This window comes from Durio zibethinus, chromosome 14 (genome assembly GCF_047325235.1).
Source record: "Durio zibethinus cultivar Kanyao isolate XHJ-2024 chromosome 14, ASM4732523v1, whole genome shotgun sequence".
NCBI lineage: Eukaryota > Viridiplantae > Streptophyta > Magnoliopsida > Malvales > Malvaceae > Durio > Durio zibethinus.
Window position 1 is genome coordinate 22,600,526 of NC_143175.1, and position 271,905 is coordinate 22,872,430.

The 271,905-nt window shown below is 32.2% G+C and overlaps 31 protein-coding genes and 5 pseudogenes across 103 annotated transcripts; 20 read left to right on the forward strand and 16 right to left on the reverse strand.

The window, feature by feature from the left end:
• Positions 1 to 12,925: 12,925 nt before the first annotated feature.
• LOC111295223 (fatty acyl-CoA reductase 2, chloroplastic-like) lies at positions 12,926 to 17,175 on the reverse strand. The gene is made up of 9 exons (XM_022888626.2): positions 16,066 to 17,175; positions 15,824 to 15,927; positions 15,515 to 15,714; positions 15,315 to 15,415; positions 14,876 to 15,086; positions 14,499 to 14,660; positions 14,341 to 14,422; positions 13,803 to 14,200; positions 12,926 to 13,525 (listed from the first exon to the last, which is right to left on the reverse strand). Exons 1-9 carry the CDS (start codon positions 16,454 to 16,456, stop codon positions 13,348 to 13,350), a joined length of 1,827 nt encoding a protein of 608 aa, XP_022744361.1. The 5' UTR covers positions 16,457 to 17,175; the 3' UTR covers positions 12,926 to 13,347.
• A 170-nt stretch (positions 17,176 to 17,345) lies between these two features.
• On the reverse strand, positions 17,346 to 21,184 carry SDG38 (SET domain protein 38). 2 transcript variants are annotated; one of them, XM_022888624.2, is made up of 7 exons: positions 20,676 to 21,173; positions 20,322 to 20,377; positions 19,242 to 19,368; positions 18,780 to 18,849; positions 18,489 to 18,668; positions 17,902 to 17,973; positions 17,346 to 17,756 (listed from the first exon to the last, which is right to left on the reverse strand). In XM_022888624.2, the coding sequence occupies exons 1-7, from the start codon at positions 21,057 to 21,059 to the stop codon at positions 17,638 to 17,640; spliced, it is 1,008 nt and encodes a 335-aa protein (XP_022744359.1). In that variant the 5' UTR covers positions 21,060 to 21,173; the 3' UTR covers positions 17,346 to 17,637. The 2 variants fall into 2 exon arrangements, with proteins under 2 accessions (XP_022744359.1, XP_022744360.1); XM_022888625.2 differs by lacking the exons at positions 19,242 to 19,368; positions 20,322 to 20,377 and having other exon boundaries at positions 20,676 to 21,184.
• Positions 21,185 to 22,175: 991 nt separating this feature from the next.
• LOC111294363 (lipase (DUF620)) lies at positions 22,176 to 25,560 on the reverse strand. Its single transcript, XM_022887643.2, has 3 exons — positions 25,130 to 25,560; positions 23,848 to 24,183; positions 22,176 to 23,041 (listed from the first exon to the last, which is right to left on the reverse strand). Exons 1-3 carry the CDS (start codon positions 25,334 to 25,336, stop codon positions 22,508 to 22,510), a joined length of 1,077 nt encoding a protein of 358 aa, XP_022743378.2. The 5' UTR covers positions 25,337 to 25,560; the 3' UTR covers positions 22,176 to 22,507.
• A 14,443-nt stretch (positions 25,561 to 40,003) lies between these two features.
• LOC111294562 (uncharacterized) lies at positions 40,004 to 45,475 on the reverse strand. Of its 17 annotated transcripts, none has more exons than XR_016327737.1 (10): positions 45,363 to 45,475; positions 44,466 to 44,623; positions 43,929 to 44,036; positions 43,492 to 43,565; positions 42,788 to 42,952; positions 42,441 to 42,553; positions 42,216 to 42,358; positions 41,574 to 41,590; positions 41,470 to 41,543; positions 40,004 to 41,376 (listed from the first exon to the last, which is right to left on the reverse strand). XR_016327737.1 is itself a non-coding variant. In XM_089743884.1 (9 exons), exons 3-7 carry the CDS (start codon positions 43,938 to 43,940, stop codon positions 42,231 to 42,233), a joined length of 492 nt encoding a protein of 163 aa, XP_089600010.1. In that variant the 5' UTR covers positions 43,941 to 44,036; positions 44,466 to 44,623; positions 45,363 to 45,475; the 3' UTR covers positions 41,378 to 41,543; positions 41,574 to 41,590; positions 42,216 to 42,230. The 17 variants fall into 17 exon arrangements, 5 of the variants coding, with proteins under 5 accessions (XP_022743675.1, XP_089600010.1, XP_089600008.1 ...); XR_016327734.1 differs by having other exon boundaries at positions 41,574 to 41,594; XR_016327735.1 differs by having other exon boundaries at positions 41,574 to 41,606.
• Positions 40,128 to 41,485, forward strand: LOC111294561 (F-box/kelch-repeat protein At2g44130-like). The gene has a single exon (XM_022887937.2). The coding sequence runs from the start codon at positions 40,161 to 40,163 to the stop codon at positions 41,190 to 41,192; it is 1,032 nt and encodes a 343-aa protein (XP_022743672.1). The 5' UTR covers positions 40,128 to 40,160; the 3' UTR covers positions 41,193 to 41,485.
• LOC111294559 (RIBOSOMAL RNA PROCESSING 5) lies at positions 42,837 to 68,355 on the forward strand. Of its 7 annotated transcripts, none has more exons than XR_016327725.1 (41): positions 42,840 to 42,968; positions 46,576 to 46,784; positions 47,400 to 47,540; positions 47,685 to 47,858; positions 49,200 to 49,299; positions 50,280 to 50,398; positions 50,495 to 50,617; positions 50,738 to 50,809; positions 51,438 to 51,530; positions 51,980 to 52,093; positions 52,179 to 52,301; positions 52,447 to 52,632; positions 52,729 to 52,803; positions 53,634 to 53,770; positions 54,583 to 54,717; positions 55,054 to 55,199; positions 55,284 to 55,349; positions 56,388 to 56,494; positions 56,662 to 56,742; positions 56,844 to 56,918; positions 57,024 to 57,125; positions 57,895 to 58,063; positions 58,152 to 58,300; positions 58,483 to 58,566; positions 58,650 to 58,750; positions 59,004 to 59,157; positions 59,337 to 59,411; positions 59,536 to 59,671; positions 61,231 to 61,882; positions 62,718 to 62,778; positions 63,309 to 63,454; positions 63,548 to 63,731; positions 63,943 to 64,041; positions 64,993 to 65,366; positions 65,471 to 65,647; positions 66,423 to 66,519; positions 66,617 to 66,772; positions 66,862 to 67,092; positions 67,187 to 67,270; positions 67,383 to 67,645; positions 67,756 to 68,001. XR_016327725.1 is itself a non-coding variant. In XM_089743879.1 (40 exons), the coding sequence occupies exons 2-40, from the start codon at positions 46,704 to 46,706 to the stop codon at positions 67,488 to 67,490; spliced, it is 5,487 nt and encodes a 1,828-aa protein (XP_089600005.1). In that variant the 5' UTR covers positions 42,837 to 42,968; positions 46,576 to 46,703; the 3' UTR covers positions 67,491 to 67,916. The 7 variants fall into 7 exon arrangements, 3 of the variants coding, with proteins under 3 accessions (XP_089600005.1, XP_022743665.2, XP_089600004.1); XR_016327724.1 differs by lacking the exons at positions 42,840 to 42,968; positions 67,756 to 68,001 and adding exons at positions 46,021 to 46,392; positions 68,153 to 68,355; XR_002690741.2 differs by lacking the exon at positions 42,840 to 42,968 and adding an exon at positions 46,021 to 46,392.
• LOC111294884 (mediator of RNA polymerase II transcription subunit 7b-like) lies at positions 68,282 to 69,546 on the reverse strand (annotated as a pseudogene). The gene is made up of 4 exons (XR_016327299.1): positions 69,520 to 69,546; positions 69,280 to 69,436; positions 68,691 to 68,857; positions 68,282 to 68,589 (listed from the first exon to the last, which is right to left on the reverse strand). The product of XR_016327299.1 is annotated as a mediator of RNA polymerase II transcription subunit 7b-like (transcript).
• Positions 69,547 to 70,476: 930 nt separating this feature from the next.
• LOC111294560 (uncharacterized) lies at positions 70,477 to 75,376 on the forward strand. The gene is made up of 4 exons (XM_022887936.2): positions 70,477 to 71,548; positions 71,636 to 71,688; positions 72,521 to 73,459; positions 74,421 to 75,376. The coding sequence occupies exons 2-4, from the start codon at positions 71,680 to 71,682 to the stop codon at positions 75,030 to 75,032; spliced, it is 1,560 nt and encodes a 519-aa protein (XP_022743671.1). The 5' UTR covers positions 70,477 to 71,548; positions 71,636 to 71,679; the 3' UTR covers positions 75,033 to 75,376.
• Positions 75,377 to 76,852: 1,476 nt separating this feature from the next.
• Positions 76,853 to 80,992, reverse strand: LOC111295561 (eukaryotic translation initiation factor 3 subunit C-like). The gene is made up of 4 exons (XM_089743880.1): positions 80,848 to 80,992; positions 80,501 to 80,559; positions 78,581 to 80,374; positions 76,853 to 78,034 (listed from the first exon to the last, which is right to left on the reverse strand). Exons 2-4 carry the CDS (start codon positions 80,522 to 80,524, stop codon positions 77,069 to 77,071), a joined length of 2,784 nt encoding a protein of 927 aa, XP_089600006.1. The 5' UTR covers positions 80,525 to 80,559; positions 80,848 to 80,992; the 3' UTR covers positions 76,853 to 77,068.
• Positions 80,993 to 85,375: 4,383 nt separating this feature from the next.
• On the forward strand, positions 85,376 to 89,820 carry LOC111295209 (IQ domain-containing protein IQM6-like). Its single transcript, XM_022888602.2, is given in 10 exon segments — positions 85,376 to 85,512; positions 86,444 to 86,983; positions 87,165 to 87,279; positions 87,368 to 87,433; positions 87,522 to 87,610; positions 87,703 to 87,790; positions 88,029 to 88,268; positions 88,369 to 88,470; positions 88,892 to 89,581; positions 89,583 to 89,820. Coding segments are annotated over 9 exon segments (1,962 nt in total). The 5' UTR covers positions 85,376 to 85,512; positions 86,444 to 86,504; the 3' UTR covers positions 89,676 to 89,820.
• A 5,924-nt stretch (positions 89,821 to 95,744) lies between these two features.
• LOC111293961 (small ribosomal subunit protein eS28z/eS28y) lies at positions 95,745 to 96,582 on the forward strand. 2 transcript variants are annotated; one of them, XM_022887045.2, is made up of 2 exons: positions 95,745 to 95,827; positions 96,193 to 96,582. In XM_022887045.2, exon 2 carries the CDS (start codon positions 96,194 to 96,196, stop codon positions 96,389 to 96,391), a length of 198 nt encoding a protein of 65 aa, XP_022742780.1. In that variant the 5' UTR covers positions 95,745 to 95,827; position 96,193; the 3' UTR covers positions 96,392 to 96,582. The 2 variants fall into 2 exon arrangements, with proteins under 2 accessions (XP_022742780.1, XP_022742781.1); XM_022887046.2 differs by having other exon boundaries at positions 95,745 to 95,817.
• Positions 96,583 to 99,220: 2,638 nt separating this feature from the next.
• Positions 99,221 to 101,043, forward strand: LOC111295726 (small ribosomal subunit protein uS7-like). 2 transcript variants are annotated; one of them, XM_022889371.2, is made up of 5 exons: positions 99,221 to 99,296; positions 99,386 to 99,483; positions 99,946 to 100,217; positions 100,382 to 100,585; positions 100,744 to 101,043. In XM_022889371.2, the coding sequence occupies exons 2-5, from the start codon at positions 99,388 to 99,390 to the stop codon at positions 100,796 to 100,798; spliced, it is 627 nt and encodes a 208-aa protein (XP_022745106.1). In that variant the 5' UTR covers positions 99,221 to 99,296; positions 99,386 to 99,387; the 3' UTR covers positions 100,799 to 101,043. The 2 variants fall into 2 exon arrangements, with proteins under 2 accessions (XP_022745106.1, XP_089600017.1); XM_089743891.1 differs by having other exon boundaries at positions 99,221 to 99,250.
• Positions 101,044 to 101,087: 44 nt separating this feature from the next.
• On the forward strand, positions 101,088 to 103,624 carry LOC111295723 (pentatricopeptide repeat-containing protein At2g20710, mitochondrial-like). 2 transcript variants are annotated; one of them, XM_089743893.1, is made up of 3 exons: positions 101,088 to 101,389; positions 101,716 to 101,796; positions 101,999 to 103,624. In XM_089743893.1, the coding sequence occupies exons 1-3, from the start codon at positions 101,231 to 101,233 to the stop codon at positions 102,023 to 102,025; spliced, it is 267 nt and encodes an 88-aa protein (XP_089600019.1). In that variant the 5' UTR covers positions 101,088 to 101,230; the 3' UTR covers positions 102,026 to 103,624. The 2 variants fall into 2 exon arrangements, with proteins under 2 accessions (XP_089600019.1, XP_089600018.1); XM_089743892.1 differs by lacking the exon at positions 101,999 to 103,624 and having other exon boundaries at positions 101,716 to 101,990.
• Positions 103,625 to 104,296: 672 nt separating this feature from the next.
• Positions 104,297 to 107,500, forward strand: LOC111295724 (nucleic acid binding / methyltransferase). 2 transcript variants are annotated; one of them, XM_022889369.2, is made up of 5 exons: positions 104,297 to 104,797; positions 105,508 to 105,666; positions 106,461 to 106,542; positions 106,721 to 106,872; positions 107,243 to 107,500. In XM_022889369.2, the coding sequence occupies exons 1-4, from the start codon at positions 104,456 to 104,458 to the stop codon at positions 106,870 to 106,872; spliced, it is 735 nt and encodes a 244-aa protein (XP_022745104.2). In that variant the 5' UTR covers positions 104,297 to 104,455; the 3' UTR covers positions 107,243 to 107,500. The 2 variants fall into 2 exon arrangements, with proteins under 2 accessions (XP_022745104.2, XP_022745103.2); XM_022889368.2 differs by lacking the exon at positions 107,243 to 107,500 and having other exon boundaries at positions 106,721 to 107,048.
• A 260-nt stretch (positions 107,501 to 107,760) lies between these two features.
• On the forward strand, positions 107,761 to 114,871 carry LOC111295720 (uncharacterized). Of its 3 annotated transcripts, none has more exons than XM_089743885.1 (3): positions 107,761 to 108,109; positions 108,685 to 108,849; positions 109,664 to 114,871. In XM_089743885.1, the coding sequence occupies exon 3, from the start codon at positions 109,799 to 109,801 to the stop codon at positions 111,380 to 111,382; it is 1,584 nt and encodes a 527-aa protein (XP_089600011.1). In that variant the 5' UTR covers positions 107,761 to 108,109; positions 108,685 to 108,849; positions 109,664 to 109,798; the 3' UTR covers positions 111,383 to 114,871. The 3 variants fall into 3 exon arrangements, with proteins under 3 accessions (XP_089600011.1, XP_089600012.1, XP_089600014.1); XM_089743886.1 differs by having other exon boundaries at positions 107,794 to 108,109; positions 108,689 to 108,849; XM_089743888.1 differs by lacking the exon at positions 107,761 to 108,109 and adding an exon at positions 108,118 to 108,296 and having other exon boundaries at positions 108,689 to 108,849.
• Positions 114,089 to 119,354, forward strand: LOC111295722 (uncharacterized). Its single transcript, XM_089742992.1, has 17 exons — positions 114,089 to 114,107; positions 114,310 to 114,380; positions 114,449 to 114,578; positions 114,764 to 114,891; positions 115,000 to 115,077; positions 115,353 to 115,416; positions 115,497 to 115,659; positions 116,032 to 116,064; positions 116,156 to 116,247; positions 116,364 to 116,437; positions 116,531 to 116,583; positions 116,669 to 116,716; positions 116,870 to 116,924; positions 117,230 to 117,294; positions 117,628 to 117,697; positions 118,100 to 118,245; positions 118,993 to 119,354. The coding sequence occupies exons 1-17, from the start codon at positions 114,089 to 114,091 to the stop codon at positions 119,000 to 119,002; spliced, it is 1,299 nt and encodes a 432-aa protein (XP_089599118.1). The 3' UTR covers positions 119,003 to 119,354.
• Positions 118,886 to 124,576, reverse strand: LOC111295721 (uncharacterized). 5 transcript variants are annotated; one of them, XR_016327739.1, is made up of 11 exons: positions 124,132 to 124,543; positions 123,743 to 123,844; positions 123,340 to 123,597; positions 122,942 to 123,046; positions 122,665 to 122,823; positions 121,390 to 121,545; positions 121,011 to 121,139; positions 120,806 to 120,922; positions 120,613 to 120,720; positions 120,091 to 120,457; positions 118,886 to 119,281 (listed from the first exon to the last, which is right to left on the reverse strand). XR_016327739.1 is itself a non-coding variant. In XM_022889364.2 (9 exons), exons 1-9 carry the CDS (start codon positions 124,381 to 124,383, stop codon positions 120,353 to 120,355), a joined length of 1,362 nt encoding a protein of 453 aa, XP_022745099.2. In that variant the 5' UTR covers positions 124,384 to 124,543; the 3' UTR covers positions 119,808 to 120,352. The 5 variants fall into 5 exon arrangements, 4 of the variants coding, with proteins under 4 accessions (XP_022745099.2, XP_089600015.1, XP_022745102.2 ...); XM_022889364.2 differs by lacking the exons at positions 118,886 to 119,281; positions 121,011 to 121,139 and having other exon boundaries at positions 119,808 to 120,457; XM_089743889.1 differs by lacking the exons at positions 118,886 to 119,281; positions 121,011 to 121,139 and having other exon boundaries at positions 119,808 to 120,457; positions 123,743 to 123,823; positions 124,132 to 124,522.
• A 1,679-nt stretch (positions 124,577 to 126,255) lies between these two features.
• Positions 126,256 to 128,676, reverse strand: LOC111295330 (uncharacterized). Of its 5 annotated transcripts, none has more exons than XM_089743908.1 (5): positions 127,720 to 128,676; positions 127,430 to 127,622; positions 127,014 to 127,117; positions 126,778 to 126,896; positions 126,256 to 126,631 (listed from the first exon to the last, which is right to left on the reverse strand). In XM_089743908.1, the coding sequence occupies exons 2-5, from the start codon at positions 127,617 to 127,619 to the stop codon at positions 126,619 to 126,621; spliced, it is 426 nt and encodes a 141-aa protein (XP_089600034.1). In that variant the 5' UTR covers positions 127,620 to 127,622; positions 127,720 to 128,676; the 3' UTR covers positions 126,256 to 126,618. The 5 variants fall into 5 exon arrangements, with proteins under 5 accessions (XP_089600034.1, XP_089600032.1, XP_089600030.1 ...); XM_089743906.1 differs by having other exon boundaries at positions 126,256 to 126,684; XM_089743904.1 differs by having other exon boundaries at positions 126,256 to 126,696.
• A 109-nt stretch (positions 128,677 to 128,785) lies between these two features.
• Positions 128,786 to 146,796, forward strand: LOC111295438 (ubiquitin C-terminal hydrolase 12). Of its 17 annotated transcripts, none has more exons than XR_016327744.1 (32): positions 128,786 to 128,923; positions 129,571 to 129,634; positions 129,817 to 129,964; positions 130,072 to 130,229; positions 132,931 to 133,196; positions 133,295 to 133,513; positions 133,598 to 133,706; positions 133,802 to 133,917; positions 134,228 to 134,326; positions 135,009 to 135,118; positions 135,282 to 135,356; positions 135,916 to 135,994; positions 136,091 to 136,237; positions 136,350 to 136,430; positions 136,516 to 136,635; positions 137,264 to 137,386; positions 137,811 to 137,888; positions 137,986 to 138,074; positions 138,153 to 138,261; positions 138,352 to 138,420; positions 138,490 to 138,600; positions 139,166 to 139,221; positions 139,318 to 139,495; positions 139,587 to 139,688; positions 139,781 to 139,852; positions 140,244 to 140,309; positions 140,460 to 140,525; positions 145,273 to 145,359; positions 145,486 to 145,599; positions 145,752 to 145,872; positions 145,983 to 146,066; positions 146,197 to 146,796. XR_016327744.1 is itself a non-coding variant. In XM_089743895.1 (32 exons), exons 2-32 carry the CDS (start codon positions 129,586 to 129,588, stop codon positions 146,236 to 146,238), a joined length of 3,300 nt encoding a protein of 1,099 aa, XP_089600021.1. In that variant the 5' UTR covers positions 128,827 to 128,923; positions 129,571 to 129,585; the 3' UTR covers positions 146,239 to 146,796. The 17 variants fall into 17 exon arrangements, 13 of the variants coding, with proteins under 13 accessions (XP_089600021.1, XP_089600022.1, XP_089600020.1 ...); XM_089743895.1 differs by having other exon boundaries at positions 128,827 to 128,923; positions 145,483 to 145,599; positions 145,798 to 145,872; XM_089743896.1 differs by having other exon boundaries at positions 128,831 to 128,923; positions 145,798 to 145,872.
• Positions 146,797 to 148,842: 2,046 nt separating this feature from the next.
• On the forward strand, positions 148,843 to 150,755 carry LOC149515139 (cytosolic sulfotransferase 17 pseudogene; annotated as a pseudogene).
• Positions 150,756 to 151,186: 431 nt separating this feature from the next.
• On the reverse strand, positions 151,187 to 156,675 carry LOC111294570 (strigolactones hydrolase CXE15-like). Its single transcript, XM_022887951.2, has 2 exons — positions 155,956 to 156,675; positions 151,187 to 151,686 (listed from the first exon to the last, which is right to left on the reverse strand). The coding sequence occupies exons 1-2, from the start codon at positions 156,627 to 156,629 to the stop codon at positions 151,380 to 151,382; spliced, it is 981 nt and encodes a 326-aa protein (XP_022743686.2). The 5' UTR covers positions 156,630 to 156,675; the 3' UTR covers positions 151,187 to 151,379.
• A 2,812-nt stretch (positions 156,676 to 159,487) lies between these two features.
• Positions 159,488 to 171,054, reverse strand: LOC111293710 (D-lactate dehydrogenase [cytochrome], mitochondrial-like; annotated as a pseudogene). Its single transcript, XR_016327746.1, has 18 exons — positions 170,660 to 171,054; positions 170,372 to 170,474; positions 170,166 to 170,266; positions 169,225 to 169,273; positions 168,796 to 168,888; positions 168,306 to 168,420; positions 168,085 to 168,145; positions 166,057 to 166,093; positions 165,878 to 165,939; positions 165,237 to 165,333; positions 163,242 to 163,316; positions 163,066 to 163,174; positions 162,521 to 162,630; positions 161,125 to 161,187; positions 160,915 to 160,994; positions 160,662 to 160,792; positions 160,385 to 160,428; positions 159,488 to 159,922 (listed from the first exon to the last, which is right to left on the reverse strand). The product of XR_016327746.1 is annotated as a D-lactate dehydrogenase [cytochrome], mitochondrial-like (transcript).
• Positions 171,055 to 171,382: 328 nt separating this feature from the next.
• LOC111294564 (putative E3 ubiquitin-protein ligase BAH1-like) lies at positions 171,383 to 175,021 on the reverse strand. 3 transcript variants are annotated; one of them, XM_089742913.1, is made up of 7 exons: positions 174,696 to 175,005; positions 174,365 to 174,578; positions 173,539 to 173,783; positions 173,190 to 173,438; positions 172,961 to 173,098; positions 171,931 to 171,989; positions 171,390 to 171,741 (listed from the first exon to the last, which is right to left on the reverse strand). In XM_089742913.1, the coding sequence occupies exons 2-7, from the start codon at positions 174,576 to 174,578 to the stop codon at positions 171,636 to 171,638; spliced, it is 1,011 nt and encodes a 336-aa protein (XP_089599039.1). In that variant the 5' UTR covers positions 174,696 to 175,005; the 3' UTR covers positions 171,390 to 171,635. The 3 variants fall into 3 exon arrangements, with proteins under 3 accessions (XP_089599040.1, XP_089599039.1, XP_022743682.2); XM_022887947.2 differs by having other exon boundaries at positions 174,365 to 175,005; XM_089742914.1 differs by lacking the exon at positions 172,961 to 173,098 and having other exon boundaries at positions 171,383 to 171,741; positions 174,365 to 175,021.
• Positions 175,022 to 176,094: 1,073 nt separating this feature from the next.
• On the forward strand, positions 176,095 to 180,192 carry LOC111293975 (myosin-binding protein 7-like). The gene is made up of 4 exons (XM_022887061.2): positions 176,095 to 176,460; positions 176,765 to 178,364; positions 179,266 to 179,312; positions 179,740 to 180,192. The coding sequence occupies exons 2-4, from the start codon at positions 176,955 to 176,957 to the stop codon at positions 179,840 to 179,842; spliced, it is 1,560 nt and encodes a 519-aa protein (XP_022742796.2). The 5' UTR covers positions 176,095 to 176,460; positions 176,765 to 176,954; the 3' UTR covers positions 179,843 to 180,192.
• Positions 180,193 to 182,751: 2,559 nt separating this feature from the next.
• Positions 182,752 to 186,748, forward strand: LOC111294885 (arginine-specific demethylase JMJ22 pseudogene; annotated as a pseudogene). Its single transcript, XR_016327301.1, has 3 exons — positions 182,752 to 182,791; positions 182,901 to 184,192; positions 186,223 to 186,748. The product of XR_016327301.1 is annotated as an arginine-specific demethylase JMJ22 pseudogene (transcript).
• A 260-nt stretch (positions 186,749 to 187,008) lies between these two features.
• LOC111294538 (Pentatricopeptide repeat (PPR) superfamily protein) lies at positions 187,009 to 189,149 on the forward strand. The gene has a single exon (XM_022887901.2). The coding sequence runs from the start codon at positions 187,247 to 187,249 to the stop codon at positions 189,116 to 189,118; it is 1,872 nt and encodes a 623-aa protein (XP_022743636.1). The 5' UTR covers positions 187,009 to 187,246; the 3' UTR covers positions 189,119 to 189,149.
• A 96-nt stretch (positions 189,150 to 189,245) lies between these two features.
• On the reverse strand, positions 189,246 to 195,789 carry LOC111295518 (uncharacterized). 3 transcript variants are annotated; one of them, XM_022889042.2, is made up of 15 exons: positions 195,628 to 195,789; positions 195,278 to 195,428; positions 194,699 to 194,757; positions 194,467 to 194,602; positions 194,260 to 194,348; positions 194,016 to 194,169; positions 193,742 to 193,929; positions 193,326 to 193,540; positions 193,082 to 193,180; positions 192,460 to 192,578; positions 191,476 to 191,577; positions 190,780 to 190,889; positions 190,521 to 190,608; positions 190,034 to 190,233; positions 189,246 to 189,729 (listed from the first exon to the last, which is right to left on the reverse strand). In XM_022889042.2, exons 2-15 carry the CDS (start codon positions 195,386 to 195,388, stop codon positions 189,513 to 189,515), a joined length of 1,887 nt encoding a protein of 628 aa, XP_022744777.2. In that variant the 5' UTR covers positions 195,389 to 195,428; positions 195,628 to 195,789; the 3' UTR covers positions 189,246 to 189,512. The 3 variants fall into 3 exon arrangements, with proteins under 3 accessions (XP_022744777.2, XP_089600035.1, XP_022744775.2); XM_089743909.1 differs by having other exon boundaries at positions 193,329 to 193,540; positions 194,260 to 194,351; XM_022889040.2 differs by having other exon boundaries at positions 194,260 to 194,351.
• A 1,193-nt stretch (positions 195,790 to 196,982) lies between these two features.
• On the reverse strand, positions 196,983 to 197,683 carry LOC111295534 (VQ motif-containing protein 8, chloroplastic-like). The gene has a single exon (XM_022889062.2). It carries the CDS (start codon positions 197,564 to 197,566, stop codon positions 197,105 to 197,107), a length of 462 nt encoding a protein of 153 aa, XP_022744797.1. The 5' UTR covers positions 197,567 to 197,683; the 3' UTR covers positions 196,983 to 197,104.
• Positions 197,684 to 217,032: 19,349 nt separating this feature from the next.
• Positions 217,033 to 224,437, forward strand: LOC111293649 (ABC transporter G family member 22-like). Of its 3 annotated transcripts, none has more exons than XM_022886486.2 (11): positions 217,033 to 217,119; positions 217,617 to 217,988; positions 220,424 to 220,494; positions 221,082 to 221,317; positions 221,726 to 221,881; positions 221,969 to 222,152; positions 222,344 to 222,652; positions 222,791 to 223,078; positions 223,143 to 223,427; positions 223,516 to 223,623; positions 223,877 to 224,437. In XM_022886486.2, exons 2-11 carry the CDS (start codon positions 217,628 to 217,630, stop codon positions 224,096 to 224,098), a joined length of 2,220 nt encoding a protein of 739 aa, XP_022742221.1. In that variant the 5' UTR covers positions 217,033 to 217,119; positions 217,617 to 217,627; the 3' UTR covers positions 224,099 to 224,437. The 3 variants fall into 3 exon arrangements, with proteins under 3 accessions (XP_022742221.1, XP_089600036.1, XP_089600037.1); XM_089743910.1 differs by lacking the exon at positions 217,033 to 217,119 and adding an exon at positions 217,168 to 217,498; XM_089743911.1 differs by lacking the exon at positions 217,033 to 217,119 and adding an exon at positions 217,168 to 217,402.
• A 718-nt stretch (positions 224,438 to 225,155) lies between these two features.
• LOC111293650 (sucrose-phosphatase 2-like) lies at positions 225,156 to 229,192 on the forward strand. Its single transcript, XM_022886487.2, has 10 exons — positions 225,156 to 225,290; positions 225,443 to 225,465; positions 225,883 to 225,964; positions 226,055 to 226,354; positions 226,495 to 226,596; positions 226,788 to 226,982; positions 227,091 to 227,381; positions 228,109 to 228,295; positions 228,580 to 228,626; positions 228,820 to 229,192. Exons 3-10 carry the CDS (start codon positions 225,905 to 225,907, stop codon positions 228,913 to 228,915), a joined length of 1,278 nt encoding a protein of 425 aa, XP_022742222.2. The 5' UTR covers positions 225,156 to 225,290; positions 225,443 to 225,465; positions 225,883 to 225,904; the 3' UTR covers positions 228,916 to 229,192.
• A 2,059-nt stretch (positions 229,193 to 231,251) lies between these two features.
• LOC111294048 (zinc finger protein ZAT11 pseudogene) lies at positions 231,252 to 232,005 on the reverse strand (annotated as a pseudogene).
• An 8,166-nt stretch (positions 232,006 to 240,171) lies between these two features.
• Positions 240,172 to 241,825, forward strand: LOC111295657 (uncharacterized). The gene has a single exon (XM_022889252.2). The coding sequence runs from the start codon at positions 241,107 to 241,109 to the stop codon at positions 241,647 to 241,649; it is 543 nt and encodes a 180-aa protein (XP_022744987.2). The 5' UTR covers positions 240,172 to 241,106; the 3' UTR covers positions 241,650 to 241,825.
• Positions 241,826 to 243,646: 1,821 nt separating this feature from the next.
• Positions 243,647 to 249,224, forward strand: LOC111295655 (E3 ubiquitin-protein ligase RHF2A-like). 10 transcript variants are annotated; one of them, XR_016327749.1, is made up of 11 exons: positions 244,109 to 244,345; positions 244,433 to 244,597; positions 245,254 to 245,327; positions 245,556 to 245,696; positions 245,826 to 245,872; positions 247,037 to 247,099; positions 247,196 to 247,304; positions 247,420 to 247,799; positions 247,950 to 248,060; positions 248,169 to 248,536; positions 248,958 to 249,224. XR_016327749.1 is itself a non-coding variant. In XM_089743913.1 (9 exons), the coding sequence occupies exons 3-9, from the start codon at positions 245,565 to 245,567 to the stop codon at positions 248,479 to 248,481; spliced, it is 1,155 nt and encodes a 384-aa protein (XP_089600039.1). In that variant the 5' UTR covers positions 244,222 to 244,345; positions 244,433 to 244,597; positions 245,556 to 245,564; the 3' UTR covers positions 248,482 to 249,224. The 10 variants fall into 10 exon arrangements, 4 of the variants coding, with proteins under 4 accessions (XP_089600039.1, XP_089600040.1, XP_089600042.1 ...); XR_016327752.1 differs by lacking the exon at positions 245,254 to 245,327 and having other exon boundaries at positions 243,647 to 244,345; positions 245,491 to 245,740; XR_016327751.1 differs by lacking the exon at positions 245,254 to 245,327 and having other exon boundaries at positions 245,556 to 245,740.
• Positions 249,225 to 251,664: 2,440 nt separating this feature from the next.
• LOC111295494 (fasciclin-like arabinogalactan protein 17) lies at positions 251,665 to 255,003 on the forward strand. Its single transcript, XM_022888996.2, has 2 exons — positions 251,665 to 253,314; positions 254,561 to 255,003. Exons 1-2 carry the CDS (start codon positions 252,000 to 252,002, stop codon positions 254,632 to 254,634), a joined length of 1,389 nt encoding a protein of 462 aa, XP_022744731.1. The 5' UTR covers positions 251,665 to 251,999; the 3' UTR covers positions 254,635 to 255,003.
• Positions 255,004 to 257,435: 2,432 nt separating this feature from the next.
• LOC111294253 (protein WVD2-like 4) lies at positions 257,436 to 261,746 on the reverse strand. Of its 2 annotated transcripts, none has more exons than XM_022887500.2 (9): positions 261,434 to 261,746; positions 260,625 to 260,876; positions 260,118 to 260,507; positions 259,983 to 260,035; positions 259,613 to 259,681; positions 259,429 to 259,510; positions 259,268 to 259,339; positions 259,013 to 259,120; positions 257,436 to 258,055 (listed from the first exon to the last, which is right to left on the reverse strand). In XM_022887500.2, exons 2-9 carry the CDS (start codon positions 260,850 to 260,852, stop codon positions 257,597 to 257,599), a joined length of 1,461 nt encoding a protein of 486 aa, XP_022743235.2. In that variant the 5' UTR covers positions 260,853 to 260,876; positions 261,434 to 261,746; the 3' UTR covers positions 257,436 to 257,596. The 2 variants fall into 2 exon arrangements, with proteins under 2 accessions (XP_022743235.2, XP_022743234.2); XM_022887499.2 differs by having other exon boundaries at positions 261,283 to 261,693.
• Positions 261,747 to 264,980: 3,234 nt separating this feature from the next.
• On the reverse strand, positions 264,981 to 269,911 carry LOC111293810 (calcium-dependent protein kinase 26-like). The gene is made up of 7 exons (XM_089743922.1): positions 268,317 to 269,911; positions 266,909 to 267,052; positions 266,629 to 266,781; positions 266,134 to 266,249; positions 265,796 to 265,963; positions 265,406 to 265,630; positions 264,981 to 265,292 (listed from the first exon to the last, which is right to left on the reverse strand). Exons 1-7 carry the CDS (start codon positions 269,167 to 269,169, stop codon positions 265,176 to 265,178), a joined length of 1,776 nt encoding a protein of 591 aa, XP_089600048.1. The 5' UTR covers positions 269,170 to 269,911; the 3' UTR covers positions 264,981 to 265,175.
• Positions 269,912 to 271,905: the final 1,994 nt, after the last annotated feature.

Here is a 271,905-nt window from a genome sequence, read left to right on the forward strand (position 1 = left end):
AGCACCAATGATCATCTTTTTCTCTAAGAGTAGTATCTCATACTATTGAAAAATCATCTGAAACTTATCCAATGCTGTGTATAAGATGTGACATCTGAAGATAAGAGTAAAATATCATCAATATAGATAAGTGCATGTTTGAGAATAAAGCAAAATCTTTGTCATCATTTTTTGAAATAATGAAAGAGAAAATTTTAAACCAAAGAGCATGACTGTCCACTGAAAATAGTGTTAAGGGATACAAAATGTCATTTTGTATTTGTCCTGTTGATGTATACCTAATTATCAAAATTTTGTCTTTAAATCAAACTTTGAGAAAACTTTTGCTTATAATATGTTTGCAAACAATGACTTTTTGTTGGAAAGAAAAAACTTATCATCTGTAAGAAAATATTAAAAGGCTTGTAATTAATCATCAATCTTAATTTTTTTATGAACTTGTTTCAATCTTTTGTTGACATAGAATGCTTCACACGCCTATTAAAAAAGGTTGGTTCAATTAAGCCTTGAGCTTGAAGTTGTGAACATTCTTGAATTGCTAGCTTTAAATGATTAGGATTCATTCTTGAATGACTAGCTTTTATGGGGTTTGACATTTTTATCTTTCTTGAAATAAAGAGAAATAAAGAATTTAGAGTTTTGCCAAAGTGGATATTTACATTTTTTGAAGAACTCTGAATGACTATATGCATATAAAATCTAAATGAACTTTTGCTTGAATTTTTCAAATAAATTTGTCTAGATTGTGAGAAGGATTGAAAGGTTTTTTCAAGGTCAAAAATAACTTTCAAACTTGATATCTTTTCCATTGAGTATTAAACCTAGTATATTGGTAATCACATCAAAACTAACAACTAGGTTTTTTTGTGAAAGTGATGATCTTAAAATTCTTTAGATTATTTGACAACCTAAAAATATTTAAAGGGTAATAAGGTTATTGATAAAGTCTATAGAGAATACATTCTCATAAGCGATTCTAAAGAAGGTTTTTTATTTTTTCAAAGGAATTTAGGTAACATAACAGGATTAGCTATGGTTTGAGTAGTACCTATGTCAAAAAAGACTGTAACTATAATAGGATGGGAGTGTTTATAGATAAAGATCTATACTAAGGCTTAAAGTATTTTTGGAGGTTGAAAGATTTGAATCTTTTAGAGTTATTGGACTAACATATACTCGAAACATTGATCATATGAATAGTAATATGTGTCTGAGTCTGAGTTATCATCATTATACTATTTGATCATAAACAATGATATCTCAATCTATTCATCATCAACAGAGAAGACTGATTATATGTTATCATATGAAAGATTAACACTAGAGATATTAGCAATATCCTATATCATAATTACTGACTTTCTATTTGACTTTGGGCAACTTTTTGCAAAATATCTTAGTTTACCACAAAAAAATATTTGTTTCCTTTTTACTTTAGGTCTCTTTTCTTTCTTTCAAATTTAAACTTTTCGAATCTTTTGGGCTTTTTCGTAGGTCTAAAAATTTTTTTAGGTTTCAAAAAGTAAAGGTTTTTGGGACATCTGATTTTTTTGAAATGTTTTTTTTTTTTAGTGATTGCAAAGACATTAATAATCTTTGGAAGAACATTTGATTTGTAGTTCTAAGGAGGAGTAAGAACATGATTTTTCTAACTTTTTATAGTTATTCACCACATTTGCAATGTATCTATGCTTTTTATAAATCTTATCAAGGGCTTTTATCATCATTTTGTAAATATCACCAAGATTCATGATTTTAATATCAAGAGATCTTAGGTTGAGCTGAGTCCTTGTTTGTTGGGCAAGTTTTTCTAAAACAAAATTGAGAAAAACTTACTTTAAGTTGACATAATCAAATCCACCAAGTATGTAAAAATACTAGAAAAACTATTGGTAATGTTTGTCAAGATCTTTTGGATAAAGTGAATAGCATTTTAACTTAAAAATTTGTTTTATGATTTTTTTCTAATCTGTGAGTCTCTTGGCCATAAAATATTATCAAAAACTGGGATACAGCTTCAGTGATTATTGGGCATTAGAGAAATTATATTTGTCTGTATTAACCAATATTATCCCAAAAATTTTTAAGGGTTTTAACCAATCTTAAGACAAATTTGATTAAAATTGTATTCATTGTAACATTGAGATTATAGTTTAATTCAGCAACTCCTAATGCGAGAAACTCTTGAAATCTTGAGGGCCATTTGGAAGGAGAAATATCATCAATTGTGGAAACTAAAAACTTTGATGTGGAAGGAGAAACATGTGTCTATGTTAGAGGAGGTTGTTGTTCAACATCCATGACTTCAAGATTATGTACTATTGGGTTATCTTTAGGTACTTCAACTATTGGTTTTGTCAAGAAGATCTGCGAAAATATTTCATCTGAATCATCTAAGTTATCTAACTCAATATTTTCCATTTGGGATTTTGTTTCATATTTGGTAAGAAAAATATCTTCAATGAAAAATTAAGGGATGTTCTCTTATGCTATTTGTTATAGCATTTCTGGAAAGATTTTTGGTGTAGGAGAAATCATGAGTTGTGTTAGAGATTTTGGTTCTGGTGTCGATTGAAGTATAAGGTTAGAAGGGGTAGCAACAAAGCTTAAGGTTGGTTTTGGTTTTGGAAGTTGTAAAAATGGTTATTTTGTAATTTGTTTAGGCTTCTAGTCATCTGACTATTTTTCTATGAATCTGTGAATCTATTTTTTAGTTGTTCCGAAGAGAAATTGTTCTAGTTGATCTAATATTAGGGTGAAGTATTGTCTTGGTTGTGATAGTGTTGATGTAAGAAGATGTTTGTACTAAAATGGTATGAAAAAAAGTTTTGGATGTGAGGTTAGAGGTGGGTTGTATGGTTGATAAGGAGGATAAGTATAAGTTTAATAAAGAGTGTCATGCATTCTAATGTTGATGGGAGTAAAAATACTATAATTGAAAGTTGTTTGTTGCTATTGTTTCAACGAAGCTGATTATGGAAATATGCAAGTTGAATCTTGAGACTTTTCATTTTTTTTCTCTTTCTGTGAAAGCATAAGTGAAGCCAGTGTTAGTTTTCATTCTATATATGAGTTCTCGATCTAGAATTATTATCCTTGATTGAATTTCAAGAATAATATTATAAAGATTGACTAGACTTTCGTCAAAATGAAAATTGACCTGGTCTAACTTGTTCTTTATTCTGGTCAAGTATACATTCTGTTGAAAAGAATTTTTAATTTTTCAATTTAAAAGTGCTTCTGTACGAGAAATACTTTTTTAGTTTTCATATTCATCTCTATTAGTGGAGTTTGAGATTTTTGGAATGTGTTTGTATTAGTCTCTAAGGAATTCTTGAAAAAGAGAAAAATCTGAATCATAAGATTAACTTAGTTACATCATACACATATAGGGTAAGAGTTTATTTGTTTTCGATTTTTGAGGAGCTTGGATTTTGAAAAGTTTGGAAAGTGTTTTTGTTTTTTAGGATAAATGATATAATAGTCAAACTTTCTTGAAGGTTCACCAAGGAGATCAACTTCAGGGTTTTCTTTTTCATATCTTTCTTTCAACTTTTGTTGTGAAGTCTTTCTTTTTTGTTTCTTTGAAGGGTTATCATCATCATCATCAAGTAAGCTTCTATAGCTGTCTTTTTGGCATCATTTGCATTTGCAATCAATATCCTAATAACAATGTCATTCTAGAGATCTGTATGCATATACAAGCTTTTCATCAGGCTTGAAGTGTGTAACTGGTATATTTAGTTCAACTTTACATCTTTGCATCATAAACTATGTAAGAAAGATAGTCGAAGTAGGAATCTCTTTTTCCTTTATTGTGATTAAACTTAATTGTCATAGTGTCATCTAGATTTGTCTTGTAGGTAGGATCAAAATATTTAATTGGCTCATCCTGTTTCCAAATCTTTTAGTAACTTGTTATCCATGACTTATGAAGTAAAGTAACAAGTTCTTCATTTTAGATCTATTTTAGAATATAAACACAACTGGATTTTCATCTACAGCTTTTAGCTTTACAAGTACAACATCACCAGAGTTAAGTAAAGGCAAGTTTATGGCTTGATCTTGAATTTTATATGCCATCTGGTAATGAAGGGTTACTTCGAATCCTTTCATCTTAGTTCTTACAATCTATATTTGAACTTTTAGAGCATTTAGCAGTGTTGGATCATAGAGAAACATATTGTAGTTTAGGAAGACTAAATAAAATAGTTTCAGCATTGAACGTCATCTCAACTATGCCTAATACTGCGTGTTGATAATCCTTGAATTTTGTATCCAACAAAACCATCATAATACAAGTAGGAATACCATTTTTACCATGAAAATTTAGTGCAATTTTAATAGCACCAAAATGAATGTAAGTATATCATTAGTCCAACCATTGTTGTGAAAATTTTTTAGGAATCTAAATAGTAAAAAAGTACTCTTAAAATCCAACTGGAAGAATACACTAATCAAACTTTGTAGATTGAACATATTCTTTTGAAGCTTAATATTTTGGTTTTAAAAGGGTTTTATGGATCTAGAAAAAAAAGTAAAAGCTTTTTAGAAAATAATACAAGGGTTTATAATGTGAAGATTTGTATCTTGGACTTTTTTGTTTTTTTAGCATATAATTAACCTTATAAAGAAAATCTAGCTTAGAAGAAGAAGCTTTTCTAATTACAGGAGAAGGAAGAAAAGGTAAACTAAATGAAGATTTAGAAGTAAAATGTTACAAAATACGATATTTTGAAATATCCATGAGAAAAAAAAATCTTTTGGCTTTTCTTATCCAACTCAGTATTAGAAATAAAATAAAATAAAAATTCTATATGGAGTGCGCTTTGATACCAAGAAATGAGGGACATAGCTTCTGTAATTGTTGGACATTAGAGAAACTATAGTTATCTATATTCACTAATATTATCCTAAAAATTATTAAAGATTCCAACCAATCTTGAGATAAATCTGATTAAAATTGTATTAATCATAACATTTGGATTGGAGTTTAATACCAAGAAAGGGGAGATCGATTGTATGTATCAAGGTAATACCAAACATAAGCAGTCACTAGTTCAAACATATAACTAAGGTATTCTACCTTATGTTTAAACTTGACACCCTCTTGGAATAACATCGAACTGATAACCTGACTTTTATGAAGACATGACTTTCACTATAGTAGCCTATTTCAAATTTCTTTGGTATAGTAACTTTTCTTTTCTTAGGTGGATCAATAGTCTTTTTGAAAATTCTACAAGGCATTCTGATGTAAAGGATTCATACTACTATGACAATTGCAGAGCATATTTAGCTTGTATTACTGTAAACCATGATATAAAAAACTTATTCTAATTTTGAACTTAACAACTAAAGAAGGAGGAAAGAATTACCAAAAGATATGGGAGTTTTTAGCCAAACATATTTATAAAAGAAGATTTCTTACAAAAGAGAACTTCTTTTAGAAGTTAGAGATACAAATTTATATAAGAGAAAAGTAAGTAAATAGTAATCAAATATGACTTATAATAATGATAATAGATCCATAACTAAACATAAAGCAATTGATTAAATTTAAAATAATAATAAAGTAGCTTTAATAAAGTAAAGGTAAGATTCTTTTTGCTTTATCAAATTAACTTTGGTAAAGTAGACTTGACTTAAATACGACATAAAGCATGACTTGACAAATAACAAAGTAGACATAAAGTTGACGCTAAAGTTGATGTTGACAAAAAGCTTGATGTGCCATCATCTTATCTTAGAGTCCTTGGAGGGATTTGAAAAGTATTTTTAACAGCATCACACATAATTATACATAATTAAACTGGAACAGAGGATTTTTTTTGTTTTATCACCATGACTGAATTTCTAACTGGAATAGCATCATCACTTAAACGAACTGTGGGCATGGTCTGGATAGAGATTCAAATGTGAATTATCTACACCTAAAATAAAATTATAACCCATATTTTCTAACTATTGGTCTGTGTCAAAATCTTTATATAAGTCTTGGGAATTTTACCATCCCATTTTTTTGATAACATCAAATAGAGTCCAATAAGGGTTTCATTCTATTGGTCCAGCACGATCAAGTTTTTTTTTTTTTTGGGAAAGATTCTATCCATACACCATCAAATCTTATTTCATAAATCGTTTTATCAATCTTATGCTGATAATTATATTCTAGAAGGTAATTTCCCTATGAAACATTATATTAGAGCTTTGGCCAATTTTGATTGAGAATTTTATGGTTCATCTTACATTTCTGTCGTTGAAACTCTGTGTATTTAGCAGGGTAGTCAAACAAAAAATATGACAATGAATAACCTTGTTAGCTATAAATTATCATGTAAGAAAAATACTATAGTTCATTTGCCAAATAACTACAAGATCTGTGAAAAATCATAATAATGTGAGGATTAGGAAAAACTTTAGTGTATCTTTCATAAGTTTCTATCCATTAAATCCATATGGGAATGGGTTGGATCCTTTGAAAGGAAAACTTAAGGTATTGATAACTGGTGTCTATCTTTTTTTTTTTTTTGTTGATGGTTGACTGGTGAAAAGTGTGAAGGAATCTTTTAAACTTTTAGAGTGAGAATTTTACAGCAATGTAGTAAAAGAGACAAAGGTATCATATGAAGCAAATAGTTTTTTTTTTTTAACCAAAATGGGTCAGAGAATTTGAAGAGGTGAATGAAATGATAGTTTGGGTGTATTTCAAAGGATTGAATGAAAGTGTCTCCAAATTTTTAAGTATCTTAGATTGGTATTTAAATAAGAAGTGTGGGGCTTTTTTATCAAAAGATTTGGTTGCAATCAATCTTAGTTATTCTAGAGGGAATTTTTCAACTAAGATGTTGAAGAATTCATCAGAAAGGTTAAATTCATCACGACGGTGAGGTTTTGTTGAAGGAAAAACAAAGGGGTGATTTAAAGATGAAGGTGAATGTGAGGTATTCATCATTGATATCAAGGGAATAATCTTCAAATAACTCAAAGGAGTTCTAGATAACATATTTGGGAGAATATTATCTTTTTTTTTATGTGCTGTGGTGAATGAGTACTTTAAAAACCTTATAAGCAATTGTGCATTTGGCATTTATTTTTTCTTGAAATTGAGCATTTGCTCAAAGGCTGACATATCTAGTTCTATGAGAAAGTGGTATCTAATAAAGTGAAATCTAAGTCTTTGGATTCTATATTTCACTGCTAAAATCTCTTTTAGTATAGAGTGAAAATGGATTTTTGAATTTTTGAATTTGCCACTTTTGTATCCACATATCTATCTAATTCTATCTTTTTCTTCGATAAGGATTGCCCACCAAAATTTGTCGTTTGCATCTGTCTACAATATCATTTTGCTATCCGAGGGAATCTTTAAAATTGAAAGTAACTGTGATTTTATCTTCAGCATTTGTACTGATTATGTCTACTTATGGGACCACTTAGGTGTTTCTTTCTTTAGTATCTATATAAGAGGATGAGTTATCTATACAAGATTTGAGAAAAATTCATTCATGTAGTTAATTATGCCTAAGAATTATTGCACTTGTTTTTTGGAGAAATTTTCATCAGAAAAATTTTCAAGTGTCTTAGCAATGTGAGGTTAAGCAATGTACTGACCATTTTTCAAATGCATACCTAGAAAATTAATTTTTAAGGCACCAATAATAATCTTTTTCTCTAAAAGCATTATCTTATACTATTGAATAATCATTTAAAACTTATCCAATAGCTATGCATGAGATGTAACATATGAAAAAAAGAGTAAGATATCATCAATGTAGATAAATGCATCATTAATGTAGATAAGTGCATATTCAAGAATTGGGGCAAAAAATTTTGTCATCGCTTTTTGAAATAGTGAAGGAATGACTTTTAAACCAAAGGGTATGACTGTCTACTGAAAATGATGTTAAGGGATGCAAAACACTATTTTGTATTTGTCTTGTGGATATAAACCTAATTGCCAAAATCCTGCCTCTAAATCAAATTTTGAGAAAACTTTTGCTTGTGACAGGTTTGCAAACAATAACTTTCTATTAGGGAGAGGAAACTTATCATCTGTAAGGAAAACATTAAGAGGCTTGTAATATGAATTTTTCACATACTTGTTTCGATCTTTTGTTGATATAGAACGCTTCACACGCCCATGGAAAAGAGGTTGATTCAATTAATCCTTGAGCTTGGAGTTATGAACATTCTTGAATTGCTGGCTTCAAATGATCTGGATTCATTCATGAGTGACTAGTTTTTGTAGGTTTGGCATTCTCATCTTTTTTTAAGGGAAGGGAAATGAAGAATTCAAGGTTTTACCAAAGTGGGTATTTGCATTTTTGGAGGAACTCTAAATGATTGTTTGCACACGAAATCTAAATGAAATTTTGCTTGAATTCCTAAAACAAATCTATTTGATTGTGAAGAGGTTTGGAAGGTTTTTCCAAGATTGAAAATAAAAAAAGAATTGTGATGATGTGGTTTAATTTTCTTACCGTTTCACTAACAGTGTCGATGTAAACGGTCAAAGGGCAAAAGAAAATATTTTGAAATAGGAGGGTTGAAAGTGTCTTTAAAATCAACAATTTTTTTTTTAGATTTAAAAAAAAAAATTAAAACCATACTTTGGTCATTGGAGCTTTGGATCACTTATAATTATTGTAATTATTGTAATGTAATTAATTATAATTTAATACTATATAAAATATTTTAAAAAATTATATAAATATAATTATAAAATTATAATAAAGAAAATTATAGATAAATTATTTTTATAATTGTGGGTTCCAATGAATGAACCAATCTTAAAGAGAATGAGCTGTTGCCGGCTTAGCCAACTCCCATGGCCATGTGTTTTGTTTCCCAAGTTATTGATTTGTTTTCTTGTGTTAGTTAGTGGCAATTCAATTTTTTTCCCAACTATTTCTTAATGGCTCAATTGATTAAAATGTTTTTAATTTGGATTTTTTATAAAATTTTAGAGTGCTTAATGTGATGCTAGAAAATTGAAACTTATGCATGTCTTATATATGTTTTTTCTTATCACTCATGTAAATATATATATATATATATATATGAACCCACCAAAAAAATCAAGATATCATTAAGCTTATGTTATTGTCTCATTTTTTTAAAATAAAAAACATAATAACTTAAAAATAACTTAAAAATAGTAAAAAAATTACTAGTATTATAATTTGACCCTCAAATTTAGTAATTTTAAGTAAAATTTATGTTACAATAATGTTTTCCAATTCATTTATGATTGGATATGGTATGTTGAAAATACTAATTATGATTATTAATAGCATTCATCATGGTAGATAGCAAGGTTAAAGAGTTTCAACAATATTTCATTAGATTTATAGGTTACTTTATTAAAGGCCACCCTAATTTGATTAAAAAAAAAAAAAACTAGCCTAAATTTAGGCTAAGTTAGTTAGATACATGGGTAATAAAAAGTGAAACCTAAATTGCATATTGTGACAAAGCCTTGTTTTTTTGGTGACAGACAAAGCCTCTTTATAAAAGAATGGTGCATATTAGTGAACTATGAGTATTGTAAAGCACAATTTTCAGTCGTTGGTTATTTATCTGACTCATTAGTTTATTCTTTTAACACAAAATTTTTCTCTAAAATTAGGTCGAGTTGGTTCATAACGCTTTTATTTATTAAAAAAATAAAATTTTGTGATTGTTGATAGAGTTCAATTCTTCATAATTTTAATTTTTAATTAAAAAAAGTTAGCAATTTTGCTTATTTATTGTATATATTTGTCACAAATTTTCAGATATAAAGGAGAAATGAAAGATAAAATTTGAATCATAAATTCAACCTTTTGAAAAAAGGAAAGTGATTGTTAGGTTAAAAAAAATGGCTAAAATAATAAAAGTCCTTGAATTTTATTATTTTATTTAAATAAATTATTATATTTTTATTACATTTAAATAAATTTTTAATTTTTATTGTACATCCAAATAAAATTTTTGATTTGTATCCTAATAATCCTTATCTTTTAATTTATATTTAAATAAACTTTTAACATAAATTAATTTTTTATTTGAAATAAGAATATACTTGAATATAAATTAAAAAATAAAAATTTATTTGAATATAATAAAAATATAAAAATTTATCTAAATAAAATAATAAAATTTAAAATTTATTTTAATATTTTAACCTAAAATAATTTAAAAGTTTTTTTTGTTTTTTAGACGCCATTCAATATTGATTAATCGGCTCGCATCTTAATCAAAGGGAAATTAAGGAAAGAAAATGTTGAGCATCCATCCAGAGGATTTATATTTTTTCATGTCAAGCAATAACAATATGGGAGATTTTTTTCCATCCAGAACTTAGTAATCTTTGATTTTGACATTTGTATTTAAAAAATTAGTTTTTTTTTTTGTTATAAGTTCAAGTCTGTTATTAGGTACGATGCTGTTGCATGAAGCCAGACTTGTCAATTTCAGTTTGAATATGATTAAAATCTGGCAGTTTCTTCGCCATCTTCACTGGTCCTGGAGGCCAATGACCATGGATTTAACCAATTTTTTTTTTTTTTTTAGGAAAATCGGATCACTAATCAATGAATATTTTACGATAATAAATTTTAAAAAATAACTAAAAAATTAAGCATTAAAAAGAGTATAAAAATAGTTTGATATTTTACTGAAATTAAATATAAATTAGATTTTTTATTTTTATTAAATATTTTGCATTAATCTAATTTGAAAAATAAAGAAATTTAAGAGTAATGCAATTAAATGACAAAATTTTCCTTAAATAAAAATGATTGAATTCATTAAGTAATTTTTTAAGAGCATTAGGTAACTTTATTAACTGTTTAAGATTCTCATTAATATTTTTTTTCATTGAAAACATTCTATTTAAATGATTTTTAAATAAGTTATTAAATAATCAATTAAATCTTGATTTAATAGTAAAGATAATGTCTTATAATCATGCGATTTTAGGTTTAAATCTCATTGTATACGGGGTTTGTCTCAACTTTATATTTAATTTATATATCTAATTATATTTTAATTTATTAATTTATTTATTTGTTTGATTATTCAGATATATAATACTTGATTATAATTGTAACTTATATTTATAATTTCATTAAAAATAAGTTATCGAATACATTAAATATTACAAAATTTCAATAATTTATCAAACTCATTAATATTCTAATTTCATTAATATTTCCTTTTCTAATTTTGGAGCTATACAAATGCTCTAAGTACACTTCTTGGAGGGCAATTTATCATGCTTTAAAAACTTGAATTAAAACTCACTAATATATTTAAGTGGTATTACTATTTTATTTTATAATTTTGTAATTAAAGCAAACGAATGAATGAATTTATATTGCTATCACATTTTTTGTGCTAAACTTTTAAAATACATATAGATGGGACATATGGTTCATCAAATTATACGGTAGGATCTTACACTGTATTTTGAAATAGAATTATGTAAGAATTAGGAAGTATTAATCCACAACTTGATTGTTCATTGAATGGAATTAATAAAATTAGAATAGAGTTAATCATGAGCCTAATATATGAAATATGTCAAATAGATCGTGCATCATGGGATGAATTATATATTTTCAAATGGTACAAAATTCTTTGGGGTCGGTGGGTTTTTAATTATAATAATTTTTAAAAAATAAATTTTTATTTTTATTTAATTAATTCATATAATTATTTTTAAAATTTTAATTTGAAATTCAAATATCAATACTTGTATACAGTTCTTTCTCTTATCTTCAAATTGTAATTTATTTTGTATAAAAAAATTATAATCTTTAGAAAATCTTTCAAAATAAATAAATAATAAAAGAAACACTGCAACTGTTGCAGCAAAGTAAGAAGAATTTAACGTATATACTCTTTTGTTTACAATAGAGATGGCAACAATTCGCATTATTTCAAAGGAAATGGTTAGGCCATCTTCCCAGGAAGTTATTCTTCGGAAGCCATTCCCAATTTCATTACTAGATCAAGTGATTCCAGCACATTATACCCCAATCATCTTCTTTTACACCAAACCTAGTGATTCCCATTTCGACAGTGCCCAAGTCTTGGAGCAATTAAAGAAATCCTCTCAAAAGCCTTGGATCAGTTTTATCCTTTGGGTGGTCGGACAATTGACAACCTCTACATTGGTTCCTACGATAAGGGAGTGCCATATGTTGAAGCCAGGGTGAACGGCTGCTTATCTGATTATATTGAGCGAACAGATCAAGTAGAGACACTAAACCATCTCTGTTAGCCCAAGCAGTAAATATACGACCAAGAATGAAGCCAAAATTACCAGGTCATTCCATTGGGAATCTGGTTCCCGTCTCAATTGCCACATATAACTCAGTTGAGAACGACATAGAGTTACATCACTTGGCTTATTTGGTCAGTGAAGCAGTGGAAAGTTTCATCAATCAACTGGGCCTTTTTCAAGGTGAAGAAGGGTTAAAATTTATGAGTGAGCAACTGAATCAGGTAGCAGAATTTGCATCACAAGGAGACATAGATTTTTATGGTTTCTCTAGTTTTTTGAATACTCTGGATGGAAGTGAAATGGATTTTGAATGGGGAGAGCCGAAATTGTTGAGTCTTGCGGGGATCGATCGTCGTTATCATGCGTATAGCAATCCCATTGTTCTGAAAGAGATTGGACAGCACTAGGCCATAGAAGCATGGATTACTTTAGACGAAAAAGTAATGGATATATTGGAACAGAATCCTGACTTCCTCGCATTTACTTCTCCAAATCCTTACTACAACAGAAGTAATTTCCACACTTAAAATCATCGTTGTGTACTTGTCAAGACTGCATTTCTTTCTATTCAAATGGTCGGTTTGTGTTGCTACAGTGAGTGCATGCCTCAAATTCGATGGATGGTGGTAAGTTTTCATCTAAAGCGTTTAATATCTATTTTAGTTGTCTGTCGCAGAATGAAATGGGTTCCACCTGTACAACAAGAACGTGTACCATGGGATGAGTTATGTGTTTCCTAATGTTACACAAGTTCTTTCTGTTCAATTCATATGATTAATTAAGGTTTTGTTTAGTTGATGCTTTACCTTTTTTATTTTTTACCTTTTCAAGTTGTAAGACTGATATAAAATTTTATGTTCCGTTTGGTTAATGTTTTTGTTACTTGTTTTATATTTAAACAGAAAAAAATTAATACGTGCATCGCGATAAATGATATGAACTTTACTAATGACTCTCATATAAGAGTTAAATTACATAAGAAATAAGAAGGCAAGACTTCTCTGCCTTCTTTGGTTTTTATAACATGAAGAAAATGTATAATTCATTTATTGCATACATAATTATTGTAAGATCTAGCTATTAGGTGAAGAACACATCCCTCTGCCCTTCATAACATGCCTCCTTAAACCAGGAATGTGGACATTTTTTATATAATCTTTCCAATCTATGCTTTCCACATCAAATCCAAAGTTTCTCTTCTCCTCTTCAGACATCATCTCCATTAGTCTCTCAGTGTTGCTGTTGTCAAACCTGTGATATTCATCTATGTCAGTTTTTGTTTTTCACATCAATGAAACAAATCCAAACAAAAAGTAAATAAAAGTTGTTGGCTCAACAAGATATAAGTCAACAATGATTGGTTACGCATTTTCTGTTTCTCATGTATTTGTCTAGAGTTAGGCAGAATTAGAATTCTCCTGTCTTTCAATTGTAAATTTGTTGTTTCCCTGACTGACCAAGATTTGAACTTGCAGGACGCAATGTAAGATCCATGACCGAACAGAGATTAATGCAACAATTGACTTACCTTCCACCATAGAATGTGTATGGCTCATATATATTAGCCAAGTACTTTGCTTGCTCCACTGACTTCCTGCATATTGTTTCAAGCTTCTGAGACAGCTTTCCGTTCCAAGATGCCACTTCTGTCAATCCAGTTCTCTGAATGGCATCTCTCCAGAGGTGAGCAGAGAAATCCTCCATGGAGTTGAACAGCTTCATTGACGGAACATGGATTGGGCTACCCCTTGAGTCCAGAAAAGGTGAGGAATTGTAGTGCTCATGGAGCATTCTGGCTAAATCCCGGAAAACAAGTGGATTTACAACTGATGATGCAATGTGGTAGATGTTAATATCTGGTTTTGGGGTCATTCCATGTCTTGCGATGGCTGCCAACGTTGCATTGACAACCATGTCCGCTGGAACCTGTAATCCGTCATGGTAAGAAAGCAATAAGCCTTCAAGAGTTTTAAATAAAATGTGAGGGATGGAGGTTTTTCCACTATTAATTCATCAAACACTAGAGTACGAAAAATTGATGTGTGAATTAGATAACGATTACTTACAACATCAAGTACTCCATTCGGATCAACCAGGAAACCTGTTAGCTGCCCTTTCCCATAGCATAACACTATTGGATCCATCATCCTAAGAGAAAAAGAAAAGGGTATCTCAAATTTTGTCAGAAATAATTGCATCATATTAAAAGTTAAATAAGAGATACCTATTTCCCTCCATCCATCCAGGGAATGGTTCTTTGCAGGTGCTCTCAATAACACTAGGTCGAATTATTACTACTGGTATTTCTCCCCTCATGTTATTGATGATCATTTCTCCCATAGCCTTCGTATATACATACGTGTCTTGCCATCCGTATTTTCTAGCCCTGAACAGGTGTTAGTCATCATTCTTTTGTCTTATAGAAACAGAAAACTTACATTATTACAGAGGAAATGTAGAAAAAAAAATTACTTGTATATTACTTACTCCTTATGAAAAGTATGTATAAAATTTAATAGTATGATTCTAAATGTTTATTGATTTATTCTCCTGCTTCTCAAGCTCAAACCACTAGGAAAAAAAGAGAATGAGAAATCTCACCTTTCCAAACCCAATTCTTTCATTTTCTGAGCCACTTCACTTTCATGACAACCTTCCTTGGAATTTCGAGCCAATGCTAACTCATCTTCAATATCTAACTCAGGTATGGATCTTGGTGTGGTTTCAGAAATTAAATTTTCCCTTGCAATGCAATTTCCTATGTCAAATGGCTTTTCCATAATTCTTCCTTGTCTCTGGCCATTAACATATGCTGCACATTAAATAGAAAATTTCTGCTTATCGGCAAAGATGTCCATAAATATCCAAGTTGCTTCTGGAATCAAAGAGTGCAAAAGTAAACATAAAAACTGTACAAGATTTATGTAGATGTTAGATGAGCCACAAATCATCATCTCCAAATTGACACTAGAAATCAGTTGTTCTTGAAGAAAATTTTCTCAAAGCACAAGAGTTGTCACACTTTAAATTTGATACTTGCCTGTTGATACTTGCAAAAAGAGTTTAAGTTTCTTGCACTTATTGGCAAAACCAATGAGGTGGCATGCTCCTCTTGTATTTATATCTATGGCAACATCATATCTGCAATTCAATAATGACAACTATTGATTAAATTTGCTGTAGTAATGATCTTATTCTTATAAGTTCCACAATCTTAGATATAAGATAAAAAACTATAACCTTTCATCAAAAGTTGTATTAGCTGCAGAATTCACAATTATGTCGACTTCTTTTGCAATCACATCAGCTAAATCACCATCCAATCCAAGATCAGATTCACATACATTTCCTACCACAGGGACCAGTTTGCTCAACATGAAATTTTGGTAATTATTGCCATATGTTTGTTGTAGACGCTTGAAAAGCTCTGCATTTATGATCTAAAATAAAACAAAAAACTAAAATTTGATTCAATACCAGGAAAAATCACTCAAACATGTGAGCATCAATCAGCATAAGCAACAAAAGACACAATTATACGTAACCTACTTCACTTTTCAATCTTTCCATTGCAGCTTCCTTATTTTTGGCCTTGATCAAGAGAAATATCTTCCCAACATCAGGCACAGTTCTTAAAATCTTCTCAATAAGAACTGCATATTATTAACAAAAAAATAAGAATGAATGAATAAAAATGCTTCTTGAAAAGATTATAAATTTTTGGTAAAAACTGTCTACTAGTAATGTTAAGTTATGGAAGTAAAATGCAAATAATGAGTAGAAAAATATACCTTTGGCAAGAAATCCAGTTGAACCAGTAATGAAAAACTGCTTTCCTCTAAGAAACTTAACAATGCCAATGCCCTCTTGCAGCCCCACTAAAGAAATAGTTGAACCACCATAAGGCACCAAATCTTTGACTGCAATATCTGCCTGTTTATTCCCATTTGGATTTGGTGACACAATTAAGCTTCCTGCATCCATAATAGCTGCACTACTATCAGCATTAACTATTTTCAATCTTTCTTTCAAAACTGAAGAAACCCCATTAGTCTTCCAAGCATTGCCACCTCCTTGGCAATGCACAAAAATGTTTTTCTTCCTCCACGAGTTACATTTATTTGAAACACTTGCAACTTTGTTTGGTGCAACAGAGAAAGAATTGAGGAACAAGGCCCCCATCAGGATACAAGAAGAGGAGAAGTTTAGAAGAAAGAAAGTATGATCAACAAATTAAAGCATTCTTGGTAGTTAAAAGAAAACGGCTGGCTTAACAACTTAGCACTAGTAAACTAACTGTTGCCTATGTAAGAAAAAAAGGAGAAATAGTTTGGTTTTGAATCATAAAAAGAGATTGAAAGGAGTATTAAAAAGAGCAAGAAGAATGGGGTGAATTTAAGGGGAAAAGGAGATGAGAGTTAGGTATACTTTAATATTTATTTCATCTTATTTAAAGAGAGTTTTCATGCAAAGGCTCTCTTTATGCCATTTCTTTCAACAATCACACTTCTCATCAAGGACTAAGATGGCGGGAGTTTTTTTTTTTTTCTTTCTTGATCTTCTTTTATTATATATCTTGGGTGAATTATATTTAACTATTTGGAATATTTTGGATTTAAAAATGTTAGCAAACAAAGGGTGTGGGGATGAGGATGAGGTGAGTAGGCAAGCAAAGATTGGGGCTTATCTCATAGTATGTTGGAATGGGGATGGGATTTTCGCTCCTCCCCCAATTAACTCTTTCATAGTAATAAAATCCTGGACAGTAGCTATTGGTAATTTAATTATAGCCCATATCGATATTCATTCATCTACTAGGAAACTTTACTGTGAAAAACATCATTTCATTTCCAGTACATCTTTTACGAGAATTGAGGTTAGAGGTTCGAATCCCGCTACACGTCTAACATATTTAATTTGGCTACTCTTACTAGCTTCAGAATTTAATTTGGCTAACATATTTAGCTCAAATTTACTCTGCCTGAATAATTAAGGATCAGGACCGCAGCAGTTTCCCACATGGAAAATGATTGCAATTCCGATTCCCTTTCATGTAATGAAGAAAATATCATGAAAAGGAAAAAGGGCTTGTCCGAACCAACCTGAAGTTGAATTCAGATTCCACCATTTTCTGTTGTTTGAAAAATGTAATTATACATTTAAACCGTTTCCATTTAGGTGCTCTTAAGAAACTCTCAAATTACAAGCAGCCCTGTACAAAAACACACGAAAAACAGAGTACATCCCTTTACCTAATCTCTTTACTACAGTCAGAAACAACAGACATATGAGTACATTCTTCTAAACCTTATTGAGCAAACACAAAAACACTCATTAGATCAGAGGTAAAGATCATACGCCCCTTAATCACCAGACAAACATCTCAGACAATTGCACTCGAAACCAAAGCCTTGAGACAAGAGACTTTGTCTAGCATGACAACTCACGCTGGCATCAATATAGCATATCCGAAGCTCTTCACCTACAAGATTCCCGAGAAGAAATGTCATTAAATGAATCAGGATAATTTTGGTGCCAATAGTAAAGTCAGCCTAATGGCTTCCAAATGGAATCAGACCAGGATAAAAGTATAAATAAATATGTAAAGCCAGCAGTAGAAAACAAACCTTCATCAATGTCACGGAGTGCCTTCAATTTTGCATCAGCATTCTCTATCCATATGATGTGTGTGTTGGGATCTGTAACTCAATACTAGTAAATCACTTTGTTTTTTAAATACAACTATCTATCGCAAAACAACAATATGGCTTCATTCCATTCGCATAGCACATATAAGATACTTTATTTGTTTTTAATCAACCTTTTAAAGTGGCTTCATTTCAATTTATATGACCTCATATACATATTCATTCATCATCCTAAGCTCTTTTTCCCTTTTTGATAATCAAGTTTAGGACGCAGGTTTTTGAAATTAGGACCTCCTTCAAGAAGAAACATGACTACTGATTAGTTTGAACTGTTGAAGTGGTAAAAATTAAGATATCCACATTTCATTAAAATTCAACTTGCTGCTTGCACAATCAAGGTTATGGTTGACAAATTATCCGTCCCTATCAGTAGACATTTTTTTTTTTTGAAACAGAGAAAAGAATGAAAAAAGCTCTTCGCTAATTCTAGAATTAATCATGGTAAATGATGTATACTGAACAACATACAAAACTGTAATCACTGGTAGAGAAACAAGAAAACCTACCACAATCATGATTGTAAAAGGATGGAAGCATGTAAATAGCATTTCCTACTGCAGCTTCAGCTTCTATGGAGGCTGCAGCTAATGAAAGAAGATCTTCATATGCTCCTCCAGCCAAATCAATGCGAAATGCATTGATACGAATTCTTGCAAGCACAGCAGTGTACCATTGTTTTGTTAAGACTTTCTGATGTCAAAGACAACTGCTTTCTCAGAAAGCAATCAGCATAGGACCATGAAAATAAAAAACATACAGGAAACGATATCCATGTATTTCTTATAAGTGGAGGATACAATATGTACGTTCATCTCCCATATTTGCCTTTGTGAAAGCATTTCTTAGCAAACAGAATCCCTCTTCCATCTGAAATTATCGCCATACACACAAAAAGAATTAGTGCATACCTAGTAACTGTTATCTTGTATATAATGATCATGAAAAGGGTAAGAAGACAAATAAAGTCTTTTGCAGAATCAAAGTCGGAAACATCTGAGATAGTAGGAAAGATGTAAATATCAGAAGCTTCTTGAAGGATGAAGGCAAAGGAAGCACATACAAACAAAAAAAACAACATGGAGAATTTGATAGTTCATGAAGGAAACAACATTACTTATTCAAAGCCATTTTACTCATTTTGAAGTAGACTATAACCAGATTACCAAATATACTACTCTACTTGATCTGCCAGTAAGATGCTTGTCATTTGGGGAATTTATAAAATTACTATTAGTCCAAAATGGAAATATGGTTTTCACCTTTAAAATCATCCTTTGAGTTAAGCTAGCTGGTTGAAGTATGTCAACAATGTCAGCAGGTGCAGCTCCTGATATGACCATACAAGCTAACCGCTTTACCAAGAGGGGAAATTTCAGACCTTGGGTCCTTAACAAAGAGAAAATTGGAAGTAAGAAAGCAAATGCTCCAAATTATCATGTAATGCTTTAGGGTTCTATCTCCAGCATGAATAGCAGGGTTCTAAGGCACAATAGAAAAGAAAATACTTGCAAAGAAATAGATTGCACATGACAATGTACTGCCTTTTGGCTAGCAAGAGAACATAATATTAGGCACATTTAATGGTCTAATCACTTTCTAAATGGATTTTTTTTGTTTCAGAGAAAAAAATTAATACACCTTTTAAAAGAAGAAAATGCTGAAAAAGACAACCTAAATAAATTGCGTACTCTAAAATATGTATCATCATAGGTATAATTCCGTGCCATCAAAAACAATAGACACTGTCGTGCAATGTTGCATTCTCTTGCATTTTAAGCAACGGAACTGTTATTAGGAGGGGGGAAGAGCTTGATGCTCAAAAGACGCCAAGTAGGAAATTCTTTTCCTTAATGGTAGATGGTACCACACATACACAGTAGATATCTATAATCAGCCTGTAAACTCTTTGTGGTGACCTGGTGGGCTTTTGGATGAACAATTAGGGATTTTAGGGCATTGAATTTAAGAGGGAGGCATGAATGTCTTGCACTCTCACCCTCCCCTGCCCTTATTCTATCCAATCCAGAGACCACAGACATCTCTACATTTTTCCTTAGTAATCCCATTTGTTACAAGAAACATGCTGTAATCGACTTCCAAAAGATGTTACTAGCTTGCCAATTTATTAAAATCATAAAAAACCAAATCCCCATCTTCTATAAACCTAATATTCTCAACTTTTCATGGCCTAAGCCCCTGCAAAGTGATTATTGGCAAACTATTCAATCTATCCTGCAGCACAGAAGAAGAGAACAGAGAAATGAGGCATATGATTCATAGACAAATGAAGGAAATCACAGCAACGCCCTAGTAGAAGACTTCTAAGCGAACTTTCTTACCTGCAATAATCATCAAAATCTACCCAATCTGCTTTCTTCTCAACATCATAAAACACCTAAAATCAATGCCAACTACAAATTAATAGTACAAGACCAAAAAAAACAAAAACAAAAACAAAAAGCTCATCATTCAACTTCCTAATTCAAAATTAAAACGAAACAATTTTTTTATTGCCTCTTTATTTTACAATTTGCTTTAATTTATAATGGCTTGCAGTTAAATGATCAAACAACTGGTGGGTGTCCTACTCAAAAGACTTTGCCTAACTCATTTTTCAACTAATTTATTAGTGGTTACCAAATAAAAACCCCACATAGAAACAATAATAATAGAAAAAAGTAAACCCATTTAACCTTGGAGCTTTCTTTGCACTTTTCACAGCAAAAGGAAACGCCTTGAGATTGAGACTCGGTAAAAGGTTTCATCTTTTTGAGGCAAAAGTAACAGATAGTGTCAATGGCAGAGAGGGAAGGATGAGAGACGATAGGTTTAGCAGAGTGGATAGTGTCTCCGGCACGGATTTTCCGAGTGGCGAACACGCCTCGACCTGCTGACTCTGTGAGTGCAACTCTGATCGGAGGCGGAGCGGGCCCACTCGACTGCGTCTGATTTTCGTTAGGTGGGGTAGTGGTGGTGGCGGTGGAAGAGAACGCAACAAGTGCGTTTTGGGAATGAAGGATTTTGAAGCGGCATAGCCAACGGCTATAAGAGCTCAAAGTCAAAGTCAGTGGTGACATTATTTTCTGGTATTAGTTGAAAGCTATTCCTTCTTTCATATCATCATAATACTTTATGAGACGAACCTAATGCTACCGCATTTGTTTTTATGAAAAATTTTTCATTGTTTTTAATATATTATTTTAATAAAAATAATTCACACACAAAATATTATAAAAATATTAAAATTAAAAAAAATAGATCCAGTATTCCATGTATTCTGATTATGCTTTGTTGTTGATTTTGTGTTATGTTAAGAGTGTTGTAATTTTTTTAATTAATTATTTGATTAAATATATGATTTTTTTCAATGTTTATCCTAAATTATAAAATTTTCCTGTAAAAACATTTTTAAAAAGTAAATAAAACTAAAAAAATTATAAATTTAATGAAATGATTTTTATTTCATTTTTTTTGTTTTTTTTGTTTTTATGTATTTTTACATTTCTATTTATTATTACATTTTTAAAATTTTTAATTTTGAGTTTTGCTAATGATCTTCTAAAGGCACTATTTCAGATTTGTTAAATTATTATGAGAAATGTTAATTAGTATTTAATGACACTTGTCCTTAAAATGATATTTAAAGAAAGAAATATGTAATTAATGTATTTTTTTAATTTAATAAAAATAATACATTAAATGAAAAACCTTTTTCTTGAATAATAATTTAATTACCCTTAATCAGTACTTATAGACACACATTAATCTAATCTAATTATTATTTATAACAATATTCTTACATTAAATGCAGTATTTCATAATTTGAATGTATGTGAAGGATATATTACTTAATATAATAATCTTAAATAATATCTTTTAAGTCATTAGTAAGCAAAATCTTTTTTTTTTTTTTTGTATAAATCAAAATGTTTATGTGAGAATTAAGTTTCTTTTGCTCCAAAATGTAAGTCTACTCTTTGACTGTACTTTACTTGAAGTTAGATCCTATATGCTTAACCACACTGGTAGAAATTACAGGTTTTCTTTTGCTTCAAATGCTATGGGGCATGCATCAAGATTCATAGATTCACCAAATACATGATAAAATTTTTAATACAGATCAACCTTTACCTTACCTACTCCAAGTAAAATATTAGAAAACAATGAAAAATTGATTATAGAGGGAAACATAATAACAGTGAAATGGCCAATAACATGCAAGGTATATACAACATATGTTCCTTGATTTTTTAACAACGCAGAACAAGAGACTGGTATTTTTCTCAAAATTTCCAAAGAACACAAAAGCTACTATGAATAGCACAAATATATTTTCAAGTGATACAAAATGATTCCATAATCATTAAATGAATATCAAATCCTTCTATAGGTTCTAAACTCCGGGACCCAAAAATAATATATGGTAGAAGATGTGTTTTATATACAAATGCCAAATAGATGACTAGATGAGTGACTATCAAATGCCTTCGTTGAAGCAATTAGCACCAATGATTATCAGCCATTATCATCGATGCAAGGGTGAGGGTGATCGCCAATCCAAATTCTCCTCTGGATAATCTTTCTGAACTTCTTTGGGAGGAATGAAGCAATCCAGGGAGAGGCCAGGGACATTGAATGCAACATCATCAATTGTCCATATCTCCTCCATGCGAGTAACCAAGAGACCTGCCTTTAAGTCGTCCCCAAATCTTGTGATGATAACACTTGATTGACCAGAATGTGCAATCATGACATCCTCCACTATCCTGTAGTCCTCAATTTTCGTAGCCATTGTGGTTTCCCAATATGTAGGGTTGGTTCCGGGTGACTGAATCCTAGTCAAGTAAGAGTCTTCTAGAAACACCAGCAGCCCACTTCTTTGGCTGAAGTAGCCGAATATAACATGCTTGATCATCTCGGCAGTGTTATCACTCCTATCAGTCAGGTCTACTTGATCAGCAGATAGCTTCAACACAAAGCAATCAGTGCCAGAGATTCGTTTCTCTCCCATGTACTGAGCAGAGGAAAACACAGCTGATATTGCCATAGGATCTAGTCCCTACATGAATTATTTGATAATTGATCATAAATGGGACCATCTCCAAATGAAAGAAACATTTAGGCATTGCTCATTGGTAGTCAAAAGTACATTTTCGACTTTTGAAAGCAAATTGTCTTTTGATTTTTCACAATTGAAAGCTGGAAAAATATTGTTCAAATGTTCAGAAGTAATGTTAGTAATACAATGGGGGTAATAACCAATTCTAGTATCAGACATTCGACTTTCACAGTTTCACTCCAGGAAATAGATCACTGTCCTTTCAGTTTCCTCTTCACAATCCTGTAAGGATCCCTAATTAGCCAACTGAAAAGGAAATTTTGGCAACCACGCATATAAGAATAGATTAGACAGTAAAATAGATATACCAAGAATTTAACACTTATATTTACAGGAGGATCTATAGTACTAGGCTATTGGTTTAGTGGAAATATGTCAAGGCATCAAAATATCATCAATAAGCTGATCTCATGCACATTAATCCACCTCCACCCTCAAATGAAATAAATAATCAACTCAAAATGATTTTCATTTTGATAGTTCATCTAATAATTACATGTAAAGCAGATGTCCCACTACTCCTAAACAGTCACGAGTCAAGATAGCATAGATCTAAGTCAGCTCAGAAATTATTAAAAAGTAAGGAAACGTGTCCCAATAATTGTTTATACCAACAAATGGGACCAATAATAGTTTAAGCTAAGAAATGGGACCACTAATTGTTATAGCAAAGGGAAGCCATTAGAAAAGAACGTGCAATTATAACAAAGATTCGCAGATAACTAAATCTAAGAAAGATTACTTGCCTGAAGAGCCCGCCGTAGAGGACGAACACCACCTTTGGCAGCGTGTGATGCTAGCCACGGTGTGTGGCGCCAAGCCACATTGCCATCACTACCTGCTACAACCTTGTGACCACCCACAACTAGTTCAATTAGCCATTTATTAGGTACCATTTGCCACATAACAAAGCAGCCTTTTTGTGCAACTCCAGCCACTGAGCCTGCTGTGGCACCTTCCTCATCTACCATTGTCATTGTTACTTTTCCTGTCACAAAAATGTTCTTTACTCTACCTTCTGATTTCCGGCATCCTGTTGCTGCTGTAAAATGTTGTATAATGTATTGTGCTGAGGAAGATACCTGCTATGCACAACAGTTTTGGTTCGTAATTAAAGATGGTTCTTTAAGGTGAATCTGAAAATTCCTTCGAAAATTTCACTTTCAAGTTATTGAGAAAGATGAACAATCAGCTCTGTGCAGTAGTAGATTCAATTAATACCAACCTAAAAAACCAAAAGACCAAATTTAGACTCAGTTATCAATACTGCATTGTTTTTCATTTCTTTGGCCCTACAATTTTGGAAACTAAATGTTCATTATAACCTCCAACGATATAAATTTGAAAGCCTATACTCCATCAAACCACTAACACAACAACTCAATTGGTCCATCCATAACAAGAAGGCAATTAATTAGAGGAAGCCAAAGGCCTTTGGATGCCATTCAGCAATGATTCCTTAGTGAATATCCTTAATATGTGATTGAAAGGATCAAGATCCAACCAACTGATATATAAAATGGACCTTGAGTGTGTTCATTTTCTTAGGAAAAGAAAGGAAAAAAAGAACAATAAGGACCTTCTAATTAATTAAATCACCTAGCTACTTACACAAACTCAACCTGACATATAAAAATGGACCAACAAAAAACTTGTTACTTCTTTTGGATGCTTTCATGGTGGAAAGCCAGTAGGCAGTGAGGACTTCAGGCCATATTAGCGGAGAGGCACTAAGGAAACCAACCCAACCTTGTTCTCTTTGCCAGTAACAATTGATCACAAAGCCATTGGTTACTTTTAATAGATTCCCAATTAAAAAAAAATAAACACTTCTATTTAACTTTTCATCAAAAACAATCACATGGAGGAAAGGACCCAGAAAAACAAGCTCCAATGAGTCTGGACCTTTATACATGAATCTAATATCAAGTGATCCAAAGACCAATAAACTTCATGCATTCAGCTTTCAAGCAAAAACAAAATGTTAAAAACCAAAAAAAAAAAAAAAAGAGCATTACATTTGGTTACCTCATTGATGGGTGGTTTGGAAAGGATTGAAACAGGGAAAAGAGGACAACCCAAAACGCTTAAGAGAATCTTAAGGTCAGACTTCTTGTTAAAGACAAGAGAGAAATGGGTTTTGAGCCAGTTTTTCCATGACAAGCCTTTCTTTGAACAGTTTGCTGAGTCTTCTTCGTTTACGGGTTCTTCTGATAATGGTGCAAGACGACTCATCTGCCCCTTCTGTCTCCGTTTTCAGACAAATAGAAAGAGAGCAAGAGAGAAAGTGAAGTCAAAATATTAAGAAGGCAGAAGAGAAAGGAAAATGAGAATGAGAGCAGGTACTTAAAAAGAACTTCTCTTGGGTTATTAAACGTTGTGCACACGCAGTTGCAGTGCGTGCAGTTCAGCTTTCTTTTTCCTCTTAGGATTTGATTCCTCGATCGTGGAAGGAAGAAAAAGAAAATGATAGGATAGATTGATTTATCAATATTTGTTAGGATGTTAACAGTAATTAAGGTTTAGAGTGTAAATCTAAAGTATTTAAGTTTAAATTTTTAAGGGTTTTTTGTTAATAGATAATTTCTAAATCTAAAAATTTTATATAAAAAAAATCCTAAAATCTCTTAAACTAACAACTTGTCTTAATTTTGAAAAAATAATATTTATTAGGATTAATTAAATTACTATTTTAAAAAATAATTGTTGTCCTTCAATAAAACTTTGATTTTTTTTTAATATTTTTAACCAAATGAGAAATGCACCCACTCAAAAAAAAATTTTAAAAGAAGCAAATTAGGAAATAAAGAAAAAAAATTCTTCTTTTTACTTAAAAGTCTCTAATTGAAATTTGAAGTTAAATTCTATATTTTATTAAACCAATTTTGTATTATCTATTCCTTTAAAAAAAAACATAATTATCAAATTAGTAAATTTTATTTTACCTATAAAATCATTTTTAAGAATACATTCATTCATATTAATTTAATACATTTATAATTTTATCATTGAACTATATTTTTACAAAAATTGAACACAAAAAAAATATTTTCCTTATCAAATTGATTAGCATTGTGAATACTCTTAAATTTATGTAACATAAAAAATAATGGAATCTAATTTTTAATAATTAAAAATTAATTTTTTGGGCCAATAATTAAAAATTGATTAGATTGACCACATTTTTTTACAAATTGTTTGAAATCTAAAAGGCTAATAATGAAATGGTTGAGTTAAATTATTTTTTATTTAAATTTATTTAAAAATAAATTACCAATTTAAATCTTTTTAAATTTATAATTTTCAAAAATCTAACCAATATACATGTTAATAGTCAATTTATTCATTTAAATACTTAATATGTCTTTCCAAATAGCATAACTTTTGGAAGATTGTGACAGTCGGCATTTCGCTTATAAATGTATTGCTAAAACCTCAAGTTAATGACGTGGTGTTGAGTAGTATTATTTTATTTTTACACTTTTCTTAATTATTTTCAAACTTTCTTGATATTCTTATTAATAATCAGTCATTAAGAGTCAAGTTTAAATATTGTATATTTCTATAATTCACAAAATATAAATATAAATTTAAAAAAAACAAACAAAACAATACAATGAATAAATGATATTTTATTTATTTTAAATTTTTTTATTTACTATTTCTTTAATTTTTTTTTATCGTTCATATAAGATTTATGACTATAGATGCATTAAAAAAATTTTGATATTTAGCATAGTAATATATATTAGTGTTTGAGTAATAAGAGAGCAATATTTTAAGTCCATAACATATGTTTTAAATATTATTTTATTAAAAAGTATTTGATAAAAAATAAAAAAATAGTATAATTTTAAACCAATTTATTTTGATAAAAAAAAAAAAAAAAGAAAGAGTAAAGAAGGGCATGGGCGCGTGGGGGAGGTTGTAGTTTGTAGCACGAGTGCGTATCATTGGGTTGGGTTACAAAATGGGGAGCTTTTAAGGGAGGCAATGCAGGTGACGTGTCCACATCAGTTCTCGGTTTCTCATTAGCAATTATGGTTTTTCTGGTAGTTTGGTTGAATCGCAATCGGAAAAGTCTGCTGCTTTTATGGCCTTTCATTTGGTTAGGAATTTCTGGCAAAAGCTATAACCTCAGTCCCCATTTCTTGTTTGTTTCGGCACCATTTTTCAAATTTCTTTTGTTGATTCCATTAAATACTAATATTAGCAGGAGTGCATTCGATTAATTCAGTTTTAAAATTTTAAAAATCAAATTAATCAATCAAATTAAATTAAATTAAATTAATTAATTGAAGTATACTTAAACCAATCAGTTGGACTAACTTATTCAATTCTAATTATTCTTAAATATATATATTTATATTATTACATAAAAATTATTTTAATTATGTTATATTTATACAACAAATAATAAATTAAATATTATATCATAATTTTAAAAAAATATGTTTTATTGATATTATATAAAAATATATATAAATTAATTAATTAGATTGATTACTTTGATCTATTTCATTGTTAGTATTTTTTAAAATTTGATAACCAATCAAATTAATAAAAAATCATTTTTTCTGAAATTAATACTAAAATCGGAAAAATCATATCAAATTAACATATTTTAATCGGTTAAATTGATTATAACCGATCGATGCTCAATCCTAAATATTAGTAGAGCCTCCTAACTCAAAGCTAGTAAAATCATAATATGAGATAAGGTTTGTTGAGAATTGGTTTGGGAAAATTAATTTGTTCTAACCATTGAGTATCAATTCATCATGCTTAAAAAAAAAAAACAAAATAATTAAATTGTCTTAGCAATAAATATGTAGATAAACACACAAATAAATAAAACAAACAGATGTGTCTTTTAATTTTTTAAGAGAAACATTACTATACGGTTGTTACAAATGATGTTGAAGAGTTTGATTCGATGTAATAAAAAATTTTCTTGAATTTTCGTATTAGGAATCGTTGTTAGCAGTATTAAAAGAATTTTTGCAAAGCAAATAAAAAATTTATATGTGAATTTGATAGTTTAATTATAATTAAATTTGTTAACCAATTATTTAATGATATATTATTTTTATTAAACTAAAAAAAATTAAATCTTACTAAACTAATTACCTATTAGAGTTTATTATTTCTATCAATCATGGATTTGAACTTAAAATGTTATTATTTTGAACTTTAGCTAGGATATCAGTTTCGGATGAGGTCCGGAATTCTAACTTATATTAAAATAATTAAACTTATCGATGTAATTTTTACTGTTATACTTTTTTAACTTGGTTAAAAAGTGCTAAAAATCATATATGTTCACAAAATTCGACTTCTTGTTCCGCTCGCAAGCTTGTTTTGACTTTGATTAAGATGTTGAACATGATGTTTTAGGTTTAAATTTCACAAAAAAAAAAAATTAATAATAATAATATATTTTAATTAAAATTTAATTCAAAATATTTAAAATGTAAAACAATTCAAAATTTAAAAATAATCATAACTTGAAATAGTAAGTCGAACTCGGCCTTGAGTTTTAGAAGTGCCAGACGGTTTGGTTCAATATGATCTTGTAGACACTTCAAGTTAAAAGTAAATGGCAAAAAAATATAATAAATAAATAAATGAAATATTTTATAAAATATACTAACTTTTTATTTGTTTTAATTAAATTAAAAAATACATAATAAAATTATACTTGTTCATATACGAGTGATAAATTTGATTCACCATCCTAAGTAGAGTGCTAAATTTAGATATTATTTTGAATTTTTATTTCAAACTTTAAAGTTTAAACGTAATTATTAATGGAATATTGGTTATGAAAACAATTCAAGTAGACTTTAATTTAATTAGTTTATATAATTATTTTTAAAAAACAATATTAAGTAAATCTAAAATTTAAATTTTATCGTTTGTAATTTTTTTAATCTTAAACTATGATTTTTTTTATATAAAAAAATTATTCAAAATCTTATTCTATTATTTATAACATTTAATAATATTATAGTATCCAAAAGACAGATTCTATTTTAGATTATATTGTATTATTGTTGGATTTCAACGATTAATTGGTGCAACTACAATGGTAGAAATATTAATAATACATGAAATTTTATTTTAATAAAAGGTTCCGTTTGTTTTATAGGAAAATAACTTTTAAATAATTATTTTCATATTTTTTTTATATTTGTTTGATGAAAAACTAGTTGGTTAACAAAAAATGAGTTATTGGTTAATGAAAAATAAAATCATTTTTAAAAAAATTATCTTATAAATTTAAAAAGAGGAAGAAATTAAAAAAAAAAAAAAGCTGTTTATAAGTAGAATTATTTATTAATACATTTGAGCATAATTTTACTTATAAATAATATTATATAAATAAATAAATAATATTATATAATCATAAATATTATTAATTTAATTAATAAATAATATACTACTAATATAATATATTAATAAATATTATTAATAAATAATATAAAGAAGAATAAAAAGTTTTATTTTAAATGTTTTTATATTAACATAATACTTTAATATTAAATATTATTATTAAAATATAATTATTTTTTAATTTTAATAATTTTAATAATAAATAATTTCAATATATTTTAATAATAAATAAATTTTAATATTTTAATAGTTATATTAATATTATTTGAAAAAATATTTCAAAAAATAACTAAACAACAAAAAATATTTTTTATCAACTCAACCAAACAACAAAAAATCTTTTTCAATTTAAAAAATATAAATATTTTTTAAAAATTATTTTTTTGAATTCATTTTCTGCGAAAAAAGGAGTCTAAGTTTAATGAGTTTAATCTAATTTTATATTAATATTATTTTTAATTTAATTATTTGGTTGATTTACTTTTTTATTTTATTTTATTAAAGATATTATGTTTTACATATTAAAAATATTTTACCATGATTTTTTTTATGATTTATATTTGATATATCGTTTGTGTATAATATTATACGCTATTAATGAACTGCATAATAACATATCTTTAAAATTTTAATTTTAAATATATTTATTTTTTAAAATTTAAAATTAATTTTTTAATAAAATATCTTTAAGTAAGTCACTTTAAAAGTTAAAACTCTTATTTTTTTTAATTGTATTTATTATTCCCACAAAAATTTTACCCATGAAAATATTATTATATTGATAAACTAGTTTTTTTTTCCTCGTGTCATGCACGAAATTTTTATGATATTTTTCATAATTTAAATTTTTAATTCATACTAATTTTTATATTATGTATAGATAAATAAAAAGATTTCTAATCATTTATAATTTGATGTTTAAAATTATAAAAATCATTTATATATAAAATTATTATGAAAGAATTTAAACAAGCATTATGAAAGCTTTGAATTATAAAAATAAAATTAAATACAAATCTCAATGAGAAAGTCAATCTCTTGTTTACAATTACATACATTATTTTAATATGAAAACTAATATTTACACATGTGATATATTATGAAATACTTTTTCATATATGATTTTGAAACTTTTGTAACAAAAATCTATTGCTCTATCTTTTATAAAAAATAAAAACATTGATTGTGAAAAGAAATAATAAATATATATTTGATATTATTTAATTTTAAAAAATTCTAATTTTTAAAAGTGTAGTTTATCCAAATTTAATTTTAAATTAAGATAAAATAGGTTAGTATAATTTTAAATTTACATATGTGTATAATTTTAAATTGAGTTAAAATATCTTTTTTTTATTTTAAATCATATAAAAATAAAGATAAAAAATGATAAATAATAGTGGTTCAATCAAAATTTATTTATTTAAATTTATATGAATATTGATTTAAATAGTATGTGATTTTATATAATTCATAAGATTTAGGGATTTAATTTTTAAAAATTAATTGAAGTTTATATTTCATATACATGAATAAGCATAAAGTATGAGACATATTTTTTTATATTTAAATTAAAATAAACCTTATATACTTTGAAAGATTTAAATAAATATAAATTTAAAAACTTTAAAATTTTTAAAAATTAAATAAATAATTAAATAAAATTATTTTATGTGTCAATAATATAAATTATTTATTTAATCATTCACAAAAATAAATTTTATCAAATTTTTATGTATATTATTATATAATATTATAGATGATATATGATATGCGTTAAGTTAAGAGTCGGTTTCGCCGAATAGATGATTTATTGAAAAAGGTCTTGAAACGTAGTAACTGATTCTGGAAGCATGGCATCAAATCCCAATAGTCAATATACTTCATAATTCAACGCCAACCCAATCACAACCCAATGTGGCTTGATTTTGACGTCCAACCCAATCTTCTCTTATTCCCTCCCTTTTTTTTATTTTGGTCCCTTTAAACACTTTTTTTGTGGGCATTTGGCCTAAAGCCGTAAAACACTTTTATTTGACTCTCCATGTGACATGGGAATATAAAATCTGAGAAAAAAAAGATAAATAATATAATTTATTTTTACCATTATTGATATATTAATTTTTATTTTTTTACAAATTTTAAATATTTACTATATTTTCTATAAACTTTTTTACTATTTTTCATCAACTAAATCTATAAAATTTTATTGAACCACTCCAGTTTAATTCAAGTGCTTATTTAGAATTATACCAAAATCGATGATGACGAGAGAGTCAAACCTAACAGTGAGAAAACCATGCTCAAATCGAAACCCCTTTTTGAACTAAGTTCAAGGAAATTGATTAATTATTTGGGTTATTTTAAGCCCACTTTGATAGCAACCCATTAAAATTTACATTTTCTAGTAACTACTACTATTTTGTCCCCAATGGAATGAAGAAGTGAAGATTGACTAACACGACAAAATGGTGAGTGGCCTAAAATAAAAGAAAGGCCAAGAGACCCCACAACATGGCAAGCTTAAACTCTAAACATTCTAGAAGCATATGCATACATGTCATTATAAATAGGATGTAAATTTTTTCTATATTTAATATAAATTTTGATTTTTTATTCAAATGGAGATGCATATTAAACTTTAAAAAAAGATAATGAAAATGAATATGATTTTAATTTTTTTATCAAATTCAGAGATAGTAATATAACATCTATCTTATATTCATATACGTGTTCTATATATTTATATATATATATTTAGTTAATAAAATTTTATTTTAATTAATTAAAATTAATATATTTTTACTTAAAAATATATATTAATATATATTTATAAAAAAATTTACATAAATATGTAAGATGAAAATAAAAAAAGTTTTAAAAAATAAATTTTCATTTTCATTTAAATACCTATAGAGATAAATATAAAATATATTTGAAAATACCAGTAGGTATGGATATGAAAATGAATATAATATACAATTTTAAAATTTAAGATAAAAAATATTCTATTCATCCCATACTTTATTTATTAACATCTATATTTATGAAAATGTTTCAATAGATTAATCCCAATTCTATTAGAATAAACTTTCTTATGACATTCATGTGGAGACTTGCACATAATTTACAAAATATTATCCATTTTGACTTAAATATCTCATGATTTTATCTCACAAAAAGAACTTCGTAAGTTTATATTTAAGCCTTTACATATATATCATAACAAATTTTCAAAGCATCCCAATATGAGATTAGGACGTTACAAACTCCTTCCATTAAAACTTGACGTCATCGTCAAGCCTAACACAAAGTATATAGATCCATTGAATCACACCATTAAAGCTTGATGTCCTCATCAAGCCTAACACAAAGTGTAGACACTCAATTTGATCAAAGCCAGAATCAATTGGGCCTGGTCCAAATGGGTAGGCCTATTTTTTTTGGTTGTATTTTGTATTTTATATTTATATTTATTTTGTTTGTATCTTATGTATTTATTATTTATTTATTATTACTATTTATTAATATATATGTATTTATTATTTATCTATTTATATATTATTATATATATGTATTTATTATTATTTATCTATTTATATATTATTATTTATCTATTAATCTTTTTATTTATCTAATTATTTTCTTTTAATTATCTATTAACATTTTTTTATTTAATTTGATTTGATTTTTTTTTTCGACTGAGATTGAGATGAAAATTTGAAATCCTACCATGAATTTGCAATTCAATCAGAGTCCATAGTGAATTCAATAAATAAATTTCAATCAAAGGAGGAGTTGAGATTGATCAGAAACTTTTCTGATCAATCCCTATAAATAGAGATAATCACAAAGACTAGAACACACAGAAACGGAGACACTGACTAAGAGAGAGTGAAAAAAGAAAGAAAAGGTGTCCATAAGGGTTAGAGTCAATTTTAGGATTTTTTAAAAATTTGACGAATTTTTTTTTCTGAAAATTTTTTAAAAAATTTCAGATTTCGGTTGAATTTACTGACGAAGTTTGAATTTTTTGGTGACTTTTTCGGCCAAGTTTGAATTTTTTGGCTAGCTACCCAGTTTTCGTCGACAATTTTCAGAAATCGACCAACTTTCTGACGAACTTTCGACGAAAACTCAGATTTCGATAAAAATTTTTAGAATTTGACGAGATTCAACCGAAGTTTTTTGTCTGTTTAGAGAAAGGGGAGAGGAAAAAAAAGAAGAGGATAAGGGAATTCTGAAAAAAAAAATCGACCTTCAGCCTTATATACCCTCTTAAAACGACGTCGTTTTTGCGTTAGTAAACCCATAGGATCTGCGCGTTTTGTCAAGATCCGACCTGACCCGAGCGTCAACCCGTGTGCGACCCGTGTGTGACCCGAGTGCGAAGCCAAGCCGAACCGAGCTGTCTACACCCGAACCGCGTCTTCGAGCCGTCCTTTCTTCCTCGAGCTGAGTCGCTAAGCCGAGCCGTTCTCAGGTTTTTTTTTCATTTATTTATTACTATTTATTGATTATATTAGAATTATTTAATATTTTTTATTTTATTTTATTCTTATTTTTATTTTTATTTTTTTTTCTTTAAATAAAATTTCAAAAAAAATATTTTTGAGGAAAAGTTGAAAGTATCAATTTTTCTTAAAAATAAGTTTTCTAAAAAAATATTTTTGAGGAAAAGTTGAAAGTATCAATTTTTCTTAAAAATAAGCTTTTAAAAAAAATATTTTTGAAAAAAAGTTGAAAGTATCAATTTTTCTTGAAAATAAGCTTTAAAAAAATATTTTTGAAAAAAAATCGAAAGTATCAATTTTCCTTGAAAATAAGCTTTCTAAAAATATTTTTTGAGAAAAGTTGAAAGTATCAATTTTTCTTAAAAATAAGTTTCATAAAAAGGATTTTTTTTTATGAAAAGTTGAAAGTATCAATTTTTCTTGTACAAAATAATGAATTTTTGAAGAGAAAAATATTTATATTTAAAGCTGAATTATTTTTATTTTTTTTAATGTTAAATAATCCGACAATAGAACCTCTGCAAGTGAAACAATAGTTTTCTTGCATACTTCTGAGGTGAGAGAATTTTTTTAATTTTTTGCTAAAAGTGTTAGAGTCAATTGAGAATAATTTTCAATAATTAATTACTTAATAAATTTTTAAGGCTTATTGGATAACATAAAATCAAGCTAGTACCATCTTTCGATGGGTATTGTGAGGGTGCTATAACCTTCCTCACACGTAATCGAACTCTCGAACCCTATTTTGGTTAATAGACCCGAACCTATTCTTTTAGAGACTTTTAAGTTTAGGTGTTCATTGAAATTATAGATTCCTTAGGTGATCAATTTTATCTAGATAAAAAAGATTGGTGGTGACTCCTTTAAGTCAATGTCTAGCGATGAATCTCCGGATCTAGACGTTATGACACAAAGTATATAGATCCATTAAATCACACTAAATGTTGAGCAAGCTCAATACAAAAGCATATACAAATCATAATATCACACCATATGTTAGAGCCTAATACAAAGCATACACAAATCATAAGATCACACTAGACGTTGAGATTCTAGAGGTAACTTTTACCGTATAGCATTTAACTATCGTACGATTCTAGAGTGACTCTCATGATGTAGCACTTAACTTTTATATGGTTATCGCTTTGATATAATTTATAAACACTTGGACCAACCTGTAAGGTATTTTCTTTTTTAACTTGAAGATTTTACGGTTTTATCTCATAAAAAGTGTATCACAAGTTTGAGTTTTAATTTTTACATATATATCATAGTAGATCCTCAAAACATTTCGATATGAGATTAGGATATAACAATTCACTATCTTACATGTTTATACAAATATTGAAGCATATTGAGTTGAAAATCAACAATTTATTTTGTTAATGTGGCCATAATTATAATTAAAAAAAATTAAAAGTGTATGTGAAAAAGATTAAAATAAGACATAAAACTTTTTGTTATGTGCACGTGAAAATTCATTATGTTTTAGATTGTTTGAATTAGGGATGCCGCGTAACGAATTGAAATAAAATATCTTAAAATTAGTTTTGATTATTTTTATATAAAAATTTGGTTAGATTCTATTCAAATCCACTTTAAAAAAATCTTTTTATTCGATAGAAATAAATCAAAATTTGTGAATATGTATTGTTTTATCATTTATAATTTAAACCTCAATAAATTATAGTATTAAGGATTTTACAATGGTGATTATGGTTAATTTAGTTGAATCTTAATAATAAATAAGTAATTTATTAAAAATAATGTAGTATATATGCTTAGATATTAGATTGCCAAATAATTATTTTTTTATATATTTAATTGTTAGGTCATGAAATAAATGATACATACCTATTCCAAAAGCTATATTTTATATTTTGTGAAAGTGAAATTCCATAATAGACTTTAAACAAGCAACAAATGAATATCATAATTTTGAATATTTTTGGCATTATTGCAATTTAATGACAAGTATCATATGAAGGCAAATAACTATATAAATCCTTACTTAAAAAATTAAGTTTGATATGTATTTTTTACAATAAAAAACATGTATAGGCTAAAACATTGCTTAAATTTTTAAATGATAATTTTTTAAAAATGTTTTAAATTTCCACTAATTTCACCAAATAGAGAAAGTATGTTAGAGTAAACAATAAAAATATAGAATTATTGCTTCTGGTAAATTTGAAATTTTGAAGAAATGTTTCATGGTGTGTAACGGTGTCGTTTTCTTTAAGGTTTTATTTGTCTCAACCATATTATTTACTTAATAGATGTATAAAAAGGTTATAGGCAATAAATCTTGAAGATACAATGAAATTCAGTGATTGACTTTGTTTTGCACTGAAAAAATCAATCCACAAAGCAATCATCGGCATATCATGAGGTCATAGAATTTCTATAAAGTTATTATGCAGCAAAACTTTTATAAAATAAAGAGGGAGAATTCCAAGAATTGTTTATGTGTGTTTTTAGAAAACAAAAATACCATTTTATAAAGAGATATGTGTCATTTATTATAAATATGATTATCTATTTTGAATAGATAAAAAATTTTTTATTTTTGAACAGTTAAAATTATTTATTTTGAATAAATCTATCTTATTATTTTGAACAGACTTAACTATTTATCTTTTTTTTTTTTTTCAATATAAGATTATTTATCATATTTTATTTTAAAATTCTATAATAAAGTGTGTGTAAGGGTGTTCATAATTCGATTTTTATAAAATTAATCGATTAAATTGATTTAATTTGATTAATTTGTTGGTTACCAAATTAATTTTAGTTGATTAATAACAATGATTTAAAAAAAATTTTAATCTTCGATTAATTTGATTCGAAAATTGAATTAGCAAAAATTTTAACTGAAATATAATAAATCTAAATATAAAATGAACAAAAATGAAATGTATTATTTTATTTCATAAATTGTTAGAATTGTTTATAATATATTGATATTTAAATATTTTGTTAGATAATTTTATTTAATTTATTTAAAAATATAAAAAATTAAATGTTTAAAATATAATATAATTTTAATATATTTATTATTCGATTAATAACAAAAAAACAAAATAATCAAATTAAATTTTAATAGTTAATTTTTAAAATTAATAAATTTAATTTAATTAAAAAATTAAAATAATGTGATTTTATTAATTTAATTTTAAATAATTTAATTCAAAATTAATTCAACTAATCGAATGAACACCCCTGCGGGTTTGTGCAATAGTATCTGTGTTCATCAATTTTCACAGGTCCTTGGAAAATAAAAAGGAAAAAAGGCAAAATCTTATCTATCTGACTCATCAACTTGCGTACTGTCCTCATCATTGAGCAAGCACCAAGCCGACCTTTGCTTCTGGAATCAGGATTTGGCCATCCCTTGGGGACCCACCATCGTCCCACTTCCACGCGTTTTCCCAACTCTTATCTATATTCCAATCAAGGCGGCTCTCCTTGCTTCTTTTGTTCACTCATTTCTTTTCTTTACTTTGGATAATGTTTTCCACCTTCAATTAAAAAAAAAAAAAATCCCAATAATGAAACCATCTATGATCTTTAACACCCATAGGTTTAGAAATTGGGTTTTTAATTTGAAATTTTCAAGTTTAAATATTAAAATAAAATAATAAAATTTACAAGCTTAAAAGAATTTCTTTTAGAAAATCAGAGATCTAAAATTTTTAATTATTTTTTAAAGCATTTATGGCTATTGATTGCACATGAATAAAATTCAGTTATATATTTTCATTTAAGATAAATTATTTTTACGGTTCTTAAATTTTGAAATTAATATTATTTTGATTTGATCTCCTAATTTTAAAAAATAACATATTAGTCTCTATATTTTATGATCATAACAAAAAATCTTTGGTAGAAAAACCATTAATTGTAACTGTTAAAATAATTTTAAAGATAAAATTACAAAGTAATCATAAAACTTTTTTACTTGTTACAGTTGCAATAATAAATATTTACTACAAAGAAAAAACTAATAATTTTGATAATTATATAAAATAAAATTTTTTTCAACCCTTAATTTTGTTAAGGATTCAATTTTAGGATAGAAAAAAAGTTTATATCTTGAAAATGAAAACTACTTTTTTTTTTTTCAAATTTATTTGTTGTTTGTTTAAAAAGTACAATTACTTATACATTATCATAAAATATTTAGTCATGTATTTGTCATTTATTTTACAATATTTCATCGTCGTAAAATATTTCTTTAAAAGTCAAATTCTTTTAGTTATAAAATATTAATATAAAATTTTCAATGAAATATTATGAAATTTACATTATCCCTTATTAGTAGAAAATAACAAATTTAATTATTTGGATTATAAGTAAAGATTTTCATGAACCGAGTTAAATTTGGATAAGATTTTCGAAGTTTTGTTTGAGATTCAACATGATTCGTCCATTATAAACCTAAATAAACCATTTTACTATTAAAAATTAAACTATTTAAAAATAAATTATATTAATATTATTATATTTTTAAATATATTTTAAAATATAAATTAAATAAAAATATTTTATTAATAAATTAATAATTTAATTAAGTAGAGCGTAAGCCTTAAAAATCATATCTAAACTCGATTCAAGTCATTTTGTTTGTGAATTTGATATTCTGGTTGACAACTCAATTTATAAGCAAGTCTAATTGCAACTTAACAAGTTTTTTATTGAAAAAATAAAAAAATTAATTGATTTAAAAATTATTATTAAAAATAACAATAAAAATACATAAGAATTAATATTCCTATAAATAAATTTTATCAAACTTTTATTTCTTTCATAATCATTATTTTATTTTTTAACTTTAAATTTATAATCTTATCAATAAATTTTTTAATTTTTTTTATAACACTAAACCAATAGTTTTGCCGACATAAGACCATTTCGTTACAATCATCAACATATAGAAACTAATATATTACTATTTAAAGATTCTAATTAAAACAACATTCATCTTAAATTTTAATGACCATGAAAGTAATTTCCCTTTTATCTATATCAATAATTAAGAAAAAAAAAGAATTGAATTCTATCTCGTTTCATGTTGTTCAAAATCAAATATAAAAAAAGAATAATTAGTTGTATAACTCAAAATAAAAATGAAAAGAAACGTTGAACATGTCAAGTTAAAATTAGATTTTAATAAGATTAGAATTATTTAATTGCAATTTGCACCGATTTTCCAAATAATTGATGTAGATTACGTATTTGAAGATCAAGGATCATACGTATGCATACCAATATGTATGAAGCACTTATCTCTATTGATTATATCACTGGGTGTTATTTATTTGTAAATGTTTAAAACGCATACATTAGTAATACTAATTTAATTAATTTATATAGTTATTTTTTGAAAGATAATATTTAATAAAATTAAAATTTAAAATTTAATACTTATTATCTATTATTTTATCATAATTTTTTTATGAAAAGACTAATATCTTTGTATTTTTTCCGATTATTCTCATAATAAAAATTTATTAGATAAAATACATATGTATTTTTTAAATTTAAATTATTTAGGTACAAACATAAAACGTGCTATGGATTTCTGATGCACGTGATTTGAAAACTTCAAGGTTTGGAAAAGAGAACAGGATTTTAGATCTGCCTTTCCCCACCCCATCTCCATAATTTTCTCTACAAAAGAATATTTTAATTAAAGAAAAAATAAAATTATATCTTGTCTAACAAGAATCTTATTTAGAAGAGATAATCTCAATAAATAAAATTCAATAATTAATATGATCAAACAAACAGGTCATTCAGATCAACAAACGTTTTTTCTTGCAATAAAATCAGTTAAAAAGATTTTTGAAATTATTTTGTAAACCAATCAAAAATAATAAAGATGTTTTTCTTTTTTGCAAAATTACCCCCACTTGAATAAAAATGTATAAAGTTTTCAAAACAAAAAAAAAAGTTAAAAGTTAAAAGCATACATAGAACAAGGAAAAAAAAAACCAAAAAAGCTACGCCTTCTTCGTAAACGTGGCAGAAACTGATTTGCTGTCTGCAATGCACATCGTTACAAAGTTCCTTTTTCTCTAATTATAAATACCCGTCATTTCACGTCACATTTTAAGGCACTGGAAACTCGAAACAAGAAAAAAAAAATGGTTTCTATTGAGTCATTACCGGAGCTGATTCCGGGGTTACCCGAGGAAATCGGACTCGAATGCTTGACTCGGTTTCATTATTCAACTCACCCAATTGCAGCTGGTGCTTGCCGACGATGGCAAGAGCTTCTCCAAAGCAGAGAGTTTTACTATCACAGAAAGCAAACCGGATATACCCAGAAAGCGGCTTGCTTGGTTCAACTACTGAATAGTGGCACCGATGCTGATGGGTACAAACTGGTTGGTCCACCCAGGTATGGGATCACCGTGTTTGACCCGGCGAGTGGAATCTGGGATCGGATTGACCGGGTTCCTAAATACCGTGATGGGCTTCCTTTGTTTTGTCAGATAACAAGTTCTGAAGGAAAGCTTGTGCTGATGGGCGGATGGGACCCGACAAGTTATGACCCAGTGAGGGACGTGTTCGTATACGAGTTCACAACTCAGAGGTGGAGAGAAGGGAAGCAGATGCCAGAAACTCGATCGTTCTTCGCGACTGGTGCGTTGGATGGACGCGTCATCGTAGCCGGTGGTCATGATGAGAACAAGAACGCTTTAAGTACAGCGTGGGAATATGATGTACGTCGGGATGAGTGGACTGAGTTATCTAGGATGAGTCAGGAGCGAGATGAGTGTCAAGGGATGGTTATCGGGTCGGAATTCTGGGTGGTGAGTGGATATAAAACGGATAATCAAGGAGGATTTGAGGGGAGCGCTGAGTTGTTGGATTTGGAAACAGGTGAATGGAGTCGAGTTGAGGAGGCTTGGAGGGCGAGTCAATGTCCCAGGTCTTGTGTGGGGGTAGGGAAAGACAAGAAACTCTTCTGCTGGGCCGACCGTGATTCGGCGATACGAGTCGGAGCATGTGCGGTCCCCTTGGGAGGATGGACATTTGTGTCTGGATCAGCTTACCAGGGTGGTCCACAAGGGTTCTTCTTGGTGGATGAACAGAGTGGAAAATTTACTAGTATAGATGTTCCAGTCGAGTTTTCTGGGTTTGTTCAATCTGGTTGTTGGGTGGATATCTAAATCTAAAGGGTAAGTTAATACCATCCCTGTTTCCCTAGTTTAGTCAAATTGGGAATTTAGGACAGACAGGAATTCCATTGAGAATGCGGAGCTTCCATGTTTGGTACCTCGTAAGACAGGTGAGCCAAAGCTTACAGTCCCATGGTGATGTAGGATTAACATTAGTTTTCATCACTGCACCGACCTATGTTTTGACAATGTATCCATTAAATCTAGCAGCATGAAGATGATTATATGAATATCTGTATAGTAGATTTTGTAATATAATGTACATTACCCATACTTTGTCTGCAGATGTTTTCTCCTTTCACTCTTTGGTTTTTAGTTTTCATTAACCACGAGATCAATGGGCCTCAAGCAGTCAAATAGCTGGGATGCACTATTGATGGATCCAATCGCTAACTACATGCAAAACTGAAACAGCAGTTAACAACATTGGCATGAAGCTATCAACTCTTTAATCAATTAACAACATCAACATATTAGCGCAGACTCTTTAATCAATTAACAACATCAACATATTAGCGCAGACTGACTTTGGAACAACAACAACGAAAGAAAGAGTAGTCACATATATATATATATATATATATATATATATATATGGAAATAGGCATATTCTATCCTAACCCTTTAACAACCAGTCTCTTTAACCCTTATGTGACAATAATTATCAAGTTCTTGAATGTGGCAACAAAATCTATGACAAAGAACAATAAAAAAGATCAACTGTGTATCACATATTAGACCAAATCAGGGGAGGAGTTCCATCACAATTCACAAACAAGCATCTACTAATTCATGCAAAAAAATGGAATAAAAAATGTTCATAAAGATCATTTAAGGATGGCAATCTTGTCAACATAGAGGATTCAAAATAGCGTGTCTATGTGTTAACATTATTACTACCCATAATCAGCAGTAGAAACTAAATAAACTTTGTAGTCAGTCATACATTGCTGAAGCATATCTAAACTAATTATCCAGAGAACTAGCATAGAAATATGTCCCACGCATACTAACCCAGACACCTTCAAATCAGTCACCTAGATTAGTCCAGACTTCAGCTCCTCCTCCTACTAAAGCTCTGGCTTGGTCTCCTTGAGCCATAGGGTGACCTTGAGTACGAACGCCCTCTGTATCTTCTATCACTGGGTGAAATTGACCTATACAAAAAAAGAAGCCAACATTAACAAGATCATTCACAAAATATAATTATTATTAAAATAACAATTTCAAACATCTTACCTTTAGTAATGTCTTTGCCTAGGAGGAGAATAATACTGTGGACTGCAGCAGTAACTTCAAGCATATTATGGTGATCGAGATAATGAAGTGGGGAGCGCCTATATGCCCAACTCCTGTCATTAATATCATGAACATAATGTAATACATGTAATCTCAAAATTACCATTGTTCAATTAACACCTTTAATTTCTCGAACCAGAAATCCTTAACAAAGATCAGTCTCCTATCTTCCTAAATACCTTTATGCATAAGAAAACTAGAACATCAACTAAGAACAGGAACTAATTTTTTTTTCTTTTAAAGTAGTGGGATAAAGTATAAGCATAGTAAAAGAACCCATGCTTTACCTTCTGTGTTGTCTTGCCCTCATTTCTGATGGCTTCTTCCTGTTTTCCTCAGCAAATACAACAGTAAGTTCTCGGCAAAGAAGAACATAACCATCCACATGATATTTTGCATCAGCAGTACCAGCAGGATCTAGATGCTGGACAAATCCAAAACCACGTGGTTCCCTGCATCACAAACAAGGTAGCTCTCATAAACCAATTTCCATGAACATAAAAGGTACCAGATCATACTTCATAAGCCACACATGCTCACTGATTTTCAAAAAATCACAAACATGATCTTTACTCCAAAGTAACATGGAAGATGATGATAGCAAGCCGATTCTTCATTCAATTCAAATAAAGATGATTATATGGCTGTTAACCTTGTGGGGGTCAAATTTTAATTGAGTTGATATTCTTCAAGACTTGCACTTCTTCACATGAAATCAAAACCAACTTCCTTCCAACCTTGATGTAAATTAAGGTCATCTTGAACAGAACTCATTACTTCAAAGTGTCTTCAACAGTGTACTCTTATACTTCATTGGTGTCTTCAACACTTTCAATAAAAACAACCAAATTCCCATGAACCGATGTACATGATAAAGAAACAACTCATCACCCAAACGTTCATGTGAGACAGATGAAGACAAATAAGTTGACATTATCAGACACACACACACAAACACCATTTTTCAGGAATCTACAAGGATTATACTTAACCGTTATAATAATCTTGAGGCAGGTAGATATCCTTGAACCAAACTGCCCAAAAGGTCCATGGAGATCTTCTGGTCTGCAAACGAAGCACAATTAGAAATTTATTGGCTCTAAGAAAACACTTTAATGAGACTAAAATTTGATATGTATTATCAAAATCATGTTTTTTTTAAACAAAAGACAAAACAGCAAAGCTGCTTGTTATGTTTGGACGGATAAGCAACAAAAACAAAAAATAACAAAACGTAAAATGTTTAGGTGTCTCAAAAAAATTTTGCCTATACTTATACCATGAATTAAAACACAGGGGGAAAACTAAAAGCAAATATATCAAGAGGATATCTGGTTCAAAATAACTGACACCAATGAAATGAAGACATAACAAACCAGCAGTCATGGTGAAGGTTGCGAATGAGAAGACTGGTTGGAAGATCTCTACCATGACCTCCATAGTGACCCCTAGGGCTAGGGCTGCGACGCCTCCTAATGTAATCCCTTGGTGGTGAGGGACTGTAACTGTAACTTCTACCCCTCATTTGCAATAAACCTAAGACATTCAATGGACAAAAAATGGCTTTTAACCAAACTGTAAAAACTGTGTGAACAGAATGCCAAAAAAGAAAAAAAAAACAGCTCTACTGCAAAGAAGAAATAAAATATTTAAAACTTTCACCAACATGCACGATTTCACTTTTCTATGAACAACCAAGTTTGAGTTAACATTGCATTATAACAATTTCCTCATGTTTAATCAAATAAAAGCTTTACTTGTTACTATTTGCTATTGTTTTACAGACATTTTTGGAAAAGAAAAAACTAAAGTTGCTATTGTTTAGGTGTCTCAAAAAAATTTTGCCTATACTTATACCATGAATTAAATGAGATACATAATCACAGGGGGAAACTAAAAGCAAGTATATCAACAGGACATCTGGTTCAAAATAACTGATGCCAACGAAATGGAGACATAACAAACCTGCAGTCATGGCGAAGGCTGCGAACCAGAAGACTGGTGGGAAGATCTCTACCATGACCTCCATAGTGACCCCTAGGGCTAGGGCTGCGACGCCTCTACTGTAATCCCTTGGTGGTGAGGGACTGTAACTGTAACTTCTAACCCTCATTTGTAACAACCTAAGACATTCAATGGACAAAAAATTGATTTTAACCAAACTGTAAAAACTGTGTGAACAGAATGCAAAAAAAAAAAAAAGAAAACCGCTCTACTGCAATGAAGAACTAAAATATTTAAAACTTTCATCAACATGCATGATTTCGCTTTTCTATGAACAACCAAGTTTGAGTTAACATTGCATTATAACAATTTCCTCATGTTTAATCAAATAAAAGCTTTACTTGTTACCATTTGCTATTGTTTTACAGACATTTTCGGAAAAGAAAAAGCTAAAGTAACGATTACAATGACCCTGAAATTACGAAAATAATTCAGCAACTTCATGTTTCCGTTTCCCCTTAAATTAACATGCTAAGTCAAATTTCTGTTTTTCTATACAAACCTAACTTTTCCGCCACGAAAACTTTTCTTCAAAAGAAAAATACGAACTTACAAAAGCATTTACTGAGCTAAGAAAAATAATCTCGGAACAAAACAAGCAACATAAATTCCAGAAAACATACCAAAAAAGTAAAATTTTCGTCTTTCGGCGTCCATTTATAACAATTTCAAGAGAAAAAAAAAACGTATGGAAATATAATTTCAAAATTTGAAGAAAAGAAAATCTAATTACAACGCTAGAAAACTAAAAGCTAAAATCTTAATAAAACAATAAAAGAGATCTACTAATCAGAAATTTTTAAGGAGAAACCCAAAGGAGAGAGAGAGAGAGAGAGAGAGAAGAAAGTGAGAACTTACAGTTACGAAATCGCTTTAAGAAGACAAAGAAAACCCCAGGCTCTTCTCATTCTTCAAAGAATTTTGGCGTTTGGTTGTTAAACACGCGTTTTTCAGATTTTCACCTACCCTCTAAACTGAACCTCGTGAAGCTTTCTTTCAATAACCTATATCCGCATCCTAATCGTCCACGTGTGTTCCAACAAGAAAATCAGCGGTGGGGCGTCGTTTAAGTTGGTATAATTGGATCCAACATGGACCTTGATCCGACAGTTTGAATGGCATCCACGGATTAAATGACCCAAAATTACAAAGCCCTTTTTCAACAAACTGAATCTATGGTGACCTAGCCCGACATTAAGAACCGAGCCCTACCCTCCCCTAATCATGCGTTCTTTGGATTCTTACCCACCCTCTAAATTGGAATTCGAGAAGCGTCCTTTTAATAGCCTATCTCCGCATCCTAACCGTCCACGTGTGTTCCAACAAGAGAATCAACGGTACGACGTCATTTAATTTGTATAATTGGATCCAACATGGACCTTGATCCGAGCGGGCTGAGATGGAACCCAGGGATTAAATGACCCAAAATTACAAAGCTTTTTTCAAGTAATTGAACCCATCAGGAACCTTGATCCTAATTGGCCCATATATAAAAACCGTAACCGACTTTGCGGACGGAGCCCTAGCCTTCCCTCTTCCGTCCTCTGCTGAATGCTGCTCTTAAACCTCCCTAAGCCCTTTGTCTCCCCCATATTTGCAACTCCCAAAAAATACTCAAAATTTCCAAAATTTTCGTCGCTTTCCTTTTCTCAATAGAAGCCCATTCTTTTTAATTAGGTTTTCGGGTTTTCCTTTTTTTTTTTTTTAGTTTGGGAGAAAATGGCAGCGTCTTCGAAGAAATTTCACAAGAAAAAACCCAAGGAAGAGAAACAAAAGTTCAATAAAGCGTCCAAGAAACAGTTCAAAACAAAGAAGGATTCGAATGATGCTGTTAAGTCTGAGGCTGTGGCTTTGCAGCTCGAGGACGATGTCCCTGACTTCCCTAGAGGTTTTTCTTCTCCTTCAACGTTCTGTTTGTTTCTCGAGAATATTTAAGTTCTTAACAAAACAGAATGAATGGAGATGAGTAATTGTCTATAAAAAAGCAATCGATTGTAATTGAATTAAAAAAAGAATTGAGATTGAAAAATGATAGTTATTTCAGTTTAACAAAACTGTTACTAAATGACAGGCGGGAGGAGTTCCTTGAGCAAACAGGAACGCGATGAAATCCGAGCTAAAGTAGATGCGGAATTCGAGGCGGAGGAGTTGGCATTAAAGAAAAATAAGTGGAAGAAACTGCAGAAAAGGAGCCAGGTCATGCCGGATGACTTGGGTTCACTTTTTGGTGATGGCATTACCGGCAAGCTACCTCGATATGCGAATAAAATAACTTTGAAGGTATAGAGTAGAAACGAAATCTTATGCCAAGCAAGTTCTTTTTTTTTTTTTTTGTATTAAGTTGAATCATCAAAACATAAGGTACTGTTTTTTTTTTTTTTTTTAACGAAATTGTTCTATTAGTTCTATTTATGGACATGGAATTTCTGAATTTGTAAATTTATACAATTTTGCCAGCTCGAAATGATTCATCTCAAATTGTTGTGCTTATGATGGTTATACATGTTTTTTAAGGTGGATGTACTGGCTTATTTAATGAACCAAATTTGAATAAATTAAAATATAATTAGATTTAAATATAGTTTAGTTTAATTTAGAACTCTTAATTGTTTCATTCCTTTGTCTACCTGAGTTGAATGTAAAAAAGTTGAGTGTTCCTTTTTTTTTTTTTTTTTTCAAACCTTCTATTACTTTTTCTCCATACGTCAACATTTTCTGTTTATCTTTGAGTGTAACCAGTTTTCTTTCCTTGCTTTTCTTTAAAATTTTCCCAGCTCTGCTTTGATTAGTTTATATTATGTTATGATCTTTTCTTAACTTAATAAATGAAATACTGGCCAAAAAAAAAAAAAAAACTCAGTAAATGAACTTAGTTTTTCTTTTGTGTGCATATAGAATATTTCTCCTGGAATGAAGCTCTGGGGAGTTGTTGCTGAAGTAAATGAGAAGGACCTTGTAATTAGTCTTCCAGGGGGCTTACGTGGTTTAGTTCGTGCTGCTGATGCACTTGATTCTGTTCTCAGTAATGAAGTTGAGGTACTTCTGCATATAAACCTGTTTCTTGGGGGATATACTTATTGTTGGTGTTACTTTTCTTTTCATTATAGTTTTCTCTTAGCAAGTCATGCATGTAATTGTGGATTTTTTAGTTTATTAGATAATTAACTTTTTCTTGATCAGAGTAATGAAGGGAATTTCCTCAAAAATATATTCTACACCGGGCAGCTGGTCTCCTGCATTGTGCTGCAGTTGGATGATGATAAGAGGGAGACTGGCAAAAGAAAGATATGGCTTTCCTTGCGTCTCTCTTTGTTGCACAAAGGCTTCACCTTGGATGCTGTTCAAGAAGGGATGGTATGTCAAGTAATCATTAGAGAATTGAATATCTTGGTAATTTGTGTATTTCTTCCTCACTTATGCAGGATGCTTAAATCCATATGGTAGGCCATCAAATAATTCTTGTAATTGAAAAGTGGCTTTACTTTAAGGAATTAGATAAAATTTATTTGATTCTCTTTTTCATATTGCATGTTTCCTTGCAAAAATTTTTCTCCCTAAGTTTACTATAACAAAAGAAAGGGTTTTTTTTTTTTTTTTGTAAAAAATTGTCCTCTGATATGCTGGATGCTTAAATTCTATGCTAAGCTGTTAAATAGTTCTTCTATTTGGAAAGCAACTTTTACTTTAGTGAATCAAACAAAAATTAGTTCATTCTCATTATTGATATTGTACTTTTCTTTATGAAAATTATCTTTGTATAAAGTGAATATGGTAGAATCAACAAATAAGAAATGTCAATGAGCAAGTTTGCTTTATCCTATTATCCATTTGAATAGTGAAAAAAAAGGTTAACCAAAAAAATTTATTTTCTTAGAACTTCTATGAAAGTGCATAGATGTTAATATTTATGAAGTTCCTAAAAAATTTGTGAATTAAAAAATATTGAATGGATTTAGATGCTAATTATTATGAATTATCGAAATTTGTAGTATTAATTATAATGGGACTGATTCTTGTTGGATTTTGCGGGGCCTTTGATTGTAACATGGATTATAGGAATTAAGGTATTTGGTGGCCTTACTTAGGAATTGATGATTGGGTGCTTTTCTGGTGCATTTTTCTTGTTTTCAGATTAAGGCTTTTCATCGTTTTTTGCTCGAAACAGTGTATGCAGTTTGTATTTGTATTGGAATGATCATCAGAGTCTTCTATAAACTTGTGCTGAAATTTGTGGGGTTTGTGCCTTGTTTTAAGGTTTTTTTTACAATAGGAAATTGATTAGGACTGATGTATTATGTATGATGTTTTGTTTTGATAAAAATATGGATGGTTTACCATCATTATTAGAAGTTTTAGGTTGTTCTTGTAACAGGCCTACACCTGTTTTTACAAGAAAATAATTTAATCTTGTTTGATTGAGGTTGTATGTTCTGTGAGGTTTTTTCCTGATTATTGTTTTTATCTGATGTACAGTGATGTATCTGCCATCTCCTGTCCCAGCTTCCTTCTTATTCTCCCTTTCTTCAGTTCCTCTACCATGCATTGTGCTACCCTTTAAGTTGCTGATTTTGACATAGGTTCTCCAACTAGATGTTTGTTTCCATGTGTCATTGTATTGTTATTTACTTCATGATGACGATGATTTGGTATATGTTGTAGATCTAGTGGCTTTTCCCTAACTATGTATGATCACAGGTTCTCTCTGGATACATAAAAAGCATTGAAGATCATGGTTACATTCTTCACTTTGGATTGTCTACATTCGTGGGGTTTTTAGCAAAAGATGGCCAAGCTGGTACATATTGGGCAACTTCTTCTATTCTTGTTACTTCTCATTCATCAATTGGCTTTTATCCCCACATTATTATTGAACAAAGTAACATTTTTGGTTTTTTTTATGCTTTTTTTTTTAAAAGTTCTTATGTATGCTCATTTTCTCAAACTAATGAATTTAGGAATTTGAAACCTTGTTTTAAATCTTGGGAGAGGTTGTAAGAATGTGGGGGAATGCATGATGATAAACTGTGGGAGTTTGGGAGAGCATTATGATTGAGATATATTTATTCCAGATTATAACTGCTTTAGATCTTTGCCAATAACAAGAATGTAAGAAAAACTATGCACTACTAGTAATTGTTGTTTGATCAGCAAAGATATTGTTCATTTTGGTATTGATTTTCAGAATCATATTTTTCTTCTGTGAGAAGGAGTTTATGTTCTATTCGAGATGGGTCTGCAATTGTGAAAATTCTGAAGCTTTTTTATATGAAATAAGAAACTATAGCTATAGGGAAAAATCCATATACTAGTTCATGAAATTTTCCAGGGTTTCAAAAACTTATATTCACGCTTGTTGTTATGTGAGCAGTTTAATACTTAAAATATACAAAAGCAAGAGGCTTAGAGTTATTTTTGGGAGTTTCCTGGGATATAAGTTGTATTTACTTATTTTTTCCATGTTTCTGAAACTTTTTGGCATGGTTAGGAAGGATGCTGTATGTTTATTATTGAATTATTTTCATGCCAACTTCTATTCTTTAGTGGATTAACATATATTATAACCCTTTTCTTTGTGTCTCACATAAGCACATATAATCCATACATTTGTTTTACTTTAACTCTTTCAATTTTTAGTAAATTCTTTCCATGTTTTTAAACCCCTTTACTTTATGCTTCTCATTTACACATAAATATGATATCCATATATTTGTTTTGGTTAACTCTTTCACGTTTTTAGTAAATTCTTTCCTGTTTTCTTTTTTGTCTTCTGTTTAGAAAACAGGGACATTGAAGTGAGGACTGGACAATTTGTACAAGGGGTTATTAGGCGCATTGATAAAACTCGCAAAGTTGTTTATCTGAGTTCTGACCCAGATACCGTGTCTAAATCTGTAGTATGATTCCATCCTGCCGTTGTTATATGGTCTAGTTGGCTTTTCTTTTGTTTACCTCTGACTCAGCATTCTTTTTTTGGTTCTGTTCTTTTGCAGACCAAGGATCTTAAGGGCATTTCACTTGATCTTCTTGTTCCTGGCATGTTGGTTAATGCTTCTGTGCGGTCAATCCTTGAGAATGGGATCATGTTATCATTCCTCACATACTTTACTGGAACAGTAAGTTTACTGATTCTGATTAGAAAGCTACCTGTAGGAGGTTGATTGAATTGAGAATTATGTTTGTTTTTTACAGGGCTACAGGCTATAATTTTTTTTCCTACTTGCTTAATTATACAGGTTGATATGTTTCATTTACAAAATATATTCCCAAATAAGAAATGGAAAGATGATTACAATCAAAATAAGAAGGTATTTCTATTTAGCTTACTAACTTTTTTTTTATATTAATGCCATTCTCTTTTCTGATTATCATGGTTAATTTTCACTTTATGTACCTGAATCAATTCCAAATATCTCTCTAAAATTAATAAATGATCTTTTACATTGTTGTTTGATCATGTATTTTAACTTTGTCATCTCAAATGAAACAATGTAACCTAATTTAGTATTAGGGTATGATAAGGTAATAATAGATCAATTTTCATGATTCATGGTACTTCTATTGTTAAACTTAATTTTTTAGGAGGGTGTAGAATGAAAAGGAGGTTTGATGACAACTGAAAATTTGAGATGAACATTGCCATCTGTTGACAGTAACTGTTTCACCACTATTTAGTGCATAATATAGCTTTATTTTGAATATGTTATTTTGTAATTCTTCCTCTTGGGTTGCATATTAGGTATTAGTCTTCAAACATTCTAGATTACTTCCTGAGTGGTTTTTGCCAAACTGCATTCTTAGTTACCCTTGGCATTTTTTTTCCTGGTCACATTTGTCTTTAGCCACTTTCTTTTTTGTTTGACAATATGTTTATTTCATGAAAATTTCAAATCATCATTCTGAAACTTAATTGCACATTTTTTTATTTTGGTTCAGGTTAATGCTCGGATATTGTTTATTGATCCCTCAACTAGAGCAGTGGGCTTGACCTTGAATCCTCATCTTGTTCATAACAAAGCTCCTTCTTCAGTATGTCAACTCAGGATTTATGATTTCTTGATGCTTATCCTATTATTGAGAATGAGAATGGGAAGTTTACTGTCATAACTCATAGGTTGTCTTATATTATGTACTCAGTTTTGGCTGTCACACCTCTGATGAAAAGCTGTTTTCTGAACCGAATGCAATTTTCATTTATTTGGTATAAGCTTCCTATTAATTGTTTGGTTTTGAAGTGCACAAATTATCTAATATTGCTGACTTTGAGGCTGGGCCAGAAGTGTCTTTTGTCATTTGTCATGGTACAGCATGTGCTTGCTATTGATAACATATGTACAATTGTTATATTTGTTGTGTAATTATGGTCACTGAATTTTCTCCAGAGAATAATTCTCATTTCTTTTTGGTTGTGTCATTTTAATTGTACTAATAACCTTTGGTATCTTTTCTGTACTAATGTAATTTGGCGGTATATGCAGCATGTTAACATTGGAGATATTTATGACCAGTCAAAAGTGGTCAGGGTTGATAGAGGGTTCGGTCTTCTGCTTGATATCCCTTCTAAACCAGTTTCAACTCCAGCCTATGTGAATGTATGTTTAGTTTCTGCTTCAGTTTTGTTTTTTCATTGATATATTTACGTATGCATCCTAGTTGGTAATTCAGCATTGATTTCAGGCATCTGATGTGGCAGAAGAGGAAGTGCGGAAGCTAGAAAAGAAGTATAAGGAGGGAAGCCAAGTTCGTGTTCGAATTCTTGGATTCAGGCACTTGGAAGGGCTTGCCACTGGTATTATAAAGGTTGCTTTTTGCATGATACTAACTTTTGTGTATAAATATGGTGGTAATAGACAAATTTCTGTTCCAGTTGAGATGCTGTCTCTTGTTGATTGTCGTTAGATATAGCAGCATACTTATTTTTTTGCCCTGCTGTTTCTGCAAGCAGGCCAGTGCATTTGAAGGACCTGTGTTCACTCACTCAGATGTGAAGCCTGGGATGGTGATAAGAGCTAAAGTCATTGCCCTTGACAGCTTTGGTGCCATTGTGCAATTTCCTGGTGGTGTGAAGGCACTATGTCCCGTACGGCATATGTCTGAATTCGAAATTGCAAAACCTGGAAAGAAGTTTAAGGTCATTTCTGAAATCTTCTATTCTGTTTTGGTTCTTTTGAGTTAGTACTGCTAAATCACAAAGTGCTGTTTTTCATTGGCATGTGTGGCTTTGCAGATTGGAGCTGAATTAGTCTTCCGGGTGCTCGGTTGCAAGTCTAAGAGAATAACTGTTACCTACAAGAAAACTCTAGTATGTTCCTATTTTGCTTATATTGATGCCATTTGAACTTCTCATCTATTCTGGTCCTGTTGCTGTGTTAGATAAGATAGCTAAATGGTTAATTTTGAGCTACTCAGCTTTCTGTAACTTAGTGGATATGACTGGGGCCAAATGTTCTCATTGAATGGCTCCATCTCCTGTGCCATTCCTCTTAATGGGGAATTTGTATACTCGTAATTGACACGTGGGTAGAATTCTAATAGAACCATCTATTTCTCTTTTGCTTCTTCTGCTACTGCCAGTTTTTATGATGGGTCCATTTTGAATACTTGTTTGTTCTTAAGAACAATAATTAATGCAACTGTGTTGTCCACAAAGATGGACTTAGCATTGAGAGTGCCGGCATTGGGAATGTTTGTTGGTGCTAATCTTCAAGAGCCTAGTGATGCATCTTTCTAGACTTCTTTTAAGTTTTTCCAGGTTGTCAGGCCATATTAGATTGTCCATGTAGGATAGGTCTTCCTCTTCCCTTATGTTTTTAGCATTTTGGATTTTTTTTACATTCTCACTGTTACTAACTAATTTTTATCTGTGGTTGTCTGTAACTTCAACTCGGACTTTGGCAAATATGTATTTTCTATTTTCAAATTTAATAGCACAATATTAGTATTAGCTCTTTCTCTTTTTCTTCTTTTTTTTTAATCAACAGTGATTGTAGCTCTTAAAATTTTTTTTCTTTTGTAAAAAACAAAATTGTGAGTTCTTGAATCATATTTCATGAACTTTCTAGCTTTAGCAATCCATGTTCATTAATATTCTATTAATTCTGAATAATACTTTGCTAATGGATGCTTTTGCAGGTGAAATCAAAACTTGGTATTATTAGTTCTTATGCTGATGCAGCTGAGGGACTAATAACTCATGGATGGATAACTAAAATTGAAAAGCACGGATGCTTCATCCGGTTTTACAATGGAGTCCAAGGATTTGCGCCCAGGTTAGTTCTTCAATCATCAACATTACAGTTCCTATAATCTGCTTTTTTAGTTTTTCTTTTATTGCTTGTATCATCAATATCTTGTGGGCTTGATCACAATGCAGTTTGTTGACATTAAATGTTTACTTTTGCATTCCTTCTTGATGATATTTCTTGGTTTATGTGATTTGCTAATTATTTGTCTTTTATCAATGAATGTTTGGAAATTAAGCAACATGTTACAGTAATGAGTCTTAAAATAAGTATTATGAATGATGCAAGGTAATTGTGGAAGTGATAACTTCAGATAATGAAGGAAAGTGATGGTATTGATGAGTAGAACACCCCCCTTTTGAAATTAAATATATTAAGAGTAATGAACATATCTCTATTTGCTGGGCGCATCTGTCTCTCATTTGTTACAACTCTACCTGAGGAAGGGATTTTAGCTACAGTAATTGATGGGGACAGATAATGATTTCTGGTTTGTTGAAAGTATGTGCAAGGTGCAGGAATGTTAGGAATATTATAAATCTGCTTCTTGATTTTACTATCTTTTCCTTTTTCCTCTGTGTTTTATTTACTGTGCTGAAAATTAAATTTGTAAGAGACCTAATATGAAAGAATGCAAATTGCGCAAAATTAGGTGCTGACTTTTTCAATTGGGGAAAGCGCTGTGGAATGCCTTTTATTTCGTTGCTTAATATATCTTCCATCCCCTCCCTGACATTTCCTTGCTATTTATCATTGATTTGCTTTATACGTTGGACAAGTTTTGTCCTTTTTCTTGGTAATATTTTTTGATAATTGGTTGTTCATTGGTATAAAATCAGATCTGAACTTGGCTTAGGACCAGGATATGATCCAAGTACAATGTATCATGTGGGACAAGTTGTTAAATGCAGAGTAACCAGTTCTACCCCTGCTTCTAGGCGTATCAATCTTAGTTTCCAGATGAAGCCTGTGAGGTTTGTTTCAAAGAGTATCTGGTATATTGGGTTTATATGAATATATATATATATTTCAAGTTAGTAAACTTACTGGTTAATGCATACCCTCCTCCCCGTCTCTCTTGTTTGTTTCTTACTTCAATCTTTTGATTGGGTAAAAGGCTGAGACATCTTGAAGGCTGGAGTAACCTCATTGGCTATTTCTTCATATCCAGTGAGGTTCAGCCCAAAAGAATTTTGCTGATATATAACTACGAGAAAGGGTTTTTTTCCCCATGCTAGGTCATGCAAGGTTTTGTGGTGATACCACAAGCGTTTTCTTATTTTAATTTTTCTTGAAATTTTAAATGACAGGATTTCTGAAGATGATATGGTCAAATTGGGTAGTGTTGTTTCGGGAGTTGTTGAGCGGTTAACCCCCTCTGCAGTAGTTATACATGTTAACTCAAAAGCTCACTTGATGGGTACAATTTCTAATGAACATTTGGCAGATCATCATGGTATGCTTTTCTTTGCCTTCACAAAAGTTTCCTTTTGTGTTGTCTTGTATTGGCTTTTTTTTAAGGTTCAATCTGGTTTTGCAGAGCGTGCTGCCTTGTTGAAGTCAGTCTTGAAGCCTGGATATAAATTTGACCAACTGCTGGTTTTAGGTATTCTTGTTTGTAGCTGCAACTTCTTGATATTTGATTTGATTTCCCCCCTCTTCCAATTTTCATCATCTTATCTTTTCTACATCAAATGATAAAGAATTTTATATTTAAGGTAGTTCCTGTTGACTGATAAAAAAGGTTACTTTAATAGTAGATAAGTCTAGAGAAAATGGATGAAACATAGGAAACACGTATATATTTAAGATAGGGAAATCATGTATTGCACATAGGAGAAGAATGGATTTTTCAAGGAGGGTGACTGCAACCATATGTGGTTCCTTGGGTTGGATATGTATTCTACTGAGATGCTGTTATGGCTTGAACCTCTTGGAGAACATTCCAATAAAAAAGAAAAAAAGAAAAGTGTTTATATTGAATTTATCTGCACAGAATTGTATATGGAGTCATCCTTGTTGGTCTCTTTCACTATTTGCTGATACATTATATTATTCTATTAGTTAGATGCAGAGGATTCAATTGAATTAAGCTTTTATCAAAGTAATTCACAACAAGACAAGAAATTTGACCTTTTAGAATGCTTCCTGCTTTGTTACCCAGTGGATTATTGACTTATTTTCAATAATAATCTCTTAAAAATGCACTTGAGTAGGGATTTCTTATTTTTGATTAGTTCCATATTTATTATTTATTAAGGGAATCAAATCAATTTAAAGGTAATTGAACCCCTATGCTTCACACGCTGCCAGATTAGACGCTAGTCATGTTATAAAACATTTTTTTGCAAAGGAAATGCCATTTATTTCTTAAACTTGCCGTGCTCTTTTCATTCTAGCATACTTCCAGGTTTGTCTGAATTGCATTTATGTGTTTTTTCGGTGTTTGGTGCTTCATGGATCTTGTTAACTTGTCTACTTTCTTTCTGTTTCAACCCCCATCTTCAAGAAAGGAAGATTCTAAGTTCTTTAATACCTTGCTCCTTTCTTCTTGTGCTGCTGTTTCGTTCATTACTGGTGCTTCTTTTACTTCTATATTTCTTTTCCAATTTTCTGTTTCTTGAACTTTCTCATATTAATGTAGATATTGAGGGCAACAACATTTTGCTCTCTGCAAAATACTCTCTCATAAATTCAGCTGAACAACTGCCTTCTGACATCAGTCAGATCCGACCTAACACAGTGGTCCATGTAAGTAACTGTTGCAGCCTACTTTTTTAATTTTTTACTAGGAATCATGTTTTCTATTTGAAGATGCCCTGCTTTTTTGAAGTATTTTCTTAATGCTATCATCGGTTAAACTATACTGCAGTTTGATTTACCCCTTGGAAATATGTTTATTCATTTTTGTGAACCAGGGCTATGTTTGTAATTTAATTGAAACTGGCTGCTTTGTCCGCTTTCTTGGGCGTTTGACTGGTTTCACACCTCGAAGCAAGGTAAATATGGTCTCTATTAGTTTCTATTAAATCGGTTTCAGTGAGTATATACGCATTCACACATCAACTGACCTCCTTTATTCCTTGTACATATTTTGAAGGCAACGGATGACCATAAAGCTAATCTCTCAGGAGCCTTTTATGTTGGTCAATCTGTTCGCAGTAATGTACTCGATGTCAGTGAACTATTTGAAACTGAATTCTTTAATTTACTTCAGATATTCGAAGTATTTAATAGCCTTATTTTTGTTGTTCCACACTCCCATCCATTTTTCTTTCAGGTAAATGGTGAAACAACAAGAATAACACTTTCTTTGAAGCAGTCATGTTGTTCTTCAACAGATGCAGCCTTTATTCAAGAATACTTCCTTTTAGAGGAGAAGGTATATTCATGGGCATGATAAGAACTTTGTTTTTGTGCTTCATATTCAAGAATGCTTATTTCTGTTTATTACTGCCTAATAATCGCTAATGAAATACCCTTTTGGTGATCTTCTGTGGCTCAGAAGTTTGGCTTTATTGTGTCTGGTTTATGTACTCTAGACAGTTTTCTTATGATAATCAAATTGAAATCTCGGGAGAGTATACTCAAAATTACTTATGGCGGTTTTCATATTTCTATTTGTACTTTATGTTCTAATAATGCACATTTATATATACGGATGTTTTACTGATACATCATGCACAAATGCCTGATTATTTACTTTTTTAAGCAATTCTAACAAATCTAGTTTGATGATCAACCTAGCTTTGTGGGTGATGCTGATTAAAGACAGAAAGGAGCATTATTCCTTCGAGAATTACTGTACAATGGAATGTTCTTTAGGTGGCTAAATTACTGTACAATGGACTTTGACCAAACTATGTTGTCAACATTTGAACTAAATAAACTTGCTGCCTTTTCACCACAATTTATTTGTGTACATCAGTTAGTATGGTATGGGTATTGTTTGTTCAAGGTTCATTTACGTGCCTCTTGATTAATTGATTATTGGCTGGAAATTGGGCAGTAGTTTTTTAACTTTCTGGTAGTTTTTTAACTTTCTGGTATTAGCTTTGATCTTTTCATCTTAAGTTATTAAGAGGTAGATGTTGGCTACTGGATTCTGCTATGTTTTGATAATAAACTTTGCATGTCTTTTTTGAATTTAGATTGCTATGCTGCAATCATCGGGCTCTGATGGATCTGAGTTGAAGTGGGTTGATGGATTTAATATTGGCAGTGCCATTGAGGGACAAATTGGAGAGGCAAAGGATATTGGAGTGGTTGTCAGCTTTGACAAATATAATGATGTTTTAGGCTTTATCACACACTATCAATGTATGTATTTTCTGATGAATTTGTGTTATCTTTATGATTTGTTATTTCCTTTCATCTAGTGACATGCAGTGTATTGTAATATTTTCAGTAGGTGGACTTACTTTAGAAGCAGGATCCATTGTTCAAGCTGCAGTTCTTGATGTTTCCAAGGCAGAACGCCTTGTTGATTTATCTTTAAAACCTGAGTTCGTCAAGAAATTTCAAGAGGAAAGTTATAAAGGCCAAACACACAAGAAGGTTAAGCCCCATTTCCTACTCTCTGTTTCTATGCAGTTTGATGAGTATCTATCAGATGAAAAATCTTTGGAATGAATCTTTTTCTCTATCTTATATATTTGACACATTAACCTTAACCCTTTACAGAAGTTTGTCTGTTAACATTTTTCTTTTGAGCCTAACTGGAACTTTCTTGATCCCAGAAGCGCAAAAGAGAAGCTTCCAAGGACTTGGAGCTGCACCAGACAGTAAATGCAGTTGTGGAGATTGTGAAAGAGCATTACTTGGTAAGTGGTCAAAGCTGTTCAATCTGTTGTTAGCTTACTGTAATTTTCTCTATACATCTGAAACCTTTTTAATACTATATCAGGTTCTTGCAATTCCAGAGTATAACTATGCCATAGGGTATGCATCAGTAGCAGATTACAATACACAGAAGTTTCCTCAGAAACAATTTGTGAATGGGCAGAGGTGAGATTGATTTTACCCCATTGGTATGTAAATTGGTCAAGGTGATCTTTACAAACTGTTATGAAGTTTAACATCCTTGATTGTTTAATTGCATCCTATTGCTTCAATAGCAGCTTGAAATCTTGTCTTTCAACTTAGGTGTTATTTTTATTTTTGATTGGTTTCTTTCAAGTACAGTAGTTTTCTTAATGCTAATTATCGAAGCTTTACAAGTGCCTAGCAACCTTAAATAGAGTCAAAATGGTTGGGACAGGGTTATTGCCACCGTTATGGCTCTTCCAAGCCCTGCAACCTCAGGAAGGTTGCTTTTGCTCCTTAATTCTATTAGTGAGGTCACTGAGACATCCAGTTCGAAAAGGGCGAAAAAGAAGTCTGGTTATAATGTGGGATCATTGGTTTCGGCGGAGGTAAACAATTGTAGTTATTTCATATCCTGTTTATTTTGTTGTTAAAATTTAGAAAATTGTTTATTGGATCTTTTAGATCTTTGTTTTTCTCTGTTTTGTCTTGGTTTTTTGTTTCAAAAATACTTCTATAGGATTTGGTCTTGACAAGGAATACTTACATGTGTATAAATGCTTCACAGATTACTGAAGTAATGCCACTGGAATTGAGATTGAAATTTGGAATTGGTTTCCGTGGACGGGTTCATATAACAGAGGTGAATTATAAGTTTCAATATTATTAGTTATTACATGTTTATGTATTAACTTTCAATGCGTGTTTTTATATTGTTTTTCATATTATAAAAAAGTATGTATAATTTTAACTTGTCTCATCAACAGGCAAATGATGATAATGTTCTCGAAAATCCATTTGGGAACTTCAAAGTTGGGCAGACAATCACTGCAAGGATTGTGGGAAAGGCTAATCAGAAGGGACGCCTATGGGATTTGTCAATTAAACCCAAAATGCTTGCTGGTAAGACAATTTCTTGGAAACTTAAGTTGGTCTAGTTTGCTCTCTTACCTTCTTAGTAACATCGTTAATTTGTTACTTTAGAAGCTGTTTGATATTTTCCAAATTTTATTGTGAATGGTTGGGCTAGCTGCAGAATCTCTCCTTGTCCTTAGTTATTTTTTCCTGTCAACATTTCAATATCTGTCAAACCTTTTTTCTGTCAATTCTTTCCTTTTCTAAGCTTAGCAAGTCTTTGCATTTTGTTCTTTTTAATTTTTCTTTTGGTTTTATATACACCCGAAATATTTTATCTTTACTTGTGCAGTCTTTCTAATTGTTTTGCATGAATATACATCTTGATTCATCTCCTTTTCAGAGGCATCATCCTGAGTTTTTCACAAAATTCTGTAGTTTGAGTTGCCAGTTTTTCTTTGTCTTGCTCACATAAGTTCCTGTTATGTTTGAGAATGCAGAGAAGAATTAAGCTGGCCATCACTGTTGTCCTTTTGAATTCAGTAGACAGCTTTTTTCTGCTTCCATCACCTGCTCTACACATGAACTGAAAAGAGTTCTATTGAATTTATTTTTTCACTGGGCACCGTGAATATGCCTCCTCTATTTGTTCAAATTGTGATCTACTTAAGATCTTGGTTACATGGTTTAGTCGTTGCTGTCAGTTACTTTTTGGATGCTTCCAAACATATGGTGGTCACTGCAGATTTTTCTTCATCACTTCTTTCTCTTGGCTTCTGCCACATAACTATGAAATCCTTAAACTAGACAATTTTACTGGTCTTTCAAATGAGAGATTATTTCAGTCAAGGTGCAGTCAAGCCAAGCCAAGCTGAACTTTAGCAAGCTCAAGCTTGTCTTAACGTGGAATTCCAAGCTTATCTTTGTCTCTACTCAATTTATTTTTTCAGTATCAACCTATTTAAGTGTGAGGTGAACTCAAATTCAAGCCACAATAATCATACTAAAATAATAATAAAAATTTATACTATTATAACATTTTAATATATTTAAAATAATAACTATAAGGACAGGTTACTTCCAGTTATACTTTTGCTATTAATTATGCAATAACATATTTATTAATATTTAATTGTGAATTGAGCTTGGGTTTTCCAACTTACGAGCTGAATGGTATAAGACTCGAGCTTGGCTTATTTAAATAAGCATGCTCAAAGTCAAAATCAAGGTTGGTTCATTGTCTATTCCTTCTTTCTGCCATATTTCACGATTAAGCAGATTCAGCCCAAACTATTAGCAAGCATCCCTGCTCATCATGTCCTCAGAATAACAATAATCTTATTTGAGTGGACTAATCTATCAAAATATTAACTGCTTCTTTTACTTGTTTATAAGAAATTTCCATATATTTTTATTGAAACTGTCAAGATTGCTATCATTGCTTCGGTAATTTCTAGTCACTGGTGCTCTTATGACATGTTTATCTTCAAATGGCATTGCTTCAGTAATTTCTAGTTACTGGTGCTCTTATGACATATGTTTATCAGTATGCTTGATGGTGGTTGTTGTGTCTTACTGCAGCGGTCTAATTTGTGATTTTTATCCAGGTACTGGTGAAATAGGTATCAAGTCTACATTGGAAGAATTTAATTTTTCAACTGGGCAACTTGTTACCGGTTATGTCTACAAAGTGGACAGTGAATGGGCATGGTTAACCATATCTAGTCATGTGAAGGCTCAGCTGTTTATTCTTGATAGTGCATCTGAACCTAATGAACTTCAGCAATTCCAGGAACGCTTCAAAGTTGGGAAGAGTGTTTCTGGTCATGTTTTAAATGTTAACAAGGACAAAAAGTTGTTACGATTGGTGCGACGTCCTCTAGGTGCTCTTTCTATTAGAAATATTGATGGTCAAGATAAAAGACGAGGTCAATCAGATAATAACATTTCAGATGAGAGTGTGACAGCTCATGTACATGAAGGAGACATTCTAGGTGGTAGAATTTCCAAACTACTTCCTGATGTAGGTGGATTGCTTGTGCAAATAGGTCCTAACACTTATGGTAGAGTTCATTTTACTGAACTGAAGGACACATGGGAATCAGACCCACTATCTGGATTTTATAAGGGGCAATTTGTTAAGTGCAAAGTACTAGAAGTCAGCCACACAGTCAAGGGAACTATTCACATTGATTTATCATTAAGTTTATCTTTGGATGGCATGCTTCCCAAGAATTCTTCAGAATTTTGCAGTGATGTGTAAGTTATTTTCTTGTGGGTATGATACAAGGTGACATGTTATAATCTAGATTTGTTCTGGTCTCCTGCTCTGTGTTGTGTGTTTCTTAATTTCTTTCGATTGTTTGGACATTTATTCTGTGATAAAATGTATTGTTTTGCATATCAACATTCATATGACCCAGTAAAGAAAGTCACAACTTCTAATCATTCATATGAACATATGTATTATAAATGTTATATGTGGATATATTGTTCCTAGAGAAGAGACAATTTCAGACTAGCTTAATGATCCATGCAGTTTACTGCTTTTCTAAAAAGAAAAATTGTAAGGAAATTATTGTTCAAGTACACAGTTCTATTATAACTTTATTTTTTCTCATTTTGATATTATAGAATCTTTAATGGCCAATTGATAATTTTGTTGTTTCTTCCTGCAGCAAGTTGGGATATCATTTACTGTGCTTTTTTTATAGGCAGTCTCTAGTAGTTCTTTCAGCTAATAAGTGTTTCTGATTGAATTAGTTCAGTTTTCATTCTAGGATTAACCTGATAATAAGCATAAGTGTAGTACAATGTACAGAAAAAGATTCTTTTTCCTCCCAATTATTCTTGTAGAGCTCGGTCTCTTTTAAGCATCAATAAAACTAATCATTCACTCAGTCTCACTTTTAATTGATAGTATTGAACGGTCAGAATATCTGCGAAATTTGTAATTGCATTGTTAAGGACTGAATAGCCATATATTGTATTAATGGACCATACAGAGCTATGTTCAAAATTTCCTGCGACATTGTAGTGGCTGTCATGACTTTTATCTTTTGGTTACTTACAAAACTAAAATGTTTCTATACAGGGATTCTACGAGCAAGCGTGCAGAAAAAATTGAGGATCTTTATCCTAATATGGCTGTACAGGCATGACTTTGTACTTTTGCCCAAAAAAATGCTAATGGTTTTCTATTTCCATTTTTTTCTTTTTAGAAATGCCTCATTACTAACCTATAAGAAAAATATTCATGTAATTCTTGTTTTCACATTGACTATAGAGCATTGATTTCAATGAGGTCTCACATTGCAAATATGCAATATTTCTCAACATCCTTTATTCTGGCAATCATTTTCCTATTAATGGATGGGTATCTATAATAGAGATGGTTGCATTTTAAATCTTGCAATTTCATTAACTCCAATGTGCTTTAAGACTCGTATAGCTGGTTGATGAATCTGTATCGCCTTCCAAAGGGCTTTAATTTACTTGCTTTTTTTGCATAGGCATTATGGCAGCCATTTCTGGCACCAATAATTTAAATGTTCTAAAGTCGGTCTTCTTTTGTTTTAGCGGATAAGCGGTGTAGCATTTTGTTTGTTGTTTTAAATCCTTGAATAATTAGACTCTGAGTTTGAATTTATTCCCTTAAGCTCATGTTAGTTTCTTGGATTGACAGGGTTATGTTAAAAATGTTACCCCAAAAGGATGCTTTATTCTGCTTTCAAGGAAGCTAGATGCGAAAATTCTCTTGTCAAATTTATCTGATGGCTATATTGATGACCCGAAAAAGGAATTCCCCATTGGAAAGCTTGTGGCTGGATGGTAAATTTTTTTTAATCTTATTTTACTTTTGGTTTTCCTTACCGACCAAAAGATGTTTGGAAGTGGTGCTTATAAATCATGACAACACTGCAGGGTGTTAGCAGTTGAGCCTTTGTCCAGGCGAGTGGAAGTTACCTTGAAAAAATCAAATACTAATGGCACATCAAAATCTGAAATTAATGATTTTAGTAGCCTGCATGTTGGAGATATAGTTTGTGGCAAGATCAGGCGCGTGGAGTCATATGGTTTATTTATTGCTCTTGACCACACAAACATGGTAAGTAATGAGTTGTGCACTGTTGTTTCCAAATTTGTAAATATCAACAGAGTTCTTTTATAACCACTTTTTGGACAAGCATCATATATTTAGCAGGCTATGACTTGTCAACTTCCTAACACCTGTCTCATCTTTGCCCTCCTTTTATCTCTCTCCATTTTAGTTGGATGGTTTGTTTCCTTGTTTATTTTTATACTTGTTTTCTGGCCAGGTTGGACTTTGCCACGTTTCAGAGCTTTCGGATGATCACCTTGAGAACATCCAAGCTAAATATGGAGCAGGGGAGAAGGTTACCGCAAAGATATTGAAGGTTAACATCAATTCTGAGAAACTTTAGAAAAGAATATTAGGTCTGTCGTTACAGTGATGTTGAGATCTATTAATGTTAGGTTCTGATGTGGTGGGTTTGATTGCTAGTTTTAGGTTGAACAAGATTTACGTTCCCATTTGATGTTGTGGTTTAAGACAAAAATGGTTTTGTATTGAAAAACAAAAATGTTAATTCAATTATATATAAATAAATATAAATATTTTTTTAACATTGAAAATTTTACTAAATAAATCAATATTTAATCTTTACATGAGTTAAATTTATAAATTAACTAATAAATATATTTATTTTACTATTAACTCAATCACATAAAACCTAAATCAAATATAATTTTTTAAGAAGTAATTTAAGTATTTATATATGTGCATAAACAAATATAATTGAAGAACTCGAAAAATACTCATTTGCTTAAATCATCAATTGAACTAATTAATACTTATTATTTTTTGTTTATTTGATTTCTTAATAGTTCAGCTGAATTTATAAATCTATCAGTACATTTGATTATTTTCACTAATAATTTAACTTATTAAAAAGAGTTTACATTAATAAAGTGGTAAATTTTAATAATGTAGAAAAAAGAAAAAGAATAAAGAAACTAGAATAAAAAAATAAGAATAGAAAGGACCTAAAAACAAAGAATGAAAAGGGAGAATGAAAAAGACAAAAATGAAATTAAAAAAATGGTACACTGTTAAAACAACAGTTTCCTTTATAACAGCGTCCCGTGAAAGGGACCATTAATGGCAACAGTGACTCCAGACTCCTTTAGATAAAATGTATAATGCTATGGTTTGTTAAATTATAGATTGTGTTGGCAAAGTTTAAATATTTAGCATGTAATTTGATCTAGATCATCTAATAGTGTCATTTATAGTCAGCGCAAACTTGGGTGCTTATTTTCCTCTTTTCTTCATACCTTTTTATCAGTTGGATGAGGAAAGACACCGGATTTCTCTTGGTATGAAAAAATCATATTTTGCTGATGATATTGACAACCAAATTCACTCAAAAGAAGAGTCTGATGAAGAGATCGAAGGGAGTGGTGTCATGGATGATGGAAGATCAATAATATTGACAGACAACCCTCATGGGATGGATATTGAGTTTGAAGCTGGAGCAAGCTCTGTTCTTGCTCAAGCAGAATCAAGAGCTTCAATTCCTCCACTTGAGGTCACTCTTGATGACATTGAGCACTCTGATATGGATATTTTAGTTAGTCAAAATCAAACAAATAGTAATGAGGCAGTCACCATTGATGAGAAGAACAAGAGACTGGCAAAGAAGAAAGCAAAGGAAGAGAGGTCATTTATATGCTTGCTCTTATTTATTTTTAGTTCTGCCAGTCTAGGGATAGTTTTCCAGACTTTTAACTTTTTGCTTTACTCTTGAAAACTATCCTTTTTAGGGAGCGAGTAATTAGAGCTGCTGAGGAAAGACAATTGGAGAAGGATGTACCAAGAACTGCTGATGAATTTGAGAAAATTGTTAGGAGCTCTCCTAATAGCAGTTTTGTCTGGATAAAATACATGGCTTTCATGCTCAATTCAGCTGATATTGAGAAAGCCCGTGCTATTGCTGAAAGGTATAATTTTTACTAATGTGGTTGTTCAGTATATGTAGGGAGGGAAGTGAGATGCGGACATATGCAAACTTGATTGATATGAAAATTTCTGTCATGCTGAGCTTCTTCTTAGTAAATCTTATGTAGGATTTCTAGATTATTGAGACAGAACCAAACAAAGTCATCAAACTACTTGGTTTAAATTAGATTATCCATATTAACTTGTTCAATTGAAAAATAGAAAATAGGGGACAAAAAGCAATATTGACCTGTTGACTGTTGTCTCTGCTGGTTTATTTGGCTGGGTGATAGCTCATCAGCCAAAATTCCTCAAGACTCAAATAGACATAGGTTTGCTTTCCTGGATGATTTAGCATCTTTCTTGATCAAAGTCTTTAGTTTAGCATATTGGTTGTGGTTCATTATGGTCTGATTGAAATTCATATCTCCGATTAATTTCTTTGTATCCTGAAATTTCATTTTCCTACATGTAAACATGTCATAATTTCAGGTTTTAAAATTTTTTTTCTGCTTATTTTTCTTTGCATATGACCATTATTTTATCATTTTCTGAGACTCATTTTAGAGGTTTTAATGCTTATCAATTTCTTAACTTATATTAAGCATTTTTTTTTGGTTTGCCTCGTTGCTATATAAACTAGTTTAACAACAGAAAATATTGAAGTTATTAGAGTGGCTGTCCCAAATTAGAGATGCATATCCACTGCAGGACACTCTTATTTTGTAATTGTGTGTTATCTAAACTTTTTCTTCAATATTATTCTTTTCTTTGAAGGTCTTTGAGAACAATAAACATTCGAGAAGAAAATGAGAAGCTAAATATCTGGGTGGCTTACTTTAATCTGGAGAATCAATATGGGAATCCTGCAGAGGTAACCTAGAATCTGCAATGCATCTTTCAATTGAGTATGGGTGTTTGTTCCAAAATTATTTCATATCAACGTAACTTCAATTGAGATGTTATTTCAGGAAGCAGTACAAAAAATATTTCAAAGGGCATTGCAGTATTGTGATCCAAAAAAGGTACATTTTGCACTTTTGGGCATGTATGAGAGGACTGAGCAACATATATTGGCTGGTGAGCTACTTGACAAAATGACAAAGAAGTTTAAGCACTCATGCAAGGTTTTTGTGAATTCCTGTATCATATCTTCTTTTCAGAACTTTGAGAAAATCTTGATAAAATCTTGTTATTTACATATTAAGAATTTCAGGTTTGGTTGAGGCGGGTGCAGATGCTGTTGATGCAACAGCAGGATGGGGTTCAATCTGTTGTAAACCGTGCTTTACTATGCCTTCCACGACATAAGCACATTAAGTTTATTTCACAGACAGCTATACTTGAGTTCAAATCTGGGGTTCCCGATAGAGGGAGATCTATGTTTGAGGGAATTTTACGGGAGTACCCGAAGAGAACAGATTTGTGGAGCATTTACCTCGATCAAGTGAGCTTTTTTACTAGTTGATTTTTGGTTATATATATAATTTATATACATATGTATGTGTGCATATGTTACATTTTTCAATCAAACTTGACAGGAGATTCGACTTGGAGATGAAGATGTGATTCGTTCTCTGTTTGAGAGGGCAATTAGCTTGAGCTTACCACCCAAAAAAATGAAAGTGCGTATACTTTTTCTTGCATTTACAGCATGTTTGGGATGTTTGGGATGTTGCAGGATAAGCAGTTGTTTTTCCTTTCCTGTTTGGCCTTATATATCTGTTCCTTTTGCAGTTTTTATTCAAGAAGTATCTGGATTTTGAGAAGTCTCTTGGTGATGAGGAAAGAATTGAATCTGTTAAACAGAAGGCTATGAATTATGTTGAAAGTACACTAACTTGAAGTTATCCGGAACAATGAAAGTCGATAATCTTTACCCTCTATAGTGCAGCCAACAATAATTCAGAACTTAATGGGAGAAAAGATGAGTAGTGTGTTCGCCACCTACATTACATTGCCTTGGAAGCACCGAGGATATGAGTGACAGTTGCATCGAGGTGTGTTTTATGAGATGAAAATGTCTTTTTCCATAATGGCTCCTGTAGCCGTTCTGCTTTTGGTTTGTGTTTTCAAGTTTTTTTTTTTTTTTTTTTTCAATCAACATTAGGTGTTTAAGAGGAAATGGGAGGAATTTTCCCTGAAACATGGGTCGCTTCAACCCAACTCCCCACTTGTTCCGGGGCTCCCCCTTTACTCTCCCTGAACTTTTGGATACTGCAAATTTTGATCATTTGAGCTAATAATATCCAAATACATGTGCAAAGTAAACATGTATCAAAATAGCATAAATATCGTTAGAGAATCCTTGGTAATAGTCAATATCAACAGAGAACATGAATGCTATCTTCATCTTCATATAGAGGAAGAACCCGATCTATGGTTTCTTCTATTACTTGTATTTTGACAAAATACAGAAGGCCATTTCCCTCACCTGAAGTTCCAAAGTGTAACTGTTGTTGTAAGGTTTTTGAATCGAAAGAATGAAATATCCCTTGTATTTACAGATATCTATTGGCTACATAGAATCAGTAAACGATTAAAACCGCATCTCGGGGAATGTCTGTCTGCGGCAAAGAGGACACTGAAGATAGGAACTCTACAGAGGAAAATTGCCCTTTGTGAATCAGTGAAGAGGGAAAAAACCAGACATGCGAGAAGATTCAATTTCATCCCTTGGCTGTTAACCGGTTTCTACAGTACATATAACAAGGCATTACCACAATCTTCATTTTGATAGCAAAACTCAAATTGCTATAAAATGATCCTATTCCATATAAATCTTCTAAGCAACTATTTATAAAAAAAGGATGCACTCTTTTGGCAGAAAATCTTGTTTGGAGCAGTTTCAAACATTTTTACAAACATACAACTTAATATCATCCAGAGCCTGTTTACGGCACTGTATCTGAAGTTCTTGAATGTGACTCAGTGTTGCTCTAGCCTGCATAAAACAAAAATACAAACATAGAACCAGATGAATTCAAAAGCATTTACCAAGCAAAAAAAAAAGAAACATTTCCAGATAACCCAACAATGTTTCACCTGATGAGGACGCAATGAGTTGAGCAAATGGTGCAATTTCTCAAACATAAGACATATCTCCTCTGCACGTCTTGCATACTGTGATGGTCTCTCAACCAGAACATCAGCAAGCTCCAAAATATTTAGTTGCAATTCTCTGTTAAGCGACCTCAATTCCTTCTTGAAATCTAAAAATGGTGACAAGTTTCATCAATAAGTATCTCATATAATCCACTTTACACAGCAAAGAGAAAAATACTGATAATAGAATCGGATTATCCAACTGTCCTATAGCCACAAAATCCCGCTGAAAGAACATATGTAAGTACAAATTACACAAAAAATTCATTCAAAAAATGTCTCCTAATTTTCCACCTCATGAAATTAGATTACACTCAATAAACTTATTCTCTTCAGTCATAACTAATTTATAAAATGTTTGAATACCATACAATCCTTTTTACTTATCAACTATCCTCCAATGAAGCCTAAAAATCATCTAAATGTGGAAACATAATACCAGTAGCAACCATGAAACAGGAATGAACTCAATTTAATGATTTCACAAAATCAAAGAAACTAAAATGAAACAGCAGGAAATATAAATTACCAATATTAGGTCCTTTGGGAAAGAGTTGCCGTAACCGACGTTAGCGCAGTGAATGAGTAAAGATTTCGTTCACGCAGACGTCTCGGGGGAATCCAGAGAAAGGGCTCTTTTTAATAAAAAAATCTTTTAAAAAAGGTCGTCGTCTGCTACTAAGAACCTAACAGGACTTTTCAAATTTTGGGTTCGAAAACCTTTGGTCGATCGGGAGAAGAAAGAACGATCGAAGTTTAGACCGCTCACAGTAGTTATACCTATAGAAAAGTCCATCAGAGAGAAGTAAGAAATGCCGATGAACAAGAATGTCATACATTTCAGGAGCTAGATTAGTTGCCGATGAACGAGTAAGAATTGCCTCAACAAAAATGGATGCAATTGGACCTAAAAATGAAATTCAGGTTCGTTATCGATTAGGTATCAGTGGAAACATAAAGATAAAAGAGTTAACTAAGTATCAGATCGACCAAATTGAACAAATGATAGGCCAAGATCATGTTGTTCTTTGGGAATTGAAGAGGGGAGAACAAGCAAACATCGAACGATTCATTTCTGTTTCTTGTTATTGTGGAATTCGTCATCAAGATGGATTGCCTTACGCGGTCAACAAACTCATACTAAATGCTAGGACTTGTCGCAAGCAAATTCGGAGACGAAAGAAGTCTACCGAAAGCCCTTGGTACTTGTCTGATCAATCACACTGATAGATTCAATAGTTCACTGACTTTCTTTTTTTTTTTTTTTTGGTATTTCACGGTTACGAAAATTTAAAATGTGATGTATCAGTAAAAAAATTATTTATAAATGATTTTAAAAAATTTATTTATATTATTTAAATAATTGAATTAAATATTAAAATAAATCAAGTCATTTGAACATGTTAAAAGTTTTCTTAGTACGAGCACTTGAACACTTAAATTTATTTAATAAATAGATTTAATTTTTAAATATTTATTATTATTTTTATTTATTTATTTTAAAATATTAATGATTTCGAATAAATATGCTTAAACAATAAAAAATATAATTATTTAAATAAAATTTATTTAAATAATAAAATATAATTATATAAAATATCATAATTTTTTAAATTAATTTAATTAATGATCATTCATTTATTATAAATAAACTTTTTTATCTATCAATTTTACTATTTTTAATTTAAAAAATTTTAAAATTTTATTGTATCTCCTAAACATAATTATTTTTAAAATAATATTATTCACCCTCCAATCCCACATCTCTTTCTTTCTTTCTATTTCTATTTTCTTAAATCTACTGACAACTAATCCAGTATACGAATGGTAGGCCTCCTTCGCCACTCTACTAGTGGCTCGGCTTCGTTTTAGAAGCTACTGCTCCTGCCTCTCTAGGCTTCGCTATCGCTCATGACTTGTATTGTAGTCATAGTCTTCTAGTCAGCCCGGAATGCCTCTGTAGTCTTTCTAATGCTAATGCCTTCTTCCTTGCCGCCAATGTACGCTACTAGGAGGGTAAGCAAGCTACCTACAGCTCTTCAAATCCTATTGAATCTGATTAGATATGTCACTGAAACAATCCGTTCTGCCTCTGTTTTCTTTTCGGATTCCGAGGATGAGCCGGCCGATCCTAAAAAGGAGCCGGACGACGAAGCTTCCTCCTCAGATAAAGATGTCTCCGACGCTACTCTCCCGGCAAGAATAACTTTTCCTATTGTGATTTTTTTGGCGGTTTCGGTCAGGAGAGACAAAAGAGAGATGGTTTCTATCAGTGAAAAAAAAGCGGATACCGCCGTCCTCCCATGCTCCCACGGTCCGCTTACCAAGGAATAGAAAGGGAGGAGCCGGGGCCAGAGCAAGTTGGGTTGAGGTATAAAGCCGTAAGCGCAGTGGTAGACGCAGTTGCCTTCGATTGAAGGCCGAGGCTCCGGTGCCGATTTAGGGTTTTGCAAGTAATCTTTGTAGAGCCTGCGTGGCGGGTACGCGGCTGTTGCCATCACTAGTCGGCCAAGCGACGACAGATTTGAAATAGAACAAACGGGCTCGAAAGGGATGGTTATATTCCGGGCCTGATTGAAAGCCTGTGGGCCCAAATTTGAACTGGACCCGAACGGGGTAATTCTGCAAACCAAACAGGGACAAAGATGTCCGGTTAAAAAAGGAGAGGCAGAGTTTTCAGTCAACGTAAAAGCCAAAAGGATCGTTAAAACGGTTAAATATAAAAGGAAAAAGAAGGGGCCCACTCTAATTTTAGCTTTTAGCTTTTTCAGATTTTCTTTTTGAAGCCAATTTTGAAGGTTAAATCCTTGAAACTATTTTACTTCCAATAAACAATTTTTTTCTGAATTAAACTTTCTTTTTAATTTATATGTTATCGTCAGCAGGTGATTTTCTTTGATCAGATTTCTGAACTCTTCAGCATTTGAAAATGATGGAGGTATTTCTCTTTCTTTTTCTTTTTATTTTTATTTTTTATTCTTTTACTTTTCGTGCTGTAATTAGAATTTGGTTCTTCAATTATGATCCTTTTAGAATTAGGAATTTAATGCATTTTTATTGTTTTTTTTTATCTTATTTCGTTGCCCGGAAATTGGGATTGTGTATATTGAAAGTTTTTGTGATTGGATCTCTAGAAAATTAATTGAGATTTGGTCAATATCAAATTAAGCACAAAGAATGAGCTAAGCGATTAAAGAAATTGAAAATTTTGTTCTTAATTAGGGTTGGATTATTCCTTTTCAGTTTTCATATTTATTTTAGGTTAGGATAGGACCTGAAAATCATTGTGTTTATGACATATTATTGCCGCGTGTTATAGAAATTAAAAGAATTTGTTGCAGTCCATCTTGCCACCATATGAAATTCAAGGTTTGTTGAAATAATTTATGAAGAATTTTTTTAATTTTCATTATTCTAACGATTTAACTTTAAAGACCAAACCATAATCCTTTGCTGTAAGTTTCTTTTCCTTTTTTTTTTTTTTTGGTGGATCTTAGTATAGGTAATTCGGGTAAAGATCCCAGGTAAGAAAGCCGGTGGCAGTGATAATTTTACATAGATTTTGCAGGGGATATTTAATTGACTGTTAGAAATAATTCTTAATCTGGTTAGGATATATGATGTTGATCCATCTTTGTTTTTGTATTAGAAGCTCGATCAATATGTTTCTTTGTTGCCAATAGGCTATCGGGGTTAGAAGATTTTGTCTGCAACTCCTTTTGGTTGCCAAGTAGTTTTTCTTATATGCTTTAGCTGACATCATTTTGTAGGCATCAGCACCTAGCACAGAGCCTCCTGCAGGTGATGTAGAACTTGTACCAGAGAAGATCAAAGATGTGAAAGAGGGGGGTCCTGCATTTCACTGTGACCTTTGTGATGTAGAACTAGTTTTCAAGATAGCTCAAGCGCTCCTCCCAGGATTAGCTACAGCTTGTGTGGACAATACAACAGGTGGTATTTTCAGGTCCCCTGGTTCAGTAGCTGCTGATATTAGAAAAGAGATGGTGGAGTATCTAACGCAAAGAAGTGAAACTTATGTGGCTGAATCTGTTGTCTTGGATGGTGGTCCAGAGGCTGAAGCATCTAACCATCCTTATGATATCATTGCTTCTCTTGTTGATGACTTTGCAAGTTCAAAGAGGAATTTTTTTAGTCGAGTTTCAGGATGGCTACTAAGTGAGAGGAGAGAAGACAAGATAGATGATTTTGCACAAGAAATGGAAATTAATGGGTTTTGGTTGATGGACAAGAGAGAAGTAATTGTACAAACTTTGGTGAAGAATATCGACTTCAAGAATGAATTTCACTGTGACATGAAATTTAACTCAGCAGATGAACTTGCTCTGCATGTGCCAACTTGCAGCTATAGATCAATGAACTGTGAAAATGAGGGGTGTGATGCTATATTTTCAGTTAATCAAATAGAGAAGCATGATTCAGTTTGCCCTTTCAAGATAATTCCTTGTGAACAAAAGTGCTCAGATAGCATCATGAGACGTGAGATGGACAGACACTGCATTACTGTCTGTCCGATGAAGCTTGTGAACTGTCCTTTCTATTCAGTGGGTTGCAAATCGGCCATACCTCAATGTAGTATTGAAGAACATCGTTCTGAAAACCTCCATTCTCACATGCTATATATTCTTCAAGGCATACACAAGGAAGCATCTGTGGAGATTCTAAGAGAACGGGTGGAGCAACTTGAAAAGGTAAGTCAACATGTGATTGTGAATTTCTTGCTCCCGTACGTTTTTTTTTTTTTTTTTTTTGCTTCTAGAGGCAACCAGTATCTAATATCAAATGATAGATAAATTACTATTTAAGCTCTGGATATCTTTCTTTGCCATTTGTAAAGCCATTCCATGAAACATCATGATGAAGGACTTTATAGAATTATCTAACATAACTTTTATGGCTAACTTGAATTTCTCACTCAAAACAATCATACTTGGAGAAAGTTTTACTAACCTGGTAGAACCAAATCGGCTAGCATGTACTTATATTACTGCTTAAACTTTGGAAGCAGATAACAGACGTTAACGGATGTCACATAAAAGATGCCTGCAAGATTAGGATTTCAAGATCTATACGACATTAGAATGAGTTGCTAATGCACATGCATTTAGCAGCCTTTCTTTCTCATATGGCTGATTGCTTTTCAACATATGCTTTATAGGCAGTAGGTGCACAGAGCTTAAATTCAAATGAAAGCTGCATATTACATCCACTTGTGACCTTGATTCTTTTTTCATTTTTATGTTACAGAATTGGTTGTTACATATCACTGATTGTTTCAAAAACCCAAACTTTGGGCACTTTCCCTTTATGATCACACATTGAACCTCGATGCCTTCACAATGGTTAATTTCAAGTGGCTTCTACTGATGCCACCACATTTTTGCGATACCACATGCAATTGGACAATTTTCTTATGTCTGGCTTTTTGTGATTAATTTTATTTTCACCAAACATTTTATATGATTTAAACACTTGAGGAAAGAAAGAGAGTAAAGCTCAACTTCAAAATCTGCAGCATAAACCATAGAGGAATGAAATGAAAGACATTTCTAACAAATTGCCATGTTGCTGTTCTGAGCCTCTGTTGTTAACATGTAGATGATAAACTTTTTGTCTCTTTTAGTCAAAGCTACATTTTTCTTTTCACTACAGGCATCCTCTCGTAATCTAGCAGACATCCGAGATGTGAGATCTCTGACATTCAGAGTCAAGGATCTTGATGCACAGCTTGGGCCCTTGGAAGTTTGTGCAACAAACAAAGTTGATGAAGAAGCCACAAAGACCACACCAGATCTTGAATCTCGGGAAGTTAGTGATACAAACAATGATACTGAAAAAGCTGCAGAAACTGAAGTCATAAATTCTGAAGCAGAGACTCCATTGGAAGTTACTCCAACAAGCACAGACAGTGAAGAAGCTTCAAAAACTGAAATCAAAGATTCTGAAGCAAAGCTGCAGTCATTAGAAGTTGCACCATTAAACAAAGATAGTGAAGAATCTTCAAAAACTGAAGTTAAGGAAGCTGAAGCAAAGCTGCAGCCATTAGAAGATGCTACAACAAGCAAAGAAATTGAAGAAGCTCCAGAAAGGACAGTCAATCATTCTGAAGCAATGCCTTCATCATTAGAAGTTACTCCAACTGACAAAGTTAATGAAGCATCAACAGAGAATTCAATCAAGGATTCGGAAGTTAGCACAACGAACAAAACTAGTGAAGGTGGTAAAGGGACTTCAAACCATTTTCCTAACAAAGTTGAAAGCTAATGTCCGACTCGTTGGCTAAGATGACATGAAGAAATCTTCTGCCTCTCCAATATATTACTGCATGTGGATTTTTCCTTATATTCTTTCCCTTTGTTGAATTTTGGGGGTTATATTCTATACCCCTCAACCTTTTTGTTGGCTTACATTTCTTTTTTAGCATACTTTTCATTACAATTTTGAGAGATTAAAGAGGAAACTTGGTTCTTCTCAAGGGTGTAAATGATACATTATTATTCCTAAGTTATTTGGGTTCGATTCGAATAAAACTTGAATTCGGTTTGATTATTATCGAGTCGAGCTAGAGTAGCTCGACTCATCGATCGAATCGAGTTTGAATATTTTTATATCCGACTCAAATAACTCGCGAGCCTAATTGAGCTTTTATATTTAAATATTTTTTATTATTTTAATTAATAAAATATTTCGAATTTGAGTTCAAATATAAATAATAGAATTTTTGTCGAGTTTAAGAATTGAGCTTATTTTTACATATTAATCGAGCTTAATCGAGTAAGCTTGAATAATTCAATTTCGATCATGAATCGAACTCGAGTTAAAAAAATAAAACTTAATCGATTTTAAACAGAATATCGAATCGTAAGTTGAGGGTTGAGCTTAAACTTCTTATCGTATTAACTCGACTTGATTTAATTACACTCTTAGTTCTTCTCTTCCATTAAAAGAATTTCACGGGGGAGAACCAGCTTGGACACATCTATCTGTTGAAAGTAATCTATTATTTTCCGCTTGGACACTTTGAAGAATATCTACTCATTGATTTTTATTCTTTTTGGATAGATGATATTAAGTTAATTGTTTTTTTGTCTTTCATAAATTTTATCTGTTTATCTCAAAATTCGAATTCATTATTTTATTTTTAAAATTAAATCTTAAAACTTAATGGAGGAAATGTATTTTTAGGTGATGTGATAATTTTAAACAGAAGAAAAGAATATACAAAAATAATATAATTTAAAATTTTAATAAAAATTATACATAAATTTAATAAAAACAACAAAAAAATATGTGTCTTGCAGTTGTCTGTCAACGAAAATATATATGACATTGTAATTTTCATGTTTTAATGTTTAAATTACACTGAAATTGATGCATCGAATGAGGATTTGATTTTCCTGTGATCCACCAATCAATCAAAATATGATTTATATCATCAGTTCCAAGCATAAATCCAGCGTGCTCCAAATCACCATCAATTACGATTTCTTTAAGCGATTCTAACTTTGATTTCGCTATAAACACCTTCTAATTCAAGTTTGGTTTAGATTTAAATTTTTACATTTGATCAGAAAATTTTACTTTATTTTTAAATAATTAAAATTTTTATCTTGTGTCTTTTTGGCCAAAGAAAAATTTTATCTTTATAATATATACTTTAAAGTTTCTTTTAATTCTAGTACTCAATTATCATATAAATACATAGATGGAACATAATCAAATTCGAAGATTAGTTCAAATAAAAAATAAAATCAAACCACAAGTGCCTCATAATCGTGGGAGTGGTGATCATTGAAGGATCAACGCAGTGAAAGACTTTGTGACAGACGAAAGAAGAATGTAGATGAGAGCTTTCCAGCTACCATGATTCACCCGATAACTTGTGAAGCAAATGTTTGCCACAAGAGGTTATGATCCAACTGCTACACGACAGCCATTGCAGGTTATTTGGTTTTTCAACTTACAATCCAACAAAAAGCTCAGATGCAAATTGCAATACAAAGGTGGAGGCGTCTTGGCCATTATTTTATCCTTCCACATTACGGATAGGTTAATACTTGAAAATTTTTAAAACATTGCAATTTAAAACAATGTTTGCAGTAAAGAAACATTGAATATATTGTATGAAATCAGGCCAGCATAGAAAAATGCCATAGCAAGTCCCATGGCTCTAGGATGGTCGCATCCATGGATGAAAAATACAAAATTCAATAATCGAAGTTTAACAATCGGCTGAAAATTTCGGAGTGTAAATAACTTTTGAAAAAAACAAAAATTAGCTTCAAGATTACTGCCATGAATTAACCACGAATTCCCCGGTTCAGACTGACCATGCGATTTGAAGCGTCCATCTGGGAACCTCTCATTCCATAACCCGTCCTCCCAGAATATCCACCTGTTACTCGTGACTGACCTGACCGATCCTTTGAATAACCACCTCCAGCAGCCTGTCCTAATGCCAATGGTCTACCACCAGCACCATATCCAGAACGTTGGGAACTACCTTGCCTTCCCTGAGTGAAGGAAAACTCTTGCCACCTACCACCAACAGCAGCTGCCCCAGCAGCTGCCCCAGCAGCATATTCCTGGTTATCTCGATGCCTTAGTGGCAGATCCAATCCAGCACCACCAATTCTGGCCTCTACTGCCCTTTCATTGCTTTCAGCAAGTACAGAAAGCTTCTCTGTTAACCGGAATGCCAAAGCCTGCAACCTTGAGTGCTCAACATCATGGAAGACAATGCACCCGGTTGGCTGGTCCCACTTTGCATGCAGTTCTTCATTTATCATCACTTTGCAAACTATACTATGAGTCTGGGCTTCTGAGAGGTCAAACATTTTGGTGAGCTGGTCCAAGCTTAGTGTATCATAGGATGAACAGTAAGTAAAAAGGTAAGTTCTCAAAGCCTCTTCCTTGATCTTGGCTTTCAGCATTTCAAGCACATTCTCTCGATTTCTAAGGAGCTTCCAAGCATCAAGAGAATTAATGATATCAAAGGCCTTCTGGAAATCTCCCCTGCAAAGAGCCCTGGTGGCAGCCATTACATGGTCCCGCACATTTTCAGGGGGACCTGTAAATGTCTGCCTCTCACTCACCTCAAGCAACCGCCTAAAAGTCTTACTTATCACCTTGCGTTTGGCATCAAGGATGTGGGCTGCCATGTTAGGCACCTCAAGCAGCATGGCACATATCAAATGCACAGCCTCCAGAAGCTCAAGGTTTATGTGCATATGGTAAGGCATATGTCGCCTCCTTTCCAACCTTTCCTGATAGAATCCACAGTTTCACATGTGTAAGTCCTTAAACAATTATATAATAGCATGGAAGAGCTCATAATATCGTAATGTTTCAAAAAATGGTATAATTTACATGCATTTAAGGCTGTCAGTAGCCACATATGGGTTTCTGGAAGCCAACTTTAACTTATCATCACAATTGTGCCAATGATTCGATATCTTTATCCCAAATTTTTAAAAAAAAATGGCAAGTAGCAAACATACTTCAACAACTAGATTTCCATAAGAGTTTGCCATCTAGTTGATGCTACTAGCCTACTATGTTTGTTTCCATAACTTAAACATCTAAATGCCTAATCTAAACATCATATAATGAGGATATCTGTTCAACTCCCATTGGAAAGAATACCATCTAACCAACTAATCAAAATATACTTATTAAAACTAATATCAATCAGAAATTTAACGTGCAAAACATCAAATGAAAAAAGTAGAAAAAAATTAAATAACAATGTGGAACCCAGTTAAAACAATTGGGGATTATAATCTGTCAAGGAATTATATGATGATCAGTACCTGTTCTGGAGTTTTCTCATGGTATCGACTTTGTGAGACACCTTGTGCAAGCAATTCCTTCACTCTCCCACCAGAGTACAGTTCAGAAAGGCAGCCATGTCCTTCAGCAATTAGTCCAACACGGAAGGCACAAAGTCCAACCTGTGCCATTGCCCGGTTAAAAAGTATTTGTGTTGAAACATCCATATGCTGAATAATATCCTGCAAATGACTCATCAGCAGCAAATCACGAGCGCTTGAAAACTCATCGAAAAGGGCATGGTGATAAATATCACAAAGCATGGCACGAGCTTTGGTCCGCTCATCTCCATTTCTGTATATGAGAAATACTAGGATATCCATTAATGCTCTGCTATTCTCAGGGAAGGTGGGCTTCCAAGACACAAGCTCTGGAGTAACAACAAATGCAGATGGACCCCGATTTTCCTCCACTTTAGGCTCATCACCAACTTTTTCTCCATCAGCAGCTTCCGATAGCTCAGCCAATTTCCTCATAGCATCATAAACCTCTTGAGGCTTATAATAGATGAGTTCAACACGCTTAAGAGCAACTTTGGCAGCAGATTTCAAATCACCAGTATGCTCTAAATACTCCTGGACGTTTTGAGCAAGGACCAAAAGCATAGGTTCATCTCTCAGTCTTTCAACATACTCACGCGTGTGTGGATCAATGCACTGCAAGCTCTTGAAGAACTCATTATCTATTCTCTCAAGGAAAGCCACCAAATTTCCCCAAACACGGATTCTGCCTTTATAATCAGCTCCCTTCTGGGTTTCATACTCATCAGGCTCAACCATATCATCAACCACAATGTTAGGGCACAGAACAAGAATGTCCAATATGACAAGCATATTTTGTACACACTTCTTCCATACATTTATAGGCATGTGTCCACTAAGACCTGGATTAACATCAAACTGTGCAGATATAACACTGATAAGAATCTCAAGCTTCTGTGCAGGAGTCTTCGCAACCCTTGTCAAGAAGGTGAGCTGCTCAACCTGTTCAAACTTTCCAGTTCCCTTCCTTCCCCTAGCAGCCACAACCTCTTTAAACTTCTTGTTAACTGTATCCCAGGTGATCTCACTAGGGTCCTTCTTAAACTCCCGATCCATCAACTTATCTTTCTTGCTCAGTTTCTTCTCCCAAGCCCCATCAGTAGCATCATCCTCTGGTTCTTCCACCTCATCTTCCTCATCGCTAGACTCGGCAATCTGTGATGGATCCTCAAACTCAGAGCCAGTTCCATCAGATTCCTCATCTTCATCCTCATCTTGAAACTTCTCCTCCTCACTCTCAGGACTCTCCCTATACTTATTAATCAATTCCTCATACAGCTTATTACTCTTCTTCAGCTTTTGTTTCATCGAATTCAAAGCCTTGTGATTACTACTACTCATTTTCTTTTTTGCTTCCTTATTAGACAAAGCTTCTGCTAAGAAATCCTCCAACATAACAAGACACTTAATATAAAGATTTGGAACTCTGTCCGACTTGGTAACACGCATAACCTTCTCCAGCTGTTTATTGATCTTATCAAAACTCTCTTGCAAGCTAACCCAGTCATTGATTTTCATTGCATTTTTCATCTGGTCAACCGTAACTGTCATCTCTTCAAACCGCTTATCTTTAGCGGATCTAACCACTCTCTTTTGCCCATCTGAACCATCACTATCAGTAGCATTCCCTTGTAGATATCGGCTTCCAGCAGCAGTGGCCGTGGTTTCCCCAGCTCCCCCTTTCTCAGTTTCGTCCTCAATATCAGTATCATCTTCCTCAGTGTCACTACCACCCTTTTGTAAATTGGCAATAAGTAGATAGTTATCAGAATTCAGCAAAAATATCTAACCTTCCACTAGAATATTAGGTAAAGGCTATATATTTCAAATTCAAACGTCCAGAGATAAACAAAAACAAACCTGAGTCCAGAATCGGGATGCCATTGTCTTTTTCTTCTTTAAGTTAAATTAGTTGAAAGCTGCAAAAAGAAAAAAAATCAAACTTTTTCAAAACTATATATATGATAGGCTGGATCGAACGAAGAATAAGCTTAAAATTAGCAATAATCAAATTTCGAACCTATCAATTCCGTTGAACAATTCAGGAAAAATATTCAAAATTTTCAATATTCACATGAAAAAAGATTTTTTTTCTTTATTTTCAGTTAATTTAACAACTAGAAAATTTTAAACGCCTACGAAACAAGGAAACCGTATCGACAGCAGAAAATTCAAAAACAAAGAAAAAAAGTTGACGGCTGAAGCACCTGTTTTAACAGGAGAAATAAGAGTTAGCTGGATGCCGAAGGAGCGATGCGTTTCACCGGAAAGTTAATTGATCTGAGCTTTTAATGTAAATCGCTGGAGACTAGCGACAGGTTCTGAAAGATAATTGAGTGAACTGAACTTAATAAGTAAAAAGAAAACAAGTAACTATAATAAATAAGGCAATAAGTTGGGCTGGGTCTAACAAATTTAAATCTTATTGGGCTGATTAGTAGAAATTTATTTAAATTGCAATAAAGCCCAAAATTGAAGGGCTAAATACATTAATTATGGGACAAGTAGCCCAATTTTAAACCATAAGGTCTTGGGTTTTGGAATTTTGGTTGAATATTTAAAAATTAGACAAAAAAGAGTTCAGAAGATAATTTTTTAATTTAATTAAAATTCACACATTTTGTTAATTTTCACAATTATATATGCATATTTATATAATACATACCATAATCTTATTGATTCGATCTATAATTTCAACAATGATATTTAAATTTCTTTAAAAAATAAAAGCAATAATATACTTATTCTAAACCCTATAAAATCAAACAACTTTGGATTTTTTTTAGACAATGAAATGATAATATTTTCTTACCAAGTATGCAATAATGCAAAAGAAATGACCGAATTAAAACATGGATTAATCCCTAATTATTTAAAACAATAGAAAGTAGTAAAATTTTTAACAATTAGTTATATTCTAATTCAACATTCAAAACTTGAATTTTACGCTTGGATATTGTTTGGATTCTAAGAAAGAGACAAAAAAGAAAGAAAATAAAGAAAGTTATTTGTGGAAAATCGGATTTTCCAAGTACAAATAGAAGGGAAAGTTACTAAGTGGAAGGATTTGCAGTTTTGGGTGTTTTAATTGGATCTTAACAGAGTTTTTCTAGTCAAAACTGTGGTTTCTCCTTTGACCAAGTAGTTGGGATTGGAGTGGGAAATTTCAATATTATTCAAAGGAATGGAAAAGGAAAGTGCTAAGAAAGTCACTAAGTCAGAGACGACTCGAGCTTGTTACTACATTTGATTTTGAACAAGTCTATGTATTTATTCTCCTCATTTTCAGTTTGTAAAGAGTAAATTTTGGGTTAAAAAGTCGGGTCTCTCTCTGTTTGGTTATTCCAATTTCCAGCCCCTCGTAAACGTTGGAATTTTTTAGAACTTTTAAGGGATGGAATTGGTAACAGTTTGAATATTTGATATTTTGCATACATTTTGAGAGCATTATTTATAGCATAACAAATGGTTTTTTATTTTTTTTAACTAATCTCATAAACCTCATTATTAATTTCAAAACTTTTAAATAAAAGGTTTATCAAATTGATTATTTGTTTAAACAAAAATAAATAAATTAGTCATTATTGTTGTTGCTATCAAAGCACGGTATATGATAGATGATTATTCTTAATTCAATCAAACAAAATCGATATAATATTAAATTTAAAATTTAATTCAATTGATTATATAATTATTTTTTTAAAAAATGATATCTAAAAAATTTAAATTCGAATTTAACATATGTAAATTTTTTTCTTATTCTCAAACTATAATCTCATTTATATACAAAAGAAATTAATATGATTTTTTTATTAGTTAATTCTTTTACTAAATTCAATAATTATATAGGTTTGAAAACCGATTTATTATAATTCTTCATGTATAATTAATTTAATTAAAAATATACATATATTATAACAAATTGATATTACAATCAAAATACACATTTATCCTCCATTATAAAAAAAAAACGCAAAGTGTAACTTACTCAAAGTCTAAACAAGTCCAAATAAATGAATGAAAGAGAGAGCAAATGAGAGGTTCTAGAAGTAGAATTGGCGCAAAACAAATGGAGAACCAAGATCTGGTAAACGACCTTAGGCAAAGTAGAATGACACGAGGAAACCGACGGAGCATCGGATTCGGAGGCAGTGGGCAACGGGGGGACAACGATGTGTCCGTTGGTGTTGCTTTCAGACAAGCGCGTTAGACCATAAAAGAAATCTAATCCAGTTTTCGGCAGATACCGTAGATTCTGTTGGACTAAATTAAATCTAAGTTACAGCTATTTCTACTCTACTTCAAATTCAACAAATCCATCAAAACAAAAAGTAGCTAAAATTCTCGATTCAAACTCCATGTTTTTTTGGTATACATGCATTGGTCCTGTGCTTTCCTGCTACACTTTCTAGTCATTGCAAAAACAAATTCACCTTTCCACCTCCAAATTTTTTTTTGTTAGGATGACAATAACTCAAGGTGGGACAAATTTTATAAATTTTTATTTTATTCTATTTGAATTTGATTTGATTTTATATTTATAATATTTGAATTTAATATAATTTGATAAATTTTTTATTCTTTATATTCAAGTTTTATTCAATTCAATATTATATAAAACGATATTTGATTGGATACAAAATTAACAAAATATTATTTTTAATATAAATATAAAATTAAATAAATAATTAAAAATAATTTATAAATATCAAGTGAGGACAAGAAACTCTACCTGACTTTTTTTATTATTATTCAACCTAATTCGAAACTTGATTTAAAAAAAAAAAATCAATCTTATGAGATTGGGATAAAATTTATCATAAACGGATTAGATCATCATCTTCATTTCTTATCTTTTGGAACCTTTATTTGAAAAATCATATATATTTTACGAATAATAATATTTTATTTTATTTTATTGATGAGTTTTTCATATTGAAGTCAAGATAAAAATAAATAAATCTATATTACATGAAAATGAACCCAAAATAAAAAATTTATATAAGAGTTAGGGAATAGAGTAGAGAAACAATATCACATTGCTTTTAAACTATACTATAACAAGTTAAACCCATGTTTTGTTGTCTATTTAAAAGTAGAAAGCACATTTTAAAACAATAAATAAATAAAAAGATTACTCTATTATTTTCAAAGAATTAAAAGTATTAAATTTGGACATTTATGGATGATCAGAGAACATAAAGATTTTAACTTCCAAACACATATTAGGAATTTTTTCAATTTTGATACTTTTATTTAAGCTATTTTCTCACTATTAACGCAAAAAATATATAACAATTTAACAGACTAAATCACAAAAAAAAAAAAAAAAAAAAAAAAAAACAGTGAAATATCAAAAGAAAAAAAATCAATAAAAACTTTGTTCCAATTAAAAAGAGACACGTGGATGTTGGGTTAGAAGCGTGACGTACGGTTCGGAAGTACCACAAAAAAGAGGTTAAGTTGGCATGGAAATTCGAAAGGACAGTTGTCATCATTACATCACGCCAGCTCTCAACCTTGGTTCTTTTGACTCGATAGCAGAGCTAAAATCAACCGATTTCAATGCGCGTGAAATTTACTATCATATAGTAAATGATAAACTTCAATCTCGTTCTGCCGTGAACGTTAAACACGTGGAACTATTATTTTCTCGGTCAAAGATAAAATAAAAAACAATTTTCAGACAGATTGTACTGTGGAGTACAACAAATAGAGAGCAGGTACGGCGGTTAAAAAAAGAAAAATCCCTCAATCATAATTTCGTTAAAAGAACATTAATTAAGAGTACAAAAATAATAGTTAGAATAATGTAAATATAAGATGATAATTTTATATTGTTTTCGAATTTAAATTTAATATTTTTTAACTATTAATTCAATTTCAAAACTTCATAATATCTAAAGAATAAGTAATAATTTAAAGTCATTAGTCTTAGCCATCCATGATACAATACCCCTTCCTTCTTTTGTTCACCTAAAACCACAATTAGTTAAATAGATTAAAATCTAGTTAATGATTGTTAGCTGTAACATTATTAATTTATAATTTTTCTTTCATAAATAATATTAATAATTATATTTGATAAATTTAAATATTAGATAATAATACAATATAAAAAATATAAAAATAACATAATTTAATATTAAAAAATTTATATATAAATTTAATAAAAATTTAACATATCGATATTTATTATGATATACTAATTTTAATGTTTTATATATGTTTTGACTTAGAAAAAATATAACACGAATGATCATTCTTAATATCAAAAAAATATTCCTTTATTTTGAAAAAGAAAAGTAAATTATTATGATTAATAAAAAAGGAATCTCAATATAATTAAAAATATTATCATTTTTAAGTAAATGAATCTTTTTATAATAACCAAAGAATGATAATAAAAGGTTTCATTGGATATATTTTTGTAGAAATAAAATTAAGGGGAAAAACAATTAGTAAAAATAAAGAGAAATTTCCTTGTGTTGCAGTCAAAAGAAGAAATCAACAAGTGGTTGGATGTTGTCTCATTATTATCACACCGATCTTTTGTTCCAACAGTTCCCTACCATTTTCCTATAAATAACTCTTGCAAGAATAGCACAAGAGAATCAGACACCAGCGCTGGCTTTTTCCTTTTCCTTTTGGAGATTTTAAGAAAACAAAAATCTCCCCAAGACATAGGCAAAGACCACCCTGTTTCAATCACCATCGTTCCCACATTCTTCGCTCTTTCTCACGTTTGGTACCAAACCCAAAGTTCCCTTTTTTGCCGCTCTTTTCGGTTTCCTTTCTTTCCTTCTTCTTCTTCTTCTTCTTCTAGTCTTTCCTTCAATTCATTTCTTGTCTCTTCTTCCTCTGATTTTGAGGTAAAGTTTTCTCTGCTTATCCATTTTGGTTGTTTTTTTTTTTTTTTCCTTTCTTTAATGTTATTCTAAGCAGTACTGATTTAATATGTACGTATAGGCATGAAATGAGACATTTTTTTTTCCATCTGGGTTTTTGTTTTTTTTGTTGTTTCATTGATTTATCAATGTTACAACCAACCTTTATTGTGTGTGTGTTTTTTTTCTCTTTTGGATTAAATACTAACCTGAGGAGGGATTTTTGTCTTCTAGGTTTCTGTCATTTTTCGTGTTTCATTACAACCCACATTTTTCCTGTTTTCAGGGGAGGTTTTTTTTTTAATAAACAATGTTAATGTTCCTTTTTTTGGTTTCATTTCTATGCTTTTATTCTTCGTTTGTGTTGTTATCCCATTTCATTAAAATCTAGTGAATTCATTGTTGCAAACTTAAACTTTTTCATGATTTAAATGGTTTTCTCCATCTATTTTCCTACTTTCTGGCCTTTTGTACTTATGTCCATTTCACTCAAAAAGCAATGAAACATTAAAATGTAGGAATGTGATACATGGTTTCCTACAGCCTAGGATTTGCTCCTTTTAAGAAAAATCTGTTCTGATTAATATACTTGGATGAGTTAAACCTATTCTCCTTTCTTCTTCTTTTTTTTTTTCATAATCTACAACATCTAACAAGGCATTCTCTGCATGCAGACTATTGACCTGGTTTTCTTTGAAGAACTTTAACTGGATAAATGAAAGGAAAATTTAAGAGTGGATGAATGATTTGTAATGCTAAGAGTATTAAGAGTTTCAAGGATTCCATGGAATCAACAAAATCCCTTCACTAATAGTTGCTTTTTTTGTGATTACCATTAAAGCAAATACTGATGTTAATGTATAGTTTCACAATATGGTATCTGATCATTTTTTTTCTTTTTTATTTATACTATTAGGTACGAAGACCCCATATATCTTTTTGGTTGAGATCTTTATTTGTGAAAATACTTCGATAATATGGGAGTATCTTTTTCGTGTCCTCTTAGTGATCTTGATGATCTGGACAGCCATTTTAAAGCTGTTATTGTAAAATCAATCAGTTTCAAGGATGAGGATGTAAACAAAGTATTGCGATCTGTCAGTTTTAATGGCCGTGTTTCAGAACCGAGAGCAATGGAATCATATGGTTCGAGGGAGATGATACTTGAAGGATCTTTAAGCTTTAACAAGAGGGAAACAGGGACCACGCTCTCATACAAGACTCCTAGCACTGATGGGGAGTATAAGGTGTCTGATAGACCAGAGAGCTGTAAGAATACAGATAACGATGAAATATTGCAGAGATCAGACAGCTTGTCTGAGAAAAAGTCCCATTCAGAATTTTCAGAACCGGGGTTGCAACAACATCATGCTGCATTAAAGTTGCAAAAGGTGTACAAGAGTTTCAGGACCAGGAGGCAGCTAGCAGACTGTGCAGTTGTTGTTGAGCAGAGATGGTTTGTATCATTTTCTGTGTATTCTATCAAGGGGATACTGGATACGAGATGGACATAAAATCAATCCTTCTTTTTCAACCATGAAAAAAGAAGCAAATGAAATGGTTTCATGTCTCTTGGTGTCCAAAAATCCTTTTCTTCATATTTAATCATATTTTAATTTTCATAATCCATTTTGTAGGTGGAAGCTGTTAGATTTTGCTGAACTCAAGCGAAGCTCTATTTCATTCTTTGAGGTAGAAAAACCAGAAACTGCTATTTCACGATGGTCTAGAGCAAGGACAAGAGCTGCCAAGGTAAGTTGTGAAGAAGGTGATGCAATCATGCAAACTCTTAAATGTGTTTGATTGCAATGCTGGTTGTGAGTGTTGTCTTCTTTTGCAGGTGGGAAAAGGCTTATCTAAGGATGAAAAAGCTCGGAAACTTGCTTTGCAGCACTGGCTTGAAGCGGTAATTACCATTCTAAGAATGAAAATTCATACTAAACTGCTAGTGTTCATATATGACTCTTCCTGATCATGTTTCTTGTTGTTCATAGATTGATCCTAGGCATCGTTATGGCCATAATCTCCAATTTTATTATGCCAAATGGCTTCACTGTGACAGTAAACAGCCCTTCTTCTACTGGTGAGATTTCATTGGACCAACAATAAAGTCAAGAAAATGATTTTTTCTTTTTAACAACTTAGGAAACCAATCTATCAACTTTGAACATGCAGGCTTGATATAGGAGAAGGGAAAGAAGTGAATCTTGAAAAGTGTGCTCGGTCAAAGCTTCAACAGCAATGTATCAAGTATCTTGGTCCTGTGAGTCTCCCCTTGCAATATCTTCCGTATTGTTTTGCAGAGCATGTAGCAATAGGTTTTGCCCTTAGTTTGGATCTAATATCATAAAAACTTCAATCAGAGTCAGAAAAATGATAGGATAAAACGTAAGCTATTGAAATATTCAATTTCATTTGCAACTTGGTTAAAAATTGAGTCATAAAAGTTTTTCTAATTTAGTTGAACCCTTATTTACCAATATATATTTTTCTATTTGCAGACCGAAAGGGAGGCTTTTGAAGTAGTAATAATGAATGGGAAGTTTGTCTGCAAGCGGAGTGGGGAACTTCTTGATACGACAGGAGAACCAAAAGATGCGAAGTGGATTTTTGTTCTTAGTGCATTTAAGATTTTGTATGTTGGACAGAAAAAAAAGGGCACTTTTCAGCACTCAAGTTTTCTGGCTGGTGGAGCAACATTGTCTGCCGGAAGATTGGTTGTGGAAGATGGTGTTTTGAAGGTAGGGATGCATTTTATTTATTTATTTTTGTGTTTAAAGATAGCTGGATCAAGTTTGTGTGGGACTTCTGATGTATTAAATAATTCTTTCAACTTGATAGGCGGTTTGGCCCCACAGTGGACACTACCTACCAACAGAAGAGAATTTTCAAGAGTTCGTGTCATTTCTTCAGGAGCACAATGTTGACCTCACAAATGTGAAGGTAAAGAACACTTTCTTCATTCTTATTTTAGCTTAAATGTGTAGTAAAACTAGAGAACAAAGTTTTATTATGGGACGGGGAAAATGATGAACACAACAAAAAAATTTTCATTCTCCTCTAGCTCTTGACATACACTAGGCAAAAGATGCATCTTTTATTCCAAGGCAAAACTTCTGGCAAACTACATGATTGTTTGGGGATAGGGGGAGAGAAAAATCGCTAAGGCACCCACTATCTGTATCTATCCTTCATTGTGATTCTCGACTTGGTCTCTAAAATCATGAAATTCTTGTTCCAGTCCTGTTTCTGTGGTAACTTTGTTTTTCAGGGTTATATTAGATAATTGTTTGGCCAAAATCTCCCACTCCCCTACTATTAGCGTACGAGCAGGGCACTGATGTAGTTCTTATGCTTTTTACAGAAAAGCCCTTCCGAAGAGGAAGAAACTATCACCAGAAAGAATAGTACCCTCCAAAGCAATGAACTAGAAGCAGAAGGCTCGCAGCAGACTGAGGCGACAAATAGTGAAAACTCATCTCAGGAGAACACTGATTCAAGAAAGCAAGATTTTGATGCTACAGAAAATGGCAACAAGCCTATGTCAAGATTATCTCGAGGATTATTCTCAAAAATAAGTAGACTTCAAATACCAACAAGAAATGATGTGTTTGACATCTTTAAGACAGAAACCTTACCACCAAGTTGCCGCCGTGAGCATCCAGAATCCCCTACAGAAGATGGTTATGAAACAGCGGAAGAATTTTTGTCTGAGGAAGATTTCATGTTCACTAAGATCAATTTGTTTGGTGAAGATGATGACGAGGAAGATAAGAAGCCCATTCCCAAGGAAAAAATTATGAAAAGGATAGACTCCCATAAAGGAATGAAGTCATATCAACTAGCTCAACAATTATCCTCCAAGTGGTCGACAGGGGCTGGGCCACGGATTAGCTGCATGAGGGATTATCCTTCTGAGCTTCAGTTCCGGGTTTTAGAGCAAGCAAACTTGTCTCCAAGAGCAAGAAGTGCAAGTGCATCTCCTCAGACATCACGTTTTTACCCAATTGTCTTGACTCCAAGTTCTGTACGCTCATCTAGAAGTCCGCTTGGATCCAGAGCAAGTGATAGCAATGAAAAAGCAAAAGCCTAGGCAATTTTTAGATGAAACTGTCTATGGCATGTTGTGTTTAGAGAAGAAGATATAGGATTCTTTTCTGCATTTTTAAGCCTTTCTTTTGCATTTCCCATGCATGTAGATCTTATGCTGAAAATGAAAAGATAAAGTGAAAGGGTTATTAGGTCTGTCTACTCTGCTCTTCAGTTTAGAAAACAAAAGTTCTTTTTCTGTTATATCAACAGATTTGTAAATCCTGCATTAACCTCAAAAGGAGATTTGTAAATCATCTAAGAGATAAAACTCTTGGAAATTTTAGAAGCACTGAAAATTTGGATTTAGAATGTATCCGGACTTGTTAGCTTTCTAAAGTTGAGCTTAACGACATTGTATGCATATAAGCTCACTTTCTAGTTAAAAAAAAAATCTATGACATCCAAAATAGTGAAAAAAAATATTAAGAATTATAAGATGTTGCAGTCAGGATTGTGATACTCCTGGTGATAGATCACATAGTGTTCCATCTCATATCTTGAGCATGCTTTAAAGTTGATAACAATCATTGACAAAGTCTACATGCTTATGCAATCTCTTAATCCTTCAGACCGGACATGGATAAATAATTGAGATTTAGCCAGGTTTTTAACATGAAAATCACATTCAAGTGCTGGAAGACACTAGAATTAATTGTCTGTTCCCATGGCTCTGCATAGAGTATTGCCAACAAATATATAAAACTGAAAACAATAACCCCCAAAACCCTCTTGAGTACAGAATTTTCATATCAATCTAGCAATCAAACTTCCCATTCTTCCTTTTTTTTTTTGGTACAAGACAAGGCTTGTGGTTGCTTTCTTAGCCTAAAGAGGAAAGTAACTTGCATCAGATGAGGTTAAATGGTTAATGCCAGACATAAAATGAAGAGAGTGGAAACTTTTGCTTTATGAAAGAAAACCATTGCTTAATGGACATTCAGGAGCTTGCAAATGTATAGAAAAAAATAATGCAAAAGAAGATTGATGTAATTATTGTGGCCAACTAAAATTGATAAAGGAAACCTAAACTATATATTTCACCCATGCAGAAAGTCTTAATTATTGTGGTCTACCAAAATATTGGCAAAGGGCTTCCAGAAATTTGAAGGAAAATGGCCAGTCAATTTACACCCTTGGTCAAGGTACAAGGTCTATACTAATGCCTTCTCAACGACTTACCTAGTCAATGATAAGAAGTCATTTAAGAAAAAAATGGTATGTTTCACTTTCAAATTGTTTACATTTTAATCTATACAGGTTTTACCCCAAAAAAACATGTTTTTAGAGCATGTTCCTTAACAACAACTTGTCAAACACTGATATATAGTCATGCAGCTGCAACCGTTACATCTACATCATCACTGCTTAACAGTTGCCTTACTATCATGGGCAGGCATGCAGCATGTAGAACACTTAAGCCCGGGAGAGCTAAGAGTTTCATGCTGTTGAGGTACAGCATTTTTTATGTTCAAATAAGATCAAGCTTTTTTTTTTTAATTTCTTTGCATAATTTTGGGAAAGAACTGATACAAGATGCATACAATGAATATTAAACTGGAAAATCATGTAGATATTTAAATAACTACTCTCCTCTGTGGCAAACAAAAAGTGGGAAACAAAATTATGAAGAGCAAAGATTAGTCCTCTCGATGAAGGGGAAAATGGCATACTAGGCGTAGAAAAGTTTCCGTATGAAGCGATAGAACCCTGAGATTGCTACCTGCAATTGCAGTCAAACATAAAATCAGGCGTTGACCAAATTCTCATGCACCCTGTTGGCATCCTGAAAAATCCTCACATATGAATGTTTTGTTGAAGTTTGAAGTAATAATCAAATTATAAAGAAAATGTTTGCCGAGCCAACAAGTTTGTAGAATCTTATAACCATAGGCCATTTGGCTTTAGAGATGTTCAAACATCAGGCAGTTGTTAAAAATGAATATATCAGAGAGATGAGTGGCTGACATAGATCAATAAAATGTTTTCTGCTATAGGTTGCCAAATATCTCTTGCCATCATGCAGACATGGCCTTTCATTTCAGACAGTTAAAAAATCCCTACAGACTAGTAATTATCGTTTTAAGTGAAATTACTTAATTACCTTTTTCATCTCAGTTCTAAAAGTTTCTTGATATGCATGTTTTGTAAATTTTATAACTTATTGGATATCATAAGTTGTATAACTTATCAAATTAAAAAATTACTTTTAGGTTATTTTGCAACTGATTCAGCTATGTGGTATCAGTCGGAGTTGGGGTTTGAGATTGATATGCCCCTAAACAAGTCGCTAGGATTTTAGCACGTCTGCATAAAGTTCTTGTGATGTGGTTTATGTTTTAACATAAAAGTTGGGAGAAATTGGGAGTTCTGACACTTGGAATGCTGTTTTTTGTTTTTTTTTGTTTTACCCTGAAACAGGTTAGGAAGATGATACTGCATGCAATGTGTCAACTTGTGAAGTATTTGGATTTATTCTCACATTCACAAGTGCTCACACCAGTCGATGTTGAAACTTTTGGCTTCTACGCTCTGTTTTCTTTATTTTTAAATTCTCTGCACAATATATAAAGGCTGTAAATGTCTATGCAAAATCAAGTAATTATGTCTCATGGACTTGGCTTCACACTTTCTTTATACCTTCTGCAAAATTTCAATGGACTTGTCTGTAGATGTGAAAGCTGACTTATCTTAGGTAGGTTTGGGATGTGAATGTGAAACACTTACCATGGCTAATGTTTAACAGCCAGAAGACTTTGAAGCTGGTTCTTCAGCTTGAATTTGTTCTCCACTTTTGCATTGACTGCATCATTGGGGGGACTCTGATCTGTAGACAAATATTTTCATCAATGAGTACAAAAAATTTACATTAATTCGGTACAATTATATGCTTATAGTTTTTGTATGTGCTGTGTGCACTTCAAATTTGCTGCCCTGATCGTATGCTGAAATAATTTACTCATTGAAAGCATGCTCTGCTCATTAAGTTGAAGCTTTGTTTTATTTATTTTTTGTAATATAATACAACAATGTTACCAACACCCCATTTAATTCTTTGGGGATATATGTTAAAGAAATTCATTACTTCTACAAAATGGAAGGAAATAAACGCTTTTTTTGAGTAATTTTGTCATGTTTATGATTTAAGTTCTTGGAATGTTCACTAATTACAAATAACAAAGTGAAATTAATATAGTTATATAACACGACATGATTTTTATATTTTTATTTTGAAAAAAAAAAAAAACGACGTAAAATATGAAGAGAAGTGGAAAACTATGAGTGAAAGTTATATAAATCAGCATGAACAACAATCAAAATTAAATGTTAAAAATATAATAAGATTACAATTTAGTTTTAAAAATTATCGTGAATTAGTGATGCACGAATTGGATTAAAATTTAGGTTATATAAAATCAATAAAATAACTTATAAGTAGGATCGCATAATTAATTGGAATTGTTGGTTAAAAATATAATTAATAGAAAATTTTAAAAATTACTTTTTTTCTTAAACTTTGTGATGAAAAATTAATTTCGTGAAAAAGTAGATGTAAAAAAGGGTTATTAAGAAGAAATAAATTTTTTATTAAAAATTTACTAAGTCGAATCTCTATGACAACTAGCAATAATATTAAATTTAATAAATAAGTGCATAATTTCGCTTATAATTTTTTAACAAAAATAATGATTAGTGAATATTTATCAATTAATTAATAGATAATATATGCATTTGATTCTCATAATTTGTATAACAAATCAAAATACAAATCTATTCTTTTAAATTTATTTTTGTAAACTTAATTAAAAAAAATATTAAAATAGATAATTTTTTTAAAAAAAAACTAAAACAAAATAAAAAAAATTATAAGAAAAAGAAAAAAAAATCAAATAAAAATGTCGCAGTAACACCTTTACTCAGGGATAGGAATGGATTGAATAGGAATAGGTTTATGTTCATCTCGATTTCAACCCAATATCGAATTATTATTGTTTATATTCAATCCTGTCTTGAAATATATATGTATAATTAGCATCTAACATTACTTTGACCAAAAATCAATTTAATAGTATAATATTCATGAAATATAATTTTTTTAATATAAATAATATCTATAACATATAAATAATATAATTAAAATATTAAATCATAATAAAAATAAGATTTTATTTTTAAATTTTGTTGAAATTTAATAATATAATATTTAAGAAATATAATTTTTTAATATAAATAATATATGTAACATGTAAATAATATAATTAAAATATTAAATCATAATAAAAATAAGGTTTTAGTTTTAAATTTTGTTGAAAGTTATAAGAAATTATCTATTCCATAATTATAGAGTTATTATAAGATTCATAATCTTTATGAAATCTTTTATGGTTCTAAGGTTATTTTAAGCTAATAAATAAATGAACTTAAAATTAATGCTTTTGATGAGACTATCATTGAATTATTTTTTTTAATTTTATTTTTTTATGAAAAATAATCTTTTGATTTAAAATTATGTTACATATTTCACAATAAAAATATGGTTGAGAAATTATTTACTTTTTGAATGTATAACTAGCATATAAATTTCTGTTTATGACACATAATTCAATTATATCAATTAATTAGAGCATTATTTTTATTTTATATGAATGAAGAATATTGAATAAATAATCAATTAAAAGATAAAATATATTATCTAATTGAGTGAATAATCTATGAAAAATAAAAAATCTACAGATAACACCGATAAAAATATAAGAATATATGTGTTTTTATAGTTTTTGTAATTTATAAAAAAAAATATTATAGTTGAAAAAATATTACAGTTGATTTAAAAAAAAAAATCCTACCTAACGGAATGAATAGTATTTTTAATGAAATAGTAACTTTTACCTAATGAAATGAATAGTAAGTTTAATGAAATAATACCTATCAATAAAAAAAACATGTTAGTTCCTATAACAATAATAGAATAATAAAAAGAAACTAAATTAATAGGAGGAAAAAATATGTTTAGTTTAGTGAGATATTTGAAAAGCTATATAACTGAAAGAGGGCTTTTCTAGAGTTGTTATGGTATTTATATATATTTTTTTCACATTTTCTTTGTAAAATATATTTAAAAGCTAAAGATAATACAATGATTATTTATAAAAAAAATTAAAGATATTAAATAATATTTTTAAAAGTTGTGATAATTTTAAATACTCATATTAACTATAAATAAATTGAAAAAGATAAATTACTTTAAAATTAATTTTAAATTGAGATAAAATGATATACAAAAAAATTTTGATGTACAGGAGAAATTTTTCTGAAGTTGTTTTAGTATTTATATATATATTTCACATTTATTTTGTAAAATATATTTAAAAGTTGAAGATAATATAAAAATTATTTATAAAAAATTTAAAAAATTAAATAATATTTTTAAAAAGTTTAATAAATTTAAATACTTATGTTAATTGCATATATATTAGAAAATATAAATTACTTTAAAATTGATTTTAAATTAAGATGAGGTAATGTATAAAAAAAATTGTCATAAAATTGTTATGGTATTTGTATATTTTTTTTACATTTACTTTGTGAAATATATTTAAAAGCTGAAGATAATATAAGAATTATTTATAAAAAATATTAAAGATACTAAATAATATTTTTAAAAGTTGTAATAAATTTAAATACTAATATTAACTTCATATAAATTTTAAAAAATAAATTTCTTTAAAATTTAAATTGGGTTTTGATTAAAATTTAAAATTTTAGATAATTTAATCATTTTTAAAATATATTTTTTATAAATAATTTTAAATTAATAAATATCTTATATGTCATCATAATAAAAAATTTTGATAATTATTTTATGTGTCAAAAAAGAATTATTCATGTAACTGTTTAAGTTAATAATTATATATGTTGTAATATAATATATATATATATATATATTAAAAAAATATTAGTGAAGCAAAAAATAGAGGTGTCTTTAGAACCAGTCAATTCTCCAATGCCCTCAACAAAATCACAAAATGACCATAATACCCAACTTAAACAGCCAAATACCGCAGATATAACCGTAATTCCATTATTCTTGTCTATATAAACCCTAATCTAGGGCTTTTTCCATCCCCACCCCGGAAACTCGCAAGAGAAGCAGCCGTTCTCCTTTTGGTCTCCTCGTAACTTTATCTTCTCTTAGCCAAGGTTCAGTCAGGTAGCTCTTCTTATGTTATAGTTTTTCGTCGTTTTTAGGTCAGATCAACGTTAGATCTTCTGTAGTTAAACTTTCTGTTTTCAAGTCTGCTCTTTTTTTTCTCTTTTAGTTACATTTAATGAAGGTGGTTTGGATTTTTATGAACAATTGTAGGGGTGTTTTGGTAGAATTATTTTCAATTTTGGTGAAATGGGTTTTCAAATTTATGATCAATAATCTTGTCTAAGGTGCCATTTTTGAGTTAATAGATGGTTTAGCTTAGGGCTAAAGATCTTAGATTAAGTGCTTTCCTTTTTTTAATCTTTAAAATCGATACAGTTTTCGAACTATGGGGGGTTAAAGCGATGTGGTTTGATTGTTTGCAGAATGGATTCCCAAATTAAGCATGCTGTGGTGGTGAAAGTTATGGGGAGGACAGGATCAAGAGGTCAGGTGACTCAAGTGAGAGTCAAATTTGTGGATGATCAGAACCGATACATTATGAGGAACGTGAAGGGACCGGTTAGGGAGGGAGATATTCTCACCTTGCTTGAGTCTGAGAGAGAAGCTAGGAGGCTTCGTTGATCGGTTTTATCTTTGCTTTGTTACATTGTTGATGTTATGTTGCATTAGCTAGTTATTATCTGCTGAGTTTTGTTACTTTTAAAAAGGTGTCCAGTTTGTCATACCAAGACTTGGATTTGGGAGAATGGTTTCCATGGATGAGTTGTTTTAAAGCTTCATTATGATGTTGAAATGAACTAAGTTGGTTTTGAGATTTGTGTCCCGTTAATATTTGTTTTTGACTATTTCTTAAGAAATGTTAGGGATATTTTCTTGATGCTTGGGATGTGCTTGGTTCTGTTTTTATTTTCAAACTGAGAAGCAAAGCCTTGCTAGTTGGACAATGGCTTTCTGCTTGATTCTATGATGTTAGGGGGTGGGTTCTGCAGGTGCCTGAATGGAATGCGAACTCTGGCCCTTGCTGATTATCAAAAACTAAAGGAACTAGCCAAGTTACTTTGTTGAAAAACCAATGGAAAAATTTTCTCAATTGTCAATAAATTTTTTTGTCAGCATTTCTAGTAGTTGATGCATGTTTCAAGTCTTGGGAAAGTTAAAACCTGAATATTTTGGACGAAGTTGGAAACTTTTGCTTCAAGATATTCTAATTTTGATAAAGATTTCCTTTCCCTCTTGAATCCTCCCAAATAATGTAAACTGTTTACCATTTTCAATCTGGATTAATATTTCTATGGTGTTTTTTCAGTAACATAGGAATTAATGGGAATATAGTTTTGGATTAACTGAGTTTTTTTTTTATTTTTTATTTTCAGAATAAAAAGGAAGAATTTATTTATTTACCGTCACCTCTGGTCCCTTGCCCTTCTTCATGGGGCACATCATTTTTGGTAAATTGGTTTTAAAGTGTTTTCTGTTCTTCATTTTCTGTTATCATTTTTATTCTCATTGAGAATATAAGAATATATATGGTGATTGCCTAATTTTTAAGGTTAAGTAAACAGTCCGGTTGATTAATTCGGTCGTAAAAATTAAATAATTAATTTAAACTTAATCTATTATAAAAATTGAATAGATTAATATATATAAGAAAAATTGAAAAACCTGAATTAAATTAAGGTGATTAGTTTTGGTTGATTTTTTTGGGTTAGTTGATTTTAGCTTTTGTTTCCTACTTTAAGTGTATTTATATCATATTATTGGGTATAATTATATCATATATATATATTTAATTATTTATTTTATAATAAGTTAGATATTTTGGTTTATTCAGTTTAAATATTTTAAAATTAAAAATTGATCGTTTTAATCATTTAAATCGAAATACTCATATAACTTGAATTATCTCGCCCGATTTCTCTTGAAAATTTGATTTTTTTTTTTATTGTTTCGATTTTTACCAAATTTTGTTCAGCTCCACCAATTTTTGTGTTTTAAGAGCAAATTTAGCCATAACCAGGTTGAAGAGGTCTATGACAGGCCTTGGCGGCAAAATAAGGGGATGACTTGTGGTTAGGGGCAAAAGGCCAACCAAGATCCGATATAGCTGGTTTTGGGCTAAATCTATTTCGGTAAAGCGTTTGATGTCCGTGGCCCGATGTAGAGCATACAATGGGCTCGGATGGTCCCATTTAGTAGGTCGGAAAATGGTTATGTGCAACTTATTTATTAAAAATGAGGTCCACGTTTAGCATTATGGTTAATCAAAAGTAGGATAATAAGGGATCCGTCGGATTTTTTTAGATAAATTATAAAATTATAAATTATTAAAATTTAATTTAAATTCAAATTCAAATTTTATATAAATTGTTGTGATTTGAATTTAATTTTATTGATTTGATTTGGTTTATTAGTTTTTAAATTTTAAATTTTTATTATTTATATATTATTTTAATATATTAAATAGATTTACATAAATAATAATTATTTTTATTTAATAAAAATTTAAAATACATATAAAAATTAATAAAAATATATAATTCAGTTCAATTTAATATTTTTTATTTCTCACTTCTCTATATAAAATTTGATTTAAATTTAATATATATATATATTTAATCTCTGATTTTAATACGAAACAAGTAAAAATATCTATTCAAATCAAACATTATAATTTAAAATTTTTTTTAATTTTTTAATTTTTTTCTCACCTCTAATAAAAAAATATTGTTTTAGTTTAAAACTTCAAAGTCCAAAACTCCTAATGACATGCCCCTATTTGATATTCAAAAATATTATTAGTTGCACTTTCTTCAAAAAAAAAGTTGCACTATTTGAGATTAAAAAATATTAGTTGTTTTTGCAACGGGATTGATTTTTATTGAATAGATTTTAAAAAATTAATGATGCATGTCTTATAATATGTTCAATTTTTTTAAAATTTAAAAATATAAGTTGATAAAATTTTATATTTTATTATTTTTTACAAATTATTTTAAACTATGAATATTCCAAAGACAATATTGAAGTAAACAATAATAAATAAAGACGAACAGCAACAAAATAAGAAAAAAAATAATGCAAAAAAGATTTTATAATTTATTATTATGGGTCCCTTGAACATTGGGTTCACTATAATTACATAATAGATTAAAATTTACGGCAAAATAAACAAATTTAAGAATGAAAAAAAAAAAATTATGTCTAAAAAATTTCTCTTTTTTTTTAGGTTGAAATTGGTCTTTGGGTCTTTAAAGGCTTCTAAAGCCAAGCCTGTCAAAGAATTATTGAGCCGTAAAAGATGATTTTGGCTTGGATCATAGCAACAATCCATTTTTTTGCCTAAAACCCAAGCAACGAAAAGCCCAAAAACAAACCGAAGCCACTTAAAGTCAGGATTTTTTTTTTTTTTTGTTTCCTATATATATTTGTTAAACTAGGGTTTTTCCGTTTACTGATCCCCCTGCCTGTGAAAGACACTCGGTACGCTAGCAGCTCCCTCTAGCTCTTTCATTCTGTCTAATCACAGGTTTTTTTCTTTTTTTCTCTTTTACTTTCACTTCGACTCTCTTTTCTTCAAAATTTTTTAGTATTTTAACTCTGTTTTTGATTTCGTAGTTATGGCGACAGCCACCGGGATCACCGCACAGCAAGACCCAGCTCAACCTCAGTACGATGTCAAGCTCTTCAACCGCTGGACCTTCGACGATGTTCAGGTATTTCCTTTTTCCTTTGGCCTCACTGTTTATTTCTTCGTGAAGATCTGTTTTTATCAATGGGTTAAATTTATCTTTTGAACTTGTCAATCCTTGCCTATCTTCATACTCATTGATCGAAGATCAATGCCTGTTTTCTTTCGATATTGTTTGTCTCTGATTTGAGCTCACTTGTTTGTTGTCTTTGCTGTTAATGGTAATTAAGAGTGACAATTTATGTTCTCCTAGAAGTTTGCCTTTTGTTCTCTTGTCCTGTTGTAATTTTTTTCTTTTTTGTAATTGTTTCTTTTGTATGTTAGATTAATCAGATTAATCAGATAAGATGCATTGTGTTAGATTGTCTTTCCAAGTGTCTTAAGACTTTTGATTGGAAAGAATTTGGTTCCTCAACTTCCTGTTCACTTTGATAGTTACAATTCTTGTTTGCCATGATTCTTTACCTGAATGATTTATCTATTTTAGGTTGCTGATATCTCTTTGAGTGACTACATTGGTGTACAAGCTTCCAAGCATGCAACCTATGTGCCACACACTGCTGGGAGGTACTCAGTTAAACGTTTCAGAAAGGCTCAGTGCCCAATCGTTGAGAGGCTTACAAACTCACTGATGATGCATGGCCGGAACAATGGGAAGAAACTTATGGCAGTCAGGATTGTGAAGCATGCCATGGAAATTATTTTTCTCCTGACTGATCAGAACCCAATTCAAGTCATTGTTGATGCTATTATCAACAGGTAGCCTATATGACCTTAATTTCAGTATTCTCTTTCAAATGTATCACCAGCTAATGTTAACGTGTCAAGTAGCGAGATGTTAATTAATACATCTGTTGATTTTGGGGGTACCCTTATTCTATTGATCTTTAATAAGCTCTGTTGCTTTTTGATTGATGTAACAGTGGACCTCGTGAAGATGCTACTCGTATTGGTTCTGCTGGTGTTGTCAGGCGTCAGGCTGTTGATATTTCTCCTCTTCGTCGTGTGAATCAGGCCATCTATCTCCTGACCACTGGTGCCCGTGAGTCTGCATTCAGAAACATTAAAACCATAGCCGAATGTTTAGCTGATGAGCTTATTAATGCTGCAAAGGGATCATCTAACAGGTAAATCAGGGACTTATGTGTTTTTTCCTTGTTTGGCTTTGAAATTAGTAAATGCTCTCTTGTGTTTCTTTTATGCTATTCAATTAGTCATTACTGATCCCCTTTGGATCATTGCCGGTGCATTTCTGTTGATGTTGATGGTATTCTTGTTTGTGCAGCTATGCCATTAAGAAGAAGGACGAAATTGAGAGAGTTGCCAAGGCCAACCGTTGAGGAATTGAACGAGATTACACAATGGCAGTGGAGAATGTTGTTGTTTTAATCAGAGTACTTTATAAGTTTTCTTTTGTCTCCTGGACATGCTACGAATGTTTTGTTTTGTTTTACAAGTTGACAAGTTAGTTTCTGGTTAAAATGGAGTTTTTCAGTAGATACTATTAAAGAAAGCATTTTGCTTGTTGATTAATTGAGAAGCATTTTTCATTGAATTAAAAATTTGATTGACTTGGTTGATTAAATTGGAGTTGGGTCTTTAACGATGTTAAAACCCATTTTCATTTTGATTTAAAACATGTTTTGGTTGTTTTCCCATACTCAACATCATCAGCAACAAGAACTAGTTGAAGAAAAAAAGGCGATGATGACGGGTGAACTGGTCGAAGAAAAATAGGTGATGATGATGGGTGGTTCAAAACTTCAAATTCAATGAAGGAGTGGTTTTGTAGGTTTTCTCCCTTGGGAGATCAATCCATCGTCCCGGTTTTAGACCGGTGGGTTGAGGAAGGAAACCCCGTAGAGAAACACCATTTCCAATTGTACATGAAGCAACCCGGATCCTATAGACGTTATGCCCGGGCTCTTGAGGTATTTGGAGAGTAATTATCTCGCCCACTTAAAATATTTAGTGGCATTTGTTTAAAGGATATTCTTTTGAGATTAGGAAATTTTTTTATCTGATAGACATTATGCCCAGGCTCTTTTTTACAGTTTTTCAAAGGCATGTGATGTTTTTTGGTTCTAACTTGCTTCTTTTTGCACTGCTTTTATGTTCTTCATAAACAGCATCTAGCGTAAAGTTTGAACTTTCTTATATATTTATGAACTGTGAAATTGACATGCTTTCAGCCTATGCACTTCTATTACTATTAATCGTCATTTATGCATTCAAGCTACTTATTGTTTGTTCCCAGATGTCTGTGTGGATGACTGATAAAAGGTACTTTCCAATGACGTCTCATGATCTTGCCGTCCGGTTGGATTTGATTGTGAAGGTTAGTGGGATAGAACACGCAGAAAATTATTTTAACAGTGTTAACAATTAAGAGTGCTTGAGGTTTACTGTGTACTTAACTGCTATGCGCATACAAGATCTGTTGAAAAGGCAAAGGCTGTAATTCTGAAAATGAGGGAAATTGGGATTTGATAGGTCAGCATTATCCTTTAATGTTTGACTTGGTCTTTATTATAAAACAGGCAACTACAGGAAAGTGGACACTTTGATGCACGAAAAGGGAGAAAGGGGTATTGCTTGCGAAACATATACCCACTGCATCTTTCTTAGTGCTTATGCAGCTCAATGCAATGTTGATGGAATCAACAAAGTTCTTCATATGGCGGAATCTGAATCGAATCTTGCTTTGTGATGGTCTTTTTATAAGTTGGGCATTTGGACAAGGCTTTAGCAACGTGAAGAAATCTGAGGAAGTGATTGTACGAAAAGGTATAGTGTATGATTACCTACTGACACAATACACAACACTAGGGAAGAAGGAAGACGTCCTAGGGCTTTGGGAACTTTACAAGACAAACATGAAGGTTTTCAATAAGGGTTACATAGCTATGATAACCTCTCTATTGAAGTTTGATGATATTGAAAGTGCCGAGAAAATTTTTAATGAATGGTAATCCCTGATTCCTCAGAACTTATGATATTCGTATTCCAAATTTCTTGCTTGGTGCTTATTCCAGGAAATGTCTTCTTGAGAAATTCGAAACCTTAATAAACTGGATTATATTAAAAGGCGGGAAGCCTAATTTTATGTCCTGGTATTATTTTGCAATGGCATTGCTTCGGGAGAATGAAATAAAAAAGGCAGTTGAAGCAATGAAGGAAGCCATATTGGTGGAAGCCTAGTGAGAAAAGTTTAGCTGCCTGTCTAAAGTACTTGAAAGGGGAAGGAGATATGGATGAAGCAAAGAAATTCATAAAATTGCTTGGAGATAGCGATATTATCTCGTCAAAGGTGGATGGACTTATTATGGTTGCAGGTGGTGCTTCACATGAAAGTGGATGAACACATCAGTTTTTCAGAGGTGGACGAGGATAATATTGATTGCAAACCAAGTAGAGGAAGCATGTTTGAAGTCAAGTTGGAAAGCTTTTGAACTTACCAAAGCAAATGTGATCTCCTAAAAACCCAGAATTAATAAGTTCGTTTGGTGAATTCTCCGGTTTATGGTTATTAGAGTACTTGTGTTTTTCCTGTTAGGAGTTAGGACCATGAAAAGAAAAACAACCACTTATATCACCAGTGGCAGTCAAGATGGGCAAAGGGAACGTGATAAAATTGGCTAAGTTAACCAGCCATGTCAGATGTGCATTCTTGTGGTATAATGTAAGGGCCTTGAAGGACAAATGTCTCTTTGCTGCAACAGCTGGGAAGGATCTACGCATAGTGATACTCAGATTCAGGAGACTACAGAATCCTAGCTGATTTAAACAGTTAAGAAGTAAGAAAATATGAAGCAAGCCGATAGAGTCTATAAATGCTTTCAGAATTTAGGTCCCATGTTATATGGAAACGGAAGTGTTTAGGCTGAAGTCTTTAACTTCCAAGTAAAAAATTCTATCAATCACGTGAGGGGTTAGTTTCTCTCATTGTTTTAGCTTGTCTGATCTCATCTAGCATTCTCTCATTGTATTTGTTTGTCTGATCTTGTCTAGCATTTTGTACCATCTTTATTACTCCTCATATTATTTCTTGACAGTTGTGAGCATCACAAGCCAAAGAGGCAAAGCTGCGTTGGCCATTTCATCCGCAGTCAACCCTCCTCGCTCGTTCATAAAAAGTTTTATTTAGGTTAAAATATTAAAAAGTATTTGTGAATTTTTAAATATTTTAAATAAATTTTTATCTTTTTATTATATTTAATTAAACGTTTAAAATTATCTTTTGTTTTGTGACTTAGTGATCATAAATATCTTTAGGAATATATAAAAGATTGGTTTCGATCAAACTTTTTTCCTCTCTCTTATAATAGGATTTTACCCTCTTAAAACAAAAACAAAAAAATTTAATATTATTTTATTTAATTGAATCTTTAAACTATTTTTTCGTTTGTATAGCCCGTAAAATTTATTTTAATTAATTAAATCTTTATTTGTTCAACTAATTTTAGTAATTTTCTTATAAAATAAATTTTTGATTAATTAAAAATAATACTATAAAGATTTAATTGAGTATAATAAAAAGAAATGGATTTATTTAAAAATTTTAAGAAAGTATATAGTAGGTTTTTTTTTTTTTTAATATTTAAGCCTTTTAATTACCGCTTTCATTGGTGTTTATGTTGATTGTTGAACTAATAGGGCATCAACTTCGTTCTATCAATATTCAGTTAACAATTTGGAACGTTAATACTACAAAATTAAAATAGAAGTACTACTAGTATTCAATTAATTTATTGACATTTTAGTTTATTTTTTTCTTGTTTAAATTAACCTCAAATAAATTAATCATTAACTTAAACAGGAAACCCTAACACTTGCAGGATAAGAAAACAAAGAAAGAACCGGTATATCCTATTCCAAGATAGACTTTCTAAACAGATCCTCACTAAAAGAAACCCGCTCCGCGTCCGCTCGGAATAGCTCCATTTTTTTTTTCACTGCCCCAACGCAACCAAAGGTCCAAAGCCGCCGCTGAAAAAATGGAAGAAGAGCTCCGAACTGGTAAAAACGACACCGTTAACGACACTGACGACGATGACCCACCAGTCCTGAGCTCTCGTGCACTAGCAGCTCTCAAAGAGTTCCTCGAAGAACAAAGCCAATCTCTTGCTAACCATGAAAGTCTAGAAACCGGAGGAGGTGGAGGCGGAACTGGAGCGGAGAGTGATGTGGCGTTAGTAACAGAAGATTGGAGGCTGAGCCAATTCTGGTACGATCCAGAAACAGCCAGGACCGTTGCCCAAGAAGTTCTTTCTCTTTGCAGCGACTCCAATTATAAAGTAGCTTGTATTGCGTGCCCAACCCTCTATGCCTATCTTAAGGTAATTTTATCAAATACTTTGTCTATCTTTTAAAAAGTTTTTCACTTGGAGTTTTGGTAAGAATGATTAGCAAAGAATAAAATAGTTGTCTTTTGAGGAGTCAAAGAAAGGATAAGGAATCATGGACATTGTTGTTTTGAATAATTTAATTAGTAAACTAGATTCCTTATTTAGATATAGTGCCTCATTAAGGATGAATGAAAAGATTTAGCGGCCAGGGTTTGTGTTGATGCCATAATTCGCTATGGAGATCCCACCGGTTAGCTCCACTCTAGAGCCACAAGATAATAGCCAGTTAGGGTGGTTGGACTTGGTTCCTGGGAGAACCTTTAGATGATTAAGTCGTTTTGTGTGCCAGAGAAAGTGTAACAAATAACCTAAGACGTAGAAGTGTTGGGAATATACCTTATAATGTGATGGTAGAGTGGACAACTGAAATACCCTTACACACAATGGAGAATATGTGCTCTAAGGGTCTAGGACATTTGTTTAAATCCAAATGACTCGTTTTATTTTACATATAACAATTTGGATGAGAGGACTTAGCTTGGCCTGTGAATGTTATTATCTGATTTTCTATAAAGGGTTGACTAAGGCAAATAGACTCTGATTGATGCAAGGAAGAAATTTGGTTGATAAATCTTGTTTCATTTGCATGACGCTAATGGTGCTTTGTGGTTCATTACTTTTTGCTTTTGTATGATTTTCAGAAAATTGATCCTAATATCTCTGTGCAACTTTTGGAGTATGATGAGCGTTTTGAGCAATATGGAAGTGATTTTACATTTTATGACTACAACCAACCTGAAGACGTGCCATTGGAACTAAAGCATACTTACCAAGTTGTACTTGCTGATCCTCCTTACCTGGTAAGATAATACATAATTTTTGTCAATCTCTCTTAATTTACTTACTGTTAGTATAAGCATCCACTTCAACTACTATAAAGGGTTCATTCCTTTTGCTGGTGTCAGTTGAGGAGACAAGTTTATTTTCATTACCCTTAATTGTGCGAGTCTTGTCCTATGAGCAAAACCTTTCTGATTACAACCAATCTTGTGGTAACTGTTAAGGATAGAATCTATTCCACTTGTCTATTTAACTCTAAAGTATTCTTATGTTTTTTAACTAGTATTTACATACCAATATCTTGAATATGTTATTTCTTTTAATTGATTACAGGTTGTTGAATATGAGAATGCGCTTGCTTCAGTGCTTGTTTATTTTGTGGTTACTAATATGTTCTTTTCTTTGTGAGGAAAACCAAATCAAAAACTTTGAATCAGTTTATGCCAGTGTCTTTTCTACCACTTTACCTTGATGTAAAATTACTCTAATGCTTCGGAGTCAGGGAAATCTGTAATCATACCAATCTGCTTTACAGAGCTATGCTACATATGGTATTGTAGAATGTAAAGGTTTAGACACATTTCTTTCACAAGATGGTAAACCACTATATTGGTTTAAGTATAATATTGAACATTTAGGCAGGGTTAGAGCAGCGATTTCTACTTTTCTCATTATCTCTTCTGAGCAGATATTTATATGGAGGCATCTGTTTCTTTTAGGTTTTTAACCATGCCATAAGTATACTGCTTTTCACTTGAGTTCATATTTGGAGAAAATTTTGACAGTATAACACATATGATGTCTATGGTTGCAGAGTAAGGAGTGTTTGGAGAAAGTTGCTCAAACAATATCTTTTCTTGCACGGCCACAACAGTCTTACTTGCTTTTGCTTACAGGTTAAAACTTTTTTTGCTTCCTCTCCAGCTCAGCGTAGCTTGTGATAGAGGCTATCAGTTAATCTTTACTACATTACATCTGAGACTTTAATGTAGGACAGAAAACATGGTGGATGTCAATTATTGTTTCATTGGCTTTTTATAGCAAGTCTAAGAGAATGTGCTTGATGGCTTGCAGGAGAGGTGCAGAGGGGTAGAGCTGCTGAGCTCTTGGGTCTGCATCCCTGCAATTTCCAGCCACGACACTCCACCAAACTTGGAAATGAGTTTCGGCTGTTCACAAACTATGACCCTGGAGAGCGATTAGGAGGGTGGGAGCTAGAAAAATAGGTGCCCTTTTCTCGCCACCATTTACATGGACCTTAGATTGGATTTTCTTCTGAAAAAGCTAGTGTTAAACCCAATATTAATGTAGTTCATACAACTTAATTTGTATTAATTATCAAGGCATTTGCCATGCTGTTTGCACTATGTAACGCATGAAAAGTTACCCGCTTTTCTCTTCATTTTTCCCTCTCAGAAAAAATGCAGATAAGCAATTTTTTTGCTCAAGTTCTGCTGTCAAAACCCTACACTGCCTTTCCTCCTCCCAAAATATTTTCCAAATCCTGGATTATGTATTCTGTCTGCTTTTTCATTTTGTCTCATGATTTAAACACCTGTTTTCCATCATCTCATATGCTGTCCTTGTTCTCCACAGATTAATGTTGAGCTCCTTGTTGCTGCAAGGAAATAGAGTGCTTATCCTGGTTGTCTTTGATACATGTAGCACATTTTTCAGCTTTCCCCTTTGGTTCTTTTAGGTTGCCCTTTTCTATCTTTTTCCTTTATTTTTCCCCTCCCAATAGCTAAATTCAGTCCTGTGGTTTGAACTTGTAAATTATTCTTGATGGAAAATTTTGTACCGAGATCTTATGTGTTTCATTTAACATTAAATTATGTCCTTTGTCTTTTTATAGTATGGTGTTTTTAGAAAAAAAATTTAATTAAAATTAAAAAAATTTTCCAATTACAGATCAGATGTAATTACTTTGAGATATTTTGATTTAATCATAATTGTTTCTTAAAATTTTAAGCTTATAGGAAATGGTCCAACTATTATTTAAGTTTTAAAATATACTGCGTTTTATTTATATTTTTAATTTTTTTAATTACTGATAATGCGAAAGGGAAATTTTTCAGAAATAAAGATAGTAATACTTAAATAAAGAAAAAATTGGAAATAAAAGGCAAAGACGTTTGTATTTTTGTAGAAGGACAAATAACAACGAGGGGAAAACCGATGGATCCGTAATCATGAACAAACATCCAAACGCGTCCTAAAATCGGTTCGTTGGGACTTGGGAATTACTATTCCGGATTCTGATCAACCCAAGATCCGAACCCGCATACAAAAAAGACGACTCGATCTCGAAATTTGACAGCGTCCGCCGCCAGTTGGTAGTTTCCAGAAGCAGTTTTTTGTTTGTTTTATTTTTTTTCGAACGAAGTCATCAGCCTCACAAAGAGATAATTTTCAACTTGTTTTTTACTGAAAAAAACAATGAGACGACACGTTGTTTGAGAGGTAAGCTCGGATCCACATTTCTTCCATTTTCTTTGTTTCTTAGGGTTTTGTTTTCAAATTTTTTATAAACCTGCCTTTGATTTTCCCTCTTTTCCTCTGTTTGGTTGCTAAGAAAATGCCAGAAATAGAAAAGAATATGGAAAAGTTTAATGAATCTGAGAAAATTCTTGAAGCTCCATTGAATTCAGTTGAGTGCCGTTAGTTCTACAGTTCAGTTGAGCTCGCTGCTAATTTTTTCTGGCTATTTGTTTCGTTCCAAAAAAAAGATTTAATTTTAATGATAGTATATATAAGGCAAATGAAGTGGTTTTGAATAGGTGAATAATTAAGTTAAGCTGATATTTACAATTGTCTTCTTATTCTTTTTCTTATCCCTCGTTCTTTTAAAAGAACTAATGACCAAATAAGGATCTTCTGTGAATTAATTAGGTTTAAATTTACGCGGTTTCTCCAGAATGCTGGATTTGTGGACTGTATTTTTATTCTCTGTAATTACTAAGAAAGCGTGTAGTTTTAATTCGTTGTATGAGTTTTATGTAATTGAACTTTATTTTGGTTATGGTTTTGGTGTAAAGGCAGGACTGCAAACTAAAGCAGGGCAGTGGTGGGACGGTATTCCATTCCTAACATCAGCCGTGATTATTGTTTGTGTTGTTATTTACGTGATTTGCCTTTTGGTTGGATACAACTCTTTTGGCGAAATATTTTCTTGCCAGAGGCTATTGTATCACATTTTCAAGGTATGTTCTTTTAATGTGATTCATTTTTGTGGTAGATAAATATATAGGATGTGTATTACATTTATGAGCTTCCTTGTTTATTGTGCCAAGAATATCTTTTGGTGTAATATTTACTTTCATTCTCCTGCTGTTGCATTTGCAACATCTTTGAGATTTAGTGTCATGCTAATTTAAAATTCAAGAATCAAGAATAAACACCTTGGAGCAATGTATTAGTTGGTCTTGATGAATTTTATGAGTCAACTAGAAAGTTGTGCTGGAGTACTGGCAGACTCCCTGAACCTACCCATTGCCCCATTTCATTACAGGCCATGATTTACAAGAATCTTGTCCTAGTCTTGCTAAAATCGGTGTTTGACACCTACATGATGGGTGTCATGAGCCAACCTTGTATAAGGCCATGACCGGGGCTTAGGTTGTCATGAGCCACCCATGTATAGGTTCATGATCGGGTAGAGGTGCCAAGGAGGGAGGGTAGATCTCTTGTGCTAGGAAAAATGTCCCCATTTCAAACAATGTAACGGTTAGTGATAGCATAGCTCTAAAATCTCTTAGGCTCTTTAGGGGGTGAGCAATCAGCATATTGTTGGGTTGTCTCACTGGTTAGGTTATGGACGTAGGCCACCCGTCAAGGGTTACCCCCCTGGCCCCAACAATGGTGTGAAGTCTCGATGTACTATTCCCAATAATAATGAAATACGTCTTTTATTCGAAAGTCTCAAATGTTGCGTTGATGTGTTTTTCATTCTCTCGATATGCATGTGTCTTCTTGTGTATACTTGAGGTTAACCGTGGCTTATGGTTGCTTGTTCAGATATCGAGCTATCGTTGGTTGACTTGGGTGGGAGCGTCCATTCAAGTGCCGCACGGTCTATCGCTTGTTGAGAGAAAGCTTAGCTCGTGACACGTGGTATTAGAGCATAGTGTGAAGTGCTAGAGAATTGAAGAAATGGCCACGAATGGTGGTGTCAACCATCAACAGAGAATTGAGGAGCTTGAGGCTGCGGTGGCCGCTTTGAAAACTCATGTGGTTACGAACGATCGTCTGAGGGAGATCGAGGCAACCCAGCGGGAGTTGTTCGATACTCTACATAGCTTGAGTGAAGAGGTTAGAGATGCCTTGAATGTCCTCCAGAAAGAGTTTGAGGAGCTCAGGGCCCAAGTGGGCGTCTTACAGGTGGCGGTGGCTAGATCGAGTTCTAGCTCGGTGAAAAGGGGAAAAAGGGCCAAGGTGCCAAAGCCCCGATGCTATGAGGGGGCAAAAGATGCCAAAGAGCTTGAGAATTTCCTGTTTGACATGGAGCAATACTTTCGAGCTGTGTGTATTGAATCAGAGGAAGACAAGGTGGTAATGGCATCAATGTACCTTGCGGGGGATGCCAAGCTTTGGTGGCGTTCAAAATTTGTAAATGACGAATGCCCTATCAAAACTTGGGTGGACTTAAAGCAGGAATTGAAAAACCAGTTCTTCCCTGAGAACGTAGAGTATATGGCCCGAATGAAGCTTCGAGAGTTGGTGCAAACGGGAACAGTGCGGGAGTTTGTAAGGAGCTTTTCTACCATAATGTTGGACATTAGAGACATGTCTGAAAAAGACAAAATGTTCTATTTTCTTGAGGGCCTCAAACCGTGGGTCAGAACAGAACTACTTAGGCAAAAGGTGCAAGATGTGGTCACGGCCATGGCTGTAGCTGAACGCCTTCATGACTACAATGATGGCTCTTCAAAACGGAAAAATCCTCCATTAGGTGGCAGTAACTCCATCTTTGGGAGTGGTGGAAAGATGGCCAGAGTGGACCGACCCTTCAGTGGGGGATCAGATAAGAGGCTCTTTGGTCAAGACAACACCCAACCTAGAGCAAACAACGCAACAAGTTTTAGGCCTAGGCAACCGTTAGCTTGTTTCCTATGTAAGGGGCCACATCGAGTGGCTGAGTGCCCGCATAGAGGGGCCCTTAATGCCTTGAGAGCCTCGTCCCAAGATTCTGCAAAAACACCCGAGACAGTCAAAGAAATTGAAGAGGAATCGGTCGGGATGGGCTCCATGCAGTTCCTAAATGCCCTCCGTACCCAGCTTAACACGATAAAGAGAGAACCGAATAGAGGCTTGATGTATGTGGACTTGGTACTCAATGAGAAGACCACAAGGGCTATGGTTGATACGGGTGCAACTGATACTTTCATCACACCCAAGGAAGCAAAAAGGTGTGGTCTCAAGGTGAACAAGGACTACGGGCAAATGAAAGCGGTCAACTCACCAGCCTTCGCAATCAGTGGAAGCTCTAAAAATGTGATGACCAAGTTGGGGCCATGGGAAGGAAAGGTAGACATCACAGTTTCCCCCATGGATGACTTTGATGTTGTCATCGGATTGGACTTCATGATGTTGGCTCAGGCGATACCAATCCCCGCCGCTAGTTGTCTATTGTTCTTAGGTGAGCAACCCTGTGTGGTGCCAGCCACAATCTTGCCGAAAAATGGAAAGAAGATGATCTCAGCACTACAATTCAAGAAAGGGTGTGAAAATGTGTAAAAACTAAGAAATAAATCATTGTGAAAACTGAATGTATATTGAAAAACTGTTTATTGAGAATTACACAAGAATCTTAGGTTTATATACAAGTAACTAAGGGTTAAACTAGGAAACTAAATCTTCCTAAAAAACTAATCCTATAATTGAGGGATTGTCTATCTTAATTTTAGAGATACAAATATTTAATTTTAGAGATACAAATATAAATATACAGATTACAACCAGTTGTAAATAAGTGTTTTCCCACAAAGGGATAAAGAGAGAGGAGCCTTTTTATGTGGCGATGCCGATCTACAAGGATGGGATGGAGTTAGATCCAATACCCGAGGGGGTGAAAAGGGTGTTGGGAAAGTTTAAGAATGTGATGCCAGAACAATTGCCTAAGGTCTTACCTCTTCGAAGACCGATTGACCATGAAATTGAACTTCTCCTAGGGGTCAAACCCCCTGCTAAGGCCCCATACCGCATGGCTCCACCAGAATTGGCCGAACTAAGGAAACAATTGGATGAACTCTTACAGGTCGGGTTCATTAGGTCGTCAAAAGCACCCATGCTATTTCAGAGGAAGCATGATGGAAGCCTACGACTATGTGTCGACTACAGAGCCCCAAATAAGGTCACTGTGAGAAACAAATACCCGATTCCCCTTATTGCTGATTTGTTTGATCAACTGAGTCGGGCCAAATACTTTTCCAAATTGGGCCTGAGGTCTGGCTATCATCAAGTCAGAATTGCGGAAGGAGATGAACCGAAAATCATCTGTGTAACCCGGTATGGCGCATTTGAATTTCTTGTTATGCCTTTTGGACTAATCAATGCTCCTGCCACATTTTGTACCTTGATGAATCAGGTGTTCCACGATTACCTTGACAAATTCGTGGTGATTTATTTGGATGACATAGTGGTATACAGAAGAACATCAAGAACACTTGCGCCTAGTGCTTCAAAGATTACAAGACCACCAGTTGTATGTGAAAAGAGAGAAATGTGCCTTTGCTCAGACCCAAATCTATTTTTTAGGTCACATTGTCAAACAAGGTCATATTCGAATGGATATGGAAAATGTTAGAGCCATCAAGGAGTGGACAACACCCAAGAATGTTAGTGAGCTTCGCTCGTTTTTGGGATTGGCCAACTATTACAGAAGATTTGTAGAAGGATACTCCCATAAAACTACGGCCTTTACAGAACTATTGAAAAAAGAGCATAAATGGTGTTGGACAAGCGAATGTCAAGAGGCATTTGAAGGACTGAAGGAAGCCATTGTGAAAGATCCCATCTTGGCCTTCCCCAACATCGAACAACCCTTCGAAGTCCAAACAGATGCTTCTGAGTTTGCTATTGGGGGAGTACTCCTACAAGCACGGCACCCAATAGCATTTGAAAGTAGAAAGCTAAGTGAAGCTGAGAGGAAATATACGGTCCAAGAGAAAGAACTCCTAGCAGTAATTCACTGTTTGAGAACTTGGCGACATTATGTGTTGGGCTCGCACTTTGTAGTGAAGACAGACACTGCGGCATTTAGTCACTTTCTCACTCAATCAAGGCTCACAGCGAAGCAAGCTCGATGGTAAGAATTTTTAGCTGAGTTTGACTTTGGTTTTGAGGACACCGCTGGAAAGACCAATCAAGTGGTTGATGCATTGAGTAGACGAGCAAAGTTAGCAGCTCTTAAAAGAATTGCCCCAATGGCGGCTAGTAGAGTTGCAACGGACGTTCACAAGTTAATTGAAGATAATTTGGGAAAGGACCCGCAAGCCAGTGCCATCTTGAAGCTAGTTGAAGAAGGGAAGTCCAAGTATTTCTGGCGGGAGAATTGGGTCTTGTGGACAAAGGGTCCTCGATTGTTTATGCCAAAGGTAGGGGGTCTGAGACAGATGCTGATGAGGGAGTGTCATGATAGCCCATGGGCTGCACACCCAGGTTGGCAACGCCCTTTTGCTCTATTAAAACAGGGATACTATTGGCCTCACATGCGGCAAGAGGTGATGGACTATACAAAGACTTGCCTTCTCTGCCAACAAGACAAAGTTGAAACGAAAGAAACTTGCAGGCATGCTTGAACCACTATCGGTGCCTACTAGACCGTGGGAAAGCATCTCTCTTGACTTCATTTCAGGCCTTCCCAAAGTTGTCGATCTTGGAGCTATTTTGGTGGTGATCAATCGTTTCTCCAAGTATGCCACATTCATTCCCACCCACAAGTATTGTACTGCGGAGGACACAGCTCAACTTCTGTTCAAACATGTGATCAAATATTGGGGCCTCCCTCAGAACATTGTAAGCAACAGGGATCCAAGATTTACGGGGTCTTTTTGGAGAGAACTTTTCAAGATATTAGGGTCCCAACTCAACATCTCTTCAAGCTAACACCCCCAAACCGACGGTCAAACTGAACGGTTCAATGGATTACTAGAGGAATACTTGAGGCATTTTGTTCAAGCCAATCAAAAGGACTGGCCTTCGTTATTGGACGTCGCTCAGCTTTGTTTTAATTCTAACAAGAGCTCTTCCACCAACAAGAGCCCATTTGAGGTGGTCACTGGACAACTGCCAAGGCTACCCCATACATCTTTGGGGCAATATGGAGGGAAGAACCCGAGAGCCTTCAACCTCGGCAAAGAGTGAAAGCAAAACACAGAGATTGCACAAGCCTACCTGGAGAAGGCGTCAAAGCGAATGAAGAAATGGGCAGACAAAGGTCGCATGGGTGCAACAATTCCAAGTTGGTGATTTGGTTCTTGCTCGACTAGTCCCTAAACAAACTTGGTTCTTGAGGAAGCGAGATCGGAGATTGGTGCGCAAATATGAGGGTCCAGTGAAGATCCTCTCCAAGGTGGGGAATACTTCTTACAAAATCGACCCACCAAAGTGGATGAAGGTGCACCCAGTATTTCATGTGAGCAACCTAAAACCTTTCCATGCAGATTCTATAGATGCTAGCCGAAGAGAGCCAACCAGAGCCGTCATCACCATGAAGCCACTCTCAAAACGTCGAGTTGAAGAGATCTTAGTTGACAGGAAACCAAGATATCTCAAAGACTAGTTCGTGAATACTTAGTGAAGTGGGAGAGATTAGGACCAGAGGAAACTAGTTGGGAAAGAGACCACGACCTCCGGGCATTCAAAAGGAAAATTGAAGAATTCCAAGCCGACGTCGATAGATTAGGTGGGGAGGATGTCATGAGCCAACCTTGTATAGGGCCATGAATGAGGCTTAGGTTGTTATGAGCCACCCATGTATAGGGCCATGATCGGGTAAAGGTGCCAAGGAGAGATGGTAGATTTCTTGTGCTAGGAAAAATGTCCCCATTTCAAACATTGTAACCGTTAGTGGCGGGGTGAGCAGTCAGCATATTGTTAGGTTGTCTCACTGGTTAGGGTACGGACGTAGGCCACCCGTCAAGGGCTGCCCCCCTAGCCCCGACGATGGTGTGAAGTCTCGATGTACTATTCCCGATAATAATGAAATACGTCTTTTATTTGAAAGTCTCAAGTGTTGCCTTGATGTGTTTTTCATTCTCTCAATATGAATGTGTCTTCTTGTTTATGCTTGAGCCGTGGCTTATGGTTGCTTGTTCAGATATTGAGCTATCATTGGTTGACTTGGGTGGGAGCATCCATTCAAGTGCCACACGGTCTATCGCTTGGTGAGAGAAAGCTTAGCCCGTGATAATGGGCCTGAGCGAACAAGTGTTAATAAACATTTTTTCAGCAGGCTTGTCTAGGCTGCATCTTTGTCTGTAGAAAGGCCTTACATTCCAGAATACATGGATGCTCCCTTTGGTCTTTTCTAATTGTATTTATATTTGATTTATGTTCCCAATGAAAGATAATCATGACAGCAAGTCATTGACTAACTAAAAAAAAAAAAGAATGTCTCATTTTTTTTCTTTGATGGTGCTATATTTGATGTTTATACTCTCGTTTCTGAAAGTGATCATTCTTAGTTTATTCTTTCTTGTTGCAGTTTACAGGATTTACACTTCCATTATTTTCCATAGTTCGCTGTTACATGTTTTTTTCTTCAACATGTTGGCTTAGGTTCCTTTGGGCTCTGAACTAGAGAGAATCATGGGATCTATTTGATTGTTATACATGATTATTTTGCTAGCAACAAGCAATGCTATAATTCATCTCATTATTGCATTGGTGGTAGCCCATAATCCTTTCCACCCATATCAGTATCTCATGAACGAGTGTGCAATAGGCTTCTCTGGAATCTTATTTTCTATGATTTTCATAGAGACAAGTCTGAGTGGAGCTCAATCTAAGAGGTTAGTTTCTCTACAAGTACTGTGGAATAATATTTCCTGACAAGTTTTGTTATTCTTCACTTATGCAATTTTTCATTTTTAAAATTTTTTGTTGGCCAATTATGTTGACTTTTCTGCCTACTCTTGAGACATGTTAGTGTACATGCAAGTATGACTACCTATGTCTTGATGCACATGCATGAGTAATAGTTTGTTCCTGCATACAGAGACTCTTGCTGCATTTACATGCAATGCTTGATCCACTGTGTGCATGATGTATATGAATGTCAAATAGTTGTCCCTTGCATCTTAAGAATGTGGTGCTAAGATTTCTTTTGTTTTGGTTCTATACAATGGTTCATTGACTGACTCATGACTTTCTTTTCTTTGCAGTGTGTTTGGCCTTTTTAATGTTCCTGCAAAATGGTAAATGCAGTCACTTGCTTTTGTAGTGTTTGTTATCTCCCATTTTCCTTTCAAGTTCTGTGCTATATATATTATGGAATATTTGTTTCAGGTATGCATTTATCTTATTGGTAGTATTCCAGCTGCTTATGACAAATGTCTCATTACTTGGACGCCTCTGTGGCATTTTGTCTAGCTTTGCATGTATGTCTCCTCATTTATTTTTGAAAATTTACCTTTCCATTATTGTGCTTTCTGCAAATTATGTGATAAATTTGGTTGAAGCTTGACAATTATTTCCTGCTCTCAAACTTTTTCAGATACCTATGGCGTATTCAACTTCCTTTTTCCTGGACCATCTTTTTGCTCTGCCATTGAATCCTCATATTGGCTTGTAAGTATTTTCATGGAACTGGCTGGTGATAACAATTGATTTTCCTTTACCATGTCTCTTAAATTGCTTCTCTGCATTTAGCTTTTTTCTCAGATTAGGATCTCATTAATCCTATTTATATCAAATGATATGCTTTTCAACTCAATGTTGAACTGATATTATCTTGCTAATGGTCAATGGTGATATCCTTATACTAAGTTATCAATTGCTTTGTATTGTTAACCTCAACAGGTTCATATGTTGCCATAGTCATTGGTCAAGGTTGAACACTTTGTCAAAGTGAACTTTGCATGTTTCTCCCACTTAGGATTATTGATGTTTTATTACGACCTTAAAACTTTTAATCCTTTGCAAGTCACTTTGTGGCACACAGCCATACACATGCACAAAAACTACTGTTAGGAACTTGCTAGTTTTGTTTTGTGTATTTAGTCATCTTTATATAAGAAGAAATCATTCTAATTTAGTTAATCCAGTATTAGATATGGTAAAGTTCATACTATTGGCAAGAGGTATATAATGGAGCTGGTGTACTATGTGAGCATGCATTTATGCCTGTATGCACGTGCAATCTCTGTCAAAGAAGCATTATAGTGGAACTGTTGGAGTTAGTTACTCAAATCCTTTTCACCATCTGAGTTGTTGGTCAAATGCCATGAACCACTGTATATTCTACCACTATCTTTCCTGGTCCCTATTAAATTATTCAAAGCCATAATAAAAATTATTTTCTAGTATGTTACGTTACCAAGATAATATGGGCTTTCTTCTCTCAGTTCCTTTTTTTTTCAGATAAGTTTTCATTTGTTTTTCATTCTTACAATCAGAAACTGGGAAAATTTTCAGATGAGTTACTGGTAAGGAATTATGAAATGTTAATTATTTTTCCTTGCTAAACGATAGTCTGCAACACCACTTAGATAGTTACATAAACATGATGATTGGAATATTTGCATCTTTGTTTCGAAAGTGATTTTATGATTAATATAATCTAAGGCTGTGCAAATCCTCTTCAGGCCAGCTGTGTGAGGCGACCTAAATTTATTATGTGCAGTGGTGGAAATTCTTCAGCCTGCATCCCCACTTTCTCCAGTCAAAATTCACCCCCCACATATATTTTCTTAACTTTGATCAAATCTGGCTTTCCTTCCCTCTTATTAGATCGTTATCTGATCATTTTTGTTAATCAGTGGACTAGTTTCTGGAAACATTTGGAGAAACTTGTCTTCCCGGATGCCACAGAGGGAGACAGCTGCTCAGGTTTTGTGTCAATCCCCTTTGGATTATTTTTGATATTGTTCTTTTTCTTGGCCAAGAACTTTGTGCTCTATATCATATTTTCATGCAGTAGCTGCTCTTAAGTTTTAACCCATGCAGTGCCAGTCTTTCGTGATGTATCTGACAGCTTTGGAATTTTGATGAAAAGAATCTCCCTATTTCTCTATCATGTGGCTGAAACCCATGAATTTGTTGGAGTGAATGTCTTTAAGCATTTATGGTGAAATCATTTCCTATTGGAAGACAACTTTGAAGAAATGAAGCAATGATCTTGTGTTACCAATTTAGTTTTGTGCTTTTATCTGACTGTGCCTCCCTTGAGCCCTATAGTTTCAAAAGCCTGGTCAAAGATAAATTAATGTGATCATTCTCAATAACATGCAGTCAACACAAGATTATCCCAGATTTCCTGGGAGAGGCAGAACTCTTGGTTCTGGTCAAAATACTTCTAGACTTTTGGATAATAGTAGCCTCAATAATCCATCAGATATTGCAGCAGCTGGTGCAGCGGAGAGGCTTTCAAATGAAAGGTATCAGGAAGTGTTTTTCATTTCAATTACTGTTCTTAATTTGGCTTAGTGATAGTGTCTTTTCTTTTTCCTCTTTAGTTTGAAAGTTTTTCAATATCAATCTGGCTTCTGTCACACACTTCTGGTTTAGAAATCTTAGCATCCATTCCAGGAACTTGATAAGGTGACAGTGATTTCTTTAGTCATAAGATCTTACTTTAGTCATCCCCAAGCCCACATCCCACCACTAGTGGCCTTACCTAAGAAGCTGCTGATGGAATATTCTTTGCTGTTTATTGTGGCATTGGACCTTCTTTAGTTTGTATAAATTTATTTTTAGTATTTGCTAAATCCTAATGTAACTCCATTGAGTTTTGAAAGGGTAACCTCCCTTTCATTTTGCATGTTATATAATTGTATTATAAGATGTTTGTTTTATCTGACTTTTATGCATCCCTTATATTTTGTATGTTTATAGTTGTATAATGTGATGTTTGTTCATGGCTTTCATGGTTGCCTACAGAATTTGTGCAGCATATCCATAGATTAGTTTTTCGTGGAACATAGTTTAGTAATTCAGTAATTATGTGATGGCTACGTACACTATGACACTTGCATATCAGAAATTAAGCTGGTGGTTGGAAGTATAAGTTAATGCATATTGACTCACTCGCAAAATATCACCTTCGTACCTGTGCATACACTGTTGCACATAAACATTTCTGTTTTAACATGGAGAGTGATGAAAATGCCTTGGGATTGTTTCAGACACAATTAGAAGTTGCAGTAGCAGCTGCTGATGGAGATCTTAACGTGGCTGTAGAAATTCTTATGAGCCAGCAGTTACGTGCGTGAGAGTTGTGACTCTTCAAGTGATTGGTCTTTTCTTGTTCTTATCTTGTGGATTATGGTGATTTTGCTCCAGGGCTGACCTGCAAAGATGTAATCTCTATTCACTTTTAAAGAAGCATCCCTCAGGGTCGATTAAAGCTGCTTAATTCCTGTGCCGTAATGTATCATGTTGTATATTTGGTCTTGTGGGTACTGTAAAGCACTTCTGACACAATCCAACAAAGCAAAGAAAGAAATATTATGAACAGGAGCAATTATACTAACTTTTATTTGTGCAATACATGACCTTGTCACCTTACTGAAATCATTGCCTTTGTCTTTAGAATTTTGTCAGATTTATACATTTTCTTTATTCTCTTCTCGCAGCAGGCTGATATGTTTGACACTTATGCATAACTAAGCAAAGCTTTCTTTTGACATACTAAATACAATACATCCCTATGGTAGGATCTTTCTAGTAAATTGTTTCTGGGACAACCATGAAAAAGCAATCCAACTTGCATTCAGTAAGGACTGTAGCGAATCATCCAACACCCTATCTAATGGACAATTTAAACGGAAAAGATGCTGCAGATACATTTCAGGGACCTTTATGCTACAAAATTCCCAGTCCTAATTCTACTTGTGTTACTCATTATGTTTGGGCTTCAAATTTTAGTTTTCAATGTATGTTGGTCTTTGCCAGGTGTAAACTTTGTCTGCAATAAAAATTCAAGGTCTCTCAACACATGGAAGATGAAAATTTTCTAACTTGATCTGATATAAATTGATAATCATGGTATAAGACATGGATCCCACTATTTTTGCTACAAAAAAATGAGGGATAATCTATTAAGAATGAACAAGAGCTGCCCTATGGTTTCATAATCAAGTCAAAGCATAAACTGATCAATCAAAAAGAAATGAAATATCTATCTGTTAAGGATTAAATTTTTAAGGTATGGAGTTTTCAATTAGGGAGTTTAAATGTCTTGTATGCTTGCAGTCGCATTCTGGTTGATCTTGGCCACATACCAGTCAGAATGTATTCCTTAGCCAATCTTGACTACCTTCCGCCTTCAGTCTTTCAAGGGTAATTGAACCTCAGCACCAAAATTTGAGATGGCACACTTTTAAACTTGGGAGTTCCATGATGCAGGGATAGATGACTACAGTAAAAGGCTTCCCCGTAGAAGGGGACATTATGACATTCTGCTTTGATTCTCCTTGGAGCAGGTTAATGAAAGCTCAGTCATAATTCCATCTCAACTGATTTTATATTGATGGTTAGTCTTTCTTATATTTCACCCTTGGCGTCCTTGACATCATTTTGAGGACCACAATCTGGAGGAGCAGAACTAGACCCCAGTGATCTCATTTTGGCCTGAATTCTCCTAGCATGCTGCAAATGATCCATTGGGAACAATTCTTTTAATTATTTGATGTGCAGACAATGATGAAGAGTTTCTTTGTTTGCACGAGTGTTTCTTTACTCATGAACATGCAAACAAGGTGCAAACACATGGAGAGAGAAACTTAAGGTTCTTCAAACCAAACCTTCCTGGAAAGGGTGCAAGTTCGTGCAAAATGGCCTTCCTCTCTGCACCTGTAGCATAAAGATTGGGATTTCGAGCCCCCCGCAACTTTGGGACACTTTGAGCATTCCTAGTAGAATAACCACCATAACATACAATAAATATATTTCTACACATGCATAAATTAAACTACAAACAATAAAAATATGACTTACAGATCCCAAATGGCCAGACTGGCCACAATTGTAGCAGGAAACTTCTGTTGGACCTGTATCTGGAAGTTTGACACAGCTGAGATGACCAAAATCATTGCAAATGTAACATCGAATTTTCTGTTCGCAACGGAAAAATTATTGTAATCAATCAGGCTGTGAGAATAACCTGCAATTTAATATTAGGCGTGGGGCTGATGAGGCATACCTCAATGACAAGGAAAAGGTCCTGGAACTTTTAAGTCCCAAGTTCAAGTCCTACATGTGTGGGTATCATTCAACTTTATGTTGGATTTTCTCCAATTATATGCTAATTCATTAGTTTGTTAATTGGTTTCTGTCATGGGAGATAATAGTAATATCATACATGTTAAGGATTTTCTATAGTGATTGTAAATTTCTACTTGTATATGTAATCTTATAAAATAAAATCAGGTCCGAGGAAATAAAAGCATTTGGCTCAAATGAAAGTGCATGTATCCTCCTTCTCAAAGAGCAGGATTCAAATCCCCCTTACCCCAATCAAAATGAAAACAAAAGATTAGTAAAAATATTCATAGAGGAAAAGCATATCAAATAATGAAGACCTTGAGATCATCAGGAGAATAGTCATTTCTACATGAAAACATATCATGTCCAGCATCCCCACATCTTAAACAAATAATAGAATTCTTTTCTTCTTGTTTCTCTGGACAATCATAGGCTTGGTGGCCTCTTCCTCTGCAGACAAAGCAATATTGGCCCTGCTCAAATATCAAGGTTGCATCTATTAAAAGTAAACTAAAGAAACCTTGACATCATGTACCAAGATCCAATAGGGAAAGGTCAGAGGGAAAAAAATAAAGAGAAAAGCTGTATGCTAATATACTAATGTAAAATATCAACAATGTTGTTTCAGTCGCCCAAGATCATCTATCTCTGAAAACAACAATTAGATTTTCAAGGATACTCTATCAACCGGAGATCTTATCAAAGAACACTTATTAAAGCATTTAAGTATTTAACTTTGTTATAGGTAGTACTCATGCTTACTTAGATGCCATTTTTTTTTTTTTTTTGCTCAAGTATAAGGTTTTATTTATCCAAAGAAGCAGCAACAGCTGCTAGAATCTCAACAATGCTGCTATAAAAGAGACTGATTAACAGGGTTACTTGCTATGTTCTTTAACCCAACCAAACGAGAACGAACTACGTTAGCAATTAAACAAAAAATAAAATGATCTTATCTGCTTAATCCAACATGAAGTCTGCAGTTCCTTTCCTGCCAGAGAAGTAAATGTAGGCATTCCAAGCCAGTCTTAAAATATCTTAGGTTTATATACAACTAACTAGTGGGTAAACTAAGAAACTAAATCTTCCTAAAACTGATCCTATAATTGAGGGATTGTCTATCCTAATTTTCAGTCCTTAATTCTAGGGATAAAAATACTTAATTTTAGAGATACAAATATAAATATATAGATTACAAGACTACAACCAGCTGTAAATAAGTGTTTTCCCACAAACAAAGATACAAACCTTTTCACAGATTGTCATGCTTAGATGCCAATTTGGTAACTAAGAATTTGAAAATTAAAATTGCACCCAGTTAATCACATCAAATAAATCTACCATTATAGAGCTGTAATGTCTATGCATTATCAATGATGGTAACGGACTAGACTGTATGAGAGATGGCATATTTAAAGTACAAAAAAATTATTCTAACACCACCTGCAATCAGTCAAAAGGACAAGTTGATAGACTATAGTGTTCAATTTAATTATGAGATGGACAATTTTAAGGTAAATATTACCAAAAGCATTACTCAGTGCTTCATTGTAAATCTGAGAAGGGGATCTTTAAGGTAAATACTACAAAACCTGTCCGCAATGCTTCCCAAAGTGCTGAAGACTCCCACAGAGGAAACATGCTTTCACTCGGTTTTGCAACGTCCAGTTTGCTGCCGCCTGATGATCTTTCCCACAACTGAGATAACTGGCCCAGCTGCCGTTTGGAGGATCAAAGTATCTTGGTTTCCGCTAGAAAAGTAATGCACGATCAAATAAGAACTTATCATGACAGAAAAAACATCTTTCAAAACACTTTCATGACACCAAACGTTTTAAAGCAGTATTTGAATACAGATCCCAAACTCACAAGAAGCTTCTGAAGCACAGTGTTCTCAGCTGAGTTTTCTGATAATTTTACAGTTTCTATACATTTAGGTTTCTCTGCATGCATTTCATTCTTTCCAGCACCAACCTAAAAGCACAGAAATCCCAAACATCATCTTGGTTAATAGAAAGCTCCACCTCTTTCATCTTTTCTATCCCTAAATAAAGACTGATGATTTCATGGTGAATAAGGTTTAAACAAAAAGAGAAAAGAGCTTGCAAATAGCAAAAATGTAATAACATCTGAAAATGAAAAACTTTTAATTGATATCCTTGATGATCAATTTGTTAAGCACAGATATATAAGAGACAACTATTTAGAATGTAGAGTATTGTAATATAAGACCCACCAATTTAAGGTTTAAAAGCTAATCCACTCACACTTTCTTCTGCTACTACAGCTTTTAGCTCCTTTCTCCTCACCATCTTACCATCCTCATTTATGGTAGGCTCTGCTGACACCATTTCTTCAGTTCTTTTTCTGGAGCTAACATTTGAGATCATGCCATCATCCTCAAAAGATGAGGAACAAAGATTAACGACCTCCTTAGAGCAAGCTTCATCACCATTGCCTTCAGTTCTACCTTTTACAGCTTGTACAGTTTCTATCTTCTTATTTTCCTTAACAGCAGCATCAACCTGAAGCCCACAAATTTACAAAAGTTTTAATTATAAACCAGATTGGTCCACAAAGGATAATTTAATGTGGGTTCAATGCTCTTTAATTCTACATTTCCAATCTAAGAAACATAAAAAAGAAAAAAAAAAAAGGAGCTGAACTAACAGCAAGCTTCTGTGGCACATCATTGGCAGATATTTCAATCAAGTCCCATTTCGATACTTCCACTGTTCTCACAGCTTCAGCCTGCTCTGTGTCAATTGCAGGCTTTCCATCGTCCACCCAAATTCATCATAGACATAAAAATGGAAGCCAAACAGTTCTTAGAAACACTCAAGGAAAATAAGGGGGAAAAAAATAAACAATACCTACAAATTCAACTAGAAACAAGACAAGCTAAAATCCTTTTACCTCCCATCATTTTTCTTTCTTTTCTCTCACTCTTTACCAAAAACCAAATTAAAAAATCAATTCAAGAACAAGAGGCGCATATCTTTACGCCCAGAAAAAGAAAAAAGTGATAACAAAAAGAAAAGGAAGACAAACCCACTCACAGGAAATGGCTGCTGAGCATGAAACTGAAACTCATTGTTGTTCTTCTTTCTGTTTCTGTTTCTGTTCCTTCTTCTTTTCCTTCTTTTCACAGTAGCTTCTCCTTCCATCATAGCTCTCAAATTATCAAAGCCAGTCAGATTAGAAATCATTTGATACTCTTCAGCTTTGGATCTCCATTGACTACCTTCTCTTCTCTTTGCTGGTGCTGCTGCTCCTTCTCCACCTTCATTTCTTGTCATGGTTTTCTCCATGGGTTAGTTTTAATTAATTCTGCTATGTTCACTTTCTCTGGGTTTTTTCTCTTCTCGTCTCTCATCAAAGCTGTTTGATTCAGCCTTCTCATAAATCCATTTTTGTTTATCTTACCTATGCTTTTAACTTCCATATTGTCTCCAGCGGTATCTATCTATAGATTCGGCCCACTTCATGACAATTTTTCCATATACCCGTACTAAACCTAGGGGCAATTATAAATAAGGGTAATGAACATAGAACTTTTATTATTTGCCACCATGAAAAGAAGCATTTATTAAAAAAGAAATAAAAATTCTATATTGTGGGAGTGTGTAAATGTAACACGGTTTTTGCTTTTTACTTTTTTTTTATTTCAAAAGTTTTTATAAGTGAAATTATTTATATATATTATTTATAAATTTTTTTATATTCATATCTGATCAATTTTATAATTTTTTTGAAATTTATTGTCATTGAGAGAGCATGAAATTTTAAGAAAAATTATAAAAAATATATATTTTTTTAAAAATTATAAATTAATATAACAAAAAAATTTATTATTAAAAAAATTATAAAATTTAAAATTAATAAAAAAGTTAAATTTACTATTTTAATTTTTTTAAAAAATCTTACGATATTTTAATTAAATATTTTATTTTTTGATATTATGAAAAGTGATAAAAAATTATTAAATCTAATCAACATATAAACATTGAAATTTCTTAAAATAATATAAGTAATATTATTAAATACTATACAATTTTATATAAATCTAATATACTAACTAAAAAAACTTATCGTGATAAGTAAATAGAGAAAATTCTCTGAAAAATTCAGTTTAGTTAGAGTTATTATAAAATTTTAATACAAAAATTATTTATTAAAAATGATAAATTATAAATTTACAAAAAATATATATTTACTATTTTATTTTTAATTTAATTAGGACTCTATAAATTTTTTTCTAAAATTAAAATAATAAAAATATTTTTTTTATTAATTTTGAAATTTACAACTTTTTCTAGTAATAACTTTTTTGTTAAAAAAGAAATTAGCATTTGGTGTTTTAGAAATGAAGTGGCAATATTGATTAAGTAAGTGGTGAAATTAGGGGTAAACAATTGATCGATTTGATTTTAAAAAATTAATAATCAAATTAATTAATTTTTATTTAACAAGTAATTAAAAAAATTAAAATTTTTTAAAAAACGAATTATAATCAAATTAATTAAAATTGATTTGATTCGATCAGTTTAATTAAATAATATAATTTTTATTATTTTTTATCATAAATAATTATTTAACTATAAATTTAATTTAATAAAATTTAAATTCAAGTATTATTTAAACTAATCATTAAAAATTTAATAATTTTAATTACATTTTAAAAAAACTAATAAAAATATTTATCTTAATTTTTTTTATCTTTTGATTGAATTATCAATTTTAAAAATAAAAAATTGATCGATTTAATCACTTTAATTATCTAAAAAAATTAATTATAATTAAAATCGAATAAACCAAATCAAATTAATCATTTTTCGTAGATTTCGATCATTAAATCAATTTAAACCGAATCAGTGAAATTTCTTTAACAAAAGAAGTGTTGAGTAAAGTAAATAGAAGCTCTGGTCCTATCCACGAATAAGAACTGGTGCTATAGCCTTCATTTGGTGATACCGACTAGTATCATATAGTGGAAAGCTAGGCTAGATAGCTAGTTACCTTTCAGTCCGGAAGTTATCGCTGACTGAGCCACGCGAAGAGTACCAGACCAGTGCTTGTACGTCTGCCCATTTAGGCAGTGGAGTTTAGCTGAGGGTGAATTTTTTTTTTATATATATATAATTTTATTTATTTATTTTTATTTTAATTAAGATTAAAATAGTAATTTTGTAACATTAAGATTAATATAATTTTTTTATGTATTTTGAAATTATTTTTCTTATTATATGTTGTAATTCCAATGCCTATAATTCATTTTCTTATGTAAAAATATATATTTGAATTCAGACGACGAAAAATATTGATTTTTGTTATTGTAATTTAAAATTATTTTTAATGGAGAATATTTTTCATTCGTTTACTCTATCTTTGTCACCCTTAAAACATTACAAATGTTCACACGTAAATGGCACAAGTAAAAATATAATAAGCATAGATATTCTTAGCCTTAGCCTTAGTTACTTGTTGATGGCCTCCTTTGGTGGTTTCACAATTAGGGTTGGACATTTGCATGGTGTGCACAGTAATCACTTACACTTCCTGACAAAGCTCCGCAATCAAAACCCACAAATGAACTTAAAAAACAGAGCATACTGAAAGACACTCTTAGCCACAAACAAAAAGCATGGGATCAGTCATGAAGTAGAGCCTAAATCCACAAAGAAAAATATGATAAAAAAAATCACCTTTTAATCTTTCCGAGGCCACGGCTGCCAATAATAAGGAGGCCAACATTCATTTCCTCACTAATTTCACATATCATAACCTTTGGGTTCCCTTCAAGAATCAGAGTTTCTGCTTTGATCTGCATCAGGTTAATATTTTGGTGACTTCCATTTGCCTCCGTAGATACTTATTTCTTTCATATTATCATTGTTTAAAATGATAAAACCTGGGCAAAAAGTAAAAGTTGTTGAGTTACCATCTTATTTTTGCACATCTGCAATGCACGGGAGAGTATACCAGCAGAGATTTGTTCATGGGATTTCTTTACAGAATCCAATACTGTAGCTGTTGGATAAAATGCTGTCAAACAGAGAAGGAAAATTGTACTAGTATATCAACAGGTTTGGTAGTTTAAGGTTCTCAGCCCTGGTGAATCCTGAAGCCGGGCAGCCTCTTAAGTCGAGGAATTCAATCTTGTTTTAACCGAGAATCTTTGGTTTTTTGCCAATGTTTTCTGAAAATATTTTACCACAAGCTGTTTCGTTGAGGACCATTTATGGGCGTAATTTACAAAAATAAAGCATAATAATAATATAAAGAAATGAAATTGGTCAAAGAAATTAGATGCCAAAACCACATTTATGAATTAATTATCATGAATAGTTTTATTACCTGCAACTTCTGGTCTAGCTCCAGGGAAGCCATAGGGCTGGAAAGGCTGTTGTAAATGAACCAACGTGAGCAAGCCAGCTCTCTCGTCAGCCACGGGTGATGCACTAAGGTCACTGAAAAGGTTATCAAGGACCCATTGAAGCGCATAGAAACTCTCATCACTATCATCAATTCCCACCATAACTCTCATCCTCTGTCCTTGCAAGCAACGAAAGAATCTTTAAATTTGGTGGATTCTAAATGCTTAAAAAGGAAAAAAAGAATGTGCTGCATATGTCTTGATTGCACACCTGGATAAACCGTGGGAAACGTGGAACTTTGGAATGAAAATTTTATATAGAAATGATACGTTGCATACATTTGGCTAAAAGTTCCAAATCTAGCATGCAAAATAAGTTTGTTTGCTTTTTCTTGTTAAAGTATTGAATCAAGAAAGAGACAACAGAAAAAGGGTAGCCCATTTTGTTTGCAACGTGAAGAGAGAAACCAGCCCGGGGATCACCAAAACCGGTGCTGAGAAAAGCAGAAGGAAACAAACACAGAAAAAGGGTAGCCCGTTAATTAATTCTTCTGACTCATAAGCAGAAAGGAAGATATTGTTTTTGTTCTACTGCTTGTGTTTTACCACTGCTTGGGTTATTTGACCTTCATCTTTGTTTCAAAAAATTCAAAGACTTTGAAACCCAGGGAGTGGTAAAACACATGCGGTGGAACAAAAATAATATCCTCCCTTCTGCTTATGAGTCAGAAGAATTGATTAATTTTCCAGTCCTGTTTGGCAAGCATAGTTTTCATTTCAGGACGACTGAGGGCCTCGAATTTGGGTTGGGAAAGGCCCTTTAGTGTTTGATTCAAGCCCGAACCTCATTTTTGGAGTTAAAATTAATATTTTTTATTTAAATTCTATTGAAATTTTGAATAAAATTTTGAATTTAGACGAACAATTCAATTTTTGAGCAGATTCAACAATTATATTTAACATCATATTTTATTTGGATTATTTTTGAAGGTTTGTTAGAAGCAAGATTTAACCATATTGTAATTACAGACTTTATTTTTTTTCTGCCTACTTTCATTATTATTAAAAAAATAAATTTAAGTTCTCTTTGATTAATATTTTGTTATTTGTATTCAACTTTTAAAAAATAATTAAAGAATAAATAAATTAACAAAATATTTACTTTGATTTTAACATATCCTTCCGCGTGAAAATTCATTGACTAGGAATCGAATATTCAAAGTCGTTGCATGCCGTGATGCTCAAGGTATAAGGAAAAAGGAGCAATACAAAAAAATTAAAAAAAATACCTTTAAAATTAAAATAAAAATACTACCATATCAAAGAGTCAGCGAAGTCGCGAGTAAAAATAAAAATAAAAAATGAGGTAGATCGTGGTAGGAAAATCGATTAGGGAGAAAGAGAGAGCGAGCGCAGCTTTGGCCACTCTACTCACCACGCGCATGAGCATCCACAATCTGCCTCGTCACTAACTCGTACGTCTCCCTACTGTTTTCCCACGTGTCTTCTTCCTATTTGCTTGTCATTATCGCCGCATCCCCACCAGGATTTCCGTATTCCCCAAAAGACCACCAATCTATCCTTGAAATGTCAATAATACCCCTCCCGTTGAAGTAAAACTCAAATGGCCTTCTTTCTGTACCAGGTTTTTCGTTGGTCGCTTTGCAGTGCCCGCTTCTTCCCTTCCCCATCCCTCAATCAAAATTCACTTTTCTTTTTATTTTTGGTTTTGCTTTCTGATTTTAATTTTCCTTTTAATTTCTCCGATTTCTGATCGGACGGTTCACATCTCTCCACCTATGACTATGATGACTACTCCGCCGTTAGATGTACATACCACCACTCTCCCTTCCCTCTCAATAAATACTTAATATTTTTCCTTGATTTTTTCTTGGTGGAAGTGCTTAAAGATATATATATATATATATATTTGTTTTCTAAAGTTTTTTTTTCTATTTTTTAAAATTGATTAATGATTATTTAGATGTGAATTTCGTGGAATTAATTCTGTTGTTCTTATTGCATTGAGAGTGTGATAATTAGGGTTTTGATTGAGAGAGTTTGGGTTAAGTTTTGGTTGATCAGTGCTTTGATTTTTTTGGAAGTTTGGATTTTGAAACAGCAAGAAGACGAGGAGATGATCGTGCCGCATTCGGATATAGTCGAAGGACCTCATCCAATGGAAGGTTCTTTTAAAGAATTTTTTAGTTTACTCTAATTCGCATTATTGTTTTGATAATCTTAGGTCAATCCGAAAGATTGGTTTTTTGTAACTACGTTGTGGTTTAGTACGAAATAGTAATTTGATTAATTAGGTTGTTAGGGTTTTTAGATTTTTTGTCGATTTTATGATTTTGATTAATTTTAGTTGCTCAAGTGGAGCCGGCTAGTACGGTGGAGAATCAGCAAGTGGAGGAGCCTCCATCAATGAAATTCACTTGGACAATTGAGAATTTTTCTAGGCTCAACACCAAGAAGCACTATTCAGATATATTTGTTGTCGGTGGTTATAAATGGTAAGGGGACTTTTCTTTGTTTTGTCCTTATTGGAGTATGTTTGATTTGGTCTCCTGCAATCTGTCTTGTGATCGACTTTGGATGTGGGGTTGATTCTTCCGTGCAGGCGGATACTAATTTTTCCCAAGGGTAACAATGTGGATCACTTGTCAATGTACCTGGATGTTGCGGATTCTTCTGCATTGCCCTATGGTTGGAGTAGATATGCTCAGTTTAGCTTGGCTGTGGTTAATCAGATCCATCACAAATATTCAATAAGAAAGGGTATATTCTTACTTTTACTAAGTTTGTTGTTTTGTCTTAAGTAATAATTTGTGACAACAGCCTTTATTGGGAAAATCCTATCTTTTCATTCCTATATATGAAGGCTTCAACAGGGTTTCAAATAGCGCAGGTGTTGTGGTGTAGCAGCACCCTCCACGACCGCTATTCACCCACTATAGGGTTGTGAATGGCAATCACACTCATAGTGGAGCTTTGCAGCCACAAATAGCAGCGTAACATCCATTAGCGGTTGTAACGGTATGTTACAGCCGCTTTCCGTATTTTCCAAATCAAATCACACGATAAACAAAATCAAACCAGAGAAGAAAACCCACCCTAACTTCAAACAATTAAGTCAAAATCCAACAAATTTAAGCGTCAAACAAAAAAAATGAAATTAATTCATGGTAAAAAACAAATACCCATTTTTTTGAAATTTGAGTCTCAGATGGTTTGAAGAAAGAGCTCTCATCTAGCCTCCACACCCGTTGACTTTAGGCTGTGCTCTGTATTGTCTTCTCCAATTTTGACTCTTGAGAGGGATAGATAAATGAGACATGGCAGTTTAAAATCTCTTGAAGGAGAGGCAGTGAGCATCTGAGCAAGATAAGAGGGTGGTTGGTTGTGTTTGGTGACTCTGTTGCAAGATGGGGAAGAAAACTAGAGACCGAGGAGGGACGAGAAACAGAGGAAAATGGGATGGAGATTTGGAAGGTTAAAACCATGCTCTACTACTGGCGAGAAGGGAAGAATATGGGTCTGGAGTTTATTGAGAATTTGGTTTACAAAGTGAAGGCTGATAGTGATGTCACGTGGTTTTAAAGACTAAAATTGATTTTTTTTTTTTTTGGGTTTAGGGGAAATTTTTGGAGAGAAAAGTACATATGGGTGGGAAATGAATGTTTGGGAAATTTTTAGTGATTTAAATGAAATTTTAAGAGGGATGTTAGCTCTTAATTAGTTAATTTAATTTTTTATAATTTAATACATTTTACAATCATTTAATTTAAAAGAATTAATTTTATTATATAATTTTGATATTATTAAGGTTATTGTTAATTGAATTTTTTTTGTAAGCTTGGCTATGGTTATGTTGCTAACTCTTACATTAGTTTTGTTAATTAATTATTTAAAATGTTGCACTTGGGTATTTGATTTAATGGTAAAATACAAGTACCTATATTCAAGGAATTATATTTTAATCCCTTACCCCGATAATCATATCTTATAAAAGAAAATTTAATGTTCATCATCATTCTTCCTAATAAGATTAAATATGTATTTATAACATTCATGTCCATAAAATTCATGAATGTATTAGCGAACATGTCAGATATACCTATTAATTTATGAGTTGTAACTAAAAATTTTATTTTAACATATAAATGAAAGAATTAAAATGTCATAAATTACTTTAAATATAAAAAATAAATGCTATTATGATTATAATAATTATTTAGTTCATTTTATGATAAGTTGTGTAAAATAGAAAAAAAAAAAAATTCACGACTGCAACTACCACTATTTTATTTGTTACGTCCACAACCGCAATAAACATGATGTGACCGAAAATGTGACGGAGGCCGCAATTTAAATCCCTGGGCTTTAATTTAATGCAATCTTGCATTACCTGGAAAGAATTTGTTTCTTGGACTTGTAGTCAGTGCTTGATTGTGTCTTTCGTTTTGTAGTGTTCATTTATTGGCTGTTGCAGTAGCTGATGTTTCATCTGAACTTGTTTCAGTTACAATTATGCTCTTTTTCAAGCTGGGGGAATATGAAGAACAATAGGAGATTCAAGATTTGGTTTCATCTGTTTATTTATTATTTATTTCACTTGGATTGAGAGGAATTGACTAGAAAGGCAATAGGATGTTAAGGAGAATCTGTTGTAACCTTTATAAAATTCCAAAATTAGAGAGGTTTTTTAGTTTTCATAGTTCTTAAAACTGTCTTATTGCTCAAAATATTAGGATCTTCGTTTTGGTGATAATGAAAATTTAATGCTACTCAAACCTGTCTTATTTCTCAAAAGATTAGCATCTTCCTTTTGGCATTCTATCTATACAACCTTTTATTGAATTATTTTTAGATTTTCCAGACAGCAAGATATTAGCAGGATGCTAACTGTAGTTATTTGTATCATTTTTCCTTGTTAATTTTCTCTGACAAGCGTTCTGTACCAAATGGAGTGATAACAAGATCTTTTATGTAGCATTGCCTTGTTCTATATTTTTATCCTTTCTATTAACATGTTTGGCCTGCTTTTGCTTATATATTAGTGAACATAATGAATATTATGTTCGAATTATTTTCTGAACAACCAACCAATTCCTGTCATTCCTATTTTATGGTGACCAAGTAATATTGCAGAACTGGAAAACAGTGTGCCCGTGGTTAAATTTTAAGAATGATATTGGTATGAAAGGGTTATAATATTGCAATGTTTTCTGAAATTGATAATTTATTCCAGACTAGGGTGATGTTTAGATGCTTTCCCTTTTGGTCAGGTCATTTTTTGTTATGTTTATTGCAAGCAATCTGGTTTTTAATTGTAAGTAGTTGATATATAGAGGGGAAGAAAGGAACCTGTGTGATATTGTAGATTCTTTCCTTTAATTTCTATTATATGGTGACAGGTATTCAATATTACCGATTCATCCAAACTTATTTAGTGCCTTGTTTTAACTTTCTTTTGCAGAAACTCAACATCAGTTCAATGCAAGAGAGAGTGATTGGGGTTTCACGTCATTTATGCCTCTCAGTGACCTTTATGAGCCTAGTAGAGGATATCTTGTGAATGATACTGTTGTTGTTGAAGCTGAGGTAGCTGTTCGTAAGATACTGGATTATTGGTCATATGATTCAAAGAAAGAGACTGGTTATGTTGGACTTAAGAACCAAGGAGCGACTTGTTACATGAACTCGCTCCTACAGACTCTATACCATATACCATACTTCAGAAAGGTGTGTGTTCTGTCTCATTTTTTATTCCATTAGGCTTGCTCTTATGCTCTTTACTTTAACTGGAGTGTAACATCTCATTTTTCAATGATCTATTTCAGGCTGTGTACCACATGCCAACAACTGAAAATGACATGCCTATAGGAAGTATTCCTTTGGCTCTGCAGAGTTTATTTTATAAGCTTCAATATAACGACACTAGTGTTGCAACAAAGGAGTTGACCAAATCTTTTGGATGGGATACATATGATTCTTTCATGCAACATGATGTACAAGAACTTAACAGAGTCCTGTGTGAAAAGCTTGAAGATAAAATGAAGGCACTCACCTTTTTTTTATGTCTCTCTCTCTTGTTGTTTGCATATTAAATTATGTTATTGATTATTCCCCTTTTCTTTTTACAGGGAACTGTTGTAGAGGGGACAATACAGCAGTTGTTTGAGGGTCATCATATGAATTATATTGAATGCATCAATGTGGATTACAAGTCTACAAGAAAGGAATCATTTTATGGTATTATTCTTTACTAATGTTTATACCAATATTAGATTGGAGTACTGAAATGTTTCCCTTGAAAGCAAACAGTTAATGTGCATATTCTGTGGCAGACCTTCAGCTTGATGTCAAAGGTTGCCAGGATGTTTATGCTTCTTTTGACAAGTATGTGGAAGTTGAGCGCCTTGAGGGTGACAACAAATATCATGCTGAAGAGCATGGTTTACAGGTTAGTTACTTTTTTCTGAGGTGATGAGAACTGGGCCAGAAATGTTGTTTCTAGAAAGGACCATTTAAGGTTAGAATAATGCATAGACAAGGCTATATTTGACAATTATTCTATGGTTAGACTTTATCAGTGAAGGTTTGTTTTTACTTTTATTTTTATTTTTTTGTTTGGTTTGAAATATGGATTGAAGGTATGACCCATCAAAGTCAACTTAAGCAACATTCAGCTGGCCTAAACAAGGCTAATTTGCTCAGTTTAAGTTCAAGTGACATTTCTTAATTGTGTGCTGAAATTCTGTTGCGCATTTCAGGATGCAAAGAAAGGTGTCTTATTTATTGACTTTCCCCCCGTTCTTCAACTTCAGCTAAAGCGGTTTGAATATGATTTTATGCGGGATACAATGGTCAAGGTCAGTGTCGGAAATCAGTTTATTGCCAAATGCATTGGATAATTGGGTTGTTTTTGTTACTCGCATTTTAGTATTTTGTAATTTTATGGCTTTGGACTATGTACGTGATATGCAAGAAAAAGCACTTCTAATGTTTCCTTTCCTTGCTGCATCAAATCTGATCTATATGTTCAAATTCTAAGTCTCTTATTTTAGTTGAACTTTTCTTTTTCCTTGTCAAGTTTTCTCATATCCCCTTTCTTCAATATTGATTAAACATGTTGTGAAGTGTTTTGGAAAAGCATTGGTAAACTCTTCTCTAAACGTGAAAGCAAAATGTGCCACAATATGGCTGCCATTGATGAGATAAATTTTATAAATAGCTATATTTCCTTTCACAAATTTGTTATATTGATGATGCTTATTCTATCTTTTCTTTGTGTTTTGCTTTTTATGACTTTATCTGCTGTTGCTGTCTGATCTTGTTTAATGTTTTGCCAACTTTGTCACTTTTATGAACCTGATTTCAAATTATCAATATTTTAGTTTTTCTCTTTCAGAGTGATAAGCGTCCTTTATGTTTTTTCAACAATGGGGATGAAACTGTTTCTTTAAGTGGGCATTGTTGAGTTTTTCATGTGAATTTAGATATTATGCATGTTAGCATTTGCTATTTGTATTAATAGTTTCATTCATTTTGTAGATAAATGATCGCTATGAATTTCCTCTTCAACTTGACCTTGATAGAGAAAATGGGAAGTATTTATCTCCTGAGGCGGATAGGAATGTTCGCAACCTTTACACACTTCACAGGTATTACTTCTCTCATGATTCTTCTATAATTGGTATTATTAACTTATACTTTACTCTGTTCTTAACTGATGCAAGTTGTTAAGACATTGTACTAGTGTTTCACTGCTTTATGACCCTTGGTTAATGGGAAAACTTGTTTTGCATGTCCTGTTTTGTCTTACAGTGTCTTAGTTCATAGCGGAGGAGTGCATGGTGGGCATTACTATGCTTTTATCAGGCCAACCCTTTCTGACCAGTGGTGAGCAACTTTTTTGAGTTGATAGTTGACTGATTCGATTAAAAATCTCACTGTGCTTGTATGTATTCCTCTTTTTCATTAAATTATAAGAAGATTTTTGAATAATAGTGGGATTGACTTAAGAATACATTTACACCATGATTACTTTTAGTTTTTTGTTTTTCCTGTTTGGTTTGCAATTTCAGTGGTTCTTTTCCATGAATATTGAAATAACATCAGTATCATACTCTAGAGTTTTTTGAGAAATTGAAGTATTTTTGAGACTTAAATTGAAGTGTTTTTGAGACTTACATTTAAAATATTACTGTTTGGTGGTGTTTAGCTCAGGCATGTCATAGTTGATTAGATTATTATTATCTTCAGATGATACATCTTATTGAGTATTAATTGTAGTTTTTCATTGTTGATCTTATTATATTGTATGTTATCACATCTAATGATAATTTGGCATTTAGTGAGGCACTTTTCCATTTAATTTTCACTTTAATTAATGTACTTTTAAAATAGGTAAAAAGTCATGTTGGAGGAAACCCTTTAATAGATCTCTCTGTTTTGTCAGGTATAAATTTGATGATGAACGGGTAACAAAAGAAGATATGAAGAGGGCATTGGAAGAGCAGTATGGTGGTGAGGAAGAGGTAATGTTTCTATGTTCTACTTAAAAAAACTGACTATTTGTGTGCAATATGTAAAATTTAATTGATTTTGTTGCCTTGTTCTGTTATATTCAACAGTTGCCACAGAACAATCCTGGCTTCAATAACACCCCTTTCAAATTTACAAAATACTCAAATGCGTACATGCTTGTCTATATACGTGAAAGTGATAAGGACAAAATAATTTGCAATGTTGATGAGAAGGACATTGCTGAGCACTTGAGGGTAATTTCTTCATTTACATGTAACTTATGTGAAGCCTCTAACTTTTGGCTTTATGCTCTTTCTAATGTAGACTCTCTTGATCTAGACTGATGTATTTTATGTCTAATTTCAGATTAGGTTAAAGAAAGAACAAGAAGAGAAGGAAGACAAGAGGAGATATAAAGCTCAGGCCCACCTTTATACTATTATAAAGGTATCTATCTATTACAATCAAGGTTATGGCATTCAGATTTTTTTATTTTCCTGTTTGCATTAGTGAATATCATTAATGCATTTAGGTTGCAAGAGATGAAGATTTTCGAGAACAGATCGGAAAGGACATATATTTTGACCTTGTGGATCATGACAAAGTTAGGAGTTTCCGCATTCAGAAGCAGACACCCTTCCGTGATTTTAAGGTACCATTTATGAGTTTTGATTGCATGTTTACACGTGCCATATTTAAAATGAAATTGAAACAACATATCTGATCTGATTATTGTGGTTGATGGCATTGCTTGTTATTATTTGTAATCAATGCCTAACATCGTACTTTTGATTGTCTGTCTTGAACTTCAGTTGTTTTTTTACTCTTATTGTCTAACAGCATATTTCAGAGTTGTTTATTGAAATCCAAGGATATTCAATTTATTTTGATAGCTTTTTGAGGGGATGGTGGTGTTGTGAATGGGAATTTTGGGGAACTTGATGTTTGAATATTAGTCATGTTGATATCCAGATGGCGTTTATGGAACCAGGAGTTGGAATGCTTAATAAGAAGATGTTAATCAAAGAGAGTTTCACTTGTAAAATATATTATTGGAACCTGAAGTCAAAGTTTGATAGCTTACACTGAATGCCTTTGTGTTTAGCTTTCCATAATTATGGTATTAAGTACTATATGTATGTCTGCTTTAGCATGATTCTTAATTTTTAGTACTGTACTAATAAGCAAATGACTTTGTTTTCTGTCTTTGGGATTTGTTGTTTTGAGTTTAGTGAAGTTATCATTTTCTTTTAAATGTGTACTCCTGAGCTGGTTCACAGGAGGAAGTTGCCAAAGAGTTGGGCATACCAGTGCAATATCAGCGTTTTTGGATTTGGGCAAAACGGCAGAACCATACATATCGTCCCAATCGACCATTGACTCCTCAGGAGGAAGCTCAATCTGTAAGCATTTCTACTTTCTACTTCCTGCTTTGCATCTAGTCTTTCTCATTATTATGTTTAATATACATTTTCTGAACTTTGTGCCTATCACTACTGAGATATCTAATAGAAGGGTGATCCAGTGCTGGTGTTTTACATGGGTGTGAAATAATAGATGTTCTTTCCAATTTTCTGGGCTGAATTTAAAGAAATTATGTTGACTTAAATGATAGTACACGTTTGTCCCTTATCAATGAAACTCTTTTGTCTTTTGGCAATTATTTATTTAGTAAAATTTATAGTAGGAATTTTACTAGGAAGCACTCTATTAAATGAAGATGGATCAGTGTTACAGGATGCAGTAGTGGGTTAGGAACATGTTTGTCCTAATTTTTTGGTTTTTTATTAATCCTCTGAGATAATGGTTTCTGCTTGGTTATTTTAGGTTGGACAGTTAAGGGAGGTGTCAAATAAGGCACATAATGCAGAACTAAAACTGTTCTTGGAAGTTGAGCATGGACAGGTACTGTTGTTCTATTAACTATTGTTTTGAGTTTGTAAATAGTAAAATTTTTTTTTGTCTTATTATATTCTTTGCCTATTTTGGGTAAAAACTTCAGGATTTACGTCCAATTCCTCCACCTGATAAAACAAGGGAAGATATTCTAATTTTCTTCAAGCTTTATGACCCAGAGAAAGGAGAATTACGGTATGTAACTTTTCCACTTTATCTTATATATTCTGTGTTTCCTCATACGTCCTGATGTTGCACTTTGTTCCATTGCAGTTATGTTGGTAGGCTCTTGCTAAAACTTTCTGGTAAGCCAATAGAATATATACCAAAGCTAAATCAAATGGCTGGCTTTGCTCCTGATGAAGAAATAGAACTTTACGAGGTTTGTTATTGCTCAATTGTGTGTTTGCATACATGCTTCAATAGTTTTTCTTAATTAAATTCTCTTACCTGTTGATTTTGCAAAATTTAGGAAATAAAATTTGAGCCTTCTGTGATGTGTGAGCACCTTGATAAGAGATGCTCATTCCGGTTAAGTCAGGTATATTTTGCTTTAGAACATATGCCCTCTTTTAATGTAAATTGCCAGTGACACTGTCTTTGCTTTCAGATAGAAGATGGGGATATCATATGCTTTCAGAAGTCTCCTCCAATTGAAAGTGAAGAAGCATGCCGGTATCCAGATGTGCCTTCATTTCTAGAATATGTGCACAACCGTCAGGTATAGTCTATTGAAACCTATTAATATGTGGCTAGTTGCAGAATCTACTATTATTTTGCAATTTTTTGGTAACTGATTTTATTCCGTGAAACTGATAGTACACCCTCTGTCCTTGTTTGTGTGAAACAATGGAAATCCTCCATTTCCCCTCTGGTATTAATTTTATCAAATTGTACATAAAAGTTTGGAATCTAGTGCTGGAGAGGAAAAAAGATATCTATACTCATTTCCTGTAATGTTCTCTTCATTGACATGAGATCTTTTATTCTTTTAGGGTGTTATTTGATTGTTGGATCTTAAAAGGAAAAAGCAGGTCTACCATGTTGAGAGTTGTTTATATTTAATTTAATCAGCTGGTTACCAAGAAAGTTTTCAGTATTTTTATTTGTTCAAGACAAGAAACTGCATTGAATCTGACAACATGGCTTCCATTAGGCAAAGTTTTAGATTGTTTTTGGAGAATAGTCAGTCACATTCTTGATTCTTCTCTCCTAAGAAGCACTCTAATTCAGTTTGTGCTCGGATTTTTTAACTCAATTAAGTTTTTTCTGTGATTTGATGCTAGATTGTTCGTTTTCGATCTCTGGAGAGACCAAAGGAAGATGATTTTTGTCTAGAGTTGTAAGTACTTCTAATGCAAACAATTGTTCAGATAGTATAGAATTATTAGTTTTTGTTGTTTGGTTCTTATACTTCATCTCTTCTATAACACCCAAGGTCAAAGATACATACTTATGATGATGTTGTGGAAAGAGTGGCTCGCAAAATTGGTCTGGATGATCCATCAAAAATCAGGCTCACATCTCATAACTGCTATTCTCAACAACCTAAGCCTCAACCTATTAAATACCAAGGAGTAGAGCATCTGTCAGAAATGTTGATCCACTATAACCAGGTAGCCCATATGGGTTTGACATCTTGCTATGTGTGTTCCATTTATGCAAATCATACTTTGACTGATTATTTTTGTGTTTCTTCATTTACAGACTTCTGACATTTTGTATTATGAAGTTTTGGATATCCCTTTGCCAGAATTGCAAGGTCTGAAAAACCTCAAAGTTGCTTTCCATCATGCAACTAAGGATGAAGTAAGTCTAGAACTTATAGGTAGTTATTCCTTCTTTTAGGATCATTTGATGTTTATGTGCCTTTCTTTAATAATGTTTAACATGATTTTCAGGTGGTAATTCACAATATTAGGTTGCCTAAACAGAGCACTGTAGGTGATGTGATTGATGAACTTAAGACAAAAGTAAGTTTTTGCTGCTTCTATTTTATATTCTAAATACTTGAAGCTAAGAAAAGATGGATGGTGTTATTCATGATGAGGGACTCCTGCGTCTTGCTTTTGCATTGATTGTTTCCTTTTTTCCTTGACAAAATCATTTTCTAGTTTCCTTTTATCACAACAAAAGCAATTATTGTACGAGTATGCATTTGAGAACCAACCAGAATCTTGCACATATTTCCTTACCATAATTTTGATGGATCCTTACACTGAAATATTCTGTTTATAGTATGTTAATGCATAATCTCCCCTCTGTGGAGTGTATCGTTGGCAATATAATCTTGTTGACTTCTTATACAACTTGAAGTTCATACTGGATTACAGCTTTGCTTTTCTATTCTGCACTATGAAATAGGTGGAGTTGTCACATCCAAATGCAGAGCTTAGACTGCTTGAAGTCTTCTATCACAAGATCTATAAGGTAGAAATTGGTTGAAACTTGATTGCTAGTTGTTGCAATTTAAACTGTATAGAAATATATTCTAGAAAATTGAATTTTAAGTCTCCTATTGGAATGACAGATAGAGTTTTCTTATGTGGCTCATTTTTATTCTGTCTCATGTTTTTTCAGATCTTTCCACCTAGTGAAAAGATTGAGAACATAAATGACCAGTATTGGACATTGCGTGCAGAAGAGGCAAGTTTTCCCTTTTCCATCTCATTTTAGCTGAAATTTCATGGCTAAAATGCCTACAGACAATGTTATTTTTGAAGTACATATATGGGTAGGACCGTTCGTTATTGAAATTATTGGGGTATAGCTTTGAAAGTGGTTTGTCTAAAGAGGGGTCATAAGTAACACATTCTATTGCTTCTACCTGAGTAGGTGGAACTGTAGAGTTGTATGTATGAGTGTGTATGTGTCTCCAGATGTGACATGAGACTGTCAGTGGAATGATTTGAATTTCAAATGGATGCTTGACATTGGTAAAGAAAATTGACCTGCATATTGGACCAAGTGCTGGTTACTAAAGCTTGGTATATTAGATAGGAAGGATGACATTCTACGAATCCATATCTTGTCATTATATCTACTTTCCTTGTGTAGATTTTCTTTCAGATATGTGGAAAAACTAAGAAATAAATCAGTGTGGAAACTGAATGTATGTTGGAAAACTGCTTATTGAGAATTATACAAGAATCTTAGGTTTATATACAACTAACTAGGGGTTAAACTAGGAAACTAAATCTTCCTAAAAAACTAATCCTATAATTGAGGGATTGTCTATCCTAATTTTAGGGATACAAATACTTAATTCTAGAGATACAAATATAAATATACAGATTACAAGATTACAACCAGCTGTAAATAAGTGTTTTCTTACACTCCCCCTCAAGCTAGTGAATAGGTGTTTTCCATTCCCAGCTTGGAAATAATTTCTTGAAATGTTGCACTACTGAGACCTTTAGTCAATACATCTGCAAGTTGACCCTTAGTTGATACATAAGGTGTACAAATCAATCCACTGTCTACTTTCTCCTTTATGAAATGCCGATCTACTTCAATGTGTTTTGTTCTATCATGTTGCATAGGATTGTGTGCAATGCTTATTGTAGACTTCTTATCACAGTAGAGTCTCATTGGTCCATCCCACTTGATCTTCAAGTCTTCTAGGATAATCTTTAACCATAGTAGTTCACAAATTCCTTGAGCCATTGCTCTGAACTCTGCTTCAGCACTTGATCTTGCCACGACATTCTGTTTTTTACTCCTCCAAGTCACAAGATTACCACCTAAGAAAGTGCAATAGCCTGAGGTGGATCTTCTATCAGTTACTGAACCTGCATAATCAGCATCTGTGTATGCTTCTAGAACTAACCCCGAATTTCTTTTGAATAAGATACCTCTCTCAGGATTGGCCTTCAAATAGTGCAATATACGGTAGACAGCCTGTAGGTGCACTTTTTTAGGACTATGCATAAATTGACTTACCACACTCACAGCATATGCTATATCAGGTCTAGTATGTGAAAGATAAATAAGTCTTCCAACTAATCTTTGGTACATCTCTCTATTTACAGCAGCATCTTCGTTAGCTTCTCCAATTTTATGATTAGGATCTATAGGAGTATTTGCAGGTTTACATGCAAGCTTCCCAGTTTCTTTCAGAAGATCCATCACATATTTCTGTTGTGAGATGAATATACCATGCCGTGAGTGAGCTACTTCAATTCCTAGGAAGTACTTCAATCTCCCTGGCTCTTTTATCTCAAATTCTCTAGCCAAACACTGTTTTAGAGATTCTCTCTCTTTTTCATCATCTCCAGCTACAATTATATCATCAACATACACTAATAGAACTGACTCTCCTTGAATCAGAGTGCTTGATAAACAATGTATGATCTCCTTGACTCTGTTTATATCCCATTGCTAGCATCACTTTGGCAAATCTCCCGAACCAAGCTCTAGGAGACTGTTTAAGGCCATATAAAGCTTTTTTCAGCCTGCATACTTTGTTTGCTTCTAGATGACCTCTAAATCCTGGTAGAACCTTCATATATATTTCTTCTTCCAAATCACCATGTGGAAAAGCATTCTTTACATCAAATTGTTGAAGCTGCCAATTGTAATTTGCAGCCAATGATATCAAAATCCTAACTGTATTCATCTTGGCAACTGGAGCAAAGGTTTCCTGGTAATCCACTCCATAGGTTTGAGTGTAGCCCTTAGCCACTAACCTGGCTTTATACCTTTCAACAGTACCATCTGCCTTGTATTTTACAGTGAAAACCCATTTACACCCTTCTGGATTTTTTCTTTTAGGCAACTCTATCAGTTCCCATGTTTGATTTTTCTCTAAGGCTCCATTTCTATTTTCATGGCTTGCCTCCATTTTTCACTGGATAATGCCTCGGATAATGTAGTTGGAACAGAAATAGTGTTTAGGCTCACAAGAAAATTTTGGTGGGATGGTGAGAATTTTCAAATGACACAAAATTAGAGATCGTGTATAGTGGATGCTTGGTACATTATCTGGTTCCTTTTCTAATGGCAATAGGTAGATCATAATCACTAGTTATAGTTTTAGGAGATTCATGCTCATTTTGAGAAACAGAGTCAAAAATTGTAGTTACCTCATTTCTAGAGTTAGGATCAGGTTTTTGGACTGGCACTGGTTCAGGATCTGAAACTTTCCTTCTTGAGTACACCTGTAATTCCTTCATAGAATCAAGAACAATATTATCCTTTGTCACATCTTCCATATTTGGAATGGGTTCAGACTCAAATTCAGTGTTTGACTTGGGCTCAGCAGAAACAGGTTTCGACTCAGAAGAATTAATGGGTGTAAATGTTGAAGAAGGTGGCAAATCAAGCAAAAAGAAGTCTTTATCCTTATCTTCCATGAATGAAGTCTCCCCCTGAAGATAAGGTTGAGTAAAAAATGGTTTATTTTCTTCAAAAGTGACATCTGCAGACACAGAATTTTTTGGTAGGAGGATGATAGCACTTATATCCTTTTTGGGTTGAAGAATACCCCACAAAAATACACTTAATCGCTATTGGATCCAACTTTCGCCTGTTATGACTGTGAACATAAACAAATGATGTACAACCAAATATCCTAGGTGTGAGATTGTTTGTGGTATTGAGGTTGGGATAAAATTGTGAGAGTAGTTTCATAGGAGTTTTAAATCTCAAAACCCTTGAAGGTAACCTATTTATAATATGTGGCAGTGAGAACAGCTTCCTCCCCGTAAAATTTAGGTACATTTGCTTGAAAAAGAAAGGCTCGGGTTGTGGCTAGTAAATGGCTGTTTTTCCTTTTTGCCACTCCATTTTGCTGTGGAGTATTAACACAAGATGACTCATGGATAATCCCCTCTTTTTGGAAATAGGTAGATAGATTCTGGTTGAAGTAGTCTCTTGCATTATCAGACCTAAATCTCTTGATTCTCACTCCAAATTGATTTTGGATTATGTTTTGGAAGCTTAAAAACACACTATTCACATCTGATTTGGATTTAAATAAAAAAACCCAAGAGACCTTGGTACAATCATCTATAAATGAAACAAACCATCTCGCACCAGAAATATTAGGAATTGTAGAAGGACCCCAAATGTCACTATGAATCAAGCAAAAGGGAGTAGAACTTTTTTGTTACTGATTGGAAAAGACACACGTCTATGCTTTGCAAGTTCGCAAACATCACAATGAAAATCTTCGACATTTAATCATTTGAACAAAGAAGGAAATATGTTTCTCAAGGTTCCAAAAGAAGGATGTCCAAGACGAAAATGATAAAGTCAGATTTTGTCTTTATTGGAAGATTTTTCATAAAGAAATGACAAAGGTAAACTATTTTTGATACTACTTGTGTTATTTGATGTCTCAAGATAGTATAGTCCATCCTTCTCCTTAGCAAGTCCAATCATCTTCCCCGAACTCTGGTCCTAAAATTCACAATAACAGGGATAAAAAGTTACTTTGCAATTCATATCTCTGGTAAGTTTTTGTATAGATATCAGATTAGTAGACAATCCAGGAACATGAAGAACATTTTTTAGAGCAAACGAAGAATTAACTTGAACATCTAATCCTGCCACTGTGGTAAGTGAACCATCTGCAACAACAATTTTCTTATTACTAGGACACATGTTACATGTAATAAACTTTTGTGAGGAATGTGTCATGTGGTCTGTGGCTCCTAAGTCAATGCCCAAGAACTCGTAATAGGCTTAGCCGAGACATTTAATCCATGAGAACCAGAAGCTTTACCTGAACTAGAAACCTTACCCAAAGAACATACCACAGTAGGCTTTTCAAGGATTTTCAATAAGTTTCTCAGCTTTTCAATCTCTTCCCTGTCGAACTCTCTTTGTTTCTGAGACATCTGTAGTACTCCAGTGATTTTTCTAGTTAACATTTCCTCAAATTGGGTGGTAGTGATATCTTTTTTTGAAAGGGTTCGGCAATGAAGGCCTAAAAAAGTCAGCAATGAAGGCTGAAAATTTTGCTTCCCAAGAAGAGCCTAAAGCTGATACCATGTGGAAAAGCTAAGAAATAAATCAGTGTGAAAACTGAATGTATGTTGGAAAACTGCTTATTGAGAATTATATAAGAATCTTATGTTTATATACAACTAACTAGGGGTTAAACTAGGAAACTAAATCTTCCTAAAAAACTAATCCTATAATTGAGGGATTGTCTATCCTAATTTTAGGGATACAGATACTTAATTCTAGAGATACAAATATAAGTATACAGATTACAAGATTACAACCAGCTGTAAATAAGTGTTTTCTCACAAGATATATTGTTTTTTGGGACTATTTTCATCTAGCTATGGTGCTAAGCCTAATGTCTTAAGCTCATGACAGAATCAACATCTCTACTCTTTTATTAGTAGAATTAACTCCCTTTTTCATTTTTATCCAATCTCAGATCCCAGAAGAAGAGAAGCATCTTGGTCCCTTTGATAGATTGATTCATGTCTACCACTTTACCAAAGAGACTGCCCAAAATCAGATGGTATTCAATATGAATGAATTGAGAAATTATTCATGATCTGTTTTGACTTTTGAGATATTTGGTGGAAAATGACTAGCTATTTAACACAATTTGGATGTTCTAAGAATTCTTATTTTTTAACAGCAGGTACAAAATTTTGGTGAGCCCTTTTTCTTGGTCATTCATGAAGATGAAACTTTGGCTGAAGTTAAAATGCGGATACAAAAGAAATTACAGGTTCCTGATGAGGAGTTTTCCAAGGTATTTTCATGCATGTCTTACTCATCTCTGCTATTCCTTTCTTTCTTTTTTGTCCTTTTCCCTCTGAACTTACAATTTTAGTATCTTTATTCTCACTTGTACTATGCCTTCTATGCATGCGCACTATTATGCATATGGAATCCTGGAATCAGTTTTGTGACTTCCATCTGCTGACGTTTTTCGCATGTCTTTGTTCAGTGGAAGTTTGCATTTTTGTCATTGGGTCGACCAGAATATCTACCGGACTCTGACCTTGTGTTCAATCGATTTCAGGTGTCTTGGTTTCTTCACTGTGCTTCTGTCCTCACATTTGATCACTATTTTTGTAGAATTTCTATTTTTATGCAAAATGGTGTTTTAATTTATTTTTGTATACCCTTCAGAGAAGAGATGTTTATGGTGCTTGGGAGCAATACCTTGGGATAGAGCATTCTGATAACACTCCTAAGAGGGCTTATGTAAATCAGGTACGATGACTACGGTTGGTCCCCATGTGCTACGTGAAGTAACACATTTTCTAATACATTTTACTGCCATGTTTTTCATATTTCCTCCCTATTGAAGTTCTAATTTTAAGTTCCATATTAACTATTGCAGAACCGTCACACATTTGAGAAACCGGTTAAAATATATAACTAGTAGAAAGCTAATTTATCCATTAGCAAAGTAGTGGAGATCCGTCAATGCCTTGATGCCATTGTAGATATGGTGAAAATGCAAATGGGAGTGACACATGGGAAGAAACAGTTGAAGCTTGCTTAGAGAGAATTTATGTAGGGCTCAGTTAGTGTTTTGTAGGAAATCTATATATTTAGTTTCCATGTGGGTAGTGGGAGGGAGAGATTATCTTTTGATGTAGTGTCTTCACAACTGTTGATAAACACCTAGTGTGAGCTATTTGCCTTTGTATGTTTCATTAGGAAGGAACCTCCGCCGTCTGAGAGGTTGTTGTCTTTCCGTATAAAGCTCGTGTAATTTAGCAGTACAAACCAAGATTTTGATGGGATTATACCGGGTATAGTTGGTTGCAGGTGACATTCATTTCCTTTCTTTTTTCACATCCTTTTTTCTTCGTTTATGTCCCAGAGGATAGTTTTGTGGTTAATTTCTGGGATCAAGTGTACAAGAAATGTACTCCTTCAGTAGCTCCTCTCTTTGAGCTTATTATATTTATGAAATATTCATCTTCTCTCTCAAGCTAGTTTGAATAAATTTTCAAAACTTCAACTGAAGCACGGTACCTTGTGGATTGGCGGTATGCATAAAGCTTTAACGGAGCATAGCATTCTGAATGTTACTGATAAAGCTTAAAAAAGTAAAAAAAAAATAATAATAATAATGGAGAAATCGATAATACAATCATATTTTTGTGACGCAACAAGCAGATTAGCCGTTCGGCTGTCTACTTCTATTCTATCCAGTTTAGAATACCGTAAAACTCGTGAAGGTTTTTCGCCCATCACCATGTGTTGGATCTTATTTATAAGACTCGATAAGAAAACAGCCCATCAATGGTATGCCGCAATTCAGATGCAAAAAATTTTGCAATTGGGGCCTTGTTTCTCCTTTTTCGATCGACCTACTAACCAATGGATGATGGGCTTCAATTGATTATTTTTATTCCCATCATCTATAAACTTAACGTAACATTGTGATTAATGTTATATTAAACATCAGTTTTATTTATTATTTTCAATTAAAGCCCAATTAAGCTCTCAATTAACTGCCTTGAAACTTGAAAGCCAACTATGCCTTCCAGAGATTTGACTTACAAAATAAAACTATATTTACTAAGATTATAATAAAAACAATAAAAATATATATTATATAACATTAAAAATTATAAAAAAGCAAGTAATTTATTTTTAATTTATATATATTAAAAAAGATGTATTTGATAATATTAACAATGATGCAATATGTCTTTTTTTAAGATATGAAAATCTATGTAAACAATTGTATTTATATAACAATATATTATTTCAAAAATTTTAAGGTAGGACCAATTTAAGTCTTTTATTATAGCTTCACTATGACAGCATAAAAGAAACTAGGCAGTCCCCCCCCCCCCCTACTTTACCCTTTATCACGTGTGGATCATCGAAATGATGATGATCTATTGAATCATTCATGACCAAAAACATTAAATATGAAATGCCATTCACATCGTACGGACTAGTCTATTTTCATCCTAAAAGGTAGTGAGTCGCCGCATTGGTAGATAGGTGGTTTCTTTTTTTTTCCAGTAAGCTTGAAGCCGTCGAATGTTGATTGTTGTTTATTTTTCATGTCACTCTCTCACCCATGGATTTTCCCAATTCTGTTTCTTTTGCCTTCTTGCCGACAAGACGACCATTGATGCTTCCATAACATTTAATACTATGCTATTTTCGCCGGCTAGGTTAAGCTTAATATTTTTTTTTTTTAAATTAAAAAGGTTCTTAGATTTCGTCTAATATATTTTTTTGGTTGGATCGGTTCAAATAAATTTATTAAAAATTATCTTTTCACATCTTCCTAACAGATTCGAATCAAGCAAACCCTTTTGCTTATTGAGCAATATCCATCAACGGCTTAACACCATCCCTACCAAGCAATCAGCTCTACCGATTCTTACCCTTTTAAATGCAATTTCCATATGATCAAATCCATCTCTCTTTTTGTTTATTGATCAATCTAAAGTTGTTTTCTGCTATAATGATTGTTGGATGCAAATAAGGGCCGGTTAAATTTGATTCAATGATTCTTGACAACATTTATGTATTCATGTAGTCCATTTAGTTAGCATTTGATGTGATTTTCTACTTTCACAACACTTCATATATAAAAATTTTGCAATCAACATTTGAACATTTAATTCAAGTGGTAGATACATGAATCTCTGCTCAAAATTCAAAATTGAAATTTCTTCCAAAATTTTTTTAATAAAAAATAATGCATAAAACTTTAGGATATACAACAATTAAAATTTTTATCTTACATATTGATAGTAGAATTTAAAACCCTATAAGATTGACATGTAATATATTTAATAATTAGATAAGGGATAAAAATAAAAATATTGAGATTCGAACTCTCACCTTACATATCTTCTTAAATCTTTTTAATGATTAGGTTAAGAAGCTGAAAATTATAATTTTTAGAATTACTATGAAATTTGTAAAAGTTTGACCATCCTATATATAATATAGATAGCTGTTTCGTAGCTGTTTTCTTAGCATCATTAAGCAAATACGGGAAATTTATAAAACGATATTATTTCCAAACGGTCCAAAAGATAAAAGGAAAAAGAAAATTAATCCAAGGAAGAAGGCAGTAAAATTTTCATTGTTTCTTTTACATGTTTAGCCAGCAATCAGGTCATTGGTAGTTTTGTTAATGATTACACAATGGCAACCAATTCCATGGACAAGGAAGAACTTGTCCCACCTGAAGCCATAGAAGGAGTTCATGTTAACCATTCTTAAAGCTATTGGGTGGAGAGCCTTCCAGCTTCTTTGCTTTTATCGAGGCTTTTGGAGCTTCCCTCGTTTCCTCGAAGGCATCATAAATATTAGCTCGACAACATTTCAAGCCTAAAACAGGTGATATCTTTGTTTGCAGCGCTCCCAAAAGCGGAACTAGTTGGCTCAAGGCTCTGACTTCTGCCATTTTCACTCGAAACCTTTTCGATAATTCCAATACCCCTTTGCTCAACAAGGGTCCCCATCATTGTGTGCCAAACTTGGTGGGTTTTGGTGAGAAGACGGATATTCGTGAGCCACCCATGTCCCCTATCATTCCTTGCCTGAATCTGTTCTGGATTCTGATCATGCTAAGGTTGTTTACATCTGTAGAGACCCCAAGGATGCTTGTCTTTCCATGTTTCACTTCGCAGCCAAGCGGAGGCCCAAGGAAAATGAACCCATTTCCCTGGAGTAGGCTTTTAATCTGCTCTGCCAAGGAAAGCCTGTTTTTGGACCTTCCTGGGACAACATTTTAGGGTACCGAAAAGCTAGCCAAGAACGACCAGAGAAGGTAATGTTCCTGAAATATGAAAATTTGCAGAACGATTCTGAGCTGTATGTGAAAAAATTGGCAGGGTTTATGGGGTACCCTTTCAGCTTCGAAGAAGAACAAGTTGGGGGCAGTGCGGAAAATAATAGATTTTTGTAGCTTTGAGAATCTGAGCAGCCTCGAGGTAGACATGACAGGACAGTTGCACGCTGCTGATGCTCTAGCAACAAACAAATATTTCTTTAGGAAAGGCAAGGTCGGAGATTGGCAGAACTATCTTACTCCTGAGCTGGCAGAGCGTCAGCAGAAACTCAGTGGATCCAGCTTGAATTTCAAGCCCGCTGAAGGTGGCCTCTTAAAGTAGGCTAGTATGATTGCAAAACTGCTACACAAATTAATTGGCCTCAAGGCCCACTATCGGAACTTAGAATTTGGTTTAATTATACACAGCCCTTCTAACTTCTAAGTTGTTCTTCTCCTTTTTTTTTTTTTTTTTTTTTTCTTATCTTACTATTTATTTGTTGTTAATTTGCTAATAAAAGCACACAAAATTACGTTTATAAATTCATTTATTCAATAAAAAAAAAATTTATCCTGTCCAATATTTTATGTCATGACAGAACTATACTAAACTGCTAAATAACAAGATTAAGATTTGGTGGTAGGGTTGCATTACTTTGAAGAACCAGCTCTTGACAATATTATATCCCTCACTTGAATCATCTTAGTGGATCCATTTGCGTTAGGGTCTTTTTTTGTCTTTTTCCACTTTTTTTTTTCCTTCTTATAAATAAATGGGCAATAATAACAGATACTTTAAGCGTGAAAAATGGTGGAAATGATCACCTCATTAGTGGACTCCCCCGAGGAAACAAATATCATTAAAATTTACATTTCCTTCCACTTTTTATATGGTCGTGCATGAGAATGCTTGATATTGTTTATTAATTATGGCACTAAAAACCATATCTAAATGTTATAAGCATATTAATCCTTAATAGATTCAATTCACGTTGGATTTTGGGCCCACCAAAATCTTTTTTTTAAAAACAGCTATTTATCGAAGGAGATTGATTATGTGGACGTTTGAATACAGTTATACATTTAATGAAATGTAATTAAGCTTTAATCATTTTAATAAAATTTATTTAACATAAGCAAATTTCATCTTCAATCTAAATAAACTTTAAGAAAAAATAATTATGGTTTTATTCGATGTGTATGTATAGTACATATAAAAAAAGGAGACATTAATTTTATGAAAAGATTGTTAAACGATCCTAACTTTATGTTTTGTAATGGTTAATTATACAAAATATTTGTAAGTATTCCTAAATTATGAACTCATGAGGCATCTTTTAATCACAATTAATTATCATTTAATATTATATTATATGATCGATAATTGAGATTATGATATCTAATTTAATATTGTTAGAGAGATTTAAACAAATTAAAATGCTAATACATTCAAGTATGAAAGAAAATTGTTACTTCCACGAGAACCAAATCTATTCAATGGTATGCATTGAAAAGTTTGATTGAAATAATTTTGCTTTCCTTTAAAATCGACCATAAGATGAAAAACATAAAGATTAACAGCTTGAATATTTTATTATCCAATGATAACCTCACACTCGTGCACACACACACAAAAAAAAAAAAGTTACTACGACAAATATATTCCTAGGATCGATCATACATCCAATTGAGTAATCTAATTTCTAAGAATGCCACACAAAAAAAAAAAAAAAAATCTACATGAAAATAGCTACTAGCTGATCTCAACCAGAGTTGTGAGACATGAATCTTGTGATAACTTGAAGGGTTTGATTTGCAGCGTCAGAGTATGGATCATAATTGAAGTAACCATGTTCCTGTCCTTCAAACTCAACATATTCAATCTTCTTTCCCATGGCTTTTAATCTTCTTGCATAGTCCTCAGCCCTGTCTTTCAATAACTCACTGCCGCCAACAATGACCAAGATGGGGTCAAGTGTCAATGCTTCGAGGCTAGGGCTCAACGGACCAAATGGATTTGCGAAAGGGTGGTCCCTTGTCTCTCCAATTGGCATCGACAGCCTCCAAAACCTGGTTTATTAGATCAGAGATTAAAGAAAATTGTTGATTTTTCATTAACATGAACATTGTGGCAAAATCAAGATTGATGGGATTTACATGACATCACTGCCCACGAATTGAGTCAAGCATGAACAACTTTTTTCCTAAAGCTTTTGAAAACTATCATCCAATAACTTTTTTTTGTTCAACAGTTTATGATAGCTATTGAAAGATTGGTATTGATGAAGATCAAACTCTTTCAAAGATAAGGGGATGAGAGAGAGATTGATGAACTTAGACAAGGCAGGGCACTATCTCATATGTTCTAGGCAGTATTGTTGAAGAAATTAGTTATTATATCATTAATTATTTAAACAAAATGATATCCGATAAATTTAGAGGTCAAATTTTAATATTTATAATTTATTATTTATTAATTAGTAATTTTTTATATAAAAAATATTAATTTGTTTTTTTAGAAATTAATTAAAACCATTTCCATGTACTAATAAAGGGACGTTTTTAACATTATATTTGTAGTAATTATTTAATTTTTCAAACTTATTCTTATTATTCGTAATTAACAAAGTTGATTATATTAACATCAATGTTTCATACAATTTTTCAATTTAAAAAAAAAAAAAATTGATTTGCAATATCATGTGGGCTCATTTAAGATTTATTTAAAAAAGTTGTGCAAACGTGAAACGTTTCATTTCCAATAAGAAAGTCCACTCAAACCTAGCCAAGTGGTCTGAATTTACTTTCCATGATCGTGACCTGTGCTCAAAGTTTTCGCCTTAACATGTAAAGGGGACTATGATTGAGAGTTTGAATTTGATCACGTTTTAATCTTTAAATGACGATTTAAAAAAATTAAAAAAAAAAAAAAAAAAAAACTCATCTCTAAAGATAAAGATAAGACATCTTGTATTAGTCATCCAGCCACTGCTTACGTTTTTATGCAACAAATTCAATGGTCAAATAGCCTATAAGTAGAAAAATATCATTTCATAATTTACAGACAGTGGAGTATACTATTTGCTCAGGTTTAAACAGCCCTTCAGAATTTGAAAGAATTTAAATAAAAATAAAATTTTGTCAAATAAATTTGGATATAATTTTTAGATTTATTTAAAATTTTGGATAAGATCTTCAAAAAAAAAAAAAAAGGGCCTAATTTAATCCGATTTGAATAAAATATATATAATGAAAATATTATAATTATATAAGTGTATATATATGTGAGTTTTTAGTTTAATGTTTTATTTTTTAAAAAATAGATTTTTTATTTTTAAAATTTTTTATATAAATTAGGTATAATAGATAGATTTAGAATTTATTTTTTTTAATTTAAATCAAATTTAAAAAAAAAATTGAAATATAAAATATCATGTCAGACCGAACTTAAACAAACATTAAAGTTAGTAATACCAAATATGAGCATTGTTCGAATGTAACTTGACTCATGAATATCTTTATAATCGAGTTTGTATAATTTATTATTAAAATATTAAATTTAATTTTAATTAACTTTAAATATCAACAAAATTCATAATTTTTTAACTTTTAAGGATTTTCAAAAGATGTTTTAATAATAAAAATTTAAAACTTTTTTATAAAATTATTATATTTGAAATTGAGAAGGATAATATAATTTTAATAAGATGAGAAATTTTTTTGTGTAATTCAAGCTCGGTAGACATTTTTTATTTACATTGAGGAAGAAAAAGTTAAATAAAGTTTTGTAGATAAAATTTATAAAATTATTTAATATAAATAATTCAATTAAAATTTTAATAAAAAATCTAAATCGATAAATTACTAGAGTTCAATGAAAAAATTAATAATATGAAAAAAAATATTGAAAATGTCATATATAATTCAAATTTGATCAATACTTATTTAATAATAAAAATTTTATTAAAATATTTATTAAAAATTATTATCTAAAAATATATCAAAATTTATTAAAATTGTTTCAAAATTTATACACTTAATTTATATAGTAAGACCTTTCAATATATTAATTTTGATTTAATTATTTTTAATTGATAACTATGCAAACTTTGTTTAAAAACCTTCATGTAAATATTTTCCTTAATTGCTTTCCTTGTGTCTTAGATTCATAATCTAAAATATAGTTTGGCAAATTTAATACAAAAGCGTTGTAAAAATTATTGAGTATTTTTTTTATATTTTAATAAATAAAAAATAAAAAATCAATTTTATTAAATTAAACTTTATGTTTTTAAGAAAAATATAGAATAAATAGATATTTTTATTAATTATAAGAAAAAATGAATTCAATAAAATTTTGATAAAATAAAAAAATGTAAAATAATATAATTCTCTTTATAGTTTTATAAATTATTGAAAAATAAAGTGAGAATGTAAAATATTTTCTAAAATTAGCACTTTATGAAAAAATTTTAATTTATATCTTCGCTTAAAAGCTTAAATTTATTTCCAGCATAAATTAAGATTCTTAAAATATTTAGAGCTAAACACATTACTTCTATTTTTGCAGTGATAAACCTTTCTATAAATTGGGCCAAACAAACTAAGCTTCCGATGAAATCTGAAAATATCTTTAATTATGTTATAAAAAATTAATTATCTTAATTAAACAATATAATTTTTTTTGCTTAAAAAAGGACAAACGTCCGTGCAAGGGAGAAAGGGAATGGTGGTGGCTCGTGCGTGCTTATATATATGGTGGAAAAGGCCAAATGGGGTCACGAGCGTAAGGTGGTGGATCAAGTCACACCGGCCACCGCGTTAGACCCGGCGCTCTTAATCGTTTTTGTATATTTTCATGTGGTCCAATCATATCGAGAAAAGGTAAAAGAAGAGAAGAGTACCAAAAGAGAAAGCCAAAAACGCCAAGAGTCAAGTCCAACGATTATTTCATCTCTCATTTGTTTTTTATTTTTATTTTTATTTTTCCTTCGTTTTATCCCCTTGATTTTTACTTAATAAAAGTAAAGTAGAAGAGCCCGACCGTCTCCTTCCTATTATAAAATTTAGTATTAAACGACACATATAAGATTGTGGTTTGACCAAAATCAAATAAACTGACTTGTTCAATTTCAGCAAAGAATTTAAGAAAGTTAAAATTTGAGATTTGTTTTAAAAAAATCAAATTTAAATCTTGAAAATAAAAAGTTAAGGTTATAAAAAAAATTAATTACATTCCCTTTTTTTTATTACTCAATAATATATATATATATATATATAGAAATTTTGCAAGTTCCTTTTTATAATTTATGGACTTAGTAGTAATGTAAAAAAAAAAAAACTTTTATTTATTTATTTTTATTTGAGAGTGTCAAATATTTCAATTTTGATAATTAAAATTAAATCTTTAATACTCTATAAAAAAATCATAATTTTTAACACAAAATTGTTTATGAGTGTACATGCAAATACCAAACTTAAGATAAAATTTAAGGAAGGAAATAATATTAATGAAAATATAAATTTTGTGATCGTGTTTGATATGAGGTGATCACTTCAAAAATCATGATAATTTATATATAATGATTAAATTATCATGTTTGGTAAGTATTTTATCATCTTACATGACAGTGATTTTAAATCATCGAAAATAATCAAATTATTGCTTTGAAAATGATCTAATTCTTATAAAAAAAGTGAAAAATTTTTATCATTAAAATAAAGTGATATGTAAAATTAATAATTATTTATATTACCCATTTAATATGTGAATTAAAATTTACTTTTTTTTTAAATTGTAATTATTTTATATTATATTTTTTATATTTTCAAATTAATGTTTGTAACAAGTTAAAAAATAATTTATATATTTTTTATTTTTTAATGTTTTATATATAACATAATCTTTTTTTATTATGGTTTTAATTAATTATTTTATTTTCTAATTCAATTTTTTTTTACATAATTTATATTATAAAAATTAGTTTACCTAATAAATGAATATGCTTACTAATTTAAGAATTTAATCATACTTTATTATAAAATTAAAAAATATTATTATATTTTATAATTTATTATTTTTAAATAATATTAAAAATTTTAAGTTATGTAAATATTACAACATCATGATTATTTTCATATCTTTAAATAAAATAAATTTTAATTTTTAATAATTTAAAAATAATAATACTTAATTTATATAAATTAATAATTATTAACCAAATAAATAAATTAAATAATAAAATCCATTCTATAATTATATTACCATAATAATCTTATACCGAACACGCTAACTATTATTATTATTAGCATTGAGTAACTGAGGAGCCTTCAGTTTACCTGTCCAGTATCTCAAGATTCAACAAAGCTTCGCTAGGCCCCGCTTCTGACTTTGTCCTGTCCACCCCACCAAAAAATGGTGCCAACAATACGTAACCTCGTACTCGAATCGGAGCCAACTCGGTCGAACCAGCACCGAACCGAACTGCCAAATGGTGTGCAATATTGCCACCTGACGAGTCACCCATGACAAAAACCTGGTCAAAGTCAACCTCGCCACTATTGAACCATGCATCACTACTAGTTTCACTCAAAGCTTGACCTTGCAGCCACTTCATGGCACTGGCTGAATCATCCATAGCTGCCGGCAGCCTATGCTCCGGGGCCAACCTATAGTCTGGCGCGACGACAAGCGCTTTGAGCCCGGACGCTAGGCGTAGGCAGGAATTGTGACTGGTAGGCCACATGCGGGAGCCTAGGCAAAACCCACCACCATGAATGAAAATGATGATGGGAAGTTTATAACTATTGCCTGGAAAAGATGCTGACATGGGCTTGTAAATTCGAAGATGGAGGTTCTGGTTTTTGTCAAACAAAGCATCTTTGAAATGAACAGATTTTTCATCGACGACAGGCATGTTGAATTGTATGTTTTTGGACCTAAAAATGGTGCCATCACTCAACACTTGGAGGACTCCCATGCAGTCCTCCACTATGTGAGGAAAAGAACCCATGATTTTTTTTTTTTCTTTTGGTTTGTCACTTTGTTGGGTGAGGATGGTTGGGAATGGTGAGGTTTATATAGAGAATGAGGGGAAGGGGTGGAAGTGGAGAAACTGTAGAAAAGTAAGGGTGATAGTGTAAAATTCAATGGATATTAATGGGTGGTGGTGCCACATGATTTAATGGTCATTGGATCATCTTACTGTTTTTTGAATATGGACCATAGATGAGCTTGGCCGGCTCTGTTAATGTTTATTTGGGATGGAATTTTGTCATCTTGTTTGATAAGCTACTAAAACCTGCTGCCAATGGTTCTGGGTTTTATCTTTTTTCTAAAAATAAAAATAAAAAATACTACAACATATTTCTACCACAAGTTTCATTATAAGGCTATGGCAGAAACGGGAAGTGCAGTACTTTTGTTCCTGTCTACCTGCTAAACATGTTCTGCAACTTCAGCTGTTAGTAAATGATCCATTGGCAAGTCATAATTATATTATCTCATATTATATACTACAAGTAAGTGGAAAAGTTATGTTTTGAATTCGAATTTGATTTAATTGATATATATAATTAATTTATAAAAAATAATATTTAATAAATTTGAGACAATTTTATATATATATATATATATGTATTCAAGCAGGAAGACAGGCCGTAGTTTAAACTGGCAGCATGTTTTAGGTTTCGTTACTTACGCTTTCTTCCTTGGCGAGCAACTTCCTTTAATAAACAACAGGAATAGAGGGACTTTAGCTGTCATGTAGGGCGGTCAATGTACTATATAGAATTTGATTTTGCTTGACAACAAATAGATAGAATAATTAATTATTTGGTAGATAAAAATTTAAAACTGTGTTAGATACACATAATTATAATATGTTTTATGAATAAAATTATATTAAATAATATCATATTATTTTATGTTTGATATTTTCAAATATTATGATAAGATAATTTATTTATTAATTAAAATTATTTTTTTAAAAATTTATATAATTTAAATTATTAATATAATTTTTAAAAATATAATAAGACATATAAGTTCAATCTTATAAATTAAAAATAATTTTTTTTACTTTAAGATTATTAAATTATTTTATATCAAAAGAATATTAATTTTTATTATAATCATATCTTTTTATTTAAATATAAATAAAATATAATATAAAATAATTACTATTTTATCATGTTTATTATTATATATACTAAACAGGATACGAGACAACACACGTGAAGCACCCCTATTCCAATTTCATAATAAATTTCATTCTACACATATGGTAAAGTTTCTTATATTAGAATCTAAAATTTTAGTTTAATTAATTCCTACGATTATTTTAAAAATAATATTTAATATATTTAAAATTTAAATATCAATATTTATAATTTTTTCTCGTTTTTTAAAGTGATAGCATCCTTTAATTAAAAAAAAAATCCCTATAGTTTAGGATTCACAACATGGATAAAGTTTGAATTGCACCGCGATGATCGCTGCTCGACTTTTTGGTGTTTTCTTGCACGTTGGCCAAACAACGTAATTGGGAATCAAACAGTAAAAAAATTGTAAGTGGCACTTGTGGACCACAAAATATAATTTTAGGAAAAATCAAAACAATAATTTTTTTTTTGAAATTTATAATTTACTCTTAAATTATTTATTTTACTATTTACCTAACTAAAAAAATATTACGTGTATAGATTTTTTGTAACCTTCAAGTGTCAACTTTAATAACTTATCAATTGATGAAAAAATCAATTGGCAACACGGATTTTATTTAGTTACACAATAAAGTCTGAAGTTCTAACTGCTCTTTAAAAAACGTACGAAAGTCTAGATGATTACAATGCAGTTACTGGTAAGACCTATCTTCAAAAGGGATTGGAGATTTTGATATTTCTTTAAGTTTCTTGAATCTTGTATGCCTCAACTACCCCCCCTTTGGATGATGGAAACATTTGTGGCCGAAGTATTGCAATAATTGGTGAAATGACTACCGTTTTTACTGCCGGTCATTGGTTGGGAAAATGAATAGACAATGAATGAAGGCTTTGAAATGATGGAGATAGGGATGAATATCAGCCAGGGATCACAAAATGACTCACCAATGTACCAGTAATACTGTGGACAAGGAGTAGATGTGCACATTTTTGGGCTGTGTAAATTGAATCATTAAATAACTATGAACAGATATGGCTTTGGAAGATTAGGGTTATAGCATCTATAATTGTATCAATCACCAGGCTGGCAAATCAATCCAACAAATTTCGGATTCAACTTAGGAATCAATTGGTTCATTGGGAGAGGAAACAATCTTTAAGATTTCACCTTTCTAAACAAAAACAAATAACTTTTTAAAGCTCCTTTGGAAATCTAGGAGTTCTATTTTGTCGGATACTTGTTTTGTCATTTTCCCTTCATTGACTTCAATGGTTTTAGCTCAAGTTCGATCTTGTACCCTTGATTACTTGCAATTTAGTGCGGGGGAAGTGGGGGGGTGGGGTGGTGGGACTGCAGTTAACTTTATTTTTATTGATTGATATGGACAACGCCTGTATAGCCCTATAATAGGGTTCGTGCAGGCTAGAAAGTGGCTAGTTCTGAGTGCTACCTTAGACCGAACTCTCCGGAAATTAAATGAGAGACAGTTATCAGACCCAAGCTGACCTGAAGTTGCAGTGAGGTGCACCCAGATGTAGACCTACAGCAATGGCAGGGCTTGGATTCGCCTACTAAGATAGATCATATACTTTGCACCCTTTAGTGTGTACAATGTATAGCATGCACTGGGGCGCAAGATGCAACCGGTAACTGCAAATCCAAAGCAGGAGTAAAATTCTTGACAAAATTCCAAAGTAGGAAAAAAACTAAAGCAACAATCGCTTTATCCAAAAAAAAAAAAACCCCCATCTTGTGACGAAAATCTTAGTATGTTTTATGTGCTAATTGATTGTTAGTTTATAATTATCCACAGCAATAAAGGGCTGAGGCATTGGCAGGCAGACAGGCATACATCGTCAAAAATATAATGGAGCGTGACAGCAACATTACTGCTCACTGATATTCTGCCAGTAGACACTGGTCACTGGCTCTGCAGTTGGTACAAAAAGGAAAAACAACTCAGCATGATTAGCAGAACAGATGCTGCATAGGATGCATGCATATAACAGCAAGAGCGTGCTCTTAGAAACAAACGTGGGGAGGAATTAGCTTTCCTGGATTCATGATATTGTTAGGATCTAAGGCTGTTTTGATTTATTTCATCGTCTTCAAAGCCTCTATTCCAAGTTCCTTTTCGAGATACTGCAAAGATAAAGCAAAATATCCTCAAATCAATAATTATGTTTTCATGAACATGACAAGAGAGGGTTTTCAGAACAAACAACCCCTGAACATTGAGAATGCTGAAACTTTGTTGACAACAAACAGCACAGTACTATAAAAACGGAAGACACCATATATGTTCATCTTTTTGACACTTTAAAGTCATGCAGTTCCTAGACAACACAACTGAATTATCATGAAGAAACTTGTTCAGTTTCATCTGTGAGTTGGCTAATGAAGTACTATATGAAGCATCCCAATTGACATATGCTATTAGTGAATACTTTATGTAGCATAATACACTAGAGCATGTATTCATTCTGGTACTAATTAATAACAAGTCTTGGCTGTGATGGGACTTTGTTGTAGAAACCACTAAAAAGTGGCATCTTGCCAACCAAAATTAAACTGTGTGAAATCCAATAAAATAGAGGGATATACCTTCATTCTCCCAGTGCCAACACCATGTTCACCTGTGCATGTTCCTGCTAATTTATGAAATCAAGGAAATAAAGTGGTAGCATTAGAATTGATTCAGCAATACCACAGTATGCAGGAATCCAAGCATTATCATATCCTTTACTCTGTCAACCAAAGATAATTCTGAAGCTAACAAAAGTATTCTAATTACCAATGTCTGCATATTATGAGCAGAATTAGTTCTCAATCATTCATTGTTTGGAACAAACTGATATACTGCCAAGAAGAGAGTATGCACCTTCCATTGACAGAGCTGTATAAACCATAAATTGATTTAGCCTTTCAGCTTCCCTCCTTTGCTCTTCCTGGTTAGGATCAAAGAGAATAGCTGTGTGAAAGTTCCCATCACCAGCATGGGCAATAACCGTACTGTAATTATGAAAAAGAAAAACATCAGCGCATTATGGGAATCAGGTCAAATGCACAAAAACAACACTTACCATGCAATCCCCAAAACGAAAATCCCATGAGAAAATGTTGTTTGAATATACCAAACCAGTGGTGATGCATCCGGCTCTTGCTTAGACCTTGATATTAGTTCTGCAAGGTGTGATAGAGGAATGCAAACATCCTAAAGAGAAAAGAGAAATTTGGTAAAGGGGCCTTACCAACCTCTGAAAATTGGGCAAGTCAATAAAATAATTTTTAAAAATCAGATTGAGATTACTTCCATTTAAACTAATTACTGTATTTGAACTTACAGAAAGCATTGCTTCAAAATTTGGTTCCATTGCAAAGCGTGCCCATAGTGCTTCCTTTCTGATCTGCAAGGAACCAAATATTACTGAAGATAAGAGTAAATAGCATAGATGCTTTTGGATGAACTATGCGACCCGATACCTTATTCAGAATCATGAAATTAATACATATAAAGGAAGAACTGTCAACAAGTTGGGGGTGGTTTAAGTCGGTAAAAGCAAATCATACTTATATTAAATATAACAAGAAAGTCCTGTCCAGCTTGAGATGTTCAGAAATGCATTAATACAGGGTTGGAAAGTTGGAAACTAATTCAGAGCACTAATTGATTCTGATTTGAGGTTCTTTGAGGTCTTCAACATGCAATAACCTATTCCAACGGCTTAAATATACTAAGGAAGCCATTAAGCTGGTACATTCCAGTCAAATAAATGCACCTCATATTTGCGATGGCTTCATAGATTCCACTTACCCAGGCAAAATGTATAAGCAAATTCAATCTGAAAACAATAATCCCCCACCCACCCAACCCCCAACATCCAAACCCCTTTTACTCCTTTCCAATTCTAACTTCTATAAGCATTACAATATTATTCTTGGCATGTTTTATTGCATCCGTATCTTGTCTTTCCAAATAACATGAAAATAAATCTGCTTGTCAATAGAGACAAACTGTACATAGTTTCCTCATAAAACAAATATCATGATCAGGACAATATAGAAACTGAAACTGCATTATCACCTAACTATCTTAGGTGTAGCCACCACCTAAGTAAAATGAAAGCGTCTTGTGGAGAAGTGTTTGCGATAGTGCATTGAGCCATTATAAACTAAATCAGGCCATTTCTCTATTTCCAATAATACCGAGCCTTTTTCTTCAATATATGTCTAAATGTCATACAAACACGGGCACTCAAATCAAAGTCAAATGTATCAGTGAACTAGGTCCTAGCAGAAAGAAGTCCTTCATCCTTCTTTCTAATCTATGAAATGTGCTCCACACTTGGGTCTGGTCAAATGGCATGGAATGACCAAAAGTGTAAGTTAAAAATAGTTTCACTTCTACTCATTTATAAATAAAACACATAAGTTCTTGAACCATGATACTGAATTGAAAATCTGGAGGTTTTTCACTATGGATTCATAATATATATATATATATATATATAATGTTTTCATAAAAAAAGTTACTGATAAAGATGTTTTAAGATGTCAAACCAAGTTTTAACACATAATTGACTACAAATCAAAATTCATCTTATACATAATAAAACTAAAATGATGCAGATGATAAGCCTTAAAAAGGAAAGGAGAACCTGCAAAACATGCGAAAGAAGTTTTCAGCCAAAAACAAACAACATAACTTCCAAACACTTCGCAGGAATTAAGTCATGTTACCTTCCAAAGTTCTTTTTTGGCTTTGGGATCTTCTGCAAAGACAAACTCTGAGCCATTGTGCTCAGAAACAATTCTTTGAACAATTTGTGCTTAATCACGTGAGTATGCCTCTAAAAAACATTAATATACATATTAGGTTCCATGACAAGTGAAAAGGAAAAATATTAACTATAATAAAGTTTTTCAGGCATCTCTTCTTGCCAAAATCAGAAGTGTGTCTTTGTCTTCTGTTTCTTTTATATTTCTTGTCATATGACAAATACCATAGATGTACTAAGATACTTGGAAAAGCAAAATAAAGATCATCACTTAGGAAACTATCCAGTTTCAAATAATTAAGAATAAGTAAGAGTAGAACTCCATGTCATAATAGGGCACAAATGCCAAATTCATAGTCAATTTGTAAGCACAAAAAAGTTCAAATAAGTAGTAAAGCTAAATTACTGCACAAAGTGCTTAGCAATAGAATTCTCTCCAATTTGATATTAAAGAATAAATTAAAGGAAAAAATCCAAAAAGAAAAAAGGATCAATTCTGCCACTCACCAGTGCCAATAAATTCAAACATCAGAGTTGGAACTTCAGGCAAATTCTTTCCATTAGCAATATTGATTGCCCTTACTAGGACCTCATCCAATAATTCAACCCTTGACACCTAAACAATATGAAAAGAAAAGCTGAGAAATTGAATGTGTGCAAAAACTTTACAGCTATAACCCAACCTGTATACCAGACAACATAGTGGCAATAGCAACATCTGCAGCATCCTTAATTGTGGGGAAGTTGCAGATTGCATCCTGTAGTATTATCAAATCAATCAACACAAATGCATAAATATTAAAATCTCCAATATGATATTAGAAAAATTAACCCAAAAAACAAAAGAAAGAGAAGTTATAATAGTACAAACACAAGAGCAAGAGTCTATCGGTTGTCAAAGGTAATTCCAGTTGAGCAGTATTAGTAAGAAGAGCAGTTTGAGAGAGGTTGCACTCCTCAGGCAATTCAAAATTTGCTTGTCATCAATTTAGTAAAATCCACTAAAATAAGTCAATAACCATCAAAAGTTGATGAACATGGAGCTAATAACTTTTTTCATTTTTTTAATATGTGAAGAAACCATCATTTTGAAGCGAATGACAAGTATAAAATGAGAGAACCACCAATTGGATAGCTAGCTCTTTCCAAGCTATCCTTTGATTCTGTGAGGATCGAGGGGAATAAAGGGGGGACAAGAAAAGATGTGTTTATAAAAAGTAAAAGACAATAAAAAAATGCCAACTCAATGAAGACAAAATCAATCATCCTGCACTAGCCAATATTTACAAATAATTTCAATGGGGAAAATGCACCAGTAAACCTGACTTGTGTAGCTAACCAGTGTTTGACCGGTCCCCCAGAAAAGAAACAGTTCTTACTCCCATGGGGGAGGATAAAGTTAAACTGAACCTGATCTCCAATTTCAAATATTTGGATCTAAATTCTAATAGCAAACATTAATTGAAAAGGCAAAATGGTAAGTACCCTGTCTCATTAAAGAATAAATACAGATATCATTTCTCATTAATTAGGGTTAACCCTTGATACCAGTGACATCCAGAAATCAAAAAACGTTTTTCATGCCATTAAAATGCTTTTCAAGAGATTTTTCTTTTTAAAGCATTCTTGCACATTTTAAAGTTTTCCAGTATTTTTTTTTTTTTTAATTCGAATTTCACCACTAGCATTCTTTCATTCCTAATCATTTTGCTAATATACTGGAAATCATAAGTATTGGTAGCAGATAATATCATAACTCAGAAGTCAAGCTGGTGGAATATTGATAGCTTGGATACAGAAAAATTATGTTCTTTTGAAGCCAAGGGCTAGTTTCGTGAGTCCTTCAACATATAGAATTCCTTTGGCTTAAAGTACCATTGGTACTTGCTAAATCAATGCTGTAATTGCTCATTAACTTAACAGGGTTCTAGTGTCAAATGGATACCTTTGGTTATTTTCTAGCTTGATGGAATGAGTCTTAATTAAGGTCCATTGGATCTTGTCTTGGATCTTCTAGTTCATTCTTATTATATTTTTCCCGAATCTAATAATTTTTAATTTGGATCCTTCCTAAATCTTTGTAATTTAGGACTTTATAAAGATGATTTTAAGGATTTGAATCTTTGAGAACTGTTGGAGTTTTCTAGCTGGATGACAGGCTATTTTCTCTCTTTATTCTTCTTGCTTGAACTTCTAACTCTTACGCATCTATAGTAACTCTGAAATTCACAGTAAACCAGTAGTTCAGTAAAACTTGATTTCTTCCTTATTGAAGCTAATCTCAAACTTGCTTTCTTGAACTTTCCAACCTTAAATCCTACACATATTTCCTGACCAACCACAATGAATTCAACTTTCTAAATACTTCATTAAAAACTTATCTTGCAGCTATAAGATCCCAGCACCATGGTTTTCAGTTTCCAACCATTATCTGTAACCAGAATCATTGAAATCTTATCTTTCCACAACCAAATCATTCATTTAGGCACATTAAGCAAATGTGTCATATGTGATAAGTCTCCATGGACAAACTAAAGGGTTCACTCATAGAATAAACTTTACATGCAAAGGATTAGAGTTGAGTGACTTTAAAAGTGCCAACTGTACCTCTTATATCCTGTTATTCAGAAGATTAAATCACAAAAGAAATGCCTTCAAGCAGAGAAAAGTCAACTTACCACTGAATGCTCTGGAATTTTCTGAAGCCGTAGAGTGACTTCTGTTACCACACCCAAGGTTCCTTCACTTCCAATCATCAGGCGAGTCAAATCATAACTAAGATAAGCAAATCCAATTAGAAAAACATCATGAAAATAAAATTGAAGATAAATAAACAAAATGAGACGTACATATTTTTATAGCAGAAAAAAAAGATAAGCTATCATAATAGCATGCTGATAAAGTAATCTTTTGCATGTAAAACTACCATATCATGCTAGCCGTCCCTAAAGCTTTAAAAACTGGTGTAAGACTCCAAACAAAAAAAATTAGAGACGATTGACTACACATGATTAACACAACACGACTTGAAAGTTCAAACCATATTGATAAGCAAATTACACTTTTTACTGATATGAACAAGCCCAGCTTCAACTTAAAGTTAATGTCTAACTCCCTAGAATTCATAGACAACTTCATCAACCAGAAAAAAGGAAGCAATGCCTAAAAGACCTCAATGAATGCAAAGAAAGGTCTCTTGATCCCAAAAGGTTCAGAAGCCTTTCACAAATGCAAATTGGATGACTGTGCTAGACATATAAGCATATTTCCAGGAAAAGAGAGAGAAAGCGATTTCGTTGAAGGAGATGGGATGACAGACCCAGCAGCACTCTTCTGAGCACGAGAAGCAGTCTTGACAATATCTCCATTAGCAAGGACTACCTGGGATATACAAAGTGTAAGAAATACCTCACTGATGAACAAGTTAATCCATCAGAAGAGTAATTAACACAACATGACCTGAAAGTTTGAACCATATTGATAATAAGTGTGACAAACCTTGAGACTGATGACATTGTCACGCATAGTGCCATACCTACATGCTAAAAGCGAAATCATTAAATCCAATAAACAATGAAAACCATTTAAGCATTACATAAATTTAAAAAAATAATAAGTGCAAATAACGGCTCATTTGATTGAAGAAATGTTAAGATTTTACATTTTTATACAGCATAATTATTAACGATTGTTTCATTAAAAAAAAAAAAGAAAGCAATGAAAGCAAAGGAAAGATTACAAACAGCATCCACGTGTGGCCATCCTGTTACCAGCATATGCATATATAAAGAATTTTTACCCATTTTAGAGTAGCATTCTTGGTTGCAGCATCCTGAAATCTCATGAATCAACGAAACAAGGGACTTAAATTTTAAGGTAAAGGATTCTTGGGTACAACGAGCCTCTGGTCCCTTCAGAACAAGGAATCTCCAAGGTGTTAATATTTTAAATCTCAATATTTCCATATCCTACAATCAAATCCCAGCAAAGGATCACATCCATAGGGAAAACTTAACAAATTGCTTGCATGGTATTCTATTGTGAAATACGATAATCAAGAAAAAGCACATATAGCCTTCCTTGATGGTTTTCTTAAAATAAATAAGGTACTATTGCATGATGCTTGTGTCATGCCAAGTACTCCAAGGAAGTAGGCAGGGTGCTTCAATCTCACATCAGATAGGAAAGGAAGGTCATTGGGCATTAAGCGTTGGCGCTAAACACCCCAATAAGCCGATTTTGCAAGGAAAGGGTAATGGCCATGTGACAAGCAATATCAGTGCCAACCCTTGACTCATCGGACTCCACACCAAGTGCCCCAACGGGGGTAGGCAGGATGGGCCAATCAGGCCACTTCACAAGGTGACGGGGTAATGCATGGTGGCAAAGTCTGACCACACCAAGCACTCCAAAGGGGAGCAGGCAATGTGGCAGCCATGACACCCACGTCACTAGACTGGGTGGGGGAGCATGTCATGCTAAGCGCTCCAAGGAATTGGCAGGGTGCTTCAATCCCAAATCGGATAGGAAAGGGAAGGTCACTAGGCATATAAGCGTTGGCACTGCACACCCTAATAAGCCAGTTTTGATGGGAGAGGATAATGGCCAGTGACACTTGCACCTCACAGAAGGGTGAAATCAAGATACTATCACCTACCAACCCTGCAACACGTCAGCACTGTTGCATGATCCAAAAGGTAGAGGTGATAATAGCCAAAGGCCATTTAGATGACAGCTATGTGAAGGAAAATAATGAAAATTTCTTCAGGAAACCAACAGAATCCAACTTACCTGGCCACAAAACGGTATCAATATTGTGTACAATGCTAAGACATTCATTTAATGACGCAACATCATAATACTGCTATCTTTAACAATTTCCCTCAAAACGATGAAAGGTTAAATCACTACTATTCTGCTGAAAAGGTCACCAATAACACTAGTTGCCTCCTCAGTATGTGAGTTGCAAGCATTTATACATTTTTCACCCCCATAAGTAATTTTCTTTATCAAAGAGAAAACACAGGACAACAAGAACAGTCTAACACTGTTTAGCCGATAATGGAATCAACAACATGCAATATATAGGAATTGAGGATGCTTGTGTCTAAATTCAGAAAATGTTTTTATTAAGGAACCAAAGTCTATCATCTCTTTCAGATTCTTAAACACAATCCTAAAGCTAATTCAAACTCTTTTGTCCAGAGCAGTCTCAATCTACTTGCACAACAAAGATGTATATATTCCAGGAGAAATAACATCCATTATTTCAAATTTCAATACATTTGCTTGACACACTGAATTGCTCAATTAAAAATTACACTAAACCTCAGTAGGAGAGATCTCAGATGTAGATTTTACAATAGACCGAGGGGAAAACAAGGAAAACCAAAGAAAGGCAGGGTGCATCAAGTAATTAATTGATATAAAAAAAGATAACCTTTTGGTTTTGCTAAGAGGGAGCAAATTCACATGTAACATAATGTCAACACTAGCTGAGATAGCAATCAGTTCAAGAGTGACTACCTCAGAGCTAAAGTTCCAGAGCAACGTGTTGCACACATTCCTCCTATTGTTGCACCAGGCCCTGTGGTCAACATGGTTTACGAATATAACATTACATTTACACCCAGGCCAACAAATAATAGATATATGAGGTGATTTTATCAAGAAATGGAGTAGAAAACTGTAAAAAATATTTTCTCATTAGAAAGAAATGCTGCAAGGATAATATATAGCAAACTGACCTGGATCAAGAGGGAAAAATAAACCATAAGGCTCCAAGTATTCATTAAGTTCCATCCATCCAATTCCAGGCTCAACAACAACATCCATGTCCTCAATATGTAATGCTTTAACTCTCTAATAGATTTAAACAATCAGAGCTATTATTGCAAATTAAAAAATGAGAAAAGGAAAGAAGATTTCCATATACTCATTTATTTCATCAATTTTTAAGATAAGAAAAATTAGTGGCAAGTTCAAGTCAAATAATTTTCATAAGAGTGTTCTAACAAAGTTTCAACTTACATTACAATAAACAAGTTCTAGAATGAGTACAACAGGGATAACATGTTAATCAAGCCCATGCCACAGGACACGCAAGAGTAGATTGCACAATAAATAGAATAAGAAGCGCACTTAACGGTATCACAAAAAAGAATGGCATTAAATCAAAAAGAGATGATTTCAATCTTTACTTTTTTGAATTTATCCAGGAAAATAGATTAAATATACCTTCATTAAGGTCATGTCAATGCAAACACCTCCATAAGGAGACAAAGGGTGCCCCTCAATGGATGTAGCTCCACCATATGGTACTATAGGGACCTGATTACAACATAAATAAACAATTAAAATTTTATACTTTCTCAAGAAGAACCAATACTTTTTTTATTGTACCCCAGTTCATAAACTTGATGATACAATGTCTGTCACCTGTATCACCTGGTCCCAATTGTAAGATTTAGATCTTAGTAAGAGACATTGTAGTCATTAACCAATATCATACCATGCACAAGCACCAAATCATACATCAAGAACCATTCAATCAAAATAGGATACCAAATATGTAAAAAAAAATGCTCCACATTAGGTGATAAAATTAAAATAGAAAAAGAGAGAAGTGCAACATTAATAAACTTACATATAAAGGAAGAAACAGACCTTATGTTTGTTACAAGATTTGACAATCTGGGAAACTTCCTCCTCAGACCTGTGCATATGAATTGTGAATTGATATTCAGAAAAAAAAAATGCAGATATAGACTGCACGTATGTGGTGAACTGTTCTCTAACTTCCTGGGGTGTCGCAAGTCTCATGTGCTTTATGCTTTTATAAAAAGCACAATGATAAATAAAATTCATCCATTCAAATTAAAAGGTTTCATTTTAGAATTCTCAATGACATAATACCTCACTTAACTACCAAATATATCTAAACAAAAACACCTGATTCTGGAAGTAGAACAAAAATTTTATTTACAGCTTAATTATAGAATAAATGACTGTCTAAAAATGGTTCTTCTTAAAACGCTACTAGAAGAAGACCTTTGTAAGACCAAAAACTACCATTTAGCTACAATTCCAACGTACTTCGAATACAATGATAATATGAAAAATCTGACTTGAATATGACACGCACTAACGTTGGATATACAATCAGAAGAGTTCATAACAAAAGAACCATGAACAAAAGCCCACTCTAATTCAGGTCTGTAATGGCAATTCTTAACTGCTAATTTCTTCCAGGGTTTCTTAGACATTCTAACCAATGTTTCAGCCATCTTTTTTAGCACCCTGCATTTGTCACTCAACTATTGTAAACAAGCTGTGTGGCATTACAAGTACAATCACCTTAACTAACAACTATTAGTGCAATTATAATGGCTATCTCCACTTCTTCAGCCTACACCTATTAAAAGGGACTCCCAAACCCATAAAATTAGATTGATTAGAAGGTGTGCTATGCCTATTTCATTTATACTTACTGTTTTGAATAAAATCATTGTGTGCAAAAAGAAAAGCAAATTGATGTTTTCTTTACAATAAAAGAAAAAAAAATTGTGATAAAACGTTGAACCCCGAATATCAGGGATCATTCTCACCTGGGGAAAACAACCACATCAGGAATATTCACTGCTTTATGGAAGCTGTTCTGTGGCTTTCCATGGAAAAATCTTTCATCATAATCCAAAGTCATATTATCCTGTAAAGTTTAAAATTTTCCAAAATTTTTCTTATTTCACCAATTTTTCCTAAACAAAACATTTAATTTAAGCACCCAAAAAAAGATTAAAAGAAGGTAAAATACCTGGCAGATAGCCTTCAATTCATCAATAAGCTCTTTTGGAACTTCTTTATGAATGCCCTTCACGACGAACTCTGTGCTTGCCTTCCCACCAACGCTGACTTTCCTAAAAAGAAAGGAACCGAAAAACCCATTTTATTTTGTTGATTTCTTTCTCTCCTAACAAAAACAGAAGAGCATAAAAGAACAGTTAAAATTTTCTACCGTGACAACAGTTTAAACTTACATCTTATTCAATCAGAAAAAAGACAAATAAAACCCAAAAAATTAAAAAAAAAAAAAAAAACAAACCGGGCATCCAGATTAGTGGGTTCGCAGAGAGAAGGCTGAATGTTGTGGGTTTGAAAAGCAAGGGACCCGGCAGAAACAGCGAGAGCCAAAGGAAGCAAAGCGCCGGACCATGAGAAAAACTGGGCATTGCTTCTCTAGGCTATGGTGGATGGTACGTTCGCTCGAGAAGTAGTAGAGTGACGGAAAGCATGGGAGAAAGCAGATTTCTTGGAACAAGAACGTAAGCGAGCGAGCCAAAACGAGAAGACCATGCTGGGAACTAGGCAGTCAACAGAGAGTCAAAAGTCAAAACTTTCCGCTGTAAAGATTTTTTTTCGGGTGAGATTCGAGATCGGTTTACGCCGTAAAGCAGTGTTTGTTTGGTTGCATTTATAACGTAAGATTCTTGTGGATACTTTAAAATATTGCGTTATTTTCAAGTTTTTTTTATTAAAATAACAAAAAAATTCTTAAATTTTAACATTTTATTAAATAAATCTCTTTATTTTTATTGAGTCAAACAAATCTTAAATTTTTAATTTACATCCAATTAAATCTTTAATTTTTAATTTATAGTGAAATAAATTTTTAATATAAATCAATATTTTGTTTGAAATACAAATTTATTTTGACTCAACAGAAATAATATTTCATTTGGATTTATTTTTTTGAGAAATTAAATAAAGATTTATTTAAATATAAATCAAATGAGAAAAAATAAAAATACCCAAAAAAAAATTCACATTTAACTATAGTGAAGTGTAAATCCATTATTGTTTGGAGGAAGTGAATATGTATTAAATAATTCAAAGGAAATTGTTTTCTTCTCCAAATAAATCATGCCTGCTCAAGGAATGAGGGGAATTAAAGGGCAAAAATGCTTAGTTCCAATGGAAAAATGGATACTACTACACTACTCCTTTAAGCATTTAAATGAACTTGAACTACAGTCAACCAACTGCCAAACTCCGTCTCCTTTGCTTGATCAGGAATTAAGTCAATAGCCAATAACATATTTGGTTTGAGATTCCCAGTACTCCTTGGATTGTTTCACCATCTCAGCACGTTCTGCAATCAGCCTCTCTTTCCAATAATCTCTATGCCTGCCAGTGCCAGATTTTGTGATAGTCAGGCACACTGAATAAGGTTCCCCAAAAAGAAATAAAGGGTGACAGAAATGATAGCAATGTTGTATTCAAATGAGCAAAAAAAAAGAAATTATCACTATATTTGTAAACTTTATTTTTTTTATTATTTCCTGAGCAACGAACGGAATTTTCACTATTGTTCACCTTCGTTTGATGAGCAGATCTAGTTCCAGCATGTTCACCGCATTAGCATATACTCCAGCCTGCAGATGAGGGGAGAAAACGTAATGAATTTATCCTTTGCAGCATATTACAAGTAAAGAAAAGAAATAATATGTTGACACTCTGAAGTGGGATCAATATTATGAAATAGCTGTAAAACCAACAGCACCATTTCTTCTCCTATTGTTCCTTTTTCCTTTTGGGGAAGAGGGGATGGTATACATAAGTTTTCTCTGTTAATTTGATGAAATTCAAGTAGAGAAACATAATTCAATAAATTTCTTCCTTCTTGGAACAAAAATATTTTAATGCTATACCACTAAGGAATAATAACTTTCTGGCATCAGTTAAAGAAAGAAGGCATGCAATGAAACACCCTTTCCTCACATAGATCACACATATAAGAAAAGTAAAAAGAAGGCATGTAATGAAGCACCATCAATGGTTACCAATTAAAGATGGCACTTTTGGCTTTATTCCCTTAAGTAGATTCTTAGTCATATGGGTGGAGATTTAGCGAAATAAAAACATTGAGTTCATCTATTAGCAAGTATCTCACTCAGTTAGAAGGGAAGATGAACTTCAAATTACTGGATCTCAAATTCTTGTTAACATGAAAGCACATAGACAATTGAAAATCACAAAATATATTACAAGTAAGGTTCTTGTTGAGTGTGGCAAAGTTGGAACCAACATTTGCAAATATGTTCATAAGGGAGAAAAGCATGAAATGACAAATTAAATTGATCTGTATATAAACATGGGGAAAGAAAATTATCTGCAAGAGTTATTAGGAAAAAAAGTAATTGCATGGATAATAGAAGAGAAATGGCTTTCCATAAGGAATATGAGAGACGGGTGTCTCTTCAATAAGTTGAGGCAAACACCCACTAACTACTAGACGGTAGGGTAACATACTGTAAATTTTACATAGAAAAGGATTGAATACTCAAGAAGAAGCCGACAGTGTTCATAAAACAGTAGACCAATTAGTTCATAGCTAAATGCAAACCTCTCTACAAATTGGGCACTTTGAATCTGGACTTGCGGCTTTAAGTCCTTGAAAGATCATCACAGAAGCAGCTGAGCAAGCACATGACTTGCAGAAAAGATGACCACAAGTCAAAGCGTATGGATTAAAAACAGTTTCCTGTGAGATAGGGACCAAAGAATCAAAACATCCCCCATGCTGTAAAATGCCAATTACATTTCCTTAGAACGTACTGAAATTAAGAGCTTACCAAGCAAATAGCACATGTTAGATCATATTCTAGCTTTATTGAATTTGGAAGCACCATTGTCATCACAGGTTCCGTTGCATTGAGGTCACAAGCAAAAGAACCAGAAAACTGAATGAACTCTCCACCATCTAATCCATTAAAATTCAAGTAAAAAGCTCCCAATTCAATCAACCAAGGTGATTGCAAAAGCTCCAGATGTTCAGCCCTCATCTTGGATTTGAACTTCTTCCCATTTACAGAGCTGTGTACCTAAGACAGAATATTAGTTAATAGTCTTAGAATCTCTTTCTAACACAAGATGATTGAGAGAATATCGTAACTGATATTAAGCAAACAAATGGCTGCATACTTTATCATACTTTTTCAGGATTTTACGGATAGCAATTGCATTCATTGTAATATATTCTATTAACATCCGCCCTTCTTGTACCAAGTCTTGCTGATCATTTTTGAAACATTGACGTATCCGCAAGACGTATCTCTGCATTCCAGTGGCAACATGAAGATGGAGAAGATGTCTGACTCTGGAACTAAAGCATCCAGCTATATCCGTAGCTTCCCTCATCAGTTCAGTAAAGAACATCTGATCACACACTAAAAGATGCACGGGCTTATTAACAGATGCTCCAACTAAGTATCATAAAATTTACATCAGCAACAAGAGCTCTATTATCCATTGCATTGCATTAGAATAATAGAACATGAATTTTGCCCCCAAAAGCTATCAAAGAAATTGCAAGTAGTCCTTCGAAAGACTATAAATTATTTTCAAATGTATGATAGGAAAAGAATACAGTGTCACTTCAACTTATTGTTGCTTTCATAAGTCTTGAAAGTGGCACTGTGAGCATGGGAAACCAAAATTTTCTTCCTCTATTTGTTTAATTACAATTAGACAGCTAAAAATCATGATGAAAAGAAAAGGGAGAGCCAATAAAATAATTGAATAATTAAAGCTTGAAAGAGGCCAAAATATATTCCATTATCCTGTCTTTTTCTCTAAATGGGAATCTTGGAAAACAAATAAAACAAGAAAATAGATGGAGACATATCATCTTATCAGATTTTGACAGCTCATTGTAATCCAATTGATTAGTACTAACATAAATACATAATACACCAAGGGTGGAGAAAATCAGTATTAAAAAAAAAGATCCAAAACAAAAAGAACTCACCTGGACAAGATTGGCATTGACAGAATTGAGACAACATGGGATTCTCCTCATCATCTATTTGTTCAGTTTTTTTGTTAGAGCCATGTAATGCTTGACAGGTTCTGCAGCTTTTTAGAACTCTCTTAAGCCTTTTATACTCGACATGAGAAAACTTATCTAAAAACCATTCCTGATCACCATGCAGATACTCCTTAAAAGTCTCTCCAAACTTCATCTTTCCAATATATCAATCAAAATTAAATCACAATTAAAAAAAAAAAAACCAGAGATCCAATGCAAATTTAATATCTTTTTTTCAAACAAAAAAGTAAAACTCTTGATCTGATCTCACCAGAGACCAAAAATAAAAAAGAACCCAATATTTGAAAAGAAGAGCTCTTTGCCTCCAACAAAAACAGGTTCCAAACAGTATTATCTTAAAAGACAACCAGACAAGAAGCAGGAGTCTGGCTGAGGAATTTTAGAATTAGATATGAAAGTTGAGAGATTGAGAAAGGGAGAATCGAGTTCTTTTGTTTCATTAATGAAAAGGCAAGATGTTGAAGTGGAAAATGAGAAACAAAAAGTGGGTTGGTTTTTGTTTACGCAAGGAACTTGAAAGTTTAAAACATCGAACGGTCGACCACATCGCGCGCTCTTCTCGGATTAACATTGCCACACATTTGGCCCCCCATGCACGGCTGGTTTGGAGATCGAGCTTTTTGTTGTCGACACTGTGCCGCCTCTCCGGTCAAACAAACCAATGGTCAGGCCTCAAGCTCCTACTTCTTCTCTCCTGGGTCAAATAACGTTTGGGCTGGGCCCATTATTGTTCTTTGGTTAGAGTGTGCCTGGCTCATTGTTTAGGAAATACGATCTCATTTTTTTTTTAAATTATATTATGAAATTTTAATTAAAATATTTTCACATAAAAAAAAGTGACTTTTGATGAAGAAAATAAAAAAATAAATGCACATTTATTAATTAGCATTAAATTTATAGGTCATTTTGCAAAAAAAAAAAATAAATAAAAGCACCCATATTTGCATTACTTCATTAAATGTAGTTTGAAATTTCATTTAGAGAAAGAACGAAAAAAAAATTCTCATAGTATCCGTTCTTATTAATATCAAGATTTATAAAATTCCCATGAAACAAAGGTTTAGATTTTTCAAAGTTATAAGCAATAAATAAAAGGATCTATCATTGATCCTTATCCTTTTATAATTTCACTCATGGTATTCTCACCTAACCAAATGTTAATCAAATTTGCCTTCGTAAAGCTCGTCTTTTTTTTTTTTTTCCTCATTTGCCACAACTTGTTCCTTCCACATCACACTTCCCTAAAGTCGTGTTTGATTGATCAATGGGACTAAATTAATCCCCTAAAAATTTACCTTTAAAAAGATGAAAGGAAAAAAAAATTCAAAACTCTTATTGCAATTTTATCATGGAAAATTTTAAAAATTATAAGGTTAAATTTAGTTTTTTTATATAGTTTATGCATTTTTATTTGAGATAAATTTATAAATATTAGCAAGTAATTAGTGAAATAAATAAATAAATAAAACTATCATGCTCGGATTAACCGCCATGTTCCAACTAATCAGGAGCTCTCAAAATCATCCGAATCGCAATCAATTTAATCATCACCGTATATTTTCATTTCTAGGGAGAATCAACCGTCAATATTTTTGTACTATAAATTTTTTTAAAAATTTATCTTTCCAAAAAATTCTTACCTAATTTTCGCTAATGGTCGACACGGAAATCCAGAAACCTTAAAAAACCACAAAGCTGATCAAAAAAACAAACTCCCCACCTCCCAACAAAAACAAACAAGCAGCAAAAAACTAAAACATTAGGGTTTCCACTTTCCCATTTTTTTCTTTTATCATTTTTTCCCTCCTGATTTTCCTTCCCTCCAAACACCATTGCAATTGTTGCCATTTCCCCTCTTGGAATTTTTTTTCCGCTCTGCTTGGTGAGAGGCGATTGATTTTCTTTCAAAGAAGAAGTTTAATGAAATTAAAAATAAAAGGAGCTTGATTTTTCGTCTCTGGATCTTTCCTGGGAAAATTTGCCTCCTTTTCCAGCTTTCTCTCTCAGCTTCCACGGTTAGTTGCAATCTTTTCCCTTCTCTTTCCTTCTCGCTCCTCATTTCTCTCTCATCTGATTCCTAGGAAATTTCTTTTTCGGTAAGATTTTCTCAAAAAATGTTTTAACCTTTAAATGTTATCTGAAAATTATCAGATAATGTATATTTTGTTAGTAATTTTTTAAGAAAGTTATTTTGATTCCTGGAAAATTTTATGTCAAAAAAGGAACTTTTAGTCGCATATCTTTCATTAATTTTTTTGGTTTAAATTTGTTGTTTTATTGTTTATTTAAGGAACCTTTCTTTGTGATTTATTGATCCAGGAGGAATTTATATAGCTGGTGGGTGGAGTCAAAGAAGGAAGGAGGGAAAATTTCATTGGAGGTTCTAAAGTTCTAGGGAGAGAGAGAGAGAAGTTTAATCTTTTTTCTTTCTTTTTCTGTAGATTTTTTTTTAAATTTCAATTGTTAGTAAATAATTAGATTGCTTGAGTTTGAATGCGTATATTGATATATGGAGTCAGAAGTATTTTTACCTCCAAGAGATTTGGCACAATGTTGTGATTGCGGTTGTACTGCCTGTTCTTTGATTGGTGATCGTTCGAGTACTTGGTTTCGGTCTGTCAAACGAAAATATGATGAGCTTGAGACTGGAAATGGGTTTTATGGTCCGGGGTTTGATGTTTATTCCAATGCCAGAGTACAGATTGAGAATGAATGTGCTGCTTTGCGAGAGACAGTTAGCAGCCAACAAGCATCAATACAGGATTTGTATACAGATTTGGAGGAAGAGAGAAATGCCTCATCCACGGCTGCTACTGAGGCCATGTCAATGATATTGAAGTTGCAGAGAGAGAAGGCAGAGATCCAAATGGAGGCAAGGCAATTCAAGCGTTTTGCTGAGGAGAAAATGGCACATGACCAGCAGGAGATAATGGTTTTGGAGGATCTGTTGTATAAGAGAGAGCAGGCTATTCAAGCTCTTACTTGTGAAGTGCAGGCTTACAAGCATAGGATGATGAGTTATGGGCTTACAGAGGCAGAGGCTGAAGGTGAGAAGGATGGACACATTCGGAATGTGTCTGAGAACTTTGGTGCCCAAGTTGATCTTCCTGCGTTGGATTATCCACCTCTAAAATGCAGTTTGAATGAGAATCCTGGTGATGATGTTGAACATGTTGAGAAATATGCATTCGGTGAGACCCCTCATGCCCATGAGCACTTGAGGAATCTGGAACAGAGGATCTTCCAAATGGAGAGGAATCCCAGCAGCAGTCAGCTGAGTCAGCTGGATGGAGATTTTCCTGGAACAAAGAATGTTTTGGAGAAGGTAATAGTTGGTCACTCTCCTAGGCGACCAAGACATTCAATGGGGCTTTCAACTGATAGTTCAAATTCATTCCTTGCTAAAGAGATCGGTTCAGAGTTTACTGGTGATTCTCCCAGGTTTAATACTAATTCTCCAAGGTTTAATACTAGCTTCAAGAAGATGGAATTCGTTTCAGAACTGGATGAGATTTCCAGTTCAAGGAGAATGGGTAATGCTTCAGAAGTTGGAGATGATATGAGTGACAGAGTTTATACTATTGACTCTGTCCATAATGGGGTGCCATATAATGGAACCTCTGAGTCCAAACCTGCAGTTGAAACTTTTGATGATTATGCATCCTCACCAAGAGAGACATTTAATCTGCCTGATGTTTGTGATCCTGATATCAAGAAGCTCTACATGAGGCTTCAGGCCCTTGAGGCTGATAGGGAATCAATGAGACAAGCAATAATATCAATGCGAACTGAGAAAGCACAGTTAGTATTATTGAAAGAAATAGCTCAACATTTGTGCAAGGAAATGTCACCAGAAAGACAAGTGATTGTGAGGAAGCGATCTATTCTTGGAAACCTTCCGTTCATGTCAGTCTTCAAGGTAATATTCGTTCGCATAAAGTGTATTTTTTTTAATATATATTACACAGTCTAGTTCTGTTATTTTGCATTATTCAATTGCACGTTGCTTTATTATTTGGCTTCAACTGTCTCTCTCTATTGTTCGACTATGTGAGTACCCAGTGCTTTCTGTATTAACTTTTTTTTTTTATTTGTAATGTTTTACATGACAGTTGAAATAGCAGAAATATACTGTTCTAAAGGTGTTTTCCAAGATGAATTGCATATTTAGGAGACTAATGAACAATATCTTAAAGCTGCCTACCTATAGAGGGCTATGCGGAAATAAGCCACATATTTAATTACTTTGCTTACATAAAGAACAGAAATAATGAAGGCCATCATCTGGTTGTGTCTTGTCTATAGGTCATTTCTCCGCCATCATCTTACATCCTTTGTTGCATCAAAAGCCTGCTCCTTCTGTTTGCTACTCATATCTGCATTCATGTAGCACTCATTGACAATGTTTTTACCATTTTTTAATTTCATTCAGTTACTCATTTTGTCCACTGAATTCTGGTTGGTATTAATTTTAGTTCGTGTATAGCAATCACCTGTTGAAGATTCAAATTTGCTGTCACGTAGCTACTTTTAATGTTTGTCCAAGTTTGATGCAATAGAAGTTGGATGGAGCAAGCTTTCATGAACAAGTTTTTTTTTTCTTTTTACCTTTTTAATATCAACTTTCTTTCAATTGTTTTGTTGAATTTTCTTACCTGAAACCCCATTACATTATTGGAAGCATCATAAACAGAATACACGATAATCTTTCATCAATAGAGCTATTCTACGTTTTCCATAACCTGAACATCCCTGTATTTCTTTTGATGTATTTCCACAGTGCCACTTAAAGTTTATTGTCTTTTGATTTTTTTTTTCAGTGGTTTGTATCCTTTTTTTTCTGGAGGTGGAAAGCTCGTCGACGCAAGTAAGTAGAATATGTGTTATATACATAGTTATTGTTGGGTTTAATCTATGTCTTAAAACTGACTTATTTTGGTTTCTCTGTTTTTATCCCTATTAATAATTTATCTAAAGGCAGGCATTATTAATTAAAACTAACCAACTTATTATTGCATTTTACAGCATAGCAAAATCAAAATAAACTTTTCTGGTTCAATAAGCAAAGAGAAAGAAATTCTGTCTCTTAACATCTATCATTTAAGGCAGTAGCATTTTAATAGTTGACCCTGAAACAATAGAGATGAGGGTGTAAGGAGGGACATGCACTTGGATACATAATTATTGTATTTTATATTGGAAATTGACATTGAAGTTTATCAGCATATTTTATTCTAGAGAAATGTTAATGATGGTGTTTGATTCATTTTTGTTCATTTTCTTTAATTATATAGGTACCTGTATGGATTGTCACCAAACAATGTTGGGTTGCTAATGCTTTTAGACAAGGGCCCCCAACTGAGGCAGTGGAGATGCCTTTTAAGTACACAAGTGTGAAAATTATTCTTTTACTTCCATGTCCAGATGAAGCCCTATAATCTTTATTGTGAATGCTGTATGGGTTTGATTGAGCTATCATGTGTAGACTTTGCATCCAATTTTTATGGATTCATTGGTGCAGAATTTGGTATATTGTGCAGTGTACTTTTATTTTACTTTTTTTTGGGAGATTGAATACATTTTGCTGCTTGATCAGCAAAGCATGGATGCTGTGAGCATACTCGTTCACATAGTTTGTTGGATTTCAGCTTGAGGTATTTGTCTTTTGGCGATCTCCTGTATATTTCTGATTCTTATATGATTCTTATTCAAGTATGCAGTGTTTATACTTTTCCAATTCAAGCAAAGGTTAGTTTGCAAAATTTATTGATGCTATTCTCATCAAGATTCTTGTTTTAGTTGCTTGCTTTTTCCTTTGGCTATACTTCCTGCTTCATATATTTCTTTTCTTTGAAGGAAGAAAAAGAGGAAACATAGATTATAGAAGAAATATCTCAAAGAACCTTTGGATTCGGAAACTTTGACAAGTTAATTCTTATAGCTGTTAATTTTGCCTCTGACATTGTATAGATGTGCTAGTCTTAGGACCATGTCTTATTTTACAAATTCGATGCCACTGTGGTAGAGCAAGAGGTTAGCATTGATTGCCTTTTTCTAATTTCTGCTTCTAGATAAATAATTGATATCTCAAATCTGTAATTTTAGTTGGTAAGATTGCTCAAACTTTAAATTTTTTTTTGGCACAAAGAGATCACATCTTGAGGATTAAAAAAAAGCTCGTTGGAGTTGAAATTTGAGTTTTAAATTTATTGGATGTTATCTCTGAAGGGTGACTGCTTGAACTGAGTGTTATGTATATTCACATAAACTTTAATTATTGCTTACGCTTTACGTATAATTGTAGGGTTGGAAAACATACTGATCAGACAGGTACATGCACAAACACAGATATGTGAAAAGGTTTAGTTTTTAGGTCATCAGTTAGCTGCATCTAAATTGCCTGCCTGTGTGAATTTTGTCTGTGTTAGAACTTTTGCAATGTGTTTTGTCCGTCCTCTTTTGGAATGGCTTCTGGATTTGTGCATTTGTTTTTGATCAAGGGTACTTTCTTTGCCCCCAAAACCAGCCAAACTAGGAATGCAGGAGGAAACTGCCCAAATCATAGCCAAAATCAATGACCCTTTCAAGTAAAACATCATATCATATCATTGAAGCCTCATTCAAACTTGTCAGCCTAGATCCAATTGACAAATACTTTGGAAGGGGGCATGCATAAAATAATAAATGAAATCGTCCAATCAAGTTCCATGCTTAACAAGTATTTTACTAGTCGGTTTGCTTGCCGTCTTCTATCAGGAAAAAAAAAACGTTTATAATAAAATAATTCTTCAACTACATCGGTAAGACACAACCCAAAATGGGTTATCACCAGACCTACGATTACTCGTCAATTTCTTTTTAGTTGCATGCTGAGCATATTCATGTTTAATTGTCAACTATAATCATGTTTTGCTCTGACACTTCAACCCTTTTGTAAAGCCTGCATCAAGAGATTTATATATGCTTTAGATATGTATAAACTACACAAAATTCTTTCATAATATACAGAAAGTTCTTTTTTTTTTATAAAATGTGTTTACATTCTGTGTTGAATATTTCAGACTCAAATAAGAAGTGATGGGCACTATGCTAACGTCCAAGAGGGAGGCATAACAACTGAAACATAAAATATATATTTTCCTTTCCAAACCTCTTTCACCTCAACTATTGAAGTTATGCCTGGCTAAATTAGAATTTGGTCCTGCTTTCAGTCATGCAAAATGGAATTAAATTTATTAAAATCAACTATCATAAAATATCTTATTCATATTATAATGGATGCAATAATTTCTCCTATTACAATTCATGCGTGTCTAGGTTTAGCAACCTAATCCGTTCCAGACAGATTTTGACCCAATCCAATTAATTAGGGTCGAATTTTTTTTTTTTAAATAAGGTGACTAGGTTGGATAATAACAAAAAAAAGTTGGGATAGGATTTTAGACAAACCTGACATGATATATATATATTTTATTTTTTAATTATTTATTTAATTATATATATTTATATATATTTAATTTTATATTTATATTAAAAAATAATATTTTAAATTAAAACAATAATATTTTATTAATTTTAGGTTGGGTTAGATACAGTTTATACAATATCGAATCAGAGATGAGAAAAAAAATCTTCAAATTAAATTTGAGTATTATGAGTATAAAATCGAGTCAAATTTGAAACAAGCAAAAACTTTCTTCAATCCAACCTATTGCCATTCCTATGCATTTTTTTTTAAATCAAGTTTCGAGTTGGGTTAAGTAATAATAAAAAAAAGTCAATGTAGAATTTTAGGTAAATTTGATTCGATATTTATAAAAAAAAATTTATTTTTAATTAATTATTTAATTTTATGTTATATATATTTTTATATATTTAATTTTATATTTATATTAAAAATAATATTTTATTAATTTAATGTTGAATCGAGTACAATTTATACAATATTAAGTCAGGTAAAGGAGAAAAAAAACTTTCAGATCAGATTTGAGTATTATGAGTAAAAAATCGAATCGAATTCAAAATAAATAAAAATTCACTTTGACCCGACTTGTTATCTCTGTGCATATTTAACTTCACATTAATAAAATAATTCATTAGAATAATAGTATAAATTTATATCTTAAGTAAGATTTGGAATGAAACATAAATTTATACATCTTGAATTTGATCAATAAAGACGATTTAACTTGATTAAATCCTATAAGACGATGCAAATAAATATATGCATGGGGTATATTTTAGGGTTTATGAAGTATAACTTTATCGGCATAATAATTTCTTCGGAAAATTGAAATTTGGGCCAAATGTTTTCGGTCTCCAAATGGGCCTTCGTATCTGAGAACTGTCCAAAAGTTCATTTCCATTTTTAAAGAGAAACAAGGCACTTCTCACAGCAAAACCTTTATAATATCCCCTTCTTCTCTCTGCACCTCAGAGCAAAAACCGTAAACAGTGCTAAGCTGTAGCGGAAATTTACTGTCCCATACCTTAAAACGGAAAAGCAAAACGAAAACTAAGAACAAAACCAAAACTATTTTAAAAATCAACAAAAATGTTTCAAGAAAACTAAAATTCATTGCCAAAGAAGAAGAAGAAGAAGAAGGATTCAACCTCAAATCCTCAGCTCCATCAAACTCTCATGGGGTTCGGCCATTGGGAAACCTTTACTTCAATCTAGGCTCTATTAACTCAAGAAACACTGGCTTAGGTAATCTCCAAATCCTGTCTGACGAGCTTGTTCTTGAAATTCTGGGCCTTTTGGAAGGAACCCAGTTGGGAGTTTTAGCCACTGTTAGCAAATCTTTTTATGTTGTCACTAGCCATGAACCCCTTTGGAGGAATCTTGTATTGGATAATCTAAAGGGAGGGTTTTTGTATAATGGGTCATGGAAAGTTACTTACATTACTAATTTTTATCCTTCATCTGATGTTTCCCGGGGCACCTGTTTTTCAGGTTTGAGAGTAAGGGATTTTTACTCTGATTATTTGTTTCGGAGTTGGTTATGTGCTAATCTTGAAATGAAATCAGAATGGCTTGAAAGAGATAATATAATTCGAAAAATAAGGATTAGTGGGGAGGATTTTGTGATGAATTTTGAAGAACCCAATAAGCCGGTTTTGTTGGAAGGGTGTATGGATAATTGGGATGCATTAGGAAAGTGGGACAGAGATTATTTGGTTAGTTTATGTGGTGGTGTTCAGTTTTCGGTTGGACCAGTGAAGATGAGGCTAGAGGATTATTTTAGCTATGCAGATCAAGTTAAAAGGAGAGAGGCCATTGTACTTATTTGATCCAAACTTTGCAGAAAAAATTCCCACTTTGGGGTCGGGTTATGAAGTTCCAGTGTACTTCATAGAGGATTTGTTTAGTGTGTTGGGCAATGGGAGGCCAGACTATAGGTGGATTATAATTGGACCAGCTGGGTCTGGTTCATCCTTCCATATTGATCCTAATTCGACATCTGCTTGGAATGCAGTGATCAGAGGATCTAAGAAATGGGTTCTTTTCCGGCCTGATGTGGTTCCTCCAGGGGTGCACCCGAGCCCAGATGGAGCTGAGGTGGCATGTCCTGTTTCAATAGTCGAGTGGTTCATGAGTTTTTATGGTGCAACAAAGAATTGGAAAAAGAGACCTATTGAGTGTATTTGTAAGGCTGGAGAAGTGATCTTTGTGCCTAATGGATGGTGGCATCTAGTGATTAACCTAGAAGAATCCATTGCCATTACACAAAACTATGTTAGCAGGTATTACTTTTCTTTTCTTCACTTTCTTTTATTCATTAGTTTATTCCATGGTTTATGAAGACTCATTAACTATAGTCTCTCTGAGTTTAATTTTGACATTAGTAGTGAAGAATCAAATCTATTTTGACCATTTTGAAGCTCATTTGACAATTGACATGGACTTCCAACAGGATTAAGTGCCTATCTGAAGAATACATGTAGAATCCAGGAGTAATAATTTTTGGCCATTCCTCAACATTCAAAATAGCATGTGGAATTGGTTATGAATTGAATTCAATTTTGAAGCTTGGCTTTAGAACATTGTTGTAGTCATTATGATATTCTGAGTGATAAAAAAAGAAGGGTAGCATTGCCTGGTATAGATAAGCACAACATAGCAGACATCAAGTTTTTGTTGAAGAAATTAAGGTTATTCTAGCTTAGTATCGCTAATGACTATTTAAAGTTTTGTAAGGACTAGTTTCTAATTTGAATCTCTTTCTCTCAGCATCATAAACATAATATTCCTTTATATATTTCTCTGAACTTACCCGGACAAGCCTTAAATCAATTGGAAACAAAGATGGGTACTGTTTGGGAATGTTATAGGAATAAATTTCACAGAAAGCTCAAAATAAGTAATTATGAGTACTGCAAGGGCCTCTCCATGTCATGTGTCTAACTCTAAATATTGCTGTGGGCACATGAATTTGTTGTAGTCGCTGCCATGGCACCAAACTATCTTCTTCTTATAGCATTCCCAACAGACATCAGTTACTGTACTTTTCATTCTATGATGTTATTTTGAAATAGATACATGAGGCTAAATTCTATTGAAGCATCAACAAAAGTTGATCATCTCTGTAATCTCACTGCGATAATAGTCTCACTGTCATTTAACATCCTTAACTCACCTTTATTGAGTACAGAATTATTTATGCCTTTGATGTCTGTGAACCTGGCCTCCTATGTGATTATGAACTTCTCCTCTGCTCCCTAGGTGAATTACAAGTGGTAAATGGTGCTGGTAATGTTTATTTAAAGAAAGAAAAAGATTCTTATGCTTAATCATTTGTGCTTTAGATACTTTTCTCCCTCCATTTCTTGCATGATCTGTAACTGATGAGTTCACATTCTTTCTTCATTTCTTTATTTTTTGAAGGGTGGGGGGAGGGGGGGTGGAGATAGGGGATACCCTTTAAGTACTAATGGATTCATTTTCCCCCCTTTTAACACACTTGTTAAAGTGCTCCATCTTTAGTTGCAGTATTAGCACATTTAGAACTAAAAAGCTCGGTAAAAAATTAGTTATGTTTAGTGGTTCACATGAGTTGTTTATACATAAAAAAAGCCGGGGTTCAACAACAACAGGGTTCATAGACTCAAAACTACTGGTTCTGGGATATACACTTATTAAAAACCTCAAAGAAAGAAAGTCCAGGGCAATATGTTATACATAACAAAATCAGCTTCCATGGTAGTTGCATTCTTAGCAAGGATGACTGCACAGGCATTCCCTCCGTGATAGATGTGCCTTACCACTTGGATCTGCACCTGGTTCATGAGGCATCTGCATCATCCAAGAAAACACCAAGTGAGTGTTTTAGAGTACTGGTAGAATTCAACATATGGATAACCATCTGTGAATCCATTTCAAGGAAGATGCCTAGGGTGCAAGTTGGGCAGCTGTCGATAGACTAATTCTAATGCCCCATATGCTAGTAGTTATGCCTAATCTTCTTGAGCATCCGGCAATGAACCTACCCTCATGATCATAGATGAGGCTATATTATCTTTAATTAATTTGTATATGGCTTGCATGAGTCATTACTCGTTAGAGAACATTATAATGTGGTAATTTTGAGTTTTCTGTTTTGGGCTGTTCTCTGTGCTGTCTTAACTATAAAGTAAATAGTAGATAATTCAACAGCATTATTCTAACAATAGTTTGAATTTTGTGATATTTATCTTCTAAACAAATGAACAAGTTGCATATTATGAGAAGAAAAGGAAAAGATCACAGATACTTGTTTCTTTTTTTTCTATTGCAGGAGAAATTTGTTGAACGTTCTAGATTTTCTTAAGAAGCCAAATGCTAGCGAGCTTGTTTCTGGGACAAGAGACAGAATAAATTTGTATGAAAAGTTTAAGAATGCTAGAGAGGCATCTTTCCCTGGAACAATTGATGAACTGACAGTGAAAGCAGAGGAGAAAAAGGCACGACAGAAAAAATTGTCATTCTGGGATTCGGTGACTGATTCCAAGGTGGGTGCTTTCAAGTTTTCTTTCTAAAGGAACCACCCTCAAGGCCACCAGAGAATGGCAAGAGATCAGACAACTAGATTGCAATTGGCATTGGTGTCATTATACGGATGAAAACAGTCAGTTCAGGCTTCCAGAAAAGAATGACTTATTCAAAACAGTTTTGACATTAATTAATTTTACTATGTTGTACAATTCTTTTCTATAACACTAATGCCATTGCTCTCTACTTGAAACTGTTAATATTGATTGTTCAAAGCAAGCTGCTATAACATTTGAATGAGAAAAAAAAAAAAAAAAGCTGTTATGATGGTATGGTGGAAAGGCCCTCATCATAGAACCTATGAACTTTCATTGATTGACCTCAACTTTGCTCAGCATTAAACAAGCATAGAGCTGTTTTGTTTATCATTCAACAACTTAATATATAGCATGTCCAATCATGGCTGTAATTGTGTTTTATCTTAAAAAAAAAATTGGAGTGATCAAGCAATGAGAACCATAATGAAAAGAATAAATATATATGAACCCGGGAGACCGTGACTTCTCTTTTCAATCAACAAAAGAGTAATCTTCGCAGAACAAGAGACAAATGAGCATTTCCGATGGATGATGATAAAGTAATGCAAGTAACTTTCCATGACTCGTTATACAAAAACCCTACTTTAGATTATCCAATACAAGATTCCTCCAAAGGGGTTCATGGCTGGTGAAAACATAAAAAGATTTGCTAACAGTGGCTAAAACTCCCAACTGGGTTCCTTCCAAAAGGCATAGAATCTGGGTTGTGTCTAAACATCTTCGTATCAGAAAATGAATGGTAGTAGCAGCAGCTGCAAAGTGTTAAACACGCTAAAGCTAAAGAACCCGAAACTTCTGTTACTAGAATCCTGCAAGAACTTCTCTCAGCTGAAAATCATCCATGGTCATATGATAAGAACCCATATCATCTTTGACATCTTCGCCGTTAGTCGTCTCATTTCCCTTTGTACAGACCCTTCTTTTGGAACAACCTTATTAGATTACGCTTACAAGGTTTTTTCCCAAGTTGAAACTCCCAATCTTTTCATTTATAATGCTTTGATTAAAGGGTTTTCAGCTAGCCCAAACCCAAATAAGGCCTTCCATTTTTACTCCCAATTATTACGTGCAAACATTCTTCCTGATAATCTCAGCTTCCCATTTTTAGTCAGGGCATGTGCTCAGTTAGAGTCCCTTGATATGGGAATTCAAGCCCATGGACAAATAATAAAACATGGCTTTGAAAACAATGTTTACGTACAGAATTCTTTACTTCACATGTATTCTACATGTGGGGTTATAAAGGCAGCAAATGCAATATTTCAAAGAATGTCTTGTTTAAATGTGGTTTCTTGGACTTCAATGATAGCTGGATTTAATAAAGTTGGGGATGTTAAAATGGCCCGTAAATTGTTTGATAAAATGCCGGAAAAGAACTTGGTTACTTGGAGTATAATGATTAGTGGATATGCCAAGAACAATAATTTTGATAAAGCTGTTGAATTGTTTCAGGTTCTTCAGGAAGAAGGGGTTAAAGCTAATGAGACAGTTATGGTTAGTGTGATTTCTTCTTGTTCTCATTTAGGTGCTATTGGATTAGGTGAAAAAGCTCATGAATATATAGTTAGGAATGATTTGAGTTTGAATGTGATTCTTGGGACAGTTTTAGTGGATATGTATGCAAGATGTGGAAGTATTGAGAAAGCTATTCGAGTTTTCCAGGAACTACCAGAAAGAGATGTTCTCAGTTGGACAGCTCTTATTGCTGGATTAGCAATGCATGGTTGTGCAGAGAGAGCACTTTTGTTCTTCTCAGAAATGGTGAAGTCAGGATTAAAGCCCAGAGATATTACGTTTACAGCTGTGTTATCTGCTTGCAGCCATGGGGGATTGGTAGGAAAAGGTCTAGAGTTGTTTGAGAGCATGAAAAGAGATTATGATATTGAGCCTAGGTTGGAACATTATGGTTGTGTTGTAGATCTGCTAGGTCGAGCAGGGAAGTTAGCAGAAGCTGAGAAGTTTGTGCTTGAAATGCCTGTAAAGCCTAATGCTCCTATTTGGGGTGCACTGCTTGGAGCTTGCCGGATTCATAAAAATGCAGAAATTGCAGAAAGAGTAGGAAACATATTGATCCCTCTGCTACCAGAACACAGTGGCTATTATGTGCTTCTCTCAAACATTTATGCACGCACAAACAGGTGGGGAAATGTTGAGAGTTTGAGACAGATGATGAAGGAAAAAGGAGTTAAAAAGCCACCAGGTTACAGTTTGATCGAGGTAGATGGGAAAGTTCATAACTTTACAATGGGAGACAAATCACACCCTGAAATAGACATGATAGAAAGAACATGGGAGGAGATTCTTAAGAAGATAAGATTGGCAGGTTATACTGGGAATATGTCTGATGCATTGTTTGACATTGATGAGGAAGAAAAAGAAAGTGCTCTTCACAGACATAGTGAGAAGCTTGCTATTGCCTTTGGGATTATGAGAACAAAGGCTCCAATGCCAATTCGAATAGTGAAAAACTTACGAGTATGTGAGGATTGCCACACAGCTACCAAGCTGATTTCCAAGGTTTTTAAGCGTGAGTTGATTGTGAGAGACCGAAACCGGTTCCATCATTTCAGAGAAGGTTCTTGTTCTTGCATGGATTACTGGTAAGATCATATAATTGATGGAGTATCATTTGATATGAACTATTTCCCCTCTTCCTTCCCCACCTTGATTTTCCTTTTTTTTTTTTTTGTGTTTTGTTGTTTAAAAAAATATATATTCTTCTTCGTAGAAATTAAGAAGTAAAATTTTGATAAATTTATCATTTTTATGCTGCATTTGTGTCCAACAGTTGCTCAAAAAGTCTTTCATAACCCAATCTCTTATGGGTCATTGATAGGAACATGATTCGTCCCAAGTTTGAAGCTGTCTTCCAACCAATAATTACACTTGATCAAATAAGAATATACAAAGAACAAATTACAATTGGCAAAAAGAAATCAGGGAACGGAGCATCAGTAAGCAAACATAGTTTTCTCCAGAGATCATGAGTATTAAAATGTCATACAGGGGAGAGAGACACTGTATATGAACCGTTGCAGTAGCTCAAGCCCTTTACTAAACCTGAATGCAAATAAGGGGAAACAATAGCTTCTGGAATACCGAAGGCATAGGCCATTTCTTGTGAGTTTTCACCAACTGTAGCTTCACTATCAGCTATCTCACAAACTGCCCCAAGAGCAATATTTAAGCCAACTGAAGTATGCTCCGTTGTAAAGCTGAAAACCACGCAAATAAGATCAGACAAATAAGTAGCTAATGGCATAGTTTATTTGCATCCTAAGCTTCCCGATTTTGAGAAAAGGAAAAAAGAAAAGACATATAACTTAATATCATCCCTAACATTAGTTGATAACTTCAAGTGAGTTCAAAATGAAGAACAAAAATTGTTCAGCAAGGTTTAATTATTGATTACCTTGGCAATTGTAGCTAGGAAGTTTATATGATCCATTAAGGTTACACTTAAACGCTATAATACATGTTAAGAAATCTGATATATGATCCATTAAGTTTATATTATACCTTGCTTCAAAGCTTCGTCCTTCAGAAGCTATTAGAGCGCATATGTTGCTGATAATCCAAGGGGGAATATGTGAAGCCTTGATTTCAAGGCCATAGGTAAGGCCAGCAGATGAAATTGTCATGGAATGACTGTCTTTCAAGGTGGATCCTTGGGGAAGAGCAGTACCATGATCAGCTCTTTTAATCTCCATACATCTAACCTGGATATCAAAATTGACATAAAAATATATAAACCTGGTCTTGCAACAAGTGGCACTATGATCAAGTTTTCTGTGCCAATGCTTATTTTATATCAAGAAAAATATGATGTTTATATCAAACAGCTGTCTATGGCAACCTAAAGGTAACAAGATGTCATGCATAAGAGGATTATAGCATTTATCAAGGGCAATGACACCAGATTAGGTGATTGAACAAACAATTAGAATTTACAACCAACAAAGGGTAACAGAGGGACAAAAATCTTGTTTATGGCAACATCACTCACCTCTGGAGCAGAAAGAGCAGCATTTTGAAATGGCACCCCAGAGTACAGAACAGGAACATCCACGGCATTCAAAAAAGTCAGGAAAGATCTAAAGATGGTTAGAAGGAAAAATAGTCAGATCCAGAGGCAAAAGAATGCAGATACGGTAACTACTATACTATATATTTCAACCTTGTCAAGTGAAATCTTGAGAGCATACAGCTCAATTTACTGAACAAATTATCTTTTGAATTGAAAAAGAAAAGGAAGTGTAACTTACCTATAATTCAACAAAATCTCGTACAAACCATGTACATTCTGATTCCCACAGAAAGCCAGCAAAGACTGTGGAGTATTATCAACATCAGAGAAGGAATTCATGCGTCGAGTCTGCAGTAATTTCAGCAAATAGTGAAATGAATAATTGAGCACAAGAAAAATGAATAGATAATAACATTGAGCAAAGGGATACAATAGTTACACCAAAGCTACCTTTCAGTTTAAACATTCTCTTTAGAAACAGAAATTACTGAGGAGATGAATGCAAGGAACCATTATCCTTTAGTTAGTGAGTTTCTAAGAGTGCTCAGTGGTAACTGGAAATATTTCTAAATTTATTTTTGAATTTATGCCACAAGTTAAAGAATACTGATTTATGGAATTGGGAAGTGGTGCAGGAGTGGAAAGGGGGAAACTAAAAGGAAAATGGAAGGAGAAACAAGAATACAGCACATTCAGATCAAAACTCTCTTATCCTTTTCAGGAAACCAAATAATTGTTTTATCCAAACAGTTAACCATTCCAGAACTATAGCAGGAGGAACAGGATCAACTTCTCAGCTGAAGTATCAAATTGATGGTCTGGTTTTTGACGTCTCAAAATATTGCACCAAAAGGCATCTTATGGTCCACCCGAAGGTATGAATTTCAGTCAAAAGCCAAATCACTCAAGCTATTAGCATAAAAGATGTACAAACCTGGCCCAAATTATGCTTCTCAATTTCTGAAAGCTCTACCAGATCCTCAGTAGTCACTTGTTCTACTTGAGATTGGCAAAGAGGCATAGAAAACGAAACATCCTAGGAAACATTATTCAAAACCAATTGAGGAGAAATTATAGCATCAGACATCAATGAAGCATGAAAATTAATCAAAATGGCTATGAAAATGACCAGCATAGAAGTTGAATATATTTTCAATTAAAATAATATAGCATAAATACATAATCAGCTGATTGATGCAACATCTATAGCTTCCTGAAAGAAAGAGGCCGAACAAATGACACAGACAATCTCCTATTCCTCAAATGACCTCTTCTGCAGTCACAAGTTGGGTTGGCAACAGATTATCAGTTTTCTGTCTTTAGAAATCTAAAAACCAATCTCTATTATGTCTTCTTGTGTTTCTAAAACAAGCAAAAGTCTGAACTAGCAACCACATAAAACCAAACGGCATACATATTTGTAGAGTCAGCAATAACTTCTCTATGGTGCTGACATTAGCAAAACTCACTTTTTCAAAAGTTATAGCTTTAAATACTATCATTCTGCAGTTTATCTGTATACCACTGCAAGAAAACTGCAATCCAATCCCCATATCTGTAAAACTGTAGCTGGATGTGTCAAAAGAGGCATCTTAAAGATCTCCACCTCAACACCGCTGCTTAATAGATTATTTATGAATTGGTTCAAAGTACCATTAAACAAACTTTAATTTCATTACATCTGAAAGAGATAAAAGAAAATGGAATTTAGGATGATAAATACGCATTGATAGACTAGAATAATCACTTTCATACAGGAAATGCCAACAACAAGCTATATGAGAAACAAACCACTTGCCATCTTTGCAGTTAATATCATGTGACCAGGATATCTTTAAAGAAATTAAAAGGCCATGTTCCTTGTAATCATGATTACGAGCACTAGGCAATAGCTTAATAGTTAAGGGTTGAATCTTACATGCTCTTTCAGTGACGACCTCAAACCTCTTGTTGACTTGGAGATATAGGCATGACATGATCTGCTTCTTCCCAAACCATCAGCAGAAGTAAACATCACCACAAAATGTGAAGTGCACACTAGAAAGTTTCCAACAAAACCATTACCAAGATATAGTTTCATACTTTTAAACAAATTAATGTAAGTGAGCATTACACACCAACAAAAAACTTCACACACAGTTCACAGTCATCAAAAGAAGAAAAGGCAATTTGAAATCAAGGACAAAACCAAGTGTCTAGAGTCTTGGTAGATGGAGAGGCCGTGTATATGTTCTTTAAAAAAATAACTCAGTAACCCACAGCAAATATGTCCCCTGCATGCATATGCATGAGATGGGCATGGCACTTACCGACAATGTAACACAAGCAAAATCAAATTGAACAATAGAAATGCAAGCACTCCTGGGCATGCAGTTATGTACATGTGTATGTGCGTGAAATATATTTGCTTAGATATTCTCATGCCAAGACAAAACATCGTCCTAGGACTTGGCTCAATCAACACTGCAGGAAGATAGGAACATGGGTCCAAAGTTGTATAATAGATAAGGAAAAAGTCATAGGCATGAAAAAATATTTACCATAAAAGATGCTACAAACATTTTCCCGAAACATATAGTAAAGACTCCGAAATGACTCCTCCCATGCCCTACGTCGCTTTCTTAAGAAATCCATTTCAACTGGAGACAAGGGACAACATCAGTTAGTGACCTTCAGATAGGGGGAGAAACGATGGGGAAGGCACAATCTGGGCATGTGTGTGTTTGTGCGCACACAAGGAGGGTTGAGAGAGGGAATTCAACTCAAAAGTTTCATTTAACAAACCACCATCAGCTGCAGCTGAGACCAATATTGAAATGAGAGATGGTGGTAAGGTAGATTGAGGATAAACCCATGAATGTAATGCTTTAGAATCCAACACTTGGGAAGCCAGTCTGGTCTGTGAAGCACTGCCAATATTTTGATCGTCAGAACAACCAGAATGGGGTGTAAATTGAGGCATACCATTGTATGTACCAGACATCATTGACCTATTTAACCTGGAATCACCAAATAATATAAAGTTACGTAAACAAGCAAAATAACAAATCCTGCAAAACAAGACAGGCACTTATCAAGGAGGCCATGTAAACAAACATGATTTGATGATATATAAAAGAGGAACTTATCCCAGGAGTGACTTTATCTTTAGTAGAGGAAATATAGCAAAATATATGACAAAAAATAACAGGTTTATTCACCAATTCAATGAGGAGGAAGCCACCAATCGCATATAAGTTTTCAAAGTAAAATCCAGAGGAATCTTCTGGCCTGTCACATGGAATTCAGAGCAGAAGTTTCCAGTTGAAAGATCATCAAATCTTTCAGAAGACTCAGGTGGTACATTCAGGATTGCTTCACAAGCAGCTAGCCCTTTCAATGCTTTATCCTACAAATAATAATAATTGGTGGTTTATTTTTTAAAAAATAATAATAATTTAATAATCAAAGCTTGAAGCAGCTAAAAGCATATACCATGTCAACAGTTGCTAAGCCTGATAAATTTTGACCTCCTGATGAAAGCTCTGTAACACTAAGAAATGTACCCTGACTACATTTTTCAAGCATCCGATGGGCATTAAGCACATCATCTTTTGGAACATCAACAGAAGCAACAGAACTCTCTGGACTGCAAAACAACAACATATAACCAATAAAATCAAAGAATAAATCTACTTATAATGCGCCAGGTATGGGATAATAGGATTGACAGACATACCATGAAAGTTGTTTCCTTCTCTTGGTAACCAAATTTGAAAGTGCAGAGATTTTCTTTAGGCTGCTAGGTTGCTCAATGGAACGGTTTTCCTGCTAAGAGATAACATAATAGAATAAATCAATGAACTAGTTATTAACTTATGTGTACGGAAAACTCTAGCTGCATCAAGACATCTCCATAAAATGCATTTTCTGGAAATGTAATAACCTTGGGATTTTCTTTTCCCAAAAGCAGGTTGAACCTTGATTTCTTGGCAGGATATACTTCATCCATATGGGTGTCAATATATCTTAGATTCCTTGGCAGATCTGGTTTTTTGAGTCCATTATCCATCTCACTAGCACTGCCAATGGAGAACAACAAAGTTTTCCAATAGTTGCAACTTAAAAAGAAAAAAACGAAAACCAATTGAAAACAAATGAGGAATAACAACACTTACCTTGGAGTCAAAGATTTATAAACAAGCTCTGCTACATTTGTCCGCTCTAACTGCTCTTCCTGTTATGTAAACATTTTATAAAGTATAAGACTAAACTATAATTCCTCAGAGAGCTTAACTAAACTGTGTTCCAATTAGCACTGGCTCCTCCAACTCTTAGCCTAAATAATGTAAACATGTTAGAACAGTAAACTAAATAATATACAAAGGTAAAATTGAAAAATAAAAAAAATTAAACACACACACAAGAGAACGCGCATGAGAAGGATGAAAAGATTAAATATCACACTCAAAGGTCTGATTTGGTAGAATTACGGAAGACTTAAAGAGGTAAACTGTTCTCTCAAATTAAAATCAAAGAAGCCATTGATTTAGTAATGAAAGAAAAAAAAAAAAAACCTAAATGCTAGAGACAAATGATAAATTTATTTTTTTAAGTAGTAACGCCATAGAATTATAAAAAAATCCTGCCCTCTAAACAATTACTATGAACTCAATCGTATTCATAACATATAACCCAAACCGAAATGCCGAATCCCAACCATGCTAATCTAAGTTAGAGAGGAAAAAAAATAATACTCTGAGTTCCGAAGGGGTCTTCCTTTTAACTGTTGGACCAACTTTGAGAGCATCGCCGCCAATTTGTAGCGAAGTAGAAGTTAAGGCACCATGGGCAGCTACCTTCGCCATACTCGCGAGTCCACTCAAACAATAATCGCGACTCCTTTACCTAAAAATAGCAATAGCAATAGCAATGCCAGCAATTATACCTTTTTTTCAATTATGAAAAAAGAAAAACAAATCATCGAACAGGATATGCGCATTTTGCAACTCATAAATTTAAAATCTTGGGAAAAAAAAGGAAAAAAAACTTGCTGACAAATTCAAGTGGACTTGATATAACAATCAGAGTCAAATCAATAACTTACCTCCGTAAAGAAAAAATGGCCAAGAAATGCATCAATAGAAGAACCGAGAGAATCTGAGGGTACCCTAATCGGATACTAATCTAGGGTTTTGAAAAAGGATTTTGCTTTGCCCCAAAGGAGGAGAAGGGAGAGAGGGGGAGACAAAGAGACAGAAATTGCGGTAAAGTGGAGAGTGAAAATTTTTTAGTTTTATTGGTTTTTGAACAATTGGATTTCCCTCCTGCAATTGACGCCGTTAGTTCACCGTTTTAATGTGGCAGAGTGTCGTTAGTCCATATAATAATTTAAATTTTATATTTTAAAATAATTATTTTTATGTTCTTGAAATTTTTATATTATTATTAATTTATTTAATTTTTATTAATAATAATATTATTATTCATATTATTTAATTAATAAATCTTTTTATAAATTAAAAAAGTTTACCTATGCAAAGCGCCAACAGTCTGGCTAGTGTCAAAGGCGGCATCAGTTAAGTCCAAGGATGACACGGGGTTGGCTTTGCCTATTTTTGGATGCTGAGGTTTGGGATTTGTAACCTTATTCGGTGAAGATATCAAATTCCCAAGGACTTAGGCCCCTTGTTTTTGGAATGTATCGGGCCTATCTGTTGAATTTAAGGCCCAACAGTTTTATGTTCTTTTCTTTTCTTTTTCTTTTAACAATTTCCCCCTTGGATAATAGATTTTATAAGTTATGTTCTAATTCATTATTTAATTATTTAATATTGTTACTTAATTATAATGTAATAAATGATAATTCAATTGGTTATATGGATATAAAACTTATGATTAAAAAAAATTTTTCCCTTGGATAATAATAGACTTTATAAGTTTGATAAATTGTGGTTGGATAAAAGTTATAATTAGAAAACCATAATGAAAAATTATTTTATATTCAAATTTTATTTTGGAAAATAAAAATTAATTTCATTTAGTATTTTTTTTACTGTTCAAATTGTCATCAAATATAATATAACATCTAATTTATCCAAATTAATATATTTTGACCTAAGGTCGTTATTTGATCTTCTATTTTGAGTTTATAAGTAATACAAAGACTCAGATAATTTTTTTTAAAAAAAAATTTGTGAAATTTTTTATTGAAAATGATTAAATAAAAATTAAAATAAAAAATCTAAATCAATAAATTGAAATTTTATGTAATTACATATATGAGTCTGCAAAATTTTAAAAGTTTTTAAAAAAATTTGATATATTTTTTAGATAATCTTACTAACTTTTAATTAATTAATATAAGCTGTTCTTTGCACAAAAAATTAAAAGAAAATTCAACTTATACAATATACAGAAAAAATAAAAACACTCAAAAGCCTATAAGTACCATATATTTTTGAGAATGATAAAAAGAACCCTAACAAGAAGTTAAGGAAATCCTAAAGTATTTTTGTATATTCAAATGTGTCAAGGTGAAATTAACTTCCAACAGTAAATGATTAGCATTGGAACATATGTTTTTATACACAACCTAAGAAACGCAACCAAGTAGGAGACAGTCCAAGAACTTGATCAGCAAAATCAACCTCATTCAAAGTCTTCATCATTTGATCTGCATCAAACAAATTATCTCTCTTTGTCGTGGTCTGCATGGATTCATCATCCCCTACCAAGTCACAAGAAGATGATGATGGCGACGACGGCAGGTTAATACAAGATTCGTTCGTTGAGTCCTTCCCTGTTAGGCGTTGCACCAGGCTCATGAACTCCTCCGGCCTAACATGGATAATCTTTGGTGACCTGAGATAGATTACAACAGGATTATTAACCAGCTGCTTGCTGCTTCGAGTTGGCTGATGATGTGATGATTTCTTAATCGTTTGTGAAGAGTTGCTAATCCTTAAAGGTGAAGGCCTAGGACCTTGCAATTCTCTTCCTCTACTGGAGTACTTGATTTCACGACTTTCACTGATAGAACTCATTAGGGAAAATAAGGGCTAAAGCAAATGTTCTTCTTTTCTTAGGGCTATAACAATTTTGGGGACTGAACTGATTTTGAGGTCAAGCTTTGTATTTATATATTGATAGTGCAGCAAGTAAGAAAGAGTCCACCCATAAAGGAGAACATTGCTAGAAAATGCCAAAAAAGTTGGTCTGCTTTTGAATAGGTCTTTGTGTATTATAATAATATGGTGTTTTGGTAGAATTTGCCGGCTATGTTTTCAAGAAATTGTTTGTTTAAACATTGGTTGAACAATTAATGGCAATTGAAGGTGACAAATTCAGTCGAGTCAAAGTCATCAGCCAATTTTCTTTTGTTCTTTGATCCCAATCCCAAATTCTAAACATGTCAACCAACTTTACTTTGCTTTTCTTCATACAAGCTTGTGGCCTTGAGCTTTTTCCAACTGCCTTATGGCAAGAATGACAGAATTCAAAGTAGAGCAGCTTGAAAATGATCCTCAGCCTCAGCCAAGTGTTTGATTTATAGTATAAAGTATTCCTAACTTTCTTCTTTTCAATAGTACGGGATATTCCAACATCAATCCCTTCTAACTAACAAAAACATATTTATTATTAAAAATACAATCAATTAGCCAGTCACGAATTCAAAATTTATCTCAATTAATTCATACAATTGTCTTTAAAAATTATCCAATTCTCGCATCCCAGCTTTCCTTTATATAAAAAATAATTAGCCTAGTCACCAAATGTATTCAGTCTCTGAATGCTTCTCCTGATGAGAAAATCCCCTGATCTCATCTATTAAAGATTAGATCCTTCCACTTTGCAAATATGAATATTCCAATAGAAAATATTATATTATATATATCATATATATATATATATATATGATTGGCAAAATCAGTAATACAAGTCAACAGAAGGTTCTACTGATTCAGTATTATTTTTCACGATTAATATATATCTCAACCCCAATTGATCAGCCACCAGATCATGTCAAACCTTCTGAATCCTTCTCCTGATCGATGTCTTATAATTCAGGGCTAAGTCAGCTGATTTGTTAGTAACTATTAAGGTAGTGGACGTCTTCCAAGGATTCTTCTCTTTCCCATTTTGTCGTTTCCAACGGAGTCTATACTTTTACTGACGGCATTTTCTGTCGGTGATAATCATTTCTATTCTCCAATGTCAAAACTCAAAACCAAAGTTATAGTTTTCTTTTGCCTTTGGCTATATGTTTCAGCTGTTACAGATCTTGACCTAATGGTAGCAGTTTCATCATCATCATCATATATATATATATATATATATATATAGTCTTGTATCATTGAAAGGATGAAAAAATAAACTAGGTCTATAATTTACAGTTGAGAAAAATAATGAAAGAAATTGGTTAGGATAAAGTATAAACTATGTCATAAATTGCATTAATCAATTCCATTTTGAACTTAAAAAAAAAAGAAAATTTTGAAACCCCAAGTGATCAACAAGATTATTATAAATCATTATTATTGTCTCGTTGTTTAAAGTATAGGACCGATTCACCTTTGATTTAGAAATAGTAACGAAAGTTTCAAAGCTGCTGTTTGACAGTAATTAGAAATGAAAATTGTAAATAACTGATGTTTAAAGAATGACTTTTTCTTTTTCGTAAAATATCAGATATCTTTACATTAGTATTTGATCAGTTCTCTATAGTCTGAACGTGTTCTTACCCACCCTGTAGGTTTTTGCCAAGTTCATTTCTTTTCTCTTTACTTGTTAGAAATTAATCTCCAAGTTCTTCATAAATTAATTGAACAAATATGGATTTTTTCTTTGAAAAAAAGATAAAGGTAAATCAAGATCATAAGATGGTTTAAAAGAAATTAAGTTGGGGGTTGAATTGAGACGGCTAAAAAAAGAATATTGTTCCATGTTTCTACAAGGTTTCTCATTATATTAAAAATAATAATATTTGTTTAAACTAATATTATTGTACAAATAAAGGTAAATAACCACTGACATTTCCTTCAAATTCTCAAATTAGCTTTCTTAGTAAATAATAATAAAAATTATTATTATTATTATTATTACTATAAAATAATAATAATGATAGAAGTGTGAGTTAAAAAAAAAAAAAAAAGATCATTCAGAATTTGAAATTAGTTAATCTTAAGCATTAATTATCATAAAACAATATCTATTTATGACCACTTTCTAGCTATAGTTGTTAATGATTGAATTTTAATTATTTAAATTAAGAAACTAACGCTAATGATAATTTTTTTTTTTTACAAATTAAGAAATATTTTCAATTACTTATTTTTCTAATTTGTTGAACAGATCAAATTTCAATAAAAAGTAACCTTAATGAAACATTTATTTGATTCATGTGAAGCATTATATATATCTCTAGATTTTTTTTTTAATAGAGGTATATATCTCTATTTAATTAGCTATTTGTAAGTGAAATAAATTACTAAGTTTTTCCTAAGATAAAGCAAGTAAGTAGTATTATATATTTAATAGTATTTTGCTAGTGAATATCCTAAGATAATTCAAGCCACTTAGAATTATTTCTTTTGTATTAAATACTATAATTAACAATTAATGTGATGATTTTCAATGTATGAGACGTAATCGTAATGATAACCTTAGTAAGTATCTTTGAACACTCGTTAACAAAATCATGTTTTTATTCAAGAAAAAAAAAAAAAAAAGAAAACCAAGCCAAACAACACTGTCCTATGAAAGATCGAACAATATTATCAATCAAAACAATATATTAAAGTTGTTTTAGTAGGAATAATAACGGATTGAATCACATTAGATTCGATTCAATTTTTTTTCATATTGTTTTATATTATAAAATTTTAAAATATGATTTGAATATGAACCAAACCATCACATGATTCAAAATGAACTGAATTGAAAATCGAATTTTACCAGTTTAGTTCAATTTATTGGTTTTTAATTTTTAATTTTTTTATTATTTTAATATATTTAAGTTTTGATATAAAATTATTATTTTTATTTTATAAATATTTAAAATATATATAAAAATTAAGAAAAATATATAATTCGATTTGATTCTTTTTTTTTTGTTTTATTTTTTGCCTTCTGTTTCAAACTTAATATATATATATATATATATTTAATATTTAAACTTAATTCGAATCAAATAAAAAAATCAATCTAAATCGAATCGAATATTACGATTTTGAATCAATTTTTTATTTTTTTGATTTATTTTCTTACCCTTAATTTTAAGCTACCTGCTGGACATTTTCGTGTAGACATATGTTCGGTGTTAAGGATGATAACGGTTTGGTTCAGATCGAATTTAATTTGATTTTTTTGGATATTATATAATATTATAAAATTTTAAAATCCGATCCGAATTTGAACTGAATTTTCATTCGATCAGAATCAAACAGAACCAAATTTTACTAGTTCAATTCAGTTTAGTTTATCGATTTTTAATTTTTAATTTTTTTAATTTTTATATATTATTTTAATATATATTTAAGTAGATTTTGACATAAATTATTATTTTTATTTCATAAAATTTTAAAATATATATAAAAATTTAAAAAAAAAACATATAATTCGGTTCGATTTAATTTTTTTTAATATTTCACCTCTTGATTTAAATCTAATATATATATTTAATATTTAAATTTGATCTAAATCAAATAAAAAAATAATTTGATCTTAACTTAACATTACAATTTCAAATTGATTTTTAAAATTTTTGAATTTTTTTCTAAACCCGATTGGGTGTTGTATTTGGGCTTTTGGTAAGCTTTTTTTTTTTTTTCAATTAGATTTTATTGGATTGGATCGTGGTTTCTAAAAGGTTGGTTCATAAATAAAAAAGAAAAATTTCGCAACGCTCTGTCGCGTAGCGAAGCTTGCCCGAGACCAGCAAGGTACTCAATGGTACGGTACTTAATCTTGCTATGTTTACATACACATTGCTAGCATTTATTTTGGTACTTTGGCCAAGGTTTTGTCGTATCAATCAAGGCCAGCACCACATCTAGATTCTCCGAATGCTATTCAGAAATGAAATAACGGCACGTGATTTTGCAGGCAAGATTAATTGGCTTGTTGACAAGGAGCTAACGCACATGGAAAATGGAGACGAAGAAAGCTACATATACGAATGCATAGTTTTGCACTGACTCGATGGCGTGGTTCGCAGCTTTCCCCTGCCTGCCTTGACGAGTTAATAAAACAAAAGCTCTAAATATCTTGCAGAAATCGGACCACTTGCTGGTTAATTTTAGTTATCCTCTATTGGATGCCATGGCAAGAACGGGTGATTTCAACCTTTAACTGTTACCTAATTCACAGCGAAGGTAACATAATTGAAGGCAATTCTCACTCACTGAACTATTCATTTCCTGTTGAAAGTGAGATTTGATGGCAGATTCTTCGTACAACTACACAAATTTTAAACAACTCAATTAGTCAGACCAACTTTAACAAGCTGAAGAAGATGGATTTCATAGCATTTTATGGACAAGAATGATAACGACAACCTCTTGATACTTATCTCACAAGGGCCATGAAAATACAAAGAAAAAAAACAAGATCGACAAAGGGTTTTTATCATTTGCTTAAATTCTAAAAGATAAGTCAGAAATGTGTTTTTCAAGTGGAAGAATCATGAATCTCTTATAAATATAATTTGCCACCATTTACCATTTTTCATGTAATTACTGTCAATGATATTCTAATAATAGTCTGATAATATTTTAGATTGATGATATTATTTTAATAATATTTTTAGTAATATTTTAGATTGATTTGATATTAATTTAAAAAATATTATATATTAATTTGATATTGATTAGGTGATTATAATAATTGATTTAATTATTATTTTTATTTATTATATTTTTTAGTTTGTAACAATTTACTTTTGAATAAATAGGCTTTACGCCTCATTCTAAAACACAAATGATTGCAATAAAATTTTCATCATTTTATTCTTTTTCATGGTATCAGAGAAATTTTATTGTTCATTCCGAAGGTGAATCACCTTAGAATAATCAATATTTACTTATTCTCATACTTGGTTTATTCTCATTTCTAACTTGATTTTTGCTTTCGCGATTCAATTTTTTTTTGGTTTTTCTTCCCATATTTAAGATTCATTTTTTATATCAATACTCATAACTTCTCAAATATTCATTTCATTTTTTTTCAAGAGCTTAATGGCAGGTATTCAACAAGAAAATGTATAACCAATTTCAATTATCCTTGATGAAAATAACTATAATAGGTGGGTTACGGCTACACGTAGTTATTTAAAGAAAATGAAATTACGGCTTGTTGTTACTGAAAAATGCAAAGCACCAGAAAGAAAAAAAATTTGGTGATAAATTTACATATCGGCTAAAGGAATGGGAAAGTAAAAATCATTAAATTATGACATGGTTCACTAGCACTATTCTTTCTTCTATCAATGTACATTTTGGACAATTTGAACTTGCTAAAAATGCTTGAGATTTTCTTGTCACATGGTACAGCTCTACTATCCTTGCTCATTAATATCATATTTTGACCATTTTATCTCGCTTTCGTCAAGAACCAAGTAAGTCGATTAATGATTTTCATTCTAAAACGCAACATCATGGCACATGCTTGAAAATTTTGAGTTGAATTTCAAAAATGAAAGTGATGCTAGTAATTTTATTACTTATTGAAATTAAATTAATCTTATTCAATTTCTAATGACATTTCGAGATGAATTTGAGAATACCAGATCTTTACTTTTACCCCGACATTCCTTACCAACTATGGATAATGCTATAATGAATGAAAGAAAACTCAATTGGGTATAAGTCGAACTTATAGTATTGATACCATTTTGCTACTGTTCCTAAAAAAAAATACTAACTCTACTTTACATAAGTCTTGTTCACCATGTAAAAGAACCAATCATTCTATTAAAAAATGTAAAGCTAAATATCATTATAGTGATAGTCTAATTCATGATCCGCGCACTAGCAAGACTGCTGCAGTAACAATAAAAAAACCAAACACTTTTGCATCTTCTTCTAGGACCATTACAATCTTCATCACTGATTTTTAAACTTTATTTAATTAAATATTATCTCGATCTCATGTTCCTACCATGTCTGTTGTCACATCAAATAATGTTTGATTCTTTGATATTACCTGTGAAAACCATGTGACTGCTAACCTTTCTTTATTCAAAAGCAAGATATATGTTCCTAATGGTCCAATCATTAAAACAGCAAATAGATTTATCTTAAAAGCTAGCCATATTGATAATATTAAAACTTTAAAACTATGTATATCTGACACTTACCTTATTTCTAATCTTGCCTTAAATTTATTTTCTATTAGCCAACTTTGTGACCTTGATCTTGATTTATATTTTTCACAATGATATAGCTGTATTATGCAGGATCCTTAAACAAGTCAAAAAGTTGATACAAGATGTAAGGTTGGAACATTGTTTGAGCTTGAAACTTTAAAAATTTCACAACATTTGCTTACTACAGCTATATTTCAAACAACCAATTCTTTAGTTTCTTTAGATTTATGGCATTCTAGGCTTGGACATGCATTTATTTCTTGAATAAAGTCACTTGTTTCCACTGATATCTTAGGTAATATTTCTCATGATATTTTTTATTGTTTGTCTTGTCAACTTGGAAAGTAAAGTGTTTTACCTTTTTAATAAAAATGATTTTATCACATCTGCTCTTTTTTATTTAGTCCATCTATATTTAGGGTCCAGCTTCCACACTAACTTTAGGAGGTTCACATTAATTTGTTATATTTATTGATGATTTCTCTTGTTATACTTTGATATATTTATTCAAACAAAGAACTAAACTTTTATCCGTTGTTTTGTGAATTCAATAACATGATACAAACTTAATTTTTTAGAAAAATAAAAATTTTCAAGTCTAACAATATTGTTAAATATACAAAAATTGAGTTTTATAACTTGTTAAAAGATTATGGGAATTTTTTCATAGGTTTTGCCCATATACTTCACAACAAAATGGTCAAGTTACAAAAAAACATCGTCATATTCTTGATACAGTTTGTGCTTTTCTCATTTCCTCTTTCTTTCCTGAATATTTTTTAGGTGAAGCTACTTTCATTTATATTTACATTATTAATCATATTCCCACACCAATATTAGGCATACTATCTCCCTATGAATGTCTATATAAGGTACCTGATTACCATTATTTCAAAATTTTTTAATATACTTAATTTATTTTACTTCCTACTCATGAAAGGACTAAACTTAAACCTATAGCTAGATTGTATTATTTTTTGGGTTATGGCATAAAACACAAGAGGTATAAGTATTATGATCCAGTTCTAAACATCTTCGTATCTCAAGAATTTAGTTTTTTAAAAACATAAAAAGTTTATGAGTGTATCCTCATTACATTCACCATGTTATTTTTCATGTATTTTTAGAGATTTATCTTTTGATTTTTCTTCAAATGAATAAACTATTATAAGTACTTCTGACTCAAACAATGATCTATATTCTTTCACTCCTACTATGTCTAATCTGATTAAGGCTCCTATTGATACAATTATCCCTTCACCATACATATTGTCTCCACTTCATCATTTCACCCAGGTAAAGGAACGCAATACTTAACTTCGTAATTTTCACTGTTATTATGTTTTAGCCACATTACATAAACCTTACAATTTTTGTGAAGTTGTCTCTAATCCTATGTGACAACAAGCAATAGTAGAGGAGCTTCAGGTTTTTAAAAAAACTCATACTTGAATATTGTTGAATAACTTTATGATAAGTCAGTAATTGATTATAAGTAAGTTTACAAGATCAAGACTAAATCTGATGGGTCAGTGAAATGTTATAAAGCTCATTTTATTACTCGAGGATTTACATAAGAATATGGCATTGACTATGAAGAGACTTTTACCCCAGTTGCACATCTTACATCTTTCGTTCACCATTAGCTGTTGCTGTAGCTAGAAGTGGCCAACATTTCAAATAGATATTAAAAATGCCTTTTTGAATGGTGATTTCACTGAGGATGTCTATATAAAGCCACATCTTAGTTCATTTATACCTTTCAATATGGTCTGTCATCTTCAATATGCTTTATATGGTCTTAAGCAAGCCCTTAGAACTTAGTTTTGAAGTTTACTATCACTATTGCATAACTTGATTTTACATCTAATAGTCATGATTTTACCTTTTTTACTCGAACTACTAAAAATAATACTATTTTTCTCTTACTTTATGTGAATGACATGATCATTACGGGTAATAATACAAATAATATTCAAGATTTAAAAACTTTTTTTCATTCTAAGTTTGAGATGAAAGATTTTAATCCTTTAAATTATTTTTTGGGCCTTGAAATCACTAATGATTCTACTTGTTTACATTTACCTCAAACAAAGTATACTTTTGATCTTATTGCTCGAGTAAGTTTAACTGATAGCAAAGTTGCATCATTACCACTTGAAAATAATTTGAAGCTTTCTCATTATGATAGTACAACACTTCCAGACCTTTTTTTGTATTGAATTCTGATAGGTAATTTCGTATACTTGATAGCTACTTGTCCATATATTGCCTATGTCGTTCATCTGGTTAGTCAATTTTTATTTGCTCCTCGATCTACTCATTTTGTTACTGTCTTTTAGATCTTACAATATGTCAAGGATACTATGTTTCATGGTTTACATTTTTCCTTTAGTTCGTCTTTGGACTTGTATTGTTATTGTGATACTGATTGAGCAGGAGATCTTATTGATCGTTGTTCTATCACAAGCTATTGTTTATTTCCTGGTTATTCTCTTATTTCTTGGTGAAGTAAAAAATAAACTATAGTGTCCCGTTCTAGCACTGAAGCTGAGTATCGAATTCTTGCAAATGCTACATCAGAACTTTTATGGTTACGATAGCTACTTCAAGATATGAGTATTTCTCATCATTCATGTACTCTTATATTTTGTGACAATCAAAGTGTCATTCAGATTACTCATAATTATTTTTTCATAAGCATGCTAAACATATTAAAATTGACTGTTACTTTATTCGTCACCATCTGCTTGCTCAAACTCTTCAACTTATTTATGTTACCAATGCTGATAAAAAAATTGATATTTTTACCAAATCACATCCACCTAGTCAAATTCTTATCCAAGTTTTCAAACTAAAGTTGGCTTTTATATTGTCATCTTGAGTTTGTGGGGGAGTGTCAATGATATTTTAGTAATATTTTTGTAATATTCTAGATTAATGATATTATGTTAGTAATATTCTAAATTGATTTGATATTAATTTAAAAAAAATTAGATATCGATTTAAATATTGATTAAGTGATTAACAGAATTGATTTAATTATTATTTATATTTATTATATTTTTTATTTTATAACAATTTATATCTGTATAAGTAGACTTTAAGTTTCATCATAAAACACAAGTGATTACGATAAAATATTCATCATTTTCTTCTTTTTCAACCTAGTATACCTTTTTTTTTTTCTTTTTTCCCCGTTCATTCACCAATGGCCCTCAAACCACATGACAACTGACCTAACACACAGTCTTTTTCATTTCATCTAAACCTTTTTTTTTGCCTTTAACAACCAAAAACTTTCCAAGTCCCTCCCTCCATCAAAGAGAAAAGAAAAAATTTCCAGACCTCATTTTCAAGCTTTTATGGGATTAAGGATATGAGAAGGAAAAAAAAGGTGTGGCGAAGTTAATTAGTTCCCCACCATTTTTGACATTTTGTATTCATTATCATCATCTGCTGTCAAATATCAATTTCAGCTTTTGCATTTAAATGGATTAAGTTAATATTTTAGTAATATTTTAAATTGATTTAATATTAATTAAAAAAATATTAGATATTGATTTGATATTAATTTAAATATTGATTAAGTGATTAACATAATTGATTTAATTATTATTTATATTTTTTATATTTTTTATTTTGTAACAATTTATCTCTGTATAAGTAGACTTTAAGTTTCATCATAAAACACTAAGTGATTACAATAAAATATTCATCATTTTTTTCTTTTTCAACTTAGTATGCCTTTTTTTTTTTCTTTTTTCCCCATTCATTCACCAATGGCCCTCAAACCACATGACAACTGACCTAACACAGTCTTTTTCATTTCATCTAAACCTTTTTTTTTTCTTTAACAACCAAACACTTTCCAAGTCCCTCCCTCCATCAAAGAGAAAAGAAAAAATTTTCCAGACCTCATTTTCAAGCTTTTATGGGATTAAGGATATGAGAAGGAAAAAAAAGGTGTGGCGAAGTTAATTAGTTCCCCACCATTTTTGACGCTTTGTATTCATTATCATCATCTGCTGTCAAATATCAATTTCAGCTTTTGCATTTAAAAGGACAATCTTCCTTTTTTTTTTCTTTGAACTTTCCATATAACATTGAAATGTACACAGCTGGAAAACAGAAAGGAACACGATGGTAGGGAAGCAGCTCAGCTGCACCTTTTTCTTTATATGGCACATCACAGCTAGGGGACACCATGCAGATAACGCCAACTGTACCTATTCTTTGCTTCCTTTTTTTTGGGTATTATTATTGTGATATATATTAAGACTAGTCAATAGGTCGTTGACAATCCTTTCTCTCTTTTACGCAATCATTTATATAAAAAAAAAATTACGTTTATTTATGTAATCATTACTTAAGGTATCGAAATTAATCTCAATTATTACTTCTTAATCCATAAGGCTCAAATAATGTTAGGCTTTTGGGACCCGGAAATTGGTTTCATTAACAATTGATAAGTGGAATTTTCACCAAACATTAGGATCATAATATTTAAAAATTTTACCACCAGTATATAAGATAAATAATTTTTAAATATTGTCAAATTTTTTTTATAAAAAAGAAAATCTAATATACTGTGAATGAAGTTTTTAAATTTTATTAATACGATTAGCATAATGACATATATTTCTTAGGGCATGTTTGAATGAAGTATTTGAAAAAAAAAAAGATTTCATTTCAACCAAAAGTTTTTAAAATTTTAAAAATAAATTTATTTATTTAAGTAAAAGTAAAAGAGAATTTTAAAATTAGATAGAGAAATTTGAAGTTTGAAGTTCAAATTTTCTCTTGAAATTTCACCTAAACAGGTGGTTTTTTCAAAATTTCTTCAAATTCATCGATTCTTTACTGCACTTGGGCTACCATAAAATTTAAGAATAAAATATTATTTTATTTAATTCTAATATATGTTTTATTTTTTATATTATTAATAATATTTATATTTTTTCCAAATAAAATGATACTTATATTACATATTTTAATTATACATATTTTTTTATCTTTAATATCATTATTCTTCTTTTATAATTATTTTTTTATCTCATCAAATTTTAATAAACTAAATTTCTTTCTCAAAATATTTATCCAAACAAAATAATTACAAATTATAACATTTTGACATGATGAGTTTTAAAATATCTTTATTTCAAAATTTTTCAAAATTTTAAATGCTCCATCCAAACGTACTCTTAAAATGTATTAAAAAAAATAAAAAATGAGATATATAATAATTTTTAACTCTATTTATGAAGTTTAAAATTCCGTACACTGTTGGCGTAAAAAAAACAACTCATAAGAGAATAAGTTGCCTTTGAATCCAACGTCCACAGTTTGTTTGAGTTTTTAGTAAATTACATAAGGATTTTACAATAGATAAAATCAAGTAATTTTTAATTATTGATGTGTTCTTTTTTCTAAAAAAAATTGTTAAAGATTATTTATTAATGTAAGAAAGTGATATTACTATCTTTTGTTACATTTTACTTATATTTTTATTAAAGTATTTAATTTATTATTCTAAATAATAAAAAATATACTATAAATTTTATTTATTTTTACGTAAAATAGTTATAATCACACAATTTATTAATTAAATAACATAAATTATATGATATTGTTTAGATTTATTTATTTATTATATACAGAATGAAGACGAGCTACCTTGAACTTGCCCAAAATTTTAGTAAATGCCATTTTCAAGATTGCCAGTTTTCATGTTCTCTTATCCAAATTCCAAACATTCCATTGCATGACAATAACTCCATAAAAACAGATCTCAGTTATCCTACCGAAACACGTGACCATAAAATTCCACGTGGAAGCTTCAATAAGGCCAAAGCTTCCCTCATTTACGCATATGTTTCAGTGACTCACAGCCACCAAACACTTATTGACGTGTCCATTACCGGATTCCAGATGCTACACGTGGCAAAGGAATGACGGCTAATTTTTTTTATGGGCAAAATGTTTTTCTTTTTTATTCAAATAAGTGCCCAAGAACTGAAGAAAGAAAAGTGCCAAATTTATTATTATTATTATTATTTTTTGGATTGGGATTTGGACCTACTGAAAAATAACAAACTTAATTTAAAAATAATAAAATAAAGGAGAAATTGAGACTCCTCTGAGTCTAAGTGACTGCCTGTTCCTCACGGTCAGTCCTTATCACATGGCTAGCCCAATGTTGGACGGCACCGCCCCTTCTCAAATTAGAGGATATATGTGGATTTGTTTTTTTTTTTTGTTTAATTATTGGCAGATCTTTTTCTTATAAAGCTGTCAAAAACACAAATGACATTTATGCTTATAAGCTCCTTCTGCTTGCATCCATGGACCAATTTGTCTTTTAAAAAATAAATTTATTTTTTTATATATAATTTTAAATTAGGTCAAAAAAAGTTTTTTTTAATCTTGATTTGTATTCAAATAAGCATTTATTACAAATGAAATAATAATTTATGTTAAGGATTATTTAGGTATAAATTAAAAGTTAAGATTTTATTTGAATGTAATAGAAGTACAAAAATTTATACAAATAAATTTATAAATTTATAAAGTTTAAAAGTTTTCTTTTATTATTTTAGCCAAATTATTATTGAATTTGAGTTTAATTTTACGAATGAAATAAATTAATCATGGCACAAAGAATACTTAAATGCTATGATTAATAAAAGAAGAAGTTTCTCAAACAAATAAAAGATAGTAAAATGTTTACCTAAATTCTTACTATTGTTATTTTTATATATATATTTGAGATTGTCATAGATGAATCATAATTATTAAAATTAAAAACTTAACACTTTATTAACAAATCACATAATTATTATGAGAATATTTATCTAATTTTCCCTATTTTAATTTAAACTAATGAAAATTTATTCTTTTTCTAAATGTGTGACAAGTTATTCTATATATTATATTCTCGTTGAGTGTTGCTATGACTAGGGCTAATTAGTGGCAAAATATTTAGTATCATGAAATACAATGGAAGAGCACATTGGTAGAGGATAATGGTGGACAAGAGATTTTGGTGGGGGCTTAAAATTTTGCCATTTTAATTAGAAGAAAAACAATTTATAATATGTTTTTTTACAATATGATTAAGAAGATAAATAAATAAAAATTATAATCAACATATGTCAAATTATATAAACTTACTTGTGAACTTTAAAACTTTTGGTGTTAATTTGTATAAAACTGTGTTATATTTAATTAACATCGTAATTAGCAAGTGAAAAAAAAAAGTTGATTAATAAAAAGAAAATAAATTGAAAAGAAATGACGCGTGGGTGGCGATGGTGCGCCAATCATCCACCCAGCAGAGACAGACGGCTCCTTCTCGGGAATCACCAAAGATGTCCTTGGCACCTTTTTTTGTTCACATCCACTTTCATGCCAACTGTTAGTCACTCATCTTCCCTTTGCAAACTCACCCCTTTTGCATTTACATTTATACCCTTCACTCTTCACTTAATTTAGACTTTGTATATTAGTATGCATTGCATTATAATCCAACGATTTACATTGCACAATTCACCAAGCAAGCAAAGCCTAAAATAAGAGGGCTAATTTATGTGGATTCAACAACAAAATGGTCTATTTTTATAATTTTGGTATTTATATAATATAAAATATTAATATTTTATATAAAAATTATATATTATAATATATAGATTCGTAGATTTATCATTAGATATGGATTAAAAAAGTTATTATTAATTTTTTTTGTTAAAATGTGATTAATTATCTAATCGAATCTATCTTAAGAAAAATCTTAAGATTGATTTAGGTATTTTTAAATAATAAATTTTAGTCTATAAAATAAGATTTCAAATTCAAAAGTACAGTTACATGTGAAAAAAGTTATAACACCCTTACAGAGCCCATATAAATGATGGTACCAATTTATTAAAAATTATTCAAGCCTCAACTATATTTATGATTTACTAAAATATTTAATATTAAAAATTAATCTTAAAATTACTCAAATAGTTTAGTAATAATTTAAGATAATTCTCTCACTTCATAAGTATTCAGGGAGATTAGTATCTCACTCTAAAGAGGTATTGTCTTCAGATTCATTTAAATTTTAGTTAAAAAAATAATCAGTAAAATCTTTTAATAGTTTGATAAGATTTACTTTTATGTAGATCTCCCAATAATTTGATGATATTTTATTATAAGATTTTTTTAAAAAATATATTAAATCTTTTAATAATTTAATAAGGTTTAAAATGTAAAATTCTCTAATAATTTAATATCATAAAGCACAAAGTATTTTAATAATAATCTTTTTGTACAATTAATTTATGAAATTGTCCAATAGTTTGGTAGAATTAATAAAAATTTAAATTCATGAATAAACCTCTAATAGTTTGGTATGATTCATAAATTCATTTTTAGAAAATTTTTTTATTATATATATTTTATTTTCTTTTTTAAAAAATAAAATTTACAAAAGTATCTAAAATACATCATTTAATTTAAAAACAAGTAGAATACTTAATAATAATAATAATAAAATCCAAAAAGAATAAAACAAGTAAAATGATATAGATTTATAGTAAAACTTATGGTGAGTTAGTTGAGCTATTCTTAAATATTAATTTTTCATAATTAGGACACAGATTTAGAGTGACGTTTGTATGACCGTCAGGTTATGCATGAGATTGAATGTTGAGATGCATGAATAAAACAACAAGGATTTAATGATGTAAATGCATGCATATACAATAAAAGAAAAAGGCTTAGTAAACATAATATATACAAAAAATAAAGTAAAGGGATAGTATGCAAAGAAAATATATAAATTTACAAGCAAAATAAATATCTCATTATGTATCTTATTGAGAATTCTCTAACATAAGGGAAGGCATGGCTATAACCTAAGTTTAGACCCTTAGGGTTTACTTATATACTAGGTTCAAATGTTTGATAGTTTAAGGGTTTTCAAATTATTTTTTATATCATTATCCATTATAAATTAGTAAGGCATCACAATCCTCATCCATTTTAGGCTACAAGCAAAAAATATTAAATATGAGTAGGAGTTTTTTGCCAGCTCATGCGAATATATGAAATTTCACGAAAGTGTAGGTATTTTACTATTTTCTAAGAGACAAAACTCGGGTGTAGATCTCATGTTATACATTTGCAAATAAATGACAGATATATGAAAATGAATAAATGAATATATAAATAAATAAATACAAACAAGGAAAAAAGTCTCAAATTTATTAAGTTAAATTTGGATAACAATAAATCATTTACTGGCTTAACTTTCAATTTTTTCAATTGAGTCATCAAACTGTCATAACGTATAGATCTTTAGACCTATTACTAGACATAGATTAAAGAAGTCATCGCTAATCTTTTTTTGTAAGGTGTTATTGACCACTTGATCGAATTTGTCATATTTAAAAAAGAGTTCTAAGATTGACTTAGATATATTTAAATAGTATATTTTAATCCATAAAATCATATTTCAAATTCAGGAGTGTAGTTATGCGTGAAGAAGGTTATAACACATTCACAGTGCCTATCTAAAAGATTTTACTAGTTTGATTTTAAATTATCTAAGCCTTAATTATATTTATGATTTATCAAAATATTTAATATTAAAAATTAATCTTAAAATTACTCAAATAGTTTGGTAGCAATTTAAGATAATTCTCCCATATCATAAGTATTAATAGAGACTAGTATCCTACACTAAATAGGCTCTATCATTAGATTTATTTAAATTTTAGTTAAATAAATAATCAATAAAATCTTCAAATAATTTGGTAAGATTTACTATTTGTAAGATTTATTTTGATATAGATATTCTAATAGTTTAGTGAGATTTTATTGCAAGATTATTTTTTCTGGAAAATATATTAAATCTTCCAATAATTTGTTAAAATTTAATATGCAAATCCTCTAATGTTTGGTAGGATAAAGTACAAAGTATTTTAATAATAATTTTTTTGTACAATTAATTTATGAAATTCTCTAATAGTTTAGTAGAATTTATAAAAATTTAAATTCATGAAAAAAATTCAAATAGTTTGGTAGGATTCATGAATTCACTTTTAGAAATATTTTCTGATTATATATTTTTTATTTTAAAAAATAAAATTTACGAAGGTATCTAAAATAAATCATTTAATTTAAAAACAAGTAGAATATTTAATAATAATAATAATAATAATAATAATAATAATAAAACAAGTAAAATGAAATAGAAAAATATAAAAATAAAATAAATAAAAATGTAATTAGAAAATAAAATTAAAAAAAAAAAAACAGGTGATTGGGTCAGGTCAAAAAACGGGTCACTTATAGATTCACGTGGGTTGGGATGCAGCTTATTCTAAGTGAAACGGTGTCATTTGGTGCTAGTATAAAAATCAAAGTTTTCAGTTTTTCTTCAAAATCTTTTAACCTTCTCTCTCTAGGATTTTTTTTACTCAACCTTCTCTCTAGAAACCTAAGAATAAGTCGCTAGAAACTGGGTTTGATCATCGGTTTCTAGAAAATTGATCGAAATTCGATCGAAAACTTCAAATCTCATCAAAAAATTCAAACCTTCAAACTAAACCTAAATTTTTCTAGAATTTTTTAGATTTTTTCAGAAAATCCTCAAATTTTTTTTCAGAAAACTCCCCTCTTTTAGATTTTTTCAAAGAACCAAAATAATTTTGTTTTTCACCAAACTCAAAAACCCAAATGTTAAATAATCCTAAACAAAATCGACCAAATAGTACCAATTCAGAACCTAGACTCTACTCCATTTTTTTCTCTCTACCTTTTGTGTGATTTTAACATTCAATTTATAGCATGTTCATTAGAAATTTTAGGGTTTAAATTGATTTAATCCAAGCTTGAATCTTGAGATTTGTTCTGCTTAATTTGGGCGATTGATCTGAGACTTTAATTCCAATAAATTTAGGTTCCTAATTTTACACAAGTAGATCCTGATTTTCCTTCCTGTTTAATTCATTCAGATTCCTTATTAAAACGTAAATAACAAAAAAGTAGAAAAGGAAAAATGAAATTAAAAGTAAAAAAAAAATCAAGATGATGATGATGATTAATAATAATAATAATAATAATAATAATTGTAAACATGATATGGGTTGGATTAGAACCTGTTTTGATCAACAAATATTGGGCTCAAAGCTCAAACAAAATAATACAAAACCTAAAAACCTAAATACGAACTCCTTTAAAATTTGAAGATTCAATAAAATTTGAATTGATAAATTAATTGTACCTGAATGAAAATAAGTGTTTACAATATCGATACAAAAAATAAAAATATATTTTAAATTTTTATTTTTATTAAAATTTTAAATTTATTTATCTTTTTATTTTTTAATTTTATTTTCATATGGTATTTTAAATGGAAAGATTTCAAAACATAGTTTTATCTTTTCTAGCTTTGGATCATAACTGCGAAGGCTTTGTAAAATAATAATAATAATAATGCTATGAGTTTGTATCTTTTTGGTACAAAATTTGGTCTATCATTTTGAGTTTCATCGATTTTTTTTTGTTGTTGTTTTCTTTAATGTCTTATTCTTCAAACCTAATTAATGGTAGATCCGACAGCATGCGGGAACTTCTGGATCATCAATTTTCCCCCTTTTTTTTAATTCGTTTCCCTGGCCCCATATGCAGATATAGAGTTCATGTCATGTTTTTTTTAGTATTTTTCTTGGAGAAATTATAGAGAATCATTAATTAGGTTATCCGTCCTAAGAATTTTTTTTAACAAATAAAAAATATATTATAAATATTGACATTTAAATTTCAAACCTATCGTATATCTCATAAACTTCAAAACTTGTAATAAAATCTTTGACATTTGTCAGGTATGAGAGAAAATCAAATTTAATAATTGTGTTGCTCAATTCATATGATTAGGCCAACGTGTCGCAATTTATGAAATTAACATAGACAAGGAGATACTATAGGAATTATCAATTGCTTCAATCCTGATTAATTAAAATTTCATACTTTCATCTTGTTTCGTTCTTTTCATAGTTTTATAAGAGTAAAACAAGAAAATAATATATCATATCATATATAACTCTTAAAAATTCTCCAAGATGATCTCTTTAATTTTCTTTATTTTATTTTATTCTCATATATAAAACTTATATATAATTGATAATTATGTCTATATAATAATTCACTTGGAAAAATAATATTTTTCATAAAATTAGTTTAATATATATGATCATATTATGAAGCTTGGATTCGATTCAAGTAATCCTAATATCCGTCCCCGATATTAAAAACAAAAAAAAAAAAAAAAGAATGATCAGTGATGATGTGAATGATGATAGCAGAGATGATGATAAGCTTACAATTAATTGCAAAAATTAATTCAAGTTTCAAGGTTTTATCACCATCAAATGTTAGAAAAACCAGTTTTAATTAGTATTCATAAAAGAAAAGAAAGGAAATCAAAATTCCAAATTCGAGGAAAGGAAGCTTCTGTACAAAGCTCCAAAATTCTTGCTTTCCCTGATGAATAGGTAATCTAGAATTAAACCATGGCCTCATGTTGCAGACATGCAGTCCCTGTGATGATCATGCAAACAATGACATTATCGTTTCTGTCTGCATTAGAACTACTTGATTAGGCAGCACATCCACTACCCAAATAAGGTTAAACAACATTAATTTTCAAAAGTTAATTTCAATTGTTTTCTTTTTTCATCTCACAAAATTAATTCATCTTTCTTTCCATTTTTAAATTCATAACTTTAGAAAAAAAATCTCAAATTTCAATATTTCGAATTTTGTTTAGGAATACAAATTTTTCGATATATATGTATACATATATATATCGAAAAAGTTTATAATTAAAAAAAAATTACAGGAAAAAAAAAAACAACTGTGAAATTGTTGGAACACGTGTACAACAACGATGGTAGTACTCATTGAGTGTGATGGGTGGTAGCTAGATCCATCTTATCTCCTATCGTTCATTAATCAAAGTCTCGTTACTATCACAATTATTATGGGATTTCATGGATGTATTTGTAAATTTGAAAGAATTTGAAGGGTGTTAAAGTAATTCAAGTCTTTCCCTTCTTTAATTGCACTTTATAATTGAAGCACATTACATCTCCAAGCAAAAGGCAAAACACTGATCTTCCCTTTTTCTATTAAGTATTTTTTTCTTCAGCTTTTGGCTCTTCCCTCTTTGGTTCACAAAAAAAGGTAGGGATATTCATATAATATTAACATTGATTTCATTGCATTGCTTTTGATTCAAACTCTTTTCCCCTAACTATATTTTCATTTGAAAAAGCTTGGGTTTAATTTTCTTCCACTCTCTCTCAACGCAATCCTGTTCCAATGAAAGTCTTTTTCTCTTTTGCATTTTTCTCATGAACAAACGAAGACTTGGGTTTTCTTGCCTTGTCATGATGATAAAGAGAATCAACAACTTTTAAAAATATTAATTATCTTTTACTTGATTCTTTGCAACAGGTCATATTTAGTAAGTTACCAGTTCACGTGGCAACCATTCTTTGCCATACATTCCTCCTTTTATCATAAACATTTCATTTTTATATCCAGAATTTTCTTTCTTTCGGTAATATAAATAAATATTTATTTATAGAATTATTGCTTGATCATTGGATTTTAACGTTTTTCTTTTGAATGTTTTAACCACCATGAAATTAAGTAAACTTTGGGTTGTGTCCATGTAGTTGTTTCCTATATGGAGAAACCGATTAATTCAACAACTTTGGCTCGAACAAAATCCGATCAACTACTGGAGACGGTGGCGGCAGCCTTCAGGTCACCGACGCAAAGTGATCAGACACCGGGAACATCCGACAGCGGGGGAACTTTGTCTAGGAAGTCGAGCAGAAGGTCGGTGATGGGCGCATCACCGGGGCGCACCCACATTAGGAAGTCAAGGAGTGCTCAGATGAAGCTGGACTTGGAAGAATTGAGCAGCGGGGCGGCTCTCAGCCGTGCCTCTAGCGCTAGCTTGGGCTTATCTTTTTCCTTCACTGGCTTCACTGTTCCCCCTGATGAGATCGCTGATTCCAAACCCTTCAGCGACGACGATATACGTAAGTTTATATCTCCGCCTTTAATGCAAAAACTAATGCTTTGAAATTTAATTAGTGGCCTTTGAATCAGTTATTAAATTGGAAATAATTTCATAATATAAAGTTAATTAACAAATGAAAACAAGTAAAAGATCATGCTAATTATACCGCTTTAATATATATATATATTGTTATTTGAGACTGTCGATCATTAAAATTTTCACTAAAATTTATTATTTTTTATTAAATTATACACATGCAATAATGCTTTAATTTCATTTCTCATACAATTTTTTTTTCTAAATTAGAAGTTTTTGTTACTTAATTTAAAATGTATTACGATCTAAATTTATTTTTTAAAAATATTAATTTTTTTATGCATGTATTTATATTTAAATATATTGTCATCTTTCTATATAATAAACTTGAAATAATTTTTTTTTTTTGCATTATTAGAAATATATAACCAAAAATTACTAGAGACCATTTTAAAAGACTAAAAATATTAAAAATGGGAATTTTTTTTTTTTTTTGGCCGCCAAAGTGAGACAGACAGAGAGTGATGACTGCCGGGGTCTAAGAAAGTGATCGGTTTTTCATTACAGGAAAAAGTTAGGCCAAAGGAAGGTTACCAACTTTTTTTATCATCCATTTGAAATATGAAAATAGAAAAAAAAAAAAAAAAAAAAAAAAAAAAGGCTGCCTCAGACCTTGAATTAAAGTGCAAAATTGAACATTGCTTTTATATGGAAGTAATTAATGTAAGCTTGTAAATACATGATCTTTTTTTAACATTTTATCAAATTCGATCTTAAATTATTATGAACATTTTAAGATTTAAATGTCACTTCGTTAATGAATAAATATATAAAAATTAATATTTTTAAAAAAATATTCATTAATAAAATTAAATCATTTAATTTATTTTATTAATAAGATAATATGTAAAAATTTTATGCTAATAATATATCTCATATAAATCTTTTAAAATTTATGATTTAGGGCATTTTCTACTTTCATATCTCATTGTTATTCTTAATTTTAAAAATTTTATTTTCAATGTATAGTTGGGGGCAAAATTTTACGCCCTTTTGTCTCCGATTTATTTTCGAAAAAAAATCAATCATCACTAATATTTTCAGTCGATCTTAACATTATTAAGCTTCACATCAAACTCCTTGGCAATGGAGACATCACATGTGGTTTGACAAATGAAAGACTAAAATAATTTGAAGTCAATTGTGGGTCCTAAAAATGGAGAAAGAATTACAGTGGATAACAAACATTAACAATATGATGATACCATTGGACCCCAGCTCGTAGAAATTGGTTCGTCTTCGATTGGGATCTTTGCTTTTTTATTTCCTCGATCTCTGCCCCCACTCACTCACCTAAATGGCACGTCCAAATAATAGATATTAGAAGCCTGGTCTGTTTGGAGGTAAGATTGTGGCTAATTGATTGAAATTCCCAAACATTTAAAGGACGAAAAGTATACACTAAATTTATTATGATAAAGATTGGTTCAATTGCCGAGGATTATCTTTTTTAATGTAAAAATTTTGAGTTCAAGTGTAATTCATAATTATTTATTAACATTATTTTAAATACATAATTTTTAATTATTAAATATAATATATTTTATTTTGACTTAAACAGACTAAATAACCTATCCATATCAGATTTTTCTTAAAAAAAAAATATTATGATATGTTTATAGTATCCGAGTTATTATATGTGGAATTATTATATGATAATGAATGTACTGATCATCGAAAATGAATCAAGTATAAAAGAAGAGCGCGTGTCTTGACTTATTAAGTTTGACTAGAAAAAAGTAAATTTTTTATGGCTTTTTGAGTAGTTAATTGAGGTTCCATAAGATTATCAAAACTTGATTTCTCTTTTTATTCCAGACCCAGATTTCATTTTTATATCCCCTTTCTCTACTCAATCCTTATAGCAAAAATCTTCATCTACCATGAGCACAATTACCCATGAGAATGGTGAGAATATATATATATATATATATATGCATTTTTCTTTGCGTTTGAATGGTTTAATCATAAAATGTAACTTTTGGTGCCATAAGAATGCTACCACCACGCTCCCAAACAGAGCCTTGGTACATAAATGGTGTCTGTCGTAATCGAGTCTTACTTTGTTGACTGTGTGATGGTAGAAACTTTGAACTTAGCATTGTTGAATTATGGCCTCAAATACGTAGGTTGCTTGAACTTCTCATGAACAATATAGTATATGATAAGAAAATTGTGATAAGAATATTAGGATAATCTTTTTGAAACTGTGTTCAAGTGGTAATCTACTCTGTGATAAACATAACTGCAATACCAGAAATCTTCAGTGGCAGCTAATGTTAGATATTAATCAATAAATCATCAAGCAAATCATGTTGTCTTAAAGATTTCTTAAGCAACTAGTGATCTTCATTTCAGCTGAAGATATTGAAGCTGGCACCTGTAGGCCGAAATTTCAGACAGAGCCTACTTTGCGAATTTATCTGAAGGTAACAGTTTTTGAACATGCAGGTTTTCCTGTATCCCTCCTTTAGTCTGTAACGGCATCTTCAAGTCTTGAAATCTGTGTTTGTTAATGGGACGTGGATTGATTTGGACATGGCTAGCATGGTCATGTTCAGTCTTGTAGAGTCTCGTCTTACATGACATTTATGTACAAGACTCTCCCTTCTTTCCAACAAATGAAAAAAAAAAAATTTGCAGAATCTGGTTTAACTGGTATTGAAAATGTTAAACCAAAATACAGGTGTTGATTTTCTTATCTGACAAATATTAAAACATGGATTTAGGCTAGAAAAGTCATCTTTATTTACTGTGTGTGTCTAGACTTTGTCATTGGCCAAATGAGGGCATGAAAGTTACATTAAAGAACCACCTGAAGTACAATTTCATCGATGAAAGAAGGGTATGGGCAATCTGATGTATACTGCCTTTCAACCTTTTAGCTTTCTTCTTGTGAGGGAAAAATAGTTGTCATACTGAGAATCATATTCTTTGAACTATTCCCAAGTTCCAAGGAACTTGGGATGAATATAATATACTCAATGAAGGTTTATTTCAATCCTGAAATCTGCAGTTCACAGATGTCACTTACAAGGTGATTATCAAAGGAATTACAACTTCTGAAGAGAGGGATATCTTGAATGGGATCTCAGGTGCTGTAAATCCCGGGGAAGTTCTGGCACTTATGGGACCTTCAGGAAGTGGGAAGACCACGCTTCTTAATCTGCTTGGTGGCAGGTTAATTCAGTCTAATGTCGGTGGTTCAATTACGTACAATGATCAGCCCTACTCCAAGTTCCTGAAAAGCAGGTAAGAATCTGAAACTTTTTGCTTAATTCATCTAGTGCTGCTTGTGTTGGTTTTGTCTAAGGTAATAAGTTCAAAACATTCTTACTTTGGACTTGCTTATTCACCAAAATGAAGATCAAGGTGATTTAATTCCCAAATGAAACTGCTTCATTTTTCAGCTAATTAATCAATCATGGTTGAAAATATTTAGATTTTGGGCTTCCACAGATTGCAGACTGCATATTCTAGTTAAAATTTGAAATGAAATCACTAACATGCTATAAAACATACAAAAGAAGGAACAACATAGTGAATAATCGAAGAGAAAAATTCAAAGAATTGTTTTGCAAAGGGATTAACAAAAAACTGCACCAAGAAGTGTAGTCTAAGTGATGAACAATGGAATAACATTAGTGGTATGTATGGCAGGATAGGTTTCGTGACTCAAGATGATGTCCTGTTTCCTCACCTTACAGTGAAAGAAACATTGACATATGCAGCTCGCCTGCGACTGCCAAAGGCATTAACAAAACAGCAGAAGGAAAAGCGAGCCATAGATCTCATTTATGAGCTAGGCTTGGAGAGGTAGTTTACTGCTTTCGAATCTCAGACTACTTCAAAGCTTTTCTACGTATTTAAATAACTAGCTTGCTGTTGCAATGATGTACGCAGATGTCAAGACACCATGATAGGTGGCTCATTCGTCCGTGGTGTGTCAGGTGGGGAGAGGAAGAGAGTTTGTATTGGCAACGAGATCATAATCAACCCTTCCCTTCTGTTTCTTGATGAACCAACCTCTGGCTTAGATTCTACAACCGCTTTAAGGACCATTCAAACGTTACAGGACATAGCTGAGGTTTGACATCATCAGTTGAAACTTTATAAGTATTTTCATTCTTTAGCTTTGTTGAAGGATTTCTTATAGTCTCATGCAATATCTCAAGCCAATGCAGCGATTCAAAAACCAAACATGTTAAAGCAGAAAAGCATTTACAAGATTGTAAAAAGTGCCTTTTGTGTTTATAATTTCTTCTGCTTTCATGGCAGGCTGGGAAGACTGTGGTAACAACAATCCACCAGCCATCAAGTAGACTCTTCCATAAATTTGACAAATTAATTCTTCTAGGGAAAGGCAGTTTACTCTATTTCGGGAAAGCTTCAGAAGTAATGGTTTATTTCTCATCTATAGGATGTTCCCCTCTAATTGCCATGAACCCAGCAGAGTTTCTACTTGACCTTGCAAACGGGAACATAAATGATATTTCTGTGCCATCAGAACTACAGGACAAAGTACAAGTGGGGAATTCAGAAACCGAAACAGGAAATGGGAAACCACCACCAGAAGTTGTACATGAGGTAAAGTTCAATTGACTCTAAACTTGACTAGACAGAACCTCATTTTCCTTTTTTTTTTTTTTTTTGAGCACTATGATTCGAATATAAATCTTTATCTAAAACTGTAATATGCCTAATAATGTTTTGATTTGAAAACAGTATCTTCTGGAGGCCTACGAGTCGAGAGTTGCAGATAATGAGAAGAAGAAACTTATGACTCCTCTTCCCCTAGATGAAGAGCTGAAGTTGAATATGTCTTCTTCAAAGCGGCAATGGGGGGCAAGCTGGTGGCAACAATATTGCATATTATTCTGCAGAGGGATCAAAGAACGAAGGCACGATTATTTTAGCTGGTTGAGAATCACCCAAGTTCTTTCTACAGCAATCATCTTGGGATTACTCTGGTGGCAGTCAGATAGTAAAAGCACCAGAGGCCGTCAAGATCAGGTAAATTGGAATCATTCTCTTGTAAAGCAACTTAATTTGGTACTCAAATCATGGAACCTTGCAGGCGGGGCTGCTGTTTTTCATTGCTGTCTTCTGGGGGTTCTTTCCTGTCTTCACTGCAATCTTCACATTTCCTCAAGAAAGAGCCATGCTTATTAAAGAAAGAGCAGCTGACATGTACAGATTGAGTGCGTATTTTTTAGCTAGGACTACAAGCGACCTTCCACTTGATCTGATATTACCAGTACTTTTCCTTCTGGTAGTATACTTCATGGCTGGCCTGAGACTGAGTGCCGCTCCCTTTTTCTTCAGTATGCTTATTGTTTTTCTCTGCATCGTTGCTGCCCAGGTACGTCCATTTGCAACTAATAGTTAAAAAGAAACCAAAAACATCAAGACCTAGAGAAAAATCAACTATGGCATGGCTGCTTTTGCAGGGTCTTGGACTAGCTATTGGGGCCACACTATTGGACTTAAAGAGAGCTACTACATTGGCTTCAGTAACTGTGATGACCTTCATGTTAGCTGGTGGCTATTTTGTGAAGGTAGGCAAGCAAATCTTGTTCAGAAGTTCAAAACTGCATAAAACTGCAAACTTCATTTGAAGAACAATGAATAGTTTCCTAGCGAGAAATTATATATATATAATCCAGAGTCAAGGTGTTCTTTAGGAAGAAAGACGATCATCAAGTTTCTCTGCCTTACTACTAGTCCATTACTGGGGCATGAATTTCTTTCAATAGCTGCCTGATACAGCTTAAGAAGTGAAATATTAACTCATCATCTTCAATTTTGCAGAAAGTTCCAGTGTTCATATCCTGGATCCGGTATATGTCTTTCAACTATCATACTTATAAGCTTCTTCTCAAGGTGCAATACCAAGACATCATGCCTCCGGTAAACGGGATAAAAACAGACAGTGGCTTGTGGGAAGTCGGTGCCCTGGTAGCAATGATTTTTGGCTACCGTTTCTTGGCATACCTGTCTTTGCGGAGGATGAAACTCCATTCTGGAGCTTAAAGACAATACGATTTTGTAGAGTATCCGATTAAAAGGCTTCTGTTTGCCACTATTTCAAGGGTAATCCTGAAAAGCCTGGGCTTCAGAGTTACAAAAGAGTCATTAACAAGGATCATGAACCAGCACAGTTCGTCCAGCTTTTCTGGGTTTGTACCTTGGGAATTTGTCAGTGCTCTCATATAACAGGCAATAGCTTTAACGAGAATTTCACATCAAATCATAAGCATATATGTGGATTTTAGTATCTGGAGAATCATTGCATATTTGAATATCTTTTTGAGTCAATGATAAAAAAAAAAAAAAAAAAACACTCAACTTCATGGGTTAGTCTTATTAAAAGGCAACCTTTTGATTCTAACTAACCATAATTTATCAATTGTCTTTGGAATTCGGTAATCAATTTATCAGAGCCTGGTTATCAACTGAAAGAGTGATAAAACATAAAGATTATCAAGTACATAACAATGTGCTATAGTTAGAAATTATGCCAATGAGTGGAAATTTTGTCACTGCCAGGTGGCAAAAGAACGAACAGTGATTAACTACCAATGCAAGTTGTTGTATACATCAGATATCGTCAAGGTTACTCTAGTTTTATACAAATATATATACAGATAATATATACCTTGGGATAAATACAAATAATAATTTAACGGCCAAAAATCTCTGAGAAATACATTGCTAAGCTTCAGTGGCACTCAACGTCCCAGAAGAAAAAACCAACTATAATGTTGTGTGAACCTGCAATCAGCAGTCTAGTTATGCTTGTCAAGCAGATATTGGTGCCACGAGCCAAGAACTGTCTGTGTTCTTGGGGTTCGTGGCTAGAGTGATTGGAAACATTTCATAACTGGACAATCGCATCACCCCCATCCCATGATAGTGAGCGCTATGGTCCAGTAAAAAGGGCCGCACAGCCCACACCTCCCGAAAGTGGACCACTCAACAAGTGTCCAAAAACCAGTGTTTTTTTGGCAAAAAAAAGTTTTTTATTTATTCGTTATATTTTTTATTTTTGTTTTTTTTTATTTCTCTTCACAAAAAAACGCGCCAACGGATTTGGATCCAATTCCTTGTGTTCCTGTCCCATCTTCATCTCTTATCACATATCCCAAACTGCGCCCAAATTGAAGGGCCACGTACTCTTCTGCTCTTCTCTCCTTCCTTTCAATTTTTCTTTCCTTTTTTATCGGTTAGGCTACTCTTTTTTCTTGTTTTTTTCGCTTCATTTTATTCCGTTTCTTCAAAAACGGTTTTTTTAATAAAATAATCTTATTTTTTATTTCATTTTTTATATTTTAATCGAATCCTAATTCTTCATGTCATCGCTGCTGATCTTTTCAGACGCTTCGACTTGATCGATTCAGGTAGTTCATAAATTTTTACATTTTTTTAAATTTAATCTCAAACTTTTGATTCTTTTTTTATTTTTTTATTTTGCATTTTCTGTGTGCTTTTAAGTTGTGTGAACTGATTTTCGATCTTAATTGAAGCTTTCGCATGTAAATTTTTTAAAAGAAGAGAATTTAGATTGTTTCCTTTCAATTTAATTACAACAACTATCACCAGTTTCTTTCTGCAAATGGAAAATTTTCATATTTCTATGGCATATGTTGATAAATTTGATTGATTTAGCTTTACTAAGTCTTAACAATATTGTTACTAAATTATGGAGCTTTTAAATTGTCTTTCATTTTTGTGGCATTTTGTCAATAATCTTAAAAAGTAGTTTCTTCCGTACAATCCTAAAATTTTGTAGAGAATAATTGCTTATCACGTTACAGGATTTTCATTGGTAAAAAAGTCATGGATCGGATTACTATGGCTGCACGTCTTATGATAATATCTGATCTTGATCATACAATGGTATGCTTTTATCTTGAATGTTTGCTTTCATTCTCAGAAATGCTTGTGCTGCGGTTACTTAATTGGTTATGATGATCTTTGCTTTTGCAGGTTGATCATCATGATCCTGAGAACATGTCTTTGCTTAGGTTTAATGCACTGTGGGAGTCGAATCATCGTCATGACTCTCTGCTGGTTTTCTCCACTGGGAGGTCACCTACGCTCTACAAACAGTTGAGGAAAGAGAAACCCATGTTGACTCCTGATATAACTATTATGTCAGTGGGAACCGAGATAACATATGGCAACTTAATGCTGCCAGATAATGGCTGGGTTGAAGTTCTGAATCAGAAATGGGATAAAAACATAGTCACTGAAGAAACAAGCAAGTTTTCTGAGCTCACGCTTCAGGTATAGTTAATATATGTCTGTAACTACGATGTTATATCTAAACCTTGACATTATTCTATTGAGAGTGTTTTCAATGTAACTGGATGTATAGATCCTGGTTTTGACATCTTTGATGAATTCAAGCATGTTGGATCATGCAGGCAGAAACAGAGCAGCGACCACACAAGGTTAGCTTTTATGTTGATAAAACTAAGGCCCAGACAGTGATGAAGGAACTATCATACTGTTTGGAAAAGCGTGGGGTAAGATTCAACTTACTACTAAGAATATCTTGCATCCAATCGTGCAATTTTCCCTAGTAAATATACTTTGAAAGATATACATCAGATACATCACTTTGGCATTCATATCTTCTTCATCTTGCTTGCTTAATTGTTTCATATTCATTGAAAGTTATGTAAGTATCATGAACTTGTGTCTTATTCTGTGCCAGCTGGATGTTAAAATAATTTATAGTGGAGGAATGGATTTGGACATATTACCACAAGGTGCGGGCAAAGGACAGGCTCTTGCATATTTACTTAAGAAGTTTAAGACTGAGGGAAACCCACCTACTAATACTCTTGTCTGTGGTGATTCTGGAAATGATGCTGACCTCTTCAGCATTCCGGAAGTGTATGGAGTCATGGTTGGTAGTCTTCTACTTCTTTAAATGATTCAGAGTCATTGGCCCTCTAGAAATTGCAGTAGTCTTTGCTGCTATTTCTGTTCCATTAATTTTTTTCCCTATCTGCAGGTCAGCAATGCCCAAGAAGAATTGTTGCAATGGCATGCTGAAAATGCAAGAGGTAACCCTAATATAATCCATGCTAAAGAAAGGTGTGCAGCTGGAATCATAGAAGCCATTGGACATTTTAACCTTGGGCCAAACACTTCTCCAAGAGATGTTGCAGATTTTATGGAATGTAAGCTGGAAAATGCCAATCCTGGTCATGAAGTAGTGAAATTTTACGTGTTCTATGAGCGATGGATGCGAGGGGAGATTGACAACTGTGAGACATATATAGCAAGTCTGAAAGCTTCTTGTGTATGTTTACTGCCCTTTCTTTTCTTTTAATGTTATGTTTTTGTCACACGAGTTCATCAGAATCTGAGTAACTTCTTGCATATCTCTTACTATTAGTAAAAAGAAAAAAAAAAAGGCAATAACTATTTCACACTCTCAGCATCTTCTAATCAACGAATTAACAATGTGTTATTGCTCTAGTTGTCCTCGATTTGTTTATTCTACTTTGGTACATCATTGGCTTCTATCTCTTGTTCTAACCTTAATTGTTTACACACTGGAAATTTGATTAATAAGACCTGCCATGATTTAAAATCCATCTCTGAATCAGATTTATGGCAGATAGGCGTCCAAGTGAATCAGATATTTTAATACATATTGTCATTGCATTTTGCCATATGATTTTAGACATGAATTCTTTATTTTCATTGTCTTTTCCATCATTATTATATGTAAAATGTAACCCACCTACACCATCCTATTACTCACAAAGCCAGGGCACTGCTGTGGAACTGTTGGGTATGCATTCTAGGTAATTAGGAAAACATATAGATGAAAGTGTAAGGATTTGTTCTTCAGAAATATTATGTATCTAAAACATGATTTTATTGTTTTCTTGACCAAACATTTCTGCTAAGAAAACACTGGTTTCTTTTTTTCCTTTTGGTTCATATGAATAAAATCTAATTTTTAGTCTTTGAAGTGTACTAATTGATACAATGCTTTAAATTTCATCATTTTTCTTCAGGATCCATCTGCTATTTTTGTCTTTCCATCTGGTGTTGAGAAAACCCTTCATGAATGCATACACAGCATGAAAGGGTGCCATGGAGACCAAAAGGGTAAACAGTTCCGGATCTGGGTGGATCGCGTATTATCCACACCAATTGGCTCAAACACATGGCTAGTGAAGTTTGATAAGTGGGAGTTATCTGGTGAGAGTTTGCTCTTTATAGAAATTGGTTCTTTTTTGGTAAATTGGTGCGTCATTGTGTTTGCTTTTGTAGACACCTTTTCTTGCAAGCATGCTCACATTATATGTCGAATTTAAAAACCAGTATTATGAATGAACATTTATAAGCATGCATTGTTTTGGAGCATTTGCTTTTGCCTCTACCTTATATAATTAGCAAGCTCCTGGGAACAACTGAATTCTATCTCATGTTTTTGTGACTGTCTATGATTTCCCACTTTTGTATTAACTTGCTAATTCTTGTAGGTGACGAGCGGTATTGTTGTGTGACCACTGTTAAAATAAAGGCAAAGGTAAGAATTATTAAATCTTAGGCTGTGTTTGATTTATGTTTTTGCTATTGGCCTTTTGTGTTCTATTCATTTATTTTTGAAAAAAAAGAAGGTAAAAGCATCAATCAAATGGAACTTCAATACGTTAATTTATCCCTAAAGATTGCTTAACATAATTATGTTCTAAGATGATTGATGACCTTTTGAGTTGCAGGGGTCCAGTGGTTCAGATGGTTACGTATGGGTGAATGTGCAGCAGAAGTGGTTAGAAGGATTTGAAAAGAAGGATGATTCAACCGTACTTTTCTAAGGCATATACGCTGCAACATTCTTTCTCTGGACTTGGTATAAAGTTCTATTGAAATAAATGCATCCAAAATTTAATATGTAGTTCTTTTTTGCATATATTAACATAATACATATGCAAATGCAACTTAGGAGATGGCGTTATGATGAGGTATACTGACATACCATGGCTTATCTCTTCTTGGATATCCATGTTCTTACAGTTTACTGTACCCATGAATCAGAAATTTGTATTTCTGTTTACAGTTCGAAAAGTACAAAAGATAAATTTCTTTAAATTATTTTACAGGATTAAATTGTTATTTTCGTCAAAGTATAGGGACTGGTTTTATAATTTGACCTTTAAATAATTGGGAGAATTTAAGAAATCAATTCTAACCTTTCTCTTTTAGGATAAATCCTCATTCTTAAATTGGAGCATTTATATCTCAACTTCAATCTTTTTTTGTCAAAAAAATTTTAAAACATGCATTTAAATTGTTCAAACTCGATTTAAATCTAGAAACACTATGTCAAAACAAATATAATCTCATCAATATGGTCAACTTATCTCTAACTCATTCTTGGCCAGAAATTTATTACTAAGTATTAAAATGTCCAAACATTATGAATATATGATGGTCCAAATGATAAAAAATTTAATTTTTTTAAAGTAAAATTTTGATTTTAAATCTTATAAATGAAGAAAATAAATTAAAGAGAATTTATTTTTTTTACAAGATTCGGACAAATTTGACTTTGAATTAACCAAAAAATTTAAAGTGATTATTGAAAATGAAAAGATTTAAAAAAAAAAACCCAAATATTATTAAAATATATATTTGAATACTTTTATTTCGGAGTGTGTATTAATTGAGTACTATTAACCAATCCAGGTGCAGTGAGGCAAGGGCCCACGATACAATTATCCACCTGGCTATCAGTCGCTTTTAAATTAAATAAACTCCTATTCCAAATGCGGAAATATTTCTGAAAAAAATGCAGTTTCTTATCCACTTGCTTTCCTTTATATTTCAAAATTTCAATCCTTCACTCTTGTGTTCTCGATCTCTCTTTCTCACAAATCTCAATCGTAAATAGAATAGAAGATTGGAAGCAGATCTAAGATCCAGAGAAAGAAAGAAAGAAAGAAAAATGGGGTTGAGGATCGTGTACGGGTTGGTGTTCGTCTCCTTCTCCTGCGCTTGCTTCAAGCTTCTTCACCTATTTCTTCACCCTATCTTCTACTTCACTTCCTGATTCTTTGGCCTTTCCCTTTTTCAGCTTGCCAGCTAGAAAGGGTTGGTTCCTCATAAAGAGAAAAAAAAAAACAAAAAGATTCTTCTTGGTTTATCTCCTGATGTAATTTGTTGGAAATTAAATTTGGGATTTTATTGCGTTTTTTATTTATCTAATATTTGAATTTGTTTTGAATTTATTTTCTTGGATCAACTTTGATTTGCTAAGTTGGTGTTGAAGAATATGTAAATTGTAATTTGCAATTTGCTAGCTATTAATCTATGACGTTATCTTTATGATATCCTTTATTGCTTGTTTCTTTTTTTTTTTTTTTTAATTAGTATTCACAATTTTTTGGAATAAAATTCGTCCATAAGCTTTCAAATTTTATTAAAAAAATAAAACTTTATTAAAAAAAAAAGATAAGTCTTTTTAATTCTTATATGTATTATTTTGTACATCATGCTCATAATTTAAATAACTAATTAAAGAATTTGTGGCATATTAAATATTGAGACCAAAACTCTCTTATTGTATGTATGTAAAGCAAAATCTTCATTATTATTTTTCAAAAAAAAAAAGTAATCGAATTCAAGTTCATATTTTTCCAATAAAAAAATGAAAAATTTTCGTCTCATCATTTTTTTAATTTTCATGTTAAACTCAAAACATTCGATTTTGGGTTAATGACGTATTTTATCTTTAATGATTATTTGAAAACAAAATTTTTTTTTCGGGAGAAATGCATTAAAAAAGACATTAAAATTCAAGTGTTAAGCTATAAATTATGTAAAAATCAAGGAAATAAACATGACTTTTTTTTTTTAAGGGATAGAATATCTAGTCTATATAATTGTGACGTATAATTTTTGACAGAATAGATTATAGTAATGGTTAATTTCTTTTTAGAATCCAATTCTTTTTTTTTTTCCCAAGATTAATCATGCAAACAACTATACTACATTTTACCATTTCTCATGGCTAAGGGAAAAAAATAGCTCTAATAATATAGGCAAAAGAAGTTTTTAACACGTAATTTTAAAAAAAAATTTATAAGAACATAAACAAAAATTTTGGACCAAAACATATAATACACTTTAGAGATGATGGAATTTACAATCATGAAAAAGAAAATGAATGTAATATTATTACAAATTTCTATTTTACAACAAATTAACCCCTAATGAATCCAAATTCAAGTGTACAAATCAATAAAGAGAAGAGAAAAATAATAAGAAAAAATAATGAATATTTCAAATGTTGTATACATAAAACAAATGAAAAAATGATGTTAATGAAATGGAAATTACAAGGGTCACTATATCAAATGCAGAGATCAATCTTGGGAGCCTTGGTCCCGAATAAAACTTGCAAATCAGTCTCCAATGGAGTCAAATTCAAGTCCAAGCACACAACCATCCGACTGCTATTTGATCTCTTCAACAGCGGCACCGTTGAAACAACAGGAAATGGCGAGAAGCCTTCGTTCATGGCAGCTCTATGCCTCCTCATATGCCCACCCAAAGCTTGACCCATGGAAAACTCTTGGCCGCAAATGGAGCACTCATGGGTCTTAGACTTGGTTGATAAACTAAGGAATTGTGTGTGTTCATTTGCTTTCTCCCCCATCAACCTGGGTCTCTTATGGCTTGCTCGGTGGCCTCCCAATGCTTGGAATGATGAGAAGCGACGGTGACAAGTTTTGCACTCGAAAACCTCGCTCACTGAATGGTCTTTTGGCTTGGTTTCCACGCCTTGAGATAGCAGCATTAGACATTTGGCAATGTCAAAACCCTGAATCTCTCCATTTTCTCTTTCTCTCTTCATTACAGCTAAGAAAAACTTACAAATCTGAATATCAATACTTGTTTTTCTATGGGTTATTGCTTCAGCTTTAAGTAAGGAAGGAAACTCAACTCCAAAGCCGTGAAGTTTGACCGCTAATTTGACTATTCTAATTGACAGAAGTACCCATTTGGTCAAACATAAGGAAATGTAATAATTAAAAATACCCTCAATTTGGTCAAACATAAGGAAATGTAAAGTAGGGATGTTTGGTTGGGAGAAGGCAGTCTCCTTCCCCACGTTGGTCTTTTTAGAGACAACGTCACTTATGGCGACTGGCGAGCTAATGGCTATAACAGTGACTCTCCCTGAAGCTTCGGGTACCTTTTGTTCTGGAATATCTAATGCAACACGCGCTGAGAAATAGAGATATATATTAAGGTATGTAGGGAATAGAGATCAGCGTGGATATTGTTGATGCAACGTAGAAGGCTGAAGCACCAGCCCCAACTGCTAATGTCAAAAAAGTTAAGGGCTTGCAAGCTGCTTGGTCAAAACCTAAAATGTTTTCCCATTGCTTGAAATTTTCGATGTCGTTGATTAGTAGATAAACTACTTGTACAGGCTGAATGGAACTGTCAACTTTTCCAAGTTTCAACCTTCCTGCTTGCACATGCCGTTTTCTGGTGAACTAAATTGGGTACTTTCTAATGAAGCGTAGGCGAAAATGAGTAATTATTCTTCAGTCAGTGCAGTGTGAATGGACAATTTTCCATAGCCAGTTCTTATTTTACAGGGTGTTAAAACAAGTCCAATTTGCTTTTTTTTTAATTAGTTGAGGCAGGTAAGGGACATACTCTAAAACAGATTTGACTTGGCTAATCTTTCATTCAACTATCTAAAACTTTGAAATGGCTATAGAAGATATCAAATTCCCACTTTTCCTTGTTCCATATCTTGGATTTTATCATCTGATTAAAACCAGCTAATTCTGATGATAAGGATGGAAGTTCTCACGGACAAGAGTGTTGTAACTGATGAAGGGGAAACAAATGGCGTGATGATGTAAGAAATAATTTGATGATGTCATGATGGCTTAGTCAAATAGCATAAAAGTTTAAATTTCTATACCATCTATGATGAAAACATAGCATCAATATTTAAAGAACAAATGATGCTAACAGTTTTATGGCATGACGTTAATTGTAAATAAAAAAATAAAAAAATAATTTAAAATTATAATATTTAATTTAATTCAAATCGATTGTGTTTTATTTGATTCAAATTAAATTTAAATATTAAATATATAAATTCAGATCAAAATTTGAATTGAAATGTGAAAAATCAAATCAAATTACTTAAAAATTCTATTAAAAAAATTAAAAAAAATTAATTTGAATTGGGTGGTAATATTATCATTAATATTTATCAAATTATTATTAGTCTTAATGCTTTTCTTTAGTATTAAATTCTGGGTACGTTTGGGTGTTTGAAGGAAGTGGAAAATGTCGAGTGAAGAAAAGGGTTCGTTTTGCTGATGATGTGATGGAACCATAATCAAATAGCAAAGAATACAGGAAGAGGAATTAAAAATGATTGTGGGTTGAATCTTGTGAGATATTATTACAATGGTACAATGAATAATATTGACTCTAAAAGAGTTGCCCACGAATTTTCCATTTAATTAAAGTTTTTATATCCATAAGTAAGCATTTCTGCCTTAAGTCTTCTTGACGTATGTAAAAAGTTATTATTATTTTTAATTTTCTTGAAAAAATATCTAACTTAATTGTCATGGTTTACTGGTCTCTATCCTGGCCGGGATGGATTCTGCAACTTTATCTTGACAATGATGAATTAGGATTTCAAAATTTAATTTCAAGTGATGAAATTGACATGCGTATTGCATTTTCATTTTAACAAATTTACTTAGTAATTATATGTCTATCTGTATATGTTGATTGAAAAAAGGCCGTATCTTTTCAAATGAAAAAGGCTAGCTGCCTTCACAAGCCACTTGCCTAAAGCAAAATTGATCAACAACATCAGTGTTGAAAAACACAGGCCGGTCGAATTAATTGAGGAATTGATCTGTGTTGCCCTCTCGCTTTTATCCTTGTTCGTGGGTTTGTCGAATGAAACCCAAGTATGTGTATGGGGAATTGACAAGTGCTAGTTTGAAAACCCATCCATGAATACGAAGAAGAAAATATATATTATGCAAGAATTTTTATATCCCTACATAATTGTTTTCATTGAAAATCTATGGAATGCAATAGAAGTTGTCTAAGTTTTATATCCTTGATTGTGGGTTCTTTACCACGCTTTAGACCAAATAGAAAGAAAAATTAAATATGGGCTAAGCAGCTTAAACTGGTGCAACAAGACAAACGACTTTAAGCCCATTCCCACCACGGTACGTAATTTTGGTATAGAAAATCTGAAATAAAAACCTAATTAAGGCGCGGTAAAATTAATAGTAATGAAATTAAAAACAATAATAATATTTATTATAATTATTATAAAAAATTATTTTAATTACCATTAAAAAAATTTTAATAAAAATTTTAGACTAACTTAATTTTATTAAAATTAATATTTAAATTTAATTAAAAATATAATAAATTTAATTATACCACACTAAAAGTGCTGTAAAATTCAAACGAAAACTAAGACCCGTGTTCCTGGATCATAGCCAATCGACCATCCCATGTGCTCTTTTCCTCGTGAAAATGGCTATCAAGATGCGATAATATATGTATTTATGTAATATAAAATATTAAAATATTATATATTTATATCAAATTTTATATAAAAATTATATATTATAATTTTTATTAATAAAAATAATATAAAATATTTTTATTTATAATTTTTAACAAAAATTTAAATTATATTATTTTTGTATTATATGATCATATCATATTTAAAATTATAAAAGTTATATTCTCTGACCCAGAGTTTTGTTCCGTAAGTCACGACAGGTCCTTTACCAGACAGTATCAATCCTTGGTAAATTAAAGCAATGTTGGGGTGAATTTGTGAAAAATGATGGGCCTTGGCAAGGGCTTTAAAGCAAACCTGCTGATGAGGTTGAAACTTGAAGGCATGTTTACAACATTCCACAGAAAACAAATAAATAAATAAATAAAGTGTATTAAACTGGGCCTTTTCTTCAAATGCTTCCTTCCTTCCTTACAAGTTTTAGATTTCAATCCATTTAGGCATTACCTGCCTCACATCATTTTCAAACTCTTCACACGTTTCCCAATTACTTACTTGTTCAATTCTTCCAAGTAAACTGTCTTGTCTACCACTTAAATGCATTGTGTACTTGATCTGTGTATTTGGTCATTTCTTACATTGAAGAAAGCCCCATTAACATCAACAAATTGGATGGCTTCCACTTTGAGATTTATGAAGCACTCTTTGCAGTCTGCGCCACAACCTTTGACTCTCTGTCCGCTGGTTCAGTCATGCGTATACTATTTGTTCAAACAAATATTACAAGCAGGAAAGATAGTCTGACTTGCATTTAATAAATTTTAATTCGATTCGATTTTTAAAATTGATTTTTTTATTAGATATCATATTAGATTGAATTAGATGATAAAAAAAATCGAGATTAAATTAAGATCAGATTTTAAGCAACATAATTTTATCTGATTTGATATATATAAAAAAATTATTTTTAATTAATTAATTAATATTATATTTTTTTATATTTAATTTTATATCTATATTAAAAAATAATATTTTATATTTAGATAATATGTATTAATTTTGAATCAAATCTAATGTAATTTTATATAATATTATATCATATTCGAATATAAATTTTTTTTAAAAAAAATTAAATTAAATCAAATTTAAATATTATATATATATAATTAAATTAAATTTAAGACGAACAAAAGCTTATCCCAATTTGACCCATTGCTATATATAATTACAAATGCTTTCTTCACCTGCATGCATCATTACACAATTACTCTTAATTTTTACGTACAAATTAGATTTGAGTTTATTAGTTGAATCAAAATATTTAATGAGATTCATTCAATATAATTTTTTTAATCATGATTATAATATTTTTTTATTTTTTTATTCTTACCATCCGGATCCTAAATCTTATTCTAAAGCACTAATATTAATCTTCAGCTTACAAGTATTAACAGCCACCTGTACTTACATAATTTTATCCTGTGTAGAAGATTAATTGACAAAAATTTGCCACCAATCCATTGATAACAATTAAAATATAACCAGCTGTCATTTGCATTATTAGTATAATCCTCGACTTTTAATTTTAATGTGTTTTGTTTAATTTTTGATAACTTTAAATAAAAAATAAAAATTATAATTAAAAGATATAGCAAATATTTTTAAAAATTTGAAGTCCGTAGAAATTAATGCGAAAATATTGATTGTCAAGTTCTGGTTTTTGAAAGTCAAAATTAATTTAAATACGTGTTTGATTAAAACCATATAATAATTCCCAAATGGGTCCATCATTTAATTTTTGGTTGATTATTGCAACAATTATCAAATGGGTCACTATCTCCATTAAAGTTGAGTCCGCTAAATGAAAGAGCCTACGTGGCCACTACGACCATACTTCCATTGTTAATATGAAAATGAATCATCGAACTTAATATATATATATATATATATTTTTTTCTTTTATTACATATATAAATTAGATTAAAGAATTAAAAATAATCATAGCTGTCCCTTCTATTTCTTATTTTATAATCATGATTTTAGCATACAAAGTTTGATTTATACGCGCACACGTGTATCACATAAAATATAAATTTTTTTACATAAATTTATGCAATTAATTATAAAAAATATATCTAATAAATTTAATATTCAATTTCTAGTATCTATACTTTTTTTTCTTATTCCTAAATTTTTTTTATATGAAATTTGTTTTTAATTTATTAAGATATGACAAGATTTTTTTTTTATTGTATATTCATTATATATTTTTTGATGAATATTAACAAAAAGTTGATTCGATGAAAATTTTAAATTAAAAATTATTTGCCATTTTATCTTTAAAATAAATTAAAATTTTAATTAAATCAAATCAATCTCGTATCAACAAATTAAATCAAATAATTTAAAAACTATCAACAATGTTTGATATATTAGTGAATTAGCTTCAAATTGCACTTCGCTTTCACACAAAGAACGCAACCGCTGTCAAATTAAATAAAAGAGCAGCCAGATATAGACGATTAGCGTGACGCAATTGTAGATATGTAGATCGTCCATTCCGCACATTTTTGAAGGCAAAATTGGTTGTCAATTAGAATATTTTCGAGAGATGTGAATTAGAAATGGACCGTTGATCATCATATGCTCGTCAATTTCACAAACATAATGTCAAAGTTAAACTGAGTTAAACTAGTGTTGTCGAAGATTAAAGTTTTGTAATTACTATATTCCAATAAATTCCCCATCAAGGGGTTTTGTTTTTACTTTGAAATGTCGGATTGAGAAAAGTAAATTTTTGAAAAATTCGAAAAAAATGCTACACATGCGTGGAAATAGGATCTTATCAATATTACACATTTAGTAGTAGTACTTGGGTCATTTTCTTTGTTCTCTTGAAATTGACGTAACATTTGAAGGGGGCAGACAATTCTAGAACTGATTCATTTTGTTACATATAATAAGTAGGGTTGGTAATAATATTCGAATCCCTCATATTTTAACTCAACCAGATTTTGTACGGTTGATTTTTTTTTTTTAATTCAAGTTTTGAATTGAGTTAAGTAAAGGTTTTTTTAAAAATAAAATCGAGAATAAATTTTAAGTAATTTTATATCGATATAATTTGATATATATTTTATTATTTATTTAATTTTATATTTATATGTATTATATTAATAAAATTATTAAATAATAATTTAATTTAAAATATTAACTTAATGAAAATATTATAATTATATATAATTTAAATATAATTTATATTAAAAAAATATTTTATTAATATTATATTAAATTAAAATTATTAAATTAATTTTAAATCAAATTAGTTACAATTCTATACACGCACAAATCAAATTCATTATAAAAAATAATATTTTAATATCAAATTAAATTTGAATATTTAACTTATAAAATTAAATTAAATTCAAAATAAATAAAAATCCATCCCATTTGATCGGTTGTGATAACTAAAGAGAGACATTCTTCCCAAAAAGACAAAATTAGTGACATGATATTTTTAAAATTAATTTTTCAAAATATAAACTCTTATTTATTATCAACAGCCGTATGATATATTAGATCAAAATTAATTTTATGAAAAAAAAAAAAAAAAAAAAAAAAACTCTTACCTCAACAGAAGATACCAAATAGAGGTTGGGAGTTGGAACACATTGTACCACTAACCCTCGACTCCTTTCACATTGTGGGCTCAGTGGGCTCAAACTCTAGGCGGTTTATCAAACAGCTGGGTCGCACCGTTCTCAAAATTCAATCTGTCTATTTATGTAATAGTTAAAGTGTATATTTATATGGTATTTTATATAAATATAAATTATAATTAAATATAAAATAAAATAATAATACTATTATTATATAAAAATTTAAATTATTTTATTTTTAATTTTTTTATATTATATTTATCTCATATCAATCATACATTATTCACCAATTTTACCCAAAATACTATCCACTGCTACAGTCCACTCTTTAACTAACCCGATCTCATTCTCATAACGACCCGCACCACACCAGTAATCATCATATCAAACTTCCTCGTTTCCGATCTACTAATATTTTGACTTCATTTTTAGTATAAACAAAATTTAATTTAATTTTATGAGATTACTTGAATTAAACCAAATACTAATTCTTAACACCATATAATTATTTTATTTAATAAATTAATAAAATTAATTCAATTAATAAGATCATTCATTTCGAAACACGTGATTACTAAATTTATGATGGTATGTTTTGGTGTTATTCAATGAAAATATAATTTTCTATGTATGCTTCGTAACTTCGGAATTGCACGATAAATATATAATCTTTCAAAAACATAATTTTAATTATGATAAAATAATTTTTTAATAAAATAATTTAAAATAAATAATTACAAATGATATATTTAATATGATCATAATAATAATCATTAATAAAATTTAAATTAAAAATTTTTTCATAAAAAAAATAATTTTAATTGACTGAATCAATAATTCGTTGATATATATTTTTTTTGTTATATTTATTTACATGCGTAGGAGTGAAATCTAATGGCATCTTGAGCTCCTGTGTGCGTCACATCAGATTCGTACTCCGCTGGGGGAAGGTGTGCTTTTACAAACGCGGAAAGCGTGCGTGATAGACAATATGACCAGATACGTAAACGACATGTCGGATAGGGTAATAGGGCCCACTTTGGAGAAGTCTAGACTCTAGACTCTAGAATAATATGGATGTCTCGTCTCATCATCTAGTTCACCTAAGGCGCGTGGTAAATTCATCGACACTAATTACAGTAATAGTTACACAACGAATGCGGCCATTAGTTTATTACGGATCTCGCAAAAATTTTTATTTTTATTAATTTTTTTATTAAAGTAATTTCACTTTAATTTTATTTTTTAAATATAATGTTAAACTAAAATTTAAAAAAACATATGTTTTTCTTTCCTTTTATTTTATTCTTTTACTCATTTTCCTTTCGTAAAAATTTTAAAAGAGTATTTTATTTACGAATTTTTAAATTAAAAAAAAGTGAGATTAAAAAACACGAGCTCTTTTCTTTTTTTGTCACTTAAAAAGATTTGGTTGTGTTGGATGTCGAAGTGTTAAAATAGAATGCGAAAGACGTTAATATTGACGGAACAAATACGTGGACATTGATTTAATACTTTAATGTTATTTTTTAATACTGTAAGAGTTAAATTCAAATAGTTATTAATTATAGATTAAGGAAGGCCGGCTAGAGAATATGAAAATGGGGCAGCTGTAAAGTCACGTCATTAAAAAAAAAAAAGGTGCCGTGGAAGTCGAGTCATGAGACAGCTCTTTCCTTAGCCTCTATCCAAAATTTTTTTTTTATTTATAAATCGTTCATAAAAAAAATTACAATGAAATTTAAACCTAAATTTCATAATTAAAAATATTTAAAATTTATCGACTCAATCAATTATTATCGAGTATAATAGTTCTATAAAAAAAAACCATAAACAAACTCTCAAGCAGCCAAAACGTTTCCGTTTCCAAGAGGCGGCCTCGGGGAACAATTTGCTTGATAAATATCTCAATATTTCCTGTTTGATTGCGATCTGACTCACCGAGCCCTTTCATAGGCCGAAAAGAAAAACAAAGCTTAATTATATACACAAACCATACATCCAAGATAGATACTAAAGAAACTTCCCCGTGTGAAATCCTACTGAAATTCAGAGACAGCTATTCTTTTTCATTTTCTCCTTCTCTTCCTTTTATGGTGCCCCAAGTATAGGAAGAAACCGTCAAAGAAACCATAAAAGAGAGAGAGAGAGAGAATTAGAGAGCCCAGAAGATCAGAAACTCCAATCAATACCCGATAATTAAGCTCGCTTGGAAATACCAGTTCCAGTTCCTTCTTGCTCGATAGTATATCTTTCGATTAGTCTTCTTAATCTGTTTGCCGTGTTTTACCAGGGCACGGCCCTTCCAAGCCATCTCATAAAAGAAAAACAAAAATCAAGTCACTGGTTCACGAGCGTCCACCTCTCTCCTTCTCCTGTCTTACTGTTGGGGTTCTTGTAAACAAGATCCTTGAGCAAGGAATTGGAAACTAAACAAGCTATCATTTCCATATCAGTTTATTTTTCCCTGTTCAGGATCGTAAAGAAGCACGCCCTGATCATCAGTAAAAAGGGTAAAATCTTAAGAAAAAAGAAAGTGGTTCATTTCCCATTTTCCAAGGTTCAGATTGCTCTGTTTCTTCAAACAGGAAATAGAGCAGTTTAGTTAATCCTTTTCCATCCAGTTTGTTGAGATTCAAGAATCATAAGGGTGAAACGCAAAAAGTTGCTTCGTCATTGTTTATCAATATTTTATCCGTCCCTTTTAAAATCCCAACCGTTTCGTTTTGTTATTTTAGAATAACAGTTCCATTGTTGCCAAAAGGAAAACAAACATAAAAAAATTCCCTTTTTTATTATTAATTAAATAATGTCTCATCAGATAATCTTTAGGAACCCAGCCTCCGTCTCCCGGCGGCAATCACTGCTGCAAAGCCGTTCCTCCTCTTCCTCATGTTCTTCCAGCATCTACGACAGCGGCAGCCGCACAAGGAGTACATCCAGGAACAGTGCTAAATTCGGGGAGTTTTGTGGGGGTGCGACAGCTGGGTGTGCAGCTCTTTGTTGCTGTTGCCCTTGTGGGATAGCGAACCTTCTAGTTTTAGCAATTTACAAGGTTCCCGCAGGGCTATGTCGCCGTGCTCTCCGCCAGAAACGGCTGCGTAAATTGCAAAAAAAAGGGTTGCTTCAGCCGAGGAACCACCGGGGTCTTTATGGATGTGATGATAGCGAATTGCAGATTCACCCTGTGGTTTCTCTGGAGGATTTTTTCCTAGGTGTGGAGGCTTCTGAAGAAGCTGAGAAAGCTGTGGACGAACTGGAAAAAGAGATGTGGGACAGGTTTTATGGTACTGGATTTTGGAGAAGTCCTTCTCAGAGAGAAGTCGAGTCACACAGCATTAAACAACTGTAAAAAAAAAAAAAAATCCCATCTTTGCTGCTCGTTTCTTTTAATCTGGGTGTATACATAATTTATAGCCAAATGTTGTTCTCTCATTTCTTGTTCTAAATGGGGAATATTGTGGTGATGGGGTTTTCTGATTTCTGGTCATCAATGAAGAAATTGAAAATGGCTACATTTTGATGTCATGAACATGGAAATCTTTCTTCAGTTGGTGCTTTTATTTATGTAGAATGAATGAAATTTATGTGAACGAGTTTGAGATTGTTGCCTTCAAATCTTCATGTTGGTTGCTTTTGGATTCATGAACAGATAAACACTTTTTATGGGAATTTTGGATAATATTAACAAATATTAATCAAAATTGATTCAAGGTGTTCTCTTGATATTGTTTTTAAATATCAAGATTGTGTTCATGCTAGTTAGTACTAAACTGTTTGTTTTGTGGGTTATGTTTGATTGATGATACCATTTTTAGGGAAGTGGAATGGCTTCTGATTCTTGCATGATATTTTCAACGTCGTAGTCTAAAAGATTAGGGAATAAGCAGAAATTTTGAGGAAAATTAAAAAGATGGATGAATGCGGGTTTTGAAACTTGCTATATCTTACTAGAAATCATCCATTCTGCTATTTTATAATTAAATTTTATGCTGGAATTTTCTACCTGACCTTCAATCTTTTATCTGTGGTTCAACTCAAACCCCTGTTGCAGAACATCTGCTCCAATACTTTCATGTCTGCAGCCGGGATTTGTCGCTGTCGGTACTGTTTTTAAATTCTTTTCCGTGATTTTGCAAATGATTTTGTACTTGATTTGCTTATATCTTCGTGCCATGATTATCTTGATCAAGATAAAAAAAATTTACATGGAACAAATTAGTGTGATGATTACTACATTTTTTTTCTGTATCAAAAATTCGAAAGTTCTTACATCCAACGTTACCAAGACAATGGGGCTCCTTGGCTGGGAAATCTGTCTACTCTTTTAAACCAGCTTTAGAATTGAACAAGAAAAACGATTGTAGAATTGCGACTCTCCGGGGCTTCCAGTCATCAATTCTCTCCTTTTTTTTATGCTTTTATTTTTGCATACTTATCCAATTGAAATGAAATTGGTTTTGCTCCAGCCTTCAAAAAAAAGCAGCTGCATCCCAAATATATTACGCTCATCATATCTATTATTATGTCTGATATCCGACCAGAATGGAGTTTAAATCCTAGTTAACACTTATAAAATGGAAAGAAGTTACGTACTGCAGCTGTGGGCCTTTTTATTAGCACGTGATTGTCGAGTATCGAGAACTGAACTGAGGAGTTGTTTGGTCCAGGTGGTTCAGCGGATTGGCTACGTGTAAACTGTCCTTTTTGTTGCCCCCTGGGGATTGGGATAGGGGACCCCCCTTCCAATATTTTTGTCCTAAACAATGGCTGCTCACCAGCGCTTTGTAGGGATCCTGGAGTTGGTGCTGGAAAAAGAATATGAAAGGACTGGTGAGCCAAGTCAATTCTAGAGTCTATTGATGCCGCGTACCCTCAAACAAGGGTGGGTGCCAACTGCCAATATAAAAGAAAATAACTGAAGTCAGATTGAGTTTCAAAATCCAAGTATTACAAGTAATATTAGGTTGTGCAATAATTTTATTATAATTTTATAATTATCCATTCAAGATAAAAAATATATATATAAAAATTTATCACTTATTAGTATGAATTTCATATAAAATTTTAATAAATTTCACATAATTTTAAATTATAAGAGATTAATTATAGTGTAATAATTGAATGTGATATTTTGATGCTTATTTTAATAAAAAACCAAAAAAAAAAAGAAAAGACAAATTGGCCCACAAAACATCCTTAATGGTGGGAAAACAATGGAGTCATGGATTCGGCCCACTCATAATGGAAATCAGGCCTCTATCTCTAACCTTACCAATTGGGTCTTGGGCCAGCCTAGTTGAAAAAATTGGACCAAGTATAATTTAAGAGAAGAAATATTTTCTTATTGTTCCTTTTTTTTTCTTCTTTCTTGGCATTCTAATTTCAATTTATTAAATGAGAGATGTAACCGGCCAAAAAAAAGAACAATCCAAAGTATTTAAATAAAACAAAGATTTTCAACCCCATCTTTTTGTTTTTTTTTTTGTTTGGATTAGAAACAAAGTATTGAATTTCGGAAGTCACTCATTTTTTTTTTTTTTTGGAGTGGTGGATTTGTTGTTGAACAGGCTTACCATAATATAATTCCGGAAAAACTCCACAATTCAACTAAGACAGGAATAATCCAATTCTGATTACACATTACAGCTCCTAATGTAACCTTTCATATAATTTGATTTAGTAAAGTAGTTTGGGATATAATGATTATGAAATGAGAAGGATATAATTTGATCAGCAAGAGGGAAAGGACATAATGATTATCGTAATAATGTCCATTTTTAATCATGAAAGAAAAACTTAAATTATTCCATAATTAAATTGAGAAAAAAAAAAACGAAAAAAACCCAAATAGAACATAAAGTTGTGGGTATGATTACGAGCAGAATATAATTTGATGTTCTAAGATAAGATCCAATCATATGAAAGGGTGTGAAAGGAAGACTTCATTTTTGGATTAGGTGGTGGGCAAATTGTTGGGGAAGTCCGTCCTCCAAAACAACAAATAAAAAGCCATGCTATAAAACAAAACAAGCCTAAAAATAATTGGTAATGGTGGCCATATCTTTTCTTGTCCTTTTCTCTCTTTCTTCCTCTTTTATCATTATGTAATCATTTTTTTTCTCTGAATTCTAGAGGGTTTGTTGGCTGTTCTTTAATGAATCTCTGGCATTCCCTTGGGAGTAGATAAATAGGAAGAGGAAGGGAATTAAGAAAGTTCAAATTTTAATTTGTCTTTCATGGGCATATCCTTGATTCCTTGACTGATTTCTGAAGAGTTTACAAAATCCTTTTTTGGAGGTAAACCCATTTTTTTAGTTTAATTTTATGTTTGTGACATAATTTCAATATGGGTTCATGGATTTATATCTTTTCTTTAATTTTAAGATCCATTTCTCATCTGGGTTTTATTGGTTTATCTTTAAAAAGGTTTTATCTTTGCTTAATTCAATGGATTAATATATTGTTTAACTGTTTTACCTGTTTGTGCGATTATTTATTTATTTTTTGTTGGAATTTGCATATATTTACCATGTAAATATGAATTTTTTTAATATTCAATTCAACAAAAGTGTTCAAGACAAGCTTGAGGGCCTGCTTTTGAATAGTTGGAGTCAGAAAAATGCTTATGCTTTTGTGGTTTTTGTTTGATATATATGGAGAATGAGAAAAAAAATCAGCTGGAAATAACTATGTAAGATTGTCCTCTAGTTGAAGTTATTTGAAACATGGGAATTTTTTCTTTGTAAAATTCTGATTAAAGTTGTCTTAAAAAGACAAAAACAATGTTTTGGCTAGTTTTTGTACAACTGGATAGCGTTTCCGTTATTCCTTGATCTCGTTTGGTAAGGGGCAAAGAAGGTGGTTTTTGTCGGCTAGGAAAAGAATCATTGTTGTTCAATAATTTTTGGGAAAAAAGTGTTTACATAGTTGAAATTGCTGGTGTTATGGTTTAGTTGAGTTGAGAATTGTGATCGAATGAGGAGGTAGAACAACTTTTTTCTCCTCTGATCGGAAGAAAATTTATGAGGTATAAGAACTTCTCTTATATATATTGATCTTTAGCCAATTTTAATAATATCAGTGTTGCAGTTTACTTATGAATTTTTGGAAGCGAGAAGTGGTTGGGTTTTTGCCTTGTTTTGTTGCCCTCCATGAAACTAAACAAATAAATAAGGTTTATGTTTTATCAGGGACAAAAATGAGTTTTAGTACCCCGTGTCTATATTGAAATTTCTGGGATTTTTTATTCTGGAAGGTTCTGAGGATGGAGGAGATACAGAAGCCTGACAATCATACCACATCAGCTGCAGCTTTTGTGGAAGGGGGAATCCAGGATGCCTGTGATGATGCTTGTAGTATATGCCTCGAGGAGTTTTCTGAAAGGGATCCTTCAACAGTAATACCTAAAACCACAGATTCATTTTTTACTACCCTTTCTTGGTGATGCGGATTTTATGCACTATTTCTCGTCATTTCTATTGTGTGGAAGTTCCTCAATTTGAATCTTTTCTACCTTTGCTTGCAGGTGACTAATTGCAAGCATGAGTTTCACCTCCAATGCATTCTTGAGTGGTAGGTTTCATGTAAATCACAAATTATTATCTTTTCCACTCTATTATAATTCATTGTTCATGTTTACTGCATTTATTTTCTCACAACTCCTAATTGTCACCTATGTTGTTGTCCCTCTGTTTGATTCATTATGCATTTTATATATCAAAATTTTGTTCTTCCCCCAATATTGACTGTCAGTGAATTGGCCAAGACATTGACCATGGTTCCATGGGTGGGAACAATATGGATGGGAAAGATGAGATGAAGAATACAAGGGTAAGGAGTCATCATGTGACTGGGGAAAGAAGGAAATGAGTGACCTCTCGAATCGCTAAACATGGACAAATTATTGCTTTATATTCATCCAACTTTTATGTCACAAGTCACAAAATACTTGGAAAGATACATACATATTTGACATAATGTATAACTACATGATTGCTTGATGCATTTGATTCTGACATGATGATTTGATGAATCTGATTTTGACATTACTATGTTATATTTCATTCCTTGTTCTGCCTTTTAGATACTATTTTATGTTTGATTTCTTATCCTTTGATAAGAATAATGGTGGTTAAATTTTATCTGGTTATGTGCGGATAGTTGCTAATTTGCTATTCTCATCTACCTATTTTATTTATGCACTATCTTTTGCTCCCCTTTCCTTAGTTTTTCTTTGCAACAACTGTAACCGGAATTTTGATTGATGAAGATGCCTTAGATTCTTGTTTGATCTATTGGGGGTTTTGTTTAACTTCTAGCAATTAATATTTGATGTTGCTTTGCTTCTTGGATGTAATTAGAGAGCGTTTAAGAGTTTGGGATTTCTCTTGTATAACCACCAATGGAATGCCAAATTAATACCTATGTTTCTAACAAATCAAGCACCAATAGAAAGTAATTGATACCATTTCTTCTGGGAAAAAAAGTTGGGATTTATATTTTCTAACAAATAAAAAATTTTATTTTTGGGATTTATATTTTCCAGTTAATTTTCCATCTTGTTTATTATCATTTACCAAGTTGCATTAACAATTTCCTGATTTAATTTGGATTAGTGATAATTTCTTGATATTTAAGTTTTTTTTTTTTTTTTTTTGGAACTTGGAAGTATACACTCATGAAAAGGAAGAGATCTCCAAATAAAGCTTAAATTTAGCACAAATTTTTTATTTGTAGGTGCCAGAGAAGTTCGCATTGTCCCATGTGCTGGCAAGCCATTGGCTTGAAGGACCCTGCAAGGTTTTTCATTTATACACACACACGCGCGTGTTTCTACTTTGAAAAATTCTCATCATAACATCTATGGAGTTAGCTAATAATGTGCAAATGTGACAGTCAAGAATTGCTTCAAGCAGTAGAAAGGGAAAGGAGCTTTAGGGTTACTCCATCAAGAAATACCACCATATTTCACCATCCCACCCTTGGTGATTTTCAATTGCAACATGTATGCTGTCTAAAAGCGCTTCTTAGAATCTTTGGTTTACTATTGTTAGGCAATATACTTGTTACGGCATTCATCCATTAAATAGAACTTATACAAATTTTGCATTCTAATGCAGTTGCCAGTTGGTGTGAATGACCATGAACTTGAAGAGCGTATAATTCAGCACTTGGCTGCTGCTGCTGCAATGGGAAGGGCCCACCATGCTGGTAGGAGGGAGGAGCAGAGAAGATCATCTGCTTATAGTCGTCCACACTTCTTGGTGTTTTCTGCTCATCCTGGTGCACAGCATTCTGGTCCTGTATCGACACGTCTGACTCAGATAGCAGGGGAAACTGAAGCAGCTGCAATCACCATAGCTAGTCCATCTACTCCACTATCATCTAGAGGAGATGAGTTATCTCAACAGACGTCACCATCTGCTTCTAGTCAAAATATATCTGCCTCTGGATCTACTGTCAGTCCAGTGAATAGAAGAGGATTTTCCTTTAATAATCGGTATTTATGGCTACTTTTTTCTTGTTTTTCATGCATTTGAATGGTACATGTATTATATATCAAGTATTTATCTATTGTTTGCAGAAGCATATCTTGTCATTTTATAATAGTGCATTTATCATATAGTTGATTATTTGTCCTTGTCTATAGAAGCACTTCTGGTACTTCTTCCTCATTGCCAAATCAAGAAAGAGCAGGACCATCAGAGTTTCAGTCATTTTCTGAATCTCTGAAATCCAGATTTAATGCAGTGTCCTTGAGGTATGTCTGAAATCCCTCTCATAGCAACTCTTTAGAGGTTTGAAACTAGATGACGCATATTTTTCCTCATATGTTGCTGATTTATTGTTAAATCATCTGGAAATAAAGATATAAGGAGTCAATTTCTAAGAGTACCAGAGGCTGGAAGGAGAGGTGGTTCTCACGTAATTCTTCTATGTCTGATTTTGGGAATGAAGTTCGTAGAGAAGTGAGCACAGGAATTGCTACTGTATCTCGTATGATGGAGCATCTTGAAACCAGTGAAAATAGTAGAGGAAACCAAGCTTCTGTGTCACATCATTTGGCTGAATCTTCTGTTACAGAGCAAGACAACCAGCATAATACAGGGATGCGTGGAGATAATCCTTTAAGCATTAGCCCTTCACCACCTTCGCATGCTGCAAGCTCTCTTTCTAATTAAGTTATGAAAATTTATTTCTGCAAATTGCATCATCCTCAGCATTTCATCTTTGTGGGTGAGTTACCGTGTTGCTTTGCATGTATCTTTTGCTCTTCTATATTATTATTCAGTCATTGAAACCCACCAATAAAAAAATATTGAATTTGCTTCGACCATCCCTCCAACTATCCAGTGGCTGTTCGTATTAATCCTGTAATGACTCTTCCACCTGTGTATGTGAGTACAGAGCCATAGGTGACACTCTTGAAAAATTTCTGCATTGACATATCTCCTGGCATGATTTTCTGGTGCACAGCAATCTTACTAGTGATCATAGCTGTAACAATTGCACCTTCCCATGTTTGTTTGTTGGCTGAAATTTTAGGGGGAGAAAAATCTGGTTTGTTGTAGATCTCCGGTCTTTCAGCAAATTTTAGCTATGTTGTATTTTAGCTTAATCATTATAGAACATTCAACATTTTAGTTTGGTTTTTCAGGTTGCCGATCTTGTTTCTCCAGAAATGACGTGTTGTGGAAAGGTGCTTTTGCATTTCAGGTTGATAGGTTTGTAAATGGACATTGTCATGGTGATTGTAGTCTTGAATCTGAATTAAATTGAGAGGAAGTCTGAGAAAGAGCTTCCATCTGGACAGAGACTTTTATATGGGTATATATATGTGTAAATTTGTTTATATATAACAATGTCTGGATGGCTGATTTGACACAGTTAATTTTAATTACTCTTGTGGAGAAACAGGTGATAATAGATGGATTTTGAAACAGCCTTAATACATATTGCAATTTCCTTCAGCATCATTTTCCCTGTGAATATCCTCAGGGACAACAGAACAATGTTTCACTGTAGTTTACTAGTTTTCTACAAACTTGTGTGGAAACTCATTTTGGTTAAGTCAGGGATGTAGATATTGCTTCTCCAAGGTTCTCTGTCTGATAGACAAATTTGAACCTTGTCATGTTTTGAATTCCAGGATTTGTAGCCCCGAAACCCATATAACTGATTTTTCATATTGGCTAGAATTTGTTTGAATATGACAGCTTTGGTAGACATTATCTGAGAATCAACCCACGGAAGAAACAGGATAACAAGAACCAAAAAAAGAGTTTGTTCAAAAGGCCCTTTGTCTTGCACAACCACTTGGTGGAGAGCAGTACTGATACAACTCAACCATGCATTGAAACAAGCCAAGTCAGAAAAGAAGGCCGAAGCCCAAAGTCTAAAAATTGACAAAAATACTGACTATATGGCCCTTTGTCTTGTAATTCGTCGGGTCATAGTCTCCAAGTAAGGGCAGTTGGACACCTTTGTTTCCCCATTTAGTCAGCTCTCCCTTCTGGTAGGTTGGGTTGGAGGAGGGAAGCTTTCAAGTTTCACAATTTTATTAAATTCCCAACAAGAAAAACCCATTTGTACTAAGCGTCAGAATTTTGCCAGGAAAAGCTTGACCGTCTTTTTTTTCTTTTTTTTTTTTGCTTTTGGTTTGTGCTGGAAGTTCAATAAAAGAGAGACAGAAAGTTCCAGCATATTGATTAGAAGAAGGAAATCATATGGCTGTGGGCATCTTCAATTGTGGAATCCAAAGAATATGGGCCCTTTAAATCTTTATATGATTGTCACTAACCTTTCTAATAATGCCAAATGCTTATATCCAAGATTATCAAACAACATTCCAAGTCTCCAATTATTGTTTCTTTTTTCACTTTTATTCCTTCTAAAAACTATTCAACAATTTGCCCATATGACTGCTTTGGTTAAAATGTTGAAAAGTATGTGAAATTTGGGTTACAATTTTTTTTTTTATAGTTTTGGTCAAAGGGTTCATATTTCTAATATTAATAATTAAAAAAAGGAAAAAGAAACTCTCTAAAATATTTACGAGAGCTTTTTTCTTATATGAACTTATATATATATATATATATATTAATATCTTCAATCAATTTTTTGTTTTTTTAAAAATAATTGGCTTGGCTTTATTTAAGAATTAAAGATCTGCTACAACTTTTATTGAATTCAGGTTTCTTATTTTTTAAGCTTTGTTAAGTTGTCTTTGTTTTAATTGTTTTAAATGCATAAAAAATTCCTAATTTCAGCATCTTTTAATTCAATAATAATATATATATTTTTTAATAAAGTGAAAGCAACATCCCAACTCAAACCTACGCTGATGAATCTTGACTTGAAATGAAAATCCACTATAAATTATTCTATCAACTTGAAGGGATAAAAAAAAAAAAAAAGAAGCCAAAATTTTATCTCTTTTTTTTTTTTTTTAATTAAAATGGTCCAAATAAATTATCTAATATAATTTAGGGATTATTTAAAAGGATTCATATCCATGAAATTCTTAAATTGCATTTAGAAATTAGATTTAAAATGAGTGATTTAGATTTTAAACTCAAGTACAAGTATGAATCTTGTTAATAAAGCAAAAATAACATAATTTTTGGGATTATATTAAAATTAAATATTGAATACTACCTAAACAAAATGTTTATTTTAAATTAATTTATTATCATAAAGAAATCAGAAAATTTTATTCAAATTTATCCATGTGAAAAAGAAAAAAAAAAAGGAAAAAATATAAACCGCTTGTTGGGGGGCATTAAAAAGGAAAATGAAACGAGGGAGTGTGTTTGGAGGGGGAAGTGAAAGTGACAAAAAATCTAACGGTGGGAAAGCGGTTGCCCGCTGATGGCAGTGGGAAGACTTTGATTGCCTGCCCGAATAGCGAGTTTCACGCACAAGTTTTAAGGTTTTTTTTTTGTTGTTCTTCATTTTTGGTGCACCGACAGCATTGCCTTTGCCTTAGCTTGAAGAAGCCAACATGTGAAAAGTTGTGTATTGCTTTATTAGCCTCGGCTTCTGTCCGGAGCCTTCTGCCTCATTCGCACCCCCTCACATGCCCCTTGTTTTGCCCACCGCTTGGCGTTAGCTTATTAATTACTAAATATTTTATTATTATTAAAAAAGATCGCAATTTAATTTCATGAATTATTAATATTAAACTTTAATAACTATAATATATAAAAACACAAATGAAAAAAAAAATTGAACTAATAAACACCTAGCAAGGCTTGGCTCAAGTCTCAAGTCTCAACTTAGAAGCCGAGCCTTTCGACCCCTCGTTGTGCCCCCTCATCCAGGCTGTCTCAACTCTTTTAAGTCCAGCCCCAAATTTCTCTCTCACCGCCTCTCAATCACAAACAAACAAATCCCCCCAAAGCCAAAGCCAAAGCCAAAGCCGAAACCCAAACCTTTCTTTTTTCTTCTTCTTTATTGTTGCATTAGTAATAACACTACGTATTTCTACCCCATGCCCTTCCGCATTATTTTACGAGGCTTGGCCATTCGGCCTGACCCACTTTTCCGACTCTTCCCCAAGCATTAATCATCAAACTCGTCTTCTCCTTCGCTTCACTTCCTCTCCCTCAAAACTACAAACCCAAATTCCCCCCATCTTCAAAAATCTCATATTGGGTTTTTGTCAAGACTGTTTCTTTTTCAGTCATTTTTGAGCACGATGGATTCTTCTATATACGGTGTCTCTTCCTCCAAGACCTTCCTTTTCTTCTTGTTCTCCTTTGTTTCGTTTGCCATTGCTGCATTGCCTCAAAACCCATATGGGAAATCCTTTGCTTCATCAACTTCCGGTCAGATTAACTCAAACTCTGTCCTTGTTGCTCTCCTTGACTCGCATTACACTGAGTTAGCTGAACTCGTTGAGAAGGCTTTACTCCTCCAAACTCTTGAAGAAGCGGTTGGCAAACACAATATTACCATTTTTGCCCCTCGTAATGAAGCCTTGGAGCATCAACTCGACCCGGAATTCAAACGGTTCTTGCTTGAGCCTGGAAACCTTAAGTCCCTCCAAACCCTTATAATGTTCCACATTATCCCCAAACGGGTCGGATTCCACCAATGGCCGGATCCCAAAACCGGACCTGTCAAACACAACACCCTGTGGAACGACCATCTACACTTGACTTCCCAATCCACGGGCAAGAAAACTGTGGACTCAGCCGAGTTGATTCGACCCGACGACGTGATCCGACCCGATGGAGTGATTCATGGGATCCAGCAGCTCCTCATTCCCCGTTCCGTCATAGAAGACTTCAACAAGAGACGTAATCTACGATCAATCTCCGCCGTATTACCTGAGGGTGCGCCGGAAGTGGATCCTCGCACCCACAGGTTGAAGAAGCCAGCGCCAGTCCCAGTTGGAGCACCACCGATACTCCCAATCTACGACGCAATGGCTCCAGGTCCTTCTCTGGCACCGGCACCGGCTCCGGGACCTGGCGGACCTCATCATCATTTTGATGGTGAAAGCCAGGTCAAGGATTTTATCCAAACTTTATTACATTACGGCGGGTATAACGAAATGGCTGATATTCTAGTAAACTTGACTTCTTTGGCAACGGAAATGGGGAGACTAGTTTCCGAAGGATATGTTATAACAGTCTTGGCTCCGAATGATGAAGCCATGGCGAAGCTTACTACAGATCAGTTAAGCGAGCCGGGGGCGCCTGAACAGATTATTTATTACCATATTATCCCTGAGTATCAGACCGAGGAGAGTATGTACAACGCGGTTAGGAGGTTCGGGAAAGTGAGATATGATACGCTTCGTTTGCCGCATAAGGTAGTGGCTCAGGAGGCTGATGGCTCAGTGAAATTTGGACATGGTGAGGGTTCAGCTTATTTGTTTGATCCGGATATTTATACGGATGGGAGGATTTCGGTTCAGGGAATTGATGGGGTTTTGTTCCCGGAAGAAGAGACTGAGACTGTTAAGAAACCGGCTACTGTTAAGGTCGCCTCCAAGCCCAGGAGAGGTATGTTCATTTTCTTTGAGTTTTGTCCATAACTCTTTAGCTGCTTTTCCGGTTAATTGATGAGGTTAACCAGTTAATTAATATTGTTAGGAAAATTCATCGATTGTGCAACTTTGAGCTTGTGGTTGCTTTATTTTTAGATATTGGAATTTAGATTACAAATTAATTAGGTTTAGAAGAGAATGAAAAGAATGGGAAGTTAGGGAACTTGAAAGTGGGGATTGGATTAGTGGTGTGGAATTGCTTCAGGTTCAGGGAGTGAGTATTAAGTTGGAACTTGGATGTCGTTCTTTTGATGATTGATGCCTGATGGGTTTGGTGGTGGGACAGATGGGAATCATGGAATACGAATATCTGTTTATGTCTATGTAGCGTATGGAAAGGAAAGCTGGGAGCTACCTTTGCTTAGCATTACAGTAATGAGCCAATAACATTGTGCCGTATTAAGGAATGATTAGGTGATGTGATTATAAACTAAATTGGTGGCGAGTGATAACTGATGTATAGGTCGATATGGGGGAATTGGCATTGTTCTTTGTCTGGAAATGCCACTCAATTCTTCATAGAGAGAGGAGTAAATGGGTTGTATGTAGTAAAATGCAGAAAGTTTTAACCATAAATACTTGGATTTTACTTTTGAGTAAGGGATTGCCAGGACACGGAATTTTGGTTGGCAACTTGGCAAGTGGGAACTTATAAATGGTGTGGAATTCTTGGTGACAAACTAAAAAGTCCGGATAATCTTAAGTTTTGTAGTACTTACTTGAAGCTACAATATAATATTCATTTGGTACAAGTAAAAATGTGGTTAGATGAATTATTTCTCAAGTTCATTGCCCTTGCCACCGACAAGTCCATGTGACCAAAAAGGCCTAAACATAAGTATTAAATAATCCAGGCCTGCCCAGCTGTTTGCCACATTTGTCTAACCCCACCACAACTTTATTGCCAACAATAGCTTACATATAATTAATTCCCATGCCTTTGTTATTAAATATTTCTCTTATCGTTTGGAAAGCTTTTGCAATCAGCTGACAAGGTTTGTTGTGTAATTGTACTCTACTTATTATTTAATTTTATATAGGGTTTTTGTGGTTGGTACAAAGTTTACTGTTGAATTATTCAATTTAACCCACTTCTGGGTGTTGTCAAGATCGTTCGTTTTAATGAATGTGAATTATGCATGTGATATAGACGATTAATCATGAGTTGACTTAAATTTTGTATTTCATATTTGATTATGCAGGAAAGTTGTTGGAAGTAGGATGTTGGATGCTTGGCACTCTTGGACAGGATTCACGATTTCGATTATGTCAATGAATCTATAAAAAATTTTAGTATCAAGAAAGGAAAAAAAAAAAGGAAGGAAACCACATGAAACAACCGAAACAAAGGTGAACAATACTTTCGCTGGGTAAAGATGCTTGTCGTTTGCATTTGTAGGGTTAAATTTTGTGTCATAATACACTGGAAGGGAGGCCTGATGATGATGCTTGATATCTTCAAAAAAATCCCAACAGAATAGAAAGTATGGTGTTATTTTGTCATGAATACTGTAGTTACATACCATTTTTTTATTATTTTATTTTTGTGTATGAATCACTGCCTCTTATATATGCATAATGCATGAACAACCTTGGAAAAACCTATCTTTTCATCGTATCAAGTATTCATTTGTTATTATTATTATTTTTTGGATTGTTTGTGCATTAATTGCTTGTGCAATTTTCTCCCGTTCTTATTAATTACTCTGCTATGCCTGGTGGTGGTTGTATGGTTAACAATAACAACAATAATAATACCAACAGCAGGTCGCTGGTCTTTATCATTGGTTGGTGTTCCCGTCGTCGTCATCAATGAAATGGTACATAATAATCAAAACTTTGATTAATGTTTCTTCAAGGGAATCCTATGCACATTTGGCAATTTTCAAGTGATCTTTGAGATAAGATTTCTAGCTCATTAGGCAAGCTCTTTTTCGCATTCAGGGTAGGGAAATTTTAATGTGAAATTTTTGGTTGGCTATGAATTAGGCTTTAGTCATTGTCTTTGACAATACTAGTGGTAGGTGGGTTTTTTACTGTTACAACTAAGGAAAAGTCCAAGAGCAATGAAACATGGGGTGTAGTCTGCTGCAGAAATATTTCTGCTGGATACTGCCTGTAGACTTTGGGTTGGCGGCCCCAGCTCACACTGTTACCTGGCTAGACTGATTGGGAGTTTGCTGAGACAATTGTTCAATGCTAATCAAGGCTAACTGCACTGTTGGTTCCAACATAAAAAAATATTTTTTTTCAAGTGGCGCAAATGGTAGAATAATCAATCTCATATGAACAATATTATATATTTTTTTATACATGTGATATTGAGTGACATAGCACGAAATAATTTTTTCATAACATAAACCTGTCTATTTTAAGATTAATAAAATCTTAAGCTCTTTAAACTGTTGAACTGTTTCTTTGAGAACATAATAATTATATTCTAACTTCATAACAATAAGGGCTACATTACATATAATAGTAGATAAAGTTAGCAAATACTGCAAATTAGTAATGTCGTTTCTATTTTGAATTATTCTTAATTAAAACTAAGTTATTATGAAGGTAATTGACACAATGGTTATATCTCAAGTTCGTTGAGATCGAATTTTCAAGTCAACATTTTTATAAATTGAAAGAATTGTTGTCACGTATAGATCGGTAGGGATAGGGATTGTTTAAAAACATTCACTATGCTTTAAAAAAAAAAAATTTACACTTGAAATTATTAGAATTTGAATTCTACGATGAAAAATTAAAAATTCATTGCTTTACAATGTTGCCTTAAAAAAGAAAAATTACTTACTATTCAAGTCCACTATTATATTCTTCCTTTTACAAAAGAACTAAAGCTAGCAAGCATGTATTATTAATTAGTTACCTTAGGAGCGTTCCAATGGTTAACATTTAATATTTTTATTTTTATTTTTATTTTGGTATAAAGTAAATTACAATTTAAAAATAAAAAAAGAAATTACAACTGTATAAATCAATGAAATTAAGCTTATATTTAAATAAAATCGTATGTACAAAAAAATGTCATAATTGGTTACAAGTAAGGTCTATAGGGAAACTGTTTATCCCAAAGTTAATGTTACTTAAACATGGTATGAAACTAATGTCCATGATGAATCTTGACGTCTCCTTCCTTTTGCTTTCCAACACACAAAAGCTTGAGTTCGCGGCAAAAGGAGCTGCTATGTCAGCGAATACCTAGAGGACAAGAAACCCATTGGAAGCAAAAGAAAGGAGAAGTAAAAAAAGGAAAGCTAATAATTCAGATTGCAACTAATCAAAGGATAATAATTTGGGTTGCTACCTTTAATGACAGCTGGAAAATAGATTTAGAGTTTATTACAGTCAAAAGGTTGAAAAAAAATATGATTATTGAGAGTCCACCTTCCCCCTACTTGAGCTTCTTAAGGAATTGCAGGAGCTTTTATACATTATTTTATAATGGTTTATAGTAGGATAAAGATAGCAGCAAGGGATAGATTGACATCAAAGTTGTAGTTGGAAGGCACCTAAAAATAAACTACTTTGAGTAATTGATTCCCCAGAAAGCAGTCTCTTTGATTTGCACATTTTCTTAGACAATTGCTACTACTATCTTATTTAGCTAAAGGTTCCAATGAAAGCCAACTTTTGCTTGCTTTACAAGTGAAAAAAAAAAAGTTTCACCATTTATTGGCCTGGTAATTTTTTAGAAGAGCCGGAATTTCCATGAAAGCTGCAAAATTTATCTTTATCTCAGTCTACTATTTGTGCACGAGTAGTCCTGGAAGGGAAAAATATGGAAGATCCTGAATTAGCCTGAATATCATAAGCCTTCTAATGCTAATATTAAAACTGGAAATAAGTCCTCCTAAGTCCTAAGCTATGTGATCAAGCACCAATGGCTAAATGAAAATAATAATTGAAGGATATTATATATTTGTATGTCATGTCATCTGTCATACAGCGCTTACCAGCAAAGATAGAGCAATGTTTATGTCGCGGACAAACATATTTTGCCTAATTGTTCGAAAGAAAGAGAATCCTACCAAACACTTTCAATAGAGTTTAATAAAGGAAACATGATTGCAATAACCTGTTGATGCATATGTAACTTATAATGTGTATAGGAACCCTCCAAAAAGAATGTCAAGATCAACTTACAAATACTATTCACAACAGCATGAAACTTGAATTAAAAAAAAAAAAAATGAACCTATTAACATAAGGCCTGTGAATCACGATCTTCAACCTCCAACTGTGACTTGACAGGGCATAATCTCGGGATTGGCCAAACTTGGAACTGGTCCACCATTTTGACTAGGATTTGCTTCGTCTGCTACAGTTACAGCATCCGCACATTGGGGAAGGTTGGCAGGATGGTTCTGGTTTTCTCCAGGTTTCCCAACACAAGCATCCTCCACAGGGTTCTCCACCTTCCTTGTTTTTGGTTTTGACTTTCCGGGCTTTTCTTCAGCTTTGGTGATCTCCTTAGATTGAAGCTTAGGTTGGGATTTCTTTACAGCCTTCTTGGAAGCAACATTATCTTCATTACTATCGGTTTGAGTTCTTTTGGTTGAATCATTCCGTTCTTGGTTTAAAGATGGACTAAAACTGGAACCATCACCTTCTGAAGGGTTGTTTGTTGCAGCAACACTGCTCTTGTGCCTTCCGAGCTTTGGGGATACAGCCCGCGTAGTTGGTATCTATGACACTTAAGCATTTATATTAAATGATTGCAATATAGATGAATGGAAGATAGCCCGATAAAGTAGGAGAGAAACATAAAATGCTCCAAGAACAATAAATTTGATCCATTTCTAAGAGTTCAACTATATGTACATTTGCCCATATGCATGTGAAGGTAACACTTCACATATTAACGGAAAGACTGCTCAGTTAGGCAGATAACCTTGTCAACATCGCCTCATGCAAATGTATCTGATCATCTTTTAGAAAGTTAAAAAATGTAATAGTAACGATAAGCTGGACTACAGAGGAAATTCATTTCTAATCCTCTTTACAGCAAAAAAAGATGATAACTTTCCTAATTACATGACTACATTGTGTGAGTTAAAGTGCTCCATCAAGAGATAAGGCCGTCAAGTTTAGTGAGAAAATGCATCATATTTACAATGTTTCAAGGATAAAGTAGAAGGACAAAATTTTAATCTGATTTAAAGTTTTCTTAATCTAGCATAGCTACCTACTAATGCAGAGCATTAACTTTAATTGAAGATAAAGCCTTTAAAAGTGCACGCTAAACACCCTGCAAGGTTTTGACATATTATTATATTCACCTGCAGCTACATTTATCTTGACACCAGCTTTTTTCTCAATCTTCAATAGAAAATAAATGAATGATAATTGAGAAGGTTGTAGATCCCAATCTTTCATGCTGTAATAGTAAAACAATTCAATGTTCAAGTTATGGAATATCAACCGTACAAAAATAAAAGGTACAGAATATCACGATTACCAGCATCACACTACATAAGAATGATTAAACACTATGATACAATAATAGGCACATCCAAAATATTCTAAGGATGATGTTGTTTCAAAGAGCATCTATGATATATGGCTATGATGCAGAAATTAAAATTTTCTGACAAAAGAAAATATGCCAGCACGAAAAAGTAATAAAAAAAACCATCAATTACCTTCTTTAGTTCAACTTTTGGAGGAGGTTCCTTATAGAAACTTGGCATTGGTGTAGCTTTAAAAGTCAAGCTCTTCCTTAATTGCTTGATTTCTGCCTCCTGGTTCTCCTGCATGATACAACAAACTATAAAATTAATGAAACGCCAAGATAGAATGAATTGAAGAAGAAAAGTTGAAAAACATAATTACTTGACAGAGAAAAAAAAAAGATGTCCATTCAAGTAATAGTTACAGAGAAAAGTCATTGCGAAGACCTTTGATTTTGCCTGCAAGTTATTTCTTTCAAATTCCTTAGCATGGATCTTCTCTTCTAGCTTCGAAAAAAACTGGTGAAAAAGTTCATGAAACAATTACTTATATACCTAAATGTAATTAAGGCTGCCAACAGAATAATGGATTGATGTTCATTTCCAACCTCCTTTCTCTTTTCAGCGCGCTCCTCCAACCTGAAGGTGAATGCCGACCCACTACCTCTTCTAGTGCTACGAGATGTGGCACTGCTAATAATTAAGACCAAAAATCATTAGACATGTCAGTTAAAAGAGAGTAATTAACAAATGGAATTAAATAGCAAATGAAGTTAAAAGTAATGAAGATACGAAGTAGTGGAATGGGCATCATCATCCTCTTTCAGCAGTGCAGCCGTTATTGGCTTTGAATCAGTTGATCTGCAATCACACAAGGAATGTTCACAGAATAATTAAACCAGCAGAATTAAACTAATAAGTTGTATCTTTTCAATTGTTTCCCCTCTGGTATTACCCCCACCCCACCCTCTTTCTTTCTTGCTTCGCAATGGAGTTGGGATGTTGGATGAAGGAGTAAAGAGATCTATTCTGCATACAAGTTTTGAGCGAATTTAAGAGCGAATTTAAGATAAATATAAATGCATTACAGTCATCACACAACCAAAGAAGAAGAGGTTAAACCGTGCGCGTATGCCTGATGATAATGGTGACTAAGACTTACTCCGAGGATGAAGGGGACTTGGCAGCCACATTCCCAGGACCAGATTTTGCAGTCTGATAAGCAAAGACAACGATAAAAGAAAGATAGGTACACAAAGAAGAAAGAAAGGAAAAATATGATATAACAAAACCTTACCACAGCTTGCCTATCGCTAGGCAAAGATGCTAAAGTAGTCCGCCTGGCAGTAACCCCACCACCATTTGTATTTGCCGGCTTTGAGTCCAGATTGATCGATCCACGCCTGTTGGGATAATTCAAGCGGGACAATGAAGGAACTGATGCATTGGAAGAAGGAACCTGAACTTTTGTGCTTTTTTCTTTGGCATGTTTGACATCAGGTTTCTCCGGATATCCATCAATGCTCTTCATGAGACCATCTCCATGGACTCTTCTTGCTGGAAATGAAAGGCTCGGGGACAGCACAGGCCTTTGATTACGAGAAACTGGAACTGCACTTCTCAGATTAGATTTATCCTTTGTCACCTTACTGTTCTTTGAATTACCACCAGTCAAGTTACCAGGTTCCTACACATAGAAATAGACAAATACACATTAAAAAATGGAATATTTGAGCTGCAAGAAATTATGTAAGTAAAAAAATTCAATGGCAATAGAACAGCTTGAATGCATGGTACATGGTACCTTTACGGGTTTTGAGATTTTACTTTTGGAGACAGTTGCAGCAGCTTTATTTGCCATGCCTTCAGATTTTGTTCCCTGCTTGGAGGCTTCCTTCAAATTTGAAGCCCCTTCATCATCAATACCAACATTCTGTTCCTCTTTCTTTGCTTCTGTTGCAGATTCTTCCACGTCTGTCCTTTCACCGACAATTCTCTCGTCTTCCACTGTTACCCCGTTCTCAGACTCCATTCTACAGCAAATGACTCAAATTTCCTGCAAAATTACCGGTGAAAACCATTAGCATCAACTTAAAATGGAAAAAAAATTAAAGGGCTTTAGCCAAAATCAATGACATTGCTAAATTAGATTATAAGACTAAAGGATTCATTACAATGAGTGATCATTGTAATGAATCTAAATGGCATATATTATCCCTTCTCACATCTCCTCCTCAAAACTGCAAAATCTGGTTAACCTTTAATCAAAACATGAAATGAGAATCGCTCCAGAGAGAAAAAGCAATTGAACAACAAGGATTCAACTTAAAAAAAAAAAAAAAACCCATTTGGCCAAGAAAAGGAAAACACAGAAATCAAAGCTTTATGAACATAACCAGAAAGAAATCCCATAAGCTCAAAAAAAGTGAAAGCAAAGCTTACAAATTTTGTAAAGCAATTACCTTGCTCACAACAGTTTGGACTCGAGAGAACTAAAAATGCAAAGCTTGAAAAGCAAATGAGAAAGCACTGAATTTGATAAAAAAAATAAAAAACTTGAAAGTCTAACAAAGAAGTGACAAAATCCGAAACTAAAGATGTAAAGATCCAAACTGGGCTTTCGATTGAGAGGCTCAGTGACAGTCTGCTTCCTGCAAAGGAGGTGGCTTTTGGAGTGTTTTTGGAGAGAGAGAGTGTGTGTTTAAAGTAGGACGAGCTTTTCAATGAAGTGGATAGAAGGGAAAGATTGATGAATTGTAAAGCCAAATGACTGCATTGCCACTAATCCAACGGGTAGTTTTTTGTTCCAAGTTCAAGCTTTTAACTCCCTTTTTCCAACTATGAATCATAAATGGAGGGAATGGAATGAAATCAAAGACCATTTGCAGGAAGTTCAATGTAAGTTTTGAGACTTGCAGCATGCTCCGAGCATTTATTAGAACAACCCTCCTTTCATATAAATTTTTTTATTAATAAAAAATTTTACAGTGTTATTAATGAATATACGTGCCTTAAATCAATTAGTATACCATTCAAGTTGGTATTTAAAAATCACAAATTAAAAAAAAATTATGTAAAAAATAAATATAAGCAAATATAGGCAGCACTAACAAACATTAAAAGCTTGTCCTTAAATAATTAAAACAAAAATCAATTATATCTACAATTATAGTGCACCGATAAATAAATAACTATTGAATAAATTATTAAAACATTCTTTTCTTTAATTAGATCATTTTGAATTATAATTCATTCATTATTCCATTTCTTCTTATTTTTTAAGAGATTATTACAATTTGTTGTTGCATTAGAATTATGAAACACAATTGGGGTATCCACTTTCCACAAATTAATTTAAACTTTTTTGTTTGTTTTTTCCACTAGTAAGTTTTCAAAGAAGAGATTCATGAATAAGAATTGAAATTTCTGGTTTCAGGGTTTCAAATCAGAATTGGCTGCATTCAATTAGAAAAGGACATGTCAAGTTTTATTGGGAGAGATTGGTTGTGGGGTTCTGGGGAGTTCAAGTAACATGTCTAATGGCATGTGGGATGGTACAATCAATAAAATGGTCAATCCCCAATTTTGGAAAAAATAAAAAATAAAAATCCCATCCATCATGTAAAAAAAAATGAATTTATAATTTAATCTTAAATTTATTTAAGAAAATTTATTAAATACATTAATAAAATATTTATTAATTTTTTATTTAATATATTAAGTCGTTATTCATTAAATGTGAAAAAATAAAATGGGAATAATTTCAGTCTTCAAAGGTAAGGTATTGAATTTAACATTTTATTTTCACTTCACAAAATGAGTATAAACTTAATAATGTTTATTTGTTTTTTTTTTTTTCTCCATGGCCAAACATTGAAATGTAGAAAATCTTCAAATAGAAAGTGCAAAATAAGTAATGAAACTCAAATCAATTTGGAAAATTATGGTAGCGAGTTAAACAAGATTTGATCCTGCTCACCTAACTCACCAACTAGACCTAGAATTTGGACAATCCCATTTTAATTAATTAAGTGGCTCTTGATAGCCTTTTTAACACCTAAATTTGTCCTTAATTAGGGGGTCAAGCAAGGGCATTTTAATCAGTCCAAACAAAATTCTTCGCTTAAAATGGATTAAGGGTCAAAACGTCATTTCACAACCAACCCAATGATTGAACAGAAAAGTAAAACCAAGTGCACTGTTGGAGAACGTGGAAGTTCCCAAACACTCAAAAAAAAAAAAAAAAAAAAACCTTGTAATTCCAACTGTAACTGGTGGGTCACGGACACCTAGGTCACAGCCAGGTATGGCCCACACCACCTTAATGATGACGTGGCAAGACCGAGCAACATGATTGGTCTCACGTTGGTGCCATCGTTACAGCTGTCACGCAACGTGCGTAGTAGAGGATTTGTCTGTTCGGAGAGACCGAACATCCTGCGGCTGGGTCCCGCTTCTTTTGTTTGCATTAAGGTAAAGGACAATCTCAGCCGTTTGATGAAAGATGGTGGGTCCCAATCATGGCCCATGTTTGATTTTTTATTTTAGTTTTAAAAGTCCAGGATTTTGCGGGTGGTGCGTTGCATTCGCGGCTAGTAGGCTGGCCTTGAAACGTCCTCTTCAAAGATTGAAGTTTCTCATTTTCCTTTTTTGGTTGTTGCCTTATTGTTTCAACGCGTGTACCCCACGCCCTTCATTTTTGCACTTTGCATGTGATGTTTTTGTCTTCGTCTCAATTAGTGAATTGGAAAATTAGTTCGAATTTGTTGGAATCATTGGATGAGAAGCAATTTTGCAGTAAGAAAAAAAAAACCAAAAAAAATAGAAATATTAATATTTGGTTGCCCAATTATTCATTTAAAATAAATTATTATAGTTTTTATTTATATTATTTATAGCATTCGTAAGTAGTTGAATAATTTGAAATTCGAAAATGATATTTTTCATTAATTTTTCTAATACTATATCTTTTATTTTCCATACACAAATTTATTACATTCTTTCCTTCATTTAATGTTAAGTTATTTAGAGTTTAATTATTATTTTAACGTTAATTATTTTTATACAAAATAAACGTATGAATCTTTTAAATTACAATTATATTTAAAAGGTAAGAAATTTAAAAATTTATTATCGTGATCGTAATTTTTTTAAAAAATTTTCAATGTTTTATTTGACAAAAATGAGGCTTTAATCATAATATTTATTTCTGACTAGAAAAATCTACTTATCTATTTTTCTTATTTATAGCTAACTAATGATCCAGAATTAATGGATGGTGATGGGCCCATTCATTATAATTAACCTAATCATTTATAATCCCTTATAATGTGGGGGTTATAGTCCATTGATAGCAGAGATTCATTTTAAGAAGGAATCAAGATAATCCACTAAATTATATGTGGCAAAAAAAAAACTTCGAATCAGTCAACCAAACTTGTAACATGTCCTTAATTAACTTACAAATATTTTTCCTAATGATTAATACTAATCATGGCATGCTTATGAATGGGCTGCTTATTTAATTATGTTTAATAAATGGGAACAGACTTTGCACTAACCTTGCATAAAAAAACTAGGTTAATTTGGGCAAAGGACAGTGGAGACAAAGGAAAGGAAATAAAATTTTGTGTAAAGGAAAATGAGGGATGGAAGAAAAAGACTTCAATCAAAAGTGGGTCTTTTATTTATAATTTGTAGTCTTAATTATTTTATTTTATTTTATTTCATTTTCTTTTTTTTTTTACTCCCATATATCAAATAACTAGGAGAATAATATAATTTTTTTTCTTGCTTAGGGCTTTAGGCTTCATTTCCTTTAATTCTCTCTAATTTCCCTCCATGGCAATTCGTCCTTATAACATATCTATATTTAATTTGAAATTGTAAGTATTTGTAGCATTTTTCACATCATAGGTGAAAAGCATGCAAAAGTTATTAATTTGAAGGATTTTTTTTTTTGTATTTTTTTGATAATTACAATTTGTGTCTTTTGCCAATAAGAATTGGTGCAAGTAATTAAGATTTAAAAATATAAAATATTCATGTTCGAATTATCACAATTATTAATATTTGTAAGTTTAAAAAATTTCAAAAGATTCATAAATTTTTTTATGAATTGATAATTTATCGTAATCTTAAAGATCGAATAACTTTCTTTACTCTTAATATTTTATAAATAAAAAAAAATTGTTTCTTTTCTTGAAAAATTACATTCGAGTAGTTTTCACATTTGTAAGGAATGCCCGATGAATGATGATGATCTTTAAACTTTGAAGAGACAAACTAAAGCTAACCTCTAAAAAGTTGGTAAAAAAAAACACCTGAAGAAAAGGCCCTAGGGGACTATATCTTGTCAACAAACTGGCAAAGCCTCCCTAAATCCAATGGTAAAACCTTGACCTTTCTTACCAAATTCAAGATTGTCTTTCTGCATCATGGCCACAAATTCATTGTAATCTATCCGGCCATCCTGAGAAAATAAAATGACCCAAAATGAGTCAAAACATGAAAATTCATTCAGGAGGAATGTGACTATTTTCCTGTCTAAGTTGATTGAAAACACACAGGTTCTGATTGACTTACATTGTCCTGATCGACTTCTCGCATCATTTCATCCAGGCGGATATCCTCAATACCAAACTCTTGACAAGCTTTTTGAAGCTCATCTCGAGTGATGTAGCCGCTGCCATCTCTGTCGAAATATGAGAAGGCTGCCAAGAGATTATCTTCCGTCTCAACCTTGTTTAGATGCAATGTTGCAGCTACGAACTCTTCATAATCAATTGTACCACTATTATTAACGTCTGCCTGCGATTTCCAAACAAAAAAAAAAAAAAAAAGAACCAAAAGAAGTTAATTATATTAGGAGGGATGAAGCATTAATCATTTCAAATTAGTATGACAATGCTATGGATTTATTTTGAGTTGTTCGTTTAGGTCTTTTAAGCCAGGGGATTCTGAAATGAAACTTACAGCCTGCATTAGAGCATGAAATTCTGACTCATCAAGATTAGCACCAAATCTTTTCAATCCATCTTTGAGTTCTTCGTAGGTGATTTGACCACTATTATCTGTGTCTATCATCTTGAACATTTCCTTCAACCCGGCTATTTCTTCTTCAGAAAGTCTCTGGGCAATGACCTAAAAAAATGAAACAAAATAAATAAAAAAGGGGCTAGGAACAAAATGAGTATGACCTAAAAGTGGGATTTGTGCATTGAAAGAGTTCCACTTAAATGAGCATCTTTTCAGAAGTTTTAGAGACCATTGTTTGCAAGAGATAGACCTATGTTTCACTGGCAGAAACTTACTCTAAAAGCCATTTTCTTGAGTTTGTTCATTGAAGAAAATTTCTTCAAGCGGCTTAAGACTACAGAGTCAAGTGGCTTGTCTGGAGCCACCCCATCAACCTGAACCCAAGGGTGGCCTGCAAGAAACCAAAATCAAATTAGCTAATTCCTTAAATTCCATAGCGAAATAGCAAAAAGTTGTCCAGATTATCCAATAGTCTTGAGAATTCTGATAAGTAATATTCTTTCACATTTTGTCCCTATAGCAACCCAACTGTATGCTCTGACATCCTTGAACACAACTCTTCCATAGCAATGGAGAACAAAGATGATAATTTGGATTCGTAACAAATGAAATTATGGCCGGCCAGATGAATCTAAAGCTATTAATAACCAACTAAACACATGAAAAAGATCGGAAAAGAACTCAACTAAGAATTCAAAGTTCAAATAGCCTCAATCATGTTATCAATATCTAAGTTCTCTAATAATCATCCTGCTGTAAAAGAGACTTACGTAGTACTTCGTAAGCAGTTATCCGCTTTTTGGCATCTCGGTCTAGCATTTTTGTTACTAGATCTTTTGCACTTTCAGAGATACTAGGCCAGGGATCAGATGTGAAGTCAAGATCACCATGCAGAACCTCATTAAATATTTCTTGTTCAGTTTCTATGTCGAAAAGCACAAATAGATCAAAGGTTAAGGGAAGATTACTCAAAGTGCAGAGTTCAACGAGAAAATTCAAATACTATATTAAAATTTTCAACAACAGAAGTGACATCTGATGAGCTCTTACCACCCCAAAAAGGAGGCACCCCACTTAAGAGAATGTAAATGATCACGCCAGCACTCCACACATCTGCTTCTGGACCATAATGCTTAAGCAAAACCTCAGGTGCAACATAGTATGGGCTTCCAACGACATCAGAGAAGATATCCCCTGAAATTTTAAGACCTTCATTAAGAAAACAACACATTGCTGATTGCACAGACAGCTTCACGACACTGTGGAGAAGTCTTTAAACTGTTTTTTCCTATAAATGAAACTGATTTATACCGAGTGAACTAACATCCTGCGAACATCAAAGTCTTCTGCAGATATCCAATCCTGAGCATCTATTCAAATTTTACCTACAAGAATTTTAAATTTTCATTTGGTTTTTATTTTTGATACTTTACTAAATATTTGTTTTGATTCCTATTATGTGGATTTATATATCTAATTGAAAATGAGTACATCTCTTAAAGCAGTTAAGCAATAACAAGAAAAATCACAAGGTTTGACATCCAGCTTTTGGTATAGATTTATCATGAAAAAAGGTGCATCTTCCTCTCTAATTAGAGCTTGTAAAAATAGCTTGTTCACGGAAAGTCAGAGGAAATTAAGTTTAAAAGACTGCAATCCATCTATGAAAGGGAGTTGTTTACTTTCGTTCTTTTTCTTTTTGATAGGAATAGGATTCATTTACTTGTTATAGTTTCTAACTGATGAATGCCCTTTTCTTTTGCTACTGCCAGTCAACTTTTGAAAACATGGAATTATAACTTAAAATGGAAAACAAACCTCAATCTAAGTCTAACAACCCCACTAAATTGAGCCAAATTGATCTTTTCCGTATTTAAACCGTCATAATCCAACCAATTACTTTTCATCAATGTTCCATCTTCTCCAACTTGAACTATTTGTCTTTAATGAAAGCAAACGTGGTAGAAAACTGAAATGCTTAGAATCAAAGGCATTCCATCTGAAATTGAACGGAGAAAATGATATGACAAGAATTACTAAAATGTATAAAACACTCACTTACCACAGTGGTTTTAGCACATTCTGTCCCTTGAAGTCAAGGAGTTCAATAGTAACTGTGAATTCATGCCAATTTATAGTACTTGAAATTCCTTTACTTTTAAGTCAATTTTAATTATAACCAAAAAAATGGGAAAATTGAGAATCATTCTTGAGCTTTAAACTCAACATGAATTTTGCACCTAGAAATGTTTACCACAAAGCTCCCAGGATGAGGTAAGGCTGAATTAATCTTTCAGAGCTTTTAGGACAGTGGGCTAAAAGTTCATGTTACTAAAATTGAAAAGGATAAATTGGAGATTCAAGGCAGAACAGCAATTAAGATTGGACTTAAAAGAAATGCAGAAAAAAAAAAAAAAAAAAAAACAAGTCTCAAAAGAGAAAAGTATTTTGGACATACCAGGCTTGAAGAATATTGATAATCCAAAATCAATGGCTTTAAGTGGCGAATCCTCCTCCTCATTCACAAAAAGAAAATTTTCAGGCTTAAGATCCCTATGCATTACTCCCATGGAATGGCAGGCTTCTATAACACCAACTACAGTCCTTGCTAGTTCTGCTGCCTTTCTTTCAGTGTAATGCCCTCTCTTTACAATCCTATCGAAGAGTTCTCCCCCTGCACACAACTCCATGACAACATGAACTGCCACGGAATCCTCATAAGCCCCTTTAATGGAGATAACATTAGGGTGTCCTGCCAAGTGATGCATTATCTGAATTTCTCTCCTCACATCATCCACATCATCATGAGTTGTCAGCTTCCTTTTAGCGATAGATTTACAAGCAAACTCCTTCCCGGTACCTTTCTCCACACAAAGAAAAGTTGTCCCAAACTGGCCCTGCCCTAGCTTCTTCCCCAAGTTATAGTATTCCTTCAAATGGCCTGTTTTGGTTTGTAAAACTGACTCTACCTGCAGCCCTGCACATGACTGCCTCTTAACATTATGGGCCTTCCGGGGTTTTCCAGGCTCAATCTTACTCTCTTCCTTGTTATATGCTGCAAGCTGTGATGGTTTGGAATTAAGTCTTTGAGGGTGAGACTTTGATTGTTGTCTTTGGGTCGCTTCTTTAGATTTCCCTTGTTGTTCGCTTCCTGTCTCTTCCCTAACAATCTTCATTTCTTCCGGGGGCTGGTTTTGCACAGAAGCAGCTTCTGCCTCTTTACTTTCAGACTGATCAGCTTCATTGTCAATTTCCTTTTTATCCTCATTTCCAACTTCAGCCGATTGAGACCCCCAGATGCAATTTCCCATCTCAAACTACTCTTAATTCTCACACTTTTTCTTCTATAAATATCCAAGAAAACTGAAATCACCCATATGGTATAACCCCATTTCTTCTCTCCCTAGCGGGTCAATTTTTTTTTTAAATGGAGCTTTAGCCAATCTAAACCACCCATATACCTTCACCAAAAAGAAAACACAATGCAACCAACACCAATGATTCAATGATCAATGTAATGCATCAAAAAGAAGAATTACCCCTCTAAAACAATTTCATCAAAAGCAAAAAATTTGAATCTTTTAAAGACGTTCTGATATACTTAAAATTTTCCTACATAAATACAATGATCAATGATCATTAAAAAGGAGAAGAAAAAGGAAGAAAGAGAAGAAACTTCCAATAACCCAATATAAATAAACAATCACAATTGACAAATTCTATGTCAAAACAATTATTTGAAATCATAAAAATTGGAAAAATATAAATAGTAAAATGATTAAACCAAATGAAAAATAGGCAAGAGAAATGAAGATGAAGAAAACAAAGGATATTTCTTCGTGAGGTAGGATTTGAGGTTTTTGGTATTAGTAGGTTTATATATGAGAAAAATGCATTTATTAGGGTTTTGATCAATTAGTATAATCAAAGAAAAAGAGTGTTGATTTCTGCATTTTGTGTTCTTTTTCTTCCCCATTCAGGAGGGAAAGGAAATGAAAGGAAAGAGAAAAAAAAAAGAAAAAACAAGGCAGGTTTTTCCGTTAAAATTGCCTCAAATTTTTACGCATTCAAATGGGTTCTTATAAGGTGTAGCTCACGACCAGTGTGGTTTCACTGCTTATCACAGCATATTGTTGCCCCACATGATATCAACCAAAGATCTGGAGTAAGAGTGGGTGCTTTAGAACTTAATCAGGCGTTTTGTTTCGTTTTCGACCTTTAGTCGGTCAAAGGAAAGCATCAATTTGGGAGCTCCACTGTTACAAATACATCAAATGTAGAGGAGAATAGCTTGAAAATCAGGTGCTTAATCAGATTCCAGCCCTTTCATTCACAATCAAGGACCAATCCTTTTTGCCTCCACTTCTCGACAATTAAGTTTAGTTTCTTTTGCACAAAATGATTTTCGAAAAAATTTTTTACAAATTTTTTATATTTTTTAATTAAAATTTTTTTATCATTTCAATGAATTAATAAAAAATATTTTTTATTGATTAATTGTTTTTAAAATTTTTATTTTTTTCAAATAATATTAATATAATTATTAAAATATATTAAAATTATTATTATTTAAAAATAATTATATTTTAATAATTATATTTAATATTAAAATATTATATTAACATAAAAATGCTTAAAATAAAATTATTTATTATTCTTTATATTATTTTTAATATATTATAATATTCTTTATTACTATATTATTATAATATTTACTAATTAAATTAATAATATTTGTTATTGTATTATTTATTAATATATTATTATTTATTAATATATTTTAATATTATTTTTAAATATTATTATTAATATAATATTATTTATAAGTAAAATTATGTTAAAAAATATTGAAAAATAATTTTACTCGTAAACTTTTTTTTTTCGCAAAATATCTTTTTTTTTTTTAATTTATAAGATAATTTTTTAAAAAATAATTTTTATTTTTTATTAATCAATAAATTATTTTTTATTGATCAATCAAATTTTTATTAAACAAATACTTAAAAATACTAAAATTATTTTTTGCAAATCGGAACCTTAAGCCTCTCCCTGTTCAAAATCATCCAAAACTCCACAAACGACGAAAACTCCACAAACCAACTTGAAGAACCGAGCTGAAACATGTAGCATTCCCTCTCTCTTACACGAAATAATTGACATTTTTGGAGAGCTAACATAACCTCAGATGAAACCCTTTCTGGGTTTTCATGGGCTTTTCATCGCCACAAACCAATGCCAGGAAGCTTGAGTTTATAGAAGAATCATTGTCTAGAAGGCCGGATGATTGTCAAAACACGCAGGAGAAGACTAAATTGATGGAAAAGGAGGAGAATGTAACGTTTTTGGATGATACCCAGGTGGGAAATTCTGTTGAATTTGGTGTTAGTCAGGGGTACATGAGATAACTAAGATGGTTAGAGATGTAAATGCCTTGGTTTCCATGGAGGAGCAATTAGAAAAAATCAGAGTTTTCATTTGAACCGGAGATTGTTGAGAAAGTGCCTCATTTAGCTTTTAGATTTTTCTCCCACTCTTCCTCTAGCAGTCTGAAAAATAGTACAGTTTCAAACATGCAGTCTATAAATAATTGCCATTTAGGTAACTGCTGTCAGCCTTGCCTAAAAATGAAAAATGCAAGTGATAGCTGGAGAGAAACATCATGATTCTCCCATGCTAGAGTAGTTTCTCCCATGCTGGTGTAACTACTCTATTGTAACAAGACAGCATGAAGATTTAGAACTCTTGTCATACCTGAGGTTGAATCTAATTTAGAGCTTGTGAATCCGGAGCCTCTCCTACAGCTTCCCTGACTTCCATAATCTGTATAAAATAGAAACAACTCTGGATCCGAAACTGTCTGTTCTTCATCAGCATCCTACTCCTTCAACCCTCGACTGTTAATGGAAATGGCAAAATCTCAAGTTCACAAATAATTCAAACACAGGAAAATCAATATCAAGACGACATAAAGGAGAATATTTCGAAGGAAAGCATGATCAAGAAAATCTACTTTCTTTAGCATTATTCAAATCAATTGGCCAATGAAC

Bases quoted from the DNA above. Each gene is read 5' to 3' on its own strand.
- LOC111295726 (XM_022889371.2), top strand. From the start codon at position 99,388: ATGGCGACAGCCACCGGGATCACCGCACAGCAAGACCCAGCTCAACCT. The intron at 99,484-99,945 runs GTATTTCCTTTT...TATCTATTTTAG, and splicing joins GGACCTTCGACGATGTTCAG to GTTGCTGATATCTCTTTGAG. The intron at 100,586-100,743 runs GTAAATCAGGGA...TTGTTTGTGCAG, and splicing joins GCAAAGGGATCATCTAACAG to CTATGCCATTAAGAAGAAGG.
- LOC111294538 (XM_022887901.2), top strand. From the start codon at position 187,247: ATGAATGGTAGTAGCAGCAGCTGCAAAGTGTTAAACACGCTAAAGCTA.
- LOC111295657 (XM_022889252.2), top strand. From the start codon at position 241,107: ATGTCTCATCAGATAATCTTTAGGAACCCAGCCTCCGTCTCCCGGCGG.
- SDG38 (XM_022888624.2), bottom strand. From the start codon at position 21,059: ATGTCACCACTGACTTTGACTTTGAGCTCTTATAGCCGTTGGCTATGC. The intron at 20,378-20,675 runs GTTAAATGGGTT...CATTGATTTTAG, and splicing joins AGTGCAAAGAAAGCTCCAAG to GTGTTTTATGATGTTGAGAA. The intron at 19,369-20,321 runs GTAAGAAAGTTC...CTCTTTGTTAAG, and splicing joins GATTTTGATGATTATTGCAG to GACCCAAGGTCTGAAATTTC.
- LOC111294570 (XM_022887951.2), bottom strand. From the start codon at position 156,629: ATGGGTTCTTTTCCTCACATAGTGGAGGACTGCATGGGAGTCCTCCAA. The intron at 151,687-155,955 runs GTAAACTGAAGG...CTAATAAACCAG, and splicing joins AATCTTGAGATACTGGACAG to GTTTTGGAGGCTGTCGATGC.
- LOC111294561 (XM_022887937.2), top strand. From the start codon at position 40,161: ATGGTTTCTATTGAGTCATTACCGGAGCTGATTCCGGGGTTACCCGAG.
- LOC111293975 (XM_022887061.2), top strand. From the start codon at position 176,955: ATGGAGTCAGAAGTATTTTTACCTCCAAGAGATTTGGCACAATGTTGT. The intron at 178,365-179,265 runs GTAATATTCGTT...TTTTTTTTTCAG, and splicing joins CGTTCATGTCAGTCTTCAAG to TGGTTTGTATCCTTTTTTTT. The intron at 179,313-179,739 runs GTAAGTAGAATA...TTAATTATATAG, and splicing joins TGGAAAGCTCGTCGACGCAA to GTACCTGTATGGATTGTCAC.
- LOC111293810 (XM_089743922.1), bottom strand. From the start codon at position 269,169: ATGGGAAATTGCATCTGGGGGTCTCAATCGGCTGAAGTTGGAAATGAG. The intron at 267,053-268,316 runs GTATGTCCAAAA...TTAAAATTTCAG, and splicing joins ATCAATATTCTTCAAGCCTG to GGGATATCTTCTCTGATGTC. The intron at 265,631-265,795 runs GTAAGTTTCATT...TGGAAATCGCAG, and splicing joins TTCATGCTCTAATGCAGGCT to GCAGACGTTAATAATAGTGG.
- LOC111295534 (XM_022889062.2), bottom strand. From the start codon at position 197,566: ATGAGTTCTATCAGTGAAAGTCGTGAAATCAAGTACTCCAGTAGAGGA.
- LOC111294559 (XM_022887930.2), top strand. From the start codon at position 46,224: ATGGCAGCGTCTTCGAAGAAATTTCACAAGAAAAAACCCAAGGAAGAG. The intron at 58,751-59,003 runs GTGAGATTGATT...TGGTTGGGACAG, and splicing joins CAATTTGTGAATGGGCAGAG to GGTTATTGCCACCGTTATGG. The intron at 61,883-62,717 runs GTAAGTTATTTT...GTTTCTATACAG, and splicing joins TCAGAATTTTGCAGTGATGT to GGATTCTACGAGCAAGCGTG.
- LOC111294253 (XM_022887500.2), bottom strand. From the start codon at position 260,852: ATGGAGTCTGAGAACGGGGTAACAGTGGAAGACGAGAGAATTGTCGGT. The intron at 260,036-260,117 runs GTAAGGTTTTGT...TTTGCTTATCAG, and splicing joins CTAGCGATAGGCAAGCTGTG to ACTGCAAAATCTGGTCCTGG. The intron at 259,121-259,267 runs GTCTTCGCAATG...TGTATCATGCAG, and splicing joins ACTTGCAGGCAAAATCAAAG to GAGAACCAGGAGGCAGAAAT.
- LOC111294564 (XM_089742913.1), bottom strand. From the start codon at position 174,578: ATGAAGTTTGGAGAGACTTTTAAGGAGTATCTGCATGGTGATCAGGAA. The intron at 173,784-174,364 runs GTGAGTTCTTTT...TGCATCTTTTAG, and splicing joins TCAATGCCAATCTTGTCCAG to TGTGTGATCAGATGTTCTTT. The intron at 173,439-173,538 runs GTATGCAGCCAT...ATTCTGTCTTAG, and splicing joins TCCTGAAAAAGTATGATAAA to GTACACAGCTCTGTAAATGG.
- LOC111293649 (XM_022886486.2), top strand. From the start codon at position 217,628: ATGGAGAAACCGATTAATTCAACAACTTTGGCTCGAACAAAATCCGAT. The intron at 217,989-220,423 runs GTAAGTTTATAT...TCTTCATTTCAG, and splicing joins CTTCAGCGACGACGATATAC to CTGAAGATATTGAAGCTGGC. The intron at 223,079-223,142 runs GTAAATTGGAAT...GGAACCTTGCAG, and splicing joins CCAGAGGCCGTCAAGATCAG to GCGGGGCTGCTGTTTTTCAT.
- LOC111294363 (XM_022887643.2), bottom strand. From the start codon at position 25,336: ATGAGTCGTCTTGCACCATTATCAGAAGAACCCGTAAACGAAGAAGAC. The intron at 24,184-25,129 runs GTAACCAAATGT...TGTGCATAGCAG, and splicing joins CCAAACCACCCATCAATGAG to GTATCTTCCTCAGCACAATA. The intron at 23,042-23,847 runs GCAAGTAATCTT...TAATTCATGTAG, and splicing joins CTCTACGGCGGGCTCTTCAG to GGACTAGATCCTATGGCAAT.
- LOC111295223 (XM_022888626.2), bottom strand. From the start codon at position 16,456: ATGGGGGCCTTGTTCCTCAATTCTTTCTCTGTTGCACCAAACAAAGTT. The intron at 15,416-15,514 runs GTTATAGTTTTT...ATTGAATTGCAG, and splicing joins AATACAACTTTTGATGAAAG to ATATGATGTTGCCATAGATA. The intron at 13,526-13,802 runs GTAAGTCAATTG...TGAATATCACAG, and splicing joins TACACATTCTATGGTGGAAG to GTTTGACAACAGCAACACTG.
- LOC111295438 (XM_022888927.2), top strand. From the start codon at position 129,248: ATGACTATGATGACTACTCCGCCGTTAGAT. The intron at 139,496-139,586 runs GTAGCCCATATG...CTTCATTTACAG, and splicing joins TGTTGATCCACTATAACCAG to ACTTCTGACATTTTGTATTA. The intron at 140,526-145,272 runs GCAAGTTTTCCC...ATCCAATCTCAG, and splicing joins GGACATTGCGTGCAGAAGAG to ATCCCAGAAGAAGAGAAGCA.
- LOC111295723 (XM_089743892.1), top strand. From the start codon at position 101,231: ATGAAGGAGTGGTTTTGTAGGTTTTCTCCCTTGGGAGATCAATCCATC. The intron at 101,390-101,715 runs GTATTTGGAGAG...GTTTGTTCCCAG, and splicing joins GTTATGCCCGGGCTCTTGAG to ATGTCTGTGTGGATGACTGA.
- LOC111295561 (XM_089743880.1), bottom strand. From the start codon at position 80,524: ATGGCATCCCGATTCTGGACTCAG. The intron at 80,375-80,500 runs GTTTGTTTTTGT...AATTTACAAAAG, and splicing joins CATCCCGATTCTGGACTCAG to GGTGGTAGTGACACTGAGGA. The intron at 78,035-78,580 runs GTACTGATCATC...GGATTCTATCAG, and splicing joins ATGAGAAAACTCCAGAACAG to GAAAGGTTGGAAAGGAGGCG.
- LOC111295655 (XM_089743913.1), top strand. From the start codon at position 245,565: ATGGAGGAGATACAGAAGCCTGACAATCATACCACATCAGCTGCAGCT. The intron at 247,305-247,419 runs GTATGCTGTCTA...ATTCTAATGCAG, and splicing joins GTGATTTTCAATTGCAACAT to TTGCCAGTTGGTGTGAATGA. The intron at 248,061-248,168 runs GTATGTCTGAAA...CTGGAAATAAAG, and splicing joins TTTAATGCAGTGTCCTTGAG to ATATAAGGAGTCAATTTCTA.
- LOC111293650 (XM_022886487.2), top strand. From the start codon at position 225,905: ATGGATCGGATTACTATGGCTGCACGTCTTATGATAATATCTGATCTT. The intron at 228,296-228,579 runs GTGAGAGTTTGC...TAATTCTTGTAG, and splicing joins TGATAAGTGGGAGTTATCTG to GTGACGAGCGGTATTGTTGT. The intron at 228,627-228,819 runs GTAAGAATTATT...TTTGAGTTGCAG, and splicing joins CTGTTAAAATAAAGGCAAAG to GGGTCCAGTGGTTCAGATGG.
- LOC111295720 (XM_089743885.1), top strand. From the start codon at position 109,799: ATGGCCACGAATGGTGGTGTCAACCATCAACAGAGAATTGAGGAGCTT.
- LOC111295518 (XM_022889040.2), bottom strand. From the start codon at position 195,388: ATGGCGAAGGTAGCTGCCCATGGTGCCTTAACTTCTACTTCGCTACAA. The intron at 193,930-194,015 runs GTATATGCTTTT...TATTATTTGTAG, and splicing joins GCTTAGCAACTGTTGACATG to GATAAAGCATTGAAAGGGCT. The intron at 191,578-192,459 runs GTAAGATTCAAC...AATGTTTCCTAG, and splicing joins GGTCGTCACTGAAAGAGCAT to GATGTTTCGTTTTCTATGCC.
- LOC111294560 (XM_022887936.2), top strand. The intron at 73,460-74,420 runs GTAAGTCAACAT...TTTTCACTACAG, and splicing joins GGGTGGAGCAACTTGAAAAG to GCATCCTCTCGTAATCTAGC.
- LOC111295721 (XM_022889364.2), bottom strand. From the start codon at position 124,383: ATGGAGAAAACCATGACAAGAAATGAAGGTGGAGAAGGAGCAGCAGCA. The intron at 123,047-123,339 runs GTGAGTGGATTA...CTGTGCTTTTAG, and splicing joins CTGTAGTAGCAGAAGAAAGT to GTTGGTGCTGGAAAGAATGA. The intron at 120,458-120,612 runs GTTTGGTTTGAA...GATCATTTGCAG, and splicing joins CTTGCACCCTTTCCAGGAAG to CATGCTAGGAGAATTCAGGC.
- LOC111295330 (XM_089743904.1), bottom strand. From the start codon at position 127,619: ATGAGAGTTATGGTGGGAATTGATGATAGTGATGAGAGTTTCTATGCG. The intron at 127,118-127,429 runs GTAATAAAACTA...TCTGTTTGACAG, and splicing joins AGCTAGACCAGAAGTTGCAG to CATTTTATCCAACAGCTACA. The intron at 126,897-127,013 runs GTAACTCAACAA...AACCTGATGCAG, and splicing joins AGATGTGCAAAAATAAGATG to ATCAAAGCAGAAACTCTGAT.
- LOC111293961 (XM_022887045.2), top strand. From the start codon at position 96,194: ATGGATTCCCAAATTAAGCATGCTGTGGTGGTGAAAGTTATGGGGAGG.
- LOC111294562 (XM_022887940.2), bottom strand. The intron at 42,554-42,787 runs GTAAAGCATGGG...TATTAATGACAG, and splicing joins AGGGCAAGACAACACAGAAG to GAGTTGGGCATATAGGCGCT. The intron at 42,359-42,440 runs GTAAGATGTTTG...TTTTTTGTATAG, and splicing joins AGGCAAAGACATTACTAAAG to GTCAATTTCACCCAGTGATA.
- LOC111295724 (XM_022889369.2), top strand. From the start codon at position 104,456: ATGGAAGAAGAGCTCCGAACTGGTAAAAACGACACCGTTAACGACACT. The intron at 104,798-105,507 runs GTAATTTTATCA...TATGATTTTCAG, and splicing joins CCCTCTATGCCTATCTTAAG to AAAATTGATCCTAATATCTC. The intron at 106,543-106,720 runs GTTAAAACTTTT...GATGGCTTGCAG, and splicing joins TTACTTGCTTTTGCTTACAG to GAGAGGTGCAGAGGGGTAGA.
- LOC111295494 (XM_022888996.2), top strand. From the start codon at position 252,000: ATGGATTCTTCTATATACGGTGTCTCTTCCTCCAAGACCTTCCTTTTC. The intron at 253,315-254,560 runs GTATGTTCATTT...TTGATTATGCAG, and splicing joins CGCCTCCAAGCCCAGGAGAG to GAAAGTTGTTGGAAGTAGGA.
- LOC111295722 (XM_089742992.1), top strand. The intron at 114,579-114,763 runs GTATAGGGCCAT...CTCACTGGTTAG, and splicing joins GGATGTCATGAGCCAACCTT to GGTACGGACGTAGGCCACCC. The intron at 116,065-116,155 runs GTAAATGCAGTC...TATTTGTTTCAG, and splicing joins TTTAATGTTCCTGCAAAATG to GTATGCATTTATCTTATTGG.